The 278,050-nt window shown below is 32.9% G+C and overlaps 5 protein-coding genes and 1 long non-coding RNA gene across 11 annotated transcripts; 4 read left to right on the forward strand and 2 right to left on the reverse strand.

Moving 5' to 3' along the window:
* Positions 1 to 28,767: 28,767 nt before the first annotated feature.
* Positions 28,768 to 42,093, forward strand: LOC143253036 (leukocyte surface antigen CD53-like). The gene is made up of 7 exons (XM_076506125.1): positions 28,768 to 28,928; positions 33,006 to 33,200; positions 34,415 to 34,495; positions 35,406 to 35,501; positions 39,173 to 39,283; positions 40,189 to 40,272; positions 40,655 to 42,093. Exons 1-7 carry the CDS (start codon positions 28,875 to 28,877, stop codon positions 40,775 to 40,777), a joined length of 744 nt encoding a protein of 247 aa, XP_076362240.1. The 5' UTR covers positions 28,768 to 28,874; the 3' UTR covers positions 40,778 to 42,093.
* Positions 42,094 to 66,277: 24,184 nt separating this feature from the next.
* On the forward strand, positions 66,278 to 96,453 carry LOC143253037 (uncharacterized). Of its 2 annotated transcripts, XM_076506127.1 has the most exons (4): positions 66,278 to 66,668; positions 67,850 to 67,901; positions 92,623 to 93,701; positions 93,917 to 96,453. In XM_076506127.1, exons 2-4 carry the CDS (start codon positions 67,898 to 67,900, stop codon positions 95,159 to 95,161), a joined length of 2,328 nt encoding a protein of 775 aa, XP_076362242.1. In that variant the 5' UTR covers positions 66,278 to 66,668; positions 67,850 to 67,897; the 3' UTR covers positions 95,162 to 96,453. The 2 variants fall into 2 exon arrangements, with proteins under 2 accessions (XP_076362242.1, XP_076362241.1); XM_076506126.1 differs by lacking the exon at positions 67,850 to 67,901.
* On the reverse strand, positions 84,896 to 148,968 carry LOC143253040 (uncharacterized). The gene is made up of 3 exons (XR_013029308.1): positions 147,782 to 148,968; positions 106,119 to 106,299; positions 84,896 to 85,424 (listed from the first exon to the last, which is right to left on the reverse strand). It is a non-coding gene; the product is annotated as an uncharacterized LOC143253040 (long non-coding RNA).
* Positions 119,769 to 123,135, forward strand: LOC143253039 (uncharacterized). The gene is made up of 3 exons (XM_076506128.1): positions 119,769 to 119,877; positions 120,303 to 120,376; positions 122,081 to 123,135. The coding sequence occupies exons 2-3, from the start codon at positions 120,331 to 120,333 to the stop codon at positions 122,800 to 122,802; spliced, it is 768 nt and encodes a 255-aa protein (XP_076362243.1). The 5' UTR covers positions 119,769 to 119,877; positions 120,303 to 120,330; the 3' UTR covers positions 122,803 to 123,135.
* Positions 148,969 to 152,710: 3,742 nt separating the features above from the next.
* LOC143254613 (uncharacterized) lies at positions 152,711 to 157,037 on the forward strand. Its single transcript, XM_076509763.1, has 2 exons — positions 152,711 to 154,087; positions 156,685 to 157,037. The coding sequence occupies exon 1, from the start codon at positions 152,785 to 152,787 to the stop codon at positions 154,024 to 154,026; it is 1,242 nt and encodes a 413-aa protein (XP_076365878.1). The 5' UTR covers positions 152,711 to 152,784; the 3' UTR covers positions 154,027 to 154,087; positions 156,685 to 157,037.
* Positions 157,038 to 172,613: 15,576 nt separating this feature from the next.
* On the reverse strand, positions 172,614 to 231,154 carry LOC143253041 (ras-related protein Rap-1b-like). 5 transcript variants are annotated; one of them, XR_013029311.1, is made up of 11 exons: positions 231,025 to 231,153; positions 230,675 to 230,793; positions 230,136 to 230,228; positions 217,421 to 217,490; positions 212,556 to 212,624; positions 209,767 to 209,823; positions 208,657 to 208,797; positions 206,123 to 206,266; positions 204,537 to 204,626; positions 202,985 to 203,116; positions 199,152 to 202,145 (listed from the first exon to the last, which is right to left on the reverse strand). XR_013029311.1 is itself a non-coding variant. In XM_076506131.1 (10 exons), exons 2-9 carry the CDS (start codon positions 230,710 to 230,712, stop codon positions 204,537 to 204,539), a joined length of 702 nt encoding a protein of 233 aa, XP_076362246.1. In that variant the 5' UTR covers positions 230,713 to 230,793; positions 231,025 to 231,154; the 3' UTR covers positions 172,614 to 172,982. The 5 variants fall into 5 exon arrangements, 4 of the variants coding, with proteins under 4 accessions (XP_076362246.1, XP_076362245.1, XP_076362244.1 ...); XM_076506131.1 differs by lacking the exons at positions 199,152 to 202,145; positions 202,985 to 203,116 and adding an exon at positions 172,614 to 172,982 and having other exon boundaries at positions 231,025 to 231,154; XM_076506130.1 differs by lacking the exon at positions 202,985 to 203,116 and having other exon boundaries at positions 231,025 to 231,154.
* Between the last annotated feature and the right edge of the window lie 46,896 nt (positions 231,155 to 278,050).

Consider the following 278,050-nt stretch of genomic DNA (forward strand, 5'->3'; position numbering starts at 1 on the left):
GTGATTTAAGGGTCTCTTTGTTTTAACTATAAACCTTCGAGTTAGTACCTGTGTTCTCCATTCACCCACTGCGTCCTTACTTCAAATAAATATTTCAGGTAGCAGCAGATTGTATTAGTCGAAACTCCAAAGGCTAAGCCGAAACAACTCACTCGGCCAACCTGTAAGTCAGCCAACGACCACGTTAAATAAAGCACTCAAATGACGACTTAGAATTCGATATAAAAGAACATTATGATGTCTGAACAGATCAAGACAGAGTTGTTGATCTCTCCAGATATGCTTAAAAAAATACAAAAGTGCTATTCAGTTTCAGTTAATCGTCCGTGAAAAACCATCGTTGTAATATTGGTAAAAGCGTAATATTTTAACTTAATTCTATAAAAAAAAAAACGAGTTGAGTCGATTATAAAAACAAATTACAGAACAGTGTACAGAATTACTCTAGACTTCTCTATCTAAAAGTATTGGTTATATTAAAGTGTAAGTGATGCGGTGATTACTAAATTAACTTAATCCTTCTCGTATCTTTTGCTTCATTTCATTTCTTTCTTTAAGTGACATTTATTAATCTTATTTAAGTAAATATACGCAAGGAGTTAATAAAAAGAATGTTGACAATAAAATACAGATATCAAGACTTTTTGATCTCAGAGAATACAATTTTTATATTAAGAGAATCGAGATTTTCAGTAGAAATGACCAGAGCATGAAATAAAAGAAAACTATATCATCTTAAAGCTCGGATCGTGAAAATCATGTTGAAAACTAGGACAAAATTGTATCTGTGTAAGCGTTCAGAGCTATCATGAAACTGTATCAGATACATTTCTCATAATTACGAGAACATTATAAATAATTATTTAAGTTCATTAAAAATTAAATGTAAAAACAAACTAATGTTATACAGCTAGACAAAATGTGAAATCATAGGAATACCAAGATATTTGAGCTGTTACGACGATATTCGATTTGAGAAATGCACTATCAACAAATATATCAACTTCACACGACATCCAAAGACAAGCTATCAAAGCTGAGTCACTGCGTCAGTCATTATTATAAAACAAGATTAATATAAAGTATATTAAAATTTATTATTCGTTTGAAATAAAATAAGCTGGTGGAATCTTGTTTTTGTCATATCTGTGTTACAGTTAAAAAGGAAGAAGACACTATTAAGCCTATATTTCGTGAATATCTGAAACATGACAAAGCTTGTTTCACTCCAAAAACCACTATTGCATTTTCTGGCTAGAAGAAATCAATTTAAAGCACTCCATAAATAAACCTTAATAAAACCGATGTTTAACATTATATATATGTTTTGTTGTCATGCTGCGGCAAAAAAAAAAACGTACAGAATTGTTAGTAGAAAAAAAAAGTTCGAATAAAAACTTTACGTGACGCTTGTTGGACTCTGACAAATTGCTACAGACTTGAAATGTTCCCCAAACACTTTTTAAGTATGCTCTAGATTATGAGGTCGAAACAGGTAAATTTTAAAATTGTAAAGGAAGAGACAGAACACCTAAACTCAATGATACTGGTGTTAAGTATTTTCATTTATGTAGCCTTGTATGACTTAGAAAATGTATTTTAAACTTATTTTTTTACTTTTATGTTACATATTTTAGTTGGATTTAAATTTCAAAAGTTTGATTCAGAACAAGAATACATACAGAGACAAATTTCTGGTAGCATATGTCAAACCTTAATTTAGTATTTGACTTTTATATACCTACATTTTCGAGAATCCACAAAACAAGTACGAATTGTTTAAAACTGATATGATACTTTTTATCAACATATATTTATTTGGACATTTGTCATGTACTATGTGTTATAAGAACATTTGTCATGTACTATGTGTTATTATACTTGTTTGTTTGTTTTTTCTTCAATGGTTTTCATAATGACAAATCTTGATATTAATTCCTATACATAAGGGACTACCTTAGCTCACGATGGCTCAAAAGCCTTTTTCTAAAGGAATTAGACTAATGACGACTTATTCACATGCAGCTGGTGAAAATTCCAGTTCTTTCACCACACAAAACCGCGCCCTCCTTGCATTTGAAACCATCAATAAAATGGGATGTTAAGCAAAGTATTTCAAATATTGATTAAGTGATAACCCAGCGTGTAGGTTATATTTAGGGAGTTACTTTAGTTTAGTGAATCTGCAATGATAAAATACTTCACAAAATGTCATTAGAATATATTTATTGTATAAATATAATGTTCAACGTAATGAAATAAGTATGTTTTATTATTTTTTGCAGCTTTTAGTTTTTTTCCTTTAAGTCTTTTTTGATGTAAGCGAATATTAATATTAATATTTACTGTAGTGTTTTCTACCTTTAGAGATAAAGCTCCTTTTTCTTTAAACAAAAGGACTAAATTTTAAATATATACAGTCAAGTGTTCATCTATAGACAGCTACTTTTACATTTACCGTCATAGTATAGAATCTAACATCACGCGTTTTCTTTACATGACATGAACTTTTCTAAGTTCTAGTATTGCTATACGAATCAATTCATCCAGTAGTGAGATGTATTGTATTTATAAATTTTACTCATATTCTTTGTTCAGCACTTCTTCATTTATTCATGTTATAGCGTTACAAAGAAAGTGTGTCGAAGCTAGAGAAACACATTGCACAGAAGAATACCTTTAATAGAAAAATATAAAATATCAACTGAGTTGTGTGACAACGCAAACACCGAAAATCTTTCGTAACACAGTCTCGACACCAACGTAGCACTTCAACAAACAAATATGTCTGATGTGGCCTATTGATTAACTTATGGGACTGCGGATAGGCATATCCAAAATTCGAGCGCAGGATATGTCGGTGAACACTTAACAACTTTTCATCTGTAAGCGCAGTATAATTAGCAGTCAATCCCACTCTTCAGTTAATAATTACCGTATAGACGAAGGGGACTGGAACACTAGTTGTCATACGTCCGGCCAGTAGTTCTAAGTTGAGGACAACCATACCTGTGTCTTGAAATATCTGAACTAGCATAAGGTGTCGTATGAGTTGACAATATCAAATTTATAAATCTCCCCTTGTAATTTGAAGGCAATTCATAATACACAAAATATACAGGGGATGCTGATATTTCTTCAGTCCTGTGAACTTTTACTGACGACTCAAACCCCAGTTTCTTAATTCACTTGTAACATTTTCAGTACAGATTAGGCTCACTGAATACTAAATTTGCTAAGCAGTCTGTGATTTTATTCTTTTATGAAATATTTGTTTCTTTGTTGAATTTCACACAAAGCTACTCAAGGGCTATATGCATTAGTCGTCCCTGATGTTAAAGTGAAAAATACAGTAAGGAAACTTGTCACATGATCCACTACCAACTCTTGAGGTACGTTTTATCAACAGAACAAAAGAAGGTTTGACCGTCACATTTTAACGCCACCACACCAGGAGGGCGAACATGTTCGGTGCGATATCCGAAACCGTGAACTGTAGATTGCGATTCGAGTGCCTTAATCATTAAGCAGTGACAGGATTCTTTTATGAACCTACATAGCTGAGAAGCGGTTCAACTAAAGGAATACATTACATTGCTATATTTTCGACTTTGCTAAAAGTAGTTTATAGTATATTTTAAAATTTAAAACTGCTTGATTACTAATTTTTAATTTAAGTACCCAGAAAATGTTAAGTTTTAAAATACTGTTCTTAATGTTCTTCACCAATTGTTTGGCTTAAAAGAATGTATCCAGACTTTGCTAAATATCAGTTAAAATTAACACATGAATAAAGTTATTTTCAATTTTGAATTATAATTTAAACAAACGAATTTTTAATACGATTAGAAAAATCCTTCTGTAGAGGACAGGGCTTAGCTTAGTAGCGAGGATGTCGGATTGCAGATTGAGAATTTTAGATTCTAGTTGATGATGCTAAACATAGTCAATATGCTTATTTTAAATTGTGTTATAAGAGAGACAGACAACTCCGTTATTAGTTTCCAAGAATTAGATAAAATTGTCGTGCCAATTGGTGGTTTTCTACCTTCTCTCTATCGAGTGGCAGGCGTGAGAAGTGTATGTTGACAATAAATACGGTAATCCAGAGCTTGCTTCAGGTTGCTGTAAAAACGAGCTCTAAACTTTCGGGTTACGAGTGCGCTAGCGTGTTGCCACACACCACTATTCAGAATACAGTCAAATGTGGCTGGAAAGCTGATGGTTGGCCCCGTTAGTATTCCCCTCTTGAAATAATGAATGACTATAAGTAAAAAGATAGCCATTGTGTAGCTGTTATCAGTAGTTTAAAATTACAGACGGCTACACCTGAATCGTAATATCCTCTTATCCGCTATTTAGTAGACATGTAAATTTGTGACTCCATGCACTTCAAAAGCAAAAAAGACAAATAGGTTTTAGAAAAAAAGTTTTCACAAACTTTGCTTTTATGGTAAAATGACTTAAAATAATCATTATGAGATGTGATTAAAATTGGTGTCAGATTGAAATAAATGTTACAAGAAGGTAAAATTGTAACTTCTTGTATCACGAGACAGATTCTCAATATTTTCTCATCACGTTTCTGTAAATTTAAATTATTTGAAGAAGGAATAATTTAAAACTATGTTCTTTCCTGATTTGCTGTTTACTTTTATTGTAAATTGTCAAATCAAGTCTACCAAAATTGAACGCCAACTGCGAGGACAAATAAATTCATTAAACATCTTGCTTATAACGGAATTTTTAGTTAAACAGCATGTGCCTTTACGAAATAAGAATGGTAAATACGTTTTTGTTTTTTTTAATAACACAACTACTAGCAGGACGTAGAAAGTTTCTGTTTGTTTGAAACAAGACGACTACTGGCATGACGTAGAAAGTTTGTTTGAAACAAGAGAACTACTAGTATGACGTAGATGTTGCCATTTGTTTAAACAAGATAACTACTAGTATAGGATAAAAGTTACTATTTGTTTAAACAAGACGACTACGAGTATGACGTAAAAGTTACTGTTTAAACAAGAAAACTACAAGCATTACGTAAAACAATTACTATTTGTTAAACAAGACGACTATTAACTTGACGTAGAACGTTACTGCTTGTTTAACCAAGACAACTACTAAATGATACTGTTTGTTTATTAGTCTACTACTGATATTTATGAGACGACATTCACTGTAAAAAACATTATATTTATTAAGGTAACACATGAAGCCTTTCAGCTCTTGTGATAAGCGAAGACGAACACATATACTTCTAATCTACTTCACAATGTTTTAGATGCAGCGAAAATTATGGATATAATATTTCATGGAGCTGGATATAGTAGTGCAGTTATAAATACTTTAATTTCTAAATGATGGCGTTCTCTGTAATAAATAATTGTCTACGAACAAGAAAACTGTTAGAACTCAAGTAATTAATAAGCCAAACTTTTGAAAGTAGATGTCTTATAACAAAATTGCAAAAGTTCTCAAATTGGAAATATGCTTTCTTTTCTCACGAGATTCTTAGAATCGCAGTGTTTACCCCTTATCCGTCTTAGATATTGACTTTGATGTATGAGGATACTCTGAATAGCTGGAACCTCTTTGCCACTCTTGATCCGGAAATGATAAGTAACAGATAACTCACCATTATGGCACCATAGTTGAATACCCCATCTGCTTGAGATGTCTCAGTGTGCGTAAACCTTTTGTATAAATATCTCACTATCTGTCTGTTCTCTTTTATGTATTTGTTTATTCATTTGTTTCGTCTTTCTGTCGCTCTTTTTTCTATACTTTCTATATGATTATATATCTTTATTTTTTCTATAACTTATTTTATGTTAATGTTATTAATTTTCTGTTCTCTTTCTGTGCATATACCGCTCAGTCTGTTTACCCTGTTCTCTCTTCTGCTTCTTTCTTCTTTTCTTTTCAATTTGTTTATTTTTGGGTTTGTTCGATATATATGTATTTAGATCACTTTATATTCTAAGATGTTTGCTTGCCTGTTTTACTTTGATTCAGTTCACCACTCTGTGCCATGCAAACAATATTACAAGAAAGCTCAAACAAACTACAGTCAAACTAAAAAGCTACCGTAAATAGTGTTTGATTATATCTTAACATACCTATTTATTTATATATATATGTTTCTGAATTTCAGGAGATTCGCGTTTTATTATTTTACTTTAATATAATAGTCTCCTACCAGTCGTACTTATATTTCATACTATAAGGAAAAACACTAAGCCTAACCAAGACATACGTAACACAAATAAAAGATAAATATTAAAATCACCATCGCTTCTAAGATGATAGTTAAATAGGTCAGTCGTTTTTAAACTCGTTTAAGTTGTCTAAATATATCTAACTTTTATGCCACTGAACATTTGTAAATACGGTTCACAAAAATAGTTTCAGATTTCGGAGCTCAGATTTGGCGCGTGTCATTTTTACTTAGATAATTCTTTGGTTAATTGATTAATTGATTAACACTTAAATGTGTACCAGCTCATACTAAAGAAATATAATTTCTGTTGTTGCGTTGCATATTTTACTTCAAGCGTAACAGGTAACAGTATCTTGATCTGTTAATTGATTGGTTCATTTAAATGAACAGCTATGACGTAAAGCACAAGAGAAAAAATTTACGCATGTTATACTTGGATGTCACTTTCAATCAAAAGCTATTTTAAAGAGAAACAGAAATATATGTATATATTCTGGAAAGAATCCAGTGTTTTTTCCGGTACACTTATATAGATGACACATTCTGCTAGCTTTAGTATTACACTGAATTTATTCATCCATATTCTCCCCAACATGAACTTAATTAAGATATACTGATACCCAAACTTAAAGAGACAAATCTTATACCTTGATATACGTCTGTGCCGTCCTTAATCGAACATTAAGTGAAATGTGTAAAACGATTAGGGATACTAAGAAAAAACAGCTGGTTCTTAGCTAAGTAGTGTGAATTGGTACATCTGTAAAAATCAGTGAGTTGTTGCATATAATGGTCAAAGTGGGAGGTTTGCACAAAACATAGGCTGCAGGACATATCGATAAAACGAAATAAATATTATTAACAAACGGTGCAAAAATCCTATCCGCATCTTTTGTTTCGTACAAAAATATGTTTGGCTTTATTATCATTGTATTTGTACTCCTTAAATTCCATCTATCTTGTTCTTCATTCCAATATTCACACTGGCATCTTTTCTAAACTAGTTTAAACACTAATTATATACTGATATTATCTGTTCTCAAGAATTAGTGGTTGTTTCTTCCACCTGACAACAAAGACAGCTAAAAACTAATCGTGTCACTTAAAATACTATTTGAAGACAAATATTTACGATAGGGTATAATCATATGAAAAATTCATATTCTAAAGCCTTTAATGTGCGTATTACGAACCCTAAAATAATTACAAATAATCCTCTTACTAAAGAAGCAAAACCTTTTTAAATAAACAAGCAATGTGATATTTGTTGTTTTTGGCGTCCTTTTTTATACATATGATGCAGTAAGTAAAATGACCATCTTTATCACTCTGTTTTAATTCAAAATACGTAGCTTATTTTGAGGGATTATCGAATAAGCTTATTCTTTAGTCAAACAACTAAATGTTTGACTAAAGCTTACGTTAGACCTTAAATTTTCGGCTTCATATATTCAGGAATGAAGAAATAAAGAGATGAAATAAAATAAATAAATTCAGAAGCCTTTGTATGACTAGAAATTAGTGTTGGTTATTCAGTAACTTATCTATATGGTGAAGCCTCACTCTCTCCGTTGACATTTTAAGTGACGAGGGAAAGGTGTGCGTCATTAAACGTTGTTCGTTGGGAGAAACTTTCTTTGTGGAAATTGATTTACAATCAAACTACAAACAATTGTTTCAACTGTTAACTAGTTCGACTTGAAAAATTAAGTGTGAGGTTTTTATCTCGACGATTATGGGAGTTTCTTTAAAGAGATGAGATATTTTAATCATTCACTTGCTTCAGCAATTATCATTATACTGTTATTTTTAGGATTCATTACACTGTTATTTTTAGGATTTCTCGGAGGAAATGAAACTCATGCAACAACCTATATTTTCAGATGTCACTTGCTTTAATGAAAAGTTGATTTCAGAGCAAAAGGCATTGTTTCCTAGAAAATGTCACATAAACAATTCTGAGAAAGTCCTATAAAATGAAACTATTGATCATTCAGGTTTTCTCTATGTGTGTATAAAGATACGCACTTGTCTCATGAATTATAACGTTAAAAATATGTAACTGATATTTTTTTGAAAAGCTACGAGACCTTTACAGAAATAGTCTGTTTTATTTACACACTAGTGTAATTGAAGTTTCGAATCAGTTAATCTATTGGAAAATGTGGCAAAATGCATTCACATTTGGGATTAAAAAATTCTAAAGGCATTTGAATTGATTTTCAATTACAAACAAATGTAACATTTAGAGTTCAATAAGTACATATCTATTTTCAAAAGTTTTTCGTCAAATTGCTTAATTTTTTCTACATTTTAATACGTAAGGTGTTACTGATGACAATCTATTTTGTATAGAACAAGCACTCATTTTTTGGTGAATAAGCAACATATTAAATATTGTGTTTTCTAGTAATATATTTTTTTAGTTTCTTTCGTTTACTATGTAATTCAAATTCGACATAAACAACTTGAGTCTCTCATTTATTTTTACGTCACTTTTTATCGTTGTACATAATCGTAGTAAGTTGATAATCACCTAATGTTACCTGTAATGTCTGTAATTTAATAATATTGTCGATTTATTGTGCTTCTTACCATAAGAAATACCAGTCTAATGAGTGATGATTGGAACATTGAAAAGAGATGGAAAACTTTTGAAAATTTGTTGTTTCCTTTTAAGGTTTTAGTCAACAGAATGAAATGGTAAAATCTAATACAATTGTTGATAGATGTATTTAATTAGAAGTGTATTTTGTGAAATATGAATAAAACTAGATGTATTTAAATAATATTGTCCGTGATCGTTTCAGAAAAAGCTTTTGAGAATTTTATATTTTTTATTAATTGTATTTTGGACAATTATTTATTTCTCTTGTTTTGTTAAGTGAATCAACATGCTGTTGTTCACGCGTTCAGAACACGTAACTGTCATGAGTTCATATTTTAAATGTTGTTTGATTGTGAAATTAAAGTTGTGCAACAACAAATAATTGGTATATGTTCCGACGTATGGTTGATTATTAATTTCTTATACTTTTAGTAGTTATCTCTTGGTTTTCAGATGCTACGTTTGCTTGAGACCAACAAACCGCGGTAGATGAAAAACAGATCAGTTAAGGTTATTGATAAATAGTTCATAGCATCATAATTTATGAAATAATCGAAATGGTAATTACAAATAAAGTGATGTGAAAAAACAAAAGTCCTGAGATATTTTGATAGACAGACCTTTTTTTGGTTTCCCTGCGTTTGTCACGCACAAATCAGTATTTAGTTTAAACACGTTATTCTCGTAATGATGTGAAAAAAGAGAAGAAAGACAAACAAACCAACATCTAATCTACGATTACAAAGCAACTGTTTTAGAATGTTCAAGTTAGTGTGTTTTATTAATATTTGTCTTAAGTCTTTCTGGCTTTTAATTAAATCTTAAGGTCGAACAGTCCTATCCTAGTTTATATGACTATCTATATTTTATTAACACTTTGTTTTTAAAATTTGTGGTATGGTGTTATTAAGGAACTATAGTAGTACTTTAGTTTCTAATGAATGAATGGATAATGTACAATAGAACGTGACACCTAAGGAGATCAGTGAGTCTTTCTGTGGTAGAGTATGTTCTACCAAATTCCATTTTAATATTCATTTTAATTGTTGGTGTTTTATTAAAGCAACCTTTCATTCGTGACAGTTTGTTACTACTCTTTTTTTTTTGCTACACGCTAATTGTTTTTAAAGATAATTATTTTAGAAAATTTGAAAACCAACCTTTACATTCATGAGATATATAGATCTATGACAAAAATCGTTTAATTAGCACATATTGACTCTACGTTGTTGTGCTGGTTTCAGAAACGCTCCGACGATAACCAGAAGGTGGTACATTGATATCACAGTTCACGATTAAAAAAAATTCTTACGCTGTAATACATATTGGGTGATTTTGATATATCTGATATTATGACGTCAAGAATCAAAATAAACTACATATAGCATCGCTTTTTATATAAAGAATTTTCGGTGTCCATCCATGCATGTTTCTATCTCTAGAACATTCAACTGAGTTTTAAAAACTTATTAATGAACCAAGTAATAAAGAAAGGAAAAACGGAAACATGCTTTTGGCTCTGCGATGACTTTCTATGAACATATTCTGCATATGTTGTAAATACATGATGATTTTTTTTATTAGTAATCTTTGATAATGTAATAACTTTATTAATTTCTTTATTTGTGTATTTCATTAAGCTGTAACAGAATCCACTATAGTTCTCAGTAACCAACAATGATCTTAATATTTTAGAAACTAAGTTTTCCACACAACTCCAAACTTAAACAGTTTGGAAGTTTCAAGCGAGATGTTTGTTAAATAAACAAACGTGCTGCCATTTTAAGTAGTATAATTTTAGAATTTAACTTACTGACGTCGCAACTTAATTATCATCAAGTTAAAAAAATTACGCGTAGTACACGAGCCTCGCAAACATTCAGGACCTACATTACAACACAAATCAAGACGTCAATGACACTGCAGGGTTTCTAGTTACACCTAGCTCGCAGCAGAAGTATAAGATACCACATGCTTATTTTATAGGCTACGGTGTTACAGGATACAGAAACAACATTGTATGATAAATAGTACTTTGTTATATCAACCAAAAATTGATAGGCACCAAAGTTCTCTATTAATTGTGTATGTTACCATAAAATCATTTACTATTCGATATAACAATAAAAGGTAGAGCAATACGATTAGAGTACCAAAACTGTAGTCTTTAGGAGTTGAAATTATCGTTGAAGCTTGTGTAAAAGGAAATGCCAATTAATAAAAATGTGCCTATCAAATATGCAGTAGATTGTCACAGGCATATCAAATTATTTCATTCGAACTTTCATTAATTATTATGTCAATATGATCACTATATTCAGAAGGATAAGAGTGAATAATACGAGTTTAATTATTAGTTATCTTATATTTAGTTATTGTTGTTTCACATTATGTCACATTTGTAAACTTCATTCATGTCAATATATTTGTTGAAATAAAAATATTAAACCTCATTTGAGTTGTTTTTTTTAATGTCGCGCAAAGCTACTCGAGGGCTATCTGCACTAGCTGTCCCTAATTTAGCAGGGTCAGACTAGAGAAAAGGCAGGTAGTCACACCCCACTCTTAGCTGTTTTAAATAAATAATGGGAATGACCATCACACTATAACACCCCCACAGCTGAAAGGGCGAGCATCTTTGGTGCGACTAGGATTCGAACCTACGATCTTGAGATCAGGATTCAAACGCCTTAACCGGTTACACTTAGCCATGTCAAACCTTGTCGATTTCTAATTCTTACAAACTCTAACTAGTTTAATACAGTTATTGTTTAAATTTAGGAACATGTAGATCTTGGAAGTAACTCACAAAATGTCTCAATATAAGTTGCTTGCTAAGTGACATTTCGACAAACTATATAGGGAAGTGGACTGCAGGATAATATTTGGATAGATTATCTAGAGAAATGAGATGCAGGATAATATTTCGATAGATTATATTAAGAAGTGGCATATAGGATGACGCCTTCCACAGTCTATCTAGAGAAATGGTTTGTAGAATTATTTTTGTAATAGGCTATATAGGAAGCGGCTTATAATGTGACGATTCATGTTTATTCAAATAAGACATTTTCTTCCAAACATATTGTTTGTATTTGATTTACATGTTTTCATGCTTGCAAATGGAATGAGGTACATGAAAAATACTTTTAAAAGATACGCTTTTTACCGATTTAAGGAAATACATATTGAAACTGTTGTATTTTTGCATTTGTGATAGTAGAGTTATGGCTAATGAATTAGTGGTTAGTTCAGAAAATTAATAAATGAATCTTAAAATCGATATAGTGAACTATTTTAATTTAGCGCAGACTTAAAAGTAAGTACAAATTGTCTAAAAATATATTTTATTTTTCATTAAAAAACGTTTCACCTGTTTGATATATATTTTTACAGAATACGTTCTTTCATTTAATATGTGTGTTTTCTTGTAGCAAGACCACAGCGGGCTATCTGTTGAGTCCATCGAGAGGAATCGAACCCCAGATTTTAATGTTGTAAATTCGTAAACTTATCGCTGTACCAACGGGGGCCTTTCATTTAATAGTTGAGATAAAACGATATGTTTGAGAAAATATTTATCAGTGTAACAGAAAATAAACCAGTAATTTATTCTTAGCAGTTCAATGTTATTATCTTTACCATTTTAATGTATTACTACCTTAATAGTGTTGTGATCGTACAGAAATTAAAACCTATACTTCAGGATAGTGTAGAACGTCTAAGATATCATCCATTGCACCCTCCTCCGCCTCCCCCCGTATTTAGACCATTTCATCTTCAAGTTATTATATTATTTCAGATTTCCGCGGTTAGTTTTATGGATTAAATTTTTACACAAGCGATAGTTAAATTTAAGCTACGTTTGCAATACCTTCCAAGATGGAGAAATTCAAGTACAACATATCGCTATTTCTAATGGCGTCGTCATTAAAAGCCCCGTAATGAAATTATATTTATTAATATATAAACTCTTGTTTGCGCAGCATGTCAGTATTTTCTGAAATAGTGAAGAAGCCACAGATATTTTAAAATTGACTTTAAAATTTCAGTTTAAGTAACTTGGACCATTATAGGGGCGTGATTGTCCAAAACATAACGAACGTTTGATTTTAACTAGCATTTAACTAAATAACATATTACCTTCATCAAAATATGAAAACTAACACATAGCCCAGAAATCAACAATATCCAGTCGTTATCAAAAGCACGAAACATAATATTTTAGATTAAAAATCAAGTGTCCAGTCTAGTAATAAATGCCTACTTTTATCAAAAACAAAACTATGTATTAAACTCAAAAAAATTGAACGATAATTTGATAAGAACGAGATACCTACGATTTTGGAATAACAATTCAAAAGTTCCCAATTAAAAAATTGTTTTCTTTTGTCTAACTATGATGCCAAAATTCCAGATTCAAAGTTGTTGTATGTAATTCAGCATAAAAGCACACAATGGTCTATCTGTGCTCAACTCCCTAGGCGTATTAAAACCCAATTTGTAGAATTGTAACTATGCAAACATGCCGCTGTGCCACGGTTAACATTGTAAATCTCTGAGTTTTTCTATCAGTGTATCTTTTTTACGGATAATTTATTTATTTATTTTCGTTAATTTTAATCTTGCTTTTTCTATACTTAAATATTTCATGTATATCATTTCAGGAATAGGTCTAATTGTATGTAATATTCTACAAAAAAAACAATCTGAGCAAGAGTATGCTGACGATTGTTATCGAGTGTTAAATCCAATCACCACAGTATGTTGTTTGTTTGTTTTTTGAATTTCGCACAAAGCTACTCGAGGGTTATCTGTGCTAGCCGTCCCTAATTACACAACCGCCTTTAAGCATGTGATTAGCTACCGGTCAGTAACCCTTTCTTTCTTCGGGAACCTGACGATGACCGAAGAAGGTCGAAAGGTTGTTCGCTCCTCTCTTAGTGCTTTCTCTACCCATACCAGCCCTTTTTAAATATATAACACTCTCTACACGTAGGTTTTCTCGTCATCACGGTTTGTTTGTTAGCCGTCCCTCATTTAGCAGTGTATGACTAGAGGGAAGACAGCTAATCATCACCACCAACTCTTGCCAACTCTTGGGCTATTCTTTTTACCAACGAATAGTGGGATTGATCGAAACATTATAACGCCCCCACGGCTGAAAGGGCGAGCATGTTTGGCGCAACGGGGATGCGAAACCGCGACCCTCAGAGCGCCTAAGTCGAACGCCTTAATATGCTTGGCCATGACGGGCCAGTATGCTGATAAAAGAAAAGTGATATATGCACTGTGGTTTAAAAAAATGATTAATATATTATTTGTTTTTCATATAAACTTCAATCATTGTCTTGTGATAAAAGCTTTTATATCAATCTAGTTAAGGACACTTGTAGCTTCCAAACTAAAGATTAAATAGTCATATACAAATATGTAAGCGTGTGACACATAACTAAATTATTTTCTAGGAATTTCCTTCAACGCTCGGTCTCAACACACTCATTTACATGGACATATACCTAAGTAATGGGTGAATTGCGTGCGTCCAGAAATAAATATATATGTTATTTATTTTTTTCTGATATACATTTCGACATGACCTTTTATTTTATATATGTAAACAAAATTATCTATAGTTTCAGAAGTAAATTTTTATACCATTCATGTTTCCTTAATTTACTGAATCATTAATATTAACATGCCTCAAGGCACGTAAACTTATTCCGACTTATTTAAAGCTCTCTTTGTAAAAAATGAACATTGAATAAGACTTTAATCTAAAAGAAAAAGTCACAGATACTAAAACAATAACCTAAATACTGTGGCACATTTTGATCTAAATAGTCTCTTTATATAAGTTATTTTTACACACATTTTATTTGTATTTACTGATACGCCACAAAGTAATCGTTTCAAAATAACTAAAAATAACATCAAAGTACAAAAATATGAGGAATTGAAATGTTATATTTAAAACAGCCATGTTTTCCCTGGATGATATTTCCCTGGAAATATGCACATTAATGGCATAGTGGAATATATGCGAACTTATACTGCTTGAAACAATGTTTCGATATCATTGGTTGGTAGAGCTTTAGGCTAAATAACAATAAGAAAATATTTTTCATACTACGGCTTCAATACGTCATAATACGATTTGATTCTTGAAAACAACAGGGAAGATATCTAAATGTCTGTTAAAAGAAAACTTGCAAGTCTTTATCGGAAGTTTTCCATTCTAAATTGATTAACATCTCGGCAGATTATACAGTTACTTTAAATAATGAATATTTTCTGTTTAGTGTTCTTTAACCGTTAAATATATGTTATGGGAATGTAATATGTTTCGTAAACGGATTATTTATTTTACAGTTTTCGCGCACAGCTACACAAAGAGCTATTTCGCACAATTTTGAACTGACTGACAAAAGGAATGAAACTAATCAATAATAGCCACCGCCATTTCTTAGGCTTTTTAAGAGATATAGATTTTCACCCACGGCCCCAGTATACAAAACACAACCTTTTTATCTCTTTCTATTTCTCTTTTTCTTCTCACAGCAACAGAATGAGAACAAAGGACTCTTAATTGTTTTCATATTTTTATATTATTTGCAGTACTGTATCAAATATATTAGTTTAACTTGAATTTTAAATGATTTTTTACAATATCTTTACTATTTTTGAAACAAAAACTCAAAGCTCTTTTTAGTAAATTTAGTGTGATATAAAATGTAATACTAGAATGAGCCAGCTGGATATCATTAGTCAGTTCAAAACAGTAATCTGGTGACAACAACCAATCCTTTGGTATCTATTTGTATATATAAAAAAAACTCTTAAAAATTAAATGTGGCGAATAAAATTAAAATAAATAACAAAACAACAAATTATCCAATAAAAACAGTTCAGATATTTTCTTCACAATTCACGATTTATTATTGCTCGCATTTAACATAAAGCTACAGTGAAGAATTTTGTGCTTGAATGAAGAATTTATATGCAAGCTACCAATAGAGAAAAACTTCCTGAATGTTAGGAAAGATTTTTATAGTTTTTTGAACAAAAATAAATTTTAGTTTAATAGAAACATTTTTTCAAAGCAAAGTGTTTATCAAAATTATAGCTACACACATTTGAAGAGCTGAAACAATGGACCATTAATAGAAAAATTCTTTTTATACATTTTATAAATAAACTGTAAAAATGTTTGTAATTTCATAAAGATGAATTCCAGATAATATTTCCTGACTTTTAATATTGTCACTATTTAAGAATTGTAATTGCTATGAACCATTGTTAAGCAAATATGAAATTAAAAACAGTGATTTACTGTGTACAATTAAATTTTAATTGTTAACAACAGGAATTTGTATTTTAACTATTTTTATGATCAATAAGTAAGGTTTCAATATCATTGTTACAATAAATTGCATTTTTTCTTTGTCTAAAATTGAATTTATCTAGGATCAGTGATGGTGATCTTCGTATCTGTTGATGTAATCTTTGATAACGATTTTTATACGTGATCAAAAATGTTTTCTTGGTGATCCATGTTGATGATAAATCGAATACTGACAAACTAGAGTAGAAACTAAAGAGCTGTCCTATCTAGGAAAGGGTTGCTATTAAATATATTTTAAATAACAAAATTTTAGCTGATTTTAGGTTTTTCAACAGCAGTTTTTCAGGAACTATGTTTATATGATTTATCTATTTGTAATAATAAGTTTTTTAATATACGTTTAAAATTTAATTGTGTAGCCTAAGAAATACCATTTTCTCACTTAATATGAAATTCAAAACAATAATAGCAATTCTTCTAATTAAATTGTATCAAAGGGCAAAATTAGGAATACATAGAGGATAAAAACTGTTATTAAACCGATTATGAATACTCACCACATTCCGTATCTCTCTGTCTTGGTCAAGCTCTTTTTAAAATAGCAGAACATCTCAAAAATACTCATGAATCGTACTTCCATTGCAAAAGAGCTACTCAAGTAGCTGTAGATAAAAATGCTTCTTAATATGTTGCATTATTCTTTGGGGCTTTGGGAGGCTTTTGTCACTGACTTCCATGTTCATGGAGTCTTACCATTTACAAAACCACGCTATTTTATTACTACGACTGGAGTAGATTTTGAAGATTTCTTTGTTGTTGATACTAGTACTTCAATTTGATCTGTGTTTCCGTGTTTTCTTTATGACAGTAAATATGAAAGCTAAATTCTCGATCTGAAAACATCGTTACATTTCATATATATGAATAAATTTCTCAAAAGCAACATCTTTTCAATAACATCACACTACCTATGTAAGCCAAAAATTGTGAATATTTAGTTGTATTACATGTCATTTTACAGCGAATTTCTCTTGATTGTAGTAATTATGTGAATTGCTTATTTGTATATTCAAAATCATTTAAATATAACATACTCAACCCTCTGTATTAGTCAGACAAGGGCGCAAATTGTTTGTTTGTTTTTTGAATTTCGCACAAAGCTACACGAGGACTATCTGTGCTAGCCGTCCCTAATTTAGCAGTGTAAGACTAGAGGGAAGGCAGCTAGTCATCACCACCCACCGCCAACTCTTGGGCTACTCTTTTACCAACGAATAGTGAGATTGACCGTCACATTATAACGCCCCCACGGCTGAAAGGGCGAGCATGTTTGGCGCGACGGGGATGCAAACCCACGACCCTCAGATTACGAGTCGCACGCTTTAACACGCTTGGCCATGCCGGGCCCAGGGCGCAAATAACAAATAAGAAGGTAATAAAAGGGTTAACAAAATACTATAATGACACTTCAAGTACAAAAAAAATACAAATTATAGTGAACTAAGAACAGTTAATATATTCTATTTTACTTGAAATGTAAAATTCCGTATGCAAACAGTTTTTTATTTTTAATTTGCATAAAGAGTTTTAGTTTAAACTTGAGATAAAGTAAAACGTTTAAGGTTTAGATAAATATATATAGACAGATGTTAGAAAGAAAAATTTATGAATTTATGCGGTACTGTTATGCAACTAAATAACAGGAAATGTTTCAACTTATAAAACACATTAGCATAATACAAAAAACATACAAAGTTAAACTTATACGTATTTACGTTTTGTTATTTGTGTGATATATAAAATGGATACTTAACAGCAGTAATTATGCATGCCTAAATGATTTATCTTACTCTAAATAAATCCCTATATACCATGATTATTAGACATAATTTATCGGTATAGTGGAATAAATTATAACAACAATAAAATGGTTACTTTTATAATAATTGAACAATCGATGCATCAATTTCAACTTTGAATCAAGTACAAGGTTATATAAATGTGTAGGATGAACAAGGTTGTAATGTGCAGGTTACATTGTATGTGAATACATTTACGGTGCGGTAACGAAGATATAGGTATGACGAGGCGCAGGATGAAACAAGTGTGTTGACACCCACAGATACAGCATGTTAACCTTCATTGAAGATACTGTTTGAACCCTTGGCGCACTTAACCTTTGTATCACAAAAATAGTTTAATTTCATCATCGAATGAAGAAGTTTCATCTAGTTTACAATAAAACAGAACATTTCTAAAGTAATATATTATTTATATTTTGAAAGGTAGTTTTGTCATAATTTTATAATTCTAAAGTAAAACAAAAGCATTAAACCAGGACAAAAATATTTTGCAACTTATTACGGTAGTGTTCTCTAAACAGTAATTTAGTTTTACACATTGGTATTAATATGAAAGCTGAATATAATGGTAGAGCTTGAAACACGTATGTTTGACTTAAATAAGTTGTTTCACACATAAATAGTATCAACAAAGTAGGCTCCTACTAGTTTGTGTTAATTTAAGAAACGCATTCCAGTTATCTTGCACTAAATGACCTATAGAACTTGTTTTATTGCTATTATTTGGTCATTTAAATATTCAAACTCGAAAATAAGGCTGGTGTGTCGAGATAAATTGTCTTTTCGTCCAATTATTTCATTAAATATATGAGAACCAGTTGTTAATTATTCTGTTCAATATATATATATATGTTTGGTTATTGTTATTTTAGTTTAAAGAGTCTTTTAGACTTACCATTCAGTTACTGAGGGCTTGTTAAATGTTTCAACTCTTCCTCTGCAGTATTTCTGATAGAAATGAAAATAGATTAACACAACATAGAATTTGAATATTTTTACATGTTTCTTAACATTGTATTTGCAAAACTATTGTTATTTTACCGCATTTTTTACGTCATTTTGTTACCACGAGCTTAGAAATCCTGAGAGTATACCCAGTTTCTTCGCTCCCGAGTGCCATCTAGTTGGTTAAAAGTGCATGATGTTTGAATACTATTGTTAAAGTGATTTTTTTAAGAATATAGAGTTGTAGTTATAACGATATAATGTTAAATCGTAGTCAAATGGTTTTAAAGAAAGTTATTTTGAAATTATTAAAGAAAACTGAGAAAAGCATTTCTTCTTAGTACTAAAAGTGTATATATTTTACTATTTAACTTAATTAAAATGTATTTATTATCACTAAAATATATGTACACATATTTATTAATATGTTTAAATAAAGATAAGTTTATTTCGAATCCATATTGATGTTTTTATTTACGTTTCTTTGAAACCAGAAGCCTATGAATCACATTAAGTAATTATAACATGATGACGAATAAATAATGTTTCTTTTATACTTATTTCCTGTATATTCTGGTTTTTGGTATTTTCCACTTGAACTGCATTTTATAAAACACGTGGGTTTATGGTAACCGCAGTGATAACAAACATTCAGAAGATGAATATATCTATATGTTTACTGTTGAGAGAAAAGAGAGATTGAATATTATATTTCTGAGGCCTGTACAGTGATCAGAGGAATATCACGGACTATCTATCTTTAGCCATCCTGTTAGCCATCCTGTGGAGGGCACTCCCTAGTTCAGGCCCCTTCTATAGTAGTTATTTGAATCTATCACATTTTTCGGTGAATAACAGAAATAAAACAAGTAATTTATGAGTAACGTTTCATATGTAAGTGGAATAAGTAGTCAGGGCAGAACCTCTAGGGCTGAGGTATAAATATTTTTACTAAGTAATCCCTCGCAGAACTGAATTGACTGTCACGAGTCTGTTCCTGACCTTTTTCTTATAACTTTCACCAGTTGAGCTCTTGTCCCGTTACTTCACCATCTGGCTGGTTTTCTCGTCTTTTGTTTTCCTAACTCTTCTTTTCTTACTGTTTTTCTTTATAAAATTTCCGTCTCTTCTCTCGACATGCTCGTACTATGACAGTTTGTATTAATATTCAAACAATCTTCTTTCACACCGTATATTTTACAACACGCATTTAGTTGTTTACCTCTCGGTACAAGATCGTCTCAACAATCTCCCATAGAAAAATCATATATCTTCTTTGAATCTCTTCTTCTAAACGTCCAACTAACTTTCACAATTATAAGCAGTTATCAGAAAAATAAGGGATGAAATGAAGTGGTTCTTTAAAGAGACTGATAACCTTCTATGTTCCTGGATCATCTGGATTGCACTCTTTCGTGCTATTGTCAACCTTTTATAATCTCTAGAAACAATCCCCCTTTGCTCCTAGTCACACAGCGTTATGTCTGTGTACAGATAAACCATAATGTAATTTTGTTCTTAATTACATACAAACAGTCTCTCTTCTACTTAGGCTCAGCATGGCCAAGCGCGTAAGGCGTGCGACTCGTAATCTGAGGGTCGTGGGTTTGCATCCCCGTCGCGCCAAGCATGCTCGCCCTTTCAGCCGTGACGGTCAATCTCACTATTCGTTGGTAAAAGAGTAGCCCAAGAGTTGGCGGTGGGTGGTGATGACTAGCTGCCTTCCCTCTAGTCTTACACTGCTAAATTAGGGACGGCTAGCACAGATAGCCCTCTAGTAACTTTGTGTGAAATTCCAAAACAAACAAACAAACTCTTCTACTTCGTTCAATTTTTTCTCCATTCACCTTTATCTCTCCTGTGTTATCTACATACATCACTACAAGCTTTAAGTTAGTGACATTTACTCTTTCAAACAGTCTTCTCAGGTGTTCACATTCTTTTCAAATTGGATTTATATAATTTATATGTCAGAAAGATAAGGTAACAGAAAATATATTTGATAAAGTTTCTTTCCTGTGGTAAACTAACTTGTAATCCCACTGCCATTTCTAACCGCTGACTCCTTAATTTCGTATACTTAGCTAATGAGAATAAAAACATTCCTGGGAAATCATATCATGTCCATTATCTCCCACAACTTCTTTTATTAAACACACTTAATGCTTCTTCATAGTTTATGTATCATGAGTGTAATAGTTTTTCATATTGTTTATGCTCTTCTACGGTTTCAGGTTAAAAATAGTTCCTGTTTTAACTAATTTTTATTTAAACATGCTTATTCATCTTCCATTATTTTATTTTCTGTTTCATTCATCAATATGTTTAGTAAAAGTTTAGTTCGATGCAAGATTAGTGTAACTGCTCAATAATTTTCCTAAATGTTCAAATGTCTACCCAAAAATTGTTGTAATTGTACCTATTAGTTCTTCAGTTTCTCTTTCTTGGGATTTATACCCACTTTTGAAGCACACCTCTCGTCCTGATTTTAATTTATGCATCTAATTTATTTTTATCAAATTCAATCTTGTGCCACATTTTCATGTCTCTAATATCTTTGACCTTTCTAACTCCCTCTCATTTCGAATACTTTTATGAAAAGTTCCACAAATTTTTCCACATTGTTGTTAACTTCCCTTCATATCTATTTTAAGTACTTTCTTTCTTTGACCATTTTTAAATCTTCTTCTGATATCCACAGTGTACTAATTCTTCTTCTTGATAGTCTCAAGCTGTAGTTTTAACTAATTCCTTGACCTTTTTATCATAATTCATTGGTGTTATTTCTTCCACAGTTTTTATCAGTGTTACAAATTTATTTCTGAGAAATAAACCCTATTCATTAGAAGAAATTTTCTACATTTTATAATATTGGTAATATTTACTTTTTTAACTTTTCATGCACTAGTTGATTATCACTGCCACGTCCTCTCCATCGCTGATATTTGCTTTAATAATACTCATCCCTAACACCCTTACAAATAGACTTATATAAAGTTGTCGTTTTTTCTTACGTGTCTTTTCACTCAATGGTATAGTTTGGTTTGAATTTCGCACAAAGCTACACGAGTGCTATTTGCGCTACCCGTCTCTAATTTGGCAGGGAAGGCAGCTAGTTATCACCTCCCACTGCTAACTCTTTGGCTACTCTATAACCAACGAATGGTGGGATTGGCCGTCACATTATAACGCCCCCACGACTAAAAGAGCGAAAATGTTTGATGTAACAGGGATTCGAACGCGCGACCCTAATATTAGGAGTCGCGTACCTTAACGACCTGGCCATGCCGGGGCCTGGTTATTTTAAGAACCTTGTGTTAAAAGACTTGTACGGTGCTACAATTAGTGGGTTGGACAATAGCTAATAAATCGTATTCTCTAAACAGGATAGAAGTAATGGTTAAAATGAATGTTTAGAATATTTTGTTTTTCTCTTTTAAAAAAGTAAATAAAGTCGAGTAGACTGTAATTTATGGCTCTTAAAAAGTCGTTACTGGAAGTTCGCATTGTACGAGTGTAATTAGTGTTTTAACCAACCATTCCGTTTCTTTTCATCGCTGTTTTATTCTATTTTCGTAACAGCATAACTGTGTTTTAAGTAAAATCAAATAACAAACAAAAATAAATCATGAAAATAAAACAAGTAAAAAATAATTAAATATCTAAAGTAAAATTTTCTGATTAATAGCATTAAAAGAAATCTAGTTTTCTCTCTTTCATATTTTTAAATAGTTACTTTTACCCTGAGTGTAATAGTTTGTACGAACAGTTGAGAAAATAAATGCTATTATTAGAACAAAATCCACTCGACAGCTACAGTATTATTGAAAGTAAAAGATCTGTGAGATACATTTACATGGTTTTAAACATACAACGAAACACAGAAGCTCCAAGATGAAAGGAAGTATTTCTAATGTTGTTTTTTTAACAACTTTAGGACAAATTTTTTCTATATATCATAACATAAATTAATAAATAAATCCCAATCCAAATTATGTTTTATGTTTAAAGTGAGTATCAAATTTGAACCAAGTTCGTTAAGCATTTTTAGTGTCACAAGAAAGCAAAACAGAAATAACACAATGTGGATCTGTTTGTTTGGAAAGAATCAAACATCTACAGTACTTCAGATAACCAGACAATCCAAGCTTAGTTTGAGATAGCTCTTCTTGATACACATGCGTGTGATTACTGATAGTCACAACTTTTCTGAGATCTATTTGAGTTACCGTGGAAGGGGTTATCCAGCTTACAGTTAATAACATAATGTTATTAATCAATACATACTAATAATTTCACTACTTCATATGTTCTTTGCAATCTATAACTTACATCTGAAGAGCAATTTCCACTTCTGCTATGTTTCCATCTTCAGTATAGTGTTCAGAGTTTTGGCATTCAACGACCCCCATCTACTTTGATATATCTAAAGAATTTAGTATTTTTCATTATTTTAAGGTGCACGTGTTAGCGGTGTTCTAATATAGGTTTTGTGGCTTCATTTGGTTTAAGTTTAATATTTTCATTTCTAAACCTTATATATATATATTGGGTTGAGGAATAATTCGTGAGCGTTTTTTCAAGTTAAAAAAATATATTCATAAATGAAACGCTTTCGCAAAATATTTCATATTATTTGGTAGATAATTTCTTGCTCTAATAGATGGTGTGTTTGATTTTCATATGTCTTTACTTTTTGCTTTCATTTTCAGCTCATTAAATGGAATGTCAAGTGGACAAAATCGAGCATTTTCGACACCATCTGCTTTTCGCATTTAATTTCTTGCAATTTCGTTTAAAACAATACATACTATATACCTAGGTATTACATGAAATAAAGTATCATAATAAATGTTTTGGGTGTAATGTGTTCATGCATTGAAGTATTGTATAGTCTTGCATGCATATAATGCTTGAATGAAATTATTTAAAAACGCTCACGAATTATTCCTTAACCTAATATATATATATATTAAGTTCCATCTTATAGATACGTTAACACTATTTAACTAAATTATGGCAGTGCCGCTGTTAACTTTTATCAGTTTCTGTTACAAACATGAGGTTGAAGAAGATTATTTTCTTAAAAGAATAGTTTTATCATGTTAAGATATAGCTATCCTGTGTACTGTGTCAAAAATGTCAAATGACCAAATATGTGAGGTGGGTATAAGGCTAAAGTCTCATTAGGTTGTGTACATTAAATGTACTATTGAGTGAGTAGAGACTCACAACCTTAACCTTGTTTTAGGAATTTCATAGTGATAGCTTAGAATGAAAAAGCAGATGACTGCATCTGAACATTTATTTATTAATTAACAAAAGGCATACAAAATATCTAAAAAAAAAAACTGAAAAATTCATTTCCCTAGTCAGTTACTTCAATATTTTTTTTTTACGTTATGTCAAATCCTTATTCATTTGCTTCCGCCTACATCTCATTTAAATAATAAAATTATGACTATATCAATTAATAATACCGAGAAAACGTTACTACAGTAATTAACCTTGATTACTATTCTACTGACTTACTTATCATTAGGTTTTAGTTCCATATTTTCATGTTTAATGTTACTTAATTATCTGGCTCTCATTAACAATACTGACTCTTCTCTGACTATAAGGAAGTAACTGATATTTCCCTGAAATAACAGAATCAAGTCTCTGTTTTTATCAAAGTTGCTACTGATTTCTGACCCTTATCCATAACTACCCGTGGCTGAAAAAAATTGAGCTCTTTGTCCCACAAAAAACCTCCTTTGCAATACACTTACAACTTTGTTTTATGTCAAGTTCAAACAGTTCAAATAATCAATGTATTTATTTCATGTAGTCCCCTGGTAAAGCAGAACGAAATTCATGGACTTGCAAGGCTAAAGAAATTGCAGATATTCCATTGTGTGTTTCGACTAAAAACGAAACAACCAGACGAATTTTATTCCACGTGTTGTAATTAATATATTTGATCTCATTTGACCTTATTTGAATAACATAACACAAGTTCTCGGGCTTTGCCCAGTATTACAATAAAAGTTAACGTTAATACGCTAATATTCAGTTCCTTTACTTTTAATAATTTCCCTAACCTGTTGCATGAATCATTTTACTGTTTGTCTACTTATTTTCTGAAATAAGTAACATGTCATTTATTTTAGTATACGTGAGCTTGTTAAATATCCAATTAATTAAATTACTTGATAGAGATGTTTTGAATAACATGTGCTTGAGGAGATTTAATAAAATCGTTCTTAGACTGCAAGTAAGATAAGTTGCTCTAAATTGCCCGTGATGATGAAAGGTTCGTATTTCGAAAGCGCTCGAATTATAGGAAATTATATCATTTTAACTAACTTATTTACGTGTATGTCACAGGGGCTCATTTTTATTGATCTTACTTGGTGATACTTACGCAGGTGAGATATTCATTATTTTCATTCTTATTGCTGATGTGAAATGAAGATTTCTAGACGTATAAAAGTGTTGTTGTGTTATCATCACTTAGACTATTTGACAGTCGTTATACCAATTATGTTTTATAATCTATATGCATATAATAAAATCGTATATCTTCTAATAGTGGATATATTTTTCGGTATATATCAAATACACATAAATAATCTTTTAAAACTTTATTCTCAAAACCAGTATAGCCTTCTAGTGGCTAAGTAGTGAATCTCTTCGTTTATAACACTAAAACTGGAGTTTCAATTCTTTCGATGGGCACAGCACAAATAGCACATCAAGTAGCTTTGTGCAAAATTCCAACAAACAAATAGAACAGAACACATAGTCAGTTATTTTAGGAAATGTTCTGTTAATAATTTACATTTATATAATAAATATAGTGCAATGTATGTTACACTTACATAATTTAAACGCCTATGTTTATTCACATATAAAGATTTTCTTTGTACTAAAGTACTCATAGTGTATATTTAAAAACAATTCATATTTGTAAATAAGGAATTAAAATTATGATTTTGACCTTGTTGATACTATTCCACATTGTGTATACGACAAGATGTCACAACAGGAGATGAAATGTGTTGAAGATAATTTTATACTATGCTGTTTTATCGTATATTAGAGTGCAGCATAAAAACTATAATAATCTTCTGAATATAACCTCCGATACATAAGACAGTAACAAATGAGGTAGTGGAGATGGAGAGCTAATCAGTTGACATCCGCATTTAGTTCCACTCTTCTGGAATTCATTTTGTATTTTGCTACGTTAAGATATAAATATGTGTCTAAGAGCCAATACATACAGTACAAACAACGAGACATCAACATTATTATGAGGTGACAAGAGCTCTGCCGTCATCGACACTAAAACTTTTTCTTACAATGGTTCTAGTTCTTTTTCGTATATTTTACCACCCTATTTTCTTTCCTATAGGGTCCGGTATAACAATCTACATTAGCACAAGAGTTGGCGGTAGGTGGTGAAGACTAGCTGCTTTCCCTATAGTCTTACACTGCTAAATTAGGGATGGCTAGCGCAGATAGCCCTCGTGTAGCTTTGCGCGAAATTAAAATCAGACCAAACCAATGTAATTTACTGTGAACTATTTATTGTATCACTTTGTAATACTATCCTCTTGTTGTATGCTTTAAAGGTACAAGGGTCATTCATATCCTAATCACAGTGTATGGCTTTCTATATGAATACAATATTAAAATACACATACACAAACGAAGTAGCAAATTATTCCTTGTAAAGGAAAAACTGCAGTGTTTAATAAAGAATTATATTTAAGTTCTCAATAGTCAGGGTTTGTACATCCTTTTAATTCTTAGATAGATAAGCTATCGTAACTCCTAGATTCTATATTGAGTATCATCATCAGTCCTTCCTCGTATGGTAGAATGGTTTTCACATCACATTCTGTAAATATAATCAGGACAGTTTACAATAAACAGTTTGAAGAAACAGTTATTTGTTGTTCTTTTGAAACTTGGTTGACTGATCTATTTTACACCACCATTACTAGTCTAATAGCTAATAGTAAATACAAATACCTACAATTGGTTTCTGGCTAGCCACTAACTTAAGTGTCAGTGTTTATGCTAGCTCGAAGCTTTAATGTTTATGAAAATATATAGTTCTTGACCTTATCGGTGAAGTTGTGTTATCATTTTAACACATCATTAAACTGCTCTACCAGATCTTGATTTTCCAGTGGATCTCAGGCTTCAAATCATCACTCTTCGTAGAATGATTGACAGTTATGCTACGAATCATTCAGATACCTGAGATGATATATTCATAACCAGTTGGTTCAGTACAGAACCATACCAAATAAAAAAAAGGCCAAATATAAGAGATAACTAAAGGGTTATTAGAACTTTCACATTATTAGATAACTTCATTTTCCTAAATTTTTGTTTAGTTTTTTTTTTTTTTAATTTTGCGTAAAGCTACACTAGGGCTATCTGCACTAGCCGTCCCTAATTTAACGGTGTAAAACTATAGAGAAGGCAGCTAATCATCTCCACCCACCATCGACTCTTGAGCTACTCATTTATCAACGAATAATTGGATAGACTGTCATATTATAACGTCCCCTCAAGGCTGAAAGGACGAGCAAATTTGGTGTAACAGGGATTCCAGCCTGCGACCCTCGGTAACTACTCTAAAAGGAGAAATAAATATATTCGGCTTGTCTACTTCCAACTTCATCACCATTTTAATGAATCGCTCACAAAATAAATATGATTTATGTAACAATGTATTAAGGCAATTTAGGGAATTATAGGCTGCGCACATCAAACTAGAAATGTCTCTAAACATATATTCTGTAAAAAAATGTGAATAATTAATGAGTTTAGACATTCATATAAAAAAGTCATAAAAATATTAAAAAGTATTCGAAATCAAATTATCACATTAATTTTTTACTACTTTAATCTTAATGGTAGCAACATAGTCAATGAATGTGTATAGAAATTAATTTTTCTCTACATATGTAAATTACAGACGCTTGTTTGTCTGTTTAAGAAGGTGGGGATTTAGGTTTGAAGAAATTTAGTAGAGAAACTAAGTGTTTGATTGGCTAATAAACTTTTTGTTTTACTAAGATAGTATGTCGCTTATTTGTCCAGACTTTTAAACCATATTTGCATTTTTTGTGTGTGTTTTCAAAATTTATTATGCGTGTTTAATTTCGCAACAAGATCATACGACTTTGTAATCTTATTATCACTTGTAGCATTTAGAGTAAATTTACCTCTTTTACAAGACTGGAAAAATGTTAAGTTGAATTTAAGGAAAGAATGATAACACTATAAAACACACCCTTGAAATTCATCTCAGGGATTAAGTAAAAACAAATAAAATTTTTAATTGTTCATCAAATTCTCTTTTGGGACATCTTTCCAACTTTACAAATATCAACACAGGTAATGTCACCTGTTGACTGGTTTTCAAAACATCATATTTTTAGAAGGTGGTAGTTAAAGGCCCTTAAAATGGGTTTAGTGAATCCAAAATTACCTATTTACCTGATAAATTAGTGATTAACAATAATAGTATTGTGAGCATCTCTGGTAAAAGACAAAACATTTCACTTGTTCACAAAAGACGGCCCTAAGTAACTTGTCACATAACTAATCACCAAGAAATACAGAGTCCATTGTAAACTTGTCTGATTTTACCTTCCATACTATATCTTTTTCATTGTTAAATATATCGTTAGAGAGCTCTTAAAATACAAATGTTTTCTGTTTAAATATTGCACAGTTATAAAGCGTGTACTTTGGTTTGTGAACGATAAGATAACAACCCATAAAGATAACCACTTCGAAAAACTTCTAGTTGGTGACCAGTATTATTCACGTTCAAACATAATATAGTCCTAAAAAAATTAAACCTTCCTTTTCTTCTGTATGAAAATGGGTTTCAAAGAATTTGTTCTTATTGGCTGTAACATTTTGATGTGGGTAAGTTTCTTACTTTGTTTGGGAAAAACGCATATTGTCTATTGAAAAGCTAAAATATTCGAAGTTCAAAATGGCGAGCACTCGTACCGCTGAATGCAATCTTATGTAGCTGATAGACGTCTACTGGTAGTATGCCTCTATATAGACGATAAATTGACTACTTAAAACAAAATCATTAAACCGTTTCAATCTTGGCTACTTACTAATTCAGATTTTTTGAAGATGTCTAATGTCTTACCTTCAATAATATTTAAAAAAATATATAAATGTTCGAACATTTCGGTACAGGAAGGCTGTAATGTGATTGATTAACCCACCTAAAATAGCTTAGCACTTGGCACGCTGTATTTCCTCGTCGTGTCTTTCTAAAATAGGTTTTTTTAAGAAATTAATTTTAATTATATATATATATTGTACACTATTGACTAATCTGTTTTTTAAAAGCTGTGACAACACATAAAACATTTCCCTGAAGTGAAAGTGGGTTTCATTTCACACAAAAGCTATGGTGTACCTTACAACTCTATTATCTTCCACCCTCATATACTCTCTCTTCTATACACGTATTTAAAAGAACAAATGAACATGCCTGCCACTGGAAAAAAAATAATGTGGTTGTTACCAATGTCTTGCACAAAAAACTGGAAAGTGTTTTAAATCCAAACAAATACAGAATTGTGTCTCAATTTACAGATTTCTTCAAATATGACAATGCTTAGATTCTAAAACTCTTTTTAACAACTGCTTCGAATTTTGTATTTTATCTCATAAACAACCAAGAGAAAATGTTACAATTTTACCCAAGAGAACAAAAAATTAAGAATATCAAATAACTATGAACTTCCTTTAATGGAGATACAATTAATATATTAATAAAACTACATATAGTAAGTTATTATTGTTATTGCTATTGTAGATGGTAGTGGAGCATTCTCGTGACAGTGGTTGAGCTCTTTGATTCCTTTAAAAGGAGAAATAACCTAATGCTATTGAATGTTGCTGCTATGTGTAAAGTATAGCGTAAACTATATGTTGAAGACTAGAAGCTATCCATAGTGCAACAGGCTAGCTTACGAGTAATCTTTGAAGTAAATTGATTTAAAGAACATGACTGATCTTACTTTTCTAGCACAATCACAAGGCGTAAGTGTGATTAAGGACCTTCTGAATGAGCTTAAACATGCAATATCCTTTATTTAGGTCCGCCAGTGGTAACGGTAAATTTAAGAACTTACAGGCCTGGCATAGCCAGGTGGGTTAAGGCATTCAACTCGTAATCCGAGAGTCGCGGGTTTGAATCCCCGTCACACCAAACATACTCGTCCTTTCAGCCGTAGGGGCTTAATATTGTCAATTGGGCTCAAAATTTAAGTTCTTCATAGACAATTAATCTTCAGTTGTGTAAGCTAAAATAAAAATATCATCATCATAACTTAACGATTATTTTAAAATAGTCTCATAAACGTAGAACAATTGAAATCTCTATTTAAAATGTTACAAATATAATTAACTTTTGTTTCTTTGAAGTTAAGCACAAAACAACACAATGGATATTTGTGATCTGCCAACCACGGGTATCGAAACCCGGATTCTAGCGTTGTAAGTGTACTGGGGGTATATAATTAGTTACCTTAAGTAGTTACGCTTCGATGAGACAAGTTTAAGGTATAGTAATGCACATGAACATTTTATCTTAAACAAGCACAACATACCAGTTTATCTGGTAATGTACAAGATAAAATTAAGAAATAAGAAGTACTAAAAGTATATAACTTTAAAAGAAGTTCTTGCTGTAATCACATACAAAAGGCGTTTATGATATCACATACTCCAAATAACTTCTTGAACGCGATTGAAAAATTGCAGTGTAGTCTATTGCAAAAAACATTCAGTCAACAACGTCTAAAACCAACTTACTATTCAGCATAAAAATACAAAATGGTTCGAGCACCACGGCAGGTCAATCTACCATTTACAATAAAAAATAACATTTCAACATCAAAGCCTTAGCCTTATTATAATGGTTACAAAAACTTCTTTCAAAACTATACCTTCAGCAATCGCTCTCTAAATTAATATTATTTTGTTTTGTTCTCTGCGATGTAATTTTAACAATATTTTTGATATACTTTATTTCACCGCTTGAATGTAGTAGTGTTGGTATTGTGATCAGTTGCACATAATGCTTCTTTGTTTTCGGTCGTTTTCTTTTATTCAGATAGTGATACGTTTATTTTATATTAGTGTTTAGAAGCAACAGAATAATGAGACTAAATTCACATGAGATGTCCATCAGGTAAATGTGTATGATAAACCCTCTGTATTCATCTTACAGCACTTTCATTTATGATTCCAGCAATGTTATTGATCTAAGCCTCATATCTCCAGCAAGATAGCTATTATACTGGAAAACTGCATTACCGTGTGGGTATTTGCAATAGGTAAATCGAATAATTGTCAAGTCTAACACAGCAGATGATCTGAAAAGGTGTCTATAGGCACAGCCACATCTTTTTATACCATAATGTATGAACACCTGGGACCGAACCTGCATTCTAGCATAATTTCTGACTTCTATAGCCTATCTATCCACCAGTTGTGTTTAAAAAGCAGCAGAACCAAAAGGATGCTTTTCCAGAGGAGTTTACCAAACCTAAGATTGGTTGGTTCACTCTTTGTCTGTTAAACAATGTTAGTCCTTGGCTGGTGTCTACTCTCAATCTTACAGATAGAAGCAAATTCCACCAGTGATGTTATTATATTACCATAAATAAAAGACCATGCTTTAAAAGTTGGGGTTTCTATTCACTTACTTGAGTACCTCCATTCCTTACTTGTTCAATATGCTTTATACCAGACTATATGTTCATAAACAAAATATAAAAATACTGATTTCTGCTTACCTGCAATAACATATCGGTTCCTATTTAAAACAACAAAACAGTTTGATAAAACATCCAGTGGTATTCTACAGAAATAGTTAAGAATCAATAAGTAAACCACCATCACATATATCAACTGGAGTAGGCTAGTGGGTGAATGAATTATAATGATGAAAGTAAAAGATCAGGCAAACAAGACTAAGGTGAAATAAGTATTAAAACACTGGACACGCGACAAAATAAATAAACGTTATTCTGCAAACGAAGCTTCAGTAGACATAAAATTCACATCTAATGTCGACCTGGAAACGACATACTACATTAAATGTCATGGTCTGTAAACAGCACCCAAGTCCTGTAAAACTATTATACAGGCAAATCAAAGTACACTAAATCATAAATAATTTTATCCAATTATAGCAGTTTCAACTAATTAAAATCTAATGATCACTTAAAAATTTTGTACTCTCACGTAAAATTTGGAAAACAGCCTGAGAGTTTGTCTTCAGGTTACTATAATCTTACAAATCAATGATACTGGAATGGTAATTTAAAAAGGTTGACAAGCTAGACAACCTAAAATCTGGTTATTGGCTATACAACTAAAATCCGGAATTTAACTTTTTTATTAATCTGAAAATGACCCAAGAATGTCGATACGTTGTTCCGTGTTTTATTTTAATTAAAGTTCTAATACCCATGCTAGCCGTCTTGAAAATACAGAATTTAACTTAGCTTGAATATAGCAAAGTCGAAGCTATAAAACGGTTGGTTTGATATCAAAGAAAGTAATAAAACTCTCATTTGTCACCATAATGCTCTGGTGACATCTACAGGTGAATCCTGGGAAAATCGAACAAATTACTTTCGCCATCTCATGGAGTCTATGATCTATTCCACTAAATGGCAGTTTAATTCGATATAAAAATATAAAATGAAATTAGTGAAGGTGAATTGTTATTTCAGTCTCGACTTTTGAAGCAAAATTCTGTTTAAAATCTCCTTAGCTGTAACTTGCTACACGGATTTGAAAGATAATTCATTTTAATGTTTTGTAAACAAGTATTTATTTTGATACAGGCTTTACGCAATATTAAATATAAATATCATATATTTCTAATACTTATCACCAGTTAAATCTGTTTTCATTAAATTACGTTCTTTATTTTTTTATGTTGTTCTGGTATGACATTAGCTGCTCGGTGCAGTGCTACTGGGATTAGGGATATGGATTGTGCTTGATCAAAAACAACTGGAGACAAACAACGATATACCAATTTCACATCTGACAAAAGCAGCCAGTATAATCATCTCTGCAGCTGTGTTCCTGCTTTTCATCAGTATCATTGGTTGTGTTGGATCATCTGGCAAGACATGGGCTCTAAAAATCGTAAGCTACCATGAATTTCTTTTTTTTTAAACTTCTAAGTAAAGGGTATTTTGAAATGTATTTCAAAATTGTACATTCAGTGAGCCAAAATGTGGTAATGCAGTTATTTCTGACTGTCTTAGTGTTGGTTTTTCAAGACGTATTTAGGAAACAATATGAGTGAAATATTTAGTTAAAACCTGAAAATATAAGAGAAAGTGAAATTCATATTCGCATTTATTTTATAACTTCACCTTGTAAATACTATCAAAATAAAACTAGACAAAAGTTAGAAAAAATAAGAAACATCCAAACATCATATTAGTTTACTACTAACAAAAACTGAACCAAACAAAAAATACTTATTACATTAAACAAGCTTGTTTATATGCTCTTTTCGCAATGCTCAAGTTAGATATCCTTATAGTATACTGCGCATGTTTGAAGTTTGCTTGAGTTTATACTGTGTCAGATAAATAATTGTACTTGGACTTTACTCCTAATAAGTAAATAGGCAACGATCCAGATAAATGTATACCTAGTAATACCTCTACACTTATCACCTGAATACGTAACTCTCCTATGATCATCAAATGCGAAATACATAACTAAAACTCAAAATATTAATATAACAAGTAAGAGTAAATGTAATTTAAGAAGTGATTCCTTAGTGTTTAGGGAAAACGATTTTTAAAGTTTTAATCTTTATCAAATATTGCTGAAGCACGTGAATAACTGAAGATAAACAAATTAGGCAACTATCGTAGATGTTAATATTTATTACTCAGGAATAATACAGTTATTAAAAAAGATGTATGCATAACTTTTTAAAACTTATTTCTTTGAGAAAAAACCGACCATTATTCTAAATGTCGTATTTAAAATAGAAATTATCATTTATACATTACATCATATAAATCATCTCTGCCCTTTTAGAATATTAATGTTTTCACTCATGTGAAAATTAAATTAAATAATTTTCCCAAAAATCATTACCACTGCCACCGTGCCTGTTTTCTTCTTGCCGTTTAAAGATATTGTGTTAAGGACAAGTCTGCTAAAGTGATTATCTTGTATACTAGACGTTTCCATCCTTTGAAATAACAAACTCTAAATTTTTGTGAAATAATTTTAACAAATTATAATAATAAAATATTATTTAAAGTTTGGAACAATTTGTTATTTTTTTCCATTCAAAAACTTCCTTAACTGACTTTTCTATTATATATTTACAGTTCTGTGTGGCTATGGTAATTCTTCTAGTTTTGGAACTCACTGTAGCAGGTCTAGTTTGGAAGTTTGGTACCGGTCAAAAGGTGAGAACATTAGTTCTAGAAACTTATTTGCATTCGAAATATTAGATAATGAACATCATCCTGTACATAAGAAAAAGAGTATTGTTATAATTATACATTTCACTCATCAAGTTTATCCTTCATAAATGCAACTCACTTAAAAGTTTTCTCCTTGTGGTGGGTACAGCACAAATAACCTACTATGCAGCTCGAAAGCTGAAATCAAATATACAAATTTTATTCATTTCAATTTGCGTATGTGTGTGTAAAAAACATGAAAGTTCAAGAAGTTTCAAAGCTCTAATTGTGGACTACAAAACTCACTAAATCACGTTTTTCCTTCGTTATCAGGAGTGTTTACTACTTTGTGTCGACGTGTGCGGCTACCATTCTTATTCATTCGATTCTTTTAAAAGTATATTTTATTAATTTTAAGTACAACATCAAGTAATATTAGTATTCGGTATGTCTTATTGGTTAGAGAGTTTGACTGTGCGTCCAAGTGTTCACGATTCGAGTTCCCTTTCAGCAAAGACATGTTTTGTACCTTAAGCTGTGAATGGATTATAAAAGTAATGGTCATATCTGACTAGCTGATTGTAGTTGTTGGTAAATGTTATTGACCAGCTGGCTTCCCTCTAGTCTTGCAGTTCAAAATTAGAAATGACTTAAATTGCTTCTCGTATTGTTTTGCGATAATTTTCAAGAGAATCAATTTTAAGGATAAAAATGTATTTTATTTATTTAACGAAAGATAAAACTCATAAACACAATCAATTATAACTCACAATTAATTCAGGAATTTGCTTTAAATGCTATGTTCTATCACATGCACTTTGAAAAAATTCTTTATAATAATAGTAATAGTTTAATTATGGAAAAGTAAAAACTATAACGACTTACTTAAATTACGAAAACAATGTTTTTCCAGCTCCAAGACATTTTTACTCAAGCTCTGGAGGAAGAAATCCCCCGTCGCATTGTCAGTGAATCATCCACTAGAACTATAGACTTGATTCAAATCAAAGTAAGTATTCTAAGTAAAAAAATAATGTTCCAGTCAGTTCGTGCATGTATGCGCACTAGTTCACATGGAAACCCAATATTCTTATTGTACAATGTAAAAGTGAAAGACATTTAACGTGGATTCTTTTTGAAATTCATTGGCCTTTGTGTAATGTTCAATGATAAAAACAACAAGTGTTTTTTTACATAATTTTAACAACAGTAAAACCTGATAAGACTGGAAAACAGTCTCATACACTCTACATGTTTAGATGTGTATTACTGCGTAATCCTCAGAATTGTAATGTTTGGGAAAATAATAAATTTTTACACCCTTAAAATATCACCAATTTATACATCAAAAACTTTCGCGCGATCTACTGAGAACATTTCCATCAGGCCCATCATCCTAATTTGATCATTTAAATTTACTATTTTATATTAATTATCTCAAAATGTTCAGGTTGTGCTGATATAACACTCTTTTCCCATTGAATTACATGTTTAGTTTCACTGAGGTGAAATAGTAATATTATTGTTTTTAACGTTTATTTTGCGCTAATTCATTTTTTCTTATTGTTCGTCTTACATAAACTTTTTGAAATTCACACGATATCTTATATATACCAAATGTTTCCATTAAATCAATTTTATCTTTAGTTGTATTAGGAATTTTACTACTTTTTTGTTTATCTTCTAATATGGGGGTATGGCAAAGTGGTATATCTGCATACTTACAACGCTAGAAACCGGGTTTCGATACCTGCAGAAGAGCACAGATAGTTCATTGTGGAGTTTTGTGCTTAACTTTAAAACAAACAAACAACTTATATATGGAAAGATTATTTATTTGTTTCTTATTTTTTTCATTATTTAATAAAATAAGCCAGGTATACGTTACAATAACATTTTTTTCACTAAATAGTTTTAACTTACTATTTTATCGCTGTTTCCAGTTTTGTAAGATCTTTGACAACAATATCTGGATTAAAACCCTTTCTAACTGTTGTGTGTTTAATTAATAATAACTCAATTCATTTTTCAATGTTCTATACCAAACACTTTTCGCGCAAGAAAATAAATAAAGTTTCAGATGATATACATATGCAATTTAGACCCATATACATAAACGAAATTTATAAAAAACAAAGGAACACGCAATTACAATTTATTTTTACAATTACTGACATCATGATTTTAAAAATTTATAACAACTATAAGTTTCAAACTATATAAATACAGGTACCTAAGCCCTTCAGTGACTCAGCGGTATGTCTGCGGACTTACAACACTAAAAACAGGGTTTCGATAACCGTGATGGGCAGAGCACAGATAGCCCATTGTGTAGCTTTGTGCTTAATTCAAAACAACAACAACAACAATAGGTACCTAAAAATGAACACATAGATCTAAAGTCATTTGTGTTAGTGGACCCGACGCCAATATTTTAGAGGAAAGAAAAATAAAAGTATTGATATCCTTAAGTGAGGAAAAAGAAAAAGAAGTGAAATAATGGGCAACTAACGAAGAGAGATGAGGTTTACACATAAAGAAGTGAAACAATGGGCAACAAACGAAGAGAGATGAGGTTTACACATAAAGAAATCATCGTCTTAAAAATTCAATCTTTCATAATGTGGCTTAGTAAAAGATAGCGATTGTTCACAAAGACAAATTGCTTATACAACAAGAAAACTATTTCAAAATTTGTCTTGTTAAAATGTATACACCACATACATATCACATTGCACTTCATAATGCCACGTATGTTTTAAAATATTTAGACTACATACGAATGCGGAAAATCGAGGATTATCCAATCTATACATATATATACTTTTTTCATAAACAGTGTTCCAGTACTCAAATAACTTTAGTAGACACATTGCATGCGAATATGTCATTTGTTTGTTTGCTGTTGTTTTTATAAGATACAGTTATAACAGTTATAGCTAGTTATTTAATGTAAAAATGACATGCATGAAATAACATAAAAATGTTATACGCAAATAACATAGAAATGTTATACGCAGTAACAAGTTGCAATGACCCCTATCACACCAAATATTCTCGCTCTTTTAGCTGTGGGGACGTTATAAAGGGACGGTGAATGTGTTGGTAAAAGGTAAAAATAGTTGGGTTTGGATGGTGATGACTAGCTGCCTTTCCTATAGTCTGTCACTTGTAAATTAAGGACGGCTAGTGCAGATAGCTCTCGCTAAGGTTTGCACGAATTTCAAAAATAAACAAATCAATTTCCATTGCATACATGTTCTTGTAATAAAATAGTTTGCAGTTGATGAAACTCGTAAGGAATTTTAAGTTGTGATTAATATTATCCTTTTTGTTTTAAATGTTTTTTTATAAAACGTATTCTGAAACACCGTAGTCCTGAATCATTAACTTTTGATCTCTTCCAATCTTAGGTTCCTTCATTTCTTCTTTGTTGTTTTTTTTTTGTGACATTCTTCAGTAGAGAAGAGCTAAAAGAACTACTTTTGAAAATTTGATACTGAACTACACTGCTGGTCAAAATCTTAAGGCCATTGAACATAAGGACAAAATATGCATTTTGCGTTATTAGACTCAACCACTTATTTGAGTAGAGCTTTCCTTTTTTTTTATTTTCATCTTTCGAAGAGTGGTTGAGCCTAACAACGCAAAATGCATATTTTGTCTTTATTGTTCATTGGCCTCAAGATTTTGGCCAGCAGTATTTGTAGTAAAACTGAATCTGACCTAAAGCGATGATACAATATCTTTAATTCTTGATGACAAGAAACCCACGAATATAGCTACAATATCTTTACTACAGAGAACAAGTTGTAAGAACTTTCTATATGCTATGTAATAGCTCACTTTTATTGAAGGATTTCCTGTGCAACAATATACATATTTTTTTGTTTTAGTTACAAAAGAAAAACACCATTAAGGAAAAGAATATATTCTTCTTTAAAATTAATGGGATATTTTGTTTGGATAAAACAAAGTTCTAAAATTTCTTTTTAAGTTTACTTACTGATTTGAAATCTTTCCTTCCTTTAAAAACTGTAACTTGTAATAAAGGTCTGAAAAGTACCTCGGTGGTCAGCACTAGGTATACCTATTCACATTGCTAAAATTAGAGGATTAGTTTTCAGCAGCAAACAGATTCCAGAGAGCCCATTATATAGCTTTGAGCTAAGAATTTAAATTTTAAATCTTTTACTAAGTTTTGACACTTAAATTTGTCGTTAAGTTATTGAAAATTCTCAATCTGTTTTGCGTGGACATTAATTTTCATCATATTCAGTTTTTAAAGAATTTTCTTTAAGGAAGGTCAAGCTAAACCTAACCAATATCATTATCCCACCGTTACAATTTATCATGTATAAAAATGCTAATATATTCTCTTCTTGCTCTTAACTGAAAGAATATATTTACTGCAAGTAACACTCGTCAGAGACATAGGTATAATTTTCAAGAAAAGATGTGAAGATCTTATATCATTAAGTTATTGGAGATCGAAATTTTGCATCCTCTGTTATTTTACATATTGAATAAGCTGAATTCTTATGGTTTAGTGGATTTTTATATTTCAGTTTGTCTTTATTGCATTAATGTTCCTCTATTCCAGTTGGTCCAAATGTATTCGTGTTTTTTGTATTCCAATCTTTTAGTATTTAGTTTTGTTTATTATTTCGATTGTTTCAGTTGGAATGTTGTGGAGCTACTTCTTCGCTGGATTATGCAGGAAAACTTAGCAACTATATCGAACTGCCAAATTCATGTCTCAATGAAACCACATTGCAGCCTCATAAAGAGGTAGGTATCTTATGGTAGTGAAAAAAAGAAAGGAAGAAAAACAATGAGTTTTTGGTTTAAAAACTTGTAATGTGTATCTTTTATCTGGTACCTGAAGCTGTATGTTTTACAATATTCTTTCCTTTATGACTTGGCCAGGCATGGCCAAGCGAGTAAGGCGTGCGACTCGTAATCCGGGGTTCGCGCCCGCGTCGCGCTAAACATGCTCGCCCTCCCAGCCGTGGGGACGTATAATGTGACGATCAATCCCACTTTTCGTTGGTAAAAGAGTAGCCCAAGAGTTGGCGGTGGGTGGTGATGACTAGCTGCCTTCTCTCTAGTCTTACACTGCTAAATTAGGGACGGCTAGCACAGATAGCCCTCGAGTAGCTTTGTGCGAAATTCCAAAAAAACAAAACAAACCTTTATGACTTGCATTTAGGTTATTGATAAAAGAAACTATGAATTTCTACTTTTTATGTTTAAAGTATTAAAGTATCTATATTGGATTGGACTTATGACTATTTCATTTTTCAACACTACAAACTTTACTAGTAGTGACATAACATACTTGCGTTACCTTAATAGCGGAAACGCTCGTCATGTTTCACAAAACCCCCATGTATCAAACAAGCATATCCGATGTATCTGTTTACTTCTACAACTTCTCAAAAGGGATTTTTACCCTAAAACAAAACCCATTAGAACACCTTACAGTAATACCGGAGTAGGTGATGGAATAAAGAAGGATTTTTTAATGAATATGCGAATTATTACAAAACAAATCGGGTTGTATAAAATATATTTGTAATTGGACATCTTCTCATGTTCACAGCTGCTCTTTTAAATTTGGGGCTTTTTTATTGTATGAGAAAGGTAACGATCATCTGTATGAACAAAATGCCTTATGTTGAAATCTTTTCCAGGGTTGCGGTGAGAAGCTATCTAAATATTTATCACAAAAAGCAGCTATTCTTGGAGGGTTTGCAGTTTTCATCATTATCGTTCAGGTAAGAATAAGTAATCAAATAAGATGCAAAAATTTAGATTGTAAGAATAAGGAATGAAATCATTGGTTTTATAAGATGAAAATATTTCTTCTGTAAGAATGACAAATCAAATGATTTGTATTAGAAGGAGCTAAAATATCTTGCATAAGAATATTGAATTGAATCATTAGCGTCATAAGAGTGATAAACTATTGGTAGAATAATATTAAATAATCAAAAATGGACGTGTTAATGGTTTAACATCGAATAACGTGTAGCTTTTCGCAATATTTTATATAGCGTTTGTAGGTGTTGTTGATTTGTATTTAAATGTAGCTTGTTTTCAGTTGTGATATGTATTAGGTTTAATAAGCTTATTTTAGATTAATAATGTTATTTTCAGATTCTGGCCTTGGTTCTTTCCATTCTGCTTATACAAGAACATCGTGAAGAGGTTCCACCTGTACGAGACTATTCACAAAATAAATCTTCGGACAATAAAGTTCCAACCAAAGCAGATTACTAACAGATATAAAACAAAAAGAACAAGACATCATCCTTGATTTCACGAGAGTGAATCTCTGTGTTATCATGTGTATTATAATATTTCACATTACCTGGCTTTAGTTTTTTTTTTCATTTTGTCTCTTATTTTTGCCTAATTGGATTTATATTTGATATTATAAAACATTTTCATGGTAAAGTTACTATAGTGTAGTGGTTTAAAGTTATAATAAGCTATATGTACCAATCATTTATTTTTTAAAATGATTTTTTAATATTCGGAAGTCCGAAAATCTAGAAATAAAACACTAAAAAGCTTTGATGAAAAAAATATGCTTACTTGTATCCTGCTAAGCATGTGTTTGTTTTGTTCAAATTATAAGAAGGTATTATCGTCGTAGTTTTAGTTACATTTGAGTTCCATTTTAAAAACTGAAACTTATACTGTTTAAGAATGTCATGTTCGACCTAAGTAAACTAAATTAAAGTAAGTCACATGAAGGCTTAAATGCATTATTGTATATATACACATATATATAGGACTCATTTGTTTGAATGCATTATTGATTTATCGTGTAACAAACAAAATTCGGACTTCAAGTTATTTGTTTATGTTCTTCATGACCTGAAGATCAGAATTAAAAATGTTAATAATATTATGATAATTAACTGAATCTAGATTTTTTGATGCACTTATATACTTTATAATAATATTCATTGAACAGTGACTGAGCACTCAAAATATATCATAAAAATAATGCTCACCAAAAATGTAAAGTGTTCTTTGATAGATTGTTTAGGCAGAATATTCATGATGAAACTTTGTAGAATGGACGGTAACTGTCTGTTGTGGAGACACAAATGTAGAGGACGACGTTTCGAAAGTCTTCCTCTACACTTGTGTTTCCACAACAGGCAGTTGCCGTTCATTCTACAAAGTTTCATCATATATGAAGTGATTTATCATAGTAATTTAATAACTATTAGTGAAATATTCAGTTTAATTTTTTATGCTTATGCTGCATTGTCGTAGAGAAAATCATTTGGATATTTTCCAATTACACCCATTTCATGTTTCAGGAATAAATCCAGGGAATGGGAGTGAAAGCTCAACATTCCCTTTGTGAGATACTCAAATGTTTAGTAGTTAAATGACTATGTTAATTTTAGATAACGTTACTGAAGATAAAAATGGAAATTATACAAATTCTAAGCTTAACTACTGTTGTGGAAATATTTGTTATAGAAGTTTCCTTTTGCCCATTTGTAGCTATTTTTCCCATGTAAGTTTAATCAAAATACTGTAGCTTTACTTGAATAACGATGGCTTTTGTGTTTGATTTGTTTGTTTTTACTTCAATTTTGCTTATTCAAGTTATGCATTAAAAAATCTCTAAATATAAGAAAAACATTTTCCAAGTAGAGCAGTTAAAATGAAGACGGCTTGTTTAAACAAATAATTTGAGTTTTTCTATGGGTTGATGTCGTACTCAGAATCTTTTCACAACGTTAAAACCTTTAACAAATATAGGAATAACAATACTGACATGATAACCGGTCGCGAGATAAAATGACTACTTAAATACACATACTGAGTTCAGTCTGTCTTTTTATTATCAACTAAGGAGAAAACTCGTGTTTCGCGTATAAAACAATTTTTGTTGTGTTATTTTGCATTTTAATGCACATATTTCATAAAATATAAAATTGGTGCCATGTATGTAACATAGTTAAAACTTAAGACTAATCAAGTTTGAGGGGTGTACCTGTTACTGCAAGGTTAAATCGAAGTGGGTTAAGTCTGTTTCACTACGTGTAAAATCTACCAAACACCACAAAGTGCAAAAGATGCTTTGACCGGAATTATCTGACCAAAAGTGACAAAATGACAAATCTAGTAAGAGGTACTAGATCTTATGGCACTTTCAAAACATGGGTATCGGAGACAAGTATTAAAATTTAGTGATGTTGTTCCTAGGTCCCTATTAAAAGACATGGTGATACAGTACTTTAATTGTCTATAAATAAATGACGAAATATACACACGAAACTTCAACATATGAACACTGCTGGCTGAGATAGGACTCTGAAGGATGGCAGGTCCTTTCTACAATTTTTTTTTCCCTTTGGAATGTATAATACTATCTACACCCACCTCTCCCTTACGCAGCACTTCTACACATCTGATTTCATTTCTATATAAATAAATAAAACGTAGAAATTTCCCTCTATAATATGGTGACGTTGTTCCTAATTTTCCATTTTTAGTTTCTTTCCTGCCAACTTTCATGAAGTTTGAAATATTCTCACGTACACACACATACGTTGCTCCTTCAGTCATATTGATACTTAAAGATAAAATAAATGCGTGAAACGTTCAGTTATTTAGATATAAATGCTAGTTCTAATGAAATGATTTACTTTAATTGATCTAACATCTACAAGCTAGTAAAAATAAACTTCGTAGATGAAACAATATTTTATAAAGCATCCCGATCAAATGAGCACAGAGGTTTGTTTGATATTTGCTTTACCAAAACCGATATTTATTTCCTAATAAAAACAGTTGTATTGCCAATTAGACTAGAAAAAAAAACCTCTACTGACTTAGCGGTAAATCAGTGAATATATAATAATGAAAACTATGTTTTATTACCTATGATCGGCAGAACGTAGATGGTTCTTTCTATAGTTTGTGTTTTAAAACAAATAAACAAGAAACCCAGAAATTAAAAAAAAAACATTTAATTTTTCAGAGTTAAACTATCTAATTTAAATCAATTTTCATAGATAAATCTACTTAAAGTTTACACGACAACTATTTTAAGCAATATGTAGAAGTTATTTTTAAAGTTTGCAACCATCATGAGAAAAGTACTTTTAAAAATAACTGCAATTTCCATTTTACATTCGCTATGAATTTCAGCAAATTTGAAAACAAAATTAAGAATGAAATATTTCCTTAGCATTTTGTTCTTGTAGGACAGGACACCAGTATGTTTGCAGGATTACAACGCTAAACTTCGGGTTTTGTTTCCCGTAACCAGACACAACCATCTAAAGGTGACCATCTAAAGCCGGAAGTAATCAAACCTGGCCCTCGATCCAATATCAACGAGCTCATATAAATGTAATAATGTGCTGTCAGTGATGTCGAGAAAACCCACTTGTAGAGAAATATATATATAAAAACGGCTGGTTTGGATTGAGAAAATTTTTTATGCAGAGGAGCGAACAACGTTTCGACCTTCTTCGGTGAACCTGATGATGACCGGAGAAGGTCGAAACGTTGTTCACTCATCTACGTAAAAAATTTTCTCAACCCAAACAAGCCGTTTTTACATATATAATAACGTGCTATGGCCATTAACCTAATCTTGTGTCATTTATATTAAATATCGTCAAAACCAAGGGTGCTTTACTATGTACAAGTTGCTCATTGGTATAACAGGGGCACGTTGATATGGGCACGTTGCTAAATGATATCACAAGAGATGCGTTCTTAACCTTGATCTATTTCATTAGGCTATATTTGTTACCTTTATAATTAATTATCAATGAAACTTTATGAAACACTTTATCAGAATAATGTGGATGTATCCTACCTTTGAAGATTTTAAAGAACAAACAAAATAACTCTAAAAGAAAAAAATTGACAAAATATTTCGTTGTGTTGCTTTTTAGAATAAAATACAAAAAACAGATATCTGTTCTTCCATATTTCATGAAAAGACAAGATAATACATATCTTTTATTTTATATTTTATAAATTCATTATGTTTACTGACTGTCATTACAGAATCTAATATATAATCACACAGTTAAATATGCTATAAAAGCCTTTGAAAATATTTTTTATCACAAAAACTATTATAAAAATTTTTAAAAAATTTGACAAATCTTTCAATTTATTGTTTCTTATGATAAAAGATAATAAAATTAATATTTTTTATTTCATGTTTTATAAATTCAACGTGTTTGTTGTATATATCATTACAAGATTTACTTTACAACTAAAACAAGGTGTTTCTTTACTGTATTTTAACTAATATTTAATTTTTTTTTCTGAGTAAGTATTGTGTTACGTCAAAAATTAATTAAAAAATTTTTGTTTTCAATATACACTATACTATAATATACGTTATAATTTCAGTTTTTATGTTACCTAAGCTATAATAATTTTATTTCAAAAATACTTAAACCACAGTTTTCATGTCACTTGACTCATGTGCTATTGAAAATTTTGACTTCAGCACTGAGTCAGCATTAGCTGCACAAGCTGGTAGGCTACATCTGAATGTATACATAAAGTATGTATGTTTAACCTACTTGGCATTATATTTTCAAAGCTTACAAACCATTTTGTCTGGGAAACGGCAATAAATTTTCCAACCCTTAACAAATGTCACGCCCATCTTCTATACTGTTTCTTGAGATTTACTATATGCATGTAGTGCGCAGACCAAAGTGTAAATACTCATTAGAAAGAAATCAGTTTATATTTTTCTTCACAATGGATCATTTGAATTTTACATGCAGTTTTTCTCACAGTATATATTTAACTCTTGTTAATGTTCTTGCTTCCTTGATTGTCTATACCATTTATGGTGGGTTTTTGCCAAAATATGCTATAGTTAAAGAGATAATTAAATTGCATTTATATCTTACTATTATATTTTAGTTAATTATGCATTATTTCTGATTATAAAATTATTTTTAAAGGTTTTGTTATTTTTTTTATAAATTTAAATATTTGTTTCCTGGATTATAAAATTACAAATTAAAATGGTATAATTAACGTTTCGTAACGCCATGAAACGTGAATGACGTTAATGCATGAAAGGGGGCGCTGGTTTGTGTAACGAGCATACGGATAGATGTCGCTATATAATAATGATGAAAATCCAAAGAGACCAGTTTGAGTATTTGGCATAAATTATAAAAATGAAGAAGTGAAAAGGAAAATTAAAAATATAATATATATTAGAGAAGAGAATAAAAGACGTAAAATTTCACATATTAAAAACAAAGTTTCAAAGAACTGATATGAAGAGCTAAAAGATATGCATATATTCTTGTGTGTGGGTTGTTGTTTTTCTTATAGCCTAGCCATATCGTATTATCGGCTGTTCCCTTACTTCAGCATTGCAAATCCATACATTTATCTTTGTTCTAGCATGGAGACTCACATTTTTAAATTTTCGACATTTCATGTTGATTATAATACATAGAGTTACTGATATAGTAGATAGAGAAAATGGAATATAAAATATGAACATTTACTTCTACAAACTTTAATATCCATTTAGGTTATCCTAAAGATTATATAAATGAAATGTAAAAAACTGCAAAATAATAAATAGTACTTTTACCCTCATATTCAAAATCAGTTTCAAGGTGAGCTATCAGAATTCGATTATAAATATTTACATTAAACATAAAATTTTGTTATTAGAGATAGTTGAAAGAATATAATTTATATATGTTATTTTCTAAAAATCAAATCTTTAGAAATATTGTTTGTCAAAACTTAAACAATTTAATCAACTAGTTTTTTGGGGGGAATAAAAACGATAAAATGACGTCAGCTGCCACGAAAACTGGAAGCTAGGTTTAATAGGATTAAACCTGATAACGAATAATAGATTTTGCATGTCATCCCTGAGGTCAATAAAATAAAGTTATAGATTTGTGCACCTTACATAACTACATCACTCTGTTACTGTAAAAATAAGTACCAAGTCAAATAAATGAGTTGTATATCAAGCTTATAGCTATTTATAAATGCAAAATAAATTCCTATTGCACGAGAAAATGTTAACAATTTCATGAACGTACATTTATCTTTCTATAACGTTACGTAAAGTGCATGCAAATAAATTTGTTAATCTCAATGACATACAAAATCCATTCTTCTTTGTCAAAGTTAAATTATAGTAACGAATATAGCTTATTCATATAACTATTGGTGAGTTTTGTTTTTACACAATGGTAGTTTTAATGACAAATGTGAAAATTGTAGATAAGAAACAGAAAGCAGTGACTAAGAAACAGAAAATAAAATCATAATATAACCTTCAATAATGATAATTTATTTATATGTTGTTATGTAAGATGGAAGTTGCTAGAGATAAGTCTATTCATGTTGATAATATCCGACACTGTTTTTACATAAATTTATATGAATGCTCTCATAAACTGATTTTATGTAAAGAATAGGTATGCCTTTTGTTGTAAATTATACATTTTACTACGAAATTTCAAAATTTAGAAGTATTTCACTATACTGAAAAACTGCTAACTTTAAAATTAAAGGTACTTATATTTACAATAACAGAGTGATATATTTATTTATAGTGCACAAATAGATAATTTATTTTTGACTGTTAAACTTAGTGACTTACAAAAACCGTTATTATATTGTGCATGAATTTTAACATAAATAATATAGGATTATAATAGAAGGTAACAAATCTATTTGTTTTTCTTTTGTTTAAAAATAATTCCTTCTTTAAACAGAATTTGCATAGAGTAAACCCATATCTTATTATAGATAGATATAAAATGATGGTAACCTATTTTTTCTTATTTAAAGTGAAGCATGATGGGAAAGTTAAGGTGATGTCTCTAAGGTTTTCAGCATCTATTAAAACTAAAATGACAACTTTGTGTATTGTATTCACAATACGAAGTGTGGTGGTCAGTCAAATTAATAATGCTTTTTAGTTCTCTGTTTATTTTACTTTACTTTGTAAATGTAAAGAAATATAAAAGTTTTAAAGCTTGAAAAACAGTTTTATAATCTAAAATGAAAACTTCATAAATATCTTTAGGCACCGTGACAACACAATAGTTCACACCTTAAACTAGTGATATTTCTTTTTCTAATTCTTGTTATTTGTTTGTTATCTAGGGGATGTATTTGGCTATATATACATATACACACATTAATATTGATGTGTTCTCTTGAAAACATGTATCTCGATTTTACAAACATTGTTAATTTCAAAGAAAGGAAAAATATATTTAAGATGCACACATATCTAGACAGATATATGATATTGATTTATTGATAATTTTGTGAAAGTTGGATGGAAATGAAATAAAACTATTTAAATGTTTTACTTTTATCAAATATATTATCATATTTTTCTAACTGACTACAAGTCTTGTCAATCTGATTTATTCGCATAATTTCTAATATTTTTAGTAAATTTGAACCTCTTTGCTATTTTTGGTAAGTTTATTTATAATGTGATGTTGCGTATTTTCCTTAATTGAAATAAAGAACAAGGCTTCATGTGTGGGACTGCATCAGTATTAAGGATAGAAAAATAATAACTAGTTCCTACACATCTAAGTTCATTGCTTTTCACTGAACCTAAAAACTTATTAACCTTTTACTAAGTCAAATACCTCTCCGAAAAACTGGGTGTATTTTGCAATTTGAAACCTACCTAAGGCCAATGCCTTCCATTTGGTATCGCTTTTTCCCCATGGCTCCTATCTGCAAATTATCAATTAAAAGTCCATATTATTAAGCCTCTGTTCGATATATACTGTATCTACGCTACTTGACGCTACCATTAAATACTTAGAAAATGTAACATTAAAGAATATACATTTATCATATTTTATGCATAAATAGGAAAGCATTAAAGGTTAACTCGCTAATAACTGGAGAATCTCAGACTTCTAATTTGAGTATATTTTGAAATGAATTGTTACAGTTGAGTCACAAAGATACGAAACTCAGATGTATACAAAGAGCAAATGATTTATTATAATATCAATTTCAAATATAATAAACAACCAAACAGTCACATGGAGCAGGTATGTGTTAAAATATTTGGGACTAGAAAACCCAATGAAGATTTGAATAAACAATGAACCCCAACTGATGCATATTATTTTATTGTAACCTAGTTTACAATATAAAAGAAATGCTAATAAAGAGTGTAAATGTAGTATCCAGAAATCTTCTCCTAAACCCCAGCACTGTCTTAGATATATTAATAAACTTTCAAGTCCAAACTCAGGCATGAAAGGTAGCACAAAACGTATTATCACTAAAATCAAAGAAAAAAAAAAGACTTATTGCAAGTTCATTCTATCTTAGTAAACGTGGGGGTATCTATGATAGGAAAAATACTAAAACCCCATTGTCCAGTTCAAAAAATGAAGTTACTTTTTTATTGTTGTTTGTTTTTAAAATTTTAAGCAAAGCTACACAAGGACTATCTGCCCGAACCGTCACTAATTTAGCAATAAAAGACCAGTGGATAGCATAATTGTGGCCAGCTTTAGTTTAGGAATCAGCTTTTTCCATCATATGTTTTTTATTGCAAATTTGGCAATCAGCAACTGTGTTGCTTCACGTCATCGCTAATGTCGCGCGCTTCATCACTGCCATAGACTCCGCCCATTTTGTACCGTCAGTTTGGTTTAAATGTTTGTTATCGAGTGTGCATTGTTTTCCATGCGCTTGCAAACATATTTTTATTCTGCAATTTTTTAACTCTTTAAACATATTTTGTTTTTAATCCCATAATATGGAATAGTTGATAATTTGAAAATGAAAGAATCCAAATGATGGTGAACACTTAGAAAATAAAGACAATTTAATTGATTCTGGCATTATTGACGAAAAGAGAATGGAAAAACGTGAAACGAGGATTTAATGAAAGTTGGAAGTTGAAATTTGCAGTGATTGAAGCAAATATTAAGTCAGTGTGTCTTTTGTGTAACAAACATTTTAGGAATAATAAAGTATACAAACTTAAGCAACACTTTAACAATTTCCACAACGAATTTGATGTAAAATTTTCAGTTGATAGCAAAAATCTGGTAAATGAAATTAGCCGTCATAAAGAAGAAGCTTGGATTCTAGCTCAAAAAAGAAATCATGTTCTGATGCTGAGCTAGTAAATGAAATATTGATTGTGGTAACTGAAACTCTGTTGGAGAATTATGATTCTAAAATAAAAGATGATATTCTTCAAAAGGTAAATAATTTTCAATTAAGTCGAGAACAATTGCTTACAGAATGCTAGAGTTAGCGAGGGACATAGAAAATCAGTTGTTTTAACAACTAAAAGACTGTTTGTATTTTTCTTTAGCACTAGATGAGTCAACAGATGTTAGTGACACTGTACAGTTGATATTTTGGGTTCCATATGTAACTTCAGATCTTCAAGTAAGAGAAGAAATGCTTGGCCTTTGTGGATTACGAGATCGAACATCTGGAAAAACATATTTGAGAAATTTCTTGAAATGTCAAAAAAAAATCAATCTGGATTTTAAAAAACTGGTTTCTGTCACAACAAGACGGTGCTCCGCCATAACTGGAGCGAAATTAGGATTTGTTTCTCTTTTGAAGCAGAATTTAATTGAAAATAATGTGAGCTCCGCGCTGCCATCTTTTCTTTGCATTTTGCATCAGGAAAATGTATGTGCTCTGATGTCTAAAACTGATGAATCGAAAAATTTGATTGTAAAAATTGTGAAAGCTATAGTAAAAGCTCTCTCATCCATCGACATCTGTGAAGAAAAGCAGTGACTGTACTTTGATGACTGTACTGATTTTGCAAATGTAAGATAGCTAATTAGAGGACAAGTATTGAATCGATTTACTTGCTTATTTCCTCAAAAAAAAAAAAGGTTAGATTAAAAATTTCCCTGAAATTGCAACTTTGTCATGGCAGTGTGGTTTGCACTTTTTGTGCAACATGATGGCTCACTTGAATAATTTGAATACAAAGTGAGTAATCACAGTCCATTCATGAATTTCAGTTAAAGCTAAACCTTTTTGTGGAACAATTACAAAAGAATGATTTGACACATTTTGTAAAGTTTAATAGTTTTCTAGAAAATAATAAGGACTATGATTTCTCTGATACTAAAGACGATATCTATGTAAAGTGGATCAAAAATTTGAAATTTATATTTGAATTTTTGCATGATCCGTTTCAATTTGGCTTAGAAAATTTCAGTAAGGAAATTTTTTGTCTTTGGATAAGTGTGGATTTGAAGACGAGGTGCTGACTCTGCAAAGTGTAGATATAAAAAAGGTAAACACTGTTCTGATAAATGAGAGTATTCCAAATTTAAAGATGGCAATTTGAAAATTATTTTCCTTGTTTGGATTCACATGGTGTGTGAGTCAACATTTTCTACGCTAGATTTTCTTAAGTCTAGATAGTCAGCTTACTGACATAAACTTAGAGGTAGAGTTAAGATACTCATTGAACATAGATATTAAGCCAAATTTCATGAACCTTGTTGATGAAAACCCTCATCAAGTTTCACGTTGAAGGTTAGTTGAAATACAATTATTTTGATTAAACTAACATCTTTCAAATTTGTTAATTGTGTAACGTTGTTTTCATTAGCCACAGTTGTGGCTACTATGAAAACTAAGTTGCTCATCCCTGGACTAGAGGAAGGTCATTACTATCGACTGCCAACTTTTGAGCTACTCTTTTTCTAATGAACAGTTGGATATTAATCCCCCACAATTGAAAGGGTGAACATGTTCGGTAGGATGGGGATTCGAACCTGACACCCTAGATTGCGAGTTGAGCGCTCTAACCATCTTAAGACAGCCAGTAGGGTAAAAAGTTCTATCTTAAATAGTGAAATCCAGGACTGAAAACACATATTCAAGCAAACTACTATTTACCAAGGGTATGAGATAAATCTGTAATGTCCTTGTTGTAAGACTATATTTCTTCCTGGATTACTTAAAAGCACAAAGGGGAAACCAAAATGAAAGCATTGGGTGAAGCTCATATGCATGAGCTTTATGTACTTCTATGTACCCAGGCCATAACAAAATCCCTACCATTTGTTTCTTTAAACTGTTAGGATTTCAAGCAAGCATTTGTTATAGTTATCACATGAATGGCAAGGGTACAATATAATGCAGTAAATCAAATCGCACATTCCAATTATAAGGCTAAAAAAGCAAGGGTGTCTAGGCAAGTTGGTGGCATGCTCAACAATTATTATAACTGTAACAGAAGAGGCTTCACTGATGATTGAGAGAACTGGCATTTCTCTGATAAGAGAACTATAATGGCAGATTTGAACAACTTGTTGGTACACCAGTTAGAGCAGTCCAGCGTATCTCAAACTTTCTCGGTTTACAGTGCCCCCTTAATGTCAAGCAGTAGTTTCACGGTGCCCCTAAACAAAAAGAAAAAACTAACAGTTCCGTTTATTAAGTAGTTAGGTCCAAACAACTTAATGCTTAATAAATATTTATGTCCTAACAACTTAGTAGCCATTTAAAATAATAATACACTTAAATTGAAAGCAAAAACAATATTTGTATTTCACTTTTAAATAACCACAATTATTAATGGGATGTGTTCGCCTGTTGGGCACTGCACAGCTTCTCAAACTTTGGAATCAAATTGGATACTGCCACCCTCATTTCCTGTTCCACATTGATTTCGTGTGGTACTTGTTTTTTATCACAGCACCGTCCAACACCCAGTTTTACAGAGATATGATTCGCCAATGGAATTAGGATTTGCTGAGTTTTAGCACTTCGCAGTTCATATTAATCTTTTACTGATATTCAAAACTTAGTTAGTTCCATGCTGCCGAATTTTGTTTTTGAAGTCTTGTCACAAGACAGCTCAATAAGATTTTCTTCTTCTGCAGAGGTAAATTCAGTTGGGGTCTTAGCCTTAAACGGGTCTTGAATCCATGCAAACTTCTCCATATCTTCTGGAAAGTAATTTTCAAGCCAGTCAATGAGCTGTGTTAGGTGCTCCTCAAAAACATATTTTAGTTCGTGGGTCAAATAAACTTCATTGAATGTAACAAACTGCTGGAACAGAGGGAAACAGTCTTTGCTACCATCTTCATTCATTTTTCTTCTCCATAGTAGTAACTTTTCTGAAGGCTGAAACATTCTCTGCGAGTTTCGGAATGTGTGTATTGCTTCTCCTCAGAGAGAGATTCAATGCATTCAGTTTGTTGAATAGATCACACATGTTTGCTAATTTTGATAATAAATCACTATCAAAGAAGTTTTTAGTTTATTTATGTTCTTCTTCTTCGAGGTAATAGTAGAGTTCCTGTCGTAATTCGAACACACGGGAGGGTATATTCCCATGGGAGAGCCATCGCGAGCTACGGTAGTACAACAAACAAAGATGTGTGCTCAGATATCATATTCTCAGAGTTTTTCAAAATCCTCGCGTTCTGTGACTGAGTTTTTATAAAATTCACCACTTTCAACATACTTTCCAGGTCTAGATCATTGAAGGACATGGGTGCTTTTAAAGCAAGGGTTTCCTTGTGGATTATGCAGTGGGTCCACAGTGAATCAAGAGATTTGCTTCGTATGAGTGCCTGCAATCCTCCATAACAGTCGGACATAGAACAACTACTATCGGTATAGCTGCCAACCCACTTAGTCCAGTCCAAATTGTTTTCACATATAAAAGTGCCAAGGATTTCAAACAAGTCTTGAGCTTTTTTACCTGCAGTGATACTTTCAAAAAAGAGGCCTTTCACCATTTTATCGCCATCCACAAACCGTGCGTAGCAAATCAATCGAGCATTTTTGTTACTATCTGTCGCCTCATCTCGCTGTAATCCGAATTCCTTCCCTTTTCCATTTGTCAATTAGCTGATTGTTGAGGTCTTCGGTCATATGCTAAATTCTACTACTGGTGGTAGAGTTGGATAAAGGTACTTTTAAAAGAAGTCTTCTCGCAGCCGGTAAAATCAGTTCTTTTGTAATGGTGTGAAGCTTTTTACATTTCGCGATTCTATATGCCATCTTATAGGATGCTAGTAAAGCATTGGTTGGTACTGATGCTTGTTTCAGAAATGTACCTTTTAGTTCTTTCAATTATTTTAACTTTCTGGTAAGATAATCACGGGATTTACTAGCCATGATAAAATGATTGGTCTCTAAGTGACGTTTTAGTTTACTTGGAAGCATGCACCCTGAAGCCAAAACTTTTAAGACATAATACATATTGTGGACACTCTCATGATTCACATCTACTGAAGTAAAACCAAAAACCTAGACAGCTATCGTCAGATTTCCGATATTTCCGTTTCTTCACAGCTTTTCCGCCAGTCTGTGGTTCGCCATCCTTTTCTTCACTCCCACACTTCTTATTAATGTTCAAAAATCCTTCCACTTTTATGCACAAGGGCTAAAAATCATCAAAATAATTCACTGAACTTCGCTAGACCTAGCAGACACTTGTTCACAACACTTTTCAGTTGTGTCGATTGTTGACGGACCCGGAGGGTCGATAGGTATTTATATACAAAATCTAAGAAACGAGAAAGTTCAAGAAGTTGTTGGCGTAGCAGAAAGAACTACTAAAACAAAAACATGTCAAACATTCGAGAACGTCATCGAAAGGAATGTAGCGCGATCTAATGTTAAAAATGTGAACTACCTCGAGTTAGTGGTTCGCGCGGTGTCAGACAGATATCGATATCGTTTCGCTTTCTTCTTTGTGGGTATTTGGGTAGGTTGGTTTGATACCCAGGAGGATCAGGTGCAAAAGACCTCTTCTTCCATCTCTAACTTTTATTTCAGCTACTACTAGGGCAATGTTCATATATTGTCTTGAGTTCCCTTTTTATTTATTTCATTATTATTTTTTTAAATCTATTTCTATAAACATATTTATAAATTATCAATATTATACTAATTTTAAACGTTTAGTGCATGGTGGCTAGCTTGATTTGTATTTCTTAAATATATATTTATTACAGAGAGGTACTAAGGACTATGCTCATCACGTATGTAGAATCTGTTGAGATCTCACAATAAATTATTTTTATGCTAATTTGTATTAAAATAATTTAGTGCATTATGTAAGAGTCTCTCGATACTGTTTCTAAATTTGCATACTTGTGCATAAATGTGCATGAAGTACTGCGATGTACTTCATAAGCTGAAGTTATGATTGAATTTTGTACTTTTTGTAGTTGTTTTTGTGTTATGTTTATTCAGGCTGGACATGCGTATTCTATAAAGGGTCTAATGTATGTTTTGTAGAATTTTATTATATTATAAGGAAATGTGCCTTGATTTTTACCAGATAAGCTTCTTGCATAATTTGCTATTTTCCAGATTCTAGTCAGGATATAGTTAGTATACGTTAATTTGGTATCTAAGTTAATCCTAAATATTTAGTTGAGGTAGCAGTCTGTAAAATGGATCCGTTCATGTGTAACTTCGGTGGATCTTTTTTTTTAGTTTATTTAATCTTGCGATTTTCGGAATATTTATTTTTATTCTATATTTCTGGCATTATTCTACTAAGTTATTCAGGACTGGTTGGAGGTTTGTTACATCGTCAGCAAATTGTATGCAAATCAGTGATGTCGAGAAACCCACTTGTTGAGAAATTTATATGCAAAACCTAAGTTTAGGTCCGACAGTGGCATATTACTCACATACATGATAAATGAGATAAGGCTAATTGTGAGACTCTTTTCTCAAGTGAAAAAGACTCTGAGTTGGCCTCACTCACATCTACTTTACACGTTCTATTTTCCAGAAAGTTAGACTGCGCATAGTACCCTATCGTAATGTATCGTAATCCGTGATGCTAGACCGTGTCAAATGTTTTCTCAATGTCGAGAAAGCAAGTTACAGTGTATTAGTTCTGTTTAAACTGTGTATAATTATTTCTGATAATCTGATTAGGTCGTCTGTAGTTTCTCTATATTTCCTAAATCCGTTTTGAATTTTGGGTAATTTTGAGTTTGCTTCTAAATGTATTGATAGTCGGTTACTAATTATTCTTTCTAATATTTTTCCTATGCATCTGGTTAGCTAATCGGGCGGTAATTGTTTGGTTTATTTGTTGGCTTTCCTTCTTTCTGGAACATTAAACTTACAGCTTCCTACCAAGAAACAGGAATATATCTACCTGAAAATGATAAGTTAAATAGAGCTGTTAGGTGTTCATATATTTTTGAGTGCCATTTTTTTAGGAGGATGGCTTGTATCCCATCTTCTCCAAGTGCTTTATTTTTTTGTGTTTTTCATGGCTATTGTTACTTCCGTTTCTGTTATTTCTTTTATCAGTTGATGAATGCTCTAATCTATTGTTTTATGTGGTTTTATTGGTGTGTGTTTATTGTGCTTACTGGGAATTTTGGCATGTAAATGGTTTTGTTCTGTTTAATGAAGTTATTGACTTCATTATAGAAGTATCTGTTCATGTCTGGTTCATGGTATGTTTTGAACATATTTTTCAGGTAGTCTTTAAATATCTCTGCTTTTTCTATGTTAGTGTAAGCTGTTTTGCCACGTGATTAAAGTGGTTGGTATTCTTTGTTTGTTTCTCCTGTGTTGGTATATCTTTTCAAGTGTGTGTCTAGAATTGTTTTTGATCTGTTTTATGATTTAATTATGAACAGAAGTTGTTCCAACTGTCTTGTTTTTATTGCCGGCTTTGATCTCTTATTTAATTTCTTATTGTATTTACTTGTGTTTTTAGTGTCGGATTTCGATTTTGTATGTACTGTCTACGTAGTTTTCTTCTTTCTTTTATTAGGTGTATTATTTGTTGATGTGATTCCCATATGTATGTTATTGTGGAGTGTTTTTGTTTCGGTATTGAACTGTTGGCTGCATGTTTTAGACACTCGGAGATTATATGACTATATGCACCTACATCTGATGCGTCCGCGACAAAGTTAAGTACTTCCGTCGGTACAATTTGGTGATTGATTGAAATTGTGGCCAGTTAGCTTTCCTATAACTTAATTTATCTTTTACTTTAATTTTGTTTACGTGGGGGGGGGGTGAGATTGAAGATACACCAGACTGGAAGGTGGTCACTATCTATATCGTGACCAACTGAGAAGTTTACGAATTTACGACACATATTATACGAGCACAGGCATAAGTCCAGTATTTCACTGGTGTCATGTGCGTACGATATATGTGTCAATGCTGCATCATTTAACAGAATCATATTAGTTTCAGTTAGAAATTTATAATAAAGTATTTTACCATTAAAGTTTGTACATGAACAGTTGAAGGTGTATGTTTACTATTTAAATCTCCTATAATTACTATATTGGGGTTGTGATTATATATGGTGTGTAATAGATTGCCATCTAATACTTTGCTGAGCAAGCAGTAAATGCCCACCACTGTAACTTCAGTGTTATTTTGATTCCTTATGTCTATTACTACTGATTCATTTGAGGAAGGTATTTTTACTTCATGAACTGTAAGTTCAGTTTTGTACAATAATAAAATTCCTCTGTTTGAATCTGTCTTATGTTTTCTATCCTGTCTGATAACAGAATATCCTTTTATTTTAAATCTATGATGATTATAGAGGCCTGTTTCACTAATTACAAAGACGTCTGGTTTTATGGTGTTGGTTATATCTTCAAGCTCATGTTTCTTGGAATCACTAGTACCTTGGATATTAATGTGTAGTACTGTGAATCTATCTATAATTGATAGAGTTCATAATATACATTAAGATCTGTGATAGTTATTTTTGGATGTTTTTTGTAAGCATTTTAATGACTATGTCTACAAACTGTTTACATTATTAGGTTTAGTGTATTCGGCCATTATCTCAGAGAAAATAGGTGTAATAGCATCAGTCAATGTATTTTCAATAGTCATTGGTGTGGTTTTGTGTATGTCTTCAGTAGTTTTGAATAAATCTTTACTACTTGGTGGTTTTTCCTGACTCTGTAATGTTTCTTTTACTGTTGCAGCATATGAGTTTATTTGTGTGCTTGTGGTGCAGGTTAAGTTTTCAGGTTTCTGGGTAGTAGTTGGTTATGGTTGTTTTTGGATTGTGTGTGTCGTTCACATGTGTGTTTTGATTTTTAATTTCGTATATACGTGTTTTAATTTATTTATATTTTTGGCAACTTTTATAGTTTGCCGCTTGTTGTTCCTCACAGTTGCAGCATTTTGGTTTGGAGTTTTGTTCGGTTCATTGAGATATATAGTGGTTTTCTCCACAGCCTACACAACGTACGGTTGTTTGGCATGCTGCTGCTACATGTTCAAACCTCTGGCATTGATAACACTGTGTTACTACTACTGAGGGTGTTTTGGTGTGTTCCACTGTGTATCTTTGATACCATATAGTGATACCATTATTGATTATATCCTGAGTGTTGTCTGTAACCACTTTAATTAATTTTGTGGGTTTTTTTGTTATGCTCGAAATTATGAGTTCAACTGAAATAAATTTTATAATTTGTTATGTTAATGCTTATTTTACGTCTTCTGTGTCTATTAAGTAGGCAACCTCCGGATTACAAAAGATCTGGGTGTTGACCTTGCTCCGGGCAGGTGTATCGTAATCTGACCTGTTTTGAAAGCGTCTGAAGGCCATTCTTTTAACAATCTCTTTAAGTCGGCGGGTTCCTGTCCTTGAACCAGAACATCTCCTCTGGGTAGACGCTTAATGTTTGTAATGTTATTCTTTGGTTTACATTTGTAAATTTCCTTAGCTAGTTGAGGCTGGTTGTATCTTCCTGGAATGTCGTGTATGATAATGGCACATTTCGGTACTCTTGTTTCAGTTTTTGAATGTGTTTCTGTGTTAATGTTTGTTTGCGCTTGTTTTTCATGTTTTTTCTGACTTCTAGTCTTCACAAGTGTAAATCCTTCATCGTCAGAACTTGCTTCCTCACAGTCTGAATGTGTGTTTGTTTTAGTTTCAATATCTAGGGTGGGTTTCTGATTATTTAAGCCATTACTCGTTTTATTATTAGTTACACTGTCGATTGATGTCGCCTCAGCTTCACTCTCGACAGTAATTGTATTTACATTTTCTTTACTTATGTTACATTTTTTTTTCTTTTTTCCTTACTTTGCTACTATTATCTTTTAACTAGAGTTGATTTTAATTTTAAATCTTCTTTTGCTAACTGCATTAGAGTTTTCAATTGAAAATACTCATTTAGGTTTGGGCCACCTACACTAGACTTACTTGTTTCACTCTTTACTTATGTAGCCAACATGTCGTCTGCTTCAAGAAGCCATGTACAGTAGCCCTACCGTTCTCCTTTCTTGGTTTCTCTGTCTAATCGGGTTTTCTTTTCTATGTGTTTTTCTCTATCCGCCTGTATTTCACGAAACAGAGTGACTCTACCTCTCAGTCCTTTTCTCGCCTACCAATAAACTATATCATTGTCTGAGTTTGTTCAACAGCGTCTGTTATCAATCACACTTCGCAATAAGTTCCACTTTTTAAGAGCTTTGAAAATCGCTGCCTATCTTGTCTCTCGGCAATACTAAGCTTAGTATGTTAATATCGCCGTGTTTCACTCGAAAACTTGAAATATCCCGCGGCGCACAGTTTGGTAACCACTGCAATAGTTATTCCCAAACAAGTAATGGTTATACATATAACCTATATATTTTGCTGGACATCACCTACTGACTGGAAAAGCTGTTTGTGACACTCTTTGAGCCAGCAATTTTTTGACTACTAGACTAAACTAGCTTGCTTTCATACAAATTGCCAAACTTGTTGGATGTGATATATGATGATTGAACTAGCCATTGTGCTGCACGATCTTCCATGACATAATACACAATTTTAACATATCCGTATTTGTGTATCCCATGATTGTTTGATCTCATTAGTTCTTGAACCAAATCGCGTGTATGAGTTATATTCCAGAAACATCCTCTTTCTAGTTTTTTATATAAAAACATACTAGAAAAAAACCCATTGCAGATTTATTGAAGGAAATTTTACAAAGAAAATCACATGGGTGATCAGAAATGAAGAGTACACAACTCACTTTCATTCATTAGCTTATCGACTAAATGACCATATTAGGTGGCTTGTATAAAGAAAAAACTGCATTGGTTGTGGAAAAACCACTGCCGCTACGTTGATGGTGATTTTCACTCGGAAGATAAAAGAGGCATTTAGAAAGCAAGACAAAACTCCCCCTTTATTCACTGCTTACTCAACAAAATTATTATCTATCTACTAGTTCAATGATCAGCAGGGGTCACTATTGGCATCTTGGCTTATTACTAACTAGGATGAAATACGTCCAAAACTTTGTAGATATGGTATCAGACATTTTGCTACCTCTCGGCTCATTACAGACAATGCCCTGCCACGAAATCTGAATAACGTGAAACTGTCTTTCAACAGTTTTCTTTTCAATCTGTGGCAGTAGGGGCTGGATAGTTTAATTCAATAGGGAAGTAGAGGAGATCCTAAGTTTAACGACACCTGGAGTTTTAACTATTTTACTCCCTCACTCTAGATCAGTGGTGCAAAAAGTCCGACCCGCGACGAGTTGTCGAGTGGCCCGCGATGTCCAACGGGAAAGTCAAACATAGAAAGTTCGCGCGCTTAGAGTTCGCGCCTGCGCGAAGATTAAGCGCTATAGAAGAATATGTATTAGATTAGCTACTGGATGGTTCCATATTTGTGTCGAGCAATAAAGAAAATTTAATAAGCAAATCTAGTTAATGCATAAGCATTAAATCATTGGCGCAATGACGTAATATTTCCGTAATTACGAAATCTCACGCATTCCAATTGATCTTAGAGATTTACTTACGAGCCCTATTTTGATATTATTTTGTACCAAGAATGGCAGCTAATCGTAAAAGAAAAGTTGACGTCGAAAACCGGTAGTTTCATGAAGATTGGACTGCGCAATACTGTTTTGTTCAACAACAGAAGAACGTGATTTCTCTGCTGAGTCATTCGACAGTAGTAGTGGCGAAGGTATCCAATATAAAGCTCATTATGAGTCGAAGCATAAAGATCCACAACGTTGTTGTGGATGAACGAACAGCTCGAATTGAATCTCTGCGGCGGTCGCTGAATCACCAGCAGAACGTTTTCTCAAAGCAGTCAGCAGATTTAGGTGCAGCATGTGAGGTCAGTTACGATATTTCGTTGATAATAGCAAAATCTGGCCGACCGTTCAGTGATGGTGATTTTGTCAAGCAGTGTATGATTACTGCATCGGAAATGTTGTTTCCGTAAGCAGTTCGCAAGCTACAGGCGGTGGCTTTGAATCATATGACAGTTCAACGAAGAATTTTACACCTCTCAGCAGATGTGACAAGGCAGCTTACAAATAAAGCAACCAACTTTATCTACTTTTCTTTGGCAGCAGACGAGTCGACAGACATCAGTTCAACAGCACAGATACTAGTTTTTGTTCGTGGTGTGTCGTCATCGTTTGATATCACAGAGGAACCAATTGGCATGGGTTCCATGAAGGGTCAGACAACTGGGTATGCTCTCTTCGAGGAGACAGTACGACTGTGAGGTAGTGTTTCATTTGATTTCATGAAACTGGTAAGTGTGACAACTGATGGAGCACCAGCCATGATCAGAGAAAGTAGCGGGCTGGTAGCAGTGTTGATGAAGCATCGAGGAAAGCAGAACAGACAGTTGTTGAAGTTGCACTGTGTTATTCAACAACAGAACCTGTGCAGTAAAGAACTTGGTTTTCAGGCTCTGATGGCATTAGTGACGAAAACCATTAATTTCATCAAATCACGAGAGCTCAATAACCGTCACTTTCGAAGTCTTCTTGATGAAATTGATTTAGACTATAGTGATCTTGTGTATCACTGTGAAGTACGCTGGGTGAGTCGAGGGAAAATTCTCAGAAGATTCTGGGCGTTGATTGATGAGGTTATAGAATTCCTCAGAAGCAAGAGCAAAGACACATAAGTGATTTCCATGACTGATCCAGCATGGCAAGCTGATTTGACCTTTCTGGTCGACATGACACAACACTTGAATGATCTGAATTTGAAGTTGCAAGGCAAACATCAGCTTGTCTGTCAGCTTGCAAATCACGTCTAAGCTATCAGGACAAAGTTGCAGTTGTTCTGGCAACAAGCAGCATCAGGCAACTTCGTCACTTTCCCACTTTTCAGTTACAGTTACAGAAGAATCAGGACACTGACACACAAGTTTATGTTGGGAAGCTAGGTAGCTTGATTCAATCCTTCAACTCACGGTTTCATGACTTTGACCAATGCAAATTGTTGATGAAACGTTTTGCTGATCTGTTCAGTGTGTCAGTGGATGATTTTTCAGCAGAATATAAGCTCGAACTTACTGATCTCCAGGCATCTGATGATCTGAGTGCTATTTACCGAGAAAGCAGTTTGCTTGACTTCTACAAAACGTTGCCTGATACATTTGCTAATCTGAAAGAGAATGCACTTGTCCACACCAACATGTTTGCACATACTGCTGCAAACAGGCTTTCTCGCATATGAAACTGAACAAAAACAACACTCGCAATCAGCTGACTGATGATCATCTGGAAGCAGCCTTGCGTCTTTCAACGTCAAACATCAAGCCGGTCATTTCTAAGCTCGTAGATGACATGTAGGACCATCCATCGCACTGACTTTGTGACAGTTGACGTATCATAACATTTCTCAGAATAATGTGCAAACTATTTACTGTAATCGTTATTTGTGTGTTCTTAAATGTGATGTCCATCTTGTGTGAAACAACTGTGGGACGTTTTTGTGGCTCCAATCGACGAGAAGTCTATTTCTGGCCCCTGACTGAGTGTGGTAGCACTCATGTTCAATTTTTAGAACCACCCCATATAGTTGCAGTGATGATGGAATTGCATCCTGGGGTAGTTCATAAGGCGCGAAATGTAAAATCAACCACTTAACGGTAAAGTCACCTCTGGTCAATAGTTTTTGAGCAACAGCAGGAAAAGACAGTGACACTACATAGCGTCTACCTCTAAAGTGTTGTAAACATTCGAGGACATTACATCCAAGTTGACCACGCACAGCTTCAATAATCGTGGGGACCACAAAACGAATTGACTGTAGCCATGCCATTCGACTTGGAATATAATTCAAAACAACAAGAAGAATACCAAGGATGGCACTTACAACATTTTATTCTACAACTTTAGATTAATAGTGTTCTTGTGATTGAAGAAAACATAACTGGCGAAATTGTCGCATTTATTTGGAAATATGTTATTTTCCAGAATCCAGAAAGTCAAAAAAAAAACCAAATCTGGAAATCTTGTATTAGAAAAGTTTGTGGACTTGATTTTTCAAGATTTGAAAGGGGAAAATTGTTTCTCAAAGTGTTGTTGAATCAGTAATCGGAAAAAAGCGCTGATAGCCTAATAACGCCTATGCGGCCTCCAACACAAAGATATGATAAATGACTACAACCCCGCAGTGTTGTTAGAATGGGAAGGGAATACAGATCTGCAATTTATAGGCTATAATTAGGCGATTCTAATTTGATACATTACAAAGTACACAACTAAAACTGATAAAAGTTTTTGCAGTTCTGCATTTTCTGAGCTGGCCTTTGCCGAACTAATGGTTTGCTGTTGTAAAGTAAAAAAGCACCACATCAAAACTGGGTTGCATGAAGAGCTAGTGTATCACTCTTGGATTAATACCCAACAGACCACCTAAGCTTGAAAATATAAATCAGTATGAATTTATAGCCTTTTATAACATTTTGAACAAAAAGCCCAGTAATGCTGTTACATTCCAACTTAGGTTTAACTACATTACTTTTTTTAAAAAAAAGGGATGTAATTATACATTTTCAACAATCACAGATATAACCCACAATAAAAATGGGAGAAATACTTCTATTTCGTGTTGTTGTTAAGATCTGCAAAGAATGAGGTTGCCTAATAAGAGACTGCTTCAATTACATCAAGGCGTTCGCTGCTTGTAAAGATATAGTTACAACAGAAAGTGTTCGTACCCCTGCGCCCCGAGTAGCTTTTTGCTCATAACTTTTACCTACTGGAAAAGTATTCTTTGGTCAGACGAGACTAAAATCGAGCTTTTTGGCCACAATGATGTTCGCTCTATTTTTCGTAAGAAGGGGGAATGAAATCTTCCAAAGAACATCGTCCCTACAGTTAAACACGGAGATGACTTGATCATGCTATTGGGTTCCTTCAGCTCTTCTGGTGTAGACAGTCTTCACCGCGTCAACGGAATCATGATAAAAGAAGAGTACGTTGATATATTAGGCACTTATATCAAGAATGATGCTCGGAATTTGCGGCTTGGGCGTCGTTGGATCTTCCAGCATGACAATGACCCTAAGCACACGTCGAAATATTACAATCCTGGTTGCAGAGGAACCATATAAGCGTTCTGGAGTAGTCATCGCAGTCATCCAATCTCAACCCAATTGAAAACGTTTGGCATGAGTTGAAGACCAGGGATCATCAGCGTCATCCAAAAAACTTTCAAGAGTTGGAGGTCTTCTGTAAAGAAGAATGGAAGAAAATACCAGTCGAGCACTGTCAAACAATCATGGAGAGCTATGAGGAGAGATTGCGCCAAGTATTTCACCTGAAAGGCTACACAACTGACCATTAAAGTAGACGCACAAACACTTTCTGCCCCTCCTATTTTTGGTTATTTCTTTATAGATAGATTATTTGTCGTTTAATTTATATAAACTGTAGGCTGTTTGATGGTATGAAATACCACGAACAATTGTATTGTTTGAAGGAAGTTGAACAGAGATGGAAGCTGTGGAACAGCAATACAGTAGTCCTCCTGCTGGAGTTCCTTTTCACTATGTTGCAACTGAAATAAAAGATGCTGTGATAAACTTTAAATATGTCATTCTGCATGACGAACAAGTAGATGTGAATAAACACGTTTAATGAAGATCAACTGAGAAGTGTGTTCAACGAGAGAAAAGCTAGCGTAAGGGCCCAAGCAAATAACGATTCAGGTTGCAATGACAAAATAGCTACGTTTTTTTGTCTGTCATCACTGTCAGATTTTTTTACAAATAAAAACTATTAAAACAGGATTTCAATTAGCAACTCTTAAATGTTTTGTAATTGCAGCACCCACGGAAATTTTCTGTATTTAATATCAATGAGTTAACTATTCATCGACACAGTATTAATATCCAGGTGTGCACTTAATTTGGTAATCTTGAGCAGTTAATTCTATTTAAACTTGATGATTACAAACACACAATAGTAGTAGCAAGGTAAGATGAAAGACTACTATCAATTCTATGTAAAGTAGCTCAATTAAGTAAGGTAATCGTCTGTTTTAGTTGAAATCAAGTGTGCATCACAGAAGAATAAAGAGCTGGTGCTGGTTATAAGTGTCAAGTTAAAATGGATTCACTCTAATGATCAAGCTTTAACGAGTACATCTTGACCCAATGGGGCGAAATAATTGTACTTGCTTTTTCATGAGATCATTTCTAGCATTGGGATATCCTTGTATATGAATTGTAATAGTAAGTTAAAAGTAGCCGAGTCTACTGCCTGATACTTACAAAGACTATAAAATGATTACCAATAATTGAATTGCCTGGTTATAGGTATTAGGCTGTTGATGAGGAAATACAAAGAAAAGGTTGTAATTTACTAAGCGTGAGGTTTATGTGTCCATTTCAACTTGTATCAGGCGAATTAATTGTCATTCTAACTTCATCAGATGCTCCACCTTTAAAATACATTAAAGATTACGGAAATTTCTTTTTTTGAGCCGTGTTTTATGTAGTGACTGGCTCTGAAGACCAGCATTTTGAAGTTAGAGGTGTAAATAGTTGCTAATTGACTACTTAAATTGGTACAACGGTAACTACAACAGCGTTGATCAATAGCTTGGGCAGAATCATGTGTCTGCTGATGGGATATGGGGCACTGATTTTGAGATATGCTTTTACTCATCGTTTGAATACGGTGGTGTACTCTTACAACCGTAGATAATATTTAATTGCAAATTTCCTTTATGGAATTGACAGGACTCTACCAGGAAATATACAGTGCAAGTCAGTGTACATGTATTACACAGGTATGCACTGTAATATAGTTATCAGAGTAAATGTAGAATCAAAGTGTTGTTTACAACGCTTGCATTGCAATCACTTACCTATTCTTTTTTGTCTTGCTTATGCTATTTCTAGTCATGTTTTTAGTGTATATGTTTACAGGTGAAAACAAATTTCATTTGTCTTCATACTGGTTATTTGCTTCTTATTGTTTGCATTGTTTCTTGGATTGCCTATAGTGCAGTGTTTCATTTTGTTTATAAGTTATCATCTAGAAGATGTTCGAAATGTATTGTGTGCCTGTTGTCTCTTTGCTATCATTATTTAAGAAATGTTTGGGTAGACGGTTAATAGTAATTCTATTTAATGTATAGTATGAAATAAATCGTGGTTTTCCACATACAGATATTATCTACACCGAAAACATCTTACTTGTAAAAAACATGTCTAAGAAAAAGTTCTTTGTTATACAAAGAGCGGCTAAAAATATATATTGATATTAGAATATGTTCAAAGCAATAACTGTTATTGGATACATAGTTCAGATTTGCTTGCTGAAGAAAGTAAACTATAATTGATTTAAAATTATTTTGTTATCATATGTGACACTTTTATTAATGGAAATTAATACTTGCACCATATATTTGAGTAGATAAAGGTGACCTAGATTTCCTTTGTAAGACGTTGTGAGTTATTCACACGAACGCAAAGCTGTTGGAAGGAGGTGATAAACTTACTTTGAGCTTGAAGAAACAGGATTTGCAAGTGTGCGTTGCAACCATTGGCCTAGTTCCTTCAGTCGCAGAGTAGATAGCTCTTCGTTTATATCAAGCTTTGTTTGTTAGTTGCTTATATAATTTTACAACCATTCGGTTTCAATGATATAGAATATTATATTTCAGAGTTGTTATTCAAACTTCTCAAAAGAAGCTTCAAGAACACCGTGTATTTATCATGCTGGTAGGTTGGTCGAGCAGGTAGCCAGGTTGGACTTTTCTAAACGTATGTGCGTTAAGTGACCCTAAATGGCACCTTACAACTTTACAACAACCAAAATGGCATGGACTGATTTGGTATTAATTGGCACCTCAATCCTACTAATAGGTAAGAACAACCTCATTACACAAATTCTTGTCCGTACATGCTTTAATATTTGTATTACATGTACAACAGCCAGGTTTGCAGTGTATGGAATTTTTTTGTCATAAGTAATTTGTATTAGTGAAAAAATAAAGTTTTAAGCTTGTTGACAAAAAATCAAAACTCAGTACATTTACACTTCGGTAGATTTTTTTCCTGTAGGAACATAGAAACGACTCAGTCCAGGTTTAAGGTATTATACATTTTCTCATAGTTGTGAATTTTTCCATAAAGATGTCATCTATTAATTATCTGTATTCATTACGTTATGAATGGAGTTAATCTCAATCTAGTGGTAATCCTCTCGACTTGTTACTGTTATTGTACACGTGGGTAGAATGATATTTATAACATAATCTCTAACTTAATTTATCACTTTATTATTTTCATTACCTTAATTATTTAGATTTTTTAATTCATAAAAATGTTGGACGAAAATATGTTGTAATTTTAAAATGTAAAAGAATAAAATATATAGTTTTCACAGGTCATAATAAAACATATTTGTGTCTGAAGCCACAACACATCAAATTGTTTTAAAACCAGGACTCCACGTTATTGAGCAGTTCCTTTTGTCTTTAGCATGATTATTGGAATAACTGTCGTAATTCAATATAACGATAATTAAAATAAAACTTTAAAACATAAAATGTTTTGCTACTTTATTTTTAAAATTTCAGGAAATACACTAAAATATTTACTGTCTACTTTCTGTACTTAACATGTAAAGTTTGATTTCAACATGTTGAACACATTTCTTTCATTCTTTTCTCGATGTTAATGGATCACATTATAATTTTTCCTTACGCATGTTGTTCAGATCTTACAAGTGCCCTGAAGAAATAATATTTATTTTACTCCTGCGTTCTCGCCACTTTCGTAACACTCTGATAGGTAAAATAACTTATTACAAGCAAATAATTAATCATTGTGTTTTTACATCTTATTTATTCTTACACCATATATACAAGACTGAAGAGTGTATTTATTGACAAGCTACATTCAGTCTAATCATTTCTCTCACGTACATGCGTTACAATGATAGAGAGACACAGAAGGCGAAAGAACAGTAGATACAGAAATGGATACTTTTTATGAGAGGTGGAGATTATCCTTGTGCAAATCCAGTTTTTCCCTGATTTCAGGCAGCTCCGAGACATGGCCTACTTAGAAGCAAGGTCTTTGAAGGCCACATGGGTAGGTTTCAAAGTTAAAAATGTAGTATCACATTAGAGATACTTTTGTATATATTTGTCACTGACAGTTTTAAAAGTAACTGACTGACTGAAATTTATGTTTAATCAAAACAGAAAAAATGAAAACATTTAATGTATTCTAAAATATCCAACTTAAGCAAGAAAAAACTAGTGATCTAAATTAAATTACGCTAAATAAATTCTGATTGAGATTCCGAAACTGATGTTGTGTAAACTTGTTAAAAAAAGACTTTTAATAACACCTGATAAACTTTAGATTTTTAACTTTTTTTTCTGCGCCGAATCGAAGTATACAAACTTTTAGTATGATAATTATCTTAGATAATGTATTTATTTACTTTTCCTCTCTGCTTGGCAAGATCAGGTGGTTAAGGCATTCGACTCGTAATTCGAGAGTCGCGGGTTTGAATCCTCGTCACATCCTTGCTTGCCCTATCGTGGGGTCGTTATAATGTGACAGTCAATCCCAGTATTCATTGGTGGTGATGACTAACTGTCTTCCCTCTAGTCTTACTCTGATAAATTAGAGACAGCCTCGTGTAGCTTTGCGCGAAATTCAAAACAAACTTTTCTCTATTGTGTTTTGTTTATCATAGGTCCTATTATGGAAAGGTAGATTCTATGTCTTGTAGAATAAGGATGAATTAACACTTTTTAAAAATGTCTTTAGATTTGGACAGTATATTGTGTTTTTACTACGGCCCCTTTGATATTTTACCGCGGCACCTGTCTATGGGTTGCACGATCCAATTTTGATAACTCCAATCTTAGTTTTCATTTTGAATGCGACACCAAAAGTACGAGTCAGTTGAAATTTAAAATCATTATGCCATTTACTCTAAGATGTTAAACCCTCGTTAAAAATTATCAAAAGCTCTACTTAGTCGTTTATTACTTGAAACAATTGGACATTTCTTTCTTTTCTTTAAGGAAAATTATATTTACATTAAACTATTATGAAAAGTTCACTTCATTTACTCTAAGCTTACTTTTCAAAATATGTGGAGTAAATAGTAGAATGAAAACAATAAGATTCATTTTTTAATTTGATATTAAGAAATTGAAACTTTATAACCAGAATTACTAGAATTGCATTTAGATGTCCAGTAAAATTCAATGATGCTCTGGTAATCAAAATGTGGCTTGAATTACATATCTTGCCTCGAAACACATGGCACCTCGAAATCCCTTTCGACTACAAAAGGTTCGATAATACGAGATGAAACACTTAAGTAGAAAATAACTGTACTATTATTTTTCTTTTCGTATGCCTTGCAGAAAACCAGTTGTATGGCCAAATTTTGTTACAACAACTTGAGATATCTAGATAAGATACATACAATGAAATTTTGTCATAACTAATTTCAGGAAATCAGTTGTATGGCCAAATTTTGTTACAACAACTTGAGATATCTAGATAAGATACATACAATTAAATTTTGTCATAACTAATTTCAGGGAACCGGCTGAAATGGTTTATTATAGGTGACGTAAATAGTAACACGTTGGATACTATTATACAATAGATAGTAAATGCGTGGAAATGAGATGAAAAAGTGCGCAATGAATGGTGACATGTCTTGAAATAAGGATGATTTCAATAAAATAATATCAGTACTGAAACGCGATCTGCTTAAAAAATACTGAAGATTTCAGTTTTTATCTGCAGTGAAAACATTCTGATCTACTTCAACCACTGCTTGTTTCGTTGTTTTGGACGCTACACTACAGTAACGTTTTCAACCGAATTTCAAATGAAAGTTAAATCTACACTGATATTATTTGTTCTTGAACTCTTCTAGGTAAAGTTTTATATTCTAATAGAACAAAAAACCAATAATGCATCATGCCATCATTTAACTGCAGCATTGTTATATTTAGCTGTTATTTCTTGGAAAATTCATTAGCTCGTTTTCTATAATTTTTCTACAAATTGCTGTCAGATTTAAGATGTTTTTATGAAGAAACAAAACTTTATATTTATTTTATCGTTACTTATTGTCTATTGCCTTTTGTAACAGAATAAAGCACTAACCCACTGTACAACATGTGTGTTTGTTTTATTATAGTAAAGCCATATTGGCTACCTGCTGTGTCCACCGAAGGGAATAAAGCACTAACTCACTGTACATGTGTGTTTGTTTTCTAATAGTAAGGCCATATTGGCTACCTACTGTGTCTACCGAAGGGAATCGAACCCTTGGTTTTAGCGTTGTAAATCCGAAAACTTACCGCTGTTCCATCGGGGGGACCTGTCCAACATATTCACAGATAACATCGATATTAGATACATATTATAGTTCATGAGTTTGATCTTTGGTATCTAATGTTCTACACATTTTCTTAGTTATTTATATTACAAAAATTATATGTTTACCAGTTTAAACTTTTAATGAAAGCATAGATCTGCTTAGATCACAACTAATATATATATATATATATATATATATAACTCGCTAAATATAATATACACACTATATTGCTTACCACGATTAAAATGCATTGTTTGGTCATTTTGGTACGATGGTTGTTTCCAGCATTTTCGGCCATATTTAAATAATTTCTCACGAGGTTGAGTTAGCCAAGGAGGTTTAAGTTAGTTTAAAATCCATATAAAAATTTATCAATACAGACTAGTCATCATATTAAAAATAAACGGAAAGTATAAATAAATAAAACAAGATATAGTTAATATTACAACCAATGTTGTGTGTACTTACTGTACTAAAGATTGTATTTGTTTAGGTTGATTCCGAATTATGAGCTACCATGACTTGATGAAACGTACACATGACTCTCTACCAGCTTAGTAGACTTAAGTTAGTTATAAATCCATAAATTAGTTCAACAATGTGCAATAATCCTTAAAACAACAAAAATAAAATAATAGCAATAGAAATTATAATAAATATAATATACAATACTGTTAATGTAATTTTATAGGAAAAAAAAACAACAGCGCTTACTTCTAATGAAAGTTTATAAAAAGGTACAATAAACATATATTTGATGCGTACTATCAAGAAAGATGTACAGGTAGGTGTATACACCAGTAACAAGCATAAGTCGATATGAATGTGCGCCTGTCAAATTAATGAGTTAGTCATTTTCTTCATCATGAATCTAAAACTTCGGATTCCTTTTGATGTTCCATATCAACAAATATTTGTAAAGTAATATCGATGAGACATAATAAGAGTGAATGTTTAACAATCAAGTCATCATCTTGTGACCCAGCTCTATAGTGTGTCTAAGAATTGTCCTTGTTCTAATTACTCTTTCGGCATGCAGCAGGTTTAACTGCTGCAGGCGACACCTGTTCTGTGTCTCCCTTAAAACAAACAGACGATGGTTTCTTTCATCAGATAGTGCAAAAATAATAATTAATAGCATGATATAAGGTGATATTAAGTTCAATTTAGATACAAACACTACTTTACAACGGTTTTAGCCTTGTTACAATGTTTGAGAAATACGAATAATTCACCAGCTTGGCAGAAAAATCAAAAAGTTTTATTCCATGTTATGTTAATTTCATGCGTTTAATTTCACCGCCTCAGAATATAAACTTTAAATTTGTTTTACATCAAATTATTATATCGTTTAGCACAATTAACATGTTTATTATTATGTTTGTTAACAAAAATAAAAACAAAATGAAGAAAAGAGTTTAATTTGTTTTGAATTAAGCACAAACCTACACAATGTGCTACCTGTGCTCTACCCAGAGGAGTATCGAAACCCGTATTTTAGCAGTTTGATATACTGCTGTGCCACTGGAAGGGCGAAGAAAAAAGAGCATTAATGTCAATGAATATGAGTCCTCACTCTTCCAGATATTTTTTGTGTAAAATCCACATATTTTAGTTCTCAAAACTAAGTATTGTGGGGCCCGGCATGGCCAAGTGATTACGGCGTTGGACTCATGAGCTGAAGGTCGCGGGTTCGAATCCCTGTCGCACCAAACATGCTCGCCTTTTCAGCCGTAGGAGAATTATAAGTGACGGTCAATTCCATTATTCGTTAGTAAAAGTAGCCCAAGAGTTGGCGATGGGTGGTGATAACTAGCTGTCTTCCCTCTATTCTTACACTGCTAAATTATGGGCCTCTAACGTGTAGCTTTGCATGAAATTCCAAAGCAAAAAAATCTGTATTTTATGTATTGAGTCTGGGGCGTCTCGTTTAGATAGCATTAATCAGTCATCATGCTAATGTTTCATATTCACTGATACCTCCACACCATTTTCCTGATGTCTTTGATGAAACCTAGTGTGAAAATTTGTAGTTCACCAGACTTTTCAGGTTGAAAACATTTCCTTTCATCATTTCTATTAACATCAGAATCAGATGAAACTGTATCAATAGTATCCGGTATAGTAGGTGCAGGTACATCAGGTCTGTGAACAACAGGTCTTGTAGTAGACTGGTGTTTTGGGTAAGAAATTTCCTTTTTATTTCCAGTGTTGTAGCCTTGCTTGTTACATGAGCAAAAACAGGAATCATCTCGGTGGTTTATAGGCTCACGGCAAACCATTGGAATTCCAAAAGATAAATACTTTTTTCTTACCTTTGGTCCATTATTTTAACTTTTCGTCACAAATGGTGCAAACGTTGTGCAGAGTCTGTGACGTGTCTTGGTCTCCAAGTTTTATTTTAAAATACGCGTAATATGTTTTTTTGACGAATTCTGTTTCGCCTTAACAAAAATAGGACAGTATATGTTTGGATCATAGCGACGAATACATGATATTGAAAAGGAAAAAAAAAAACAATGTTAGAGTGCACACACACAAAAATACTATCTATAAATCACACATCACGTGATATCTTAACTAATGGTGTGTTTATGTGAGTTTTAGAACGATCAGTCATACTCTCACGTTGCGATAGGTCGAAAGAACTCTTTAAGCAGTGATTGTCAAAATTTTAAGCACGACAAAATGTGACCCAATTTCAAAGAAAATTATTCTATTATGTAAAAGTATGTATACCTTTTGTAAAAATTATGTAAGTGATGAAGAAAAATGGATATTTTCGGATTTTATTCACAGGAAATATCGTAAAACATGTGAAAATTTCAAGACAATAAAACAATTGCAGGCCTGTGTATTTGTTTGATTATCATGTGAATGGTAGTGGTTATTTTAACTGTTAATTTAATTTTTTCTGTGAAAAATATTATTATGGATAATTTTATGATCGATACAAAATTAATTTTAAGGAAACAGTTATACAAAAAATATATGTTGTTAGGTAACGAATATATGTAAACATATCCGCACACACAAAATAGTATATTAATATTATCAAATTTAGTTTCAATCTGTTTCACATTCGGTATGTATTTGTGAAAAACAAATATTTTATACAATACGAACAACAAATAAGAAGGAGGATATTAAAATAACAGTTTCATGAACTAAATGTTTATTAATAACTGTCTGTAAAATTAAAATATCATACAACATAATATCTACTAGGGTCTCTCATTTCGAGAAGCGCATTTACCATTATTCATTAAAGACTTAACACGTACATGAATAGATATGGTTAAACTTATCATTATACTAAGTAGTTTTTTGCTTACACTGCACTAGATTCAAAATTGAAATAATTTTGAGCTATAACACTTTATTCATTCTTCTACAACATGCTTTATCTCCAAGATTGTTTCTCTTAATCCATTTAACTCTCACGAGTTGAACATAAAAAGTATCTTTCCAAAGTGGTACTACACACTAAGATTATTTATTAAATTATGCAGTTTCATAATGTTGATTCTAATCGAGGTAATGAATTATGACAATTACACCAAAACGTTAACTGATAAGAAACTTTTATTTTGGTATCCTGCCACATTTCAAGGTTTACCTTCTTCAGTGTTATGTGTTGCACCTCGTGCTTGTATCACAAGCAGAAAGATAGAAAGGAGATATACTTAATTCCAGTCTCAATCTCTAGTCTTTACTATGGCTTTATATCATAGTAGTTATTTCTACAAATTTGTCTAATCCTTAGAAATAAGTAAAATATGGAGCATTCTCCGCTACAAGTTTCGACTACGTTGCTATAAATTAAATAGAAACTTTAGCTTGTACACTTTAAATTATCTCTATTATAATATTAACAATATATTTACAGCTAAATGCTATAGCTTATACGACCAATTTTTAAGCAGACGCTCGAATTTACTATTTTCCAGCTCATAAATGGCCCGGCATGGCCAAGCGCGTAAGGCGCGCGACTCGTAATCCGAGGGGCGCGGGTTCGCGCCCGCGTCGCGCCAAACATGCTCGCCCTCCCAGCCGTGGGGGCGTTATAATGTACGATTAATCCCACTTTTCGTTGATAAAAGAGTAGCCCAAGAGTTGGTGGTGGGTGGTGATGACTAGCTGCCTTCCCTCTAGTCTTACACTGCTAAATTAGGGACAGATAGCCCTCGAGTAGCTTTGTGCGAAATTCCAAAACAAACAAAAAAAAAAACAGCTCATAAATAAAAGCGTGACATCGTACTTGATGCTAATCTACTTTATAACTTCTTATGAAAATTTTGGGAAAGCTTTATCATCATCGTACTGAATTAAGAGCTTATGGCTTCAGATAACCCGTTTTTTTTTTCTAAAAAAGCTTAAGAATAATTGTGTTACAAGTTACAGCATTTACCGTATGAAAGAACATTTTGAAACAGGTGCGATATTTCTATCACTGATACAAGAATGATCGCATCAATGATAAAAATATCATACCTATTTTAGAAATACATTCTTCCTTGCTGTAAAACCTTAAACTGTAATAAAATAATTTTTACTCTCAGTAAGTAAACTAACACAGAACCAAATATACCTTTAAAATATTCACGTGTTCTTAAGACAACGCAAGAATCACATCTTAAGACGGATCATTTTAGCGTAAAATTGTTGTATCGGCCTACCTTAATACGTTATTTACACATCAAAGCTAAGTTGTTACAGAGAGAAGTACAAACTAAGATTTCTCACCAGCGAAAAGACGTTTTTACAAAGCAAGCATCCATGGATTAAATAAAGCCATTTGCAACATGTGAAAAGTTAGTAGTATATTCTTAGACAACTCGATATTATTTGTTGTCGAGTTTTTCTGTTTCTAGTCGTCCATGAAGTCTGTTTTCGGGTTTATATTGGATAGTACTTGATATAGTAAAGAATGTTGTTAAATGAATCTCACTTGACTTATTATACGATGAATTATCATCATTTGGGTTAACTTTAGATGATTTATTGACTATCAGTTGGTTGACATTAATTCTTTCGAAACTTATATTTTAACGTACATCAGATTTATAATACATAGCAACTATTGTATTTGATCAACTGTAATTGTAAAAAAACTGTAAAATTCTATTACAAAAATGAGATTAGTAAGTTTGCTTATAAAAGAGAAAACAATAAATCTGTCGAATGCATTAAGATGACCTAAGAAGGTCGAAACGTTGTTCTCTGCTTTAGTTTGGTAAACGTGTTGATACCCATACTAGCTGTCCTGGGATACATTTTTACTTCAAATTGGTTTCTCGTCATCACGAATTACTTCACGTAAAATCTTGTTTGTTAATAATTATTCAACCAGAAGTTGTTTAATTATTTTGTTATGAGCTTCCAATTTTAATATATAATGAATTATTCTTGTTGTTTTTTTTATCCATTCGTATTATCTCTGAGACAGACAAATTACCCAAAATCTTCCAACGACAAATTAATACTGGGAGACATTATCCTTTGGTAAATTAATTTAACTGTATACATTATTAAGAGTATCGTATTACACAGAAACAAAAGGGCTGGAATTTTGGCGCTGGTCAAATATTTTAAAATTAGTTTAATAACGATAAACATTAAAACAACATCTTTATTTTCATTTGCAAATAAAGACATCGCAGCTTTATTTTAAATCTTGAACATATAAACGATAAGAAATTATGTGTTTGTTTCAAGTAGTAGCTACAGAGTCACACAAGTCATTCTTAAGGTAAGATATTTGACATATAACTTATTACTAATTGTGAGCAATAGACACGCCCTTGTAAACGAGTAAGTGTTTGAAGAAACTTACATAAGGAAATTAATTGTTTTTGAAATATACTTCACATTGTTCTGTTTTTAACGTTGAACATGAGCTAAACAGGTTTAATAGTTTTTTTAGTTTTTAAATGAAACTTACCTGTATGGTCAACTAAGTGCGTATCACCAGAGAAACAAAAGTTCATTGTTTCATGTGAATGTTGTCTTGTCTAATTTGAAGAAACAGAAAACGTAGTTTACAAAACGTGTTTATATGTATTAGTTAGTATAGGTGGTAACTAGGGAAGTTTACCTGATATTATTGTTTATTACTTATATTTTCACTTTTTTTTCCAAGACCAACTTAACTAGGTTATAGAGTTTCATTTCCTATTACGTTAGCTCACATAACAACTGCTAAAATATAAGCAGTCACTACCTGTCGTATATACTGTATTACCTTAATACATCACAAAGCTATATGGTGTGCTTGTTTAATATACTGTTATCACAAATATATCGATAAAAAGGCTATAAGCCTGGCCTCGTGCTTAGGGTGCTCGTTTTGCAATATTTATACATATGTATTTGACATGTTTTGTATTTTTCACTATTAAGTTTGTTGGTTTTTTTTTTAATTTTGTGCAAAGCTACAGGAGGGCTATCTGCACTCACCATTAAGCATAGATAAGGCTGTTTTTATAATCAGTAATAACTCCATAATACTATATATGAATAAGAATCACGAAATTATTAATATTAATTATTGAATCCTAAATGACTTAACAGGGAAATAACACATTCTAATCATAAGCTGGTCCAATTCCAATAACTGTTTTGTGAATACCACGGTGAATTGTTTCTTGTAGTTTATAAACAGTCAACAACCAGATAGATTCCTATCTGGGTGAAGAAGTACAACATGTATTTAACCGCCAAGGAAGATAAACAGACAGATGTCGCCAAGAAGTTACAAGAAAAGGTGTCGTCAGACCTTCCAAGAGAAACGGTTATAGTGTGCTGTCATGATGGTAATAGTGTCTGGAACATTTCAACCAACGTATCTATACTAAAATAGAGTATGTTAAAGAAACTGAGAGTTGTGAAATATCGGCCTAGCAGTGCAAAGTAAATCACGTCACAGTCCATGCAAAATTTGAAATATACTTTGGAATAAAATTGTATATCTAAGATTAAATGTAGTTAAAGGTTCAGGCCTGCAAATCAGCACATCCATAATACTGCTTTGAAAAACGTTCCATAGACCTCTCTACTGTAGATGGCCGTTGGCTTCCCAAAGCATATAAAAACAAATCAAATGCACAGATGTCTATAGGTGTATGATCACTTATTCAATGGACTCTAACACCAGAAATTCACGCACTAATAATCAAACGCAGACAATTAAGACGAACACACTACGTTACACGCGATCCACACATTAAAACAGAAATCAATAGAACAAATACAAAAATTAAACAAGAAATTAAAAAAGCAAGAGAAAACAATTGGCAAAACTTCTGTAAAAACTTAGAAAAAAACCAAGAACAATCCAAAAGAATTCTGGAAAAAATTCAAGAGTATTGCTTCAGACAAAAACACAAATCACATGCTACAACATATCACACACAACAATAAAATCGCAAGGACGGACGTAGAAAAAGCTGACTTATTAGCTGACTACTACAAATCCTCATTTAGCGACCTAAACTCAGTAGATTTTGACACACAACACCAACATCATGTCAACAACTTCATAAATACAAACCAAGCTTCATTCTCACCACGATTCCCCGGCGAGACACTAGAAGCATACTCAAGTTCAATCAACAGAAAAATAACCATAACCGAACTAAAAATTAATATCAAAAACTTGAAGAACACTTCCCCCGGACATGACCAAATAGCAAATATTATTCTGAAAAAAAGCTCCACTCTCCTATTACAACACCTCACAAATATCATGAACATTTCACTAGCGACCGGATACTACCCTGACAAGTGGAAAAAATCCATCATAACAACGATCCCTAAGAAACAAACTAATAGAACAAATCCAGATAATTTCCGCCCCATCAGTCTGTTAAGCTGCCTTGGCAAACTGATGGAGAGAATTATCTTCAACCGTCTCCTCCATTTTTGCGAATCGAATAACATCCTTCCAGAATCTCAAAATGCCTCCAGAAAAAATAGGCAAACAACAGATCACCTTACACGACTCACCGAATCAATCTACAAAGTTTTCAACAACAATTAAGTAACCATCGGGGTATTCCTAGATGTCAAAAAAGCATTCGACAGCGTATGGCACAATGTCATCAAATACAAACTAAATCACCTGCAAATAAATCCCACGATAGTTAAATGGATTTCAAATTTCTTAACCAATAGAACAGCACAAGTAAAAGTCAATAAAACTATATCCAAATCATTTAATATAACTGCAGGAGTGCCCCAAGGATCAGTCCTCTCTCCACTTCTATACATAATTTTCGTCAGTGACATACCTTTTCCAAATCTAACATACACACACAATTCACAATACGCAGATGACATCGCTATCTGGAGCACTTGCAGAAACCCAGTGATGGCCATGTCTCGCGTACAAGAATCACTAAATAACGTCTCAACATGGAGCAACAAGTGGAGAGTCGTGTTAAATCCAACGAAAACACAAGCAATCACCTTCTGTAGGAAATTAAAGAAGCAAAGAAAAAATCTAGAAAAAATAAAATTATCACTCGGAAACACAACCATTAACATGAGCAAAAACATCACATTCCTTGGCATCACTTTCGACACAAAACTAACATGGAAAAAACATATAAACAATATACACTCATCAATCAGAAAAAGGATTTCACATCTAATGACTATAACCGGTAAACAATCGAAATGCTCACCAAACACCATTATACAAATATACAAGGCTTACATCCGTCCACTAATAGAGTACGGATGTCAAGTAACATACAATATGTCAAACAACACACTCCAGAAAATCCAAGTTCAACAGAACAGAATATTAAGATCTGCATTCAGTCTACCGTCATTCACGCCAACAAATTATATACATCAAATTAGCAATTTACCGACAATAAGAGATAGAATAACGGAAATATCACTTAAATATTATCTATAAGCAGAAAATAGAAACAAACTAACGGCATCACTACACAAATTATCCAGTGCACCAACAAAATACATTTCACCTTACAACATATTTCAAGAATCACAAATTACTCAACAAAGAATGTAAATAAATAAATCCATGTCATTAACGTGTATTCCTTTTTTTTTCAGATACCGGGCACACGACAGGCAAAACTTTCGGCGCCTGTCCTGTGAAAGTGGGTTTTCTCGGGGCACTCCGTTTCCCCCCACAACAAAAAACTTAGGTATTGGATTTATAGATCCCAGGCAACTTTATTGCCAGACCCTGAATCGCGCCGTTTGATTTGATTTGAATTCTATTCATGTTAACATTTGCTTGACTTCTTCCTTTCGGGACAGGTCTCGGCCTTTCTTTCCGATGCTGCCTTTGCCTCCACCCAAGACAACATTTAGAGAGACATCCTCCACCCAAAGAGTTAAAAATAATAATAATAATTAATTGAAAAAAAACAACTCATTCCTAATAACAATTCACGAAAGGGGACGAAGAGGAACCACAACGTTCCTGAACACCCCAGTTGGAGAGTGAACTCTTCTGATTTCTCTCTCTCTAAACTAAACCCCTGCCACGTTAGTTTGCGTTTGGTGTGTGTCAGGTGATTTCGCAGTTATGTCGACAGAGAAAGGAATAGCACAATTACCAGTTTTATTAAATGGTTGTTGTGACATGACGCTTTATTTTAATGTAAATCTGCCTTCTTGGTGCCCTACCCATACAGTATCCTACTTGGCTTTGCATAGTATACGTCCATGTGATCTCCTAATGGTAAATGCAGTTCACTTTCTCTTTAGCATATATACTTTATGAAGGCTAAATTTTCCATCATTCAAGAAACGGCTAGGAACTATAAAGCTCGAAAAATATCTTCTTTTCTTTCTTTATGTAGAGTGTTTGTCTTCTTGTATCAAATGTTCCTTTCATATTCACAGTCGATCAGGTACGCGTAGTTATTATTTTTCAATAATGCAAATAAAAATTCATAACTCTTGGTAACATATTTTTCTTTTCCTTTAAATAAAGTGTCTTTGTGAGCTATCTCGTATACTAGTACTTTGTGTTTCTTTACGAGGTTTAGAAGTTAGTGAATTATTTTACATACTAGTAGTCTGTGATACCTTACTAGGACAGGATCTTAGTTCATTATTTTATATATTAAAAGTCTGCGATTCTTTACAGTGTCAAGACCTTGGCGAACTATTTTATATTCTAGTTTTTTTTGTGATTCCTTACAAGGGCAAGACCTTGATGGATTATTTTATATATTTGTAGTTTGTGATTCCTTACAATGACAAGACTTTGTTAATTATTTTATATACTTGTCGTTTGTGATTCCTTACAAGGACAAGATCTTTATGAGGTATCTTGTGTGTAGTTGACTTGGATATGGACTACTTATTAGCAGTCACTTTCTGAATGAAAGAGGAGTCATAATTTAAACAAGCTGAGAACAATATTAGTGGCAATCGTGCACCTTGAACTGTTTACATAACATTTCATTCTCATATAGTGTTTGTGTTTGTCCCTTGCCGACGTCTTAATATATTTTCTTGATAATTGTTGAACGATTCGAAATCGTATCTTATTCATATGACGTCGTGATGTTTTACCGATTCCATTCTAGAATAGACGTGATTTTAGTATAATCTTTAATGTATTTAACTATTCGCAATGCATTAGGTTGGCTTAACGTAAAATATATTTATATGATTCTTGTGTTTGAAGGACTTGTATTTGGATAATTAAGTGTTTTCTTTTGGATCATACAATGATCTATTTTAATATTCAAATCCAATTCGTAATTATTTTAACACTGATTTTTGAAACATATTGAAACAATGTATTATATTAAGCCATGAAAGATATATTATAGTATACAGTAAACTTTGTATTCTAAAGGTGGGTGGTTGGGTATTAAAATTTTGGTTAAAGTAGATCTCAAAACAACGTTTCAATCTTCAAAGGTCATCTTCAGGTCAGCAAAGACAGTTTGTTAATTTTATTCAAATATTCAGGTTTAATTTATTAATGAAAATGTTGTGGTATGATAAGAATCATTAAAAGAAAGGTGGAAAGAAACTACAATCCCCAAATGATTATTCTAATTTAAAGTAAACCCATTTTTCTCGAATTCATCTTACCTAAGTCAACTATGACTTCTACCATAGGCCCGGCATGGACAAGCGCGTTAAGGCGTGCGGCTCGTAATCTGAGGGTTGCGGGTTCGCATCCCGGTTGCTCCAAACATGCTCGCCCTTTCAGCCGTGGGGGCGTTATAATATGACGGTCAATCCCACTATTCGTTGGTAAAAGAGTAGCCCAAGAGTTGGCGGTGGGTGGTGATGACTAGCTGCCTTCCCTCTGGTTTTACACTGCTAAATTACGGACGGCTAGTACAGGTAGCCCTCGAGTAGCTTTGTGCGAAATTCCAAAACGAACAAACAAACAAGACTTCTACAACGCCCTCCCTTGGGAAAAAAGAGCAGGCTAGGTAGACAAGTACAACATTTACAATATGATCGAGTCACTGGAAGAATAAATTATAAATATAGTGTATGTGTGTGTTTTATAACAAAGCCACATCGGGCTATGTGCGGAGCCCACCGAGGGGAATAAAACCCCTGATTTAAGCGTTGTAAATTCGTAGACATACCGCTGTACTAACGGGCGCAAATAGAGTGCATCTGTTATGTAAAAATTAATGTATTATGCTATATATTCCAGTTGAAACAACAGAGTTTATTTATTTCAACCATCGTTTGAAATGGTAAAAAGAAAACATTTGATTTCAAAGATGTTATATCAGAAAATCTGGAAAAATTTAATTGAACTAAAACATAAAACACCATTTCGTGGCTCAGCTTACGAAGCATTTCAGATTTTCCAGTTTCAGGGCTGCCAGTTGGTCTCAGTATTCGAGAAGAACTGGCATCGACAGCCATTCTTCCCCAAAATATTGTAACACATATTCTTTCATGAACAAAATAAAGAAACGAAGTCGCAGAACAGCACTGTTACGCGTTAGCTAAAAGAACTACAATTTTATAAATAACTTGTATAAACAGCCTTTTGACCTGTTACAATGTGATTCCTACTAAATAAAATATTAGAAAGCTGTAAACCTAGAAACTTATACTCCAGCTTCCGTTATTCTGTTCCTTATTAAAAAGACCGAATTATCAAGCAATATAGCCACTGTAACAAAATCAATCATTGTTAAATCATTTTAGAATTATATTTTTGTAATAATTTATGTTTATTAGCCAGAATGTCTTTTACCAGGACCAACATGTTTTTCATGATAGGTTAAGACATGACCACATACAAATCAACCTTTACTATCTGTAAGAAAAACCTCGGGCAAGAAGTACCGTTTAAATTACTTTACTTCCAATCATAACATTTATACACCTGAGATAAATCAAACATTTACTTTGTAAAATATCCTGGTTGATAATATAACCGATCTGGTTAGTTATTCGACTCACAATAGGAAACACCATAGGTTTCCATTCCGTCTGGTTTGTGTTGCACCGTATTAAACTTTCATACAATAGTATCTTTTTTATTTTTTTCGGTATTCAGCTTCAATGAGGAGATATATCACTGATAAATCTTTAGTGAAAACGTGTACTTTTTTCTCTCAATTTGTTAAGTAATGGTTTTGAAATTCACATAGGCTGGGCTCTCGCTCCTTTCCTTTGAGAGCGAAGAGCACTCTCCTCGCAGTGGAGCTTTTGTTGACTATTCTTAGCGATTTTAAACCGAACATACGATTCATTAGAATTGATAATATGAATTTTCAGACCAATAAGGGTACGGCACAGTTAAATTTGAGAGTACGTCTCACGCCAGCGTGCCCCTTAGGGCCGGCTCTGAATTCATATAATATAAAAAGATTAAATCGTATAGAATCAATATGGCATTAAAAATTAGGTGAGTTAGGCAAATGTCACAACCTAAGATTTTACTAATCAACGTACAACAATGATGCAAAACTTTTTAGACAGCCATTAGTATATTGTTACTTTGAAAGGAAATGGTTTTAAATATTTAATCGTACAAAGTAAAATTTACAAATTTTTGTAGGCACTAGAACTATCCTTCTGAATAAATCCAATAAGATACACTTCTAAGCTCTTTAGAACAGCAATACTCCAAATTTCATTTGCCCAGACTCTTTCAGCTGAAGTTCAGTATTTTTAAAACGTTTTACGCAAGAATTTGTGATTGATTGCGACAGTTGTAATGATTTAATTAATCTATCTATATCAGGCTCCTGAGAAAAATCAAATCCCCTTAATTAAGCTTAGTAAATCCAAAACCGACTTTTCTTCCACCGAGGGATTTACAAAAATTGTGAACAAAAATATAAAAGATACTGCATAGAAATACATGTGTTATAAAGATGGATGGAAACAAGATACATATGTGGACGACTAAATGAGATCAGAAATTATTTGCATTGATTAGGTATGAATGAAAGACGAAAACACATAACTTCAATAAATCTAAACACTTGAGCGATAGATAATGAACACACATAGAAGCTCCAGCGGGTATTGGACTAAGACGTTGATTTCTCGCTGTTTTCTGTATTCTTGCTATTGTATTCATCCTTGCATTTACATAAAATGAAATTATTTGTACTTTTTCTTTTTAAGGTTATCATTTACGTAATATTATTCACAGTTTATTTGTTTAAAGTGTTTCATTTTGCGTCATTTAAGACCCTGTTCATTGACCCAAGTGTGTGTAGTGACATGTGCTCAAGTATTTTACTCAATTTTGTTACTTCATACCCATTAATATATTTTGATGTATTAGCTCTTGAGATAATTATTCTAATTAATTGCCCCATTGGCAGAGCGTAATACAACACTATAAAGCAGATTTGCTGTGATAGATAGAGCACAGATAGCTCATTCTATAATTGTTGTTTTTTCAAAATAACATCAACAGGAGTAATGTATTTCTCGGCAATTTATTTTGCTTTACAAATTCTTCATTTATTTAGTTATTTAACCATAGCTGTCGCATTACTAGATCATAAAAATGAATAATGAGTTGAAACACATTCTTAACTAAGGTATTAGAAGTTTACAGTTGAACGAATTTTAATTTTGTTTATTCGTTCGTTGAAATTCACGCAAATATATTCGAAAGCTCTCTGCACTAGCCATTACAACTTCAGAATGAGTAGGTTATAGAAAAGGTGGCTAGTCAAAATTACCACTATCAACTCTTTTTCAGTGGGATTTACCGTTATAGCATAACGCCTCCACTACTCGAAGGAGAGGACTTTTAGCGGCGGAGTTCAATCCTGCAACCCGCAGAATGCGAATAGAAGCCTAAAGCACTTGATTATGTCAACCCATAGGAATCTAATATAAAAGTTCAACATCTTTTGGCCTAATATGGATAAAATTATTTTGAAAATCTGGAATGAATTCAGGAAGAAAGATGTGGTTACAATTACTCTTTTATTATGATGTATCACCAATTATTCTTTACTTATTCAAGCGGTATAAACAATAATTATTTGAGGTCTTATTTATTTGTGGTCGAAACAATAGACGTCCCCCGCGGCTACAGCGGTAAGTCTAATGATTTACAACGCTAAAATCAGGGGTTCGATTCATCTCGGTGGACTCGGCAGATAGCCCGATGTGGCTTTGCTATCAGAAAAACACACACGAAACAATATACATTGTTTTTTTCTTGTGCTTCACTGTGAAACATGGATTAAATGACCACGACAGAGACTTTTACGGTTCAAGTAAATCATACTTTAATTTTAATCGTTCAGTCAGGAAAAATACAACTAATCACTACCATCTACAGGCACAAGAAATTTGTCCGGTTCTGAATCTAATAACGGGGTTGAATGTCAATCTTATAAAGGAAAAGCACTATGTATGTTCAGCCAAGCACAATTCTTGGATGTTTCGGGCAACCCTTTGCTTGTCTTTTTTTTTTTAAATCACTTTTCTCTTATGAAATTTTACATGTTTGAATGTACAGCAAACTAAGTAAAGCTGATTTAAAATATGTGAGCTAACACCAAGCTATTTAAAAGTAAAAAGTTTAGATATTCAATTAAAAATGTACAAAAAAATTATATTATTTCAGTAACAATGCACTGTTAAAGTTTCGATGGCCTATAGTTCAACATGATCCGGCAATTCCAATCAACGTCAAGCCAGGAATCCAAATTACATTAACTACACAGATTGTTTAATTTCTTCTTCTTGATATGGAGACAAATGCAAGCAAATTCATTTCGGTTTGCATGCTGAAAATAAATGTAAAACTCGCTTTTTATCTAAATGTATACAATAGATAATTTACAAAGTGTTGATTTATAGCTATAATTATCTGCTTTGTAAAATAATACGAGTTGTTTATCAACTGTTATACACAAATTTAACATTAGACTTATAAAATAGGATAAATACACCAGAATAAGACCTTTTTAAGACTAAATATTTATTTGAGTCTAAGCGTTTCAATAACTAAAGAACTTTATCAAAATTGTATAATATCCTGATTAGTTGGGATCTTAGTATTTGATATAATTTATTCTTGTTCAAGAATAACGCATAATACTATCAAAGTTTAAAGAAAATATTATCAAAATTCGGTAAGTTTTTAGAGGAATAAATAAATTTTAACACCACTAAACTAATACTCCTTCTTCGTTTTTATGCAAATACTATTAATCTATAATCTATTCACGTTATCCTGAATTTAAAGTCATTGTTTGATAATTTTACTAAAACTGATATTTTTTTTCCTTTGTTTATTTTCCTAGAACTGAAGTATTTCTTATTAGTCTTCGTCATGGTTTAAAAATATCTTGCTTTATAATTCTACAAATGCTAAATTTCGCTCAAATAATTGTAATATATGAAGATTTCTTAATGATGAGTCATGATTATCCTTCCGGATAGTGTGCTGGATGGTAAATTTTAGTGTCCAAGGCTAATGCTCTGATTCTGAAGTTGTGCTCCAGATTTTGGGACCGAAGGAGTGTTGTAAAAGTGACGGTGAAAATCATGTCTTTAAACAGCTTAACCTCAAAACTGATGGCCAATGAATGCTACTGTTTAACTAGCTGCTTTCTCTCTAGCTAGGACCTAGCATGACCTGGTGATTAGGGCGCTTGACTCGCAATCTGCAGGTCACAGTCCCGAAATCCGTCACCGAACGTACTCACCCTTTCAGCTATACAATCAATCTGTATATTTACTGGCAAAGAGCTGCTCAAATGTAAAAAGTAAGTGGTGTTTACTAGATCTATTCTCTCTAGTCTAACACTTCAAAAATAAAAGCATCTAGCGCACGTAGCCAGCCCAGCATGGTCAGGTGGTTAATCTGAGGGTCGCGGTTTCGAATCCCCGTCACACCAAACATGCTCGCCCTTCCAGCGGTGGGCGCGTTATAATGTTACGGTCCATCCCACTATTCGTTGGTAAAAGAGTAGCCCAAGAGTTGGCGATGGGTGGTGATGAGTAGCTGCCTTCCCTCTAGTCTTAAATTACTAAATTAGGGACGGCTAGCACAGATAGCCCTCGTGTAGCTTTGCGCGAAATTCAGAAACAAACAAACAAACTTTCAACACGTTGAAACTTACGGCACCGTCCTAAATTACACTGATTTTTTCCTCTTTTTTAAGATATTTTTTATGAAAAGAGTGAAAATTCTTTAAAAAATAGCGTCCATTTAGTGTTCCAATTATTTTTTCGAACATCAGTATCTGTTCGTTTTAAAAGAAGCTATCAATAGTAAGACAAACAAATATAATAATTTTTGTCAGAAAATTCCCAAACGTTAAGCTATTCAAACAATGAACTTAAATAGTTTGGATGTTTCAGACAAGTAAAGAAAAACAGGTAATAAAATTTTCATGAAATCGACACATGAAACCGATCAATCTATAGTGTAATTCAAAAATACTTCATAATATAGGAAACTTATTTTTAACCTCATAAAGTAAAGAATCTCGTCTCTGTTGAGTTTATAATGTTCCGCATTCTTGTTTTAAAAGCTCGCTTGTGAGTATCTTATAATGACTTATAGTGATAAAGACTACTTCCTTCTTTATACAAATACTCACGTACCTAACGTATTTTCTCTAGTACTAGGTCATCGAATAAATTATAGTGGTATTTGCTGAGCGTTCACGTTTTATAGTTGCCTATGCTAAAACTTTACCTGCAACTCTTGGATTCAAACGGCCTTTTTTTCTCTCTTTATTAATTTCAACATATCAAATGAAAAAAAATCGATTTTTGAAACTACAGATATAATAAAAATGATTATATCTTAGTTAGCATTAATAGATCACAGAACATTTTAAAATTGTTTGTGTATATTTTAAAGACATCAAGAGCTTTTGATGTAACGACTCAACAAAAATAAATGTTGCCGTCCTTCAACCTGTACCTTGAAAGTACTCATTTTATATTCTATTAATGTTTTAATACATTCCATAACGTGACACCTTTCTTTCAATGTTATACTACATATGTATTTTAGTATATCCCTATAATGTGACACATTTGTTTAAATAATGTCCTACACATTTATTTTAGTATATTCTCATACTTGGTTAAATATTATTGTACACATTTACTTTGATTTACTTTGATATTGTTCAAAATAACTATAAGCAATTTCAATATTTCAGATAATACACAAATCTTACAAAATCAGGATATGTATATCTATAAAAGAAAGTTTCACCATAGTGCTTTTATAAACAAAATGTAAATAAATTAAATGTATACAAACAGCATGTATTAAATTGACACAATAAATCAGATAATATGCTTCTTGTTATGATTTTTAGCCATTATAACATTTTTCTCTCTAATTTAAAACTGAAAGTAGTGTTAACGTACTTTGCAATAAGTATATACTGATTACATAAAGTGATATACAATGTCTCATCATATTGAGTACTCTGTAGTACTCGTAAATATCTTACTTTACTCTAAGTTAAACGTTTTTAGGGCTCATTATAATAGTAATTTTTATACAAAACACATAATGATATGAAAAATAAACAAAATATATTAGAAAATCCAACTTCATTACCATTTGATGAAGTAACGGATCACTGATACTAAATTAGATTCCATAAAATATAATAGCACATTCCGTTCCTGTAATAATGTATCTACGTTTCTTCAACATTTAATAAATAAAGTTCGAAACACTGTTCTGTGCTTTATTTTAATTAAAGTTTTAATACCTAAACCAGCCGTCTTGAGAATACGTTTAAACAAAGAGTTCTTTGTTAATTATTTCATTAATAATAAATAACCTGCCCAATGTTACTTTTACAAAACAGCTTAACTTTTATACTTGTTTGAAGTTTTAAGTTTGTTTGCTTGTAGTTAAGCACAAAACTACACAATGTGATATATGTGCTACATCCATCTTCAGTATCGAAACCAGAATTTTAGCGTTATATGTCAACAGGCCGCTGTGCGACCATAGGGCAAAGGTTTAAAAATCTACAAGTTTGTATGAAAATTAATGAAATCATAATATCATTTTTTTCAATATTATATTACACGAAATAAAAGCCTATGTTTTCCGATGCAAGTGAAATAAAGTTTATTTCAAATGTTGGGACACGATTTACCTTAAACATTATTTTACATATTGATGTAATGTTCAAGGGCCCAAAGTAATTCTAGTTTCTTATGAAGTTTACCTCAACTGATAGTAAGTAAATACGAGATATGATCAAAATCTCTTACTAGCAAATAAATCTATTAGCACCCAGATTTTCAGGGTTTGTTTGAAGTTAAGCATTAAGCTACACACTGGTTCATACAACGGTAAGTCTACGGATTTACAACGCTAAAATCAGGGGTTCGATTTCCCTCGATAGCCCGATGTGGCTTTGCTAGAAGAAAACAAACAAACACACTGATATATTTGTGTTCTGCCCATCACAGGTATCGAAACCTGGTTTCTACCGTTATAAGTCAGCAGACATCGCTGTGCCAGTGAGTGGGGAGAACACAAAATGCAGGCATATAAGAAACGTCTACATGTGTATTGAGGGTTAACAATAATTTGTGTTTCAGATAAATGTAACTTAATTTGTTTGTATACTTCGAAATCTGAGAAGTGCGGGTTCGAATCCCTGTCCCATCAAAAATGTTCGCCCTTTCAGCTGTAGGAACACTTATATTACCATAATTTAAGAGTTGGTGGTGGATGGTGATTTGCATTCCCTCTAGTCCCTCTATACCGAGAACCAAAGTGTAACTTCTAAGTTGCCAATTACATATAATATAATAATGGGTAATAAGCACATGAAATGTAAATGTAACAATTACTGGGTGTGTTGCAATTATTTTTTCAAACACATAGTTTAAAATTAAGAAAACAATATCTCTTTTTTTAATGCTGATTAGATATTTCACCTTTTACAAATTGTATAAATAACATTTTCATGAATGTTATGATTACTTATGATTTTAGAAAACTTCCATATTTAATTTTTCATATGGTATACAAACTAACTATGTAAAGTGTGGAGTTCGCTTTTTTCAGCATCAGACCACCTATATCTTCTGTCACTTCAGCAGAACAAAGAAAAACACCCCCAAACCATCACACTGCTTCCCCATGATTCGTGATACGCATCGAGTTAAACATCTTTCTCCTTTCTTCTACTGGATGTGCAACCCACGCTTTGGAGATCGAAGTAAAGGTTTTCAACTGCTACACGACCAGATATTTCATTCTTAGTGAATCTTATTGATACTGTAGATCTGGACACTTTTCTGTCATGTGATACATGTTTATCTCATGCTTGAGATCAGTGGCAGCCTTCCTTCTGTCTCTAAGGCTGGTTAAACGAAGATAATTAACATCAATATCATTGAGTTTAGGTGTTCTGTCTCTTCCTTTAGTATTTTCAAATTTACTTGTCTCGGTTTCATGACCTAGCCTGTACTTGACAGTATTTGGGGGAGCATTTCAAGTCTGTAACAATTTATCAAAGAGTCCAACCAGCATCTTATAAAGCTTTCATACGATCTCTCTGCTCTACTGACAATTATCAACGCTTTTTGGGCCGTGGATAACAACAAAACTTAGCATGTAGTGTTAACCACTGTTTTAATGAAGGTTTATTTATGGAGTGCAATTAAATTGATTTATTCCAGTATATATTGGTATCATATGCAGCTAGCTCCTTGCTAGCTTCTTAATATACACGTATAGTTACGACTCTGCATGGAGTAATATGACAGTTATTACGGACTCTCAGTTTGATCAGTATGTTCCTTTAAGCAGAACTCTTACAATATGTTCTTGGTACGAGTATATGGGAATTCTAAAGAATGATAAGTATTCGCACACTGACTCCTTCAGTTTTCAACAGGAGTTAGTGAAGCATGACAATAATGTTGAAATTTATATTTTCTAATGACATGAAAGAATTAGCCTCAAAAATGAAAAGAATGACAAAAAATTCTCTTGTCCTACACGTTTGCACAGTACTGTATACCTTGAAGTTTCTTATTACAACCACGAAGACGAGACAGACTAAATGCCTACAAGAAATGAGATAAATATCTGCCCTGTACTAGCTGCTTAATATGATTTTATTATTTAAAGCTAGAAAACATAGAATTCAAAACAAAGATGATAAAAGTAATTCTTACTACACAGTTTAGATACCAACTGAAACAAATGTATTGAATAAATTCACAGTTTATTTTATAGAACCAGATGATTCTACGAAACAAGTAGGACAAGCATTTGTCTCACGGTTGATGCATTTTTTCGCTGCGGCTAAGCAGTTTATAAAACGGTTCTAAGTGTGTTTTTTTCAAGCAAAAACTTGTAGCTCAGAGCTCCCTCATCTCTAGGCCGATATGAGATCTAATTACACTTTTGGACTTACGAGGTAAAATTCTTTCGAATGGTGTATTTGATCACGCTCAGGTCTCATAGATTAATTTAATCCTGTCTAAAATAATTTCAAGTTTAGGGTAAACTGATAGAGATTGTGATGAGTAATAAAATCGAATCGGGTTTACACGAGCAAAGAACTTGGTATTTCTGGATCACAAAAAAAAGCATATTTAATAAAAAGAAAGAAATCACTCTAATCCTGCCTGAAAGAAGTTCAAGTGCCGTGACTATTCAAGATTCACTCATGTTTTCATTCTGATTTTATCACGAGCTTACAAAATCACTAAGAAAGAAAAGGTAACTAAGATAAAAAGAAACATTTACATACAAGTATGAATAAATAATGTATATTCTATGTAGTTGTTTTTTTTTAAGATTCATACTCATAAAAACATCATTTTGGTCAACTGAGATCATATGTGGCTTAGTTTATTTTAGTTTTCTTTCTCAATGATTAAGGATTTGTTATCTTTATCTGTATAAACCAGTAACCACTGGTCTACGAAAGTTCTACCTCACTGAGGCAGGTTTTTGACCTTCGTAAGGCGTCAGAAAGTTACATAAAAACAGTCTAAAGCGATATGAATGATCTATTTTACGTTCCTATGTTTTCATTACAGAGGTAATTATCCTTAATATCACATGAACGAAAATTAAAGATATTTGCATTAAATGCTAGTTAAGGCAAACAATGTTTTTCATTATTTCTTTTCTTTTCTTAGGACTAGGTTATGATATGTAACATCATTTAACTTGATCAAAACAATACAGACTGTAAAAAAAAATATTGCTTATACGTCACTGTTTGGATTTATCACCGTAGTTGCAATAATCATAATACTAAATATCAAACTTAGTAAATTCATATTTTGGGAGCATGCTAAATTCTCATGTAAGCTTTATTTTTCATGGGTGAAAGTTGGACCCTCACAACTTTATTATATTCAAATAGATTACTGTAATTTGAAAGTTGAAAATAAAGAAAATTACCTTTAAGTTTTGTTTTGCCACACTCAAGATAATGAAGCATGTCTTTATTGTATTGTATGTGGCTCATTGTTTTTAGAAATGTTGATAGCTTTAACAAAGGTAAGCCAGTGTCTGAAAATAGCTGTTTCGTAAGCTTGTTTTAATATTCTAATACTGATCGGCCCGACATGGCTAGGTGGGTTAAAGCGTTCGATTCCTAATCTGAGGGTCACGGGTTCGAATCCCCGTCACACCAAACATACCCGCCCATTCAGCCGTGAGGGCGTTATAATGTGACGATCAATCTCACTATTCGTTGGTAAAAGAGTACTCCAAGAGTTGGCGGTGGATGGTGATGACTAGCTGCCTTCCCTCTAGTCTTACACTGTTAAATTAGGGACGGCTAGCGCAGGTAGCCCTCGAGTAGCTTTGCGCGAAATTTAAAAAAAAACAAGCACAATCTAATAGTGATGATCTTGAAAACGTTAAAAAAACGCTCTCAAAAGTACACCTTTTATAGAATCTTTGGCTTACAATTTGAAACGTATTTCTTTTCTTTCTTTTTTAATTAATAGTGTTAAGAGCTGAAGGAGGAGACGCACCTGCTGCTGAAGCGGAGGACCTGGCAATCATTGGATCGCTACCAACTGTAACTGTGCGAGGTTTTTTGAATTTCCGAACTACGGTTGACAACACTGTTATTGTGTTCACGCCTGCTAAATCTGATAAAACAGATAACTTGCCGTTTTCCTCTCGGACTATTCCTTCATCATCTCTGACAACTACGGTAAATGGTATTACAGGAAACTCAGAAATACAAGACTTGGCATACACTCAATCATCGAGAATATTCATACCAGATCAAGACCTTGAAAACGCAGTAAAAGATTCGTATAGCATAAAACCTGGACATAACCTTGTTCCTTCGTTAGATGACGCATACACTGGGCTCAGTCACAGATATACCCTTGAGTACTCTAAGAACGTGCATCCTTCCAGTACACAAGTCACGTCTACTCTTGCACAGCACAGTACTCTTTCTTTACCACAGTATCCTACTGGGTTGGTAACAGTGTTAACAGAAAAACGTATACTAAGTGAGACTACATGTTTTTACAAGACTAGTGTCATCGGGACTTTTATTGATGGAAAGTACGCCCAAATTCTGAAGAGTACTTTCCAGACAGGTTCTTCATCATCAAGTAGCTCTAAACATTCGACAACAGTAAATAATGTAAAACCTTCCCCATCTAAAGTCCTGCAGCTTATAACCAGCAGCACCTCATTAGTGGTGAACAATATCACACCTCAGCTTACAAGTTCGAAACCAACTTCTACAACGGAATCGCATCAGTTAGTTGAGCATACAGAAAAAAGACAGAATAAATTTGACAATAAAAGAGGTTATGATGATGTTAGTAATACCGCTATTCAGTCTTCCTTCAGGTCCTTGGACACTAAAGCTGAAGAGTCGAGAAGTCCCACTCAGATGCTGCAGGCTGGTCGTCCAAGTACCTCTAGTATGCACAAATTTCGTTTTCGTCTGACCTCAACCAAAAACATAAGCGAAAAAAATACTCTCCTGAGTTTACGAAATTTGAGAAGATCAACAGAGAGATTTCGTTATGTACCACGACAAAGAACTACACATACAGTAAGTTAATTGATCAACACAATTAATTTTATATATGAGTATTTCTTTCTTTTTATATATTTATAAATAGAAAACATGTTAAGTTATGTTCGTATAAAAGTTAAGTAAAAATCTTGTTAAAAATAAAAAAATGATTAATTTCACTGCTCTGTGTTTGCGTTGTCCTAAGCTGTTTTCGGAAAAAAAAAACGTTTATCTTAAAATTTTGGTTATAGGTTCAGTTAAATCGATTCAGAGTGAAGCTGACTACTCATCCTGATGAACTTCTAGAAAAGGATAATCTAGCAACAGACGAAGAAGAAAAGAAAGAAAAAAACAAAAATGGTGCTAATAATGGTACTTTGTTTTCTGTTGACCCAGCACGTGTCGTTTATGAATTAGCAACTATTACCAGTGAGGTTACATTACACGTAGGTCGTCGCAAGTCTGTGCGAACTTTGACTATCACGACTTCTCTACAACGTACACTAAAACCTTCTGAGCTAGCATCCTATGAGTTATATGGTTCAGAAGTGGCTGATAGAAATAACGCATTACTGTCTACAGACGGCTCCTCATACTACGTGATTTCACGCACCTACTCCATCACTGAGCACACCCTACGCTCTTCATTAGTTCCAGTTTTGAATGTGGAATATACTACTATACATACAGTCACAGAGAGCTTCTTCATCCGGAAGATCATTACAGCATATCGCACCTTACCGGCAAAACACATATATTTACTAAATGATACATTAGAATCAGACGTTGGACATTCTTTTGACTCCAGTGTAGAAGACAATTTTCATGATTTTACTCTTCCACTTCAGTCAGTTTCCAAACAACAAATGCTTCAGACACCACTTCCAAATTCCTCACTTCTTCAGACATCTAATTCAGATTCGTCAATGCTTTCGCTTTTAAGTTCAAGAAGCTTGCCCTTACAAACTGCCAACCCATTGCTCTCTTTAGAAGCTCCATTAAATCAGAATCCGCTTGCAGCTGTGTATCTTGGTTTGCAACAGCTGAATCGTCAAGTAACCCTGTATTCCACAGTTGCAAAACCAACGTCTTATGTAACTACTGATACTGTGTATAGCACGAAGATTATTCAATTTTATGACGGTCGAGTTACTCGTTCAAGGACCTTGTATGAACCTCTCTCCACTAAAATTCACACAATTACAACGTTAACCACAACTGTTCAGCCTATTATCAACACTCAAGTAGCTCGACAACAAAAGCAGTTGCAGAAACTGATTGGTACTAAACTCCAATATAGCATAGCTACGTTGTCATATACGACTATTACTACAGTTACAAGCACTAGTACTCGGATATACACCTTAATTTATAATGCTTTTAGCACCAAATATCGTACTGTAACTAACACCAGCCCTTATGAGAAAACTATTACTACTTATAGTACCTCTGAAATACCAGTTTCTGCCACTACTTCACCTAGTGGTGGATTTTAATATAATAGGTAGTTTCACTGATTGTATGTGTCTCAGGTGCTCAAATTATCATGGAATCACATACAGCGATTGAAGATATTTGTATATAAGTTTTCGCGAGCATTTATTTCAAATGCGCCTCACTTTTACTTAGTTGTGTGTACAAGTAAATTTTAGAAAATTTATAATGCTTAAAGATGAAATATGTACAGACAGAGTGTGATATAAAACGTATGGCAACTTTTCAGAGATACTTGTTTTAAACTTGTTCGTGTGCTAACCGTTATGTTTTTATAATATTATTATGTTTTAACTAATACTAATTATTTGACAATTATCTAAACTGGTTGAGATATCACAATTTATCCAATGCACCATTGCATGATTTAATATAATATTACATTAAAGGACCTATAGGTCTATTTAGGTTCTCCTGTCCATTAAATTAACTTAAACAAAAACGACACCTTAAAGCTATCCCTTATCATTCAAATAATTATCGATTCTTTTCTTATGGTCTCTTTAGTTAAATACGTCCACCAAATCTGAAGGCATCTGCTTCAGAGACCAAACACCCGGCTAGTAAAAATATAGTTGTCTTAACTAGAGATGATTTCTTTCCTGCAAAAATGTATATTGTATATCTGCATCCCCTAGTCTTACTATTATTATCATTAAATATGAAAAAATACGATGAATCAGCGTTATCAATTATTTTAAAATTCATAAATATATCAATCAGATCTTCTCAAACTCTTACTGTTTTTTAAGATGAAACAAGTACAATGATTTTAATCTTTTCTCATATGATAGAATTTCTCTTCTCTGAACCCTTTCTAATATTTCATTGTCCTTTCTGAGAGATAAGGTGCCTAAGAGTGAACAGAACACAAACTTTTTGAAATCTAGCCTAACAATTGACCAGTACAATATCTTTAAATTTGTATTTAATGTTTTAATAGATACAAATCCTATTTGCCCTACCGCTAGCAACAATGATTGATTAATCAAAACACCAACATCATTTGTTTTCCATAACACTATTTAGGTTATCCCCGTCATTTATTTGCAAATTTATGTTTAACTAACTCTTTTTAATCTTTCATCTTCCTTTAAATCTCTCATCATGCAGTGACTGGAAACTTCTTATATTTATTATGCTTTTCTTTAATTTTATCCTGTGTGAGTAAACCCGGTTGTTACTTGCAGTCATTGATTTTTGTCTTTAAGGAAAAGATGCTTATTTTGAATATTTTAGAAATTATTTTTCATGAAAATGTACATACGAAATATATGAGAAATAAAGGTTTGCTGATAACAAATCAATATTTATTTTAAAATGAAGTTTGTTTTTTTCCCATTCCAAAATCATTAGAAATTCATAATTAACAATAAGTTCACTATTTTTGTCATACCGAATTTATTATTTTCTATTCAAAAATGTATTTTTATTTTTCTCCAAAACAGAATTTAAAGCTGCACTTTAAAAGTAAGCCATATGTGAGGTTTTATTTTTCTTTAACATTAGGTAAAGAAAATTTGATTAGCAAACCAACACAAACTTCACCGAGATATATGTATATCTTCAACACTGAAAACGTGTATCTTCTAACAAAACCATCCTTCAGCTGCTTTCAGGCGATTTCAATAAGTCGCTTGAAATTTTCAGTACACTAAGGAGTGGTTATGAAACCACAAATCATTAGATCCACTGACATGTACTCTCTTACGCCGTAATCATTGTAACTTCGTTTGATCTAGGCTTACATCTTAAGATTTAACTCTTAATGTGTGCTAACTTTATTGTTATTATATTCTGATTCCTCCCTTAGCTGCATTTTTAAGAGATAAGGAATAGCTTTCAAGGATTGATTACTGTGGTGTGAACGTCTTTTCTGAGATGGCGAAGCATGATTATAATTCGTTATATTTTTCATAAAACATCATTATCAGGCCTGTTGTATTTGTAACATTACATTTATCTGCTTAGAAAAGGCATTTACAGCAAGATAACTGTTATTGTAACAAACAGTGTTCCGATAACGAATGAGGGACGGAATCTAATGATAGCCACATTTTTGCACATGACCATTTGTTACAACAACGTAGCATGATTGAAATACTATAATAGAAGCTTTTTGAAAACATAAATTACTGAACCAATAATATATATAGCGTTTAAAATATAATAAGCCTAATAGCCATGTCTTGTGAGGGGTATGATAGCAATTATTTTCGTTTAACTGCCACAGGATTTCTAAAACCTTTTTCACTGAGCGCAACACCACAATTTTAAAAATATATTATTAGAAATTTAAAGCATTTTTGAAAGTATATTCCTTCAGTAAAATAGTTTTACTGCGTATATTGTTTCACACAAATTAAGAACAATGATCCTTTTGAAGCTTTACAATGAAACATTTAGTTAACGTAGAAAGAAACATCATTCCACTTTAACTGAATGAATTAACTGCAGTTATCAAATAAAACTTCTGGAAACACTTATGAAAAGATAGGTTTGTTTTTTCTCTTTGTTACTTTTAATTTTACTGTGTTATTTGCATTTTTTTGTGTTTGTGTCGAAATATTTATTTTCTTCGTTTTTTTCGAAAGTTATTATAATTTTTGGTTATTCTTGTTTACACACGTTGTTTTTTACGTGATTTGATGTCTTTCTTACACGTTGGAGGCCCGGCATGGCCAAGTGTGTTAAGGCGTGCGACTCGTAATCTGAGGGTCGCGGGTTCGCATCCCCGTCGCGCCAAACATGCTTGCCCTTTCAGCCGTGGGGGCGTTATAATGTGACGATCAATTCCACTATTCGTTGGTAAAAGAGTAGCCCAAGAGTTGGCGGTGGGTGGTGATGACTAGCTGCCTTTCCTCTAGTCTTACACTACTAAATTAGGGACGACTAGCACAGATAGCCCTTGAGTAGCTTTGTGCGAAATTCAAAAACAAACAATTCTTAATATTCTATTCCAACAGAATTTCTGCAAACATATACGCAATTTGTTATTGTAATTTTCAAATGATTACCACTTTTAAACTTTATAAAATACAGTCGGTGGCCACTCTATTAGGTACATCTGCTCTTTAACGCAAATAGCCAAACAGTGAATCATGTGGCAGCAACTCTATAAATAAAGCATGCAGACTGGCAGGAACTCAATACACAAAGCATGCAGACTGGCAGGAACTCAATACACAAAGCATGCAGACTGGCAGGAACTCAATACATAAAGCATGCAGACTGGCAAGAACTCAATACACAAAGCATGCAGACTGGCAGGAACTCAATACATAAAGCATGCAGACTGGCAAGAACTCAATACACAAAGCATGCAGACTGGCAGGAACTCAATACACAAAGCATGCAGACTGGCAGGAACTCAATACACAAAGCACGTGCTACCCTCGAGTAGCTTTGTGCGAAATTAAAAAACAAAACAAACTTACACGTTGGATTTTTTTCTCCCTGTTACTTTTAGTTTTACGTTATTTCCATTCTCTTTCTTATTGTGTCGAATAACACGTTTTCAACGTTTTTTCTGGTAGTTATGTATTTTTTACTGTTTTCGACTTAATTTGGCGTCTTAGTGATACTTTGGTTCTTTTTTCTCGGCTATGTTTAGTTTTACCGTGTTATTTGCATTTTCTTTTTGTTTGTATGGAATTAAGCGTTTTCTATGTTTATTGAAAACTTTCTTAGTTTTAGAAATTTCAGGTTGTTACACATTTTTTGACATTTTCGACTTAATTTCATGTTTTTTCTCGATCTTACTCTTTCTTTTACCATGTTATGTGCATTTTCTTTCTGTTTGTATCGAAATTCGTGTTTTCTACGTGTTTGTGTTATATATTAAGTTTCTTCTGCTTGTTACGCATTGTTTTGCTGTTGTCTCTGTTATTTGGCGTTTTTCTTTTAATTTATATTTTTTATCTTTGTAACTTTTAGTTTTATTGTGTTATTTACATTCTTTCTGTTTGTAAACTTACTATAGTTTTAGGTTTTTCTATGAGTGACCCAAGGTTCTGCTGTTTTTTCAAAAAAGTAACAAAGAGAATAAACCAAAACTATAAAAAAGACGCCAAATCACGTGGAAAACGGCAAATATTACGTAACAACCGGAACATTCCGTTAGGGTAATTTGATACAAACAGAAAGTTTGTTTGTTTTGAAATTTCGCACAAAGCTACTCGAGGGCTATCTGTGCTAGCCGTCCCTAATTTAGCAGTGTAAGACTAGAGGGAAGGCAGCTAGTCATCACCAACCACCGCCAACTCTTGGGCTACTCTTTTACCAACGAATAGTGGGACTGACCGTTACATTATAACGCCCCCACGGCTGGGAGGGTGAGCATATTTGGCGCGACGCGGGCGCGACCCCGGGACCCTCGGATTAAGAGTCGCACGCCTTACGCGCTAGGCCATGGCAGGCCACAAACAAAAACAAAATGCAAAAAGAAAAGTAAAAATAACAGAGCAAAAACCAAAACTAAAGGTAAGACACCATATCATGTCAAAAACAGCAAGAAAATGCATACCAACTTCTTTAGAATTACATGAACATTTCTTTAAAAAGAATATCCGTAAATTGTTACGAACAGAAAGAAAATGCGAATAATACAGTCAAAGAAAAAGTAACAGAGATAAAATACCAAAACTATCACGTCGAAAATGGCAAAACAAAGAGTACACAGAGAAAGTCTTAAAACTACAGTAGCCCAAGAGAAAAACCTTTAAATATAAGCTTCGAACACCTAGATAACGCGTAATCCAATACAAACAGAAAAACATGCAAATGTCACCTTAAAACTAAAAGTAACTGGGAGAAAAAACGACAACTAAAGTAAACACTTCAAATCATGTCAAAAACAGCAAAACAACAGGTAACAGCCACAAAAACCTAAACTTATAGGAACTATTCCACAAATAGTAGAAAACACGTAATTTGATCCAAATACAAAAAAACATCAAATTAACACCGTAAAACAAAAAGTAACAGAGATAAAAGAATAAAACAACAAGAATGACTACAAATCACGTGGAAAATAGTAAAACAATGCATAACAACCTTAAAGAAATACTAAAAATGTAATAAGTTTCCAAAACACGAAAAAAACGTTTAATTCCATACAAATATAATGAAAATGCAAATAGCACAGTAAAACAATATATAACAGAAATAAAAGACCAAAACTACAAGAAAGAAGCCAAATCACGTGAAAGAAGGCAAAAAATCAATAAGAGCCAGAAAACCTAAAACTGTAGTAAGTTTCCGAAACACGTAGAAAAAGCGAAATTTGATACAAAAATGAAAGAAAAGGCAAAAAATACGACAAAAAAAAAGAAATAGAGAAACCAAAAGTGTAAGAAAAACATCAAATACGTCGACAACTGCAAAATATTGGGTAACAACAGAAGACCCTGAAACTAAAATAGTTTTCCAAAAAACGTAAAAAACGCGTACGTTGAAATAAACACAAAGAAAATGCAAGTAACACCGTAAAACTAAAAGTAAGAGAGAGAAAAACAAATATATAAGAAAGACGCCAAATCACGTGAAAAACAATGCATGTAAAACGCAAAACCAAAACTATAGTAAGTTTCCAAAAACTTAGGAAACGAATACTAAGATACAAACAGAAAGAAAATGCAAATAACACGGCAAAGGAAAAAGTAATATAGATAACAAAAACTAAAAAAAAAATCGCCAAATCACGTCAAAAAACGTCAAAACAATGTGTAACAACGTCAAAAAACGAAAATTACAGGAAACTTTCTTAAAAACGAACAAAACGCGAAATTCAATAAGAACAATAAAAATGCAAATGACACCATAAAACTAAAAGTAAAAGAGATAAAAAACAAAACTGTAGGAAAGACGCCAAATCACGTGAAATGCAACGCGTAATAACCAAAATAACCAAATACTTTAATAAGTTTTGAAAAACAAACAAAACACTTAATTAGATAACAACACAAAAATATAAACAAAACTGTAAAAATAAGAGTAAGAAAGAGAAAAAATAAAATGCACAAAAAGACACCAAATCACTTCAAATAGAATTCGTAATAACTACAATAATTAAATACTTTACTGAGTTTCGATACAATGAGTAAAACGCGTACTTTGATACAAACACAAAAAATGCAAATGAAACCGTAGAACTAAAAGTACAAGAGAGAAAAATTCAAACGTACAAGAAAAACGCCAAATCACGTGAAAAACATGTAATAACGAGAAAACCAAACAATATAGTAAGTTTCGTAAAAACAATGAAAACACGTTAAACTCGAAACAAAGAGAAATATAATAGAAATAAAATCGTAAAACAAAAAGTAACAGAGAAAAATTAAACGTACAAGAAAGATACCAAATCACATAAAAAACTGTGTAAAAAATAGAATAATGAAAAGTATATTAAGTTTTAAAAAAACGCATAATTCGATACTAACAGAAAGAGAATGTAAATAAAACCACAGAACAAAATGTAACACAGAGAAAAAGCCAAAATCATAAGAAAGAGACAATATGACGTGTAAAGCAATGTGTAAATAGCAGAATAATGAAACACTATAGTAAGTTTCAAGAAAACAAAGAAAACGCAAAATTCGATGCAATATGTTACAGATCAACAAATAATACTGGTGATATTAGTTAAAATGAGATTAAAACTACAGGTGTTAATGAAGCTATAACTATGGGTAATATTAATTTTAGGCATAAAATATATTGAAAAATGCTAGAGTCAACCTATGAGAGGAAAATGTTTTCGGAATCATTTTGAAAGAACTTTCTTTTGGTTGACAGCTTTGAAAAAAAAATCATACATTGGAAGAATGCAACAAGAATCATCTGTTGTGAACTGGTCAGATGAGTTATGTGATTACACTGGTTATATGAGTTATGTGATTACACTGGTTATATGAGTTATGTGATTACACTGGTCAGATGAGTTATGTGATTACATCGGTCAGATGAGTTTTGTGATTACACTGGTCAGATGAGTTATGTGATTACACTGATCAGATGTGAAAATTTTTTCAATGATCAAAGTAAACATTCCTTATAGAATGAAAGGATAGGTACAAGTCCAAAACCAGTTTGGTTCACAAAAAGTTCAAGAGGTAAAACTAAGAAGTGTTTGTGTGTTTTTCTTATAGAAAAGCCAAACAGGCTATTTACTGTGTCCACCGAGGGGAATCCAATCCCTATATTTAGCGTTTTAAATCTGAAAACTTATCGCTGCCAGCAGGGCACAAAATTAAAGCAAAGTATCATGAATTAAAGATATTTAAATTGCTTGGTATGATAGGAGACTTATAGAAAATCTGGTGAAATAGGAAATTAGGGTATCAAATAAGGAGGTATGTGAAAAAAATGGCTGCAAATATAGAAACCTCAACAATTAGGAATGCGATAAGTATCTTAAGGGTAAACAAAATGTTAGAATTGGGATAGGCCACTTTAAGAGTGATAAAGAAAGTCTAGTATTTGATCATTATGAGGTGGCTGAGTTACTAAGTTTTGCTTTTTTTCTTCGATTTTTATTAAGACTTAAGCAGTATGACGCACCCTAAACAGTTGATAAATGAAACGAGACTGATAAACTCACTGCATTAATTTTGAACTGCTAAGTACAATTTGGAAGATTAAAAAAAATAATGGCTACTCTCCTGGGCAAAATAATATTTCTCTAATGGTTTTGAAGAAACTTAAAGATTGAATATGTGAGCCACTTTCTACTATTTTTGTCAATTCTTAAATAGAGTGCAGAAACCAGAGGATTGAAAGATAGCTGTGGTGAGACGTAATAAAAATTGTATCAGTAAATCTAGACCCTTTAGTCTTACATTAGTTGTGGGAAAATATTTCTAAGTTCTATTAAAAGATTCTTTGCAAAGCCATTAAACAAAGTTTAAAATTTTATTTGATGGTGAACATAGTTTCACTAAAGAACGTCTTGCTTTACAAATCTTTTGAGATTCTTTGAAAACGTTATTGCTTATATTATATGAAGGTTATGGTGTAGATTTGGTGTATCTGTATTTTCCAGAAAGCATTTGACAAAGGCCACATACGAGGATTGTAAAGAAAGTTATCTCTATACGTGTGGGGAATAAGTTTACTACTTGGATAGAAGAGCGGCTTGATGGAAAAGAGTAAAAGGTTGTTACAAATGTCAAACTGGATTAAAGTTGTAAGTTGGGTACCTCAAAGCTCAGTTTTAGGATCACTGCTCTTTTTGGATTTACATTAATAACATAAAATTTTGTAAAATACACATATTACAATAAAATACAATTTTCTTAAATTTGCAATATTAATTTTCACAATTTCACATATATAAACACATAGATAATACGATTAACGGTGAAAATGCTATTCGAAATCTCAGTTTTAACTCACCAACAGATAGTAGGACAACAATGATCAAAGTAATTTTAGTGTGTGTGTTTTTAATGTCTTTCCCATTGGAACGTGGTAGCTTTTTCATGTATATTTTATTTTTTTGTTATTAAGTCGCTTACCTCTGTGATGTCTTTTTCTCTAACTTTCATTTCATCAATTTCTAAAATTTCGTCACCTGCATAAAACAATCCAGTAAGCAAAATTAACGCCCAACATGGCCAGGTGAGTTAAGGCGTTCCACTCGTAATCTGAGGGTCGCAGGTTCGAATCCTGGTCGTATCAAACATGCTCGCCCTTTCAGCCATGGGGGCGTTATAATGTGACGGTCAATTTCACTGTTCGTCGGTAAAAGAGTTGCCCAAGAGTTGGCGCTGGGTGGCGATGACTAGCTGCCTTCCCTCTAGTCTTACACTGCTAAATTAGGGACGGCTAGCGCAGATAGCCCTCGTGTTGCTTTGCGCGAAATAAAAAAAACAACAAAAACTTCCACCTAGTTATCAGTTAAAAATTTGGAATGCTAATGCGGAAGTAGATCATATACGGCTCGATTGAAAAACATGCTAAAATATATATTAATGTATCATTCATTGTGTTTTGTATAAGTTTAATCTTCTATCTGCGATATGCCCATAATAGCTATTATAAAAATGTTTTTTTAAACCGTATCTATTTTAACTTAAAAAGTAAAACTACTAAAGAGAAATTTAAAAACGTTAAGATAAAATATTTTCAGATACGATGCAAAATATTTAACCTATCAGTGATTGGAAAACCAATTAATGATTCAGGTAACTTTTACTTAAATTTAACATAAAATAAAGTGCTGATTGGTACAGGAATTAAATAGTGTCTAAACTAGCTTTGCCTTGATATCTCGTAAGGATCCTGCTAGATTGAATAATAATGAATTTCAAAATACAGTAACAGCAACTTTTACACTAGTTAAATTCTAACTTTTAATAATTGCACCCTTTTGACCTTTGGTATGGCATAATCATTAGTTAAAAATTGTTGTTATTGTGTTTTGAAATCAGCCCATGCCTAATTTTCTTCGAGATTATGCAACGATACTTGCCACGGTAATTTTGCTTTCCCTATAATGAATTAACTAGAAAATATTAAATTGAACACATAATCATTTCGTTTTTGGTTAGATTTGAACCCACAAAATATATTAATAAACTAGATGTTTGGTGAAGAGACCTTTAACGTGATTTGTTTCAAAATCGGTTAAAAACAAAATGAAGAGTAACAAATATTTTTATTTCTTGCTTTTCAAGTTCATACGTCATGCTGTGTTGTATCCTACAGAGGGCGTAATTCGTGTGATTCATGGCATGTGTACTAACAGTACAAATTGCAACGTTAAGCACTCCTTATGTAACTTCATTTTAGTGTATATTGACTGAATGACAGAAAGATAACACACTAGTCTATAGTGGTGCAAATGGTTAAAACAGGTGATCGAACCAGGCGGTCTTGGTACTCCTTTCCCATAATAATAATAATAATAAAGAACCGCTGTTCTAATACAAATAAGAAGCTGTTTTCCTTTGTTGTGTCTGATGCTTTCTTGAGTTATTAAAAGAAAAACAAATGACTTTTAGTAGATTTTCTCTGTTCCACTACCCGTAAGGCATCCCAGTGAAACTGAACCAGCCGACCTCATACATAAGTTGAGAATTTATATTAGTATCCTCCGATAAAGAGTGACAGGAGTGAGGTTTGATACGTCACGTGGGGCAAAAACAATTGTAGTTAATATACAGATTGTTGTTTATCGTTTATATTAACATGGATTAAAAAATTAAGGCGTCATGCCACACAGATAATAGTTACAAACATAAAAAAGTACAACACGATTATTAAAAGAAGTTGTGTCTCTTATTGTCTAAAATTCGAGCCACGATGCAAATAATTCCAATCAGAGAGTTGTTTAAAATTAGGAAAGATAAACTGATTCTGATTTGCCATTTAGCCCTCGTGAGCACAGGATGTCCATCAATTGAAAATACTAGTATTAAACTGCTAAGAGTCTTTCTAGAATGGTACAGAAAATTATGAACTCTCAATCTTTCACATATTTGTGTTTAAATGTACGATAGTTTGAAACGAAAAACACCTACCAAATATCCATTGGAAGTTCAAGTTAGTCTCCATCTGCACATATAATCTCATTATATGTACTAACTTGGCCACTAACAAATTATCGTCATTCCACAAGGTAAAATACATCTAAATAGTCAGTACGACTTTCAGTAGTATCAGAAAAATACACAAAAGGCTCCCAACGTTTTCTGCAAAGCCACTTGACCTCAAAGTTTTAGTGTTTAACCTTCGTCTAAACAGTAAATTATGAAAAATGTTTATATGGGTGTATGTAGTCAGAAATGTAGGTTTATAGAGGGCCATAAGAAGGCCAGTAAGACCAGGGTCTGACCACTTTTTAATAGCTACAATTTATGAACTAAAACTTGCCTCTTGTAATGGAAAGCATTACATTGCATGTATGCGGTACGAAAATTCGGTATCCTACTTAAATCATAAGAACCTGGTACTTACACAAGGATTTTCATAAAATAATTTGATCGTCTGAATCTGCAAGGATGTTGCCGTTTCTTCTCTTTATGAGTTCGTTAGACGTGTTCCTTGCTGAAAATATTTTATATAACGTTTTTGGCAGATCTTGTGAAGCTCCGGATCCGTCCTTGAAAGACTTTTTCGATGACGTCGATTTTTGTCACTGAAATAGAAACAATAGTTACAAGTACTAAATTTGTTATGGTACATTTACACAAAAGTGAATTTCATCATAGAAGATCTATATTTATTTATATAAACTGTGTTATATTGATAAGTCCTGGCCTTAGTTTTAGTGGCTGGTAACTTTAATGACGTTGACGAATATCACGATTCACCAACTCAAACTAGTTGAAACCAAAACAATTATTGTTCAATCAATTTGACAGTATGAATAGTGTCTCAAAAACTACTACATCTACTGAAGATTTCTGGTATTTTACGAAAGACCTCGGTAACAGTGTGTATAACAGGTGTAATGTAGCTGACATATTCTTGTCTACTTTCATTCACAAGTTACTATGATACCCACACTCCACACTAACGCTACTCAGAATAAAAAATGCTGGAAACGTGTATAAAGAAAAACGATAATTGAAGTTCGTCAAATGAAATTGCACGTGCTTGTATATTCATACGGTGGCATAAATATCGAATAAATTTACTATTTTCAAGTTCACGTAAAATAAAATATATGTTACCAAATTTGTCTTTTTTATTTGCAAATACAAGAAGTAAAGGTCTAGATAAAATTATATTGAAAATTGGCATTTAGTAAGTTTAAAATCAACAAATATTTATCCTATATTTAACCTGGTAAGTAAGATATAACAAATATTAGACGACATTTAGTCAACATACGGTTAATAGAAAAAACTGAAATTTATAAATTTAAATGTTGACATGGAAGAAACTGTAATGGACAAACAGAACGTGATCTAAAATATCGTTTACATTAGGTATGTACAAGAAGTAAAAATATTAACAATTCGACCATAGCACAGAACCCGCAAAAGGAAAACAACACAGTGAATAACAGTGCTTAGAAAAGTAATGTTGTTTGACTGTTCCACTTGTGAAGAGAGATGGTTCGAAACTCTAACACACTTTACAGTTAGAAAGAAATATAATTTCTGAAATATGTAACAAAGACCACATATAAAGCACAAAAAACTTAAAACGATAGTTTAGGAAGAAACTAAGTATTTTAACTTATTTAGAACTAGAAGATCGAGACGGTTAAGAATCTTTACTCACAATCTCAATATTTTGGATTGGAATCCTAGTCACATCAAAGAGTGATTAAGAAACACATAACTATGTAAAGTTATTAAAGGCAGCATATTATTTAGAAATAACATAAACTTAAATAACGAGGCAGACTATTAAGTAAAACATAAAAAGAATGATAGACCCAAAGTAAAGACTTTAATCAGCACTTGGAGAAAGCATACCCATACAACACAGTAAAACAATAAGAAACGAAAATTAAAATACGAAAATGGATGAATGTCACGAAATAAACCCATACTAAGAGAAAGAAAAATTAAATAATACAATGAATTAATAAATAACAAAGAAAAAAATCGACATATGAAAGTGTTAATAATGCCACAGTAGAAGACATTTAAATTGATACTAGGAGAAAGAATACCGAAACATCACAATGAAACAATAAGTAACACTGACAAAAAATACAAATATCTAATAGAGATGACATTCCACAAAATGCAAAGAACACAATGAATAACAGAGCTTACAATGGTTCAGGCACTACATTTGTGATTTTTGTGCAGTGGTTTGGTTCCCATTTCTGTCACACTATATGAAAAAACAAAAATATATATCAAAGATCCCATATAAAGGACAAAACGCGTAAATCGATACTTAAAGATAGTAAACCCATATAACAACGTAAACGATAAATAAAAACATGAAACTGTGGTACTGTCAGGAAAAAACGTAGATACCAATTAAGAAACAAAATACGAATAAAACAATGAAACATAGTTTCTATTATAGCGAGATAGTTAGGTCACTTTACTTGCAGATCTCAGTTTCCTACATTGCAATCTCTGTAACACTATGTAGTAAGTTATAAATAGAAAACTTAAAATTCAGCAAAGAACCCAAATTATGTAGAACACTAAACAGCGAGAAAGAAATATAATCCATGAAATATGTAGCAAAGATCTGATATAAATTACAAAAGACGTAAAACGATACATTAAAAAAGAAAATGCGAATAACACAATTAGACAAATTAACTGGAACAGCGTTTTTTGGAATAAAATTCTCGTCACACCAAAGAGTTAGTAAAAGATAGAAAACTCTACGCATTTATTAAAGACAGCATTTTATGTAGAAACAGCATAAATCGATGTATAAGATATCAAAAAGTCAACTAACGCGGTAGAATATTAACTAAAAGATATAAAATAAATGATAGAACCAATATAACGTAGTAAAAAATTTAATCGACACTTCAAGAAAGCATACCCATACAACACGGTAAAACAATGACAAACTAAAAGAAACATATGATGACATTTATATCATACCGAAATATTGCAATAAAACATAATGAAAAAAATGAAGTCATCCCACAAAATGCAAACCCACACAAGGAATCGCCGTGTTTTGAAGGGCAATCTTGTTCACATGTTCCACTTGTGATCTTTGTAAAGTGAGTTGGTTCGAATCTCCGACATACTAAACAGTTAGAAAGAAGTACAATTTCTGAAATATGTAGCAAAAATCGCATATAAAGCACAAAAGACGTAAGACGATACTTTAAGAAAGAAACTAAGTAGTATAAGTTATTTAGGACTAGATAGGCGAGATGGTTAAGAATCTTTACTCGCAATCTCAGTATTTTGGGTTGGAATCCCAGTCACATCAAAGAGTAGCTAAGAAATAGATAACTCTGTAAGTTTATTAAAGGCAGGATATTGTTTAGAAATTACATAAATCGATGTAAAGGGAATCAAAAACTCAAATACGACGGCAGTATATTAAGCAATAGATAAAAATAAATGAGCGACCTAATATAATGTAGTAAAGACTTTAATCGACACTTGGAGAAAGCATATCCATACCACAATGATAAACGAAAATAAAAATTTCAAAATGTAGGAGCGTTACGAAATAACAAAATAGTTAAATAGATAGACATAGGAAGGAAAATGTAAGTAACACAACGAAACAATAACTAACACTGACAAAAAATGCAAATATCTAGTCGAGACAACATCCCACATTATGCAGACAGCACAATGAATGACAAAGTTGTTAAGACGCTGGACTTGTGATCTTTTTGAAGTGGGTTGGTTTCAATCTCCATCACACTAAATCGTAAGTATGAGAAAACAAGAATATATAATGCGTAAATCTATACTTAAAGATAATAAACCCGGAAAAGGAATGTGAAAAATATGAAACTCTAGGACTGTTAGGAAAAAAACGTAGATACCAATTAAGAAAGAAAATGCGAATAAGACAATCAAACAATGTATTGTAAGTTCTTTAGAAATAAATAGTAATAAATGGAAAAATAAAAATTTAGTAAAGAATCCAAATTATGTAGAAAACATGTAAATGAATGGAAAGACAAAAAACAAACTCAAATAATAAGAGCAAAATAGAAAAATCTAAAAATCTGTCAAAGAACCTAAATAATATAGTAAAAAAAACATATAACATGGCAATGCAATGTAAATACAAATATGAAAATGTAGGAATGTCATAAAATAACAAAACATTTAAACCGATAGAAAAACATAGAAAACCCTAAATAACAAAATGAGACAATAAGTTACACACATAAAAAAATCGAAATCTCTAACAAAGACGACAATTAACGAAGAATAATATGTAAATCGACTTTCAAAGAAAGAAAATGCAAACAACTCAATGGATTGCAGAGATAAGGTTGTTAAAGAGTTCGACTTACAATCTTGATTGGAATCTTAATAATATAATGAAATTGCTGAGGATGCAAAGGTGGTTACGGCGCTTTACGCGTAATCTCAAACCCGTATGTTCGAATCCATGACAAACCAAACAGTGAGTGAGAAATAAAATTTTTAAAATACATAGTAAAGACAGCAGTTTCACTGGAGAATGTGTAAAGAAAGCTAAACGCTAAGAAACGGTACGAAGTAATCAGAAAATAGACAAATCCAAAAATATATCAATGACCGTAAATAACGTAGTTAACGCATTAATGGACACTGAGAGAAATAAAACCCATATAATACGGCAAAACCACGAGAAACCAAAAGATATATATGAAACTTTAGGTAATGTCATGAAAAAAACGTAGAAGGCATTTAAATCGATATTAAGACAAAGAATACTGAAATAAGTAACACTGGTAAAAAACAAATATCTAGAAAAGAAGACATTTCACAAAATGCAAACCCACACAATGAATCACAGTGTGAGGTTGTTAAAAGGCTTCACTTGTGATCTTCCTGAAGTGGGTTGGTTCGAATGTCCGACACACTAAACAGTGAGAAAAATATACAATCCCTGAAATATATAGCCAAGACCCCATATAAAGTAGAAAAAGATATAAAAAGGTTACTTAAAAAAAGAAAGTGCGAATAACGCAATCAACTTATCACAAACTTGGTATTATAAGTTCTGTGGAAATATAACGGCGAGATGGTTAAAACACTTTACTCGTGATCTCAGTTTCTTGGATTGAAATCCCCATCAAACGAAACAATAAGAAATAAAAAAAACTCTACAAATTTAGTAAAGATACCATAGTATGTAGAAATAGAATAAATCGATGTAAAGGCAATGAAAAATTAAAATAACACTGTAACATCATACGGAAAAGATAAAAATTTAAAAACATATCAGACATTCAAAATAACGTAGTAAAGATATTAATCGACACTTAGAGAAAGAAAACCAATATGACACTGTAAAACAATGAAAAACGAAAGTAAAAATATGAAAATGTAGCAAAGTCACATAATAACAAAACAGTTAAATCGATACTAAGAGAAAGAAAACCTAAAAACACAATAAGTAACACAGAGAAAAAAAATTGAAATCTCTAAAATAGACGACAACTCACGCGTAAATTGACTCTGAAAAAACGAAAATGCAAACAAAACAATGATTTGCAGTGAATTTGTTTTAATATCCTCGACTTATAATATTTGTGTGATAGCTAGGTTCGAATTTCTATAACATAATGAAAGTTAGCTGAAGATGGAATGGTGATAATCTCAAAGTCGCGGGCTTAAATCCAGCACATACCAAACAGTGAGTAACAAATAAAATATCTAAGATATATAATAAAGATAGAAATTATCTAGAAAATATGTAATTCGATGTAAACAAAACTCCAAGAACACGGTAATAAATAATACAAGTTAGAAAATTGTTAAAATAGTAAACACGTTAATCGGTACTTAGAGAACATAAACCTATATAATACGGCAAAACAACGAGAAACGAAAAGAAAAATATGAGACTGAAGGTAATGTGACGAAATACCGTAGAATACATTTAAATAGACACTAAAAGAAAGTGTTTTTTTATAGCAAAGCTACATCTTGCTATCTGCTGAATCCACAGAGGGAATCGACCCTCTGATTTTAGCGTTGTAAATCCGAAGACTTGCCGCTGTGTGTTGAAATTTCATGTGAGAAAAAGTCTACAGACTCCACGAATCCGCGCTCCTTTAAAGTAATCTTTTTTCTCCAGAAGACAAGATATTCCCTTCGATAAATGACCCAGACAAAAAGCTAGAGCAAAAGGAAATTAGTGATTTTTTTGACAAATGTTCTATTTTATAATTGCATATGCCGAAATAAAAGAATACGCCTAAGAAATTGTTAATGTTAAATTAAGGTCAATACGAACATTTGATATTGCTCAACATCATAGTAGATTAAATGAAAAGCAATTATTAGCATGTCACTTTTACAAAAAATGTTTATCACAAATCTTAACTAACCAGAGAATATATGCCTTCGTACAGATAAGTTTGAATTGTTCAAGGTTTATCACTTAACTCTATTCGGAATACTTCTTTTTCTTTTGATTTCTTTTCAGTGGATAACGCACAATTTTCTTCGTATTATTCTATTGTATGATCTTTTTTGATACAGGTGTTGCAGACAGATCTGTTTTAAAGAGGTGTGACTTTTGTGTTTCTTAATTATAATTTGCTTTGGTCTTTTCTTTTTACTTCTGCAAATGATGTCTTAATAACGTTTTTGCTCTCAGTCGAGTAATTCATCACTATGTTTCGTATTGATTATGATCTATTGTGTTGCAGCTGACGAAAACAGTTCTTACAATTTGCATACCATTTTGTTGTTCTGACACAAACCTTTAACATAATGAATATGTACATGTTATTTCCCGTACTTCTTCTAGGGTTTATTTCCTTTGTGTGGTATTGAGGATATCCATCACAAAGAATGATTGTACTGATTCTAATAACCATCACTACAATATTAATATAAGTACTTTGTGTATCAACAATGATGGAATAAGGTGATTAATGTATTTACCTGTGTATCACAGTTTTCCTTTCCTATTTTTGTAAAAAAATAAAAATAAATAGAATACCTGCTGTGAAAGAGAATTGTAGTCACAAATATGTAATGAATAAATAGAAGAAAATAAGTTGGAGATGATTTTAAAGTCCAACCATTAACAAACAGAACAGGAAATGACAGATATTCATTGCGTGGAAATCTACACCATTTTCCAGATATGCTTTTGAAAGAAACTCTTAGTTTGGTAAGAAACTCCTACCAAATTTCACTGTTATAGTAATAGCCAGTAATAAAAGTCTTGTGCTCAATTACCAACAAGTATAAATGCCTTCAGTAGTGTAAAAACTATATATATTGTATTAGTATAAAGAATAAGAACTAATGAAAGGTGATGCGGTGCTATAAATCCTTTCTTGCACAAGGTGTAAACAGCTGATTTTGAAAAATTCCAATTTATAGCTCTTGTGTATTTTCAGTTATCCATAACACCAGTAATAAGAACAACGATGTGTTTTCCTTGTATAAGCTGAGCTCATTTCATTTGTTAGAAGACAGAATGAATGTCATAGCTGACATCAGCTCCATTTATAATCAACTGTATCCAAAAGTGTTTCACGTATACTCTGATGATGACAAAACTCCCACCAACATTCCTAAATTGTGCATAGATAGCTTGAGGAACTATTCTCTGTGAACCTTATTGTATAAATTGCGTAAAGTATTAATATATGAATAAAGAAAACACCTTAGGACACCTTTCACCACTTTTAGATTATAAGCCACGTCGTCTCATGACTGTTATTTTGGCGAAATGTGGCCTAACGTCTTATTGTATATCATTCCTAATAAAGTGATCAGGCCCTGTATAGTTCCACTGATTAAAAGCAGTATTAGCCAATATTCTGCTGCAATATATTCTAAGTGAATAGTAGTTCTAAAACGTGCTTTCATATACTTTTAATCATTTTCCAGAGGAAACATACTTGTCACACACTGTTGTTTGCAAATACAGATTTACATTAATTAAAAGAGTAGAATGTATAACACATAGCTTTAGTGGGTCAGAAATCAACGCTCATTTTACACCAATAATGTATCTTAAAAGTGAATTTATATATATTTTTGCTGCCGTTGTTGAAACTTGAAACAAATTTACATTGATAAATTTTATGTATTGCAATTTACTTGTTTTCAATTGAGACTTAATTTTCGTGTATTCATTCGTGTGAAAGATATACAGGTTTCACTGTGTGCTCATATCTTTATCTTATAAAATGTTAGTACTGTCAGGGGCAAAGATTCTTTTACACACGATGAGAGGGATGATTTTTGCAACCACTTATGCGAACTGTTCAGTTTGCAAATTGGTAATCTCTGATTACGTGAACCTGAAAGCTGTAAACATGCAGTCACAGAGTAATCTTGTTGCCACGATACTTCAAGGTTTCCATGTAGGTTTGTATAAGTGAGGTGTTGTGAACAGTTTTCAAAATGTTAATAGAATAAAGACAAATGTGTAACAATTTAACTGCCACATGAATTTATTCCTGCACACTGCACAGTATAAAAGATAGCCATTATACTTGACAAGGTAACTAATAACTTTCATTGCATGAATTACGTTTTCAAATATTAATAAAATTAGTAATTACCCTTGATAAGTTTATATCTACTGAAAAACTGTTCATGTTGTCTGATAAAAATAATTAAAATGCCTTTGCAAACTCTTGAAAATTACACATCAATACAATGTAGCACATAATTATTCATACTTTTCATTGAAGTAAGATTCTTTTAGTCCTCTAGTCTACATGTTCCCAAACATAGACCTGCTTTGTGATGATCTGTTTATGAATTCTTTCATAAGCTCTTCTACATTTAACTTGTCGACCTCATCTTTGTGAGTGTGACAAACTACCACATGGCTGAGGCGGCACTGAGACATAGTTGACCTTAACCACGTCTTCAACCGTCTTATTTCAGAAAAACTGCGTTCACATTCGCAGCTAGATACTGGACATACAAGCAAAATTTTCATGAGAAGAAACACTTCACTAAACATCTGCTGTCTTGTTTCATGCATTTTACAGTAAGCATTTTTTGCATCTTTCAGAGATGCTGCTTTTATTGTTCCTTTGAACACGGGCAACTGAAACTCGAGCCGTTATGCAGAGATTTCTGGATAGAAGTTTATAACCGAGTTGTCAATCTTTGCAGATGTGATCATATTCTCAAGTGCCAGATATTGCCTCAAGTCATTGTTGTCTGCATTGATTCTAGTGGTCAGATGTTCTGTGTCCACAAATTCAAAATATTGGCTTCTGTAGTAATCACTAGCTGTAGCAGAATGGTGTTCTGAGGCATCACCTGTGATCCTTCTGGAGGGTCTGCGAATGCGTGGTAGTTCAATAGGCACCAGATCTAGGGAAGTTACCTTTTTCTCAGCTTCATCAAATATCTTGTTGTAATTTTCCTCTGTTCGCAATATCCGCAATCGCTCAACTGTCATTGCAGATGCTTCAATCATGCTAGATACTGTCGCTGATTTTGCTTGGAATGCACGGTTTAGTTCTTCTAATGCAGCTAATGGATGCTGAGCCATCAACAATCCTAAAACTGTCTTTCCTTTGTCAAATATGTCCAGCAGACCTGTTGCTTTCACTGCTACATCTGATTTTTCATATGTTAGTTCAAACAAAGAATCAACAATGTCACTGTAGTGATCATTAGCACATGTAATTGCAGATAGGCGGCACAACCAGCGTATTGGTCGCAGTGGGCGGATGTATTTAACTGGACCATTGTGGCTGTCTGATGATACAATATTTTCAAAGATTGTCTTGTATTTGCCTGACCTCTGAAGCAAGACACCAAGTTCATGTACCCACTGGATAGAATCTCGAACATATTCACAAGCTTCAACTGCATGTTGCATTATTAAATTACCCTTGTGTGCTCCTCAGTGAAAAAACAAAACTGACGGTTACTTCTCTTTTATTTTTGCCTGGCATGCACTGGACGCACCACTCATGTTAGCGACTCTATCATAAGTTTGTGCTCTTAATCCTGACAGTGGTAAATTGAGTCTAGTCAGTACATTAAGTATAGTCGAGGATATTGTTTCACCAGTTGTATTGGAAACACTGTACAAACCAAGAAATATCTCATGGACGCCAAGGTTCTCATCTACGTATCGTACACATATTGCTTCCTGTTCGGCACTTGTAACATCTTAAGTGCCATCAACCATTAATGCAAAGATTTTACTTTGCTACACTTCGTGTGCTATGTTCCTCAGTATTTGATGGCTGAACATCTCCATTATTTCATTCTGAGCCTGGGGTGATGTGAATGTGGTTTTCTTTGACAAGTAGGCCGTAAACTATGGATCTTCCTCTTTCAGGAGCTTCATTAACTGCAGGAAGTTCCCCTCTGCATCACTATGTCTATGTAATGTTAAACCTTGACGCAGTAAAAAACGTAAACCTCTGAATATTTTAGCTAGACTTCTTTTGCATTCTTCCTGCTGCTTGTTTTTCCATCATGTAGCTCGACAGTCACTGGAGTTACATCAAGTGAACCTTCTGGAGATATAGCGGATTGGTGTTCGTAGAATTTCTGCTTTGCCTTTTTCCAGTTGCAAAAACCGGTGGATATGAAGGTATACTCCACTGGCCTCTCCAATTTCCCTGTAAAAATACCTCTATTTCCCGCCTTGGCACAATGAAAGCATATGACTTTTTGAGTCTGTTTGTCGAAGTGCAGCCATGGTAACTCATCAAACGACTTGCCCTGGAAGTTGATATTTTGAGATTTTGTTTTCTCTCGTGGTATTAGTTGTGCATCTAGATGATATGGCTTTCCACACTGTATCTGTGGAGTGTCAGATTTTTCATTACTGCACAAACTTGTTTCACAACTATCTGGTGGTTCATGATGTGCAATAGTTGCACAAGCATTTTCAGACTCGTCCTCTGATGAACATGGTATTTCCTCTGTATGGGAAGATTATATTACTTTACTTGAGGTTGTTGGATTATCTGCATCTGCATTGTCACTTGTAGTACTAGTAACTGGCTTGCAGAACTGTCTAATATCGGAAAGTTTCAGACGCTTGCTTGTCATAATTGGAATCTGTTTCCCAGATGACTCAACAGGCTAAAATACAGTCTTTATTGAAAAACTCTAACGCACAACGAACGAAGACAGAACAGAATGGAAGTAGGACTGAACTGTACAATGTATTCAAGTCGAATGCGCGAACCTCACAGTGACTACCGAACCGACTGACCACCTGGGCATCGCTGGGACAATAATGTGTGCTAATTACAACATAAGTAATTGGAAGTTTCTCGAAAAATACTTAAACAATCACAAACATATTATATTCCTGTTAAAGTTCATCAAGCAAACACGTTGTGATATAATGTTTATAAGCACGTCTATTAAATAAAAACACCTAAACAAAAATTAGCAATACAATTCGAGTAGAGGCTTCAGGCCGTTAAAATCGCTCCTTTTGTGTTCTAATTATACAAGAAAATACAATATTTTTACTATCTATGATAAGAGAATATGGTATTCTTTTACCATAAAGCATCAGCACTTTATTAGATGGTGGTGATAATCTGAAATTTCATGGATTAATGAGGGCCACAAACACAGGTCTAATGAGCCCTGTTGTAAAATCGAGGCTCAGACTAAAGGGAGCGGAGGGGGTGATGTAAGGCACGTCTGGATCCGAGCGGCCCGAACCTGTCATTAACTGTACACTAAATGTACACTATGGTTAGCGGCTTCGGCAGCTAAGGAGAGTGAGGCGTTCGACAATAAAACCGGCTAGACATGCATAAGAACAAATGGCGTAGCAAAACCGCACAATATAAACATAAGATTGATGCAGCTACAAGCTACAAATGGCCTGCCAGATCTAGATCACAGAAGTTTACGCTTGGGTGTAATATTTTCGAATTTCATGCTCTGTTCAATCTGTTGTGATGAAAATTTTACTTAATCTTACCCTACGTACAAGACGTAGGTAGATTCTGTGATAGTGCTTGCAAGCCTTGCATGTATACTTAGGCCTACTGACTGATACTTACGAACTATCGCTTAGATCGAAAAGCTTAGAAGCACCCCTATATTAAAGATGTACATTTTGGCTACTGAAAAAGCCTACATCTAGGCCTAATTATGTAATTCGATTGGTAAGAACACGAGAATCACAAGGACAAACACACAATTTGTAGGCCTGTGATGCAATAAAACAATTCAACAAACAAAACTGTAGGGGGATGATTGTATGTACCATACCCCCACCTAAAATGAAGGGGGACGTATCCCCCATTCCCCAGGATCTACGCCCCTGAGTACTGTTATTAGTGATTCTGCAAAGACCACTGTATACTTGTACTTTCTAATTCGAGAAATGAAGGTAATAAATACTTTGAACTGTCAAGCTTAATACTGTGTAGGCTGTGAATCTCACAGTTGTCCTGGCTACAGAAACTATTCGTCTTTCACCCTTATGATACTGCACATTTCACTTGGAGGCTTATGAGTAATCTCCCTTCTTAGTAGAGTAAATTTGTGCTTCTTACATCCATTTTCAATTAGCTTTGTTCTTGATTGAACACAGCTGAAAAGCATAATTACATATATTACTGCTAATTCTGCTCGATGGATATTAAAGTCTCGTTTAGGGGTTTGTCACTCATTTGGTGCCTGACTGTTTATCAAAATCAAGAATAATATTTCTATATAAAGAAGTGACGTCATTTATTCTGATATAAACATGTCTACTTGAAACTGTGGAAAATTAATTCAAATCCTATTTAGCAAGATCTAGCATAATCTTTTCATCACCTCTCTTATTTTACAATCTGAGAGTCATCGGTTCCAGTCCCATCACATTATAACGCCTCTTTCATGGGAGCATTTGTGATGAATGTTATTATTAGTTGGTAAAGAGTAGCTGAAGAATTGGCGATGGGTGTTATCAACTTGCTCCTTTCACTTTTTATCGCTTCTAAATTAGAAACAGCTACTACATATAACCTGTAACTATAAACAGTAAAATTCAACAAACAAACAAACAAAATTTCTCTTTAGCTACAAATGACTAGTAGTTTCAAAATTTTATTCTCACTACTTCATTCATAGTGTGATAAGATCAAAATAAACGACAGATAGCCCAATGAGCAAAATTACTTGAAACATGGCCTTATGTAGCCTTACTTGCACATCCTAAACAAACATACAAGTTACATTTGATACTATTGGTTATTTCATACTTTACGTAATATCGTCATCATAAAGCTGATACATTTCATTATATAAAGAACACATCATTGATTCATTACTATATATATAATATTTAAAAAGTAATACAAGTTTCAAGCACGGCATGACCGTGTGGTTAGGACGCTCGTCTCGTAATCCCAGGGTCACGGGTTCGAATCTCAGTCACACCAAAAATGCATGCCCTCTCAGACGTGGGGGCATTATAATGTTACGGTTAATCCCACTATTTGTTGGTAAAAAGGTAGCCCAAGAGTTAGCGGCGAGTGGTGATGACTATCTGCCTTCCCTTTAATCTTACGTTGCTATATTAAAAATGGCTATCGCAGATAGACTTTGTGTAGCTTTGCGCGAAATTCAAAAACAAATAGTACAAGTTTAATTTTCTGTTTAGTATATAAATTTACCGAGTTGATTGTTATATTTGCAGAAACAAATATACAAAGTATGGTAGCCTGTTGTTTGCGAATTGCAATATAATAAAAAATACCGTAGTTGCAGTTATGTAAAATGAATGAAAACGTTTTTGATTTGTAAAATAGGCACTCCTGCTGCAAACTCCGTTTCTTAAGTATTTGTAATTGCGACTACGATACCAATAGTACATTTTTATACATTCCATTTTAGTGTAAATTGTATAAATTGAAGTTATATTTTATAAAATATATCGAGTGGTTTCTCTAAATGTACAACATCATGAATTCAGGGTTTTAAGGTTAAACGAACATGACCTCTGGATATCAAGCACATTCCCAGAAATTGATAACGTAAAGGATGTAGGAAATGTGTTGACATGTGTCCGAAAGATAACCGTTGGTGTCAGTGTCCTGATGTATTCCCAGCATTCCAAGGAAACTTATAAATAATTTTGTGCATTAAAGATTTTTCAAAAGGAAAGGAATATATATACAGTAAGTATTTATAATCGTATAGGTTTGTATTGGTATAGATACAATATTGTGTTCATTTCTAACTGAGAAGTTAAGAAACAGAGTATTATATCTCTTTTTAATTCCATTTAAAAAAATATAAAACGTGTCATAACATGTAAAATGTTATATTCTAACTTATATTAAAACCGTTTAATGTTTCACAGAAAAAAATTTCCTAATCTCCGTTTTTTGTTCAAATATGTAACTGCATTTTATTAATATGGCTTCGTTTTTAAGCTTGATGCAAATTGCTCAAACTCTCAGAAATAACAACCACTTTGGTTCTTCACAAGTTCTTGAAAATCAACAACTTAGAAAGCTATTGATTAATTTTATTTCATTCGCTTTACTGTAAATACATACTTATTTTCATTTTGCTTTATTTATGAATTGTTACTATTAAGTGTCCCAGTTCCAAGTCACAGCGACAGAATGAAGTTCTTGTTGGTAGTCCTTGGATTTATTGGATTTTTAAAAGGTAGGTTTTTTGTGCTGTATACGAACTTATCTTTTTGGCTAAATGATATGTAATCGATCTTGAATAATTTATCTTTCATGTTGAAAATTTCAGTTAAAAATTGGGCCCAGCATGGCCAGGTGGTTAAGGCATTCGACTTCTAATCTGTGTGTCGCGGGATCGAATCCCCGTCACACCAAACATGCTCGCCTTTTCAGCCGTGGGAGCGCAATAATATCATGGCCAATCCACTTTTCGTTGGTAAAAGAGTAGTGACGGTGGGTGATGATGGTTAGCTGCCTTCCTTCTAGCCTTACTTCTAAATCAGGGACCAGCTAAGGAGGATAGCTTTCATGTAGTTTTGCGCAAAATTCAAACCAAACCACTTGAAAAATTGATCAAGAAAATCTCTGTATTGAACTAGTGCTAACAAAATCCTATATGCAGCAAATTTCAGTTTGCTATAAGGAATCACAACAGCATGGAGTCGAAATATCTGATTTCTGTGAACAGCATACAACAAGTTCTTACGCCCAGTTTAGAGAGAGATATTTCAGTTTAATCAAAATGGGTGAATAGTATAACGTTACGTACATTTTTTCTGCGTGTAATTTTCTGTAGGTTCCCTTAAAAATTGTCTGCAAAACAGTTTATAAATGCTGTTATGTATTATAATTTATCTTGGACGAGTCTCCAATTTATTGTTATGCACATTAGATATTACGATTTCAAATAGCCGGAAATTTTACTTTGTAATTAAAATTTAATTGAAGGTCAATAGGTAATAAATATATGACATTTGCCAAGAAGATTGATACACACTTTTTTCTTAACACAAACAATAATACAATTTATAATAACAGTTATTACAAATAATGATTTATATACAACCTTTACAAACTTAAAGATAATACTGAGTCTTATAGCTTTGTTTGTTTGTTTTTTAATGCCGCGCAAAGCTACACGATGGCTATCTGCGTTAGCCGTCTCTAATTTTTCAATGTAAGACTAGAGGGAAGGCAGCTAGTCATCACCACCCACCGCCAACTCTTAGGCTACTCTTTCGCCAACGACTAGTGGGATTGACCATAACATTATAACGCCCTCACAGCTGAAAGGGCGAGCATGTTTGGTGTGACGTCTAAAATTAATTAACTGAAGATAAATGGTTTGTAATGTTCGAAATCTATAAACGTTCCTGTCAAATATCTGTAGTTTTCCGATTAATAAGCGTTTGTCACAACGCTTAGCTTCCGAGGTTTATGGTATAATGACTGTAGCGACCAACAATATTAAAATGTCTCGTGGCTTGACGCGTCGATTTATAATCTATAGGCAAAGTTCTCGAACGTTCAGTTGGCCCAACAATATTCAAAGATACTTTAATGTTTTCGAAAAATATATTGTTGATTTTCACTGTCGAGAATCTTCTACAAATTTAAAGAACAGGCAGGACTTGCGTAATACACATTTAACAATATACGTTGCATACATTTCTATTTAGCAGAAAAAAACATAAATATTAAAATAATACTAAATTCGTTACAATGAATAAAGATAAATCAAATGACACCAACTAAGTCGAAACCATATTTTTAATAGTCATTTTAAATTACTTAAAGCTTCACTTTTCAAGTTAAATAAAACCTTATGCTCAGTTTCATATGATTTTTAATACGAATTTTAAAAATCTTATTTTCGTACTTTTGTAAACTTTTACTTCAGATGGAATAACAGTAGGAGGAGAAAGTATGCTTCGTGGAGTATATCAAGACAAGTTTTATCAGGGTACATATCCTCAGAATAAAAATGACAACTGGTTAGCAAGGGCTACACTAATAGGAAAGGGCGGTTGGAGCAATTTTAAATTCCTCTTCCTCAGCCCTGGAGGTGAACTGTACGGTGTTTTAAATGACAAGATATATAAAGGTACTCCTCCTACCCATGATAATGATAACTGGATGGGCAGAGCGAAGAAAATCGGAAATGGTGGGTGGAATCAATTCCAGTTTTTGTTTTTTGATCCAAATGGATATTTGTATGCTGTGTCAAAAGACAAACTTTACAAAGCTTCTCCGCCCCAATCTGATACTGATAACTGGATCGCAAGAGCAACAGAAGTTGGAAGTGGTGGGTGGAGTGGATTCAAGTTTTTGTTCTTCCACCCTAACGGATATTTGTACGCGGTGCATGGCCAACAGTTCTATAAGGCTTTGCCTCCTGTCTCAAACCAAGACAACTGGCTCGCACGAGCTACTAAAATTGGTCAAGGAGGATGGGATACATTCAAATTTTTATTCTTCAGTTCTGTAGGAACTCTATTTGGAGTTCAAGGTGGCAAGTTCTATGAAGATTACCCACCCAGTTATGCATATGATAATTGGTTAGCACGTGCAAAACTGATTGGTAATGGCGGATGGGATGATTTTCGTTTCTTATTTTTTTAACTTCAGAAGAGGATTTTATACCTCTTTTATTCATTTTTAATAAAATAATTCAAACGTGTTAGATTCATAAATATTAGTAACTACCTATAATTAACTTCTTAATAGATAACAAAAGACATAATAAAAGACTTTAACTTTTTAATGTAATTATAAAATGTAGTTTTATGTTCAATAATTAAATATGAAAGTATTGTAGAAATTGTTTTTATGTATATGTCATATAATACATTATGCTTTGTATCTGGTTTTATAGTTTTTCCGAAATTTTGCAGTGTTTTATTGTTTATGTATTGAAGTACATTAAAACGCACCTTATAGTGTCATATCCTTCAATGTTACTTTAGTAAGTTATCTTTCATGTATATTTACTAGTCTGTTTAACAAAAAAAGAAAAGAAATGTGTAATATACAACTGGCCCAGCATGGCCAGATGGGTTAAGGCGTTCGGCTCGTAATCTGAGAGTCGCGTTTTCGAATCGCGGTTGCACCAAACATGCTTGCCCTTTCAGCCATGAGAACGTTATAATGTGATGGTCAATCCCATTATTCGTTGGTAAAAAGTAGCTCAAAAGTTGGCGGTGGGTGGTGATGACTAGCTGCCTTCCCTCTAGTCTTACGCTGCTAAATCAGGAACGGCTAGTGCAGATAACCCTCGAGTAGCTTTGCGCGAAATTCATAAACAAACAAACATAAACAATGTACAACTTGTTCAATCCATTAAACTAAAGTTTACATATAAATGAAACTAAAGAACACAGAAATATTCATTGACTATAAAAGGTGTTGACATTATTACGGATTTAAATTTTTACGTTATCGGTTAATAATGGTTTAGATCTTATTATTGTGGACTACGAAACATATGGTGCAGAAGTACGAAATATTATTCAATTCTACAAGTTAAAAGGGAAACTATTTATTGCACGTTATTGTGTGAGCTATACTGGCGTATAAACCATCAAAAATGAAGATGTAACTACTACCACCCTGTCCCCATTGTATACCGTAACCACAACTTTCATAGTTTTCAGAAATATATAAGTTCGACGAACAGAGGTAGTAAAATGCAATTGAGGCAGTCAAACATCGGTAAAATTCCTTTGTCAGCCAATCAAAATTTTAAAAATTCAAGATAATTCATGAAATGAATTTATGGCTTATTCATAAAAGAATTCTTGGAAAATATCACTTTGCTTAGCAAATTCAAATATATATGAAAACAACCAGTGCATTTCCATAACACTACATTCCAAATTAGTAACAAAACTGCAATAGAATATTGTTGTTATTCTATGTAATAACTACAAACTATATTTGTATCCCAAAATATCTGGGATTTGTCTCAGTCTTGGATCCATGCAAACTTCTCCGTATCTTCTGGAAAGTAATTTCAAATCAGTCACTGAGCTGTGTTAAGTGTTCCTCAAACACAAATTTTTGTTCATGGGTCAAATCAACTTCATTGGATGTAACCAACTGCTGCAACAGTCTTTGCCAACATCTTTATTCATTTTTCTTCTCCATAGTAGTAACCTTTCTCTGAAGGCTGAAATCTTCTCTGCGAGTTTCAGAACATGCATGTTGCTTCCCTGCAGAGAGAGATTCAACGCATTCAGTTTGTCGAAGAGATCACACAGGTATGCTAAGTTTGACAAGAAATCAGTATCCAAGAAGTTTTTAGCACATTCATGTTCTTTCTCTTCGAATGGAGTTTCTATTGTAATTCGAATACACGGGACAGTACATTCCCACGGGACAGCCATCGCTATCTATAGTAGTTCAACAAAGATGTGTTCTCAGATCCAATATCCTCACACAATTTTTAAAAAACCTCGCCTTCTGTGGCCGAGTTTCTATAAAGTTCACCATTTTCAACATACTTTCCATTACTAGGTTTGGTGGAGAACTCAGTTGTTTTGACGCAAAGGCTTCCCTGTAGATTATGCAGTGGGTCCGCACTGAATCAAGAGCGTTGCTTCGTATGAGTCCCTGCAATCCTCCATAACAGCCCAACGTAGAGCGACCACCATTGGTACAGACGTCAACGCACTTAGTCCAATCTAAGTTGTTTTCACACATAAAAGTGTCAAGGATCTTAAGCAAGTTTTGAGCCTTTGTACCTGCAGTGATACTTTTACAAAAATTATTTTTGTTAAATTTTACCCATTGTCCCATTGGAAATGTCACGTGCACCACAGATGCTCGTAATAATAAAACCGAACATCTTCAGAAGACCATATACAAGTAATTCCAACATATAAATACAAACCAGAATCTTTAGTGAATATAAAACGTATCAAGCATGTGCGTTCTTTCGTTCAACGTCACTTGAGAAAGCATCTGAAAAAAACAACAACAACCTTTTAAAAGCACTTTTATCCAAGTTCTTGACTTGGAGTACGGTTCAATTGCATGACCACATTTCAGATATTGTAAATGATATATAATTTTTTGCCTGAAGATATTGTTAAAGGCAAATTAAATAAATGATAATGGTAGTTATGTACCAATTTTTCATAACTATTTAATTGATAAAAGGACGTGGAGGCTAAATACTTCTCAATTAACAGAAAATATATTTAACTCATCCAAAGATTTAGTTACATATTTTTTTTTTTTACATTTTAGCTGTAAGAGTGTATTTATTCACACACACATAAAGCAATGCTCTTTCATTCAAGATAAGGAAAACCTAACTGTTTTCTTACACACTTATAACTCCTTAAAGTAATTCTACGGTGGATTGCATATTCAGTTCTAACTTGTAATAGGATACACAAGCATTAGAAAGACTTAGATACAGTATATTCAGCTTCTGAACAAAGATAGAAAAGTTTCAAATAACGTCACTTCTGAGTTTTTTACAAATTCAGTTAACATATTCTTTGAAATGGCATTCAAAGTAAAACGGCAGTCGGTAATCCTATTCAAAATGGCCTCTTTTAGCCATGTTAAGATCTATACTGAATTTTGGAAAATTTATCGATAAGGAACAATTTTCCTTGTCTGTTTCTGATGCCACACGTCAAGTGGGCATCTTTTTCCTTTTGTAGCAATATTCAGGAGTTGTGTCAGTTGGGTAACATATTCCTGACTGGGCCTGGCATGGCCATGTAATTAGAGGCGCTTGACTCTCAATCTGAGGGTCGTGGGTTCAAATACCTGTCTCACCAAACATACTTGCCCGTTCTGCCGTAGGGGCGTTATATTGCAATGGTTAACCCAACTATTTGTTGGTAAAAGAGTAGCCCAAGAGTAAACGATGGGTGTTGATAATTAGCTGTAATCACTGTTGTCTTTTGCTACTAGATTAAGGACTTCCAAACAAAACAAACCATTCTCCGAAATAACAATGCTGAAAAAGCTCAGATAAACTCAATACAAAGAAGGTAACACCAACTCAGTTGATCATACAGTAAAAACTTTGACTATATTATTTATAATACATTTATGACCCTATTACACGAAGAGCGATTTTGTCGCAAGTGGATTGAAATCATAAACGCTCATATTTCTAGTGTGACAGGCTAATACCCAGTCTTCATATTTTCGTGTGTGATTACTTTATTAATTTTGTACGGATTACAAGTTGATGGGAATATTGTTAGATTAAAGTTATATCGTTTAAAAAGAGATTTTTGTGTTTCTGTAATTTACCTGGAATAAAAACGATACCAATAGTTTGTTTTAAAAAAAAGGAACTAATTTGTCATTTTTAAAAATATTAAATTAACAACGTAAATACTTCTTCACGGTTTGAGTTATAACAATCAATGTCACAGGTAAATAAGCGATTTCAAAATGTGTGTTTACTCTCGATTGTATAAAACAGACCATTTTTCAACTCGGAACCAAGATATTTGTAAGTTCAGACTATGAACTCGAGGGTTACTGTTTTACATCCTATTGCCATAAAACTACATTTCGTACTATTTGTTCAGACAAGAGTATCTCCATAGGTAGCAGTGAATCATAATAAATATTTATCTTCACTCAGTCAGTTCAAGAACGGGACGGTTAAGTGCAGATAGCTTGTGTAGCATTTCGCGAAAAGTCCGAAATTTCACTACTCAACTTTCTCTCCTTTAGTGCTGCCATCCTGTGATAAATATGGAGGTTAACAATCGGGTAGCGATGCCTGTACGTGGAAATAGAATACAAATTGCGTAGCTTTGCGCTGAACAACATCAAATTAAAGTTAAACTCTTCCTTAAGCTTAACAAACTTATTTACACGATACATTTTTTGCATAGATGAGATAAGGAAGATAAAGTGAGTCAAAAAGGCTATGGTAAGATGGAATACCACTATTTGTAAATACGAGTAAAAAAGAATTTCGTCACTTGTGGCTCTAATTGTGCTACAGAACAAGTGTTTATTATGTGCTCGATTGTTTCTTCTATACTGATTTTATTACTATTTTTACGAAGGATTTATATGCAGTCGTGATTAATATGAAACAAGGTTAATACTTTCTAAATTCTCATATAAAGCGTTATTTAACTGTAACAACTTTCATTGTTTTATACACATCGCGAACCATGGTGTCTGTCCCAGTCTTCATCTGTCTCCCTTTTGAAATGTTAATTTTATTGCTTGTGAATGAGCTACAATTTGCAGGAATCTCAAGAGAGATCAGATAGCTTTCAAAACACATAAAACTAACATTTGATGATAACTATCGCATAATTACGTTTGCGTTAATTAAAGAAATATTAAAATGAACTGTAGGCTGTACTTTTTATTCAAGACAAGTGAAAATAACATTTATTTGCTTGTAGCTAGGTACGAAGCCAAATAATAGGCTATTTATGTTTTGCAACCGTACCTACCAAAATACATAAGCTCTCAGACTTACCAGTGAGCCTCTGGGGAAGTAAAAGTGTTGAGTGAAAAAACGACTAGAAAGAATTCACAACAGTATTATTAATTATCGTGCGGTAATGATATATTTCTAGAGTTCACTGTCTATCTTTATGTTTTCTTTTTGCTTTTACTGTTTGTTTGATTTTTGCAAAAATGAAAAATGAAACAAACGAGATTGAAAACTGTATTTATGTTTGTTTTTCAAGTGTTATAATAAAGTTTGTTGTTGCAACATGTAATTAGAAAGCCCTTCTTTACAATAAGGATTGTTAATCAGGGTAGAAAGATTAGGAGAAGCTCCCTAAGCATGATAAACAATAGGCTAAGTTTGAAAGAAAAGATAGAGACTAAGTTTGATAAGATAGAAACATACCGAGTGAATGAACAAATACATACCTAATTTGAAAGAATATACAAAACCTTGTTCAGAAAAACAGAAACGGATCGCTCTTGAGAGAATATACATCGTATACAGGCATAACTTGAAAGAACAAATACGGACTTAACATATACAGATCTAGCCTGGAAGAACATACCACCTATATTAAAAAACAAACAAACTGATTTTGATCTAGCTTGAAAGATTAGATGTATACTGACTAAATTTGAGAGAAAAGATTGTGACTTCTTTTGAAGAACAGGTCATTTTAAGTTATTTGTATTTTCATTTAAATGTTAGTAAAATTGCTTACTTCAAAAAGTGACAAGACATTTTTTCCTAATTCCTGTTTTCGTAGCGAGACCAGTAAAGATATTAGTATAAAAAAACTGGATTTACTTTTTTAATAATACTCCATCAGACTACTATTCGATTCTCCAAATGCAGTGCAAAAAAACATATAAGAATATTAGAAAAGACTCAATAATTTCTGCTTTTTTAGAGGTATTTTATTACTTTATTTAATTTATTTTTTCCTACATAATAAACCTATATTTCATTTCTTATATTGTAGGCCCGGCATGGCCAAGCGTGTTAAGGCGTGCGACTCGTAATCTGAGGGTCGCGGGTTCGCATCCCCTTCGCACCAAACATGCTCGCCCTTTCAGCCGTGGAGGCGGTATAATGTTATAATATAATGTATAATGTCAATCCCACTATTCGTAGGTAAAAGAGTAGCCCAAGAGTTGGCGGCGGGTGGTGATGACTAGCTGCCTTCCCTCTAGTCTTACACTGCTAAATTAGGGACGGCTAGCACAGATAGCCCTCGAGTAGCTTTGTGCGAAATTCAAAACAAACAAACAAAAACAAACAAACATATTGCAATTTAAATTTATGCTGTAAAACCGTTTTGTCGGTCTTCAACTGTATGTCTTATACATTTCCTTTTCAATATTCTTTTTCTACGTTGATCCATTTAATTTTTACTCTTAAAGTGCGATTTAAACAATTTGTGTCTCAGCTTTTACACACGTTTAAATAACTTTGGTTTTTAGTCATTCTAAAAATATAACAAAACTTTAATATCAGGTTTAACAATTTATTTTATTTTTATATTAAATTTAGAACAATTTAGACTTTAATTACCGAATCACTTGTGTAACTATTGATATATTCAAACAAGTTAGGTTCTAGATATCAAATGTTTTGAAAAAAATAAAATCAAATTGGGTTGAATTAATACTTGGTTCTGTTATTAGTATATCAATTAATACCATTCTAATACTGTTCTTAAATTAGTTTCCTTAAGCTTCTAATGTGTCCTAACTCAGGAAATAAAGTCCGAAATAAAACTAGAAATTTTAATTTTACCTATAACTAAATTTGACAAAAAATAGTACATATATTTTTACAACACTCGTTTTCGTAAGATAACCTCCTGTTAAATACTGTTAGGGTATCTGATAATGAACAATTATGAAATGATGCATTCTCAAATTATGAAAATGTTTGACACAAATGCTTTATAAGTAGAGAAAACAATTCAGTACTGTCCATTGGCAATAACGGAAGAAGGTACACTTGATTTTAATGAAAACTGACTGTATGGGTACCATATAGTGACTTATTCCAAGAAGCTCTGTTAAGTGCTAAATCACAATATATATATTAGTATATTATATGTACTTTCACTAAGTACTACTTTAAAATAGCATTAATCGAAAGTGGGTAACTATATTTTCCTAATATTTGTATCTGTTTCTGTATCTTGATAATTATTGCAACCAATATAAACGAATGATAAATAATAACAATGCTAAAGCTATTGTCTGTATTCAAGTATAATACCAACTTCAATGTATTGAAGGTAGGCATTAGATTAAATACTAATTATACCTTTTTGATGTTTTTAAAGAAAAATAGTTTAATAAAAAATTAATCTTCTCGTAAACTAATGAACTGTTTTTTGAGTTAGCAGTTCTCTAGATCAAACCTACTTGGAAAAACGTAATGACACAGATTGTAAGAAAATTCGAATACACACTTCTCTCAGGTTTACTTCTTTATAATGTAGCCCTACTTGCCTACAGTGCTAAATACCACAAAACTATATTACTAAAAAAATAATGATTTCAAAGCTACATTTGTCAAAGTAATCATGATTTTAATTTAAATCGAATGAATATTAAATATATTGTTTTTATATTAAATTTATGTATTATTTATGTATTTTTATTTTTAATTTTAATTGTACAGCAAAGTGTTAAAAACATAAGTGTATTAAAATTCAGTTAAAGACAAAAATACGTAACATTATAACCCAAGAGCTTTTGTATTTCTGTGCAGCGAAAGTTATTTCTACGCTTTTACTTTATTCTACTTTTATGTATTAAACACAAACATGTTTTTATTTTGTCATCAACACGTTGTTCAAAGGCGAAACGTGAAAGTGACTGAGTCATTAGATCGTAAAGGTACGATCCCGTCTGCTGTCTTTTTCTGAAATAAATTGTGGTCGTCTCCACCGGTTGTTTAAAGTAAAATTTCCTGCGCTGTTCCGTCTTGGATTCTGTGACTTCGCGGTAGGTGCTGCTAAATGCCGATAGAGAGCGATTTTCTTCTTATGGCAGTGTTAGTGTTGAATAAATAACATGAGAGGAAAAAATGTTAATATTTAAAATTTTAACAGTCTACATTTTAGTGCCGTTAAGGATTCTTCTAAAATAAAGAGGTTTCACATAGATTACTAATTCAAATGTGTAACGAAATAGCTTTTGAGCAGTGTCTCCTTATACCTGTACAAGCACAATTTAAACAGTTTGGGAATTTAAAAATCGTCTTAGAGTAAACATTTTAAGCTTAAAGGTGCATTCAAAATATTTTTCTTTATATTTGTGTTATTCAGATGACTGATATGTTGAATATCTTATACAATATGTATCGAAAATATGAATTTATTATATCATTATCGGCAAGATATGTTTGTCTTGTTTCAGAATGTCACTCAAAGCTACACGAGGGTTATCTCCACTAGCCTAATTTAGCAGTGTAAGACTAAAGGAAAGGTAGTTAGTCACCACCACCCTTTGCCAACTCCTCGGCTACTGTTTACAAGCGAATAGTGAGATTGATCGTCACATTATAGCGCTCCCACGGTCAAGCATGTTTGGTGTGATGAGAATTCGAACCTGTAACCCTCAGCTTGGAAGTCAAACACACTAACCACCTGGTCATGCTGGGCAAGTAGTATATGCGTGTGTGTTTTTTTTATATAGCAAAGCCACAAAGGGCTATCTGCTCAGCCCACCGAGGGGAATCGAACGCCTGATTTTAGCGTTGTAAATCCGGAGACATACCGCTGTACTAGCGGGGGGCAGTAGTATATGCAATTGGTGCGTTTTAACAGTACTAATTATGTGTGTATGTTTCAGGCCTCTATAATTATGTTCTGTACTGTCACAAGAGGTTATTTTCCTTAAAATATCCATAATCAAAGTATATAAAAAATAAAAGTACCATAAATTTGAATACGAAACGTTTAGCTAATTAAGGATATAAATCTCGTAAATTATCCAAAATTCATCCTTTCACTGGGTAATTGAATTACTGTATTTTGTATTGTTTCTTAGTATTAAATGTATTCATGATTTTTCAACACTAGATATTTGTTTTAATAAATTCCTTTCTTCTGCGATAACAATAAACAGCTACTGAAGCTTCTGTTACTATTTTAACATGCCTTTAAATTGTATGTTTGTGATCTGGATGCTGAACTTGAAACTGACGTGCCAGCTTGGTTGTTAATGAAAAACACCAACTGTTTATTGCTTACATTTTTTGTAAGTGATGACTCTTTCATTTTCAGTCATCAATAATTTTCATTATTAAATCAGTATAATGTTGAGTTTCTATATTAATATTTGGAACCACAAATTGTCTCCTTCTGCTAGAGTTTGAGGTAGTTCGAGTAGTTAATGTCCTAATAAGAACAATTTGTCTGGTACCTTTAGTACCATCTCCTAGCATCGCAAGCAGCAACTTTATGGGTGAGTAAAATATACATTTCTCCGGATTACCTTGTCCACTAAATATTTCTCTGATTCACGAAGAAAGCGTATTTTTTATTTTTTTTACAAGTACAAAAAGGTGCAGCGAGCCATGGCTGCATGAGGAATTTTACTCGATATTAAACCAAACTGATACATACACTTCCATAGGTGTTATCAAGGGCAATATTTCTATGGATCGATTCTGTTTCTACGAATAGTGTTTGTATAGACAGATGGAGTTTCTATAAATAGATATTTGAATAAAATTATGAACTCATCAAAGAGTATATCAACATGTGATTACGCTATCAACATTGTAAGATTTAATTAAATGTTCTAAGAAATTAGAAATAAAAACCATTATTTTAACCAGACGACTGTTAGAAATTATTATCCATGTGAATTTTTATAACATGAACTAACTCATCTATGATATGAATGAGACATATAAAATAACATAGCCAACAATTTATTTGATATATTTTTGTAATTATTTTCCTTAAAGCATTTGAACATACTTAATGTTTTATTTTAATAAATATTGAACGGGACAGTTATTATTATTTGATTACAGCTTAAATTTTTTTATTATTAGATTATAGCTTAAATTTTTTATGATTTATGATTTAATTTAGTACGTATTTAAGATATTGTAGTACACTTGTACTTCTATATTTAATTTGTATAAAATACGTTAGGCCCGGCATGGTCAAGTGTGTTAAGGCGTTCGACTCCCGGTCGCACCAAACATGCTCGCTCTTTCAGCAGTGGTGGCGTTATAATGTACGATCAATCCCACTATTCAGTGGTAAAAAGAGTAGCCCAAGAGTTGGCGGTGAGTGGTGATGAATAGCTCCCTTCCCTCTAGTCTTACATTTCTGAATTAGAGATGGCTAGCATAGATAGCCCTGGAGTAGCTTTGTGCGAAATTCAAAACAAACAAAAATGAAATACGTTTTACCATTATCGTACCGAAAAGAATGGATTTATCTTTATTTTGGTTAGAATATAATTTAAAGTTTCCGTTTCTGTAAAATTACGTGAAAATAAACACAGAATTTATAATGAAACATTTTAATAAATCGTACTAAAGAAATGTCGCTAAATAAATAAAGAAAAAATTATATAAACACGTGCATTGTAGTCAAACATAATTATTTTGTGACACCAGCAATACTAGTTCTTTGCATTGCATTCCAGTGTTTTATAATCCAAACATATTTTCGTTTGTGTTGTTTCTAAGTGTCAAAGGATATCATGAAGTCGGTGGAACTTGCCCCTCTGATAAATTTGAAAAACACATCTGAAATTGTAAGATGGGTGATAGTAATATGTCTAAACACGTACACCCTGAAGAAGTAATACTATATACATATATTAATAACTTATATTTGTAAATAACAATAGTTTTAAACTACAAAAATGAGATTTCTAGATCATAATCTGGAAATAACTTCCTAATGTGCCCTCACATCTTGAGAATATCATAAATGTACATTTAACTTTCTGTATCATTATATAAAGTGGAAGAACATTTAAATTTGTTTTTTTACTTACTGTCAAGTTTAATAACATACAAAACCCATTCTTCACTGTTAGACTTACATACAATTTTAAATTTTGTTTTGTTTTAAATATCACGTCCGTGATTTTACTGCCGTTTATTAATTATAGCACATTTGGCTGTGGTGAAACATAAGTTTTATATAAGAAATATAAATATATTAGTTGCTCAAATGAGCTCGTCAGAAGCCACAATTCATAGAGTGTAATTTATCATAAAAAAACGAATCTAGACGTGCAATTATCTAAAATTTCATCTTTAGCTTCAACGCTGATCTATAACTGTTGATATATATATAATTTTGGAGTAAAAATAAAATACATCTTACCAAAGTATAGTTTCAAAATCTATGTAAAGAAAATATTTGTTTTGAAATTATCGATAAACTAATTTTTATCTCTACAAACTGAAACGTCACACGCACTGATAAAGCAATGGGAAGAAATTATACTGCTAGTATCACAAACCAACTATGTTTGATTATAATGTACATGTCTGAATCATGTATTAATTTATTTTTGAAGTGAAGAGTCTTTAGTGCGATATATTAAGTTCTTCTCACGATAAATTCAATGTCTGTTTACAAATAATATAACACAAGTAAAAACTATAGCTACTAACTAAAATTGTTATATGACCATAATGTAAGAACGTTGTATGAAATCTAATTCAAAGTTTAATAAACTAAGAAATTTACAGTATATTAATGTATCTTAAAATGTTGTTAATAAATGTTTGAGTATGCTTGGCAAGTCTGTTATCTTACATTATTATTGTAAAGTACATTCTATAACAATAAACAGTAAATAAATTGGATTTACATCATGTGAAAGAATAATCGTGTGATTTATAATTAGAGATATCTTTAAAATTAGTATTATCAAATATTTTTTCGGTGAAAAACATTTGATGTTTTAGCGAATTATTAAGGTTAAATATTAATTTAATAAGATTTCTCATTTATGAACAAATATTTGATATTTACATTTGAATTATTAAGGTTAAATATTAATTTAATAAGATTTCTCATTTATGAACAAATATTTGATATTTACATTTGAATCATTATAAAGTGACATGACTTTAGTTTTGTACAGATTACAAACTCGAAATAATGATTTTTATCAAAAATATCTATTCCTTTGTGTTACAAAAAATCTAATTTCAATATTATTGAGCTATTATTCTATCAGTTTTAAGAGCGAATTGGTTATTTGACAACGTGAAAATCTCTTCTGCCTTTCGTGTTTCCTAAAAAAATGATAAACTTATCTAAAAAAATATACATGCTTAGGTATTTAAGTAATAAAATATAGCACCTGAAGAGTGATTGAAACAGACATGTTATACTAATCAATTTAGAAAATCAGCTTTGATACTTCATGAAAAAATAAGTGAAGAATAAAGTTATTTTTCTTTTTCTGACAGATGAAACTGATGACTGGAGATCATTGATTCCTGGATCTAGATTAATTCCAAAAGGTTGAACAGTGTTTAGCTTGGCAATCCAATAAACCTCTTTTATTTCTCTGTCTGCTTTAGTTTTGAATCCTGTTTTAATACCAGTGAAAGTAACATCATTAAAGGAGTGACTGTGTTGGTTGAAGTGTTGAGTAACAGGGAGATCTTTTTCGGTGTTAATAGAAGATTTATGATTGATAAAACGTTCTCTTAGAGTTGTTTGTGTATGTTCTACATATTGATGATTGGATTTTTTACACTGTATAAGACAAATGGTGATTTTTGTTTCACAAGTGATTTCTTTAGATATTTTACAAAAAATAATGATACGTAACGTAGTGCTAAACTTGGTCATATAAGCACCAAACTCTATCAAAATATTGAAGGCACAACATTTTAAAAGCTCTCATATCAGCTAGTAGTGCTCTCAGCTGACAGTGCTTGTATCGTTAGTACATTAAATGTGGCTACATTTGAACACTCACCGTTTTTGAAATCTTTACAAACTGTTCTCCTTGAATGTAGCTATTTAGAAAGAATTGCGATGAAGAAACTGTAGAATGTGCAACATTTGATTTGCTTTATTTTATGGCTTCATTAGCTAGGATTCAGGAAATCTGTTCTTATCAAATATTATGGTGGTTGGGATAACATACCCTTACTAGCCATGTTGTTTCTTGTGATTTAGAAAAAAACTACCTGTTAGTTGCTCTATTTTTTGGAATTGAAAAAAATCTACCGAAATTAGTCTCTTTAATCCTTAAAATTTTACTTTTTTACACAGGATTCAGAAAACATAACTATCAATGATTTTTTTTCTGAGATTCAGAAAACCTATCGAAACTGGCCATTTTATAACGTGAAATTCATGAAGCCTGCCCTATTTACACTAACTGCTTTATTCCATGGGATTCAGAATACTTGCCAGTATTAACTTCTTTATTCTTTGGATTTTAGGAAACCTGCCCATACTAGATTTTTTTATTTTTTTTGAGATTCAGAAATCTCATCCGTACTATCTACTCTACTACACTGGAATCGGAAAACCTGTCCACAATTTTCTACCTGAGATTTGGAAAGTGTATCAACTTTAGCCAATTTATTCTTTGGGATTTAGAAAATCTACCAATTATCGTCATTTTACTCTTTGAGATTCAGAAAACCTATCCACTTCAGCCACTTTATTACTTGACACTCGGAAAACATCTCTGAACATGCCACTTTATAACCATGGGCTCGTTAAACCTATCCGCACTAACTACGTTATTCTGTGAGATTCATAAAACCTATTATTATTATCTATCTTATTCCCTGGGAGTTTTATCCACTGATTCAATATGAAAATGAAATTTTCAAAACCTGCAAAGGTCAATTTTGATAATCAACAAAGGAAGTCTTGTAGCAAAATACAAGGAGCTAAGAAAACGTTAACTTGTTTTTGTTATATATATTTAAATTTCAATAAATACTAATCCTACTGCGAGATACAGTGCTGTTTACCTGACTGCCTGTTTTAATAGTGTTTTTTGTTTCTGTTTCACCTAACGTTTTTTTAAGAAAGAGTAATTTCGTTATTTGCTGTTTACCTTATGTCATGTTTTTACGGTTTGTTTGTTTTTGAATTTCGCGCAAAGCTATACAAAGAATATCTACATTAGCTGTTTCTAATTTAACAGTGTACGACTAGAGGGAAGGCAGTTAATCATCGCTACCCACCGCCAAATCTTGGGCTATTCTTTTACCAACGAATAGTGGGATCAATGTTCACTTTATAATGCCTCCACTGATGAAAGGGTGCGCATGTTTGGTGTCACAAGGTTTCGATCCTGCGACCCTAAGGCTACGAGTCGAATACCCTAATCACCTGGCCATGTCAGGTCCCTGTTCTTACAGAAAGTAATTTCACTAATTATGTTTTACCTTATGATTAACCCAGCGAAACGTTGTCCATATCAAGTTTCTATTTGATTTTAGCTGCATTAATTTAACCTCTAAACCGTGATTTTTGTTATATCAACACAGCTGATATTTCGCTCTGATATAAAAAAAAATTAATTAATATTCTGGTAAAATAATGGTTCTCCAAGATATTATTAATTAGTACAGCTTGTAAAATAATACTTGTTGAAGATATAACATCAAAAATAGTGTAGCTTCTAAAATTGACGTTTTTGAAGATATAATGCCTTTAATTAGATAAGCTTGTAATACGTATTATAATTTATCACGGATGAACTGGCACAATGATTTCTTTCTCAGCACAAATATACAAACGACAGTACAAGTTATAATAATGGTTATTACAAATAATGATTTACATACAAAAGTTTTACAAACAATAATGAATTTTCTATCCGTCTTGTAATTAAATATTTTATCGATGATTCACGATGAGCGAATGAATTTAGAATTGATATCGGAACAGTTCACTTAACGGCTAACTTGGTAGCTGCTTCACTCAGCTTCACGTAACTTTTTCACTGCCAAATTATCTAGTGTGCTCGTAGAAATGCTAACGTCCGAAGTTAATGCTCTGAAGTTAATTGTTTTTTAATTTCGCCGAAAGCTACACGAGGGCTACCTGCGCAAAGCTGTCCCTAATTTAGCAGTGTAAGACTCGAAAGTAGCTAGTTATCACCACCCACCGTCAACTCTCTTGCTTCTATTTTACCAACAAATAGTAGAACTTACTATGTCATTATAACACCCCCAGAGCTGGAAGGGCAAGCACGTTTGGTACGACCAGGATTCGAACCTGCGACTCTCAGAGTACGAGTGGAACGCCTTAACTCACCTGGCCATGCCGGGCCATTTGAAGTCAAAAAGTTTATGGGTTTATAAAAGTTGAAATATATAAATATTTCTAGTCAAATAATTGTAGTTTCCTGACTGATAAACGTTTATCACAGTTATAGCTACTGAGGTTTATAGCATACAAACTATAACAAACCAATAATATATTCATATCTGTCTTTGGGTGCGTAAATTTATAAACTTTAAGGTTCTCGAAAGTTCAGTTGGCAACAATTTTTGAAGACACACTGATGCTTTTGTAAAACATATATTGTTGATTCTCACGATCGTGAAACTTTAGCAATTAGATGAGAATTTCACAATGCACATTTAACAGTATAAGTTACATGCATTTCTACATGTATATTTAACTAAAACAAGCATCGATATTAAAATAAATATATACTAGTAAATCCGTTACACTTGTATAATAATTCTTATTTAAAATAACACCATTACTTAATGTAGCTCTTTTACGAGCATATATTTAACATATTTATTTTATATTTTCTGAGCATTTACATGTAAATCATCAGGAAAAAAGACGCTTAACGCTAATTCATTGATTCTATAATTAATTACATTTTCTGGCCATTTACATGTAAATTGTACTGAAAAATACATTTATTTAGATATCAAACAATTATTTAAAATTTACTTATTTGACTTTACGATATCCATACAACGTTTGATATTTAGATACATCTATTTTTAGAATGATTTACATATACATACTCAGGAAATGTAAAAGTGTGATTAAATATGTACTCATAAACATAGCCAAACATAGTCATGCCCTATGTTTCCACTTCCCGGAACTACTGCGTCATGTCGGCCTAGCAACACACCCTTAGGAACGAGCTTTCCCTGATTATATCATTGTCCCTACCCATTCCTTATTATCAGAGGCCAATACGCATGTAGCGCTCTCTGGTTGCGTGTCTCACAAGTGGGTTTGTTTTTGAATTTCGCACAAAGCTTCTCGAGGGCTATCTGTGCTAGCCGTCCCTAATTTAGCAGCGTAAGACTAGAGGGAAGGCAGCTAGTCATCACCACCCACCGCCAACTCTTGGGCTAATCTTTTACCAACGAATAATGGGATTGACCGTCACATTATAACGCCCCCACGGCTGAAAGGTCGAGCATGTTTGGCGTGACGGGGATGCGAACCCGCGACCCTCAGATTACGAGTCGCACGCCTTAACACGCTTGGCCATGCCGGGCCGCTCACAAGTGGGAGGATAATTACTAAGAGTCAATGATTTAGTTGAAATTGTTTCTAACCTCACTGAAATATATTTTCGGTACATTACCAGAAACTTGTCTAAAACAACATATTAGATTGTTGCTATTTGTTAGTTAAGCACAAAGCTGCACAATGAACTTGTTTGTTTATTTAGAATTCAGCATACAGCTACATAATGAGCTGCCGGTTCTCTGCCCATCCCTGGTATCGAAAACAGATTTCTAACGTTGTAAGTCCATAGACATATCGCTGTACCACTGTCAGAAGAAAAGTATTTATATTCATGAATGTGTTTATTGAAATGTAATATAGTAATTAAAATACATATTTTTTCATTAAACTATCTGAATCGTGATAAATAATTGCTTCTTTTTTTCAAATGGAATTGAAAAATTCTGTAGTGGTATTTATTTAAATAAGTACATGCGCTTTTAAGAAGTAACTTTATATATTCTGTTTTTCTAGCAGATTAAGTTAGTAAGGAACTTTAACATTTTAATATGGTAGTATACGTTTAGGTGCAGATTTTTAAATATTTAGAAGTTTTATTTCTTCAGTTCTATCTTATTTACCTGAGATGTACAAAGTCATTTTTATTTCCAATCAATGCTATTGGAGTTCGTCCATTATTACTATGGGTCACTTGCTTTGAAAGAACTGCGCTTGTTCATTACAGAATAGACAACATAACCGTAAGCGCTGTCTAAGGTTTCTTTGACTTTTAAAGAGATAAAATTTTGTTGTTCTTTTCATTTCGCACAAAGCGACACGAGGGTTATCTACGCTAGCCATCCCTAATTTAGCAGTGTAAGACTAGAGGGAAGGCAGCTAGTCATCACCACCCACCGCCAACTCTTGGGCTACTCTTTTAACAACGAATAGTGTTAATATGTATTGAAAAATTATTACTTCTTTATTTTATCTTAGCACATTTAACTCTAATTGTCTTGATCAGTGAAATACCTTTCAGTTTGTTAAAAAATAAAGTTCTGTTTTGAAATGTTTTTGAAAAAGAAAAAAGATTGACATATGTATCATTCACCCATACAAATTCAATGGAAACTTAGTTATCTCACACAAAAAAGACTAAAACTTTTCTCTCAGTCAGTTTAGCGGTCTCTTTATAACAACTGAGATGGGTCAATTGTTTGTGTTCTCGGATAGTGTGGTACCAAGATCGCTTTGGGGCTTGAAAATTCTTCTAAGTTATCTGTAGCAAAGGCTCCTATCTAATACTTTTCAATCATACAGTGTAGTTTTTCTCTGTGGTTTAGTAAATTATATGCTGGGTAAGTTAACTAAAAAAACAAACTCAAAATTAATCGTTTCCTGGTTCAATCATATACAGTTATATATATTTTGGGCTAATGTATTTTCCTATTATTATCTCTACATTCCCCCACCCACAGGTCTACTAGACAAAGCCTAGTGATAGTACGTACGCACGAGTGCAGAATTTCGTAACACGGGTACGTACTCGAAATCAATGTTTTTCAATGTATTTCTCGTTTACTTTCTATAATTTAAGAAATACAACTAAAATTTAAACATTTATGAGTAAATAGTGATATGTATATGCATATTTATACACTTGTAGCGTATTGTAACCGAAATAGTACACTTTTGTAGGCCAGTATATAGTTACGCCTACTGTATTTGCATTATTCTAATTGTCTAAACTGAGGTAAATTTAAAACAACATTATACCACATTCGAAACTTTACAATTTTAAACCAAGAGGGTAGTAAGTTTTAAAAGTATATGCCCAAATAACACCATACATGTATGCTGCGAAATTCGACAGACATCAAGTAGATGAACAGATGTACTGAAACACTTGTAAATGAATCGGTGAAGGTCAGAACCTACAATGTTTACTGGACCAGCGCAACTTTGAGCTATATAATAAATGTTTTCACACATTGTAATTGCAATTTTATTACCTTTGGAAATTTCTCGTGTAAGTGTTGTTTTAAGTGTTATAAACTGCCAGACTTACCGCTGAGCCAATGGAGAGGAAGAAACATAATAGAGCTAACTATGTGAGCAATTATATCTACATGTAAAATAATTTGAAATATGAAATATAAAACAACATTCATCGCGTTCTCCTCTTAACTTTAACTGATTTCGAAAGCTTACAGGTACATTTTTGGAACGCTGTAGAGTTTAGATTATTTCTTACAGTAACATTGTAACTTAAAGAAATAACTTATTCAGCGTTGCGTGTTTTTCTCACTTTGTACGATTTTATTATAAAGAAGATCGTTACTCAACACGAGGTACACAATACCTATTAGGGTTATAAATTCTAAGCCTACTTCGTAAATACCAAAATTTTTATCTTAGCAGCCAAAGTAATATACGCAGATATATATTATCAACTAGTCTTTAAACATGCAATGTTTAAAAACAAAATTTAACAAATCTGCAGTATAGATTTGCAAAACCAACAGATAAATTAAAATGTAATCTTAGTTTTATTAATAAGAGGGAAAATGATGGAATTGTACGGCTGAATTCTAATAACGTTTCGCATTACAAACAAATTAGTACGATAGTTTTCTAAAGACGTAAAATGTTTAAATGTGAGTTTCTCTATTAAAAATGTACATAAACTCGTATTTAAACATTTTACGTCGTTAAAACTATAATGTATATCTATATATAACCCCAAAGTGCAAAATAGAATCTATTTAAATTTAGATTCACTATTGGTTCAATTACAGCTGTTATAAAACACTCATTAATCCTGTTAAACAAAATTTTGAATTATGTACTAGAAAGAATTAGAGATGTTCATAACAACTTTAGAGGACTTTTAATAATACTAATTACAAGATTGTTTTACATAGTCTAGAGATTTCAAATACAAACAGAAGTGTTGTTTTCTTCCAAAGAGACTAGATATTGTTTCTAGGTGATTATAAGTGACATTTATTGCGTCATATGCAGTAAATATTTTTCTTAATAATTATAAAGATAAAAAAATTATGATTGTAGTTTTCTTAATACTCTCAGTTTAGAGGGAATAGCAATCTTTCACAGAATTTCTTAGCGAACAGGTAACATCTACACAGGAAATTCAGGTACAATAAAGCAGACTTCGAAATTAATGAAAAAGTTTTAGTTAACAAAACCCTTTAGGGACTAAGGTTGCACAAGCCTATCACATTGTACGCCAAGATAATTCAGTTTAAACACCTCATCTCATACGTTACGCATACGAACAATGTTTTGTAAGATGATGTTTGTAGTTTATGTAAGGAATAAATTAAGAACACGTTAAATTAGATACAAATAAATAAACTAAAATCTTTTCACCCACGAGGATGATTTTTCAAAAGTATTTAAACTAATGCAGTGATAAGTGATAAATAGGAAAATGTGAGGAATATTTGTGATACTAAAGAAACATGATGTAAAAAAAGAATAAATCACAACACAAGAAATCAGAACGGTTTAAAATATTATAAATTATCATAAAATAATTATGATTAATCGACACACTTATATAACCTATTCTATGCATAAGTTTTAAATAAGCAAAAAACATATGCTTTATGAATTAGAATATGCTATACGTATGCTAGCTTACTCATGTAGCTTATGTAATTTTAACTTCTTACGTCCACGAAGGAAACAAATGAGCTACTTTTCTTACCAGTTTCTCAATTTTTTCGGCTCCTAAGACAACTATGTTATAGTAAGAATCTCGGACTTTGAGGCTTGAGAGTCCACGTTTCAGTATTCCTAAGCGGTTTTTACCCATCGTGCTCAAATTTCTTCACGAATCAAATGTGTTTGGAAATATTCTTATTTTATGAATATATTTTACTTTCAACTTCTTCCGTAAAAGTGCTATTTAATATTTCTTATCTGGTTGAAATACGACTTACTGATTTTGTAGATAAACAACGTAACAAACCAGAAAATCTATATGTGTATCCAGTAATAAAGACAACTGGGCCAGGTTGTAATATTTTCTAAACGAGGTCCAAAACTCGAGCGCTTTCAAAAATATTACAACTTTTGTAGGGGATCCTGTGTGCTAACTATTTAACCTGAATTTAATGGGCCAAGGTTAGTTTATCCTAAATAGATATAACAAAAAGAACTAAAACATTTTCTATTATTTTTTTAAGAGTGCAAATCATTTAAATGTCAGACAAGGTAGTTTGTCTGAGCTCATTTGTTTAGTTTTCAGTTGTTTGAGAATAATGACGTTTTTCTCTGTCTTCTAAATAATAATTAATCGTGTTGGTAAACAACTTTCCTCTTTGTCTTCACTTAGAACCGAGCTCGGCATGGGCAAGCGTGTTAAGGCGTGCGACTCCTAATCTAAGGGTCGCGGGTTCGCATCCCCATCGCGCCAATCATGCTCGCCCTTTCAGCCGTGGAGGCGTTATAATGTGACGGTTAATCCCACTATTCGTTGGTAAAAGAGTATCCCAAGAGTTGGCGGTGGATGGTGATGACTAGCTGCCTTCTCTCTAGTCTTACACTGCTAAATTAGGGACGGCTAGCACAGATAACCCTCGAGTAACTCAGTGCGAAATTAAAAAAAACAAACACTTTTCATATCCTAGTTTCTTGCAGCTTACTTTGCGCATTGCCACTGCGATCTCTAGCGACAATTACAGTAATACACCTTTCTTTTCAACTCCTGTGGCAATTTAAGTTGTGTGTTCAAATTTTCATTTTCGTATAATGTGAAAAGAAAAATATAGTTCATTTTTAGATATTAACATTAATTACGCTTTAAGTAGTGACATCTGTTACTGAACAGATTAAATTTTATATTTGGAATAATACATCTAAATGATTATGTATGAAACATTCTTTTTCTCACATGAAGGGATATAAAATCAATACGTTCGGTTTAAATACAGATTATTAGTACTCACACAGGTATGATGTAATACACAAATTATAAACTACAATATTTTACTTGCCTTTACCTAACACCTTTGAAGACTAATGTATATTATATTTTTTCGCTATGACAGTCGAAGTAAAGGTGTTTTTTCAGTCACATAGAGCTATTATATCTATCTTGCAAAAATATGTTAAATTATTTATAAATAAGAAATTAATTAGTCATATATTTTTAAAGTTATAATGGATGAACAAGACTTTTGTTGCATTTATGTTTAATTTTTACAATTTGTTTTCTATAGTATAGTCATAATTACACGTAGCTTCCCAGTGGCTCAGCGGTATGTCTGCGGACTTACAATGCTAAAAACTGGGTATCGATACCCGTGGTTGGCAGAGCACAGATGGCTCGTTGTGTAGCTTTGTGCTTAATTCAAAACAACAATTACAAGTAATTATATCTGAAACATTTAACAGAAAATGGTGATGTGTAAACGATATAACTTTCTACTGTTTGCAATACCGTGGAGGTCCCGTGCAGCTTTATTAAAAGTTTAATATCACTAGCAAACAAACAGAAAAAATTCCAATTTATATTTTAACACTTATCCTAATTCATGTTGAAGTTTTATTAGTAAATGATAGTAAAACTATCATTTTATATTCTTCACTTGTTAATAGTCATCCAAGAGCAGATAATAACAATATAAAGTTGATGATACAAGGTGCTGCGCATCAAACAATGATTTTTGTCTTTGTTATTCGTTCATCAAAGCTTTTCGTAATATATGTTTTTGCAAATATGTTTTGAGTATTGGTTTCAAAACCTATTTCTAAGGGCTCGATAACAATTAAATCTGGCGTTTACAGTGATGAAACTTTACGTCATATTCTCTGAATAAGTCTTTAATAATTTCAGCAATGTGACTTTGTGCATTGACTTTCTGAAACAGACCAGCTTTGTATCGAAGTAAAATGTTTATTAAAAGGTGTACTTGATTTACAATAAGCGTTAGATAATTTTTTGTAGTCACTTTAACTTTAAATGAGATACTAGGTTTGAGTTTTCTAACACAAAAAAATTGTCCACATTATAAGGGGACCTCCACTATGCTTATCTGATGGCACACAAGTCATCTAGGCTTGAAATATTCTTTTCGTTTTCACCATGTAGAATTAAGACTATTTGTTGGTTGTATTCAACTCACCTTTTAAAGTAAAGTTATTTTTGTTAGATGACCATGCTGACATTATTTTATACAGTTCCGAGTCACATTTGTTGTTTCAAGAGTTCGTGACGCTGAGAAACCTGCAAGAAGTTCATTTGCAATTACGCTGTGTTTAGAAATCTGGGTGTTCCTTTTAACTTAGATAGTCTTAGAACTTTTCTTTCCAATAACAATTGTTATCTTTATGGCCAGATGGTTTTGGCGCTCGACTCGTAATCTGAGGGTCGTGGGTTCTAATCTCTCTAACACCAAACATGTTCGACCTTTCAGTCATGGGGGCGTTATAATGTTACGATCAATCCCACTATTCGTTGGTAAAATAGTAGCCCAAGAATTGGCGGTGGGTGGTGATGACTAGCTGCCTTTCCTCTAATCTTACACTGCTAAATTAGGGACAGCTAGCGTAGATAACCCTCGAGTAGCTTTGCACGAAATTAAAAAAAAACAACAAACAAAAAAATCTGTGTTAACAAGTTAAGATGTTTCAATAATTCTTTTCTCACTCCTGGACTTATGTATGCATGTGTGGTTTATAAAATATAAATATAAACACTTGTAGAAGTCGCTATCTTGACTGTAGTTTATGTAATGTTACTAAATTATGTTCATTATAGTTTTGTACCTGAAATTTGTATTAGTCAACTTATTTTTCTATCAGAGTAGAAACGTCGTTTTGTTTCCCTTGCTATAACACATTTCTCGTTGAGTACTATACTTGTAAAGTTACAAAGTTATAATCATTATATTCTATGGAAGGCTGGTGTTTTTATTTTTCTGGATTTACTTAATAGATTGGAACTCCATTGAAATGTTTATCGGAGCGTTCAATTTGTCAAAAGAGGAAAAAATTGTTTGTCTATTACCCGATAAGTGATGTCAGTTAAGTTACAAAAGGTTCATTTTGTGTTTAGTAAGTGTACATTTGTAAAAACGTCCATCCTTGCATGGCTTAGAAATAGGAAAGAAAAATTTTATTTCTCTGTCATTCAAAACCAATTGTGAACAAGAATTAATAAATTGTTTTAAATGTTTTCAAAAAATTCTGCATAAAAATTACAGCAAATTATTTAACTGACAAATAAACAATAAAAATCTCAAACAAATGACTTTCATTTTCTTGCTGTAGGTTAAAGATGACATGGAAAGTAGTTTTATTTCACTTTTTAATTGTATGTTGCATAACTGTAGCATAATTATCTGCAGTTCTGACATTGTTACGTTTAGTAAGCATGAAATATTCTTAATTAGTTCAGAACAATCTTATTTATTTAAAAATAAAATGTAAAATAATTTCTCTTCAGGTGTGCGTTTTCAAACATTCGAATATTTCTTGGAGTTTGGTCCTAAAAACGGTAATAAATAACCTAAGAAACCGTGAATCCCTGAGGAAAAACTGACTTCATTTTATCATTTATTTCTCGTCCTGCCTTTGAAAGTACTTTGATATTTATATAGACACACCTAAAAATAGTAAAATTTATTTTAAGATTTTAAAGCAAGTATAATAAATATTATTTTTTAAAATATTTTAGAGTAATATATAATTTAACGACCTGTGATAGTACTTATATGTAATAATTGTTTTGTTTGTTTTTGAATTTCGCGCAAAGCTACTCGAGGGCTATCTGCGCTAGCCTTTCCTAATTTAGCAGTGTAAGACTAGAGGGAAGGAAGCTAGTCACCACCACCCACCACAAAATGTTGGGCTACTCTTTTACCAACGAATAGTAGGATTGGCCGTAACGTTATAACGCCCCCACGGTTGAAATGGCGAGCATGTTTGGTGTGAGGGATGCGAACCCGCGACTCTCAGTTTACGAATCGTGCAACCTAACCATCTGGCCATGACGTGCCTATGTAATACTAATAGGTGTTACGTCTGAAGTATGTGTATTTGTTTGTTTAAGAATAAAGCCACAGTGGACTACCAGCTATGTCTACTATGTGGAATCGAACTGTAGTTTTTAGAGTTGTAAGTCCGCATATTTTCCGTTGCTCCAATGGAGTACATATTGAGAACTAGAAACTGTACATACATTCACGAATTCAAAAAGTTTGTGTGTTTCAAACTGTTCAGTTAACCGAACTGGTTGTGGTGAATAGACGGTGATTTGGTTTTCACTGTCTATTGTTATTTGTCTAAATAGAGAATAATGCAATCGCAGTTTGTTACGTTATTTTATTTTATTGTCTCAGTGTCGGTTAACTGGTTTTGTTGAGCACAAAACTAAACAATGGGTTATCTCTGCTCGGTCCATCACTCGTATCAATGCTTATTTACACTTTTGCTCAAAAATGTTGTTACATGTTCGCAAAATGTGATTTTTGGTCATTTATATCATTTTAAAACTAAATTCACTTTGCGTATTGCCTTTAAACTTTCAAGTTTTATTTATCTACTACTCTGCATTAACCGAGTTCATTTTGAGTCGGTTTAATCCCTTAAACATGGCAGTATTCTAAGACTTGTCCCAGACGCAGTGGCTGGGGTGAGGTGTTATTTTTGTATCCTACCTGTTGGCGACATTATGCCAGGTCCTACTAATGTAGATTTGAGAAGTCAGATGGTTGCCTACGACAACGCTGGGTTGAAACAAGGCAATATTACAAGACGACGTAGTGTATCCAGGCAGACCGTCAACAGAGTTCTCAGAAGAAGAGCTGCAACCAGAGGAATGAGTCTCAGCAGACCTACGGGCCGTCCACGTGCCAATACAGCACGCGGTGATTGTCGGATCCTCACTATTGCTTGTCGAAACCTTACGATGTCCTGCAAGTCGATTACTTCTGAGTTACGTGCGCAAAAACTGATCCAGATTTTACGCCAGACGGTTAATCGACGGCTGGTACAAGCTGGATACAGAGCAAGACGGATGCTCAAAAATTTTAAACTGACTGCTAGACATCGCAACAACAGGCTGCAGCGGACTCAGCGATACTGTAATCTGACAATCGCACATTGGAATCATGTAGGTTTTGCTGACGCATCTAGATTTCTGCTCTACCCCACAGATGGACGGATACGAGTGTACAGGCTTTGTGAAGAACAGCTGAATGATGAAAATGTTCGACCTAACGTCGCAGGAGGCGGAGGTTCATTGCACAACTGGGGTACATTCTGTTCTGCAGCTGTCAGCCAATTGGCCATTCTGGATTAAAACGTCACTAGTGCTATGTATCAGGATATCCTGGATCGCCACTTACTGCCATTTGCCAAGGACAATTTCGGCTGCAGCAGGACAATGCACCGGCTCGTAATGCTCTCAAATTGCAAGATTTTTTGCAACAACGCTGTGTGTTGGCCCTTGAGCAACCATCTCTAAGCCAGGTTACCAACCCGATAGAGCATCTCTGGGACGAACATGGCTGTGCAGTCAGGAATAGGAACGATCCCCCTTCAACCTTACAGTAGTTACACCAGGCACTGACTGAAGAGTGGAACAGAATTCCAACGTTAGCTAAGAGTATGCCACGCCGCGTAGCGAATATTATTGCTTTGCAGCACGCGGGGACCACACACGTTATTGAGTTAAATATTGTGATGTGAATGTAGTTGTTTCACGTTTACTGAAAGTTTCAGATTGATACTAAATATTTTTACAAAATGATGGTCTTATTAGAAGTGGAGAAAAAAGTCCATTTCTGGTGGTACAGATCTTAAGTTCTACAGAAATTTCCATAAAAAAGACAGAATCATGAAATATTACACGAATGCTCATGTTATAAACATACTTACCAATAATTACCAAAGGAAAGGCATTGCATACATTAAAAACACAAGAAAAATAACAAATAAGGGACAAACAAGGTCAAAATACCACATGTAACAACCTTTTCGAGTAAGAGTGTAAAGTGTCGTAAGCCAGAAGACATAACGCTAAATTGGTGGAAGTTTGTCTCAGTGTTTATATAAATCATATTGTTGGGTCAAAGGTACGTTGCATTTTCATACAAATTAATATTGAAATGTTTTATCCGGTTGTTTTTAAGCTGAATAGAATGTCCTTAAATGGGCATTTCTACACATTCCCAGATTGTTCAAAGCAAAGAAGTTGAGTATCATAGTTATTAAATCTTTTTGGCGAATGTAAGTTTCGAGAGTAAATATATATTATAGTCCTCGTTCTAAATATACATATGTGTGTATTTTTTACTATTATAATATAAGCCGTATAGTGTTGTGTAGGATGTAGATCGACATAAAACTTTAGTCATTGTTTTACTTTTCCTAATTTTGATGTTTGTGAATACTTTTACAAATCATTAGATACCACATATACACATTTAGAAAACTAAAGGGAAAAACAACATGTATGTAAATTATTGCTCATTGCTATTATACACAATTTGAGAAATTAAGGTATAGTACAGTAGTAATCCTCGTGAAGTTGAAAGAAGACTAAGTTATTACAAACCAGTCGCGCTTAGTGTAGTTTTAAATAGTTCTCAGCTATAATTGTACAAAAATGTGAAACTTGAATTTTGTTTTACAACGGTTTGTTTGCTTTTTGTGCAAAGCTATCTGAGCTAGCTGTCTCTAATTTAGCAGTGTAGGAGTAGAGGGAAAGCAGATAGTCATTACCACGCACCGCCAACTCTTGAGCTACTTTTTTACCATTATAACACCACTAACGCTAGAAAAGTGAGACTATTTAGTGCGACAAGGATTCGAACCCTCGATCCTCAGATTGCAAGTCGAGCGCCCTAACCACCTGGCTATGCTGGGTCCTATGAGAACGGCCCAATGACACCGAATTGTTTCTTACTAATTACGATCCAAATTTGCCAACTCTTGGGCTACTCTTTTACCAACGAATAGTGGGATTGCGCGTCACATTATAACGCAATCAATGACACATTATTGTCATTTACCTATGGACTGTTTTTTTCAATATTTTATTTAACGTTTTATTTGGAGGATCCATAAAAGAAAAAGGAATATTTCAGTGCCCACTGACCTTACCCACCATGGAGCCCTACAAGTGGACGCACTACAGTACCAAACAAGAACAGTGATGCAAATATAATTTCTTGATCTGTAGACAGCTGAACAATGCCCAGTTTTTATAAATCAAAAGTACCTAAAACATGGATTGCATACCTACCTGTTTGGAAGGTACTTAATCAATCTCTGGTTTAATAGGATCTAAGTATCGCTTGACTCACCTGACTTGAAAAATCCTACCACTTCCTGCCGCAAACAAATATTGGTTTACTTAGCCTGCAGACAATAAAACAATGTTTTGTTTACCTTATATACATTGACAACAAAATATTAATTTATAGCAGTTTGAATGAAACTTAAATAATGTTTCTTGAAAATATTTGAAACCCTACCTGTTATCAATTACACATTGGTTTGTTCACTCTATTTGGAGCTTTAGACAAGTAACTACTGGTTCTCTTGACAGAGGAGTGTCTAAGTCATTTTTTATTCTCATTACCTGAGACAAATGTAAAATATTTTGTCTAACTGACCTGGCAATATTATATAATGTTTGATTAACGAGAGCGGAGACAACTGTATACAATGTTTGGTTTACATCATCTAAAATAAATACATAATGTTTGTCGTTTGACACTATTGTACAATGTTATGTCGATGTCGTCTGACACTAAAGCACAATATTGTTTACGTAATTTGAGACAGCTATATAATGTTTAATCCATTCGACCTGGAGACAACTGTTCAGTGTTTGGTATACATCATCCAAAGTGTGGGCATTAGTGTGGACATGAAATCAATCACAAGTTTTCATTGTCTTCTAAATGACGTAAAATAAATTTACTTCTAAAGTAGAGCAATGATACAACATATTGTTTTACAATAATGCCTTAAATAATAAAAAGACTCTGGACTAAACGCAACCGTTGGGATCATTTTATAATTATTCACCAGAAAGCACAAAGTCACATTAGGTAAGTTTTTATTAAGAAATCCACTATTCGCTTGAAGAAGAGTAGCCCAAGAGCTCGTGATGCGTGATGTTGACTTCCTTCTTTCTTGTTTATTAGTTCAAAACTAGGAACGAATCGCATGGATATGTCTTCAGTAACTTTGCACGAATACCCAAAAGCAAATAAACAAATAATATTTAGTAGTTTAAAAGCTGATTATTTTACTTTGGTAAAATCACACTTGCAGTGCCAAATGGGTAAGCTGTTCCGCTTAGTACTAAGAACACAAAACATAACAATTATGACACACACACACAGTAAAAAAAAATCTTGTTTATGTTTTAACATTGACTAGGAGCTTAAAAGTTGTCAGAAATTTTGCCTCATTTCTCACGATTAATCAAGTTCGATTACAGAGCATGACTTCTGAGGGTGACGGATTCGAATCCCTGTCCCCAAAATATGCCCGTCTTTTTAGCTATGAGGTCATTATTAAGTACGGTCAATTCTACTATTCGTTGGCGGGGGTGGTGATGACTAGTTGTCTTCCCTCTGGTCTTTCACTGCTAAATTAGGGACGTCTAGCTGTTGCTGACATATGTAGTTTGTAGGAGATATGAATGAAGCTAACATTGGCCATTATTAAGTTTCTTTAAATGATTTTGCACTAGATAAGTTTAACTTGCATTTTTGGCTGATCTGTATGAGATGAAAGTTTGATTGGTACTTGGCATGTCTCTAAGTTTGAGATTATTATGAGTTTTTATGAAAACAAAATGTTTAACATCAGACCTGTTAACTGTGTAGACTGTGGATTTTACTTGAAAATGAGACAGTGATGTGATTTGTAATAACGTGAAAACAGCACTGATAACACTGTGCAACACTCAAAAAAGTACAAGAGATCTGTGGCCATTTTTATATGCAAAATGACATGAGAAATCCATTTCTGGCCTTCTTTTTGTTGAATTAGGCATGGTTTTTGCAGAATTGTCACTGTATACCCTTTTTGTCATTATTATTAAATAAAATTCTCTACTGCATTGTAAAATGGTTTTCAACCCAGGGCTAGAGACCAATCTTAGTAACACGTACAATGTTTTGTGATAAATAGCACAGTACAGTTTAAAATCATATTTTTGGTTTATTATTGTGTGCTTATATTTAATTGAGTTTATCACTTAATACTTTATACGTCAAAGCTTGTGTTTAATGTTATTTATCTTTTTTCTTTCAGATCTTATTTGTTTTCAACAATGAGTGCAAGACAGTGTAAAAATGATCCAAACAGATTTAGTTACATATGTGGGGAATTAACTGTTGCTAAAGAAAAGCGCAGTATTACACGCCATATCAAGAAAATGTACAAGGCGTACTTTGTTTGTGACTTAGGAGACCAGGACAAGTCATGGGCTCCTCATGTGTGTTGCCTTACATGTGTGAAGACATTGAGTGCCTGGTATGCAGGAAAAAATGTTCACATGAAGTTTGGTGTGCCAATGATTTGGCGTGAGCAGAAAGATCACTCTAATGATTGTTATTTCTGTCAGCAAAACTTTACAGGCTGTACTACAGCAAATAAAAAGAAACACATTGTTTACCCAAATTTGCAATCAGCAATGCGCCCAGTAGAGCACTCAGAAAATTTACCTGTGCCCAAACCTCCAGATCAAGAAATGCAGAGTTCCAGCAGTGCAGATGAACATTCCAGTGGTGAATATGTGGAGCCCAATCATCCAGAAAGCGAGAATAAACCAATACCATTTTCTCAAGAGGCTCTAAATGACTTGTGCAGGGATCTCTATTTAACCAAAGACAAAAGTGAGTTTCTGGCATCAAGGCTTCAAGAACGTAATCTTCTTGAAAAAGGAGTGAAGATAACACTGTACAGGAAACGTACAGAGGATCTGCTTGCATTATTCACCATGAAGGATGACTTATGCTTTTGTAATGACATCACTGAACTTTTTGAGCAACTGGAAATACCATATGATAACACCAACTGGCGACTTTGCATAGATGCATCCAAGGACAGCATCAAAGCTGTTCTGCTACACAATGGTAACACTCTGCCTTCTCTTCCCATAGCTTATAGCACAACCATGAAAGAATCATATGAAAATCTGAAAGCAATTCTAACAAGCATACAGTATGATGACCATAACTGGCATATTTGTGCAGATTTCAAGGTTGTGGCCATGCTTATTGGCCTTCAGCCTAGCTATACTAAATTTTGCTGCTTCCTGTGCTTATGGAACTCCAGAGCAAGAACTGAACATTATGTACGCAAGGATTGGCCGATCCGAGATGAAATTGAGCAAGGAAAACATAACATCATGCACAAACCACTTGTGAAAAGTGATAGAATTCTTTTACCACCTTTGCATATTAAACTTGGTTTGTTTAAGCAATTTATGAAAGCCTTGGACAAGGAATCCTCCACATTTGCATATCTTGCAGAGAAGTTCCCTTCCCTGAGTCAAGCTAAAATTAAAGAAGGTATCTTCATAGGTCCCCAAATTCGAAAAATTGTACTTGATGAAACCTTCATCACACATCTCAAGAGAAAAGAGAAGCTTGCCTTTGAGTCATTCAAGAAAGTTTGTGATAACTTCCTGGGGAACCATCGTTCAGAAGACTATGTGCAAGTTGTGAATGATCTGCTGAGTCATTATCATGATATTGGATGTAACATGTCTCTAAAAGTTCATGTGCTCCACTCTCATTTGAATTTCTTTGCGGAAAATCTTGGTGATGTGAGTGATGAACATGGCGAGAGATTCCATCAAAATATTTCAGTGATGGAGCGACGAAAGGAAAATGGAACCCCGGCATGTTGGCAGACTACTGCTGGGGTATAAAAAAAGAAGATCACACTCCACACAAGAGGCTTAGAAGAACAAAAGTTGTTTAAACTGACAGGTGTGTGTTTTTAATTCATAATCAATAAATGTTTTATTATACCAACTAAATTTTTTGTTTTGTTCTTTGTAACTTTCAGTATTTGCAATGTTGTGTTCAATACGCGATATTTTGCAGTATATTATAAAACATATGGTTCATGGTACAGGAAAACGGTGCCTAATCTGGAGGAATAAAGGTCAGATTCAGAATCAGGACAATTTTTTGACCCAGAAACAAGTCTTACTTAACTTGTACTTTTTTTGAACCTGAAATTTGTTGCACAGTGTAATATGGTACACAAAGACACATCATAAAATATATGAAAACTCTTTTACAACTTTGAACAAAATAATAAGAAAAAATTAGCTGTCAATTTACTAAGGATGGAATATAAGCCCTATAAATTCATTCTTATATATATATAGTGGGCCATTTGATCTGTGCTCACGTAGAATGTCAAAAACTCGTTTTCAACGTTATAAACAATCAGATTTACCGCTAAGCCACTGTAGAGAAATACAAAAAGAAATAAGGAGTTTTTGATACCATATTAAAATAAAAGTAATATATAAAACTTGTGGCTCATGATTAATATTAGATTTAATACTGTCCACCTTTGTATAGCAAGTCTAAAAGCCTTTGTTACGTACTAACCTTTTTTTCGCTTTTTCTGTTTTATTACCATTATTATCCTAACACACTGTGTTTCTGTTTGTAATGACGAATTTAGATACCAGTGTGAGGCATTCATTTCTATCTGTACTTCATACAGTCAATATAGGCTAGTCTACCTATATTGTTTCTTTTTTGTATAATTCCTACTTCAGCTGTGTGATATAATATTTTCGGTTAATGAATTTCGTGTAATGTTAAAATTTCTGAGTTTCGGCGTTACACAGATCCCACCTCACTTTGATATCTTGTCGTTGTGGTGCATGAAAGCACAATAACACCGGAAGGTCATCTTTAGAAAATGTCGTCTCACACAAACATTGGTATTTTAGCTAGAAAATTTCACATTTTAGATTTTCTTTTATAAGCCCTGATGTATATGTTATCGTAAACATTATTTACAAATTGAAATAACTGTATCCAAGAAGAAAACAAAGGGTATCACGTGGGGAATGATTACCAAGAGACAGATCTTCACCTGTTTCTACTGTATAGTGACTGTTCTAAATCAGAAAGGTTAGCATCCAAACTGTATATAAACTGTTTGTGACGAACTTCTCATAAAGAACATTTTGTAACCGAATAAGAAGAATTCTTTTCAGGTAAACATGTTGTTATCTCTATATCTCTGAACGTTTTACTGTCATGAGAATTAAAGTTTTTCATTTACAACCAGTTTAACTGAAACGGACTAAGTGACCTTTTAATTTGACAGTCATTTGAAGCTCAATGGAAAATTATATAAGACAGAATTGGAGGTATGTTTTTAGAATACCTGTTGTAATCATGCACTGAGCCAAAGTTCGTTATTATGAAGTCATGTTACTATATGATTTATCTTATTTTTTCTAAACCTGTTTTTTGAACCCGGTCCTCCGAAGTGAGGACTTTTCTTTTTAAGTTATGAAATGAAGTACTTAGCAGTCAAGGTACGGTTTACGCCAATATAATAATTCAATTACTCATAATCATTTCCATTTAAGATCTCATTTTTACCATGGCATAAAGATAAATGCTTGGTGGTCAACGAGCTCGACCTGCAATCTTACTATTTCTTATTACTATTACTTATAATCTTACTCTTTCGTAAAGAGTAGACAATGTGTTGGCAGTTGGTGGTGTTGACAATTTGCTTTTCTCTCTTCTATCACTTTAGAATTACGGACGGTGACTAATAAGTAAGTAAGCTTCTCTTTAAAATTTACTTTCACAGACACATAACATATATATACACATAGAAATAATACCAAAATAAAGTAGGCTGACGAGGAAATGTGAAAGTGTCTTAATCTGTTTGCTTATAAACATGTAGTGAATCTGAACTTTATAGTACATATAAATATATATATGTACTACACGATGAAGACATCTGTGTTTCTATGTTGTGTTATCGTTATTGTTAGTACTTAAGCAGAAAAAGGTACGTTCTAAGTGTTTGTAATATTAATTATAAACATTATTTAAACACAAATGTATACATGTATTTATTAATTAGATATGGTAGTATTTATTTATACAAACCTTGTTATGTGGTTGATCTACTATCCATACAACCTTTTCATGTAATGACTTATCAGCAACTTATTTTATCATAAATCTTCACAAAGTGTTTTAAATCATGTTCATGGCTATTTACTGTCAACCTAAACTTTTAGGTACGTCAGTTACAAGTTAATTTCGTTTTATTTCTGTTTTATCTCGTAATGCGTACAATCTCTGGAATCACATAAAACATAGTGAGTTCGAGGGATCGTGTTTACAAAGTATCGTACTTTGATTGCTCTAGTTACAGCTGTAACTGTATTGAATATTTCAGTCGATTAGCTGAATAATGAAAAGACAACAATATAATATGTAAATAAGTAATACGAGTCATCAAGCACTACTGGAAAGTAAAGAAAACAGAAGTATATTCGTAATAAATTTCTATCTCTAACACACAGATGGAAACATGGATCTTAATAATGCTCAACGAGAATGCATGAATGGCTTTCAATGATATGACTGTCCCCGTGTCCAGCAACCAGTGAGGACGACCAATGTAATACTGAAGAGTTCTGCATACCTGGTTACTTCTATCCTGAGGGGAAGGTTATATACAAGGAAGAATGTATAGAAATTGATGATTGTCCTATGGAAAGATGACAGCTTCATAATATTCAGTTAGATTTATGAAGACAAACTTGTCTTTTGTTTTGCTTTATTCACTTTAATTAATCACAGCTAGAAGTAGATAATTAAACTATTTTTAGCATATTAGAGATTTGTCTTTGCAATAAACGGATTATAAAATGTACTTGAATCAGTTAATTTGTAGAATAATTCACATTTATACATTTGTGTTTCTTTTTTATTGATTTTTGAGCTCATAGCAGAACTTTTGACAAAACTTATTTTTTTACAGGTATGTAAAGAAATCAAAAATCTGAAGCCTCATGAGGGGGTACCAAAAGTGATAAATCTAGGTAATTTTAAAGGTTTGACTGACACGATTACCTACAAAATTGATTTCAATAGAGGAGAGCACTTGAAAACTGTAGTATAAATTCAAAACCAAGATGAATTTTAATGGCTCTTGGAACTGAATACAAGAATTTATATGTGAATTCTCGTAACCATGTAGACGATTATTTTAAATATCCTTAGTGAAAACAAAATATGATAAAATACTACACATAGAACCCATTAAGTTACGTTCCTTAATTTATCTGTTTATTGTGGTATAAAAACAAATACAAAATTAAAGTCTGAATTTCTATCTCTAATCTGGATTTCTTTTCAAGATCAATAACACACTTAACAAGCAGACAAAATTAATTTCATCATACTAAACCTTATGACTATGTTATTAAATTATTCCAACAGTAAAACGCTAAACTCATTTTAATTAGAAGTAATGTATACAGTTGAAACAATCATTTATTTTGTTTTGTGTGGATGCTGATACAAGATAATGAAAACTCCCATCTATCGTTTTCAAAAACAATGTAAACACTAGTTTTTATACCAAATTTTTAATGTTAGCTATACAAGTAATAAATTTAATTAAAACCCCTTTCAAATTTAAAAATGCAGACAGTTATGTACATAAATGTTTACGATTATATATTTTCACTATTTGTTTTATTTTTGTTTTGTAAATATAAAAACCAAAAAGATGAACTTCACTGTTGTCGAGATAGATATAACAGACTATACATTTCACGACGTTTCGGTATTTAAAGTTTTTTTCTTTCAAACAAAAGTAAGATTTCCTTCAGACTAAGTCATGCTACATGTTAATCTATAACGCTGGAAACTCTTTTTAGCAAGTTTTATAATTGCATAAATTCATTACTAATTAGATTTAGTTTTAAATATCAGAAAATTTTTGTTATAATACTTATAGCAGAAACAAACACTTCTAAAACATATTTTATTATGAATTATGCAAAAAGAAATCGTTCTCAATCCTAAAACAAGATGTAAGCGAATGTATTTGGGCACTTATGTGTTACAGGACAAAAGTATTGCTTATCAGTTACTAGAGAGAGCCAGTTTTCTGTAGAAGAATACAGTTTTTGTTGGTTTAATTCTCAAATAAACTACGATTATTAAATATTACCAAACTGCTACAGTAATTAAATAAACCATTTGATATATTAAAATCATTCAGAGATAAAATTATAGTAAATTGTATTGTTATTTTTATAGAAAAATACTAACTATAAAAAATTCTAGAAGAAAATATTTCTACACGATTGAACCAATGGCAAGATTAAGCTAAACTTAATTCAAATCAATATCTAGTTAACTAATAACGAAACTTGAAGTGTATTGCCTAGCTTGGAAAATATCAAAATGGCCACATTAAGGATTTATCCATCAACATCTCACTCTGTTTTTCAGTCAAGCCTGTGACAAAATTATACTTAATTAGACAAAACTTTGTGAGTTTGTTTTAGACGAAAGCGAAAGCATCTGTAAAGTAATAATAAAATTAAGATTACCAGAACAGGCTAAGATCTTATTTACAGAGGACTGTGTTATATTAAAACGATTATGAATATACAAATTAACAAGTAACTGACTTAACAGCCATAAGGTGGTGGAATAGTATTAATCAAAACATGGTTTGGTATTATTTGACGCTACGTATGTAGCATTATGCCACTGAAAACATATGTCATTGAAACAAAATACTTATACATTCAAATCATCGAGGATATAGAATTTCTAAGAGGAAAATATTCTTGTACTTAATGGCAATTGAAAAAATAATCATTTTGGGGCTCTAGCACTAGTTAGAAAGAGATTTACAACAAGTCATAACTTCATCAACATGGCATCTTGTAACATCTTGGATTATGGAAAGAAAACACAAAGAAGTACAATGTTTTGGACATGCAAGTTGTATAACGGAGCCTATTGCAATGGAAATTACACCTTGATGATATTGTCAATATTTATGGTCGTCAAATAAATCACGATTGGATGTGGCAACGTAAGCTGTAAAAAGGCGGCGATGTTTTGAAATAATTTTTGTAAAATATACTCAACCATGTATGTATAGATATAATTATTTTGCTTCAAACATGTACAGCTTTTCCTAATTTACTCACATGGTAGCATTAAATTACCGTCGAAATAAATAAAGTTTGTGCTGATGTAACAACATATTGTTCTTAAGAAATACATCTGATAAGCTAAAATGGCGTCTGTTACATAAAAATTTATTCAAATTTGTTTATTCTTGCTTTGAATGGGTTTTTAGTTAAAAAGAATATCGAAAATGTGCGTTTTTTATTAATGTTTTTATCTTAAAATAATAAAACTACTTAGTTTCTAAACAAAGCATAAAGATGGAGGATATCTTGATACAGTAGAGAGTAATGACTGTATTTCTCTGGATATAAAGGTTGATATTGTATACAATAATAATAATCAATGTGCAGAGAAAACAAGGTTATTAGAATAAAGTAGGAAGTAACACTGAGTTTTTCTCTGATACTGCATAGAGAAGTGTACATCTAACTGGAGAGATATTAGGATTATTACCATACAGTACTGAGTAAGATCGATATATTAAAACTACAATGGTATAAAACTGATACTTTATGTAGAAATATTTATGCAGCCTTACAGTTATGAAAGACGTTAAAATATTATAGCAAATAATACTCATTTAGCAGTAGAACTACAAAGGTTCTAGTGACATAACAGATAATATTTTCTATAATGATCATAAAGTAGTAGAAGGAAAATATGTATTTATCTCCTAAAATATGTAGTTCTTGAGATGTAGGAAAAAGCAAAATGTATCTGACCATAGAAGTGTAAATATTGTTATCGTACAGCTGAGCCAAACATCTTTGTTCAGCTGAATATGACCTAAGAAGGTTGAAACGTTGTTCTATACTTTGATTAAATGTTTAATACTCATACCAGCTTTCTTGAGAATATAAACATCAACAGTGTAAATTAAGAATTTTTTGAGTCTCTACATCTAAACGTCGATATATTCTAAACAAAGCTTTGCTTTAAAATTGAGTTTTATTTGTATCCACATTATTTAAAGATGAATCGCGTGCGTTATTATTATTTTATCATAGGCTAATATTCACAGAAATATTTGCTATTAAGTTGTACAATTTACAAATTTCTAGATGTATTGACGTGTTTTCAAAATAAATTTCCAAACAATATTCACCGTTGTATTTTACCCTGTTTTTTAAGTAACTTGCCAGATTTCATCATCATTTTAGCAACTGAAGTACAACAGAATCTCTTGTTTCACGTAAGTATCAACGACCCTCTGTGATTTAGCTTCAATAAGTTTGTTTATTTTGAATTTCACAAAAAGCTACACTAGAACTGTCTGCACTAGCCATCTCTAATTTAGCGGCGTAAGACTAGAGGGAAGGCAGCTAGTCCTCTTCACCCAACGCACAATGTTTTACTCATCAAAGACAAATTGGAGGGACACTGTCAAAGCAACTTGACAATTACAGCATCGTCCAAACATAATGGACGATTGGTGGAAAATATCAGGGAAATCCTAAACCAGCCAAGTCTACACACAGGTTACCTTTAATTTTAGCTCTTAAGAAAACATTCTAGAAGTCGACGTGAACATGAATGACACATCTGTCACAGAGATAGAAATAGCCTCAAGATACCTGAAAAACAACAAATAATCTGGAATCTGCCAGTTATCTTTTCAATTCGTGAAACATGGCAAGAACATCATAACGAAATGATTTTGTTATTTGTTCAACCTCATGTAAAGAACAAAGGGCTTCCCTGCAGATGTGGATAAAATACTCAAAGAAAAATAATCTAGATTCCTTATAGTCTTATAGCAAACAAGTATTTGCAGTTTGACAGATCATCGAAGAGAGCAAACGAAGATTCATCAGCAGCCTCTCACAACCAACTTCATCAATTTTAAGACGGCTTTTAAAGGAGCTCTTTACCAGTCTTTGTGGAAACTAGTACGAACATACGACATACCTGATAAATATATCAGTATCTTCAAAGCACCGTACAAAAACTCTAGTTTTTGTGTGAAAGCCAATGTTGCTGTCACAAATATCTTTGAAATTGTTAATAGAGTGAGACAAGGTGGCATACTATCTCTATATCGCTTTTTATTTATTGTTTTCGATTTCATTGTGACAAGAGCAATGGCTGGGCCTGAGTCTCATAGCGACAACAACAAGGGCTATTGAATATGTACTTCTCTAACGAAATAGTTTTGCTGAACCAAGCATCAGATACAGTACAATATATGACTACTGATCTTAAGTGTAATGCCGAGAAAGTTGGCCTAAGAACAAGTATGGAGAAGATGAAAATAATGTTTATTGAACAGCGTCAGATCCGCATCATAACATTCAACCAAAAATGTTTTCCACCAGTAATCTTTCTGTAAAATCAATGAAAAAGTCCTACGACATAGGTGACTTGAAGATATTGTGACAGAATGCAGATAGAAGATTGCTAGTCCTTTCATCAGGGTCCGGTATGGCCAGGTGGGTTAAGGTGTTCGACTCGTAATATGAGGGTCACGGATTCGAATCGCCATTTCAGCCATGGGGGCGTCGTATATGTGACGGTCAATCTCACTATTCGTTGGTAAAATAGTAGCCCAAGAGTTGGCGGTGAGTGGTGATGACTCGCTGCCTTCCCTCTAGTCTTACACTGCTAAATTAGGGACGGCTAGTGCAGGTAGCCCTTGAGTAGCTTTGCGCGAAATTCAATACGAACAAACAAACTTTTCATCAGACTTCTAAATATTCGACATATCAAGACAGCACTGTTCTAGGTATCACCTGGCCGGAAGAAACACGGACGTCCAAATAATATCTGGCATAACGCCATTAAAGAAGACATACAAGGAATGATCAAAAACTGGAAGGGAAGATCTCTTGTCGCCCCATGTGGGACGATATTCGAGTAAGAGAAGGCAACTAACTAATTAACTAATATGATCTCGAAACCTCAAATAAAGAAATGACACATTTCTGGTTTTACCATAATATGCGGAATAATTCTCTCAATAATTTGTTTAGTCTTTTAAATCTATTAGTTGTTAATGAACATGCATATTGCGTTACTTAATTTCAAAAGCAACTTGTTAATTTATTACTTATGATCATTTTTATATTTATAAATATGATCAAAATCAGGTTGTTGGTTTCCATATATGCCCCTATGGTTCAGCAGTGAGTCTGAAGACTTATAATGCTGAAACTGTGTTTCGATATCGGTGTTGTGCACAGCACATATATCCTCTTGTGTAGCTTTGTGTTTAATATTAAACAAGTAAATAAGTTTCATACGAAAACTATTATCTTAGTAATAGAAACTTACATTTTTATTTTCTTAAACGTCTGCTTATGAAAAATACATTAAATCCACATTTCTTTGTTTTACAGGTCGATAGATAAATAGTCAAAATATTAATCGCTCTATTGTTACCATTTTTCCTATTGAAATGGAAAAATACTATCATATGTGATAAAAAACACATTACTTATTGATATACATATATTTATAAAATTACTCAGCTGAAACAACTTTCCTACTACGAATACCGAGGGTTATACTCTGTCTAACAGACATAACCCAAAAGGTTTAGGGATATTCTCTTTACCCCATATAATCCAAAATATAAATGAAGAACAAAATAAGTGTCATGGAAGATAATTAGGTAGAAATTGCTTTAACCTAAACATCCCAACAATCATTCATTGTCTGCAGCCTATATGGTAATCACTCATAAATAACCTGGAAGTAACATAATTAATTAATTTGGTTTGTATAATTTCATCCACCTGACACACATACACACACAAACATGCAAATAAGATTTCTCCTTAAAAATTGTACTATTTGTTTTTTTGCAGTTTTATTTTTATATTTAGAGGAAAACCACATTGGATTATTTACTATGTCCACCACGGAGACTGAAGTCAGGATTTTAGCGTTTAAGTCCGAAAACATACCGCTTTTTTTATTCATGAAATTATGCTAAATTTATCTAGTTGAAATGTTTATGGCAGATGACTTTAATTTTAAGTTTCACACTGGACCTCTCGGTTTTGGTTTATGTATACGTATAAAAATTACTTAAATTACGCCAATTATAATTTTTGTAACTAGCTTATGCGTGTTTCAGCATACGTTAAATCCTTTATCCACGCTCTTCAACAATATAATGTCTAGAGTAGTTGGTTTAGTTTATTATTATATTTCTAAAATTCCGAAATACAATTCCATTTGTATTCGTTTAATAAAATTTATATTTAATTTAACCATTTTTAAGTAACTGATAATATAGGAGTTGGAATGTTAACTTCACGTGATAAACTTCACTTATCACGCCAGTAGTTCAGTAGAATAAACCGACTTAAATTTATTTCTGTTTGAAAATTCTGTTTCTTCAGGAACAAGTACCTCTGCAACAACGGAAAGCGGTACGTTTTAGATGTAGGACGTTGTGGCCTTGAGAATCCATGTCTGCTCTTACTTGTTTCCCTTCCATCTTTTTCTAAAATTTGTGAGGCTTGCAAGTAGAAGTTAAGTTGAATGGACGGTATAGATCCCTCTATACTGGTCCTGCCTTTTACATACTTCTATTATTAAAGTATATTTTAGCCCAATACGCTACAAACTTTTTACTTTGTATTTATTTTTGTGTCTTTTATGTGTCTTACATTTTGTAATCTACCTAGGACGAGCTTTCGATTTATTATGTTGCGTATTATTATTTTAAGTAGCTGGAAATAGTAATTTCGAAGTTTATTGAATGTTGATATGTTTGCTTGCTTGTTTAGAACTAAACACAAAGATATACAAAGGGCTATCTGTGCTCTGCCCACCACAGGTATCAAAACCCGATTTCTAGCGCTGTGCCATTTGGGGGCGAATATCGATATGTGTCAAATTTATATTTGCGAACAAGGTGGATACACACAGTTTTCCTTCTTAAAACGCCCCGGCATGGCCAGGTGGGTTAAGGCACTCGACTCGTAATCCAAGGATCGTGAGTTCGAATCCCCTCACAACAAACATGCTCGCCCTTTCAGCCGTGGGGGCGTTATAATGTGACGGTCAATCCCACTATTCGTTGGTAGCCCAAGAGTTGGTGGTGGGTGGTGATGACTAGCTGCCTTCCCTCTAGTCTTACACTGCTAAATTAGGGACGGCTAGCACAGATAGCCCTCGAGTAGCTTTGTGCGAAATTCCAAAACAAACAAACAAACAAGCTTTGCCCGAAACTGAAAAACAACGAAAAAAACTCTCTCATAATTTAACAGAGGTGATTTTGGTATGAAATACTGAATATATAAATACTTGATGTATAAGCATGTAAGAATTACAAAGACGTTAAGAAATTATTCATCTAACCTTAGAAAGTCATATAATCTCTTAAAGAAATATCACATACCTGATTTTTGACGTTTCTTAAATTTACAGCCGCCAGACGACAGCACTGATATAGATGTTCGTGTAGCTAAAATACATCAGAAAACTGTGGAAATTTTGCCTTGTAAAACTTGAAAAGGTTGAATTTTAAAGGCTATATTAACCAAAAACGTTTACTGGTTAAAGCATTCTGTTGTAAGGTCGTAAAGTTCACCATTATTGAATATTAATTCCTTTCAGTCATAATGAAATACTAGTAATGGTTCTTTATCATTCGACCATATTTTCTACCTTTCTTCATATACGTAATGCGTTGTCAATGAGTCATTATTAATAATTAGTTATTGATAGTATACAGGAAGTTTCTCGAAGTGAAGAAAAAGAATGGATACTGTATTTACGGCACATCAGGTCTTACAGTTATAAGTATTTAATTAGTGATGCTCTTTTTGCACAAATTTGCCGGAAAGTAGTAATGATAAGTCGTGTATTTTAACAAGTAATTTTGTTTCAATAACAAGTATTCTTCACTTTCAATTCATTATAAAAATATCGTTCAATACTTTATAGCACTGGTAGGCGTTCAAATCAGTTGTTCATGACACTACAGTGGCATTAGCTGCTACACCAGTAGTAATGTAGAACTAATCGCATCATGGACTTTTATCACCCAATATGTTTTAAAGCGGAAAGTTGCTATGGGTATGAGATTAAAAATTTTATGTATCTTATGTATTTTCATTTAATATTTATAAAAAAGGTTTTTAACTTCTTTTTTTCAAATACAGTGAAAAGTTTAGGGATAAAACATAATATTTATAAAACTTCGAAACAAGTGAAAGATCGTAGAATTTGGTACGACTTCGAAAGACAAGAAATATAATCAATTAAAATGAAAATAAACAGAATATTTCTTAATGCTGTGTATGATTTGTCTAATATTTTTGAAATCGTTTGGAATGGTTTATTAATATGTATTAGATTTTGTATCGCTATGTTTGTTAAACACTAAAAACAAATTAGTAATAAATTATAAGGTTTCCACTATTATTAAGTATTTTAATATAATACTGTAAGCATAATAATATTACTTACGACTAAGCAGTTTGTTACATAATAAACGTCACTAAAGAAAATACAGGAATCAGTTTATTCCTTGTGTATTTCCAAATAACATGTTACTGACATTACGTTACATTTAATTAACAGTTACAAGATATAAAACGATTGAAGCTAAACATTTTTGACATGTCAAAATGGTTTAAATTATACATGATCCTACAAAATACTACAAGCCTATCGAAATAAACTGTTAGACAATATTTAACTATCTGTTTGTCCTGAAGAAGAACAGAAAATCTTTCGTTTGTTTTATAGCTTATAATAATATCTCGAAATTAAATGATTATGCTGCTTTACAATGTATGAGGAATTACAAATATTTACATCTATTTTTCTTTTGTTTTTGTTGTTTGTCAGTTTGGTTGCTCTTTACACTATGATGAAATTGTAAACGTATTATAGAATACCTAAACATTTTAAATATTACTGTTCTATGACATCAACGTCCACTTTCTTCACTTCATTCAAAGATGAGTTAGAACAGACAACGCCAACACAAGGAAAGTATAGTTGAACAGATGTCATAAACTAAAGTTACTTTGTTATTACCAAAACCACAAGACAAGATAATTTAAGTCACCCACTGTAAATATATTTCATGTTGCTGATACGATACCAAACTCCATCAGATTATGTTCTTTTTTGCAGTCTCGAGATATCATTTCTTGTGAGGAGCTTTGATCAAGCAATGTATGTTTCCATCACATTTCTTGATAATACAATTCACCATACATATATTTCACGTGCTACCAACGCGTGCTTCCAACCTCCTAGATCCTTACTCTACATCTTGCTTCATACAGCTGTAGATATGATTTTTTCTTTATTCTGTTTTATTCGATGCTGCAATGTATAATATTAAATAATAATCTACGATAAGCATAAAGCATAAACTAATGATTTCAAACGACAGGAAAAGTTTCTTTACTAACATTGCCCAGATAGTAAAAGTAAAATAATCAAGACCATTTGTGTAACAATAATCTCAACACAGCTTTCATTGTGCAAGTAAAAACTGCTTGGCATCTATAAGATAAAATGTTCTGAGAGCCCCAGTAAAAAAGAAATAGAAAAAGCTAACATTATATATTAATACAGTTTAAAGTAAGATCTGAGTAACATGTGTTTCTCGAATATATACAAACCCACATACAGAAAGATAGAAAGAAAATGTTATTCAATTTATTTTAAAAACAAACGTCGTTGCACACAAATACAGACAAAGAAATATTGAGTACAAATTAAAAGAGGAAAAGGTTAAAACGTAATTCAAACAGGGATAATGAGACAGGGATACACATCATATTCAACCTCTATTTGCAAATTTACATGGGAGGAAATATAAACGTAAATGGTAAATATCAGTGTTGGAGCCTATAATGTCTCTCACCTAAATTTATTTTGAGCAAAAGGTATTTATTACGTAACATCGTGTAAAAAGGCAAACGAATCGTTGTGAAAACATGTACTGTTGTTTTTCATACTTTGTGTTGTATAAGAGAGGGATCTATCTATTTGTGACAGAACGTAAGGTGATTTTATTATACATATTTTATTATTTATCATACCAATAATAAAATAAAATATTATCTTTTTTTAATTTTGCATATTTGACTACGTTTTTCGTAACATTTAAATAAAAGTATAAAGTGTGTTAAATATGTTTTAAACTACAACATTACATTACTATTACCCGTAACACATCACGAGTTAAAATTAGCAAGCTGTTTTATTCGTTATTCATAAACAATCTTTATTGATTTCAAGTTCTCTGTGTAAGATAGTTGTATATAGAGCAAACAAAGGGCAAATATTGACTAATTTAGACAGGTCGTTAATCAAAGCACCAACATGTTCTCAAACATTTTGACTATATTCGATCAGACTGAGGTTCGGTGCATTAAAAACCTATTAAAGGAATTATATCTTAATTAAAACATCTTTAAAGATTCGATCACTCACATAGAAGATGCTACAACCCAAACCATTATGATAGTAAGATTAAAACACCATTTGCTGGATAAATCTCAGGAAAACTAGATGTAATATTTCTTACGATAAAATAGGTTTTAAAAGTTTTCGATAGTACATCATCAGATCTATTAAACTAAAAAGAGTTAAAATACTGCGTCGAACGAACAAATAATGTTATAATTAAAGTATTCACACTTTTATTTTCATAGTTAAGGATATAAAAATAGAAATATAAGCCTAAATTTGTGATAACGTTATAGCTAAACATTTTTTTATGAGTTATAAAAGTGTACGGGTATGTTAAGTATCGCACAAATTATTGGACTACATGCTTTTGTTGAGAATTAAGCACCTTTAAAATTCTGTAAATAAGTTTAAACACATACTTCCAAATGGACTTTCTTTATACTTCATTCAACAGCTTCTTGTTACAGCTAGGTTCAGTTCTGTTTACCTAGCTACATAGAACAACGATGTAATCAACACAAACACATGAGATATAGCATGCAAGAATACATTTACTATAACGAACACACATACATAGGAGCAATACATTCTTTGTTTATTGAAAGTCGGTCTTGTTTTCTGTTTCTCTATGGCTGAGCATAAAGTGCCATTTCACCATAAATTACTTCTGACTGAGTGAGCTTTGAATGAGACGTCAATAAAAAGATAAAGCTATAGATTGTTTTTCATGTTTTCAGCTTTAGTTAATTTTTCGTGCTTTTTAAGTATTTTCCGAGATAAATTAATCTAAATCTGTTATATGTGTTGTTTAGATTTTTCTCCGATACAAAAATAAAAGTGTTTTGTATAAGTTCTACCATTTTTAAGATAAGGTAAAGAGTTTTTGCATATATTTTAAATAATTATGCATTAGATGCAGCTTAATAATTTTTTACACAGATAGCTGTCAGGTTATTTTGTATTTTTATCATATTTATGTTAGGTATATTACGTTTGGTTGGTTGGTTTGGTTTTTGGAATTTCGAACAAAGCTACTCGAGGGCTATCTGTGCTAGCCGTCCTAATTTAGCAGTGTAAGACTAGAGGGAAGGCAGCTAGTCATCACCACCCACCGCCAACTCTTGGGCTACTCTTTTACTACCGAAAAGTGGGATTGACCGTCGCATTATAACGCCCTCACGGCTGGGAGAGCGAGCATGTTTGTTGTGAGGGGATTCGAACTCACGATCCTTGGATTACGAGTCGAGTGCCTTAACCCACCTGGCCATGCCGGGGCGTTTTAAGAAGGAAAACTGTGTGTATCCACCTTGTTCGCAAATATAAATTTGACACATATCGATATTCGCCCCCAAATGGCACAGCGCTATATAATAATGTAAGCTAATTTTGTGATTTTTGTAAAATATATAATTATTAATTAGTTATCCACATTTTTCTTATTTCTTGATTCAGCTGATATTCATTTTAATAATTTTATTAGATAAAAACTATAGAATTTAAATTTTTCTCTTGTGATAAGAAAAAATTAAAACTATTTAATAATCGTTTGACAACTTTCTCATAATGTACATCATTTGTACACTTATAATCAAAACAGACTAAAGTAAAATGCTATTGAGTATGGAACAATCTGCAATGGTAAAAATTAAAACATGTATTTACGCTTATGTTAATTCCAAATATTCAGTTTAAAAGCCTTACCAACACGATAGAAATTACAATGAAATATGATTCCAATGTAACAGAATGCATACATTAGATCCTAGGGTATAAGTTACAACGTGGGATTATAAAATGTATCCTATGTTTTGGAGGTGACTGAAGACGTGGAACCTACACTACGGTGGGGATACACCGTCTATCAGTCTTAACCTACAGTTCGCTAGTCTCACGTAAGAAGATTAGAAATTAGGAGAGCGAGATGCAGGTGCTCAAGCCCACAATGTTCCACATCTATGTCACCCTTCAGAGAAAATATTTTGATTTTCCAATTTATGGTTTAGTCTCCTTACATAGCAGTGTGCTATACACATCTATCATAAACATTATAACTTCGCAGTTATTCAGATATTGTGAGAATTGTAATCAGTTATAATGTTTTATTAATAATGTTGATATACTGATACGAAAATTAGTTAATGGATTTAATGAAGAAAGTTCAGATAAAATTATTAAATTATTCTGTAATGAATAAAAATTCATTAAATATATACAAATAAAGTAAAACAAGAGAAGTTTTATTAAAAATTATTTTTAGTTAAAAATAAGGTCATTTAAGAACTTGGCACTACTTTATGCAAATGTACAGTTTGAGCCACATATAAAAGCACGACAGTCACAGTAAACTATCACTTTACTGATGTCGTGTTAATTTATGCTTCTACCATATTGAGGGCGGGAATGCTAACTTCAAGAGGTAAGTTTTATCTTACTTTCCCCCAAATGGTTGTACCTTATTTTCCTTATTTTTTATTTTATTCTAATTATTTATTTTTCATCTGTTTATGTTTATCTTTCTTTTTTTCTTTTTTTTTTTTTTTTTTTTTTTTTTGCCTGGCATGGCCAAGTGCGTAAGGCGTGTGACTCGTAATCCGAAGGTCGCGGGTTCGCGCCCGCGTCGCGCTAAACATGCTCGCCCTCCCAGCCGTGGGGACGTATAATGTGACGGTCAATCTCACTATTCGTTGGTAAAAGAGTAGCCCAAGAGTTGGCGGTGGTTGGTGATGACTAGCTGCCTTCCCTCTAGTCTTACACTACTAAATTAGGGACGGCTAGCACAGATAGCCCTCGAGTAGCTTTGTGCGAAATTCCAAAACAAACAATTATCTTTTTTTTATTCTTATTTTAACTTGGGAGAGCAGTCACCTTCCCACACAAAAAAAAGAAAGAAGGGTGATATAATTATAGGACATTGTGGACTTGAGCGCCAACATCTCGCTCTCCTAATTTCTAATATTCTTATGTGAGACCAGCGAATTGGAGGTTAAGATTGATAGACACTGCATTCTCACTGCAATGTGGGTCCTACTTCCACAGTTACCTCGAACACATAGGATGCATTTTATAATCCATGTTGTGGCTCGTTCCCTAGGATCTTTTTGAAAAATGCAGCGTATTTTATTTAATATTTAATTTTAATGTGTTTTGTTTTGGCTTTTAAAAATGATGGTTATATATATATATATATATATATATACAATTAAAATAGATTATATTAAATTGAACAGTCTCATAATTAATGAGATTTTCGTAGAATGATAATGAAAAGTCGTAATTTGGGATTAATTAATTGTTGAGGTAATTTTCTTGTTCCTAAGCTACATCGCTGCCTTTATATGCAAACAAACCAAATGATTTATTAAAATCAACATAAGTATGATTTCCACACAGGGCAAACCATGATTAAATCGGAAGTGTAAATAATAGTTAAAACAAAAATACGTTTTATATTTTTTATAGAAATTTAATAATTCAATTGAAGCATTTTTAGTTGTTTTAAGAATATCGGAGTTCAAATGGATATTCATTAATATCATTGATCTATTTCAAAGTTAAAACGAATGTAAGAATCATGCTCTGGCTAATTTTTAACCACACATATCGTTGTTACGAAAACAAAAAGACCCGTTTCTTTAATTTTATAGGTGTATCATTCTCATCTTGAATGACGTGTGTCTGTTTCCAAGTTTCTGGATATTCACTATAGTATTAAGCACATCGTGAAGGCAACCTTCTGACTTGGATCTGAGTTTTCAGTTTGTTACTGGGAGTCCTCTGATGTAGTTCCTATCATCTATTTGGTTACAGTAATTTTCTGACGTAATTCTTATCGAGTTAGTTACTGGTAATCTTATGGCATATATATTTCATCTTCCACTTCGTTACTGGCAATCTTTTGACATAGATGTGATCTGCTATTCGGTTGATGGTAATTTTCAGACACAAACTGAATCTTCCATTTGATTGATGGCAATCTTCAGACATAAACCAGATCTTCACTTTAATTACTGGTAATCGTTAACACATTTTTGTATAATTACATTTTATATGGAAGTGAATACAAAAACAGAACTAATTATGTAAAGTGTAATATAAATGTATGGTAATACACTTATCTAATTTACACGCATGAATGTTCATTATTAGTATCAGATACGCATAGTTGTTTTCCAGCTATTTTAAAGATTACATAAAAGAGATTAATAAGGTATTTTTAATTGTTTTTAATTTTAATTTTGTCTGCCAGTAGTAGTAACAGCAATAGCACCAGGGTAGCTTCTCAGGCACCACACGTGAAATAATATAGATCAATTACCTCTGTTCTTAAACAATCAAAATATACTATTCATAAGCGCTCTCTATTCAAGCAGTCATATTTCATCGATATGAACACTTTTACTATTTTTGCATAAGGAAATCAGTAAATTGTATTTTTTTTTTAGGTAACAGGTTGATCACATTATTGTAATACGTTTTCGTTTTGTTTGTTATCAACTTGAATACCAGAAACAGTAACACAGTATGAAGCACATCCAATTCTGTTAATTCAGTCTCATTAATTAGTAAACTGAGTGATAATCCTATGAATATATAAAATACCTTGGTATATTTAAAATTAATCAATATATATATCAAAAGTGAAATAACAAAGTATTTTTTTTTCAGATTTATCACAGTGTTAAAACTCCCATCCAGTGACGCAGCGGTAAAAGTGAAGGTTTATAACGCTAAAAACCAGTTTTTGATACCCATGATGGGTAAAATACAAGTAGCTCATTGTATAGCTTTCTCCCGAACTTCAAACAAACAATAAATGCAATGTTCAAAATAAATATGCTAATAATAAATAGATAAAAATTTGCTAAATTTATGAATATTTGAATGCAATAATATTTATTTTACGTGTTATTAAAATATTGTACATTATGTTATAGTTTGCAGATTATACTAGTTTATAAGAATTACAAATTTGTGGAACGTCTTGTCGACGGGAAACATAGATAGATATGGAAATAGTTAGTAATAATACCACTTGGGTTATAATGAGAACTCTATTCGTGTAGTACTCTATCTCCTCTCTGATCTCCACTTGGTCTTCCGGAGGCAGCTAGTGTGTTATAACTTGAGGGACCCTTCTCTGGAGTTAACTCTCTTCTCATCAGTAGAGCCTCACGCTAGTACAGCGGTAAGTCTACGGATTTACAACGCTAAACTCACGGGTTCGATTCCACTCGGTGGACTCAGCAGATAGCCCAATGTAGCTTTACTATAAGAAAACAAAAAAAAGACTCATCGGTAAAAACTCGACGTTGCAGAAATTCTCGTATTTTAATCAGCATCTACAACACTTCTAGAAGCAACAGATAACCGATTACTTTTCTTAAAATCACTTGCCAAATTTTCTAAGATTTTGATCGCAAGCAAAGAGCTCAATGGTAACATTTACATCTCCCTAGTCTGTTCACATAAAATTCCATACAGGTTTACAAAATGCGACCTAAAGTTCGAATTATAAAGTTTGACAAATGTAATTAATATTTATAAACGTACCAATAGTTTACAGTACAGTTTAACGATAAGCACAAGCAGCTTGTAATTATTTCATAACTGTATAAAACTTATGTTTGTAGGTTTTATTACGTAACATTTTGCATTTATATATATTAAAAAGTTTTAGAGTGACGTATTTTAAACCAGTGCTTAGAGGAGCGATTTAGACCTAATCTAAATCTCTTAAAGAAGTCAAATTATTGTCAAATTTACAGAAAGCTCTACAATCAATGAGGATACACAACAAACCGCTGGACATATAATTAATTATTTAATACAGTTTTATTCCCTTTCTCTTCATTTATGTATATTTCAAAATATGCGTATTGAAGTGTAATAGGAAGCGGGTATGTAGATAGTAATTACACCAGTGAGCTTCCATTGTTCATAAATATTTAAGAATTAAAGATTATTTTATATGGATCTATGAATAATTAATTCTATAGTTTTTAAAGGCATTAACCAAGATGTTTGTATCAAGCTTCCATTCGACTTAGTTACGCATATTTAATTTTTTTGTCGCAAATATAACTACTTCTCTATCTTTCTGCCACCAACCCGTGGGCTACTCTTTTATCAACGAATAATGGGACTGATCATCACATATAATGGCCCCATGGCTGAAAGAGCGAACATGTTTGGTGCGACAGGGATTCAAACCCACGATCCTCGGATTACAAGTCAAATGCCTTAACACACCTGGCCATGCTGGGACCTAATTTCTTTCTAAATTGTAATAATATGTATACATATATAATGTATAATAATTGAAGTATGATAATATATTACAAAATACTAGTCCACTAAAATACGGGGAAGACTAAAGGTCCATTTTAAAATGTAATACGTAATGTTGGCTAGTTTTGACTGGAAGGTCAATATAATAAAAAATAGGAAATATACACACAAATAAATATCATTATAATACTTAAGCTATTTAGACTAAACAGTTGTATTTTCATGTTATAATAATATGTAATCATTTAAGCACGAAGAAAATCATAATTTATATTTATTTCCAAATTTTTATGATGGTTTTGCAGTTGATCAAGTGACAGACCTCACATATTTATAATATAGAAAATAACATAAAATATAAAGCCTTACTGAAAACAAACGTTTGAAATGTATTTAGGAAGTTTTAGAGATTACATAAATAATATTGGAGATTTTTGAAACGAAAGTTTTTGTTAATCATCTCAGGATTCCCCAAGTGGTGAGATAAAAAATTTTACCTTTGTGAAATCTCGGGACCGAAAAAATTCGGTTGGTACCAATTAGTAGTCAGTGCTACCAGCAGTTTAGGAGTTATATTACACACAAACACTGAATATTATTATACAGATGTATGTGAATAAACTTCAAAGGAAAACACAATTCATAATTCAAAGTATGATATTACCTAAGTTTTAACTCCTTAATTGCAAAATAAAATATTTAAAACTTTTTAACCTTTCTTCTTCTGTACCATGCGAGACAGTTTTGACTTATCCAATTCAGAATTTTATGTAATTTCAAAAATAAGTTGCTGTAGTATCCAAATCACACAAATCTGCATAACTATAAACATCTTGGTTTTCTGAGTTACTAATAAATTTGTCAAGCTCATCAAAAAGTTCTCTCTCATGATCATTTGCTAATTAACTTTAAAGGGATGATCAAAATGTTTTTTATAACGAGCAGAGAAAAATGTTTTATGTCTTTTTTATTGTTAAACATTTCTTAATAGAAGTGGCTAACTTACAGAAATAATGAACTTTTCATCTCAAGCTAACAAAACTTCAGTAAAATTAGATATCTAAAATTTTGCGAGGTCAAGCTAAGCACATCATATTTCACCTTCAGCCATGTGCTATTTCATTTAGATCTGTTGAAAACAATAACTCCAGCTTTTACTTGCTGCTCTGTGAGAATTACTGTTCTACTTGGTACAAAGTAGTGCAATAAAACCATAAAAGCAAACACATATGAAAAGAGTGACAACTAGAACTGTTAAATATTTTGAAATGTTCTGATCCCTACTGCAATCAGTTCAGGAAAAAAAGAATTTTATTATTCATGTTGTTTTATATTTTTTACTCCACACTGATGATTCTGTACAGGCTAAGGAACAGATATGCTCTTAACCACATTTGAGATTTGCTCGAGTTACCTCGGGCACCCTTCATGTATATATATATATAAAAAAAAAAAAAAAAAATTCTCAGGTTAATTCGGGGATACCATTTCTTGATTATTTTTAGTTATTTGCCCAAGTTTATTCACATTACCATGTATTACAATCAATGTTCTTTAGATAGCATTGGAAATGCCATTTGTGCTGAACAGATTTTCTATTTTGAATCTTGTATTACAAACAATAGATAAAAGTTTTCCTGCTCTATATTGTAAGTTCATAAAAGTTATATGTGTGATGCATAAGGTTAAATATATATAACATTTACTTATTGTGTATAATTTGAGCAGAAATATAACACAAATGCAAAGCTACTTGCAGGTATTGTGCACTAGCTCTTCCTAAATTAGAAGTAACAGACTAGAAGGATAAAAGCTAGTCAACACCATCCATTCCCACTGGGCTACAAGGAGCTATGTAATATCACAGTTGAGAACTATGATATACGTCAGGTTTCGTGTAGTGACATTTTGTTCGCTTTATTCCTTGGTGTACTGTTAAGATTATTCTATTCTTTGCTTAAATATATGTATTATATTACTTATTTTTGCAATTAAGAAATAAATAAACAGAACTACGAAATTTTGTACTTCTCTCTTTGTGAAAAATCTAAATATCCATCTTAAGTTTATGTAACAGTTTACTCTCTCACTGCAGGCTCGATCCAAGATATCAACCTCGTAATCAGTTTGTGCTTGTTACAGTTTTCATACTATAATCTTTAATGCAGTACACATATCTTCACGACATTTTGCCTATCATCAGTAAACATCACAAGGCTTTCATATATAAATTATCATATTTTTTTTAATTAAGTTTCAATATTTCTTTTTTGCTCATACAAAGGTTTACTATCAAACAGGCAAAGTAATTTTGATTTTAAGATTACAAATATTTCTATGCACTAGAAAATTCTACGTATCACACACTTTTCTTTTTGAGCACAAATGTATTTTAATGTACAAACAAAAAGTAATACAATATATTAGTAATGGTTATTACTAATAGTTGTTACAAATAATGATTTAAATACAAGAGTTTTAAAAACTTATAAACAGTACCGAGTCCTATATCTGGTTTGGAACTGAATCTTTCATCAACGTTCACAGGTAACAAATTAATTCTTTGTTGATGCACCTGTACACTTCTTTTAACAGCTGGCTACGCTTGAAGCACCGTACACTTTCACCGGTGACAATATCTAATGTTCTCATAGAAATACTTGTTTTCTTTGTTTGTTTTGAATTTCGCGCAAAGCTACACGAGGGCTATCTGCGCTAGCCGTCCCTAATTTAACAGTGTAAGACTAGAGAAAAGGCAGTTAGTCATCATCACCCACCGCCAACTCTTCCGCTACTCTTTTACCAACGAATAGTGGGACTGACTGAAACATTATAACGCCCCCACAGCTGAAAGGACGAACATGCTTGGTGTGACTGAAATTCGAACCTGCGACCCTCGGATTACGAGTCAAGTACCTTAACCACCTGGCCATGCCAGGCCCGAAGAAATACTAACATCCAAAGTTAATTCACTGAAGTGAAATGGTTTATAATGTTCGAGATCTATAAACATTCCTGGTCAAATGTTGTAGTTTTCCGATCAATAGGCGTTAATCACAATTGTAGCTGACTAATAATGGTCTATCTCTTGATGCATTGGTTTATATAGTTTAAGGCGAGATTCTTGAATGATCAACAATGTTCGAAAACACAGCGCTTTCGTAAAACAAATATTGTTGATTCTTACTTTTTAAGAATTTTCTACGAATTTAGAAAATAGGCGGGATATGTGCAATACACATCCAACAATATATGTCACATTCATAAAAAAAAAAAAACTATATTGAAACAAGCGTATGTATTAAATTAAATGTGCAACGGTAAATCTGTTACATGCACTAAAACAAATTATTATGTTTGAAGGATGGCTGAGGTGTAATCACTTTTGAATATAGCTGCTAATAAATGCAGCTACAATCTTTATTCTTCACCATCAAGTATACCAGTCTTGCAAAATCATCACTCTGCCTATACCTTAGACAACTTTCTGCAAACGAGTTTTTTGCAAAACTAATCTCTGCAAGTACAGGAAAGTAACACAACCAGCCACTTCCGTTTTCTAGAACACTGCAACCAACAACGCGTACTTGATATTTACCCTATGGCTATGGAAGGTAGCCTAGGACAAATTCTCTGTCCATACGGATATATCCGAGCTGGTAGCATCCTTTGTTTGGTAGCACGGAAATCTCAGGCACTTCATCTTTGCTTGATTGAAGGCGAAAGTGTTGTAGCACTGAACTTATAAAAATATTTCTAATGAACCTAATAAGACAATTACGACGTTTTCTTAACGTCTTCTGCTTGACTGTTTGAAACACACGCTGAATTTATCTGTTTAGGAAATGTTGTCAAATGTAAAATTAAGTTTAATTTGCTATTCTGTTTTGTTTCCAGTAGTTTGTAGTACAGATCTGTGTAATGGCAAAAGAGCATATATTTGTTGAGGCTAATGGTAAAAACAAACAAAAACAGTGTATCTGTATTTTTACATGAAAAACTGTAGAACACCCAGGTTTTAATAACGATGTTACTAAATACGAAAAGTATACTTTTAAAACCTCCCTCTTGTCAAAAGATTTCTCTTATTTAATAATTTCATTTAGAAAGAAATTTCACTTTACACAGCAAATAAATAATGTCTTCCAACATACTAATGGAACCAAATGTAATATTGATTCACAATTATTCTTTCAAGCCAACAAAACATACCCCATTTGGGCCATTATAAAGTTGGTGGTGTAAAATAGCTTTTCAAGTGCACTTTCACGAACAGGGTATTCACGCTTGAACAATACAAGTTATTAATTACGCATAACAAATTTTAAGTGGGAGGAATTATGCAGTTCATGCAAGCGTTGCGGTTATCAAAGTTTATGTGTTCTACTAATTGTTTATTCAAAGCTTACAAATGTAAACTGTGATTAAATTCTTAATATTGGCCCGGCATGGCCAAGCGTGTTAAGGCGAGCGACTCGTAATCTGAGGGTCGCGGGTTTGCAACCCCGTCGTGCCAAACATGCTCGCCCTTTCAGCCGTGGGGGCGTTATAATGTGACGGTCAATCCCACCATTCGTTGCTAAAAGAGTAGTCCAAGAGTTAGCGGTGGGTGGTGATGACTAGCTACCTTCTCTCTAGTCTTACACTACTAAATTAGGGACGGCTAACACAGATAGCCCTTGAGTAGCTTTGTGCGAAATTCAAAAACAAACAATTCTTAATATTTTATTCCAACAGAATTTCTGCAAACATATACGCAATTTGTTATTGTAATTTTCAAATGATTACCACTTTTAAACTTTATAAAATACAGTCAGTGGCCACTCTATTAGGTACATCTGCTCTTTAACGCAAATAGCCAAACAGTGAATCATGTGGCAGCAACTCTATAAATAAAGCATGCAGACTAGCAGGAACTCAATACACAAAGCATGCAGACATGGTTAAGAAGTTCAGTTTCTGTTCGACGAAACATTAGAATGGGGAGGATGCCTGATATAAGTAACTTTAACTGTGAAATGATTATTGGTGCTAGATGTGGTGGTTTCAGCATCTCAGAAACTGATGACCTTGGGGAATTTTCACGCACTACAGTTTCTAGAGTTTATAGAGAATGGTGCGAAAAACAACATAGAGTGGCGAAAACACCTTGTTAATGAGAGAGGTCAAAAGAGAATGGTCAGGCCAGACTCGTTCAAGCTGGCAGGAAGGCCACAAATAACCACTCTTTACAACAGTGGTGTGCAGAAGGGCATTTCCGAATGCACAACGTGTCGAACCTTGAATCGGACAACTTACAGCAGCAGAAGACCACACAGGGTTCCACTCTTGTCAGTAAAGAACAGGAATATGAGGATATAGTGGGCACAGGATCACCAAAACTGGACGATTAAAGATTGGAAAAATGTCGCCTTGTCTGACGAATCTCGATTTATGTTGCAACATGCAGGTGGTAGGGTCAGAATTTGGCACAAACAACATGAATCCATGATCTATCCTGCCTTGTGTCAATAGTACAAGCTGGTGGTTGTTGTTAAATGATGTAGGAAATGTTTTCTTGGCACACATTAAGCCCCTTAATACCAATTAAGCGTCATTTGAATGGCACAGCACGCCTAAGCACTGTTGCTGACTATGCGCCTCCCTTTATAGCAACAGTCTACCCGTATTCCAATCGCTACTTCCAGCAGGATAATGCGCCATGTCGTAAAGTAAGCATCATCTCAAGCTGGTTCCACAAACATGACAGTGACTTCAGTTTACTCCGATGGCCTGCACAATCTCAAAATCTCAATCAAATATATCACCTTTGGGATAAGGTGAAATGGGAGTATCGCAGCATGAATGTGTGGCCGACAAATCTGCAGGAACTGCGTGATGCTGTCGAGTCAGCATGGACCAAAATCCCTAAGGAACGTTTCCAGCAGCTTGTTGAATTCATGCCGTGAAGAATTCAGGCTGTTTTGGTGACAAAATGGGTCCTACCCGGTACTTGATAGGTGTACCTAATAAATAGGCCACTCAGTGTATATTTGATTGCAAATTACTACCTTAAAATGCGAATTAAAACATTGTATGGCAATTTAGTTTACATGTATTCTCATAAGAAGTAACAAATCTTCATACCAATATTTGAAGAATATGTAAAATTAATAATATATTCTTCTAAATTCTTCAGCACGCTGGATGTTTAAGTTAAGGAAACGTAACGTGATATTTTCCAATAAAGTTAATTTCGCTGCAAGTATAAATAGACGGCAGAGTATAAGGACAATAATTCTGAATCTGATGAGTCTTCATAGATTTTGTGTGAAACAATGAAAGTGTACAAGTTTCGTAAAAGTAAAAATTATCTTTATTATAAAGCAAACAACAAAAGATTGTAGCTTACGTACTTCACATCCAGAACCACAGTCACTTATTCTGGCGTATGCTTAGCCCTACAGCTTTGTTTCTATAAAAAACTGTTTAACTATATTTTAAAGTTAAGTTCGGTAAGAATACATAACTCTTACTTAAAATCTTAAAATGAAAAAGAAATATTAAAAACACTATTAAAGTAAAAATCCTTTAATTATAGCTAGACTGAAATGTAATCCATTTCAATAAAATCTTTCAATTGTAGCTAAAAACAAACATCAAATAAAAACACTACAACCTGACAAAAATAAAATTATGAAAACTTTTAACCTTATTCTAAGTGAAATATAATACAACGTATTTCACAATTTAAAAATAATATTAAACAACCTGTGAGACTATAAAGTTATAAAAAAATTTGACATCAGAGATTCTCGTACATTTGAGGGTGTATTACAAATACGAAGGCCCGGCATGACCAGGTGGTTAAGGCACTCAACTCGTAATCCGAAGGTCGCGAATTCGAATCCCCATCACACCAAACATAAAATATTACGGTCAATCCCACTATTTGTTTGCAAAAGAGTAGCCCAAGAGTTGGCAGTGGGTGGTGATGACTAGCTGCCTTCCTTCTTGTCTTACACTGCTAAATTAGGGACGGCTAGCGCAGATAGCTTTTGAGTAGCTTTGCGCGAAATTCAAAACAAACCAAACAAATACGAATATCAGTGAAGCTTCGATAAGACAAAGTTATTTCTAGTCGGTATACAGTAGAGTTTGTTTCGTTTTGTTTTTCGTTACTGAACAATCAGCCAAAATGTTGTACAAATATGTTTATTTTTACGTTAGTGTGGTAGAGTTATCTTGGCTGTAAACATGGCTTATAGGTTACCAGCGTATTCCAAACTTTATTAAGAACGTTAGAAAGCCTATTTGTTATTGTTTACATGGAATAGACTTTGAATTATTTTCACGAGATTATTTCAAATAATCAACCAGTGAAAGAACAACATTACAATACTAATAATCAAATAATCTTTTAAATCGAATTTGTTGAATTACATAAAATATTGCACAATACAAAAAGAAAATGGCCCTTTAACACAAATAAACCAATATGCAAGTACAAACGCACATAAACAAAAAATAAAACAGAAATAAAGAAAACCATAGACACACTGTCCATTTGAAGAATTATCAGGTTAACATAAAATAGCAACAACAAAAATGTAGTCGCTAAAATAAAATGATAGGAAAACGGAATATAAAAATTTTAACAATGTTTTACATAATTTTCACTTTAATAATCATTTAGCGTTGCCCCCTCTCGCGAAAGGGGCAGTTTAACACAAAACATAAAGAAACCGGCATTTTAGTAGCGAAAACGAAAATTAGAAACATACAGTGAATTCAATCTCCTTATGAAAATATACCTTTTAATTAATGAAAAAAATAACTACATATTAACAATTCAAACGCAGAAATCTTTAATTATAAACAAAAATCAGCCTTTTAGCATGAAATCAAATTACAAAAAATAGTAAAATACTAAAATAGAAGGTAATTACTTTATGATGACATGTATTTATATGTTTCAGTAAGTTTGTTAAGCTGCACGATGGGTTATCTGTGCTCTGCCCACCACGAGTATCTAAATCCAGTTTCTAGCGTTGTAAGTCCGCACACGTATTGCTATGCCACTGGGGAGAGGGTATTTGAGTAATTAGTGGCAAATTAAATATACATACATTGCACACAAAACGTAATAACAACAAATAATTTTTAGTCCTTGCTCTTCCACACTCACTGGCATGCATAAAAGTGTCATTATTATGCACCAAAAATAAAAACAAATAAATACACACACACCTTATGAAATACTAAAACAAACAAACCACAAAATCATAAGGTCCCTGTCTTCTACGTGCACTTATGAGACCAAAAGCTAGAAGCAGGGTCTGATTAGGGTGAGGACTATTGGAGCTTTAGCATCAGGCACGGGCTAAAATATCTTTTCAGGGGTGAAAATTCTGAATATAAATCATTTGACCCAGTCTACATTTTTTGAAGAGAGAGAAAGTTTGTGTGTGACTTGAGAATGCCTATCTTGCGATGCAGAGTGCAGAGATTTGATTGGTTTGCCTCTTAATAGTATGACTAGGTGTGGCTCTGGTCTAACCTAGCATATTTACATAAATAATTTGCAATGTAAATATACTAGGTCTAAGCAAGGCAGGCCAAGCTACGTTAACGTTAACCAGTAATAAATCTACTCCAATCAAAATATCTGCATTCCACCTTTTCATGATTCTTGTCAGCCAGGCTTTACAACGACAAGCTAGTTTTTATTGTATGATCAATCAATACACCTAGATTACTGACTAGATCTAAGTTACCAGGTTAAATTGAAAATATCTATGTCTCTCGATTCTTCATTTTCAAAGGTTTCGGAATTTATTCACGAAAAGAGTTCAACCATTGATAACAAGTTAAATAACAGTATTTTAAGCTTTAAAGATATATTGTATCAAATGTTTATATTTCTTGAACAGAATTTGTAAATTGTTATCCTATATGAACCTACATTGGACCACATATCAGCTATCAATAATTTATTTGCAACTTGACAAGCATCATTAATCATTCAAATTTAAAATTTTTGAGTTAAGTACAGAAAATATATGACCATTTATCACGAAACTATTTGGTAGCTCACTCCAACATCTCTCTTATACGTATATACACAAGCACTCACACACACTTACATATATAAAATTTATATTTAAATAATATATAAATAAAATTTAAGTGCTCTTCTTATCTATTACACAAACGCACTAACAAAAAAGCTGTTAGGAAAAGCTAAAGTCAAAGAAAGAAGAAGAAAAATAGAAAAAGTAATACGTGTAATTGAAATAAGGAAGACAACGGATTTATTGGCTTTGTCCTCTATTCCTCAAACCCTCACCAACCAAAACAGTGGAAACAACAAACTAGACACAATATTTGGATGGTAATGACTGTAAACTTCATCATATCAGATCAAACTCTTGCCCTCACTCAGAAAGAGCCAAGACAAAGACTGTGAAAACAAACATGTAAAGACAATAATTCTCGATGTCGTTGACCATCAACTTCATCAACTTAAATCAAACTCATATCAACAGAAATGAATAAATTATTACAATGGCGACTAACCAATCCTTTACATTCGCCACGACGGCGTGGAAAAAACTTTCGTATGAAATAAGATATTTTGTTTGTGCATCATAGATTACCTATTGTCAGTACATGGATGCAGATTTCAAAGCACCTACAAAACTGATTCCAATTTAGAAGTGCAAATGCCACTACTCAAAGATTCTTTTTTATTGCAAGTAGTTGAATGGAGAAAAGGTTTAAAGAGATTACCATTGTTACTCCCTGTTAAGGGGGAATGTTTTCAGTATTACACACAAACTGATTTCAAAAACAATGGAAACTTCTTTGCTAGCAGCATCTGGTAATTTTGACTAGAAACATGTTCCAAAAGACTTGGAACTATCTAGCGAAACCACAGCCAAGGGAACGGGATTGGAGAAATCAGCTTCTACGTGAGGACTAGGTTAAACATAATTACTTTAATTATGTTTACATGGAATAGGTAAAAATATCTATTCAACTTAATAGAATATTAAATTATTCTATTTTAATAGAATAAACAATTATTTTATTGTTATATAAATAATATATATAACAATATATATACGTTGTTATATATATTAACACTTATATATAACAGCTACGTTATATAGTACGTATAACGTACTATATAACAATATTATATATTGTTATATATATAACAAGCATATATATATATATTACAATTGATAATTGTAATTATCAACTGAGATAACCACCAATATCTCAAGGTGAAGCGTCCTTTGAGATGCAATGTAAACCTTAAAATGTGATACAGAGCCATAAAGTACGTTCTCACTTCCGTTGTAGATGATGTACCACTTTTGTTGGTACGAAACAAGCTTTCTGTATTAAAATTTTGTCACCAAATTTGCTATTCATAAAACTAAAAGAAGATGAATTGACATGATAGACAGAGAATATAGAGTCAGAAAAATCACTGGCACCATGTTCTAAAGTGTATTTTCTTAGTTAGAAAGTTTCTATCATCCAGAGCGCTAGCATTCAGAAGAAATGAAGTAATTGGTTCAGTGAATAATGGTAACTACAAACAAATACCAGAACTATTCGCTGATTATGATACATTTTTCGCTGAACATATTAAAAGCGAGCAAATAAGAGAAAAAAGGTCATATTTTATATGTATCCTCAACTGTTTGTGATTAACAAAACTGTTCTCACTGCCATTGTCCAGACAATAAACACATATAAATATTACTCAATGTTTGTTAATTCTACTTCAGACATGTCTCACATGGATCAACTGACAGTAGTATTAAGACACATTCTATATGATGACGCTAGAAAGAGATTTGCCACATTTTTAACGATAAGTAATCATACAAGAAAATAATCATACAAGAATTTCAGAGTGATGTGGGCAGTCTTATGACAATGCATCCAATATGAGTAACAGATTTGTTGACATGCAATCCTTGATCAAAAACAAGAACCCTCTAGCAAACAATGTTCTCTGCTGTGTTCATTTGCTCAGTTTCTTTGGACTGTTTTAATGAGACCTATTTATCCGTTGACTTCATTAAGAAGCTTTGTGTTCTTCTCAGTTTCTACCACCTGCGAAAGCTCCAACATGCTGTGCTTGGAAAATAAAGTTTTTGACAATAAACAAGTTATCACACATAAGGTGGAGCGTCCCTTGAGATGCAATGTAAACCTTAAAATGTGATACAGAGCCATAAAGTACGTTCTCACTTCCGTTGTAGATGATGATCATGAAAAGTTTTAAATACATTTAGAATCAATTTCAGAACTAAAGAACATTATCTAGGAGATGTTTTGCAAGATAATCCGCTAATTACAAAACTATTAAATATGTGTCAGTGCAATTTCTAATCTGCTAAAGTTTCTCAAAACATTTGTGCGGAGTTTTTATTTTCTAATATGAGGAAAAGGGTAAGCAACTATCAGGATGCGAGACACATAACATTGAAAATTCAAGGAAAAGAGAAAAAAATGCGATGGGACAAAGGGAATGCTGAAAATACGAATTACAAAGCTCAGACTTTCTTATTTGTTTGTACATGTTTTTCTTATAGCACATTGGACCATGTCCACCGTGGACAGTTGTAAATTCGTAGACTTACCGTGGTCCCAATCGGGGACCAGACTTTCATAACAATAACTGTCAAACAGTTTCTTGCACTAGTTAACAGAATAGTAGCATGTGAAAATTTCAGTTGTAAATTTGGGTTTCTATGAAACTTAGGATCTATGTCTACAGAGAAACTCTGTAATGCTACTCAAAATCTGATATATTTATATCCTACAGACTTGGAGAATTGCACAGAGCAAGAAACTGATCAACTGGTTACCATCTACAAGGCAAGACTCATTAAAAACCAATTAAAATAAAAAAACAAATTGTGTTGAGAATTACATGCGACCAATCTCTGAAATCCTCTTTCTCAAACATCATGATATTATCATGTATGTGCTTGTGCTTTATATCAAGCAATAACTTGGGAGACTGATATTCAATGTTAAAAAAATAAAGAGCGCACTTTAAACGGCATTGTGCTAAGACAGGCTAAACGCGCTGGCACTTTTGTACATAGAATGTGAATTGTTAAAACTGGTTCACATCAAAGATATTACAAGTGCTTTTGCAACAAAATAAGCCAGGAAGAAAGTTGTTTAACCAAGTACGAATAACATGATCTGCTAATACTGTTGGAAATACTACAGTCTTGATCAGCATAGTTTTCTACTGAAGTTGCTGCCTATATGTATAGAATAATTATTGAGAAAATGCCCGAGTAATAACAGAGAAGACAAGTGTGTAATTGAACAAATGTGCACAAATTATTCTATCTGTATAGATTTCTTTGTGGCATTTGTTCATGGCGCGTTGATTGGCTTGATGTTTTCTGGAGCAAAGCAACTAGGCTATCTGCGCCAAACATCCGATAAAGAGTTAAAATTAAAGCAAAGTTAATAAAATCCTTCAAAGGAAATTAAGGTAAACAAAACAAAGTTTAATTTTTGAATTATAAAAACATAAATAACATTAAAACCAGTTTTTACATCTAGTCTACAGCAGTAAACCTACAGTAATACAAGCTGTAAAGGACTTTTTGTAGCATAATTGTAATTATCATAACTCGCCAGGATGACTAACAGGTAAGTTCAACAATCAGCATTAGTCGCCTGGTTTCGAGTTATTTGACGTTATGGCCATTTTCTAACTTTAAATCAAACTAGATGTACTTTGATTCTTAAAAGGGAATCACATAAAAAAGGTCTAGTGTATAAATTAAAAATTTAAATAGCATTAAAATGATTAATGGTCTTTAAAAACTAAAAACATTTTTAAGGTGGACAGTGTCACCATCGCCAATAACACTGTCTAACGTTAAGGATAAACTTTGGGCCAGAACGTGTTTAAAATGGTGCCGTCGTTGAGAGTCATAACGATGGCAAGACAGTAAAAAGTGGCTTATTGTAACCTGAATGTTAAACAACACATTGGTGCATCAGTCCCAGATAAAGAAAGATTAGTTAAAAACTGTGACCAATGCATAGTCTAGTTAGAACAACTTCCTCTTTCCCATCCTTACAGAAGCAAAATAGCCAAAGTCCAATAGAGAGTTTTATTTGAAAAAAGCTTGTTTCACGTTGCTCACTCCAAGTCGACTGCCAACTGGTACGGAGCCGAGCCTTGAATACAGGACCATAGACCAGGCATGGAACAGGCACAGCAGTGATAGTGCCAGAGCAGATAGATTTAGCTGCGGTGTTGGCGAGCGCGTTCCCGCGAATACCAACGTGGCCCAGTATCCAGAAAAACTGAATAGAAGTAGATGTTAAATTGAAATGGGCCAGTCGGTTTTGAATATCAGTGAGAACAGGATGTGAACTAACGTGAAGTGATTCCAGGGCCAGTAAAGAACTAAGCGAGTCAGTATAAAGAGTGCAATTTGAGTACTGCTTAACTTCTATGTGATCCAGGGCAAGAGAAATGGCATACAGTTCAGCAGTGACAGAAGCTGTAGAGGGGTTTTTGCGTCCAACCACAATAAACCATGGCAGAGCCCACAGAGTCACCTGATTTTGAACCATCTGTATAAATAGGAATGGAAGGATGGTTCGAAAAATGTTCAGCAAATAACACAGTATTTCCAATCAGAAGTGTCTGATTTTCTGAGATTACTTAAAGACAGGTCACATTTGAGGACTGTAAGAAGCCTAGGGGGATGGGCTGGCCAGTGGATAAAGCAATGTTATCAAAGAACAGACCCAATTATTCAAAATATGCCTGCATACGAAGGCCAAAAGAAGAAATGGCAGATCGTCTGTCCTAAAAAAGTATGGCCCACCAAAGAAGGAAAAGACAACTCCAGGTGAGATGCTTTGGTAAGGAACAAAGTTTCGAAGCATACATTAAAGACAGTTGCAAACTGCAGAGGTGCAAAAAAGATTCATGAGTCTTTGTGTATAAGCTCTGAACTAGGTTATTGCAGAAAGTCCGGGTGCAATGCTGAACTCCTTGATGATGAATGGGGTCCAGCCTCTTTAAGGCCGAGGTCCTGGCAGAGCCATAGACCAGTGATCCATAGTCGAGTTTTGATCGAATAAGAGCACGATATAGCTTTAGCATAGAACATCGATCTGCTCCCCAAGTGGTAGAAGAGAGGACATAAAGGATGTTCAGTACTCTTGTACATTTGACCCGTAGCTGCTTAATGTGTGGTATAAAGGTCAGCTTACATTCAAAGATAAGCCCCAAGAACTTTGTCTCGGGGACCACAAGCAGCACAACTTCACCAATATGGAGTTTAGGATCAGAGTAACTTCTCTATTGGCAGCAAAAGTACTAGAAACTGTTTTAGAGAGAGAGAAGTTAAAGCCGTTTGTTGTGGTCCACTTCAGTACACAATCGAGGGCAGTTTGTAGTTGCCACTGAATACATCTCATGTTCGACGACTGACATGAGATGTGAAAGTCGTCTACATAGAGCCCGTTTGCAACAATGAGAGGGAGTTGTTCAGTGATGTCATTTATCTTTATACTGAAAAGTGTGACACTCAAAACACAGCCATGAGGGACTCCAATTTCCTGTAGAAAAGAATTGGAAAGTGTCGAACCCACACAAACTTGGAATCTCCTGACTATTAAAATTTTTAATAAAAATGGACAAATTGCCACGTAACCCATATATATGGCCTCGCAAAATACCATACCACGATGTTGTATCATAAGCCTCCTCAATGTCAAAAAATACTGATACATGTTGTCGTTTGAGAAAGGCTTCTCTGATTGACGTTTCAAGTCGAATCAGAAGGTCCATGAAGGAGTGCTCTCATTGGAACCCACACTGAATGGGCGAGAGGAGGTTGTTTGATTCGAGGAACCAAACAAGACGAGCATTAACCATCCTCTCTAATGTCTTACAGACAGCTCGTCAAAGCAAGTGGACGGTAGTTTGAAGGAATCTTGGGATCCTTCCCAGGCTTAGAAAAAGGTAGGACAATAGTCTGGCGCCAGGCATCAGGAAAAAATCAGGTCTCTCCATGCGACAGGTAGAGAGAACAGTGATGGTATGACCCAAGAAAACACGGGTGGCTATGGCCTCCAAGGGTGTGTCGAGTGGCAAAGACAGGGTGGGCACATGCTGATCAGCCAACAGTGCCACCCCTCCATGCACTCGTCCATCACACTGATTAGAACGTAAAACACGACAGTTCAATTATATCAAGGTGGCCAATTTTATTTATGTGTAGGCGAATTGGGTGAAGAGCCCTTCTGTTTCGACCACGTCTTTTTTCTTTATTGTCTTTATTCAAGGTGGGTCTGTCGACCTCCATGGATCCTTCCCTGGGTTGGTTGGGCAAGTCGTTGCTGTTGGAAGAGGATTCCAGCAACTGAGGACGTGAACGAATGATCGTTTTGCATCTTGGGGTGGAAGAATGAGATGCTCCCGAGGAAATGCCCGTACCCAGAAACAAAGGAAGTAGATCTTGGGATTTGCTGAAATGTATGTTAGGGACAGAGATGTGTGTTGAAGTTAATTCATTAGCTTTTCTAACTATGGAGGTCAAAAGACTTTGTATTTGGTTTGAGAATGATTTTTTGGAGGCACAGAGAGATCTGTCTGCACTCTCACTGCAGTAGTGGAATGAAGTGCAGCAGCATAGTCCGAGATCAAGTGGTGGACAGCAACTTTTGAGCCTCAGGATAAGTAATGTTTTGAATCGTTTTCAAATGCTGCACCTCTTTTTCTTCCAACCGTTTAGGACAAGAACGAAAGTACGACAAGTGAGAGCCATTACAGTTGATGCATTGAGGGTCAGTTTCACACTCGCAGATCGTGGTCCATGCCACTACAACGAGCACACGTCGAGAAACCAGCAAGGTTTGATGGACCAAACTGCTGAAACTGAACACATCTGAGAGGGTTTGGAATGTATGGCCGTACCCGCAGTTACGATTACCTGCCTTGCCGGTGGCAGGTAGATGTGATGATGTAAATGTCAGAATGAAGACACTGATTGGCATCATAATTCCATTTTTGCGAGTGGAGATATGCCTCACTGCAGAAATGCCTTGGGTGGAGAAACCAGAGAGAATCTCTGACTCGGAGATGTTCTTCAAATCCCTCTCAACAATAATTCCTCGTGATGAATCTAAATTAGCAAGAAGTGTAACCTAAATAGTTATATCCCCAATTGCCTTTGAATGCAAGAGAAGTTCACTGTGCTGAGATGTCGATATCTCAACCAATGTTACCAAAGCGAAGCTTTTTACTCACTTTGGAGAGCCAGCAAGTCCCTCTAGTCCCTTCTGAATGAAAAAGGGATACATCTGCCCTAAAGATTTGTCTGAAAGAGAATGTAGTATAAGAAAATGAGGTACAACAGGTGTTACAGATGTTAAAGATTGCTGTTCAGAATCTTCAAGGCATGGTCGTTTACCTGTTGACTGGTTTTTCACTATTTTTTTTAAGTTTTTATTTTGAAGATCCATAATAAAAAGGAATATTTTGGTACCCACTACAATGACAAAAAAAAGAACACTGCAGCAATACCAGGGTTTCGTGAGCACTAGACCCAAACACTAGCATCAGATACAATGTCCACAACACCTGTTGAGAACATCTGACACTGGCACTTGGGTAACCCTAGCCCAAGTGGACCAGCCAAATGACCCAAAGGGGCCACCCCAAAGCCTCCTGTTTAGAGGGGTTCGAGGCCAAATTGGTGTGTTAGGGTTGGACCCCTCAACCACCAGGATCCTTTCCTCCCTTTCACGGGTCACCACGCACGGCAAACACTTGAGTGGATGTTTAGGTCCCAGAGGAGGTAAACTGAAAGAATAGAACCTTTCCTAGGAAGCCGCCTCACCACGTACAAGAATCCACACCGAGGGGCATTTGTTCATGAAAATATACAAACATACCGGGATGTTGGATATATAAATACTGCTTAGCTTAATAGTTATATAGTTTATTTAGTGATTTAATATTTGAAGAATAACTAGTTTTCATAACAAGTGTTAAACATTAATTATTTTAAAAGTAATATTTATGACAAATTTCGTTACGTAATTCAATAAGTCGTACGTGTCTGTAATTCAATTTTTAATGCATTGTGGTGTCATATTCCTCGAAATCTCTAAGACTTTCTCGCTACGTGAGCATTGTTACATCACAGCGTCTCCTAGTTTGTAAAAAAGTTCAAGCGTCAGTTGGGCAATGTATACATTTAGGTGACCAAACAAGCACAAGTCAAATTCAGTGAGTTGAGTTCAATCAGAGAAGAATTTAGTTGGTGAAAGAAAACGTGGAGTTAGTCGGAGTGTGTACGATAAGACTTAACGCGATGTTTCTGTAATGTGTTTAACAAATGTATTGTCAACAACGAGCACAGGAAAAATAATTTGTCTTATTAACTTAACTTATTAAGATAACTGAATCTGTCCGTGTGGTCTTCTGGCGAAAAAAGAAAGCAGTTACGTAAAGATCTAGATACAACTAGTAACCATCAAAAGTAGTAAGAAGTTAATTAAGTCAAAAACACTAAGTTAATGAAAGTGATGTTAGACTGTGTTGTTGTTAGTTTAACCAGAACAGACAATATTTGGAAGTGATTTTCAAGAATCACCTTTTGTCATGTCAACTTGCACGGAAAAATTTGTTTTGAATTTCGCGCAAAGCTACACGGGAACTATGTGCGCCAGCCATCCCTAATTTTGCAGCTAGTCATCACTGCAAACTGTTGGGCTACTCTTTTACCAACGAATAGTAAAACTGACCGTCACATTATAATGCTCCCACTACTAAAAGGGTGAGCATATTTGGTATGACGCGGATTCGAACCCGCGACCCTCAGATTACGAGTCAAGTGCCTCATCCACCTGGCCATGCCAGGCTGACACAGAAAATGTTTCCCCAGTCTATGTGGCTTGTGAATGCTTTGTTTTGGTTTGTCTTGGTTTTTAATTTCGTGCAAAGCTATACGATGGCTATCTGCGCTAGCCGTCCCTAATTTTGTAGTGTAAGACTAGAGGGAAGGCAGCTAGTCATCACCACCCACCGCCAACTCTTGGGCTACTCTTTTATCAACGAATAATGGGATTGACCGCACATTATAATGCCCCAACGACTGAAAAGGCATGTTTGGTGCGACGGGGATTCAAACCCGCGACTCTTGGATTACGAGTCGAGTGCCTTAACCATCTGGCCATGCCAGGCCACTTTTTTGTTGTTATTGTTCTGAGAAAATTTGTATATATAGTACTATTCAAACGTGTCAGGTCAACAGAGTATTTTGTAATTTCTCCATTTTAAGAGGCTAATTCCTTCATGTCATCACAGAATATAAATCTCAACAAGGTCTGAAATAACACATGTACCTTATACAGTGTCTTAATTATACAGAAAAACTAGCAAGGAGCTAAAATATGGTACCTATATATAGTGAAAGGGATCAGATTAGCATCACTCCACAAATAAACTTCGATAATGCTTCACATTTAGAATCTCCTCAATAAATATTGAAAGTATTTTTCGGTAAAGCTTTATGTTTTATGCTATTTTCCCTTCCTTAATATTATATTACTTAATACATTTGAAATAAATCTAAATTCCAATTTTTCATTCCAGAATGATTGTAGATTGTAACACAGTTACAATTATTTATTCTAAGAAGTGTAATGCTCGTAAACTTCGACATTTGAAAAAATAGGCAAACAAAAACTACTGTAGGAAGTGATAATGTTACTGACAATATTTTTGTTACTGATGTTGATAGTGATATTGTTAACCACAACACAATTAGTCTATGGTAAGAAAGCACAGAAGAGTGAGACTGCCATGGTGTGGATAAAGTTTTTTCATCTGTTAATATTAGGGTAGTGAAAATAGCATAAAACGCAAAGCTTTACCGATAAAACACTTTCAGAATTCATTGAGACTATAAATGTTATAGAGATTTAATTTCAAAGCTCATTGTGTACCTTTATGCATAATTTAAAAAAAAAAGTCTAGAACATATTCAACAAGTACCAAAAATGCATTTAGGCCTTTCTTTCACTTTTTACGAGCCATACTGGAGTGCAGGTTCCGAGGCCTGGCCCAGACAATAACTACGCCACTGTTCAAGGAAAGACCAGTCAAAAACAGCTTCACGAAGTATCTCCAATGATGATGTGAAGGCATATGGTGATAAAGAGTGAGGCCGAAACGTTTGGACAAAGATTTTTTTCAAATGTGGCTGTGTCAAATAACATTCAAGTTAAAAGTGTTAATAATGATGTTGATGCTAATAATATATATACTGTAAAGTTTGTAAATATTAACAGTAATAGAGTCAAGTTGATCAGAAATGCTCAATTCGAATTAATTCAAATGATAAAGGTTACTTTTTCAGATGTTAAGTCAATGATGAATAGTGAAAAATAATTTATTCTTGGTGTTGTTTCGTGTAGACCACCTAAACCATTTCCTCGCTATAAAGTTAGTGGATGATCTTTTTCGAATATTTTTATAATACTAGAAACAAAAGCCGAAATTATTTTTCTTTAAAAACGGTTGTGCTACTCTAAAAGAAAATTTATTGCATTGTTATCTTTGCCTATATAAATAACGGATTGTACGATAATGATTAAATTTTGGGAGTGCATGCTTAGAAACAATGAAAAGAGAGAATCAAAATGTATGTAAAAAAACACATTCATATCCAATCGTTTGAACAGTGGAAATTTAAAGACATTTGATAAAGATCTCGAAAGCTACTTATTGAACGAAAAGCAAAGTTCTATACCATAAATTCAACACATCTATTATGTGTAACATCGCATTTAGGTAGCATGTTGAAAACTTTTAGGCTTTTATTCAATTATTGATAATGTATGATCTGCTTCTAAAACAACTAACTGAACAGTCTGGTCCGATACATAAACTCTGACATGCGAAATGAACTAATCAATCTTTTCTCCCAGCAAGCAAGAAGAACTAAAAATTTTGATTGATTTGAAATTAAAGAAGCACCTTGTTTTATTGTATTAAAAGACGTTACTCTGTCGTTGTAAAGACAGAACAAATGAGTTGGGTATTTCGTTACTTTAAAATTAAAAAGAAGTTAAGTATGAAACGACATGAACTGGAAAGTCTTCTCTGGTTTAAAGAAGTTGCAAATTAATCATTTGATGAATTTAAAAAGGAAATTATTGACTGTATCGGAACGTTGAGGCCAAGGTTATGATGAAGTGTTGGTTATTGATAAGTTTATTTCTGAGTTCATGACAAAACATTGGAAAAGGTGTAAATTGCACAATTTTGTACATTTTGATTTACACAACTCGACTCTGGTTCTTAAGGACTGTTTCCCAAATGCCTAAAACTTTTACACCTTACAGGAACAAGTTTATTGTGAACACAGCATCAAGGGGTGGAATTTGGAAATTATTAGGATCTTTCAAGACTCTAGAAAACAATTACAGCTTGAAAAGAAACTAACTAGATGGCCATCAAGACGTGACTCGTTCCTTGCAGTAAGATGTCAATACGCGAAAATGCTAAAACTCTCCAAAATTATTCTCACAAGCAAGTCTAAAGACGAAACAGAAGAAGTAGTCACTTGAAAAATAATAGACATGATTTCATTCTTCTTCTTGTGATACAATAAACAATACTAAACTCATTAGACACAATATCTAAAACACTTTAAAAGAATGTGCCGACCTTTCTAAATCACACATAATAAAAACTGTGCAAAAAGAGCTAATATAACTTAGAAATACATTTCAATCAGCCAAACAATCTGCTACAGAATTTAGTGAATTTAACTTAACTGAATTTTAAAATCATATGTAATTTTGTGAATGAAGAGGTGACTTAGGTAAAAACAGTGAAGAAAGAGCTGAAAATGTATCACCTGCAAGGTTTAACATAGCACCTAAACAAATTAAAACAAAATTCCAAACACTAAATAAGTCAATACTTACAACGGCATATGAATTACCATTGTCAAAATCCTCGTATTTCATGCACAATTTCGCAAACATTGAAACTTTAATCAAGAGACTCCTTCTACATAGTTTGCTAAATTATTTCACAAAAAAAAACATAACAAAAACGTGGACACGAATGGCTTACTATGTAAATGTCATCATTACTGTATACATAATACAGTGCTAGAGCACTAAATTATTAGTGATAATTTACTGTGACATGGTTACTGCCGCCGTTTACCCGCGCTTGGTTGAATTTTTTCACTTTGACATTCAGAGCACTGGGCAGGAATCACATTGCGTTAGCGCCATCCAACGGTCATCGCAATGCTATGTTTTAATTAGACAGTCGGATTCCCCCGATCCGTGCCAGTTCCAAATCGGCTGTTAGTAGAAACTGATGAAAAATCTTAAAAATACATCTTGAGAAACTATACTTTTTTCACACACACATTTTGGCTCTAAACAAACCACAGGTGTCTCAAATAAAACACCACTGCAGTACAATTACTATAACGCACCATTAAACACCATACGCAAAAAAAAACCATCAGCTTTAAAACTGGTCTTAGTGTCCTTACATTACTAACAAAGTATGTATGAAGTGAACGTATTCATTTGCTACTTTTAATTCGAAGTGTTGCGTTCAGCCCATTGGGATATCGTCAAATTGAAAAAATAATGTTGACTATAATTCCAAACTTACTACTACTATCTAGACAAAATGTGACAAATTTTTTATTAACATGTACAAAAGTCTCTTGTACATAAAAAATTAAATGATGAAAAGTCAGACTTCAGTTTTCAGTGATGTCGAGAAACCCACTTGTTGAGAAATTTATATGCAAAAAACGGCTCGTTTGGGTTGAGAAAATATTTTACACAGAAGAGCGAACAACGTTTCGACCTTCTTCGGTCATCGTCAGGTTCACAAAGAAGGAGGTAACTGACCGGAAGCTGACCACATGTTTGAAAGGGGTTGTGTAACTGTGTGTCGAAATGTAGAGGGAGGTATTAGATGTTTGAATATATAATTTTATTTATTTTATTATATTAATATAGGTATAAAGACGTTCCTTTATATTGGTTTATTTTGGGTTTAAGGTATAAAGACGTTCCTTTATATTGGTTTATTTTGGGTTTAAGTTGTTGTATAAGTAAGGCTTCTCTAATTTTGCGTTTGTTTATGTTTGTTTCTTTATTTAGTATTTGAGTGTTTTCTATGGTTATGTTGTGTTTATTTGACTTGCAGTGTTCGAAAACGTGTGAAGGTGACTTTTTATGTTCTTTGAATCTGGTTTCCATTTTTCTACTTGTTTCTTCAATATAGAAGTCGTGGCAGTTATCACATTGTATTTTATAAATAATGTTGGTGTGGTGTTTGTCAGTGTAGTTTTTACATAGTATAGACCTCAGTTTTGTGCCTGGTTTTTGAATAAATTTGGTATTAACTGGAATGTTATATTTTGTTACTAATTTTCGCCAAATGTTGGTTATTTGTTTGCTGATGTCAGGAATATATGGTATACAGCAGTATATGGTTTCGTGGTTTTTTGATTCATGAGCTGTATTTACTTTAGTTGGTGGTTGATTTTGCTTTTTGTCTAGGTGTGTGCGTATAATGTTTTCTACGGTTTGTGGAGGAAACTTATTGATGTTGATGAAGTATTGTTTTATTTTGTCTAATTCATCGTTAATTTTATCTGGTGAGCATAGTTTTATGGCTGTGTTTATTTGGTTTCTTAGTATGTTGAGTTTTTGTTTTGTTTCATGTGCTGAGTCCCAAGGAATGTATAGTCCAGTATGGGTGATTTTTCGGTGGATTTCTGTTTTGAATTGTGTGTCAGTTCTTGTAATTTTGAGGTTAAGAAATGATATTTGATTGCTTTCTTCCTGTTCACATGTGAAGTTAATGTTGGGATGTATAGAGTTAATGTAATTGAAAAAATTAAGTATGTGTTCTGTAGATGTGAATCCCGAAATCGTGTCATCTACATATCTGTACCAGTATAGTGGTGGATGTAATGCTGTGTTAATTGCTTGTGTTTCAACTTGTGTCATAAAAATATTGGCTAGAACTGGTGACACTGGGTTACCATGCTTAGGCCATTTGTTTGTATATAGTTTTGGTTGTTGAACATGAAGTTTGTCTTTATCGTGGTGAATTCTATGAGGGCTGGTTACTGGGAATTTCTATAGTTGGGTTAGGGTCTCGGATATAGAGTTCTAAGGCTATCTTGCAGGCTTCAGTGGTTGGAACTTCTGTAAAGAGGGATATAACATCGAAACTGGCCATTAAGGCTTTATGATTAAGTTGATTTAGATTAGACTTGAAATTAAAAGTCTTTGATGAATGAGCTGGCTGATGTTACATATTTGGAGAATGCCCATGCTATGTATTTACCAAGATTGTAATTAAACGATTCATATGTGGACATTATTGGTCGTAATGGACAATCTGGTTTATGAGGTTTGAGGATGCCGTATATTTGCGGTATGCGTGAGTCGGTTTTACGTAGGTAGGAATAAAGTGTTTGTGAAATTGTGTTGGCTTTTTTCATTTGTAGTAGTAATTTGTTCAGTTGCGTCTCGTGTGTCTTTGTTGGATTTGTGTGTATTGGTTTAAATTTGTTCGTGTCTGATAAGATGTTATTCATTTTTTCGATGTATTCATTCATGTTCATTATGACTATAGCGTTACCTTTATCTGCTTTTAGAATTTTATGTTTTGTCTTGTTTTAGGTTTTAATGGAATTAATGTCTCTTTTGTAAGGTTGTTTTTAGTTTTCTGTTTTGTGAAATTATGTTGATGGTTTTGTGAGAAAATTCTTTGAAAAAATCGTTTAAGATGTTGTTTTTAGGTGTTTCTGGAAAATATAAATTTGTAATTTTACCTGGGAAGTTTGGCTGTTGGATGTCAATAAAATTATCTAAGTTGTCTTCTTTCTGTTGGTTGTGTTTGGTTGTTTCCTTGTTTTTCTTTGTAGAAAGTATCACAAGTTTCCTGGCTAGGTCTTCTAAACATGTTTTGATTTCTATGGTTGAAATGTACCTAGGTGCTATTGCGAAGTTGAGTCCTTTGTTAAGTAGATGTTTCTCGTCTGTGTTTAATTGACGGTCGGATCTGTTAATTATGAGGTTAGTCAACGGTTTGTTGTTTTGGTGTCTTTTCTGTTGTTTGCATCTTAGTTTTTCTAGTTTTTTGTTGTGGCAGATCTTTATACGCACACACCTAGACAAAAAGCAAAAACAACCACCAACTAAAGTAAATACAGCCCACGAATCAAAAAACCACGAAACCATATACTGCTGTATACCATATATTCCTGACATCAGCAAACAAATAACCAACATTTGGCAAAAATTAGTAACAAAATATAACATTCCAGTTAATACCAAATTTATTCAAAAACCAGGCACAAAACTGAGGTCTATACTATGTAAAAACTACACTGACAAACACCACACCAACATTATTTATAAAATACAATGTGATAACTGCCACGACTTCTATATTGGAGAAACAAGTAGAAAAATGGAAACCAGATTCAAAGAACATAAAAAGTCACCTTCACACGTTTTCGAACACTGCAAGTCAAATAAACACAACATAACCATAGAAAACACTCAAATACTAAATAAAGAAACAAACATAAACAAACGCAAAATTAAAGAAGCCTTACTTATACAACAACATAAACCCAAAATAAACCAATATAAAGGAACGCCTTTATACCTATATTAATATAATAAAATAAATAAAATTATATATTCAAACATCTAATACCGCCCTCTACATTTCGACATACAGTTACACAACCCCTTTCAAACATGTGGTCAGCTTCCGGTCAGTTACCTCCTTCTTTGTGAACCTGACGATGACCGAAGAAGGTCGAAACGTTGTTCGCTCTTCTATGTAAAAAATATTTTCTCAACCCAAACGAGCCGTTTTTGCATATAAAAGACTTTAGTTTTGTTAGATCAAATTTTAGTTTTGATGACAAGTGGAAAACAACTTATACAATAGTAGCAGGAACATGACTATATTCAGTTTATTTTACCTAGTTGCTGAATACTTTTAAATTTATTTAAATGGCACAGGTATATAACATTCTTAGTTATGAATCACATCCTGCTCAAATACAAATACTCTTCAAATTTATTTTTTCACACATAGAAAAGGATAGGTATACATATTATTGGAATACCAAACTACCAGCTTATCTCCATATAAAAAATAGTGTTAAAAACAAATAAAATATCTTTACTCATATTAAAATATTTCCATTTAAAAACTGTACATGCACTGAATTTCATTTTATGTGTACAAAAAAACGAGAGGGCTGAATACTATTTCAATCTACAAATTGATATATGTGGCAGTACAGAAAATTTTATGAATTCGTATAGATTGACAATACCATAGAACAAAAAGCATGTGAAAATACACAAGATTAAATAATTTTAAAAGAACATTGTTTCTTCCTATAATTGGAGCTAGATCAGGATTATGTTATATTTATGAAATAAATTTTTAAATCAGTATTCACATCCTCAATATTAATCTAACATTTCTAAGCACAACAGCACAAAATCAAGTATTCCTATTTTAATAGATATGAAGACAATTTATAAACTTTAAAAAACTTAACTTCATAATTTTCTTTTGTTCAAAACCGGTTACTTTATCACTTCTGGATACAATAAATGACAGTTTTATCTAGAAACATGTATGACAAAATGGTTGTAACATCAATACAAATTTTGCCAGGTACACAATGAGTTGTATACAAACTCAATATATAAATATCATACTATAGTTGGCTCTACTGTAAGAATATTATGTTACTCATAACATCAATTGAAAGGGTGAAGATCTGGTGTTTTACCTTGCAGACCTTTTTTAAAGAAATATTCTCATTGGGATGGTTTAATTCTATATTAAAGTTATTTCTAATTATTAAGAAATAGCATAATAAGCCCTATCATCAAGAAAAAACCTGACAGAAAAAAACAAACAATCAAGAACTGCTGCATGAAGTACCTCCAGTGATGATGGGAGAGCCTATGGAGATAAGTAGCTTACTGCCTTCCCACAACTGGGCACAGACAGCATAAGGCAGTTGGAGGTGAGACATTAAGGGTTCAATCCCTTAACCCTTAACTGATTTTCCTTAGTTGCTTACACGCTTTTCATCAGCATTTCGATTCTGCCTGATAGATGGAATATCCCCAACACATTTTGGTGTTATGATCACAGGTATTACCCTTTATGACTTAAAGACAACAGTAAGAAATAGTAGCAGAGACATCTTTTGAATTTCAATTATTTTGTGCTGTTTTTGGTTTATATATATATTTTATACATAGTCAAACAGCTTGAGAAATAAAATAAAGTACTTAAAAAACAAAAAAGACATCGCAGAGACAAATGTACAAGAATAACATTCACCTCAAATGTGAGTGTACAATTGATAATGTTCATTTTACAAAACTGCATAATCGAAATAACCACAAAAGAACGCATTTACCCCATCTTCAGTGTAATGATTCACACATATTAATGGGGAAAACAAAATCCTAGGGCCAAACTGTCATTTTTAAAGACCTAATTTAATGATTTTACCAGAATATTAACTTTATCAAGAGGAAATGTTTTATGTTTTATCAAAAATGCAGTTACAACTGTAAAAATGTTATAGCAATAACTAACACCTCAGTTATAAAAAAATTATTCTAGAATAAAAAGCATAAATCAGGCTGTTAAAAGAAACTCTAAACTACACACATCAATAAGTAAAGAAGGCCCTAAAGAATTTTTCATCATCTTTACTTCCATAAGTATGTTTCAACTTTTCCACTTTTAATTTAATAATAAATCATAAAGTTTTGCATCTCCCAAGTACTAAGCCTTGGCTAGAGGATGCTACTAAAAATAATTATTTCTTGAACATATTTCAATTTGCCAAATAGGAAAGTAAGTCAACTTGTACCTAAACAGCTGCTGAACTTGCATCATATGACCATGCCAACAAAACAAAGATTCAGATTCATGTGGTTACAGAGCTTACTCACATGAAGTTCTGTGCATTAACAATGTTGCATATCTCAGGATTTTCACACACAATTGATCTTAACTTTTAAATGTAGTGACAGTACACTGGCTAAGTCTACCTAATGAAGCATCTTTCAATATAACTGGAAACCATGTGGATCAATAAAACCCTTATATTTCAATGTGGTGTTCAGTTTACACATTTTCTTCTACCATACTCATACCCACCTTTAAATTATATATTCCAAATAATGGTTTTATTTGTTATCAAGACTGGTGTCAGATGTATTAATCATCACAGTTATGATGATCAGAAGTAAAATAACGAAGCTTTTTTTTTGACAATTTTAATTTTATATCTGAAAAAACCAAAAACAACTAAGAACACAACATGACAAAAATAAAGGTACAATACTATTAAAAAATACAAATTTTCCAAAAATATTTAGTACTGGATCCCAAAATATTACACAAGTTATCCCAACCTAAATCAATCACTGTGTAAATAATGGGTGACTTGATCAAGTTCAAGCTGACAGGTTGTCTTTAATGAAAAACAGTTAAGTATTTCATGTATAGCAGTTAGGTTTATAATGCTCATTCTATTACATTTTTGCTGTTTGGACTTGCATTTCATTCTTTTTTCTTATTAATGAATTTTAGGCAATAAATGATAAAGAAATTAGGAAAACATTTAGGTTCTTTAACCTATAAGCAATTTTATATTTATGGTAAATGGGTCATGAACTTATTCTAAACCAACAACAATCATGTGAGAGTTGTTCATTTGTAGAATGAAGGTACATAGTTCATAACCTGTTATTGATCAGTATTATCAATTTAACATATTTCAGAATTCCTGAGTCACATTTTAGAGAGATCGTTTTGCAAAATTGAGACAAATACAATAATGGCTTGTTGTCAATAGAAGCTGGGCATGTGGGAAAGATGGAGCTAGACTTTCATGGACTTTTCCAGAACCTTGTTATAAAACCATAAATTTTTTAGGATTTTCAGAAGAAAGTTTTGTTTCAAAAATTCCAAGACTTTCCAGGATTTTCAGGATACGTACACACCCTAATGGAATAGTATTCTGAATTATCCACTTTTTTTTTTTAATTTGTACAATGATATAAAAAGTTTTTACACCAAATTTTATATGAATAAAAAAAAAAGAATTAAAAGTTACATATTAAAGTATAACTAATACATAGTACTGCAGTAATCTGAAAACAAAAATTATTTTCAGTCTTATTGTAGAACCTTTGGTTTTTCCAAAGATTTTTAACAAAAACACTCTCTTGACACTCATATACAATGTATTATAAAGTGTACAACTCTAAAAAAGATACAAACTAATATAAGTATTAAGAAACTGTCTATCTCCAATATTTATAAGCAAGATAAAAAGCAGTTATTCAGTTTCTAATGAAGAATATCATTGCTTTGTCAGAATACAATATTAATTATTTTATACAGAATACTCAAAAATTGTTAATTGTCTAGACAAAAAATAATCTTAATGCTTGTGATTCTTTGTATGAAGTTCACTGCAGAGTTTGTTTAAATAAGACTGAAGAGTGTATGTTATAAAGATAACCAGACAGAATCAATTACAAATGTTTGTTTATATTGGATGACCTATAGGTGCTTCAAATTTTCTTGGACTTAGCAATAATTTTGAAGTATTAAATTCAATCTAAATAAACTGTTTCATAAAATTTAGCACTATATGTTTTGTGACACAAGAATTCTTAATACAAATGTTTTGAAGCATTAATACTTATGGTTATTAAATGATGCATTACAAATCATGACCTGATACAACTGTACAATTGGAAGTGTAAAACATTTGAAAGAAATCTCTGCTCATGATCAAATACAATGGTAAGCTGAAGCAATAAAAAAAAACTCACAAAAGTTTTGTTTTTTTAAAGTTGTTAAGAAACAAATGCTAGAATGATGAGAAATAAATTGTACTGGAAATAAGAAGATGGAACAAAAAAAAATTCTTCTGGCCTTCTATCAGTTTTTCCGTTGCTTAGTTTCTGTAAAAACAATCACATGCTTTTAACTACTTTGCTACCAGATGTCTGTTAAGAATAAGTACAATATGCTGTTAAAATACCTAATTAATTACAATCTGTGAACATTATTATCATTTTTTTTACTTATAATTACATAGAATAAGTCAAAAGCTAGTTACCATAAAATTTAAAGATACAAAAGATAGTAATATCAATTATACTCTTTTAACAAAAAATCCTTAATCTCTGAATATTTTTGTTAATTTATCCAAAGCTACTTGAAGGCTATCTGCACTAGCTGTTCCTAATTTAAAAGTGACAGACTAAAAGGAAGGCAGCTAGTCAACACTACCACTGCCAACTTTTGGGCTACTCAAATAATAAACACTAAATTTGACTATCGCATTGTATACCCCAATGGTTGAAAAACTAAGCAGATTTGATTACAGAATTAAAATTTATGACCCACAGATTACAAGTTTGATACTCTAATTACCTCTATGCCTTGTGAATTTGTTGTTTATAACTAACATAACATGCTGCTTTTTACTGAAGTGACGAACCATTATTAACATGTGTCCACAGGTAGAAAAAGATTATTTTATGCAAAACAAGCTCTCTTTGTACTTTAAATTTCTGACTAGGGAACAATTTTTGAATTTCACTACTGTACACAAAAATAAAGTAAGTACTGACTGCAAACATTTTCAAATGTTAAAAAAACGCTATTTTATATACCAAGACTTATGAAGAGAAATGACCGCTGAAACAAATTTACCAAAGATTAAATTGAATTATTTAGAATATCTGGAAAATGCCATAACCAACTGATTTTTAAACATTTTATAAATCAAAATTAAAGGTATTCAAATCTTCTGTCATATTGTTATCTACTGCATTTAGGTTACACACACAGGGTTAACATACCATTAAAACTTTGCCAATTTTTCTTTAACTTATGAACTAATCTATTATTTTCTACCCCACTGATACTTTGCATGAGTGGTATCCTCTAAAAGGTTTAAAATTTTAGCTGTTAAACTACATTTACCATTGATATAATGAAACAACAGGGTACAACAGAAAGAGCGACTGATACTTACATCATTATACTCGTCTCTGCTTTTACTGAAAATTCTGCTATTAATTATTGAAATTCAAAGTACTAAACGTTTAAACAAACACTTTCCTATGTACAAATATATTTCAATCATTTTTTCACAGGAATCATACTCTACAATTTCCTAGAATATGCTACTTCTACTTAACTCCTCAAATTATTCATTTATCGATCAACTTTCCACAATCATTATCCTGTATGATTTCCTTAAATATGGTAGTGTTATTCAACCATTCATTCATCTTTTTCAGTCATCTATTCATAGGCAACCTTCTAAACAATTTCCTTGAATATGGTATAAGTACCCAAATGTTCACTTACCTACAAGACAATGCATTTAGATTTCTTCTGGGGCTTTGTTTTTTTCTCAGGGTTTTTTCTGTTGATCTGCCTCACAAGGTCATAAAATATCTGTAGTATAAATTTTTTAATATCTTTATTGACATTAAAACAATTCAAAAGTTGCTACAACTTATTAATATGGAGCAATAATAATGTGGTTCTTTAGGTGAAATGTCACTTGTTATAAAAGCAAGTATTCGTTGCAACACACACACAATTACTTTTATGATATGTAATTAAAATACTGAAACTTAAATTTTTAAACAATTTTAAAGAAGCTTACCTGTAAAGAAAGTGCTTATTGACTTTTTAAAATAGATTTCTGCCCACTGCAAGCCATAGATTTATATTTACTAAAAAACTAACATCCCTTGAAGATTGTGTTCTTAAGATTTTGTTTCAAATGCATTTTTCTCTTCTTCTTCTGGTTTTATTAGGGCAGCCTATGATTCTTTTCCTTTTATAATTTTACAGTATGGGATCATAACAACTACTAATACATCTGTTTTTAAAATAGACACAGGCAAAGTTTAACTACCACTGGATAGAGCAGCTTATACAATATTACACCAACATTAAGTAAAGAAAGCAGTTCCTGAAGTAACTTATGGTTCCGTTAGAAAGTGACAAGACATAAATTGAAGAATAATGGAATATAGTGGAAAACTGAGAAGACTTGTTTCTGATTTTTTCTTTAACTGTATTTGTTTAAAGGCTATGGATATTTCATTTTACACCAAGACATTAGTTAGACTTATTAGGTTTAAAGAGTGCAGTAGGTGAAGGCAAAATGTTCCAGTGACTCAAATCCTTCTCAATAAAATAGTATTAAAGCTTATTGTATTCAAACAATGCACACAAATAAAATAACTTATTATTTATTGAAAAGTATAACTTTTAGATATAAATCAATTTCAACAAAAAATATTGTTACCTAGCCTAAACTGAAGCCATTGTAACAGGTTAGGTTCTAGGTCACTGATAAATTGGTCAATTTTGGTTTTTTTATGATTTATAGCTAACAATAATGACTATTATAATATCCAAATTAAAAGTACCAAAAGAAATATGTTAATCAATATCAATCAAGTTGAAACAGACTGAAAAAATAAAATGGAACTTTCTGATCAACATAAAAAAAATTAATTCTAAAATAAATAGAAGTATTTTTTGTTCTGTAATTTAAACTGTTTTACAGAATAAAACCTTTCATAATTAAATCAAATTACACAAATTTTTCTAAACCTGAAACTAGATAAGTTCATCCCAAATCTTATGCAATTTGTCAAAGTATATCTAGTGTGAGAAGTTAAAACATTAGAGACATCAGTGACATACTTTCAGTCTGGAAAGGTTTATTAAAGAATATGAACATTATAATGACCAACATAAATAAAGCTAATTCAAAAATACTTCCACTTGCAAAGGTTTCAACAAAATAAACTAACTTTTACAACTTACTTTTTACAAGTATTTAAAAAGAAAATAAAGTGATGTTGAACTATATGTACAGGTTACCCTTGTAAAGGATTGCAGTGCACAACATGAAAAAAGTATTAGAGTACCTCATGAACATTGATTTTTGCTTTAGCAGAAGACTCCAAGAAGGCACAGTTATTAAAAGATCTTGCCAGATTTGCTCCCTGGTCTTTCCCAACAACCCGTTCATCCTCCAGATCACACTTGTTTCCCACCAAGATCATGGGAACCTGAAACCCAGGTATAAGTTAAGCCAGTATTAATACTGTATTAAATATCAATAATATTCATTCTAGAAGTAAATAACTATCTTTGTTTTAAAATAATATTAAAATCTTTATACAAATACTAAAACTTAAAAAAATTATGAACTAAAATCATACACATCTAAGAATCAAAGAAGTGGCAGTTAGTTTTTTCACATACACGTTGAACATGAATTTCCAAGCATATAATAAAATAATTATGTACAAAATAATTCACATATGAATAGGCCTGTCAAAGCATTATTTTTCTGGTTATTTAATATTCTTCAAAACCACAATACCTGTTATCAAAATATGTTTCAGACTTAGTAATTTTGAGTAACAATTATTGCAGTTTCTTTTGTACCACTCAATCAGTAACTCATTATAAAAAATTATCCAAAACAAAAAAAGATCAACAATTTAGGCTTCATACTTGATGTAACACCCATGGTATTTCTGTTTATGATCTTATAATGCAGTGTTATATGATAAAAACTGAAAAATTACTAAGGAGTTTGGTACACCAGTTGCAAGAGTTGTCTGTAGGAAATGAAAACCCCAAAAAAACTTTTATTTAAAGTCACCCAACCTCAACTGAAAATATCTTGACACTTTGTGCTCCATACTATATGTCCCTCTCCACATTTTTCCATACCTTTAGATAGTATCTCCTTTAATAACATTAATCAATTAACCTAATTTATTCTTGAAATATTCAACTAAGAAACTATTTATACTAATACTTTTGAATGGTCTAACGTGCAATTTTTATTACTTTTTCTAGAAAACGTTTTGATGTTGCAAAAAATATAAGCTCAATGTATTGAAAGTTTGTTGTTTTTCTGCAACACTAGTGCTATTGTTTTGCATTACATTTTCCAATGCCTTGCACTGTTTGACACCTACTTAGTTGCATTGTTTGTATAGTTATAAAAACACAGGTTTTTGCTGTCACCTATCTCCTACTCTCTTTATCTTTTTCCAAATGACTGGTCTTTTCACTGTGCTGCCAATTATTTTGCATTGTTTTTCTTCAATAACTACCTACATTGCCAATTATGATTATAACATCTTATTTTCTCCAACAATTTCCTGCATTGCCAACTGTGGTAAACAAACAAGACTTTTCCTCATTTTGGTTTTTAGGACATTAAATGCTGGTATCCTGGATTTAGCAGGATGTCCAATTTTAGTATTTACAGGACCAACTGCAAAACTAACTTGGGAAATCCCAGGTGTAGGTTTTCTTCAATGATATCACACTATGCATTATGGCAAAAGTCAGCTTCAAAGAACGCAGTTTTTGACCTTTTCTTAATGGACAGGTTTTCTTTATTTTGTGCAAGTCTAGATATTTAATCATTTTCTAAACTAATAAAACAACTTTGTCATCATTTTATGTAAATAACATTGTAAAGACAACATAGTTTAAAATTAAAATCTTAATATATATTTTACTTTATTATTCAAAAGGCAATATTTAAAATGAGAGCCAAATATGGTTTTTTTGTGTCACATGGCCTGTCTTGTGTTTTTGAAAGGTTTATATTTTATTATGCCTACTATACAATGTGTACAGTGGTTAAGAAGTTAAAAACTCAAACTTCAGGCGTTTAACAGCTCAAGTATAAAACAAGAATATCCCGCCCTTTTCATCTGCCGAGATATTTTCATATTTTGTAAGCCTACAAGGGTAGCCCTGCCCACTATTCCAATTTTTGAGATCTTTTGTCTACTCGCATCCACATCTTTTAAGTGCATGTCTATAGCCAACAGAGGACACATTCAAACTTACAATTTTGACAGACATTTGTAATCGGCTTAAAGTGGAAACTGTAATCAACAGGAGATGTTGAAGTCCATTTAGTAAGACATTGCTCTGAGCAGAAATAAGTTTTTAACCCACATAACTATTTAGAAAGCTGGATAAACTACTTGTTTTATGTGTACCAGTATTGTAATTTGACGTTTTACTGGTTTTCTAAACTGCATCTTTGAAATATACATAAATGATTTTATCTTACCCCTCTACTTTAAAGAATAAACAATGCTTGTGATGAAAATTAGCAAATAAAATGCACAAGTAAAAATAGATTTTGTAACATTGTAAGTAGATAGCTGCCTGCATAAATATCTAAAATGAAGGAAATATCTGCAATAAAGAGTGGAAGCAATCATTGGGTAAGCTACACTTTTCCTTGCTCTACTTGTTATATTAAATACAAATGTTACCATTATGCAATTGTCTCACAATATAATAAAAGTATTGAATCAACTGAATTTCCATAATGCTGTAGTATACTTTTAAGAAGATTTTATTTTGTTACAACTGTTTTTTCTTTCTACAATTATAATGAATATGTCAAACATACATCATCTGTGTCCTTCACACGAAGGATCTGTTCTCGCAGGTCTTGTAAGTCATTAAAGGTGGACTGTGCTGTAATGGAGTACACCAAGACAAATCCTTGTCCATTCTTCATGTACAAATCTCTCATGGCAGTGAATTGTTCCTGTAATAATCAGCAATGTCAGAGAAATACTACACCAGTGTAAAAAACGTTTTTACATAAATTATATATATTGTATTTAAATGTAAGGTACATACTTTCCACATATATTAAATTAAGCAATATTAACCACTATGTTTCTTATGAAAGTGCTGTTTTAAGGTTTTCTTTACTTCCTTCCCTTTATAACTCTGTGATATATGGAGTTTAAAAGTTACATTTTTAACAATAACCTATTATTTAATAATGATGATGCCACATTTTTCTACAATGGTAAGAAAAGCACTAATGTATCAGTGAAATACTATTGTTATTACAGTGAAAGGGCTTGATTGTACATGGACAAATGGTAGTAGCAACCCATAGAACAGTGACAAGTAGTTCTAAACTTCATTTCTATCTCTGATTACTTACCATTTTGGTTTTTTGTCTCATTCTTATTCTACTGTAACACTTCTCTTACATCTTACTTATACAATATTCAGTGTATTTTACTGAAGCAATATGCTCCATCAAAAACGTCTGCTCCAATACCAAGAAGGTACTCTCTTGAACAACAACGTAGTGTTGATTTGTATTTTTCTTATGGAATTCAAATGTTTCTTATGGAATGGGCATTATACAAGTGAAAAGTTTTGAATTTTCCACAAGTGACATTTAATTACGATTACTATCCATTTTCATACAGCTTCTTGTCACAAGAGACAAAACACTGTTTGAATACCACATAATGAACCTTTGAATGTTTAAAGATATCAGCTGAACTCCTAGCTAATGAATAACCCTTCAGATGAAGCCCTATAATCATATAATAATCATAATGCTATCATTAAACACAAGATTCAGCCAAATGGCTCATCACATGGAAATACTTAAGTAAAAAATTCAAAGTAAAGTGAAACTATGTTATACATAAACTAGGCTTTAGCAGAGTTCGAGATTTTATATATATACACAAAAAAATAAACATACCGTTCCAGCTGTATCCAGAATCTCTAGCATACACTGTTGGCCATCAACTTCTACTTGCTAAGTAAAAATTCATAAATTATTAAATAACTTGCTGAAGAGTTGTTAATTTTCAAATAACCACATAAATGCCTTACTAAGTAACTTAAAGAATATGTAAAACAAAATGTACTAGACTAGTATTACAATATAGAATGAGAAGGATCATGCCATAAATTTTCCCTATGAAGCTAACCTGCTAGGTGGTATATTTTAAAAGTTCTACAGACTATTTGTATAAAATTTTACAAATACCACTTTTGTAAACACAGGAGCCCATCTTGTTGAATGTAACTTTTGAATGTCAATAAAACCTTCCCTGGAGAACCTGCCTTTACCTAATACTTAAATTAATCAGCATTTGCTACTTCATCTTCATATGTATATACTGTCACTTCTTTTTGGATCAAACAACTGTAGCTAGCATTGTAAATTCACCACTCATCCACCTTTCAGTGTTTTACGATGCAAGTCTCATATCAATTTGGGATTTTCTGGTTTGAACTGCAAAATTTTCCATATTTCTGTAATTTCTGTGGTTTCCTACTTTTCCTTCTGATAATGACTTCAGTTGTTTATACCACAAAATCTCTACTTGTTCCAATTTCTATGTTTTATAATTTGCATTATTTAAATTTTTTTTAGCTAATTTATAACAATATTTATTACAAAAAGCTTTGATGATAAATCATTGTGTACAAACATCATTAGAAAAAAGAAACCATACAATTAAGCAAATTTTTGGAATTGACAAGCTTAACCCCAAAGGAATCTAATTTTTTCTTAAAAACAATCTTTATAATAAGATTGAAGGTGTTTTATGGTTTCTAGATATGCACTTTCTTTGGTTAATCTTTGTGTGCTAAAATGCAACTCTGGTTGGAAGACCATCCTCACTTTTTTAGACTGCTTTACTATCAAAAATATAAAAAATAGCTAATGCTTTTACTATTTTTATTTTGATAAAAAAACATACAATATAAAATTCACTATTGAACATCAACAAGATTGCAAACCCTCATTTCTGGATACACTGATTTATAACAATAATGGTGACTTTTGAAGTGAAGTATACCATAAAAAAAACATTTATCTTGCTTCTATTATAACTTCACAAGTTTTGTGTCAAACAGTTTTAAACAAAATGTGGTCAAGACTTTGTTACATCATATGTATAAAACATAAATACTTAAAGTTCTGCATAGAGTATTAAGTAACATCAAAGATTCAATATGCAAGAATGATTTTCCTGTAATGTTATTTTATTTTTAGGGTAAAATGATACTAGGCAATATGCTGTGTTTGCTGCAGGGAATCAGACCCAGGGGTTTTAGCACTGCAAGTCCATAAACTTCCCACTATCCTACAGGGGGAATGAAATTTGACAGAATACATTACAGTTATTTGAATAAGCTAAACTTTTGTAAGCCTTGCCTAATATGAGCAATATTCTTTGATGATTAAAAATCAGTTAAGAAATTCACTTCATAGAGTACATCTTCAAATATAATTTAGATGTATTTTGAAAACTGTTATCCACTTTGTTTTAATTTAAGATTGAATGATCATATTCTTCCATTAAATTCATAAAATATAGTCTACAAACTTACTTGCCTTTCAGCAAAGCTGTATCAGTTCCACTGAAGAAAATTAATAATTTATGTGAAATAACATAAATTTGAAATTATGATTAAATTGAGCATACTTCAATAAACCATAGATGAATGTGACTTAGTCATCCATTCAAATTACTTAACATCCTAGCAAGGGTCAATGATAAGCAAAACCCCCACATTAAAGAAACCTTATTCATTTCCCAACGGAGGCCTCATATTAATCAAATGAGATCCACATACAAATTACTTTTAGTCCTATAATATGTATATATCATTTTTAAATGAAAATGTTACGTATCTCTATTTTTGTATTTCCAGATAAGGATCATTAGACACAATATATAAGTGTGAACATATTTTGATTTAACTAATAGGCAGATTTATTTCCTTTCATAAAGTGATTTAACAAAAATGTTAATTCATGTTCCATAAACACTAACTTATTTTAATTATAAAAATATTTTATTTTGATTATCATCTGAAGTTTACGATCTTCTATTATTGTAATTTTGAAAAAAATGTTCTTATCAACCAGTACTTTTATTTCCAATACACCGTAAGCATTGTCATACATGAAAAAATCTTTTTAATAATCCATATACTCAGCTAACCAAACTCAAACACAATTAATATAAGATTAATATAACACATTCATTAACAAGTTAATATTATAAATTATTCAATATCTACAGAATAGTATTTTTAAGCTTACATACCTACCTACAAAAAAAAAAAAAAGAAATAATATGTGCACTTTTAATTTTAAGTCAGTAGATAGGGTTGGTTCAACAGGTAACCCTAGAAAAATAATTTTTGAGATTCAAAACAAAAAAGTACTACAGGTTCAAAAAAATAATAACTGTTATAGACTTAAATATTCTGTAATGATTGCTTTGAAATGGACATAAATAAGTTTTCTTTACAAGCACTTTCTATTATTTTAATAATGCAGATACACATAATAAAAATTATCTTGCTCACAAACACACTAAAAGTTTGGATAACAAATAAATGATTATTATTTAAATCAGCATTTTTCTGTATTACAATACTAACTTTGAAATTATATAAAAGGTCTTCACTAAAAACTAAATAAAAAGTATACTACATATCACAGTTCATCACAGTTGTACTTACTTTCCTGTAACTGTCCTCGATAGTTGGGTCATATTTCTCCACAAATATACCTTGTACAAATTGTACTGTCTAAAAATAATAATGTTAAACTTTCATATATGTACAAAGACAGAAATTTCATGTAAAACCTAGGAAGAAGAGATTACCAATTTTTCACTTCCAATAAAATTCATTTACTATTTAATCTAAATACTGAGGTTGAGTATGTTATATTAAAACAATTTTGAGGTTTTTACTACACTGTTACAGTACTTGTCCCCAGATCTAGTCATATTCTATCTGGTGACCATGCATTCTAAAAACAGCATTACAGCATAGTTTCCATTAAGAAAGGCTGCATTGTGGCTGCACACCACTCAAACCTGCTTACATTCCACAATCCATCTGATGCAGGCTTCAACAAATCCCAGTCACCAAGGAACCTCAAAATTTCATCATAGTGTCCAGCATATTCTTCCATTTTATTCATGTGAAGGGTTGTCCTAAACAGAACTCCAATCTAGAACAGTTCTGGACTCTTGGAATTCTGGAGCTATTTTAATATTTTTTTGTATCCTAAATCAACTTTTCTTTCAAGGATTTTAATGGTAGATTCAACAATTCGTGTTTTTTCAAGAATGAAGTGCTGCAGTTGCACAACATATTACTAATTAGGTATCATTTTGTTTTTCTTCTGTATCTAAATTCAATCAATTAGTGTTTATCTTTAGTCTCAGACATGACCAAGGACATTTAGTTCAAGCAATAATATCAATTAATTGTCAATATCATGATTGATATCATGCACTTGTTGCTTTGAAAGTGAATAAATATACATTGGTGCCTCATTTATTCATGCCAGTCCAAGGAAAGCAAATAAATGTGGACAACACAAGCAGCAGATAATTGAAGCACTAGTGTATCTCACTAGTTAGCCCACTGTTCAATCTATAATAAAATTTTTCAATGTATTTAAGTTCCTATTTTAAATTATGACATAAGGAGGTCAAAATGTTATTTACTCTGTGTTCTTCAAATAAACATTTTCTATATGTATAGCATCCATCTCTACTGTCTATAAATATTCTGTATTCCTGCCATAATATCTAAAAGTAAGAGGCAAGACTAGGCTTGGACTGGGCAACTTGCAAGTTGAATGCATGCCAAACCCTACACATGGAAACCCCAGATATCATGAAACACCTGAACTTTTGCAACCAAAATTAATTTATTAACAAAACTTGCTCTAAAGCATGTAAATTATTGCCTAGAACTGGAATGGTAAAATTATGTTGAGAAAATTTTGGGAAAATAATAAACTGCAGATAATAGAGGATCATGAAGATTGGAGACATGAATCATCAAAACACTAGTTTAGCACTATTTCCTGATATAAAGAGTTGGGAGGTTAGGTAAAGCAAACCTGGCTCCTAGATCTGAAAGTATTTGTCAAAGCCTGATCTAATGTAAAAGGCAACAGTTTATCAGCACCTGTTTCAACAGTCTGATTAAAAGGAAATCCAAGGGCATTATACTATGTTTGGTGACTTCAAATGTATATTTTTATCTAAAATAGTATGAATACCAGTTTTATTTTCCAACTGTTGCAGGTATGTGACAGATGAACATGAAGTATAACTAGAAGCATTATTTTTGTGAACTGCTGGTCACATTTGTAGATGGGAATCTTCTCAATTATATTATGTACTATTGCCTCAAAAACACGTACAGCTTTTACCACTGACATTTCTGTTCATGAGTTCACACATTACAAGATATCACATTTTGATTCCACAGTTGGAGTTAAGTTGTTGTAGGTCTCTTTCTAGACTGACCTGGTACCACAAGTTGATTTATGTTTCATTGTTTTCAATTCCATTAAATATAAAGGATATCCCCTACTTAGAAATTCTAAGACTCCAGTCTAAATATATCTATGAGCCAAGTGTATGAACATTTTGCTTTCTAAATAGATATGAAGTGCTCACCCAAAATCAATTTTCATTAACATCACACTCCTTACAAAATGCAAAACAATGTCAAAATGAAATTTTGATACATTCTGTTCCAGTAAAATTTTATATTAGTTATGGTTATAATTGAAAATCATTTTAATATAAAGTACTCAACCTTGCCAACATAAAAGTTAAATTTTTTAAACTTCAAGCTGAAATACATTGTTATGTTATATTTTTAATTTAAAATATAAACAGTCATTTTTCTTATATATCTGTATTTGTCTGTCTTTTGTTTCACCAACTTAACTTTTTTTCAAATTATTTAAAAATAAATTTTCTTCTAATAACAATTGCAAATTATCACTTACTTTCATTCAAACAAATTAGCAATCAGGTAAATCCTGATCTTCCAACTGTGTGATGATTATTCATTTGATATCTAAAATAATTATCTAATTATTAAAATAATTATAAAATATGTTCCATTCATTAAAGAAAAGCTACTTGTCGATAAAGTCAAACTTTGCATCTATAATGCAATTACTTACTAAATTATAAACATTTTGTAACTTCACTTTTTGAGTACAAGTAAGAAACTGGTGTGCTACTATTTGTACATTTTGTCTCATATAATTATTACTAAGTTGAATATTGCAATATACTTCTGACTATTGTCAGTTTCAAATAAGCTTTTTTATAATTTTCTTAAGTTTTATGTAATGAGTGCTGAAAATAATAAATTTATGGTATAAATTTTAAAATATCCAATATAAACAAGAAAATTTTCATTTCATCAACTACTCAAAAGGTAGTGCTTAGTATAGCACAACACAAAAAACTTTGGATATTGTAGTTGTTTTCACTTAACAGAAAGAATAACAATGGTGTACTTGTAGTGCTCTTATTCTTGTACCGAGTCCTGCTGCATACATTAAATACACTACTACTGGGTATAATTTATCTTACTACGTAGTTCTCAATATATTGGGTTGAGGAATAATTCGCGAGCATTTTTTCAAGTTAAAAAAATATATTCATCAATGAAACGCTTTCGCAAAATATTTCATGTCATTTGGTAGATAATTTTTTGCTCTAATAGATGGTGTGTTTGATTTTCATATGTCTTTACTTTTTGCTTTCATTTTCAGCTCATTAAATGGAATGTCAAGTGGACAAAATCGAGCATTTTCGGCAACATCTGCTTTTCGCATTTAATTTCTTGCAATTTCGTTTAAAACAATGCATACTATATACCTAGGTATTACATGAAATAAAGTATCATAATAAATGTTTTGGGTGTAATGTGTTCATGCATTGAAGTATTGTATAGTCTTGCATGTAATGCTTGAATGAAATTATTTAAAAACGCTCACGAATTATTCCTCAACCTAATACATGACTGAAAGTAATTAACAGTGTACAATACAGTTAGAAAAAATAACATACTACTGAGGAAGCTTATTTCACATTCTAAATAATAGTTTACAACAGGGTGACTAAACCCTTCAAAACTCATGGCTATACATAATTCTAATATTTCCTCTTTGATACATGCAATAATAAAAAATCATGAAAAATATATAGCATAGACATGGAAGTATTAGGCTTTAAATTATTTCTCATTATTTATCTTATTCTCTAGGTTTCAAGCAATATATACAACTCATGTAAAAACACATTCAGAGGTTATTATTAGTCATTCTACTGTAATATTTTGACAAACAGAATATGTAGTGTAGTAATAAGTTATTTTGCCAGATCTCCCAATTGTCTTAACAAATGGAGTTTTGGAGATGAAACACCCCAAAATAAGAGAAAATATCACCCTATAAGTAACTGTAAAAATTACCAATGATCTTTATTTGCATGCTTGATTTTGCATTTGTTTATATTTGTTTCCCTACTTAGTATCTGGGTGTTTTCTATGGCTCTGTTGTGCTCATTTTATTTGCAGTGTTCAAAAACGTGTGAAGATGTTTATTTGTATTCTTGGAAAATTCTAGTTTCCATTTTTCTGCAAATGCAAAATCAAAGTTCTACTTATACAGCAACTAAGACTAAAATTAAACCAATATAAAGGAACACCTTTATACCTATACTAATAAATAACCTAACATCCAAGTGCAACGCCCCCTATAATCCTGTACCCATTCATACTCTCGTCCATAGGCGTGTCCAGCAATGGTCACTTGCAAACTCTTTCTTAACCTGAAGATGACCTAGGTGGTCGAAACATTGTTCTCCTCTTATCAAAAGTGTTAATACCAATACCAGCCATTCTGAGATAAAGAACAAATGATTTTGTTCAGGGGCCATGCAAAAGCCTGTGCCTAGGTAGGGAGTGTGTGTGAAACTCACCCATTAACATTTTTTTTCTTTTCTTTGAATATAGCCTCTCATTATATAGTTAATTTTGTAACACTGTGCATATATGCAGAAATAAATTTACTAGAAATGTTTACTTGCAGTGATAATAAAGGAACCATATTTTGTATTTCTTTTTTTGTCCCTAGGTGCTAAAGTTTCATGTAAAACAAGTTCTACTTTGGGCAAAAAAACAAACAAATCCATCTTCCATACCTGGTTACAGGCTTGCCACAGCTGTCTGCTGTTCTTTTATCAAACAAATATTAAGTTCACTGAATACTAAATTAACTATACATACAATTAAGTACATTTTTAGCAAATTGGATACAGTTGTTAGTTCTAATTCAATATATTTGGTCTTTAACTCAAAATATACTGTATTTCTAAACATCCTACACATTTTACCTAAATCAGAATCTATCATTTCTAACTATTATGTAACAGAATATGCAAATCCAATAATAAATGTTAAACTTAACAAGATATCTTCCTCAGTATATGTATTTTCTAAAAATAATACAAGGATTTAATACTACTATTATCTACAACTGCATTGCATACCAAGGCACTCTTCCCAACACCTCCACTCCCTAAGACCACTATCTTATACTCTCTCATTGCTGTTACTATTCTGAAAAGAGAAAAACAGAAGTATGATATGACAATGTATATCAGGTAAAGTGGAATTAAACCTAATTTTAATAATACATTTCTAAGAATACAAAACCAACTACTTAATTAAACATATAATTACCTAGCTTTTTCAGTGTATTTTAACTACTAATTCAGCAGTTAAACCTTCCAAAGTTTTATTTCTAATAAGAAATAAATACTAAACTTTATTGAATAACTTGGGTTTCAAACTCAAAATTAACTCAGTATAATTGAAGACTAACAAACATTTTAAGCCTTCAGTGATGTTGAGAAAAATATATATGTAAAAATGGCTTGTTTGGGTTGAGAAAATTTTTTACATATAGGAGCGAACAACGTTTTGACCTTCTTTTGTTTAGACTGATATTTATTGTATGTATATTTACACACACACACGCACACTCATACACATTCTTGTACAAAAACAGCTAACAGCTAACTAAAAAGAGAATAAAATTAACGACTTAGGACTATAAAAAAATTAACTAAATTCATTAGATACTATTAACCTATGCAAAGACAAGACATAAATCTACATCACTATCAGTTACCAGCATCAGACAGACATAAAAGAATCACATATACGAAGTTATTAACCCAATTAATATGGATAGGTAAAAGTGTACATGTCATGACCTTTTTTAAATAAACATTCAAATTCAGTTAATTTATTTTCAATGCATGTTAATAAACCTGGCATAAGAAAAACGTTTATAATTAAATTTTGATATTATCTAAGTTTTAATTTCTTAACTACCAAAGGAAATATTTACATAAAATCCCAATCTACACCTTTCACTGTTACATCATTTGGTAACATAAAATTGACTTTTATAGATTTTTTCTCTTCCCTTACAAGGACTTCAGAATGTTCAAATTTTGAAAAGATGTGACAAGAATTATCTGTTTTGGAGACACTGATCAGATATGGAAAATTTTTCAAGATAAATTTTTAAATATTCAAGATCAACATATTTCTCATCAAAATACGTGGATAGTTGCAAGTAAAAAACAACAGAGTTTCAGAGAGAAAATTAAAAAAGAGCATCATAAAGTTAAGAAATTTAAATTTCCTGGTATGACTGGATACTTAGAAGTTATGTGTGTTCTCATTTAGCAAAACCACCTCGGTAAAAGGAATTGGTAGTGTTAATGCATCATCTTTTTTTATATTTAATAGTAAGAATAGTAGGACTAGGGGACACTAATATAAATTTTGGCAGGGTAAGAGTCATCTTCAGTTAAGAGTTTATTTTTCTAACAGTGTTGTTGGCCTATGAAATGGATTGCCTTTGGATTTTGTAGAGGCAGTAAATTTAAATGAGTTTAAGAAAAAGCTTGATAAGTATATGGATAATAAGGGCTGGCTTGTTTGTCTATGTTAGAGCCTTGCTTCAATTTGATTTGCTCTCGGTAGCAGGCACAAGCGTTACATTGAAAACGTGTAAAAAAAAAGTTGATTTTTCTGCTATACCACAAAATTGTTAAAAAACCTTAGAACGACACTCACAGCCAAAGCAAGCGATAGTATTGTCAATGTGCAGATGACATTAATATCACTTGCTTTGGCCGTGTTTTTTGTTCTAAGGCTTTTTAAGTTAACTCTTCTGTGTTACGTGTATCTAAAAGTGATGCACAATGACATTAATATCACTTGCCCTGGCTGTGATTTTCATTCCAAGACTTTTTAAGTTAACTCTTCTGTGTTAAGTGTATCTAAACGTGATGCACAATGACATTATTATTGCTTGCTTTGGCCATGATTTTCGTTCTAAGGCTTTTAACACTTGCCATATAACATGTACCTAAAAAAAATTGTTAAGGCTTTCCAGGTGTGCCACAAAAATTTTCAGATTGTCATAGTGCACTGCAAGTCAGAAAAGGATGAGAACCACTGCTTTTAGGTAAGTAGAAAGAAAGTACAAACTGATCTGTAAATCAACAACCAACAATACATTCTAACTCCGACATATAAAAGACAACAGGAAAATATGTGCCAACGTGGAAGGCAAAACAAAACTCAAATGCAATCAGAATTGCACCACATTCTGATAACAGCAGTCTCAGGCAGTGAGCACTTCTTGAGGTGGAGTGCAAAAGGGAGAACCATTGCCCAATCAATGTTACCCTCTGGATACAACCACACACAAACTGGAATAAAATATCACTCTCCAGTTCCATCTGATGGAAATGGATCACTTCTAAAACAGATAGTAATTTCACCCTTTCAATAGAACTGCTCAAAAGCTTCCAGACCCACTACACTGAGGTGAAGATCATGAGTCAAACTGAGTGAGGAAGAAGAATACAACCAACAAGTGTAAGGATTTATGTTGACAGATCCAGCATGATTCCAAAAACACTGTGAACTGACATCCATATGATGGTAGGATGAGGAATCTTAATTAACCATATAGCTCCAGGTATCCTTTACTGAACATGACACAAAGTTTTAGCATTTTACATTGAAAATTTTTAACTATTTTTTTACGTTATACCACTTAGAATAGTATAAAATCTTAGCTAAAAATCCATATTTTAACAGTACATAAATTTAAATTCCTAATTCTAAAAAGTAAAATTTTAAAAAACCCCACATTTTCTCCTGGCATGCCATCGTCCCTATTTTGTCCACTACTCCTTGAAAAAGTACAAAATTTAATGTATATTACTCTCTATAAAATCTTCAATGCTCAGATAAAATACATTTCTTATAGTCTTCAACTCTGTTGGTTACAAAGCTTTTGAATAGAAAATCATACCTCATCCTCTCTTTCATAAATCATTTATAGTTCACCCTTAAGTTTAATTATATATTACCGATAACCAATAGAAACTCAAGGTTTTCATTATCAAATGACATGATGTATAACATTATGTTCTGAACAGTTAAGTGCCAATTTCATTTAGAATATGAACAGATTCCATGTGGAAAAGTTATTGGCTAGTTTGGATGAATTTGTAACGACTGTTGTTGCAAAGTTAGAAAGTCACCAAAAAAGTTTTGAGAGATAAGGGAATTAGTCTACTTTCTGTATGTCATTAATCTATATTGTTTAAAGCATCACGTAATTAAATAAAGTTATTAACTACAATACTATGAATAATATAAAAAAAAAATAAGTGTTAACTCTCTTAACCAAGAGGAGTGAAAAAAAATTGGATAAGTTTTTTTTTTATTTCAAAATTTCAGAATTCAAAAATGGCAATGACTCCCACACTCTATTAAAAGAACAATGAGGAACAAAATGTGGTGGAGTCTCAAGAAACACCAACAGTAGAGACAGTGCAACAGATTACCAAAAACTCCTATACTGAAAAGCAGACCACCCCTGATTTAGTCAACTGAAGATACAGCAATCCCATTCTGCTTTACCTATACAAGTTCATGGGTAAGTACAGTCTGGAAAAAAGATATATTTATGAGGTAAATATATTGTGAGTAAAACCTTCTAGTGAATTTGTGGAACACCCCATTGCAACAGTATGTGTCACTGGGTATGGTTATACATCTTGACTGTACAGAGCAGAGTTTAGAGAAAGGAAGCACATTTGGACAGGTAACACCACTGAGCAGGATCCTAATACTAAATTGTACATGCCATTGGAATTTTTTTCTTCCAGTGGCATATCCAAGTTATCTTTTATATATATAAAAAATAACTTACCCAGTCACAGCCCCAACAAACCACAAGATAACAACAGGCTGAAACATTATCTTGATGAAGATAGTAGGAAATAAATATATGGTTGGTTGGTTGATTTAGTGTTTTATGGCACAAAGCAGCTAGGCTATCTGCACCAAATGTTCAGTAAAAAGGTAAAAGTAAAGTAAATGTAGTAAAATTCATAAAAGGAAATGAAGGTGAAACAAAGTTTAAAAAAACATAAATAGCGTAAAACCAATCTTGACATCCAGTCTACAATGTTAAGAGAGAAACTACAGTAAGAGAAGTTGTAAAGGATTTTCTGTAACATAATGGTAATTATCATAACCCACCAGGAAGACTAACAGGTAAGTACAAGAACCACCATCAGTCACCTGAAGTTGGCCTTTCCAGTCCTGGTTTCAGGTTATGCATCATTATGGCCATTATCAAAAAGTAAAGTAACAAAAGTTTTAAAAGACATGCCGCAAAATTGTAATAATAACTTGCCAGGATGATTAATGGGTAGTTCAGATAGATAGTTCAAACAGCAGCGTTAGTCACCTGAAGTTGGCCTTTCCAGTCTTGGTGTCGAGTTATTTAATGTTACAACCATTTTCTAATTTCAAATTGAACTAGAGAGATTGTCATTCTTATAAGGGAACCACAACAAGAAAGGTTTAATGAATAAATATAAAACAAATAACATTAAAAAGATTAGTGGCCTTTAAAAAACTAAAAACTTTATAAAGGTGGACAGTGTCACTGTCACCAATAACACTGACTAATGTTATAGATAAACCTTGGGACAGAACATGTTTAAAATGGTGCCATCATTGAGAATCATAACGATGGCAAGAAAGTAAAATGTGGCTTACAGTGATTTGAGTGTTACAGAGACTACATACTGATGCATCAGTTTCAGATAAAAGAATACGATGAGTTAAAAAACTGTGGCCAATACGTAGTCTAGTCAGAACAACTTCCTCCTTCCGATCCTTATGGAAGCAAAACGGCCAAAGTCCAATATAGGGTTTTTATTTGGAAAAGCTTGTTGCTCACTCCAAGTCAACTGCCAGCTGGCACAGAGCCGAGCTTTGAATACAGGATCATAGGCCATGTATGGAATAGGCACTGCAGTGATAGTGCCAGAGCAGATAGATTTAGCTGCCGTGTCTGTTTGCTCATTCCCGTGAATACCAACGTGGCCTGGTATTCAGAAAACTAGATAGAAGTAGATGTTAATGAGAAATGGGCCAGTCGGTTTTGAATATCAGTGAACCAATGTGAAGCGATTCCAGAGCCAGTAGAGAACAAAGCGAGTTAGTATAAATAGTGCAATTGGAGTACTGCTTAGCTTCAATATGATCCAGGGCAAGAGAAATGGCATACAGTTCACCAGTGAACACAGAAGCTGTAGAGGGAATTCTGCATGCAACCACCGAACTGCAACAAACCATGGCAAAGCCCACAGAGTCACCTGATTTGGAACCATCCGTATAAATTGGAATGGAAAGATTGTTTGAAAGATGTTCAGTAAAAAAAAGATGGTACTTCCAATCAGGAGTTATCTGTTCTTCTCAGATAACCTAAAGAAAGGTCACATTTGGGGACTGTAATAAGCCATGGCGGGACAGGCTGACCAGTGGATACTGCAATATTATCCAAAGACAGACCCAATTCATCCAACTGCACCTGGATGCAAAGGCCAAAAGTAGCAATGGCAGATCATCTATTCTGAAAAAGTATGACCTACTGAGGAAGGAAAACACAACCCCAGGTGGGGTGCTTTGGTAAGGAACAAAGTTTAGAAGAATATAGTAAAGACAGTTGCAGATGGCAAAGGTGCAAAGAAGGTTCATGAGACTCTACGTATACGCTTTGAACTGGGGAGGTGCGGAAAGCCCCAGTGCAGAGCCAAAGTCCTTGATGATGAATGGGGTCCAGCATCTTGAAAGCCGAGGATCTGGCAGAACCATAGACCAGTGATCCATAGTCAAGTTTTGATCATATAAGAGCACGATATATCTTTAGAAGAGAGCATCAATCCCTTCCCCAACTGGTGGAAGAGAGGGCATGGAGGATGTTCAGTGCTCTTATACATTTGACCCATAGCTGGTTAATGTGTGGTATAAAGGTCAGCTTAAAGTCAAAGGTAAGCCCCAAGAACTTGGTCTCAGGGACCACAGACAGTGCAACTTCACCGATATGGAGTTCAGGATGAAGGTGAATACCCCATTGGTGGTAAAAGTGCATGCAAACGGTTTTAGAGAGAAAGAGAAGTTAAAGCCGTTTGTTGTGGACCACTTTAATACACAATCGAGGGCAGTTTGTAGGTGCCGCTGAATATCTCATGTTCAACGACTGACATGAGATGTGAAAGTTGTCTACATAGAGCCCGTTTGCAACAGTGAGAGGGAGTTGTTCAGTGATGGCATTAATCTTTATACTGAAAAGTGTGACACTCAAAACACAGCCATGAGGGGCTCCAAGTTCCTGTAGAAAAGAAAGGGAAAGTGTCAAACCCACACGAATATGGAATCTCCTGTCCATTAAAATTTTTTTAATAAAAATGGATAAATGGCCATGTAATCCATATATATATATATATATATATATATATATATATATATGGAGGTCTCACAAAATGCCGTACCTCCATGTTGTGTCATAAGCCTTTTCAATGTCAAAAAATACTGATACAAGATGATGTTGTTTGCTTCTCTGATTGGCATTTCAAGACAAATCAGGTGGTCCATGGTGGAGTGCTATCGTTGGAACCCACATTGGGTGGGCAAGAGGAGGTTGTTTGAATCGAGGAACCAAACAAGACTAGTATTAACCATCCTCTCTAAGGTCTTACAGAGACAGCTTGTCAAAGCAATTGGACAATAGTTTGAAGGAATCTTTGGATCTTTCCCAGGCTTAGAGAGAGGTAAGATAATAGTCTGGTGCCAGGAATTAGGATAAATATTCTTCTGCCAGATCTGGTTAAAAACAAAAGAATATCAAGAAAAGCAGGAGATAGGTGGTGCAGCATGTCACACTGTACATCATCTGGTCCAACAGATGTACTGCCAGACTGATGAAGGGCCAGTTTCAGTTCCACCAGTGTAAAGGGATGATTATAGTCACAGAGACAATCGGTTGGAAAGAAAAGAGGTGATCACTCTGCCCGAGTCTTGATGGCCAAAAAGGTGGAGGAAGAACCAGAAGTGCTAGATAACTGGCAAAAGCTTTCACCTAGAGTATCAACAATGCTCCAGATATCAGCTACTTCTTTGCCTTTAGAGAGTAAGATCGAGAGGGGGACAAAAGTGTAGTGTCTACTGACCTTTCAAACCCTGTCCCATATGACTTTGGAACTAGTGGTAGAAGATATGCCAGTTGTGAACTTAAAAGATTTCTTCTGGCTTTGATGTCTTACCCACCTAGCATGTGTAGGGCCTGCTGGAAAGCGATGTAGTTTGAAAGTGTGGGATATCTACAGAAAGTATCCCAGGCCCATTTTTGAGCTTTCTGTGCCATGTGGCAGGCAGGATTTCACAACGGACGAGGATATTGTGGAAAATGTGTCAAGGTTTTAGAAATACATTGAGCAGCTGCTTGTGTAATACAGTCAGTTACAACTGCCACTCAGTCTTTTATTGATGGTTGACAGATGATGGTAGGATCAAGTTCTGCAAGAACAGTGAAAGTGGACCAGTCTGTCTGATACAGCTTCAACCAGGGCATGCAGGTTGGGTGGCATCGACCACGGCCAGTCTCTCTCAAAAGAATAGGAAAATGATCACTGTCTCATGGATTATTGTCAATCCTCCATGAAGTATGGAAAAATAATGAAGGGGAGCAAATTGAGAGATCAATAGCAATAAAGGAGTGACTAGGTGCATGAAAATAAGTAGAAGAACCAGTATTGAAAAGAGAAAGGTTGTGATCAGAGAGCATACACTCTACAGAGCAACCCCTCCTATCAATAACAGCACTTCCCCAGGGGGATGATGTCCATTAAAGTTCCCCAGGATTAGAAAGGGAGATGGCAACTGTTCAATGAGAGCAAATGTCTTTCCAGGTGACCCGTAGAGAGAACAAGCAGTGATAGTATGACCCAAGGAAACACAGATGGCTAAGGCCTCCAAAGGTGTGTTGAGTAGCAAAGACAGGGTGCCACTCCTCCATGTACTCGTTCATCACACAGCCTGTCATTTCTGTACAGAAAAAATTGTTGAAAGGTGACTGTATCAGCAATTTTCAGAAATGTTTCCTGTAAGGAAAGACAAACAGGATGGTAGGAGGCAATCAGTGTTTTGATGTCAACCAAATTAGATCGTAAACCTCAGCAGTTCCATTGTATCAAGGTGGCCATTTTTAATGATGTGTCGGCAAATTGGCTGGAGTACCCTTCTGTTTATAACCACATCTTTTTTCTTTACTGTCCTTGTTCAAGGGAGGTCTATAAACCTCCATGGATCCTGCTCTGGGTCAATTGGGCAGGTCTTTGTTGTTGGAAGTGCATTCCTGTTACTGAGGATGCGAATGAATGACTGTTTTGCATCTTGGGGTGCGAGAAAAAGATGTATCCAAAAAAATGCCTGTACCTGGAACCAAAGGATATGGAACTTGGGATTTGTTGGAATGTGTGGGATGAACAGAGATGGATGTAGAAGTTGATTCATCAACTTTTTTAACCATTGCAGTCAAAAGGCTATTCATTTGTTTTGAGAACGATTCTCTTGAAGGCACAGAGATCTGTCTGCACCCCACTGTAGTTGTGGAAGGAAGTGCAGCAGCATATGTCGAAGATGAAGTGATGGGCAACAATTTTCGAGCCTCAGGATAAGTAATGTTACAAATCATTTTCAAATGCTGCACCTCTTTTTTCCTCCAACCATTTAGGGCAAGAATGAAGAGTAAGAACTATTGCAAATGACACAACGTGGGTCTGTTTCACACTAATAGACATCATGGTCCTTGCCACCACAACAAGTACATGTGAGGGAACCACGACATGACGCTTTGAGTGACCGAACGTCTGACACTGGAAACATCAGAGAGAATTTGGAATGTACAGCCATACCCTGCAATTAAGATAACCTGCCTTGATGGTGGCAGGTGCATGTGATGATATAAATGTCAAAACAAGGATATTTTTAGGCAGTGTAACTCCATCTTTGCAAGTGGAGATGCACCTCACTGCAGAAACTCCTTGAGTAGAGAAACCAGGGAGAATCTCTGACTCGGGGATGTTCTTCAAATCCCTCTCAACAATAACTCCTCATGATGAATTGAAAGTAGCATGAGGTGTAACCTCAATAGGTATATCCCCAATTGCCTTTGAATTCAAGAGGAGTTCACTGTGTTGGGATGTGGATGTTTCAACCAATATGTCTCCAGATCAAAGCTTATTTACTGACTTTAGAGAGCCAGCAAGTCCCTCTAGTCCTCTCTGAATAAAAAAGGGGGGCATTTGCCCTAAAGGTTTCTCTGAATGTAGGATGAGAAAATGATGTACAACTGGTGGTACAGATGTTGAAGATTGCTGATCATAGACCCACTGACCACACCCACCATGGAGCCCTACAAGGGGATGAACTGCAATGTCAAGCAAGGAAACTGCAACAACGCCAGGGTTTCATGAGCACTATACCAAAACACCAGCATCAGAAACAATGTCCACAACACCCGTTGAGAACTTCCAACACTGGTACTTGGTTGACCCTAGCCCAAGTGGACCAGCTGACTGACCCAAAAGGGGCCACCCAAAGGCCACCCATCTACAGGAATTCAAGGCCAAAGTGGTGTGTTAAAGTTGGACCCCTCAACCACCAGGATCCTCTCCTCCCCTTCATGGGTCACCACACATGGCAAACACGTGGGTGGATGTTTAGACCCCAGAGGAGGTAACCTGAAAAAACAGAACCTTCCCTGGGAGGTTCCCTCACCATGTACAGGAATCCACACCGAGGGGATGAATATATGAGATGTAATCCACATAACTGACTGAAGAATTTCCTCAAACACATAACAGAGATGAAATGCCAGGAAAAAAAAAATAAGGTGCCTGATCTGATATGACAACACCTGGAACAAAATTTGGGAAGAAAGACATGAAAAAACAGACCCACTGAATCACTTGATGAGCTCAACTTGGAATGATAAAAGGTAAAAAGTTACACAGAGATGTATAATGCCAAGGAATGAAAGAAAGTGGGAAAGGGAACCACTAAATGTAGCTATGTGGGCAATGTAACAATGAAAAGCAAGCAATGGAAATAAGATTCTGTCTGAATCAGACTGGGAATAAAGGTGGAAAGAGATCAAAGTGAAACCTGCAAGAAGAAAAAAAAATCAATGTTTTGGAATAGGAACAACTGACTGGATAAAGTAGAACGTGTGGAAAAGAGAAAAGTATATAAAATGTTGATGGCAAATATATCAGACAGATAAGGCCCACGCACACTAAAAGGAATAGGTGTAATTCTGAAAAGACACGTAAAACATGGAATAATAGGATAAAGTTTAAATAGAGGGAGGGGAAGGCAGTGAAAAACAATACTGACATTACAATACAGAAAACTGCATGATGAGGAGGTCTACCAAATCAGGAGGAACTCAAATGATATCTGTTGGTCCAGTCTTAATGGAAAACAACCACTGCCTAGGCCTGAAGATAAGGAACAAGAGACAGAAGAAAAAAAAAACGGTTACTTTCTGTTGGAGTAAAGTGGCAAAAGTATTCAAATGAGGAGTATCCACTAATTGCATAGCCACTGAAAATTTGAGAATCGAGAGACCATTCCATGGATTAAATTTTGCCAGGTCTTGAAAAATGGTCTGCCGCAAGGTGAAAAGCACCCAGAATACGATATTAAAGGAGATACAGCACATGGGCCAAGGAAAGGAATTTTAGTACTTGACCATAAAGGAGAGAAAAATGTGTGTTCCCTTAGCAACTGATAAAGACTACAATGATGGAATTGTTGGTAGAGACGAAGAAAACAAATCACAATACATCACTAGAAAATTTTAGATGTTGATAGGGTAAGACATTTTGATCTGATACCTGCTAATATTACTCACACCTCCCAACCTTGAAATGAAGCATCTGTGAGCAGATGCAAAACCAGATGAGGTAGAAAAAAGCAGTGCTCTTGTCATTGTCTGTTCTTCTTGTTCAGCCACCAATGCAGATTGTTTGTATGGGAATTGAAAATTGGGATCCTAAAAGTACATTGGCCATGCAAAGTTTAATGGAGAGAACATATATGTGCCCAACCCAAAAGAACAAGGACTTTCAGAGAGGTCCCTACAAGTGATAGAACATCACATGCAAAAACAGAGGGAGCAGGAAGTGCTAAACATTCCATCAAACAGAAACAAAAGTGAAGAAGGCTGGGACCAAATGATAGTGAATGTTGAAAAATTCATCCAAATGAATAAGATATAGAGTTAGCAAAAGTAAAGACTTTTCAAACATGAGCTTCATCTATCAGCAGCAGATGTATGTGCAAGTTGAGAAGGCTCTAGTTTGGAATCAGCTAACAAGAGCCACTCAATCACATAGTGGTATAAATGCAACTCTCAACCTAGTATAAGCTTGGCAAAGGCCTTCATCATCCAATAAAATACATACTGTGCTAAATCAAGCCTAAAATGGTGTGAAACTGATACACAACTCCATATTAGATAAACCAAAAATAGCATTTAAACTAATGAAAAATGGGAATATAGAGATAGGCATTTAGGACATCTACCATGGTCATCCATAGTCCTGGAGATAAAAAAAAATCTGAGTGTGATAAAGAATCCCATGGTAAATTGAGGAAAATCCAGAATTTCATCAAATCAGAATAGAAGGAACACAAAATACCAGTCCCCTGATTTGTTTCTGGGACAACAAAAAAAGTCTGGAGAAGGCTGGCTGACAGGCTTGGATGGATGCAGACTGGTAGTGAGGTTCCAAGTTAATATAGTAAATACCTGTTACATGGGAACAAAATCAGCCAAATGTGCCACCACTGGAGAGGAAAAGATTTGAAAAGCCCTGAAACTGCTAGTAACCATAAAATCAAAGTCTCATAGTGAAATTTATTTTAAATATGCATGACCTCTCAAAGTACATCTGGTTAAATATATATATAAACAAATTTTTCATCTTTGTTTTGTATCATAAACACACAAATAGCATGGAGCAATTTGTTCTTTGAAAGCTTTCCCTCCTAAAGTATTAACTGATCAATCAGTAGGCTCATTAATCAATATAGCATTCTGATACTATGATACATATATAATAGTCACTGTTTAAAAAAGTAATACAGTACTTTATTAAAAACATTAATTTTAAACAAATAACCACATATCTACAAATCTAAAATTAAAAAAATCATAATACTATAGAATAACACAGTCCTTCCTCTAAACCATGCTCAATCCATATTTGCTCTATTGTGATATTCTATGTTATCTAAATATTTTCTTTTTAGATTAAAAAATAAAAACTTACATAAAACAAAAAAATATATATAAACTTTGTTTTGATGCTGAGGTTATTAATATACATTGATAATAAAGTTGTTTAATTATACTTTAATTTTAACTGTTAAAAATTGTGATATGTGCTTCAACTTAATCACACTAAGTTAAAGAGAAAACATTGATATCAGTACAAAACATATAAACAAAACTCAGTATTTTAGAATCAAAGTAACAAAACTAAAAAATTAGTTTTAGTTTAAAACTAAAGGATATAAATCTTTGCAATAAGGCTATACACCTTTGTAACTACTTAACTCTTCTCCAATGAACAAAAATCACTGATCCCTTCTCATTTCATTCAACATCCTTTCTGCCCATTCTTCAAATACACAAAATAAGAATTCTGCTCTGTGCTATTGTTGCAAAATTTACTTAAATAAATATTTCTATTTAACCAAATCTTATACTGTTGAAAAATTATATTTATTTTGTAGACAAACCTAAATTTGTTAATACAGAACCATATGATCAATTTGTCTTTTTGTGTATTTTCATAATTTTTCAAATTCCTTATAGGAGATGCTTTTCTCTGTCTGAAAAAAACAAAAAAAGGTACAAAGTAACAAAATCCAACATTCAGAAGTCTAAGATTAATTGATATGTTGCTGCATATCTAATGCTTACTTTAAAAATGGCAATAAAATCTGCACACAAGCTCAAACACTATCATTATCTTCCATCCTAAAAGACTGGAGTTCATATATTGTCCTTCAAACAGTTCTCATTAATCTAGCTATGATATCAGTTTTTGTAAACTTTATTTCCCAATCTCATTCACCACTACACAAATCTGCTTTAAACGTTTTTGATGAAAATATCTGGAGCTCCCACATATCTTACCAAAAAGCTTGACAGAAGCCTATGCAGCATGTAATTCATCTTTACTTTGCAAACTATTCGACAACTCCAAACCACCCAAGCATATTCCAGAGTATTTTTATTTATAACTTGAATACTTCAAAATAATTTATTCCCATACCTGTAGCCTGAGAAATCAGTTTCATAACAGTCATACATCTATTTCTATTCCCCAAAACTCAAAGAATTCTTTGTACTGTTTAAGCAGCTCTCCAGTTTATACTTCAAAAATAATTTCTCCTACATACACAACAAAAAGAGAATGTTCCTTTGCAGCAGCAAAACAAAACAAAACTTTTAACATGTTTATGATATTAATACCCTATATTTTAGCAGCTGTAAGCAAATTCTACACCTATTCTTTCTACACTCCTTTCAACAAATAGCAATCAGTCGAGTTTTTTACCTTTTGACATAATTAATTACTACTATAACTAGTGAACATAATTTAATGATTTCAAAATACTTTACCCGTCTTTTCTAAGAAAGCTAAAATTTGATCAAATCTAAAAGACATCAACTACAGGAAAAACCGATATAGACTACAAACTGAAACTGCCTCGGTTCGCGAATTTATTTCCCGACCATTACAATAAGCATAATACTAGATAAAGAGGGCGAAATCTAGTTTGCAATACGACGTTTGCAAAATTAATTACAACTACTTTATGTTTATATCAAGGTTCGTAGATTGCTTAAGTTATGAAATCAAAATAACTGAAACTAAAATATAAATAAACTAAATAGCAAAATATGGCTACATGACAATGAATCCTTGATTTATTTGATTTACACACAACAGGAATTTAGTACCGGCCAAAGCACAATCTCTTCTCCCTCTGTTTAGACCCCGGCTAAAAGAGTGTTATGTCTCCGGATTTACAACGCTAAAATCAGGGATTCGATTCCCCTCTGTGGGCTCAGCAGATAGCTCGATGTGGCTTTGATATAAGAAAACATACACATACCCTCTGTTTATAGCCCTGTCGCAATGGTATTTTCAGGTAGTTAAATCCGACAATAACAGCAGATTCAAACATAAATTGAAAAGAGTAACCTGTGTGAAATGACTAAGGTGCTGGAGCCCGGCATGGTCAAGTGTGTTAAGGGGTTCGACTCGTAATCCGAAGGTCGCGGGTTCGAATCTCGGTCACACCAAACATGACTCGCCCTTTCAGCCGTGGGGACGTTATAATGTGACGGTCAATCATACAATTCGTCAGTAAAAGAGTAGCCCAAGAGTTGGCGGTGAGTGGTGATGACTAGCTGCTTTCTCTCTGGTCTAACTCTGCAAAATTAGGGACGGTTAGCGCAGATAGCCTTCGAGTAGCTTTGCGCGAAATTCAAAACAAACAGACTGAGGTGCTTTAGATAATGAAAATAATTTTTATTTAGGCACGACAACAACTCCGCGTACCTGGATCAGTAAATGGCTTTTCAGCTTTCAGTCCCTAAAGATGAATCTATGCTGAACCAATTACGATATATATAAAACCAAGTAGGAGTGAAAAAAAAAGTGAACCTAAATGCAAAAGATAAACTCTGGTTATTTATTCATTTGACAATGTCACCTCATGACCTTTGATCTTCACAGCATTAAATGGTTGTGGCGTTCAAGCGTTCTCAATTCGGCCAGCAAAGAATAATAAACTCGCTACTTCTTTCAATCTGAATACCATATATTACTCTGGGCCACAACAGAAATTATCTACTACAGAGAACAAGGCAAAAAAACGAACTAGAATGAGCAATATCAATGACTTCCTGGACCATGTGTTTATGGTAAAACTGCAGGTCATGAAGGCACTCTACTCAAAATCCAAGAGTGGCGGGTTCGAATCCCCGTCACACCAAACAAGCTCGCCCTTTCAGCCGTGGGGACGTTATAATGTGACAGTCAATCCTACTATTCGCTGATAAAAGAGTAGCCCAAGAGTTGGTGGTAGGTGGCGATGACTAGTTGCCTTCCCTCTAGTCTTACACTGCTAAATTAGGGACAGCTTGCACAGATAGCCCTCGAGTAGCTTTGTGCGAAATAAAAAAAAAAAAAAAATCTGCGTTAGTGTCCCTAATTTTGTAGTGCATCACCACCCACCGACAACTCTTGGGCTACTCTTTTACCAACGAATAGTGGGATCGACCGTCACATTATAACGCCCCCACGGCTGAAAGGGCGAGCATGTTTGGCGCGACGGGGATGCGAACCCGCAACCCTCGGATTACGAGTCGCACGTCTTAACACGCTTTGCCATGCCAGGCCCAAAAGAAGAAAAAACTAAACGAAATGACACTTGTAAAATTGATGTCCTTTAAAACAATCTCTTAAACAAATGGGGGAAAACTACCAAAATAACTATGAGTATATAAATATATATGTTTACGTCAAAATGCCTAGATAAGGATGGCTTGGACTGTGCATCGAAATTATGTTTTAAACATTTCCCCAAAGTGGTCATCATAACTTGAAATTACTGTACGGTGTTTCATTTTATAACAGTCTCCCGCTGGAAGAACAGCGGTAAGTCTAAGGATTTACAACGCTAAAAGTAAGGATACGATTCTTCTCATTGGACTCAGCAGATAGCCCGATGTGACTTTCCTGTAAGAAAACACACACACACTCCTTTTATAACAATATCTATGTAATGAAACATAAATAGTTTCAAACGGAATATCCACTTTGATATGTGATGAAATAAAAATCCTATAAAATGCTTAAATACAGGCTGAAACAGGAATTACTAGCAATTATAGATACACAATAAATATTACAGTTAGAATCTCATTGTATTTAAAACTTGGCTATAAATACAACTTTCTATTTGTATGGAAACATTTCACTAAAAACAAACAAACAAGAAAACATTTCAAAATAGGAAGTAAATGCAGAGATGTCATTTGCATCATCCCTACATAATACCACAGACACACAGTGTAGTTGAGTGTTAACAGAAAAAAACAAGATATATTAAATTCAATTTGATTGAACAGTTTAAATAATGCTTTATGCCAAAAATTTACGTAATCGAGTTGTTGTCATTTTGTAGTTGAAGTGAATTAAAGTTATATTTTAATTTCACCAAAATAACCCTACTTCTTGCATTAGTGCTGTGACGTGTTAGGTGTATTTTGAATTATCTACTACAAATAATGCAAGTCCATCTTCAGTCTTGCAATTTGTTTTGAAACTTTATACTTGAAATTAGGCATATATCTAATTTAAGAGTTAACATGGAATAATTTAATTGAGAATTTAGGCGTACAAATGAACGTGTCTGTGGTAAAAGTTTACTGAAAAAGAAATAAATTAATTCACTATCATTAAGTGAACTGGACTTACATTACAAGTATAAAATTTCAAAATAAATTGCAAGACAAGTCTAGCTTTCCGTCTTCTAATAGAGAAACAAACACTTAACTCTTCGAGTAACTGTATAGTAGAATAAACGTAAAAACTGACATTGAACTAGTTTCTCACTAATAATCAACTTCTTGAATATTTGACAGAATTCTCAATGAATCTTCAAACATTGATTATTCTTATTTATAATGTATTGTCGCGTTTATCCAAATTCAAAAACATTTATAGATTATTAAATCATCATGAATATTTAAGGTATTCTTGGACTACTTTTATTAGCAATCTAGATTTAGCATCGTAATCACATTAATTAGCAGCTTCCCCTGCAAAAAGCAAAATTATAACACTGAAAATGCAGCGTATTTAACTATATAGTTTTATGATACAGAAAATCCGACTGTTAAATTGTGTTGGAAATTGAAAGCTTTTAATAATCTAGATTTCAGGTAAGTGTATGTGTACAAAACTACACTGAGGATGAAATATTTGAATAAAAAGATGTCTAAGTTTTATGTATTTACAAAAACCAAGATAAAAACAGTCCAAAATTATTATCTGCACGAATTCTACACAAAAAATTTAACACAATTTCAAAGTGGGACAATCTTGTAATCTATGTAAGTAGCATTAGAAATAAAATCACTACTGCTCAGATCTGCCCTAACTAGATGTAAAAACTTGTATCTGAATAAAATACGTGTGTATTAGAAAAACGTAAATAACTGGCATACATTTACTTTTGTCCATCCACTGTATAATGATGTCAATGACATGCAAAACATGTGACGAAAAATGAGTAAAATATATATATCTGAGTATATTTATTGAAAGAAGTATTATAAAATAGTTATGGAAGCATGAAATGTGATCTGCCTAATGATAACTCTCCCTTTCTTATCTTGTGAATCTTATATACCGGCCTTGAAAAATAAATGTTAAAAGTTGAAATAAAAAATTAAGTAACAAGGTATAATTTGTTGTGATTACATCCTTACACTGCATAAACGAAACTAAGATAGAAACAAAAACAAAAGAGAAAAATTGTGGATCCAACAGCCACATAAACATCAGTTGCGTTTGTTTAGCACAGAACTACACAATGGGCTATTTGTGCTGCCCCCACTAAAGGTACCAAAATAAGTTTGTTTTAGCGTTACAAGCCCTCATATTTATTTCTGAGCTACTGTGGGATAGACTTCAATACACTCCAAAATGTAATAATTAAAACCTAACTGAAATAAGAAAAATAAGCGATATTTGATCGAGCTAAAAATCAAATGGTGTTATCATATAAATAAGAGTAAGAAATTTAAACTAAATAGTGAATCATATAAAACTATAAAATGAGTGAAACCAACAAACAAAATTAAACTGAAAAGGAGAGACAAACTAAAAACATAAAAGATATAAATATTCATTTTTTGCATATTTTAGCCATGTAATTGGGTACTGTGCACTAAACAGGAGACCTGATGAATTCTAATGTGTCACAGAGTTTGTGTAACAGCAATCTTTAGTAGCAGCATGGTCAAAGTCAAATAAAATGCATGCATAAAACGCTGGCAAGTTTTTGTAATTTGTGTGTGGACCTCATAAGAGAGAATGTACAATCAAATATTTAGCAGATACCCTTACCAATTCAGTGTAAGCCACCTCTCTGTAATCCACCAATAAAAAGGAAGTCTAAAAGTACAAACAATACCCTGAAAAATGTGAAACAAGAATAAGCTCAATCCAGAACTTAACATACTATCTGATCTAATCTAAAACTATCTTCAAAAAACAGTTTTACAGAATTTCAGAGTCTAAAATAAAAAGCACACTGCTTAACAGGGAAGAGCTTTGCTCTAAATGAAAACTTCAGTAATATAAAAAAAAGTGCTAGATTACTCATGGCATGCGTCTTACTTACTCTCTCTATTTCTCAATATCAAAGGTGGATAAATTCCAAGCCATTACACTATTCTCCAACAGAGAAGACAGCTGTCTGCTTTGGAACATTATAGATTAAGTCGCAACTACCATTTTTACAAGGCAATATATTTAAAAACTAATAGAGTAAAGCTAGTCCCATGCACAGCTAAAGTGAAGAGAAGTGATTCTGTACGTTAAAATTGAACTTAAAGTAAATATTTTCGAGAAAGCTATGGCAAAATCTTGTATTACACTCTACTAATTTAAATACAGTAAATACATTCATAAATAAATAAAGAAATAAAACTTACATGTCATAAAAAAACGCCATAAAATTAAAAAAACTGCCTATTTATTACATTTTATGTTTCATATTGTCAGGTTTTGTAAAGCCAGGTTCTTTACACTAAGTGTCTGTGACTCGTTTGCGATAAATTCCATCTATAAACAAGCAGTCTGCTTTTTTAAAAAAATAATATATTAAAAGCAAATCAAATGTATATGCAATGTTTGTTTCACTGTTGGTTACTACTGTGTTTCATTAAATTCCACATAGGCTGGTTCAATTACCTTAGAACACAACCGACAAAATTAATTATTCTTCTCTACTGTGTGATAATTTCCCATTAAAATCGCCACTAAACACTCATTATCGCTAAAATCAGGATCACACAGTTTAGAACTAGAATTCAATAATGATTTTTTTAATGCGTATTTATACCCAAACAAAAGTCTAAAATATTCCATGCACTTCTGGTTATTCTAATGCAATAATACTCAATTAAACCAACGATAAATTCGAAAGATTATAGTGATATGATGTAATAATTTAAAGACGAAAAAGTAGTGAATTCATAACAACTGAACTGCAAGATGTATGAGTTGCAAACATTTGCATAAACAAACCTATCATAAAATATCGCTCTTAAAATAACTAAATATGACATCTGTGTTGTGTAAAATATGTAAATCAATAACACATTAAATTTAATTTGAAACAATTATGTCTATTTAACAACGGGTTGCTAATATATTTATACTGTATTCTATATACAAAGACTAATTTCACTTCATGCTCACAGTTTTCTCATACACTCCCCAACAATATTTGTAGTTCCCTTGATTGCCTCAATGAGAAATCAGTAATTCTGGAAGTACAACACCCACTTCATGAATCTTGCGCTGTAGGTTTTTCACATGTGAATGTATTAAAGAAGTTGAGGGTTCATCATCCAGATGAACCCTTTTATGTAGAGATAGTTCTGAAATTTTTGGATAGCAAATATTATGATCAAACACATTCGTTTACTCACAGAGTAGTTATTCTAACTTTTCATAAGCTATTCAATGACATACAATATAAGAAACCATCCGTCTGCATGTTCTTGTAGAGGTACTGCTCCAATTCTAGTATTTGGTGCATCAACCTCTGAACTTCTTCATTTTCTAGAATGTCATCTGCTGTAATTTTTCCTACTTCACCATGTTGAGTTGGTCTTTCTTGGTCAGGTCAGTCAGTGGTGAAGTGACTTCAGCATAATCTAGGATGAATTTTTCCAAGGAAGCACTGACTTGCTGCTTGATCACTGGAGTTGATACATCTTGTAATTGAATTAGCTTCTTCCCTTTTATAGCAATTTGTCAATCACCAGCACGTAAGAGCCAATATAGCACTTAGATGGTCCAAACAGTTTTTCGAGTTTCTTCAGGTGGTATTCCCAGTTGGCTGAACGGGACAGAATTTCGTCCACATAATGTTCGATGTTGTGATTTTGTACATCATCCTCATCATCCATTTGGATCTCGCTGCTAAGCTGACTTATCAGAACAGCTTCCTCTTGAAGTGGCAGCATCTGTCTGTTGTCACAAAGACTGTCTTCTATTTATTGCCACCCGGACATGCCAATAACCTTTACTAAGGTCGATCTTGATAAAAAGCATGGTCCTGACTAGTTTCACCATGATAGCCTTTGGATTTCTCAATAAGCAGATATTCTAATTTTGTCACGAGATTCAGCTTCTGGGAATATATGTAAAAGCAGTTAGATCATCCTTTTTATTCACGATTACCATTGGTGAACAGTAGGCTAAATATGACGGCTCAATGATTCTGCTCTAACAGTGCATCGACTTCTTGCTTGATCAGGTCTCTCATCACATAGGCATCTGGTAGGGCTTTGCATTCACTGGATCTCTGGTCATAGTCTCAATCTTGTGTTGCAAAAGAGCTGTCTTGTCTAGTCTATCTGTGAAGACATCTGTATACTGAAAGAGTAGTTCTTGTAGCTCTTTCTTCTGCTTGTCAGTCAGTTACTTACTTATGTTAACATCTTTATACATCTCGACCCTGTGAACTTAGATGTAGTAGATCTTTCTCTTCTATGGCAGAGTTACTATTTTCTAATTATGTGTCTATGACAACATCACCTGCAATGTCCATCTGTGCTTCAATCACTGCACATGTTAGGTCTTCTTCCTTCTCAAAGTACCGCTTCAACAGCACGGTAGATCTTGGTCTTCCCATCAACTTTTGCCTTGTAGTCCATTCTGTTAACCACTTCTTGCATCTAAGAAAGTTATTTCCACTGCTGGAACAGGAACTATTTGTGGTCTGTGGATAGTAGACTAAGACCTTCTGTCCTATGTTAAAGCATAAACTCTTAGACTTCTTGTCATAAAAGAGTTCTGACTTCCTTAAGCCACATATAAGTTCTTTTGAGTTAGTTGATAGGTCTCTTCCAGTTGGTTTCTGTGGTGTAACACATACTGGTATGAGTTTTTCACTCCTGACTCTTCTTCTATACAGTAACTCAAAAGGTGAAAACCCTATACTCACTTGTATTACTTCTCAGTAAGCAAATAATAATAGCCTGAGGTATCTATCCCAATCATATCGTATCTTCTAGCCTGTCTTCAGAATGTTCATTTAGACTCTACTGAATTTCACATTACATTCATTATATCTGGGGTGGTTCTAGTGCTGATGAGTCTGCACACCTCTTTTATCAGTTCTGAGGTATATTGCGTCTTTCTGTCATCAATGCTTCTTTCGAAAAGTCTACTCAACACAACTCTTCTAGGAACACTTCTACAACTTTCTGAGTCTCTACCTTTGACACTGTTATAGATTCTGAGTAATATGTCGCATAGTCGACTACTTTCAGCACATACCAGTTACCTTTGGTCTATTATATGTACTAGTGGTCTGAAAAAATCCACATCAACTCTGTTGAATGTCTCTTTTATGAGGAAAGTCTCACCCAGTGGAACCTTGGCTACCTTCTCTCTAGATAATGTTATTTGCATCTTTTTAATGACCTTTAGAATCTGGTCACACCTCTGATAACCTCTAGCCTTTCAAGTTGCCAGTGATTCTGTTTGCAATATTTTTGCTGTCAGATATTCTCCCATAATTCACCCGTAAGCCTGGCATTTTGTTTGTACTATAATCTGTTTAATTTTCTCGGTAGAATTGCCTTGATAGATATAGACAGAATTTCCTTCCGATACTTTATTCTGTAGATCTTTTTTCACTTGATTTTGTGCTTGACTTTGTTCTGAACACTGTACCGAAGCTTTTGCAGTGAAGGGCCTTCCTTTTTTGCTTCCTTTGGTTCCCATCGACTTGTATTTAGGATGTCACCCTTAGAGACGTTCAGGGTCTTGATGTCTTAGTTCTTTGTTTGTTTTGTTTTTTAGCTCTAGTGACAACTGTGGATGTCTCATTAGTCTTCTTTCTGTCTGGTTCTTTCAAACATTTACTGCCTGGTATATTGTCAATCAACAAGTTTAAGGAAAATGGTTTCATAGATATTACAAAAACATTATTCAGTAAGTTAATAGCGTTTCCGCAAGGCTACTTTTAACTTGTCATATTTCATGTCATCTTCTGGCTTTATGTTCACATAAACTTATAGGCATTTTCCTCTAAGGAGTGGGGTTTGAGACAGATTGCCCAGTCTCCTTTTTCCCAGTTCTGATTTTGGGTAAACCTTTCATACACCTTTAAAAAAATATCCATTTTGTTTTCTGTTCATCAAAGTTGTGTAATCTGGGTCGGTTGGTCCTGACCACAATGTCATTCTTGGATTTTCCGTTTTTCTGTAGGATAAGCTTGATAATCTCCATTTGTACTTCTTATTTTCCCCATTTCCAGTCTCTTTTCTCTTTCCTTTTCTTCTTGTACTTTTTGGGCTTGTACTTCACGCTCACGTTCTTCTTTTGGTCTTTCGCTTTCTTCTTCTGTGTTCTCTGCCTTTTCTCTTCTGTCAGATTTCGTCAAAGTTCACACAGGCTGGTTAAGTTACTCTTGAACACAATTTAAAAGATGAGTTATTCTTCCACCTCTGTTATTATAAAATATTTGTGGAAATTGTATTTTAAAAATCGCCATTATACACTCTTTGCTATTAAACTCACAACCACACAGTCTAGAACTAGAACTGAATAATTATTTTTTCAATGTGTATTTATACCCCGACTGAAATACTCTGACATTCCACACAATACCAGATTACTGTATGCAATATTATTCAATTAAACCAATGAGAAACACAGAAAGCTCCAATGACATGCAGCAATAATCTAACTATTGTAAACAACTGCTAATTAATCCCAACTTAACTTCACAATGTATGATTCGTAAACAGTTGTATAAACAAATTTAGCATAAACTATTGCTTCTAAAAAAAACTACATGTGAGAACCATGGTATATAAAGGACGTAAATTATAATGTTTGCATTAAATGTGAACTGAAACAGTCGTGTATACTTCAACAATATAAAAATAAAATATAATATAATGACAAACTGACAAAAATATTTATAATAGGCAACCAGGTGGAATAATTGTAGCAAGTTCTCTATTATAAATCCACTTTACAAAATGATTCACCTGCTAACCATGACCTTTAAAGAAGAAGCTGTAACCTGGATTTAGTAAAATAGAACAAAAGTGAACTAGAAAAGGTATGACAAAAATTAAGGTAAGATGAATAAAAGCACAGCTTCGTTTGGTAAATAGACTTAGTACAAAATTCAAATTAGTACAGAATTAAATATTTTGACAAATTTTAGAAATTTAACAAAATTAGATACAGATCAAATTAACTGAAATAATAAAGAAGTAAATGAAATGAACAAAATAAAAAAAAACAAAATTAAAGCTATGTGCAACATAAATTTTAAAAAAGACTTAATGGTACGTAAAATCATAAGAATTAATGTATGCCAAACTTACAATGCACTTCTAGAGAAATAATTGACGACTACTAAGTTTCTTTAAGATTGCCGACTCTCAATAGTGATGTTTTGCATGGATTCTTTTGAGACACACGTTCTGTGTCAAGTATCTGTTCTCAGTTATTATCACTAGTTCTTCATCACTGTTAGTTTAGGCTGTTCTGACAGAGGATCCGGACTTCTGTCCGTTATGCTGACTGGACCAGACAATGATGGCACCAACAATCAATGGAACAAGCTTTGGAGCTGTTATCATAAAATATTTGGTTTAACATCTACTATTGGAGGTCTGATAACTCCATTTGAATTATATGAAATTGGTATCGCTCTTTTACCACTGTTACTTGAAAATATGGACAATGGTCGTTGCTAGGCAATGACCAGATGCGGTTGTGTGTAGTGGTCAAGTGTGGAGCTCAATGAAAGGAATATTCACAGATGCTAGGTGACATTTACTATAAGCATAATATGTGTGCTTAAAATCGGGTATTAAACCACAATAACTGTTTTATTTGGGCCAGAACAACTTAAAACATGTCTTATAGATGAATTCTGAGCAATCAGAAACCAGGTTAACAAAGCATTTTTCAATCATGATTTCTTCTGTTCAAGATCAAATTCTTTGCCTTCCACGCTATTTTGAATTTTAACTAGCCAGGATTTATATTTTTATTTTTTGATGTATTTCAAATAAATTTTATTTGGCAATTTTGAAAAGTACTGTTGAATTTAAAAATGGAAAGGTACTTATGTAAAAAGATAAATGTTTCAAAATACACTACTTAAAATTTTCATTCTGAGACCCTCGACAGTCTCAAAAAGCAGATGACACTACATGTTTTGATGTATTAATATAATCTTCAATAACGTAAAATACAAGATAGGCTACAACCCACTTAGAACTCGTCATGTGATCCATATATTACTACTTCATTTACATAAAACAAGAATTGTTTGTTTGGTTGTTTGTTTTCGGAATTTCGCACAAAGCTACTCGAGCGCTATCTGTGCTAGCCGTCCCTAATTTAGCAGTGTAAGACTAGAGGAAAGGCAGCTAGTCATCACCACCCACCGCCAACTCTTGAGCTACTCTTTTACCAACGAATAGTGGGATTGACCGTCACATTATAATGCCCCCACGGCTGGGAGGGCGAGCATGTTTGGCGCGACGCGGGCGCAAACCCGCGACCCTCGGATGACGAGTCGCACGCCTTACGCGCTTGGCCATGCCAGGCCTGAAACAAGAACTAACAAAGAATACCTCCTTTGTAAACTTTCTCATTTTCTCGCCTTTCATTCGTATCCAGAACGTTATAATTATTTTCAGTGTATTTAGCTATTTTTTACATTGTTTAATATTTTAGCCATCATATCATTTGTTTGAGATAAAATAACACTCTTCCCACAAACAAATAACGACCAAACGACCAATTTTAATATTTTACTATTTCTTATTTTTGTTTATTCTAAATTTTGTCTTTTGTGATAGACAAGCACATAATGTAATTTCTATCTGTTTCAGCTACATAGGAATTTTAAATTTTTTCGTTCACCTCGTTTATACTTTTAGTATAAACATATGGTCCAGTAAGTCACCGAGAATGCCTTGTTATAACTGTGTTTTCTTTGTTCGCCATAGTAGATAATGTGAATTCTGCCCTAGAGGATATTGAAGCAGCATAAAACATCCATTTTGATAGGATTAACTACCTTAATATTATTTGCTAGTTCGATTCATTCTGTTATGTTACAGCTAAGACATTCTTTGAGAAAGCAATGGTCATGAGATGATGCAACTGATGGATAAAGAAAAATTAGGCGAATCAAATTTACCTATTGTATTCAGATGTGTTTCTTACATTCAGTTCTACCGTATCGAAGCCGAGAAAGAGCAAGCCAATATTGAAGCTGAAAGAGAAAGTAAACGTCTCGAGGCCGAACAAGCTCGAATTGAAAATGAAAACAAAGTTAGTCTGAGAGAAATTAGACTCAACTGCAAGTGACAAAGGCAAAATTAGAACATTGAACTTAATTGATTATTACAGTACCACCCTATAATGAAAAGAAAATTGATACATATTTCCACCACTTTAAGAAGATTGTCCACACCATGGAATGGCCCACCGAAGAATGTTCATTTTTATTACAATGTTTTTTGCTGGTAAAGCACAATAAATTTATGCTGCTCTCTCTCTAAAAGATTGTATGAATTATATTAAGAATAAAACAGCTATTCTCAAAGCATATGAGTTAGTACCGGAGGATTATTGGAAGATAATCAAACTTACTTGGAATTTACTCATTAAAAGAGATTTATTTTGTTCGGGTGTAATTTTATGCATGTTAGCAACTGTTTTGACAAACTAAGAGAAATATGTCTAACTGAAGAATCTAAATAATGTGCAGGTGATGACCTCAAAACATACTTGGGTAAAACGAAAGTTGTAATATTACAGAAAGCAGCTGTTTTTTCGGATGATTACGCGTTAACACATACAACAATTTTTCATGAGAAAAAAATTGCTACCGTTTCTATAAAAACCCGTATCTGTTTAATCCAATAAAGTTCAGGGTTATTCTAAAAATTCAGCTTCTCTAGTTCGAAATCTTCATACTGACGGGATAAAACTCAATCAAAATCATCAAGACCTAACTGTCAGTTTTGTAACAAATGTGATCATGTTATGTCTGATTGTTGGTTTTGGAAAAAAAAAAAAAAAACAGGAGGCAACATCAATATGTTGATTTGACCACTGATATAAAGGCTGGTGTAGTTAGGGAGAAATTTTGACCTCTTGTGTCTGTTGGTTCTGTATCTTAGGTAAATAATTTTGCTAATCCCATACCCATATGTATTCTACGCAATAGTGGGGCAGCTCAGTCATTGTTGTTGGAAGGTATTGTGCCTTTAGATTCGATTTCTGCCTTTGATGAGTTTGTTATTGCTCAGAGTATTAAGTGTGACTCTGTTAATTTTCCTCTTTATAACATTTATTTTGCACGAGACTTAGTTTTGTACGCAGTTGTGGTTGGAGTAAGACCTACTCTGCCAATTAGGGGCATGTCATTATTGCTAAGAAACGATTTAGCTTGGGGAAAGTTGTTGCTGAACTCAAAATGGTTATCGATCTAATTACTGTTTCATCTAAAGATAATGTTACTGTTGAAGAGAATTTCAATGTATTTCTCTCGTGCGCTGTGACTCACTCTCATGCTAATAAATTGAACTCAAAACAAATGGTAGACATGTATTCAGAGGATAATATGATAGATTTGTCTCAGACATTTTCGGAGCTGACGGGGATCTTTTGAATAATTGTTCAACTGACAATTCCTTGGTGAGCGACGGACGTGAGAAATCTAGTTTATTTGGTGAAGGTCAATTTGCTGGAAGTAAACTGATCATCGAGCAAGAAAAGAATCCACAAATTTATTAACTATTTAAATATACACTCGCAAAGGAAGAACTAAAGAAAGTTCCAAATAGTTATTATTTCTAAAATGGTGTATTTATGAGAATTGGAAACTACCAAATGTATCAGCTTCAAATAACTGGGCTATAGTTTATGCAATCGTTGTTCCCAAAGCATATCGTCCTGAAATATTAGAAATGGCCCGGCATGGCCAAGCGTGTTAAGGCGTGCGACTCGCGGGTTCGTATCCTCGTCGCCCAAACATGCTCGCCCTTTCAGCCGTGAGGATGTTATAATGTGACAGTTAATCCCACTATTCGTTGGTAAAAGAGTAGCCCAAGAGTTGGCAGTGGGTGGTGATGACTAGCTGCCTTCCCTCTAGTCTTACACTACTAAATTAGGGACGGCTAGCACAGATAGCCCTAGAGTAGCTTTGTGCGAAATTCAAAAAGCAACAAACAACAATGTTAGAAATTCTCATGGGAGGTCCTTTAGGTGTCCACAAGACATTTCTTTTGACTCAAATTAGGCAAGATGTTTCTTAGTTTTGTAAAGGTTGTCATGCATATAAATTGATTATAAAACCTAATCAGAAAATTCCTGTTGCTCCTTTGAAATCTACTCCCTCTTTTCAAGAACCCTTCGGTCATGTAATTGTTGACTGTGTTGGGCCTGTACCAAAAAGATGGCAGTTGTGCTGATAAAGTTTCACGTGCTATGTAATTTTATTATCATAAAGTTATTTCTGTTGATTTTGTTATGTACTGTTTAATTATTGAAGTTGCATAATTCCTTGATAACGTATTATGTATTGTTATAAATGTATACATATACATATACATAGAAAGAGAGAAGAAGAGAGAGATAACATCTTCGTTAAAAATTGTCTAATACCAATATTTAATTCTCTGAGGAGGGAGGTGTAACGAATTTATTATTTTAATATCGATGTTTGTTTCATTTAAATAAATATTTAGAAATGCTTCTAACTTATATTGTAAAATGTGTACTGCGAAATGTTAGCATATTTACTAATTTTTAGATTTTAGAGTATATGAATTGTTGTCAACTGAAATTTCGAGGACCTCATCTAGCAATCATAAAAGCTAACCATTGCAAAATGCGGGGAGAAAGTATATATTGTTGGTTTGCTACAGTTGATCTAAAATAAACCTTGGAAGCTGTAACTGTGATTAACGATTATTAATCAGGAAACTACAAATATTTAATCAGGAACATTTAGAGATTTCAAACATTACAAACCGTTTAACATCAATAAATTAACTTCGGACGTAAGTATTTCTACGAAGATAAACATCATAAATATGATACTTTTCTACATTTAATTAACTTCTAAATACAAATTAATTCAGTTTCAAGATACTTAAAATCGTAATACGTAACATAATAAATTGGAGATTCATCCTAGGTAAATTATAATACATAACACTATGAAAACCCAGGTTTTAGCAGTGTGAGACCTCAGCCTTATCATTGATTCACGTGTGTTTGGGGATACTTCCACCTGTAGTTCTTAAAATAAGAACAAATTAAGTGAAATTAAAGATATTGAGAAGGTTGATGTTATTCAAATTTAATTTAATGAGTTAGTAGATAATTCTAAATTTAAAAATAAATTTTAAAAACATAGGTTTTATTCCATACTTCTGATTCCAAGTAGTTGTAGCACTCCGATATTTTACGCCTTGCCAGATACATATAATAGGAGATTCTTGTGAGCTCATAGTTTCAAACAAAAGATTATCTTTATAGCCAAACTTATAGCGTAAGCTTTATTTTTTTCATATAAAAAACTTACACTGTTAGATACTATAAATAATTATAAAAAAATAGGAACCCTAAAGAGATACGATTCTTTCTTTTGATATAGCATAATATTTTCACAAAATAACTATTAATTGTTTTAAAATTAAGTTGTGAATGAATAAAATCTCGGACATCAAAACTTCAGATATACTAAGTTTAATAAAAGCTTGTGTGGAAAATTCATTTTAACAGATTAATTTTGATGTTTATTGACAGAAAGAGCATATCATGACATCCTCCAAAATCTAAGCACAGTGAGGAATTTAGAAGTTTCATGTTGTAAGTAGGAAACGAAAAATGGTATATATGCCAGTTAAGTGTTAATCAGTGACTTAATGAGTTCAATGTTAGTAGTTATTTATCATACCTGTAAAGTTAATCAGTGAGTTAGTGTGTTAGTTAAGTATCGATTAATATCACATTCCTGTCAAATTTTCCAATTAAGATAGACATACATTAATTTTAAAGTTTATATTGAAAGTTTATAATTTTAGGCCTTATTTTTTTCTAAATAAATGTAGCCTATTGCAAATATTATTGAAGAAAAATTAAAATAGCACTGGATTTGGCATTATTTTTATAGAAATTCAAAAGAAACTCACCCAAAAATTGAACACTGCAGAACATATGTCAGAAGTAATATTATTTTGTTGAATAATTAACTACAAATTTGACTAAATTTCTACTTCAAATACAAAATAACAGACAAAATGTCATGTCAAAGCTAAACAAGAGAGGGTGAAATAATTAAGATATTAAGAAGAATAAGAGGAGAAACTAAAAGGTGTTGTTGTTTTCAAAGTGTGAATCTACACAACAGACTTTTCCCACTGTATGGAATTAAAACCCTTTATTTTAGTGTTGTAATTCCACAAACTTGCCACCGACACACCATGGAATTGAAAAATAGAGAGGGAAAAAAGAAAAAAAAGAGACTGGGTATTAGAAAAGGGTGGAAGAGAAAAAAAAGATGGCGAAATACGAACAAATAAAGGAGAAATAAAAGGGGTTTGTTTCTTTTTTGTGTTTTGAAGTTCGCCCAAAGCTACACGAGAGTTATCTGCGCTAGCCGTCGCTAATTTAGCAGTGTAAGACTAGAGGGAAGGCAGCTAGTTATCACCACCCACCGCCAACTCTTGGGCTACTCTTTTACCAACGAATAGTGGGATTGACCATAACTTTATCACGCCCCCACGGCTGAGAGGGCGAACATGTTTGGCGCGACGCGGGCGCTAACCCGCGACCCTCGGAATACGAGTCGCACGCCTTACGCGCTTGGCCATGCCAGGCCCCTACACTTTTAATACTGTAATATATTACTACGTGGCATGAAGAAACAAATTTAGTGTTTCTTGCTTTATTTAATTATATAGGTGAACATTGGTCAAATATGTATCTTGAGTTATTTACTCTTTAATTGTCTATTTTTCTGAATCATTTGCTGGTGTCACACTCATTGTGATATGAGAAATACTGCTATAAAATAGAAATACCTTTGTCAAGATGGACAGCGGTCATTTTCCATGATGAGTTGGATGATACCTTCAGAACGTGTCCTTTTTAGTTGCTTTTATAATTGCCAACAATATCATGAATGGCATACTGCGATGAATGGTATTATATAACGATAAACTATCTCAGTCTGTAACAAGTTCAAGTTGTTTAAAAGTTCAATAGACTAAAAAAAATTCCTTTAGTTAACTTTAACAGCACAGGCGCTAGTCCTCTGTACTGTTTTTACACCCACTGTAATCGCTTTTTTTGTAAATTAAGGCAACTTTAAACTTTTTCAGATTTTTTTAGGTCTTTTTTTCTTGCTTCAAACTCGGAAACAATCAAATTCAGATTTTTTCCCATGATACTTGTACTATCTGAATATTTTGTTTTTTGTTAATACTATTTGAAAAATATATTAGTATACTTTAGTGAGGTAAAAAATTATTTTCTTAATGAATTAATTTTACTGAACTATTTTAACTCTTCATAATATAAATTTAAATAGTTTTCAATGAGTAAATGGTATTTTCAGAAGTGAAAGGAATTACAACCAACAGGAAGGCCATCACCTGGAGTGGAGAGTTGTCTGAAAGAGTGGTCATGTTTTGGAGGAGTTATTCCCTAAATATCAAACTTTCATCAATTTTACAAATGTCTATGACTACATTATTGTTGCAATCAGAATCAGAAAGGAGAACTGCTCAAATCGTTTGCACACAGAACTGCTTATTAAATTTCTCCCAGTGATCAATCTTAGGAAGTAGTGGTGACTAAGTGTTGGCACATAGTGACGTGTAGCTTAGTGAGTCTAAGAGTGAATTTGAAAAATCTCTACAAACATTGCAAGTTTTTGCTAGAGAGAGTAGTGTAATCCCAAACTGAATTGATCCCATAAAAGATGAGCAGATTGGGACTAGAGCTATCACTGGCAGACAACGTTCACCATTCTGAACTATTTCACTGTAAGATGAGATAATATGTATCAAATGATGAAGATGTTGATATATAAAGCAGTTGTGAGCCTCTCCACGACAGAAGATGTGTTATGCTACTAGTGTGACTAATGAACACGCTGCCTATAGCAACTCATAATTCTGCAGCCCAGTAGCCAGTAGCAGGTATTTAATATTCGTTTAAACATTGAGGTCCTCAAGGACACCTGCTATACTATACCTCGAACATTTAAGATATTTTAGCATGGTATCGTATGAGACTCCATGAGAGAAAAACTGCTACCACCACCTCAGATCTCTTTGAGTGAGATTAAACAAATTTCTACCCTGACATCGCTAACAAGTTTGGGTTCAGCAACATCTTTTCCCCCAGCCAAATCGTTTTCCAACAACAGTGATACAACCTTAATTGGCAGAGTAGATCTTACTCCAGCAATAATTGGTCTCGATACCAGATATGATGCTAAATAAATATTAAAAAGAACAACATTAACAAAGCCACTTTCAATATCATGAGCAATAACAGACTCACCAGTGGCAGAACGATATTGACTGAATCGTCCCAGTATCACCTAGAATACGTATAGGTATGGGATTAGCAGTGTTATTCGTCAAAAACACAAAACCAATAGGCATTAAATGTACGAGTTCCTCCCGAATTATATCATCCTTTATATCAGTTCCCAAGTCAACATTATCGGTTGATGTGATGAAATTACTTCCATATGTGGACACAAACGTATTGGGTATTGTATTATTTTATTTTATTTTTTAAACATCAACAATCGAACATAACATGACTAGGTTTTTCACAAAAGTGGCAGATAAGCCTTGATGGTTTTCTTGAAGTTTTATCCTAATTGTCAGAAGATTTAGAACTAAGAGAGGCGGAGTTTTAGAAGAATCCTCAACATTTGTGGACTGAACAGATGTAGGTTTTTGTTGAGATGGAAATAAATTATTTTTGTGAAAAATTATTTATTATGCCTTAAAGTGAAATAATCGGAAAGAGCAGCTGTTTTCTTTAGTGTTTTAACTTTCGTTTCATTCAGGTAAGTTTTGAGGTTATCACTTACACAACGTTTAAATTCCTCAATTAAACATAATTGTCTTAGTTTCTCGAAACTGTTACCAATTTGCATAAAATTACACATCCAACAAAATAAGCTTTTTTTCATGATCGAATTCTGGATAAGTTTGATTATTTTGCTTGCAATAGTCTATAAACTTTTGGTGATAGGCCTCCAGTACTAACTTAAGCTTTAAGAATAGCTTTTTAACCTCATCATAATTCGCACGATCTTATAGAGAGAGCGTGACATAGCAGTTAAAATACTTTGTAATGATAATTACCATTTTTTGCTGTGCCATTCCATTGTTTGGGGAACCTTCTCAAGACGCTGAAAAAATTTATCAACTTCATTTTCAATAGGTGATGCCACTTTAAAATATCGATTTAGTTGAAAGTTGTCATTTTGCCTTGATCGATTAAACTTAAGACTAATTTCCTTCAGCCTGATACTTTTCGACTTCAATAAGAACTTGTTTGACTTGGAGGCATTTACTTTCAGCTTCAATACGGGCGTACTCTTTTTTTCTTTTTTGGTTTCGATATGAGCTTCTTCATGTCCTTTTCTAGCTTCGATACGATCTCGTTCTTTTACTGCTTCGATGTCGGCTTGTTCAAGCTCATTTATATTAAGTTTTAGCTGAATCTATACCTTATCTTTATTAGTCAACTCTGATTGGCTAGTGGAGACACTAGAGTATTCCTCTAATGCTTCCTCAAAGCACAAATCATCATTGACTAGTATTTCAATAATATATGCTTTAGTTCGTTTTTCTCATTGATTTCTTAATCTCTAGTTCTAAAACTTTATCAATTTCTAACGATTCGCTTTTGTTTTGTCTTTCTAGTTGTTTGAGAGAGGGTAACTCAAAAAAGCTTTGGTAATCAAACATGATCAAATCTTTTTGGCACTGATAAATATGAATTGAATTATGATTTGAGTTTTAGTTTAGAACGCATTTTGTCTCTGAATCAGATCTCGGATACGAGCCCCAATTTACTATGTTACGTATTATAATTTATCCCTAATGAGCCATAGATTAATTATGTTATATATTACAATTTGAAATACTCTGAAACTTTAATTTGAATTTAGAAGTTAATTGAACGTATAGATGTATCAAATTTATGATATTTGTATTTGTCAACAAGATTAATAGACATAATTTTCTTTCTTCAAATAGGTTTTAATATTGAAACAATAATACAATTTATAATAATGGTTATTACAAATAATGACTAATGCACATACTTACAAACAATATTAAGTCTTCCATATGGTCTGGAACTGAATAATTTATCGATGATTCGCGGTTCACTATGAGGGAATAAATTTCGAGTCGATATCAGTATAATTTACTTAACGGTGGGATTGATGGCTCTGTATTATTATTTGCTGATCATGCGTCAGTCTTTTCACTACTGAAATTATACAATGTCTTCATAGTACTACTAGCATCCAAAGTTAATCTGCTGAAGTTAAATTTGAAATCTACAAATGTTTCTAGCCAAATATATGTAGTTCCCGATTACTAATTGTTTATAACAGTTATAGCTTTCGAGGTTTGTAGTATACTAACTGCAGCACACCAACAATTTATACCGTTTCTTCCCGTTGCATTGCTTTTTTATAAGCTTGAGAGAATAGTTTCTAGAAATTGGAGCTAAGGCAACAATTCTGGCAATCACTAATATTTACATACACACATTGTATATTGTTGATTCTTACAGTCGAGAAACTTCTACAGATTTTGCGAAGATGTGGAAATTTTGCAATACAGATTTAGCAATATAAGTTATATGCATTTCAAAATATATAATAAACTGAAACAAGCATTGATATTAAAATATATATTTAATGGGTTATTTGCACCAAACCACCACTATGAGATCCTAGAATAACAAGAACGGGAAAAATAAAACACGGTAAAAAGGTAGAATAAAAGCCTCATAATATCAATAAATTCAGGTAACATTTTAATAAACGTAAATAAGCAACTGGACTATACAAAACGTAAAACATGATCTACATAGATAGTGTCACCATTACTAATGACACTGTCCAATGTCAAAGGGAAACCTATATGAAAAATATGTTTAAAATGACGTTGCTGCTCACAGTTATAAAGACAATACGAAAATAAAATATAACCTGAGTGTCACAAAAGCCGCACATTGGTTGATTAGTCCCTTGTAAAAGAAGATCATGTATCATGAAATTATGGACAATGCAGAACCTTGATAAAACAACGTTTTCTCTCTGATATTTACAGAAAGTAGATGGCCAAACAACAATAGTAGGCTTGTTGTGGAAGCGATTATTGTTATATTGCTCCTACCAAATTTCTCCTTTACAGAAACTATATGGCCAAACAACAATAGTAGGCTTCTTGTGGAAGCGCTTATTATTATATTACTCCTACCAAATCAGGTGCCAAATAGCTTGAACCCGGTACTTGATAGCTCTGAAATCCACAGGAACAGGGAGGGCTATAAAAACGTCAGAGCAAATTGATTTAGCTGCGGTATCAACGAGATCGTTCCGGCGAATACCAACATGGCCATGAAGTCAAAAACAATACTATATATATATATATGAAAAATAGAAGTCATCCAGTCGCATGAAGATAGGAAAGTTAAGGTTTAAATTTTGGGAGTGGTTGAATAATATTTATCACAATGCGTACAGAACAGGGATTTTCATTTAATTGTTGTTAAGCACAAAGCTGTATAATGGGCTATCAACCATAGATGCTTAAACCTGAATTTTAACATTATAGGCCTGCAGACTTTGTTTTCAGTCACTTGGGAAAAAAAACAAACGATAAAAGGAATTTTATACCAAATATTGAAAAGAAATTATTTCACCTCGATATCAGCCATCTAGCAAAAGAGAATTATACTATCTCCACTCATGCAGAACTTTCTTAACCGTCAAATTAATGGTTACTGGTGTAAATTGCCAACACTGATTATTGTGTTAGTATTATATTTATTTTCTCTAAGTTATTTTTAAATATATTAGTATATATTGTTTTTTGTGTTTAAAATGCTCAAAAGTACTTTTTGCAATTTTCTAAAACATATTTTACGTTTCTTAGTTAGGCTTAACTTACTTGTATAATGTATTGTCTCGTTGAACATCTACAGTCAGTATTTTAAGCCTAACCGAAGCGTGAAGGTAAAAGTAAAACGGATTCCTACAGATATTTTGTTTTCAGTGATGGCAATACACTGTACTTGAAACGTTTGACAGTTTTGAGTAATAGTTCTGTTACGATACTAAAAACTTGTGATCTTATTTGATCAGTTTACCATTATTAAACTGAAATGATAAGACTTAAGGATTTAGAGCATTTACTTTGGTCTGAACTTTGAAGACTTAAGTGTGCAGTGAGAGTAAATCCATGGGCCTCAACTATGTCGGAAATGATGTATTTGTGAGAATGGATAGCAGAAGTGGTTCTTCATTGCTATAACTATGATCTTGCAGACCATGCTGCTTTTTGTGGCAAGTTTGTTTGAGAACAGAGTGTAGCAGTGTAGCCACAGTGTTGTAAAATTCCATCTGATCTGACAACACTAAGCATTCCTGCCATGATGAAGTTCATTATTAATACTACAGGGTGGCCTGTAAGTCACTACCCATCCATATATCTTATGCATCCAGTGTATCTGTGTGGTTTCACCAGTATTCTTGTGCTCATGTACCCACGTACTAGTCACAATATGCTCTTCAAGTGTAAATGGGCTTACATCGGCCATATTTCTCTGAAAAAAAAAAAATATAATGCGTAATTCAATATAACATATGGATGGGTAGGGACTTTTGGGCCACTCTGTATTATAAGGAAAACAATCCTTCATAGAAATTTAAAGTATTTAAAAGAAATATTAAAATTGGATGTGGCATTCAGTCACAGGTTATAAATGCCCTTTAAAAAAAATCATATGCACTGTGTGAACAGAATTTTCATTTTAAATTTGCATGTTCAGTATGCTAAACACCCAGTTAGATAAATAAAATTGTTTGTCAAAAGGAACCAAATGTGTGTTCTAATACTTCAAGGCTATCCTTTCACATCCAACTTTAAAGAAAGTAAAATTACCCCTTATTAATTTTGAAGAAAAATTTTAACTTTTTACTAATTTAAAACTTGTTGATTGCCCTGTTATCTTCAGAATAAAGCAAAAAGAAATTGGAGGCATTTTTTTTTCTCACGTAGCTTTTATTTAATCGTGTAATCTTGAATAGCATCACCTCTTACACTTCTGATTGTAAGAAAATCTACATTACAAGATCATGTTACATACCTGTCACTTGAGTAAGTCAATATTGCTTTTAACCTAAGAAATCAAAAACAATGCAGTATTTTACTTAAAACTTGATAATTTGTAGAAATGAATAGTAAAGAGATAATTACCTTGTTTTACTGGTAATTGGCATATTTATTGACCTTGAAATTCCATCAGCTCTACCACTAACGACTGATTAACCCTTTTGCAACACGTTTGGCATAATATACACAAGTTCATCTACACATTTGCACTATAACTTTTAAAAACAAAATGTGTATCGTCACAAAATTTGGTAGGCGTCTAGTAAAGATTACAATTTTATTTTACACAAAAAAATCAGATATTTTAATGAAATATTTCTATAAAATATATTTGAGTGGAAAGCAAGTTCATGTTATTATCAAACCACTTTTTTTTTTGTTACAAAAATTTCAAATATTTGCATAATCACTAAAACCTCTTAAATACATTTCAAACATTTGTTTTTAGTAAGACTGTTCTATTTTCTAAACCCTGACTGTACTGAGTCTGTTTCTTGATCAACCTCGTAACAAAATTAAGAAATAAAGATAAGTTATGTTTTTTTCGTGCTAAAGTAACTACAAATAACAAAAAAATATAAATGTTTAGTCTAAGTAGCTTAAGTCTCATAAAGCTATATATTTATGTACAGATTTATTATTTTTTTATTATATTGACTTTCAAGTCATGCCTAACTAGTATTACATAATTTGCACTAATGCTATGCATATGCACTTATGTTTTGAATCTAGTAATTTAAAACTGTCTTGGCTGTATTTTAGTGAACTAGTATTTGGTAATTTACAGTCATATTTTTATTATTATACTTTATATATATGTACATAGGTCATTGCTATTTAGAAAGAAATTATTAAACATTTTTATTAAAATATAGAACAATAAATAAAGAAGGAAAGCAAACAATTATTTCATTTGGCTATGACCTTTGAACTTGGTTGTGGCTGGGCATAGGTTGCTAAGACCTTTAAACTTTTCCATGTGGAAGATATCAAACAAACTTATTTAGGTTTTATATATACAGTTGAATAACCAAAAAAATCATAAATAACTATAGTGATACCACAGAATTCCACTGTAATTTATTAAGCTTATTAACTAACAGGTATTTAGATTTTAATAAATAAGAAACTTCAAGCTGACTAAAGACACAACCTACCTCACTGAAATCTTGGATCAAAAGAATGTGGTAACCTTTTAAAAGTATAAAATGTCTGAGAAAACATCTCTGGAGATATTCTGAGCTGTTGATTGGTTATTTGAGTAATATATTGTAATAAGAATATATAAGGGAAAACTTGAATGGGGCCACTATGTTTGTTCCAGTACACACAAGCCATAACTCAGCAAAATAAAAGATGTGTGGTTCTTACTTTATATTCTAGCTTGTCAATATTAGTATGTTGAGTTCCTAATTTGTACAAAACTATAGATGTGGTATTTTGATATCAGAAACATCTAAATTTAACCAGTGCTGCATTCAACGTACTAAAATCTATATTTATGTATCTTCTTTTAATATTTACTTTTCATTTCATCAAATCACAGCAGTTTTATAGCTCATGAGTAAGAATAATTCAATGTGATAATGCACTATGAATGACTTGAACTTCAGTTAACTGGTCTCTGTCCATAACATTCTCCATTCTGATTTTCTTATTTTTTACGGTACCTTATAAAAAAAATGTTTATACTGTCAGATGACATAACTCATAATCATATAAAAAGAGTGGCAGATAAATAATACAAAGTTTCAATTTAATGGATCTGTGTTGACTCTTTATGAAATATAAATGAATTTACAAACTTGCTTTTATCAACCTACAATTAATAGTGTAGTAGTAATATTAACTTGTAGTTAACTATAATTTAAAAAAAAATTATACTTTAAGTCCATGTTTCCTAACAACAAAAAAAACCTTTAATTGCTTACATTTAGTAAATAATCAGTTATACTTATTTAAAATGGGCAGCATAGAAGATCTAACACTAAAATTGGTGAAGTGTAAGAAGTTAGTGTGTTAACAGTTTATTTTCTACACCTGAGCTGTCCATGACTTATTTTATTAAGGATGTGCTAGATTTAAACATAGTAGATTCAAGAATAAGCTTGGGTGCTACTATTCTAACATTCAGAGTATAGGAACAAAATGAATGACTTCAGAACTTTAGTTGAAATAAGGAACTTAGTATAATGGAAATATTTAGTGAAGAATATTGGTTTTATTTGATAAATATTGATAAAATTCTTTCCAAATTGAAGTTGCATTTTATTGTCTTCTTGCATGAATGAATATACATTCCTTTTTTAATGAATATCTAATTACTGTACTGTGTCCCTTTCGTGTGGATTCCTGTACATGGTGAGAGGACCTCCCAGGGAAGGTTCTGTTTTTTCAGTTTATCTTCTCTGGGATCTAAACATCCATCCACGTGTTTGCCATGCATAGTGACTCATGAAGGGGAGGAGAGGATCCTAGTGGTTGAGGGGTCCAACCATAACACACCAATTTGGCCTTGAACCCCTCTAAACAGGTGGCTTTGGGGTGGCCCCTTTGGGTCAGTTGGCTGGTCCACTTGGGCAAGGGTCACCCAAGTACCAGTGGTGGATGTTCTCAACAGGTGTTGTGGAAATTGTTCTTTAAAAATCGCCATTATACACTCTTTGCTATTAAACTCACAACCACACAGTCTAGAACTAGAACTGAATAATTATTTTTTCAATGTGTATTTATACCCCGACTGAAATACTCTGACATTCCACACAATACCAGATTACTGTATGCAATATTATTCAATTAAACCAATGAGAAACACAGAAAGCTCCAATGACATGCAGCAATAATCTAACTATTGTAAACAACTGCTAATTAATCCCAACTTAACTTCACAATGTATGATTCGTAAACAGTTGTATAAACAAATTTAGCATAAACTATTGCTTCTAAAAAATAACTACATGTGAGAACCATGGTATATAAAGGACGTAAATTATAATGTTTGCATTAAATGTGAACTGAAACAGTCGTGTATACTTCAACAATATAAAAATAAAATATAATATAATGACAAACTGACAAAAATATTTATAATAGGCAACCAGGTGGAATAATTGTAGCAAGTTCTCTATTATAAATCCACTTTACAAAATGATTCACCTGCTAACCATGACCTTTAAAGAAGAAGCTGTAACCTGGATTTAGTAAAATAGAACAAAAGTGAACTAGAAAAGGTATGACAAAAATTAAGGTAAGATGAATAAAAGCACAGCTTCGTTTGGTAAATAGACTTAGTACAAAATTCAAATTAGTACAGAATTAAATATTTTGACAAATTTTAGAAATTTAACAAAATTAGATACAGATCAAATTAACTGAAATAATAAAGAAGTAAATGAAATGAACAAAATAAAAACAAAACAAAATTAAAGCTATGTGCAACATAAATTTTAAAAAAGACTTAATGGTACGTAAAAATCATAAGAATTAATGTATGCCAAACTTACAATGCACTTCTAGAGAAATAATTGACGACTACTAAGTTTCTTTAAGATTGCCGACTCTCAATAGTGATGTTTTGCATGGATTCTTTTGAGACACACGTTCTGTGTCAAGTATCTGTTCTCAGTTATTATCACTAGTTCTTCATCACTGTTAGTTTAGGCTGTTCTGACAGAGGATCCGGACTTCTGTCCGTTATGCTGACTGGACCAGACAATGATGGCACCAACAATCAATGGAACAAGCTTTGGAGCTGTTATCATAAAATATTTGGTTTAACATCTACTATTGGAGGTCTGATAACTCCATTTGAATTATATGAAATTGGTATCGCTCTTTTACCACTGTTACTTGAAAATATGGACAATGGTCGTTGCTAGGCAATGACCAGATGCGGTTGTGTGTAGTGGTCAAGTGTGGAGCTCAATGAAAGGAATATTCACAGATGCTAGGTGACATTTACTATAAGCATAATATGTGTGCTTAAAATCGGGTATTAAACCACAATAACTGTTTTATTTGGGCCAGAACAACTTAAAAACATGTCTTATAGATGAATTCTGAGCAATCAGAAACCAGGTTAACAAAGCATTTTTCAATCATGATTTCTTCTGTTCAAGATCAAATTCTTTGCCTTCCACGCTATTTTGAATTTTAACTAGCCAGGATTTATATTTTTATTTTTTGATGTATTTCAAATAAATTTTATTTGGCAATTTTGAAAAGTACTGTTGAATTTAAAAATGGAAAGGTACTTATGTAAAAAGATAAATGTTTCAAAATACACTACTTAAAATTTTCATTCTGAGACCCTCGACAGTCTCAAAAAGCAGATGACACTACATGTTTTGATGTATTAATATAATCTTCAATAACGTAAAATACAAGATAGGCTACAACCCACTTAGAACTCGTCATGTGATCCATATATTACTACTTCATTTACATAAAACAAGAATTGTTTGTTTGGTTGTTTGTTTTCGGAATTTCGCACAAAGCTACTCGAGCGCTATCTGTGCTAGCCGTCCCTAATTTAGCAGTGTAAGACTAGAGGGAAGGCAGCTAGTCATCACCACCCACCGCCAACTCTTGAGCTACTCTTTTACCAACGAATAGTGGGATTGACCGTCACATTATAATGCCCCCACGGCTGGGAGGGCGAGCATGTTTGGCGCGACGCGGGCGCAAACCCGCGACCCTCGGATGACGAGTCGCACGCCTTACGCGCTTGGCCATGCCAGGCCTGAAACAAGAACTAACAAAGAATACCTCCTTTGTAAACTTTCTCATTTTCTCGCCTTTCATTCGTATCCAGAACGTTATAATTATTTTCAGTGTATTTAGCTATTTTTTACATTGTTTAATATTTTAGCCATCATATCATTTGTTTGAGATAAAATAACACTCTTCCCACAAACAAATAACGACCAAACGACCAATTTTAATATTTTACTATTTCTTATTTTTGTTTATTCTAAATTTTGTCTTTTGTGATAGACAAGCACATAATGTAATTTCTATCTGTTTCAGCTACATAGGAATTTTAAATTTTTTCGTTCACCTCGTTTATACTTTTAGTATAAACATATGGTCCAGTAAGTCACCGAGAATGCCTTGTTATAACTGTGTTTTCTTTGTTCGCCATAGTAGATAATGTGAATTCTGCCCTAGAGGATATTGAAGCAGCATAAAACATCCATTTTGAAAGGATTAACTACCTTAATATTATTTGCTAGTTCGATTCATTCTGTTATGTTACAGCTAAGACATTCTTTGAGAAAGCAATGGTCATGAGATGATGCAACTGATGGATAAAGAAAAATTAGGCGAATCAAATTTACCTATTGTATTCAGATGTGTTTCTTACATTCAGTTCTACCGTATCGAAGCCGAGAAAGAGCAAGCCAATATTGAAGCTGAAAGAGAAAGTAAACGTCTCGAGGCCGAACAAGCTCGAATTGAAAATGAAAACAAAGTTAGTCTGAGAGAAATTAGACTCAACTGCAAGTGACAAAGGCAAAATTAGAACATTGAACTTAATTGATTATTACAGTACCACCCTATAATGAAAAGAAAATTGATACATATTTCCACCACTTTAAGAAGATTGTCCACACCATGGAATGGCCCACCGAAGAATGTTCATTTTATTACAATGTTTTTGCTGGTAAAGCACAATAAATTTATGCTGCTCTCTCTCTAAAAGATTGTATGAATTATATTAAGAATAAAACAGCTATTCTCAAAGCATATGAGTTAGTACCGGAGGATTATTGGAAGATAATCAAACTTACTTGGAATTTACTCATTAAAAGAGATTTATTTTGTTCGGGTGTAATTTTATGCATGTTAGCAACTGTTTTGACAAACTAAGAGAAATATGTCTAACTGAAGAATCTAAATAATGTGCAGGTGATGACCTCAAAACATACTTGGGTAAAACGAAAGTTGTAATATTACAGAAAGCAGCTGTTTTTTTCGGATGATTACGCGTTAACACATACAACAATTTTTCATGAGAAAAAAATTGCTACCGTTTCTATAAAAACCCGTATCTGTTTAATCCAATAAAGTTCAGGGTTATTCTAAAAATTCAGCTTTTCTAGTTCGAAATCTTCATACTGACGGGATAAAACTCAATCAAGATCATCAAGACCTAACTGTCAGTTTTGTAACAAATGTGATCATGTTATGTCTGATTGTTGGTTTTGAAAAAAAAAACAAACAGGAGGCAACATCAATATGTTGATTTGACCACTGATATAAAGGCTGGTGTAGTTAGGGAGAAATTTTGACCTTTTGTGTCTGTTGGTTCTGTATCTTAGGTAAATAATTTTGCTAATCCCATACCCATATGTATTCTACGCAATAGTGGGGCAGCTCAGTCATTGTTGTTGGAAGGTATTGTGCCTTTAGATTCGATTTCTGCCTTTGATGAGTTTGTTATTGCTCAGAGTATTAAGTGTGACTCTGTTAATTTTCCCTTTATAACATTTATTTTGCACGAGACTTAGTTTTGTACGCAGTTGTGGTTGGAGTAAGACCTACTCTGCCAATTAGGGGCATGTCATTATTGCTAAGAAACGATTTAGCTTGGGGAAAGTTGTTGCTGAACTCAAAATGGTTATCGATCTAATTACTGTTTCATCTAAAGATAATGTTACTGTTGAAGAGAATTTCAATGTATTTCTCTCGTGCGCTGTGACTCACTCTCATGCTAATAAATTGAACTCAAAACAAATGGTAGACATGTATTCAGAGGATAATATGATAGATTTGTCTCAGACATTTTCGGAGCTGACGGGGATCTTTTGAATAATTGTTCAACTGACAATTCCTTGATGAGCGACGGACGTGAGAAATCTAGTTTATTTGGTGAAGGTCAATTTGCTGGAAGTAAACTGATCATCGAGCAAGAAAAGAATCCACAAATTTATTAACTATTTAAATATACACTCGCAAAGGAAGAACTAAAGAAAGTTCCAAATAGTTATTATTTCTAAAATGGTGTATTTATGAGAATTGGAAACTACCAAATGTATCAGCTTCAAATAACTGGGCTATAGTTTATGCAATCGTTGTTCCCAAAGCATATCGTCCTGAAATATTAGAAATGGCCCGGCATGGCCAAGCGTGTTAAGGCGTGCGACTCGCGGGTTCGTATCCTCGTCGCCCAAACATGCTCGCCCTTTCAGCCGTGAGGATGTTATAATGTGACAGTTAATCCCACTATTCGTTGGTAAAAGAGTAGCCCAAGAGTTGGCAGTGGGTGGTGATGACTAGCTGCCTTCCCTCTAGTCTTACACTACTAAATTAGGGACGGCTAGCACAGATAGCCCTAGAGTAGCTTTGTGCGAAATTCAAAAAGCAACAAACAACAATGTTAGAAATTCTCATGGGAGGTCCTTTAGGTGTCCACAAGACATTTCTTTTGACTCAAATTAGGCAAGATGTTTCTTAGTTTTGTAAAGGTTGTCATGCATATAAATTGATTAAAAACCTAATCAGAAAATTCCTGTTGCTCCTTTGAAATCTACTCCCTCTTTTCAAGAACCCTTCGGTCATGTAATTGTTGACTGTGTTGGGCCTGTACCAAAAGATGGCAGTTGTGCTGATAAAGTTTCACGTGCTATGTAATTTTATTATCATAAAGTTATTTCTGTTGATTTTGTTATGTACTGTTTAATTATTGAAGTTGCATAATTCCTTGATAACGTATTATGTATTGTTATAAATGTATACATATACATATACATAGAAAGAGAGAAGAAGAGAGAGATAACATCTTCGTTAAAAATTGTCTAATACCAATATTTAATTCTCTGAGGAGGGAGGTGTAACGAATTTATTATTTTAATATCGATGTTTGTTTCATTTAAATAAATATTTAGAAATGCTTCTAACTTATATTGTAAAATGTGTACTGCGAAATGTTAGCATATTTACTAATTTTTAGATTTTAGAGTATATGAATTGTTGTCAACTGAAATTTCGAGGACCTCATCTAGCAATCATAAAAGCTAACCATTGCAAAATGCGGGGAGAAAGTATATATTGTTGGTTTGCTACAGTTGATCTAAAATAAACCTTGGAAGCTGTAACTGTGATTAACGATTATTAATCAGGAAACTACAAATATTTAATCAGGAACATTTAGAGATTTCAAACATTACAAACCGTTTAACATCAATAAATTAACTTCGGACGTAAGTATTTCTACGAAGATAAACATCATAAATATGATACTTTTCTACATTTAATTAACTTCTAAATACAAATTAATTCAGTTTCAAGATACTTAAAATCGTAATACGTAACATAATAAATTGGAGATTCATCCTAGGTAAATTATAATACATAACACTATGAAAACCCAGGTTTTAGCAGTGTGAGACCTCAGCCTTATCATTGATTCACGTGTGTTTGGGGATACTTCCACCTGTAGTTCTTAAAATAAGAACAAATTAAGTGAAATTAAAGATATTGAGAAGGTTGATGTTATTCAAATTTAATTTAATGAGTTAGTAGATAATTCTAAATTTAAAATAAATTTTAAAACATAGGTTTTATTCCATACTTCTGATTCCAAGTAGTTGTAGCACTCCGATATTTTACGCCTTGCCAGATACATATAATAGGAGATTCTTGTGAGCTCATAGTTTCAAACAAAAGATTATCTTTATAGCCAAACTTATAGCGTAAGCTTTATTTTTTCATATAAAAAACTTACACTGTTAGATACTATAAATAATTATAAAAAATAGGAACCCTAAAGAGATACGATTCTTTCTTTTGATATAGCATAATATTTTCACAAAATAACTATTAATTGTTTTAAAATTAAGTTGTGAATGAATAAAATCTCGAACATCAAAACTTCAGATATACTAAGTTTAATAAAAGCTTGTGTGGAAAATTCATTTTAACAGATTAATTTTGATGTTTATTGACAGAAAGAGCATATCATGACATCCTCCAAAATCTAAGCACAGTGAGGAATTTAGAAGTTTCATGTTGTAAGTAGGAAACGAAAAATGGTATATATGCCAGTTAAGTGTTAATCAGTGACTTAATGAGTTCAATGTTAGTAGTTATTTATCATACCTGTAAAGTTAATCAGTGAGTTAGTGTGTTAGTTAAGTATCGATTAATATCACATTCCTGTCAAATTTTCCAATTAAGATAGACATACATTAATTTTAAAGTTTATATTGAAAGTTTATAATTTTAGGCCTTATTTTTTTCTAAATAAATGTAGCCTATTGCAAATATTATTGAAGAAAAAATTAAAATAGCACTGGATTTGGCATTATTTTTTATAGAAATTCAAAAGAAACTCACCCAAAAATTGAACACTGCAGAACATATGTCAGAAGTAATATTATTTTGTTGAATAATTAACTACAAATTTGACTAAATTTCTACTTCAAATACAAAATAACAGACAAAATGTCATGTCAAAGCTAAACAAGAGAGGGTGAAATAATTAAGATATTAAGAAGAATAAGAGGAGAAACTAAAAGGTGTTGTTGTTTTCAAAGTGTGAATCTACACAACAGACTTTTCCCACTGTATGGAATTAAAACCCTTTATTTTAGTGTTGTAATTCCACAAACTTGCCACCGACACACCATGGAATTGAAAAATAGAGAGGGAAAAAAGAAAAAAAAGAGACTGGGTATTAGAAAAGGGTGGAAGAGAAAAAAAAGATGGCGAAATACGAACAAATAAAGGAGAAATAAAAGGGGTTTGTTTCTTTTTTGTGTTTTGAAGTTCGCCCAAAGCTACACGAGAGTTATCTGCGCTAGCCGTCGCTAATTTAGCAGTGTAAGACTAGAGGGAAGGCAGCTAGTTATCACCACCCACCGCCAACTCTTGGGCTACTCTTTTACCAACGAATAGTGGGATTGACCATAACATTATAACGCCCCCACGGCTGAGAGGGCGAACATGTTTGGCGCGACGCGGGCGCTAACCCGCGACCCTCGGAATACGAGTCGCACGCCTTACGCGCTTGGCCATGCCAGGCCCCTACACTTTAATACTGTAATATATTACTACGTGGCATGAAGAAACAAATTTAGTGTTTCTTGCTTTATTTAATTATATAGGTGAACATTGGTCAAATATGTATCTTGAGTTATTTACTCTTTAATTGTCTATTTCTCTGAATCATTTGCTGGTGTCACACTCATTGTGATATGAGAAATACTGCTATAAAATAGAAATACCTTTGTCAAGATGGACAGCGGTCATTTTCCATGATGAGTTGGATGATACCTTCAGAACGTGTCCTTTTTAGTTGCTTTTATAATTGCCAACAATATCATGAATGGCATACTGCGATGAATGGTATTATATAACGATAAACTATCTCAGTCTGTAACAAGTTCAAGTTGTTTAAAAGTTCAATAGACTAAAAAAATTCCTTTAGTTAACTTTAACAGCACAGGCGCTAGTCCTCTGTACTGTTTTTACACCCACTGTAATCGCTTTTTTTGTAAATTAAGGCAACTTTAAACTTTTTCAGATTTTTTTAGGTCTTTTTTCTTGCTTCAAACTCGGAAACAATCAAATTCAGATTTTTTCCCATGATACTTGTACTATCTGAATATTTTGTTTTTTGTTAATACTATTTGAAAAATATATTAGTATACTTTAGTGAGGTAAAAATTATTTTCTTAATGAATTAATTTTACTGAACTATTTTAACTCTTCATAATATAAATTTAAATAGTTTTCAATGAGTAAATGGTATTTTCAGAAGTGAAAGGAATTACAACCAACAGGAAGGCCATCACCTGGAGTGGAGAGTTGTCTGAAAGAGTGGTCATGTTTTGGAGGAGTTATTCCCTAAATATCAAACTTTCATCAATTTTACAAATGTCTATGACTACATTATTGTTGCAATCAGAATCAGAAAGGAGAACTGCTCAAATCGTTTGCACACAGAACTGCTTATTAAATTTCTCCCAGTGATCAATCTTAGGAAGTAGTGGTGACTAAGTGTTGGCACATAGTGACGTGTAGCTTAGTGAGTCTAAGAGTGAATTTGAAAAATCTCTACAAACATTGCAAGTTTTTGCTAGAGAAAGTAGTGTAATCCCAAACTGAATTGATCCCACAAAAGATGAGCAGATTGGGACTAGAGCTATCACTGGCAGACAACGTTCACCATTCTGAACTATTTCACTGTAAGATGAGATAATATGTATCAAATGATGAAGATGTTGATATATAAAGCAGTTGTGAGCCTCTCCACGACAGAAGATGTGTTATGCTACTAGTGTGACTAATGAACACGCTGCCTATAGCAACTCATAATTCTGCAGCCCAGTAGCCAGTAGCAGGTATTTAATATTCGTTTAAACATTGAGGTCCTCAAGGACACCTGCTATACTATACCTCGAACATTTAAGATATTTTAGCATGGTATCGTATGAGACTCCATGAGAGAAAAACTGCTACCACCACCTCAGATCTCTTTGAGTGAGATTAAACAAATTTCTACCCTGACATCGCTAACAAGTTTGGGTTCAGCAACATCTTTTCCCCCAGCCAAATCGTTTTCCAACAACAGTGATACAACCTTAATTGGCAGAGTAGATCTTACTCCAGCAATAATTGGTCTCGATACCAGATATGATGCTAAATAAATATTAAAAAGAACAACATTAACAAAGCCACTTTCAATATCATGAGCAATAACAGACTCACCAGTGGCAGAACGATATTGACTGAATCGTCCCAGTATCACCTAGAATACGTATAGAATACTTAAAAATAGGTATGGGATTAGCAGTGTTATTCGTCAAAAACACAAAACCAATAGGCATTAAATGTACGAGTTCCTCCCGAATTATATCATCCTTTATATCAGTTCCCAAGTCAACATTATCGGTTGATGTGATGAAATTACTTCCATATGTGGACACAAACGTATTGGGTATTGTATTATTTTATTTTATTTTTTTAAACCTCAACAATCGAACATAACATGACTAGGTTTTTCACAAAAGTGGCAGATAAGCCTTGATGGTTTTCTTGAAGTTTTATCCTAATTGTCAGAAGATTTAGAACTAAGAGAGGCGGAGTTTTAGAAGAATCCTCAACATTTGTGGACTGAACAGATGTAGGATTTTGTTGAGATGGAAATAAATTATTTTTGTGAAAAATTATTTATTATGCCTTAAAGTGAAATAATCGGAAAGAGCAGCTGTTTTCTTTAGTGTTTTAACTTTCGTTTCATTCAGGTAAGTTTTGAGGTTATCACTTACACAACGTTTAAATTCCTCAATTAAACATAATTGTCTTAGTTTCTCGAAACTGTTACCAATTTGCATAAAATTACACATCCAACAAAATAAGCTTTTTTTCATATCGAATTCTGGATAAGTTTGATTATTTTGCTTGCAATAGTCTATAAACTTTTGGTGATAGGCCTCCAGTACTAACTTAAGCTTTAAGAATAGCTTTTTAACCTCATCATAATTCGCACGATCTTATAGAGAGAGCGTGACATAGCAGTTAAAATACTTTGTAATGATAATTACCATTTTTTGCTGTGCCATTCCATTGTTTGGGGGAACCTTCTCAAGACGCTGAAAAAATTTATCAACTTCATTTTCAATAGGTGATGCCACATTAAAATATCGATTTAGTTGAAAGTTGTCATTTTGCCTTGATCGGTTAAACTTAAGACTAATTTCCTTCAGCCTGATACTTTTCGACTTCAATAAGAACTTGTTTGACTTGGAGGCATTTACTTTCAGCTTCAATACGGGCGTACTCTTTTTTTCTTTTTTGGTTTCGATATGAGCTTCTTCATGTCCTTTTCTAGCTTCGATACGATCTCGTTCTTTTACTGCTTCGATGTCGGCTTGTTCAAGCTCATTTATATTAAGTTTTAGCTGAATCTATATCTTATCTTTATTAGTCAACTCTGATTGGCTAGTGGAGACACTAGAGTATTCCTCTAATGCTTCCTCAAAGCACAAATCATCATTGACTAGTATTTCAATAATATATGCTTTAGTTCGTTTTTTCTCATTGATTTCTTAATCTCTAGTTCTAAAACTTTATCAATTTCTAACGATTCGCTTTTGTTTTGTCTTTCTAGTTGTTTGAGAGAGGGTAACTCAAAAAAGCTTTGGTAATCAAACATGATCAAATCTTTTTTGGCACTGATAAATATGAATTGAATTATGATTTGAGTTTTAGTTTAGAACGCATTTTGTCTCTGAATCAGATCTCGGATACGAGCCCCAATTTACTATGTTACGTATTATAATTTATCCCTAATGAGCCATAGATTAATTATGTTATATATTACAATTTGAAATACTCTGAAACTTTAATTTGAATTTAGAAGTTAATTGAACGTATAGATGTATCAAATTTATGATATTTGTATTTGTCAACAAGATTAATAGACATAATTTTCTTTCTTCAAATAGGTTTTAATATTGAAACAATAATACAATTTATAATAATGGTTATTACAAATAATGACTAATGCACATACTTACAAACAATATTAAGTCTTCCATATGGTCTGGAACTGAATAATTTATCGATGATTCGCGGTTCACTATGAGGGAATAAATTTCGAGTCGATATCAGTATAATTTACTTAACGGTGGGATTGATGGCTCTGTATTATTATTTGCTGATCATGCGTCAGTCTTTTCACTACTGAAATTATACAATGTCTTCATAGTACTACTAGCATCCAAAGTTAATCTGCTGAAGTTAAATTTGAAATCTACAAATGTTTCTAGCCAAATATATGTAGTTCCCGATTACTAATTGTTTATAACAGTTATAGCTTTCGAGGTTTGTAGTATACTAACTGCAGCACACCAACAATTTATACCGTTTCTTCCCGTTGCATTGCTTTTTTATAAGCTTGAGAGAATAGTTTCTAGAAATTGGAGCTAAGGCAACAATTCTGGCAATCACTAATATTTACATACACACATTGTATATTGTTGATTCTTACAGTCGAGAAACTTCTACAGATTTTGCGAAGATGTGGAAATTTTGCAATACAGATTTAGCAATATAAGTTATATGCATTTCAAAATATATAATAAACTGAAACAAGCATTGATATTAAAATATATATTTAATGGGTTATTTGCACCAAACCACCACTATGAGATCCTAGAATAACAAGAACGGGAAAAATAAAACACGGTAAAAAGGTAGAATAAAAGCCTCATAATATCAATAAATTCAGGTAACATTTTAATAAACGTAAATAAGCAACTGGACTATACAAAACGTAAAACATGATCTACATAGATAGTGTCACCATTACTAATGACACTGTCCAATGTCAAAGGGAAACCTATATGAAAAATATGTTTAAAATGACGTTGCTGCTCACAGTTATAAAGACAATACGAAAATAAAATATAACCTGAGTGTCACAAAAGCCGCACATTGGTTGATTAGTCCCTTGTAAAAGAAGATCATGTATCATGAAATTATGGACAATGCAGAACCTTGATAAAACAACGTTTTCTCTCTGATATTTACAGAAAGTAGATGGCCAAACAACAATAGTAGGCTTGTTGTGGAAGCGATTATTGTTATATTGCTCCTACCAAATTTCTCCTTTACAGAAACTATATGGCCAAACAACAATAGTAGGCTTCTTGTGGAAGCGCTTATTATTATATTACTCCTACCAAATCAGGTGCCAAATAGCTTGAACCCGGTACTTGATAGCTCTGAAATCCACAGGAACAGGGAGGGCTATAAAACGTCAGAGCAAATTGATTTAGCTGCGGTATCAACGAGATCGTTCCGGCGAATACCAACATGGCCATGAAGTCAAAAACAATATATATATATATATATGAAAATAGAAGTCATCCAGTCGCATGAAGATAGGAAAGTTAAGGTTTAAATTTTGGGAGTGGTTGAATAATATTTATCACAATGCGTACAGAACAGGGATTTTCATTTAATTGTTGTTAAGCACAAAGCTGTATAATGGGCTATCAACCATAGATGCTTAAACCTGAATTTTAACATTATAGGCCTGCAGACTTTGTTTTCAGTCACTTGGGAAAAAAACAAACGATAAAAGGAATTTTATACCAAATATTGAAAAGAAATTATTTCACCTCGATATCAGCCATCTAGCAAAAGAGAATTATACTATCTCCACTCATGCAGAACTTTCTTAACCGTCAAATTAATGGTTACTGGTGTAAATTGCCAACACTGATTATTGTGTTAGTATTATATTTATTTTCTCTAAGTTATTTTTAAATATATTAGTATATATTGTTTTTTGTGTTTAAAATGCTCAAAAGTACTTTTTGCAATTTTCTAAAACATATTTTACGTTTCTTAGTTAGGCTTAACTTACTTGTATAATGTATTGTCTCGTTGAACATCTACAGTCAGTATTTTAAGCCTAACCGAAGCGTGAAGGTAAAAGTAAAACGGATTCCTACAGATATTTTGTTTTCAGTGATGGCAATACACTGTACTTGAAACGTTTGACAGTTTTGAGTAATAGTTCTGTTACGATACTAAAACTTGTGATCTTATTTGATCAGTTTACCATTATTAAACTGAAATGATAAGACTTAAGGATTTAGAGCATTTACTTTGGTCTGAACTTTGAAGACTTAAGTGTGCAGTGAGAGTAAATCCATGGGCCTCAACTATGTCGGAAATGATGTATTTGTGAGAATGGATAGCAGAAGTGGTTCTTCATTGCTATAACTATGATCTTGCAGACCATGCTGCTTTTGTGGCAAGTTTGTTTGAGAACAGAGTGTAGCAGTGTAGCCACAGTGTTGTAAAATTCCATCTGATCTGACAACACTAAGCATTCCTGCCATGATGAAGTTCATTATTAATACTACAGGGTGGCCTGTAAGTCACTACCCATCCATATATCTTATGCATCCAGTGTATCTGTGTGGTTTCACCAGTATTCTTGTGCTCATGTACCCACGTACTAGTCACAATATGCTCTTCAAGTGTAAATGGGCTTACATCGGCCATATTTCTCTGAAAAAAAAAAATATAATGCGTAATTCAATATAACATATGGATGGGTAGGGACTTTTGGGCCACTCTGTATTATAAGGAAAACAATCCTTCATAGAAATTTAAAGTATTTAAAAGAAATATTAAAATTGGATGTGGCATTCAGTCACAGGTTATAAATGCCCTTTAAAAAAATCATATGCACTGTGTGAACAGAATTTTCATTTTAAATTTGCATGTTCAGTATGCTAAACACCCAGTTAGATAAATAAAATTGTTTGTCAAAAGGAACCAAATGTGTGTTCTAATACTTCAAGGCTATCCTTTCACATCCAACTTTAAAGAAAGTAAAATTACCCTTATTAATTTTGAAGAAAAATTTTAACTTTTACTAATTTAAAACTTGTTGATTGCCCTGTTATCTTCAGAATAAAGCAAAAGAAATTGGAGGCATTTTTTTTTCTCACGTAGCTTTTATTTAATCGTGTAATCTTGAATAGCATCACCTCTTACACTTCTGATTGTAAGAAAATCTACATTACAAGATCATGTTACATACCTGTCACTTGAGTAAGTCAATATTGCTTTTAACCTAAGAAATCAAAAACAATGCAGTATTTTACTTAAAACTTGATAATTTGTAGAAATGAATAGTAAAGAGATAATTACCTTGTTTTACTGGTAATTGGCATATTTATTGACCTTGAAATTCCATCAGCTCTACCACTAACGACTGATTAACCCTTTTGCAACACGTTTGGCATAATATACACAAGTTCATCTACACATTTGCACTATAACTTTTAAAAACAAAATGTGTATCGTCACAAAATTTGGTAGGCGTCTAGTAAAGATTACAATTTTATTTTACACAAAAAAATCAGATATTTTAATGAAATATTTCTATAAAATATATTTGAGTGGAAAGCAAGTTCATGTTATTATCAAACCACTTTTTTTTTTGTTACAAAAATTTCAAATATTTGCATAATCACTAAAACCTCTTAAATACATTTCAAACATTTGTTTTTAGTAAGACTGTGTTCTATTTTCTAAACCCTGACTGTACTGAGTCTGTTTCTTGATCAACCTCGTAACAAAATTAAGAAATAAAGATAAGTTATGTTTTTTTCGTGCTAAAGTAACTACAAATAACAAAAAAATATAAATGTTTAGTCTAAGTAGCTTAAGTCTCATAAAGCTATATATTTATGTACAGATTTATTATTTTTTATTATATTGACTTTCAAGTCATGCCTAACTAGTATTACATAATTTGCACTAATGCTATGCACATGCACTTATGTTTTGAATCTAGTAATTTAAAACTGTCTTGGCTGTATTTTAGTGAACTAGTATTTGGTAATTTACAGTCATATTTTTATTATTATACTTTATATATATGTACATAGGTCATTGCTATTTAGAAAGAAATTATTAAACATTTTTATTAAAATATAGAACAATAAATAAAGAAGGAAAGCAAACAATTATTTCATTTGGCTATGACCTTTGAACTTGGTTGTGGCTGGGCATAGGTTGCTAAGACTTTTAAACTTTTCCATGTGGAAGATATCAAACAAACTTATTTAGGTTTTATATATACAGTTGAATAACCAAAAAAATCATAAATAACTATAGTGATACCACAGAATTCCACTGTAATTTATTAAGCTTATTAACTAACAGGTATTTAGATTTTAATAAATAAGAAACTTCAAGCTGACTAAAGACACAACCTACCTCACTGAAATCTTGGATCAAAAGAATGTGGTAACCTTTTAAAAGTGTAAAATGTCTGAGAAAACATCTGGAGATATTCTGAGCTGTTGATTGGTTATTTGAGTAATATATTGTAATAAGAATATATAAGGGAAAACTTGAATGGGGCCACTGTTTGTTCCAGTACACACAAGCCATAACTCAGCAAAATAAAAAGATGTGTGGTTCTTACTTTATATTCTAGCTTGTCAATATTAGTATGTTGAGTTCCTAATTTGTACAAAACTATAGATGTGGTATTTTGATATCAGAAACATCTAAATTTAACCAGTGCTGCATTCAACGTACTAAAATCTATATTTATGTATCTTCTTTTAATATTTACTTTTCATTTCATCAAATCACAGCAGTTTTATAGCTCATGAGTAAGAATAATTCAATGTGATAATGCACTATGAATGACTTGAACTTCAGTTAACTGGTCTCTGTCCATAACATTCTCCATTCTGATTTTCTTATTTTTTACGGTACCTTATAAAAAAAATGTTTATACTGTCAGATGACATAACTCATAATCATATAAAAAGAGTGGCAGATAAATAATACAAAGTTTCAATTTAATGGATCTGTGTTGACTCTTTATGAAATATAAATGAATTTACAAACTTGCTTTTATCAACCTACAATTAATAGTGTAGTAGTAATATTAACTTGTAGTTAACTATAATTTAAAAAAATTATACTTTAAGTCCATGTTTCCTAACAACAAAAAAACCTTTAATTGCTTACATTTAGTAAATAATCAGTTATACTTATTTAAAATGGGCAGCATAGAAGATCTAACACCAAAATTGGTGAAGTGTAAGAAGTTAGTGTGTTAACAGTTTATTTTCTACACCTGAGCTGTCCATGACTTATTTTATTAAGGATGTGCTAGATTTAAACATAGTAGATTCAAGAATAAGCTTGGGTGCTACTATTCTAACATTCAGAGTATAGGAACAAAATGAATGACTTCAGAACTTTAGTTGAAATAAGGAACTTAGTATAATGGAAATATTTAGTGAAGAATATTGGTTTTATTTGATAAATATTGATAAAATTCTTTCCAAATTGAAGTTGCATATTTAATAATCGAGAGCATTTTATTGTCTTCTTGCATGAATGAATATACATTCCTTTTTAATGAATATCTAATTACTGTACCGTGTCCCTTTCGTGTGGATTCCTGTACATGGTGAGAGGACCTCCCAGGGAAAGTTCTGTTTTTTCAGTTTATCTTCTCTGGGATCTAAACATCCATCCACGTGTTTGCCATGCATAGTGACTCATGAAGGGGAGGAGAGGATCCTAGTGGTTGAGGGGTCCAACCATAACACACCAATTTGGCCTTGAACCCCTCTAAACAGGTGGCTTTGGGGTGGCCCCTTTGGGTCAGTTGGCTGGTCCACTTGGGCAAGGGTCACCCAAGTACCAGTGTCGGATGTTCTCAACAGGTGTTGTGAACATTGTATCTGATGCTGGTGTTTTGGTATGGTGCTCTTGAAACACAGGTGTTGCATCACTGTTCTTGTTTGGTACTGTAGTGCGTCCACTTGTAGGGCTCCATGGTGGGCAAGGTCAGTGGGCACTGAAATATTCCTTTTTCTTTTTATGGATCCTCCAAATAAAACGTTAAATAAAATATTGAAAAAAACAGTCCATAGGTAAATGACAATGTTGTGAAGATTTTGAGCAGCAATTTTCAACATCTGTAACACCTGTACCTCATTTTTTTAAAACTACATTCTCTCTAAGACAAACCTTTAGGGCAGATGTGTCCCTTTTTCATTCCGAAAGGACTAGAGGGACTTGCTGGCTTTCCGAAGTCAGTAAAGAAGCTTTGCTCTGGATACATATTGGTGGAGATACCCACACCTCTACATTGTTAACACCTCTTGCATTCAAAGGTGATTTGAAATATATCTGTTGAGATTACACCTCATGTTACTTTGAATTCATCATAATGAGTTATTGTTGAGAGGGATTTGAAGAACATCCCTGAGTTAGAGATTGTCGCTGGTTTCTTCACCCAAGGAGTTTCTGCATTGAGGCATATCTCCACTTGCAAAGATGGAATTATGATGCTGACCTATGTCCTCATTCTGACATTTACATCACCACATCCACCTGCCATCATAAGGACTTGTTATCTTAATTGCTTTGCAAGGTACAGTCATAAATTTCAAACCCTCTCAGATGTTTCAGATGTCAGCAGTTTAGTCACACAAAGACATCATGCTGTGGTTTCTTTAAATGGGTGGAAGAAAGATGTACAGCATTTGAAAATGATTTTAAGCATTTCTTACCCTGAGGTTCAAAAGTTACTTTCCACCACTTCATGTCTAATGTATGCTGCTGCACTTCATTCCACCACTACAGTGGGAGTACAGATGAATCTCTCTGTGTCTCCAAAAGAATTGTTTTCAAACCAAATGAAAGGTCTTTTCACCTCCATCGTTAAAAATGTTGGTGAATCAACTTCAACAGCCATCTCTGTTCCTAACATAATTCCAGCAAATCCCAAGATCCACTTCCTTTGGTTCTGGGTATGGGCATTTCCTCGGGTACATCTCCCACTCCAAGATGCAAAACGATCATTTGTTTATGTCTTTAGTTGCTGGAATCCTCTTTAAACAGCAAAGACTTGCCCAAGTGACCTAATGCAGGATCCATGGAGGTCAATAGACCTCCTCAAATAAAGACAGTAAGAAAAAAAAGACAGTCATAAACAGAAGGGCTTTCCACCCAATTTGCTTACACATAAATAAAAATGACCATCTTCATACAATGGAACTGTCGGGTTTATGTCCTAATGACTTCAAAAGACTAATTGCTTCTACCATCATGCATGTCTTTCCTTACAGGAAACATTTCTGAAACCTGCTGATACAGTCACCTTTCAGCAGTTTTCTTTGCACAGAAGTGACAGGCTGTGTGATGGACAAGTGCATAGAGGGGTGGCACTGTTGACTGATCAGCATGTGTGCACCCGGTCTTTTCCACTTGACACACCCTTGGAGGCCATAGTTACCCATGTTTTCTTAGGCTGTACCATCATTGTTTGTTCCCTTTACTTGTTGCCTGGAGAGAACTGTGATCAATCAAACCTTAATGCTCTTATTGAGCAGTTGCTGTCTCCTTTTTTAATCCTGGGGAAATTAACTGGACATCATCTCCTCTGGAGAAGTGCTAATACTGATGGAGGGGTTGCTCTGCAGAGCATATGCTCCCTGATCACAACCTTTCTCTTTTTAAAGCAGTTCATGCACCTAGTTAGTCTTTTACTGCTCTTGATCTCTCAGTTTGCTCCCCTTCACTATTCTACTTTTCATGGAGGGTTGACATGCCTTGGTGGAAGCTGGATCAAGCAAACTGGCCCTCTTTCACTGCTTTTGCAGAACTTGATCTTGCCATCTGTAAGTCATCAATAGATGACTGTGGCAGCAGTACCTGACTGTATTATACAAGTAGCTGCTCAGTGTATTCCTAAAACCTTGACATTTTCCACTATATCTTTGTCCGTAGTTGAATTCTGTCTGCCACATGGTGTGGAAGGCTCTTAAAAGGACCTGGGATACTTTTCATAGGTATCTCATGCTTGATTGGTAAGAGATCAAAGCCAGAAGGAATGTTGGATTAAGTTCACAACCAGCATATCTTCTACCACCAGTTCCAAAGTCATGTGGAACAAGATTCAAAAGGTCAGTGGGCAATACAATTCTGTCCCCCTCTCAATCTTGCTCTCTGATGGTTAGGAAGTAGCTGATACCCAGAGCATCACTGATACTCCAGGTGAAAACATTTCCTGTGTATCTAGCACTTCTGCTTCTTCCTCCACCTTATCCATCAAGACTCGGGCAGAGTGATCACCTCTTTCCTTTCGAGCTGATTGTCTCTATGACTAATTGTCCCTTTACACTGGTGGAACTCAAACTGGCTCTTCATCGGTCTGGCAGTACATTGGTTGGACCTGATAATGTACACTATAAAATGTTCCATCTGTCTCCTGCTTTTCTTGCTGTTTTTCTGATTGTTTTTAACTGGATCTGTCTATAATGTCAAATAACTCTAAATCAGGACTGGAAAGGCCAACTTAAGATGACTAACACTGCTGTTTGAACTACCTGTTAGTTATCCTGGTGATTTATAATTAAAATTTTGCTACAAATCTTTTAAAACTTTTATTACTTTCTAAAAATGGCCATAATGTCAAATAACTTGAAACCAAACTTGGAAAGGCAAACTTCAGGTGACTAATGGTGGTTTTTGAACTTATCTGTTTGTCTTTCTGGAGAGTTAAGGTAATTACAGTTACACTGGAGAAAGTCATTTACCAATTGTGTTACTGTAGTTTTTCTCTTACAGCTGTAGACTAGATGTAAAAATTGGTTTTAATGCTATTTATGTTGCTTTTTCATTTCAAAAATTAAACTTTGTTTTGTTTCACCTTAATTTCTTTTTATGAATTTTACTTTAATTTTAACTAGATGTTTAGCACAGATATTCTATTTGGTTTGTGCCATAAAACACCAAACCAACCAAGCAACTGTGCCATGTTGTATATTAAAAACATGGCATTATACTTTGATGTTAGGTGAGAATATGTTAATGAAGAGGGTGGACTAGTGACTTTGATAAAGGTCAAATGGCATTATACTTTGATGTCATGTGAGAATATGTTAATGAAGAGGATGGACTAGTGACTTTGATAAAGGTCAAACAATAATCTGTTGGGATTGAATGTATAAAAAATTGTATTCAAGAGATTCAATACAAGTATTGAATTGGGGTATCAAGTTTTGTTGTCAATTATTATTGGCCATCTATGTAGAGAAATGGAGTTTATAAGAATACTGCTGATATAACTATAAGAAACTTAAATTTTAGGTATACTGATTGGGATGATGAATTAAAAGGTGATTTGGAATATTGCATTTGATTGAATATGTGTATGTTTTGAGAAAAAGAGGTAAGAACTGATGTAATTAGCTTATTAAAGATACAAAGTGGAGCATTTAGGATAACTAGTGTGAGATTAAGAAATTGAAATTAATATATAGATTTGAAAGACAAAAAATTATTGGAAAACTGGAATTACTTAAAACAGAAATTAGAAAATGTTAACAAGTTTGTGAAAACTGCTAGACAGTTTAAAATTTAAAATTTCAATTAAAGATGATTTCAAATATTTAAAGGTAAGGCTGTTTGGATAGTTGAAGTTCAGTGACAAAAAAAAAAGACTAGCTCCACCAAAGAACCTGTATGAAGTCAGAAAATAATAAGAGTAATAAAAAGTAAATCATATAAAACAAACTAAAAACAGTATTATCTGCAAACAGGGCTTAAAGATCAAATTAAAATGAATAGGCCAATGATCCATGAAAATCTTAAAGAGACAAGTCTCGAAAATGGTGTCATTGCCAATGATATTTTATGTTGTCCAATGAAAAAGTTAAATTCCAGGAAGAAGAGTCTCTAAAATTGCTGGCAGTTTTAATGATGGTATGAAAGTTAAAATGTCAACAGTTGACTTGAGTACCACAAAGACTACACATTTGTGGATTCGTCCTTTGTAGAAGAGAACAAGGAGTGGTGAAACTGGCCAATTTGTAGCCTAGCCAAGACATGATCCTTTCTCTGATCCCTATGGAAACTAGAAAGCCAAGGAACAACAGTATGCTTCATCTGGAAAGCTTGTTATTGTATTGCTAGTTCCAAGTCAGCTCCCAACTAACATAAAGATAGGCTTTCATGACATTTTTATAGTCCATGTAGAGATGGGCAGAGGTGTGACGAATCATGAATGGACTTATTTAACTCCAGTGTCATCAAGCTTATTCCCACAGAAAATGATGTGTCCAGGAATCCAGAAAAAGTGAATTGATATAGATTATAAAGGTAAGTGGGACAGTTGTTTCTGAATATCAAAAAGAATTGTGTTAAGAACACACTGATTCTAGGGCCATCACAGCAGAGTCAGTATAATAACACAATTAATATTGTGATATTTTACATATCTTTATCTCATGATACATTTTTACAAGACTGTGTGATGCAGATCCCATAAACATTAATTAACCAATCAACCTTTTTATTTTGCCTT

Source organism: Tachypleus tridentatus, chromosome 6 (genome assembly GCF_004210375.1).
Source record: "Tachypleus tridentatus isolate NWPU-2018 chromosome 6, ASM421037v1, whole genome shotgun sequence".
NCBI lineage: Eukaryota > Metazoa > Arthropoda > Merostomata > Xiphosura > Limulidae > Tachypleus > Tachypleus tridentatus.

Excerpts from the sequence above, each read along its gene's own strand:
- LOC143253037 (XM_076506126.1), top strand. The coding sequence starts at position 66,590 with ATGGCACCTTACAACTTTACAACAACCAAAATGGCATGGACTGATTTG. Across the intron at positions 66,669-92,622 it reads CACCTCAATCCTACTAATAG|TGTTAAGAGCTGAAGGAGGA; the intron begins GTAAGAACAACC and ends TTTAATTAATAG. Across the intron at positions 93,702-93,916 it reads GACAAAGAACTACACATACA|GTTCAGTTAAATCGATTCAG; the intron begins GTAAGTTAATTG and ends TTTTGGTTATAG.
- LOC143254613 (XM_076509763.1), top strand. The coding sequence starts at position 152,785 with ATGCGCCCAGTAGAGCACTCAGAAAATTTACCTGTGCCCAAACCTCCA.
- LOC143253036 (XM_076506125.1), top strand. The coding sequence starts at position 28,875 with ATGAAAATGGGTTTCAAAGAATTTGTTCTTATTGGCTGTAACATTTTG. Across the intron at positions 33,201-34,414 it reads AGACATGGGCTCTAAAAATC|TTCTGTGTGGCTATGGTAAT; the intron begins GTAAGCTACCAT and ends ATATATTTACAG. Across the intron at positions 34,496-35,405 it reads AGTTTGGTACCGGTCAAAAG|CTCCAAGACATTTTTACTCA; the intron begins GTGAGAACATTA and ends ATGTTTTTCCAG.
- LOC143253041 (XM_076506131.1), bottom strand. The coding sequence starts at position 230,712 with ATGTATGACTGTTATGAAACTGATTTCTCAGGCTACAG. Across the intron at positions 212,625-217,420 it reads GTGTTGGGAAGAGTGCCTTG|ACAGTACAATTTGTACAAGG; the intron begins GTATGCAATGCA and ends TATTATTTTTAG. Across the intron at positions 206,267-208,656 it reads GTGTGAAGGACACAGATGAT|GTTCCCATGATCTTGGTGGG; the intron begins GTATGTTTGACA and ends CCTGGGTTTCAG.
- LOC143253039 (XM_076506128.1), top strand. The coding sequence starts at position 120,331 with ATGAAGTTCTTGTTGGTAGTCCTTGGATTTATTGGATTTTTAAAAG. Across the intron at positions 120,377-122,080 it reads ATTTATTGGATTTTTAAAAG|ATGGAATAACAGTAGGAGGA; the intron begins GTAGGTTTTTTG and ends CTTTTACTTCAG.